General features: G+C 46.5%; 1 protein-coding gene across 3 annotated transcripts; it reads right to left on the minus strand.

The window, feature by feature from the left end:
• Positions 1-4730: 4730 nt before the first annotated feature.
• Med27 (mediator complex subunit 27) lies at positions 4731-185078 on the minus strand. 3 transcript variants are annotated; one of them, XM_090330848.1, is made up of 8 exons: positions 184852-185078; positions 182320-182464; positions 114637-114767; positions 59666-59759; positions 26186-26293; positions 17822-17863; positions 6668-6745; positions 4731-5130 (listed from the first exon to the last, which is right to left on the minus strand). In XM_090330848.1, exons 1-8 carry the CDS (start codon positions 185052-185054, stop codon positions 4996-4998), a joined length of 936 nt encoding a protein of 311 aa, XP_090186974.1. In that variant the 5' UTR covers positions 185055-185078; the 3' UTR covers positions 4731-4995. The 3 variants fall into 3 exon arrangements, with proteins under 3 accessions (XP_090186974.1, XP_090186975.1, XP_090186976.1); XM_090330849.1 differs by lacking the exon at positions 184852-185078 and adding an exon at positions 184334-184434; XM_090330850.1 differs by lacking the exons at positions 182320-182464; positions 184852-185078 and adding an exon at positions 160685-161026.
• Between the last annotated feature and the right edge of the window lie 67211 nt (positions 185079-252289).

The raw sequence follows: 252289 nt of genomic DNA on the forward strand, positions 1-252289 counted from the left end.
GCTGGAAAGCCATCGCCATGCTCCTGCTGGCTTCTCAAGTCAGTACGGTCCCACAGCTGTCCCCAGGCGAGGGCCCCAAATCATCAAGGAAGCTGAGGTATCCCTAACTGCCTTCTCCTTATGCTCCAAAGTTTTCTTGAACTATGTGGATTAGCAGATGAGTGGCTAGAAACAGGAAGGAACAAATTAACTGTGGCCTTTCGGTGGTCATTAATTTGACCAACTACCCTTTGGAAGTGAAAGGCCACCACCAAGTCAAATATCAAATGCTCCAGCCAAAGGGGACGGCACTAAGCAAGGCAGGAAGTCACAGTCTGCTGGAAAACTGAGTCTCACAGGAAGGTGGCACCTGAAGCGAGGGGTTAACCATCATTTTGAGGGTACTTTGTGCACAACACCTTTTTCTTTTTTTTTTTTTTTGGCCAGTCCTGGGCTTGAACTCAGGGCCTGTGCACTGTCCCTGAAGCTTTCTCAAGGCTAGAACTCTACTACCTGAGCCATAGCACCACTTCTGGCTTTTTCTTCCAGTATGTGGTACTGAAACCCAGGCCTTTGTGCATGCGAGGCAAGCACTCTACCACTAGGCCACACTCTCAGTGCCCCACTTTTTTTCCCTTTAGCAACACTGGGGTTTGAACTCAGAGCCTCACACCTGGCTTTTTCACATAAGCATGATGCTCTGCCATTTGAGCAGAGTTCCACAGTTCCACCTCTGGCTTTTTGGTGATGGGTGGGGATGAGAGTTTTATGGACTTTCCTAGCTGGGGTCAGATCTCAGCCTCCTGAGTAGCTGGGATAATGGCATGAGTGAGCCACAGTGCCCAGCTGGCTTCTGCTGAATGGGAGCCAGCAGCTCTTTCTGTTGCAGTGTGAGGTCGGGTATGGAGAATGCTGACACCAACCAGCACCAGTAATTATCTCCAGCTACCCAGAATTATGGGCAGTATTTGCTTTGTTTTGCTTATTCATATTACCAAATTTTCTACAAAAAGGAGCTTATGGGTTCCTTTTGTAATTAAGAAAGCAAGGGGCTGGCTGCACTGAGAACTGAGTGATGCATAGACAGCCAGCCAGCCAGGCCAGAGCAGTGGCTGGGGTACACAGAAGCCAGTTATTATTGTCTGCTGCCTTTCCAGGCTGGCTCCTAAGCTGTACCTTGTGTTTTCTTCTCCTTGCATCCTGTGATTTTTTTCCTGAGGGACAGCACACCGGCCCCACCCTGCCTGGGAGAAGTGGGATGCAGATGCACGCCACTGCTGGACAGACTCGCCTGGCCCCGAGTAGCCAAATGTAGCTTGTGTGCCCAGGGCAGTTAGTCCAGAGGCCCTGGCCCGCTTGCAGAGGCTGTGGGGTGGATCCCAGGCAACGAATCAAAGGCTGTGGAGACCCAGCTCTTCTTCGAGGTGTTTGTGAAGTGGAACAGGTTGCGATTGTGTCCCTGAGTGGGGTCTGCGTATGGGGAGGCCCTGCTGGCCACTGCACCACGCCGTGTTTGTGTGCCAAGGGCAGGGCCCACAGCAGCCCTGGGGTGCTCTTGTGGGTGCTGGTGGGGGTGCGAGGCTGGGCTGTCGGCCTTCCCTGTCCTCCGCAGACCTGGATCTTTCGGGAGACCTGCTGGTTGAAGCTGTCCTTGCTTTCCCCAACAGCGATGACCTTCAAAGCTTCCCAATTTAGCACCAGGCCCACTCCCCGCCACTCGAAATGCAAGGGCGAGTTTGCGCATTCACACCGAAAGATCATCATTCTGTGCCGGCCGAGGTGTGAAGTGTGAAAACATCACTCGATAACCTAAAGGCCAGTTCCCCATTTAGTTCAGAAAAAAAAAAAAATCTGGACAACTTTTCCCAGGCCTGCTCGCTCCAGTCAGCTCCTCACTGCGACCACGCCCGGCAAGCAGAAAGCACAGGGCGCAAACAGGGCTGCCTCACCCTCCCCGGGCCCCTCCTCTGCGCTCCATCGTAAACGGGGGTGCCATGCGCCATGAGGCATACACACAGTTGGTGGCCAGTCCTGACCCTCCCCACGCCGGACTGGGGACAGAAGGCCTTGGTAGGCTATGCCATGTTCTGACCACCCCTGCAGGGCCAAGTTTCTTAGTGAGAGGCACCTAAACATGGTTCTGGAATCCAATGACTGTCCAGCATTCCGCCCTAGAACTGATCCCTCTCTGAACCAACTTCAGGGCAATGCCTTCTCTTCATTTCCACGGGAAGCATACAAAGCCAGTCTTTCGCTGTCAGGAACTCTAGTGGACAGGCGTGGCACTATCTGGGACTTCACTTCTCAGTGAAGCCTTGAAGTCTCCTCACACCCCTCATCCCTCCCCACCTCTTTTTTTTTCTTTTTCTTTTTGCCAGTCCTGGGGTTTGAACTCTGTGCCTGGACACTGTCCCTGAGCTTCTTTTGCTCAAGGCTAATGCTTTACCACTTTAGGCACAGCATCATTTGCAGCTTTTTCTAAGTGGTGAGATGAGTCTCACAGATTTTCCTGGCTGACTTTGAATCTTGATCCTCAGATCTCAGCTTCTTGAGTAGCTGGGATCATAGGCCCTACACACTGGTGTCTCACATCCTCACTCCTTTTTATTTTTATTTATTTATTTAGGCCAGTACTGGGTCTTGAACTCAGGGCCTGAGCACTGTGCTTGCGTTTTCTCAAGAACAGAGCTCTACACTTGAGCCATAGCACCACATCTGGCTTTTTCTATGTATGTGGTACCACGGAATCAAACAACAGTTCTTTGTGCATGCTAGGCAAGCACTCTACCATAGGCCAATCTCCTGGCCTCATCCTCACTCTCTTTTAAATCAGGAAATGTTAGCTAGGTGCTGGTGGCTCATGCCAGTAGCTATTCAAGAGGCTGAGATATGAGAATGTGGCTTAAAGTCAGCTCAGGAAAGTCTGTGAAACGTTCAACTCCAATTAACCACCAAAAAGCCAAAAGTAGAGCTGTGGCTCAAGTGGTAGCATGCTAGGCTTAAGTGAAAAAGGTAAGGTTCAAGGTCTAGGCTCTGAGTTCAAGCCTCGGTATTGGCACAAAAAGAAAAAAAGAAAGAAAAAAGAAAATAAATGTTAAAAAGACCTATGAGTAGGCACCATGTGTGTCCACGGTAGACAGCTCCCGGTCTCTCTGGTGTCCCAGACACAGCCCCTGTCTCCCTGGGGAGCCTCAGCCTCTCCCCTCCCCCACGACGATGTCCAAGCTCTTCCCACGGCCAGCAGATGCTGGACGGCAGATCTTGGCTATGACCCACGGGATCCACCCCCACCTGGGCCATTGTGTCTGGAACATGAGAGAAACCTAATTTACAGAGCTTTCCTAGCACCTCTAAAGACGAGAACCAGGTGTCCTTTGCATAAACAGAAGGCATCTCTAAAGATGACACCAAAGCGTCTCTGTTAATTCTATGTAGGAAGGAAGGCCCATGAAATCCCCAAGCTCCCCACTGCTCGCTCTCATGCCCACTGGGGAACACAGGCCGGTGTGTGTGTGGGAGGATGGCGGGGGACTGGTCAGAGCCTCAGCACTGCTGGGTTGGCCTCTGACTTGTTGCAATTAGGAGACTGAAACAACTAAAACCCCAGCAGCAGACTTCTCCCAGTGCCAGGTACCAGGGCTGCTTCAGTGTGAGTGCCTCTGAAGTCGCCATCTGCTGGCTGGCAGTCACGAGGTGCTTGTCATTCTTGCACGTGCCCAACTTGGTCACCCCTTCCTCAGTGCCCTGCGTGAACCACTGGCACCGTGCGTCAGCCTGCGCGCCATTTAAATGTCTTTGCAAAGCTATGTGGCACCCAGACAAGATGTTAGTCCAGGCCCCACCTCCTCCACTGGGCATTCTTGCCAAGTATCATACACGGCTCTCAGGGGAGCCAGGAAAGATGGGCAGGGCTGTGCCAGTCTGTGACTGCAAGTTGGGGCTAGGGTTCCTTACCAAGGGCTAAACAAGACCCACAACAAGAGAAGTATCTGCACCCCACTCTGAATGGATGGAAGGCGGGGCCGTGGGAGCGACGCATGTGGCCGGAGCTGCAGTGACACTGGCGGTGTACGCTGCCCTCTTCCGGGCTCACTGAATGATGGCACATACCTGCTGGGCATGGCCGTCTTGGCCTGGACGTCCTGTGGCGTGTAATGGGAAACCGCCCCCACTCTGGGCAGGGGCGGCAGTCTACGGCACTGCCCAGCTGGGGCAGCAGTGTGTTGGTAGCCCCAGGGTGGCCTGACATGTACAAGTGGATTTCCATACATGTGGAGTAGGGTCCTGTGACCCCACCCCCATTCTCTCCTCCAGCCCCTTTCAGCGTGACTGGGGCGGGGAGGGCAGCCCCAGGACCAGGCAGGCCCGCTGCCCGCCCGTCCTCCCTGCAGTGAGAACTGGGTGGGAGGGAAGCAGCCCTGCCCAGCCCTCCACAGAACTTGTTGGTCTTAGGAGCCAGGTTGACGCACCAGGGATCCCAGCAGATGGGGCAGGAAGGGGATCAGAACACAGCCAGGACCCCGGTGCAGGGCGACACGTGCTGCGGGCTCCAGCCTGCAGAGCCGTGGGCTCCTGGTTCATGCAGAGGCCCTGGCATGTCTTCCCCTCAGACAGCATGGCCCTCAGTCCCTCAGTCCACTTCTTACCTTCAGAATTTGGAACCAGTAGCCATGCAGGACGCCTCAAGCCCACAGTCCCTGCCTGCACGGCCACTGAGCTGAGCGTGACAGGTGCAGAAGGAACAGGAGGGCTGGGTAAAAAAGGTTTATTGCTTAAAAAATAAGTTACAAAAACAAAACACATGAACACAGGGCACCAGCGCACAACCCACCAGTCCTTCCTCTTGCTTCCTTGCTGGCTTTCTCCCTCCCTCCCCTCTATTGAGTGCCTGGTGCCACTTCCAGAGTGGAGAGCAGGAGCAGCTGCAGACACCTGTGTGGTGAGCCTGGGAGGCGAGGTGCCTGCCTGCGCATGCACATTGGGTGGTGGTGCAGGCTGGCAGGGGCTGGGCTAGGGTCACTGCCGGCAGGTGTCGTGGAAGGCTTCCAGGGTCCGGAAGTCCCTCCACGTGGGGGGCAGGCCGTCTTGCAGAAACTTCCCACAGCGCTGGCACGGGGCCTGGAACAGCTTTATGTAGCTTCTCAACCAGGTCTGAAGTGGAGAGAGATAAGAGAATGAGATGTGGATATTTCCAAAACCACCCCAAAGACAGAGACTCTCCCACCACACCCAATAATCTCACAGAGAAGCTGCAGAACCTATGTGGCTCCCGACTTCCATTTCTGCTTGTCCTGGCTCCGGCCTGGCCTGGGTCTTTAGGGTGGGCGTCCACCCCCAAAGGTGGTGGGCCTGAGGGGCCTGGCGGAGTGCTCCCGCCCCTGGCCCCCACACACCACCAGACAGTGCTTGGCTAGGTCTCGGGCAGACGGTGGCTGGAGATTCATGCGTGGAGAGCACTGTGCCTTCCAGCTAATGTGATCACAGAGGTCATCACTGCCCGTCACGAGGCCCCGCACACCGGGCGGCCGGGGACAGCCCATGTCACCCGCTAACAAAATAAGCAGCACACACTCGCTGGAGAAGTTCAGAGAGCAGAGCGCTGCCGGCATCATCCATAAGGATGAGGCTCAGGTAACTCAATTCTCCAAGTCAAGGAGACAGAGTCTGCGAGGGGCGCGAGCCTCACTACTTGTGTGCCCTGCTGCTATGTGAGAAGCCCCTTCCATTCACCGACGGCTCTGCCCTTGCTGCAGAGCACAGCCCATCATCAATGGCCCTTCCACGGCCGGCGGGGGTCCGACCAGAGCTTGTTTATGTCCCTTGTCCTTAGGTGCCAAGCACATGTGCACCCTTCATTCAGCTCCACAGGCAGGAGTGAGAGAGGAGGCGACATAGTAACAGGCAGGAGGAAGCCCCAGGTCCACCACCGCTGCCAATACAGCCACCTGGCGCCCTCCGTGGGCAGGAGGTGGTGCCCCAGGCCACTCTGCTGCCTGCCCCGTGTGGCGTGGTCTGGCATACTCTCTCAACACCACAGGCTGTCAGTGAGCTGGGCTTCTGCCTTCAGAGACCTCCTCCAAGGCCCTGGTGACAGTGACTGGGAAGCCGGCAGGTAAGCCTGGAGCATGCTTCCTCCAGCAGCCAGCGGGCCACCCTCCTAGCACGAAGCCTGAAGCTCTGCTGCCAGTGGAAGATGGCGCCTGGTGGCACCAGAGCATGCAGCTGTCGGCTCGAGGCTAGACAGCTAGCCAGTGTGTCCAGGAGGCCACAGGCATGGGGGCCGCCTGCTGGTGCAGAGGTCCTGAGGTGCAGCGCATGCCAATTTCCACAGAACCCCCGCTGGGTTCTGCCACAGTTACCCATGGAAAACCCATGAGCTTTTCTCGGGAGCTGCAGGGCCCGGCTGGCTCGCCACTCCCACCTCCCGCTCCATCTGGGAATCTAAGGAAGAAACGTCTTGGGGAATTGCAAGACATTTCTTCAATTGCAAGATGAATTCTATCTCTATAAGACATAGAATTCACTATGGCAAACTCAGCGAAATATGTCAATGGCGGAAACTTCTGGAGGATCCACCTTCTGAGTCTCCCCACCCCCAGCCCTGAGCCAGGAGCCCGAGCTCCCTACAGATGGGCTGGCTCGAAGGCTGCTGCAGCCTCAACACGAGGCCTGGCTCTTGGCCACTTACCATGAAGGACCTGACCACGACATCTGGCATCTGGGGCAGCTGGTAGTGAAGCAGGGCCGTGGTGGCGTGGTCTGTCACCTGGGGATGAAGGACAGTGACAGTCAGCCAGGAAAGGCCAGCAGGAAGAGCACATTGTACTGGCAACAGCTCTGCTGTGGGCCCCACCCTGCCGCCCCATTCTGAGGAAAGGACATCTGAAATCAAATCTCAAGTAGGAAAATTAGTAGAGCTAGTGTCTGGAGGGGAGGAGGCAAGCAGTAGCTGGGAAGGACAGAACATTCCAGCAGCTGACAGCCCCCCCCCCAGCAGGCGGGAGCCCTGTGTGTGGCGGGGGTGGGGGGTAGGGGGAGTGGTGGAGGGCCTACCACCGAGGGCTTCTAGTCCCACGGAACCCTGAGGTTGCAGAAAAGGGCCCCCCACCCGCACTCCACCTCTGCTGGGGTTGAAACCATTCCTTCTCCTAGCTGCAGAGCAGAGAAGGTCCCTTCTGGCTTCTAATTCTCGCTTTTGTCTCCTACTTTGTAGCTCCAGGCTTCATCAGGAGCCTGGCACTCCCTGCTGCTCTTTCAGATTTCAGAGCTGCCACAGTGGCTTCCAGGGAGCCCTCCAGAGCATAACCCTGTGAGCAGCGACCTGGAGCAACTGCTGGGTGCACCCTCGCAGGCCACACCCAGCGCCCCTGACTCCAGATCATCAGACTCCTGAGGTTTGCAGGGGGTAGGGGGGTGGGGATGGGGGGGTGGTGACAATGGCAACAGTGGCCCGGCCCTGTGCTCAAGCCTGTGCTATCCCCCAACTCAGCTCTGCTCAGATCGCTGCAATTCTGAAATGTGATGACACAAGATCTGCTAATGCCAGCCATCCATCAGCAAATTAATAGATTATACTAATTTGATAGCTGTGTTCAAACTAATGGTTTATTTGATTGTGCTCATTAGGGATTCTTGGCACTACAAATGTTGTGGTTTAAAAACAAAATAGAGCATACCAGATAAAATCATTAACTTGAGGACAGGAACAAGCACAGGTCTGACTTGTTCGGACCTGTTGGTTTTCTGGCCCTTACCAGAACGCAGAGTGACTTGCTAAACAGGGGATGTGCCCACGGTGCTGCTCAGAGGCTGCACTGCAGCTGCGGTCTGAGGCTGTGCCGCCCTGGGAGAGCATGCTCTGCAGCAAGGAAGCTGGTCCTGGCCCCTGCTGGAGCCTCAGTCTCCCCTGGACCAAATGGAGGCTGGAGTCACATCTACTACTTCCTAAGGCTGAAGGCAGACCTGTCATGAAGTTCTCACTCTCCAGCTAGGCAGCCCACCCCCACATGCCCTGCCTACTGGAAACCCCATTACCACTAGCTCTGCGGGGTGGGGTGATTGTACTTTAAAAATGTACACTCCAGGCCGGGAGTGTGGCCTAGTGGTAGAGTGCTTGCCTAGCACACACGAAACCTTGAGTTTAATTCCTTGGTACCACATACCCAGAAAGAGCTGGAATTGGAGCTGTGGCACTAGTGGTAAGAGTACCAGCCTTGAGAAAGCCCAAGGACAGTGCCCGGGCTCTGAGTTCAAGCCCCGGGACCGGCAAAAATAAAAATAAATACCCCCCCCCATATCCCTGTGCCCTCCCCTGAGAATGGCAAGGCTCCCGTGCAGAGGTGCCCACAGCGCCTGAGGCCCACATGACTGAGGAATTCTTACTCGGGTGACTTTCAAGATGAACGGCACTTCTTCTCTAAGTGCCAAGCAAGACTACTTATATTTTAAGCATTTTGACAGACAGCTTTCTAAAATGAGCAACGTGGTTTTTTAAAAGCAATAGTGATGCTAACTGCATCATGGCTGGTGGTGAGGGCTGGGGCGTGAACAGGGGCCGCCGGGCAGCTGTGCGTTCAGTGTCTGCTGTCTGAGTTTTGGAGAGACCCCCACCGCTTATCTGCACCAACCCAGGTGGAGGCTGGGAGGGGCCTCTGACAGAGGGCACAGGCTGGGGGAGGGGTCATGGAAGATGGCAGGTCATCTAAGAATCAGGGTGGCACAGACTTCAGCTGGCCTCTTAGAAATTAAAGAACCCAGGAACCTGGGTCTGGACCATAGCAGCCCACACCTCACCTTCAGGTCCTGCCAGGAGGACATGGTGAAGGAGTCAGGGGTGGGCTGGAGCGCCTTCCAGGCCCTACACACAAGGGCAGACACTGATTCTGGGGAGTAGAAACCAGGCAGTCTGTCCTCATGAATTCAAAAAGGATTTCAAATGCATGTGGGGAGTGGGGAAGCCCAGGCATGCAGGGGGTGGGAGCAGGGGGAGGGGAGATCTGCAAGTCTCCTGGAGTGTTGTGCTGGGTCTCTGCAAAGCTGGAGCGCATGCCAGGTTCTGGGGAGACCTGTGAGCACAGATGCCCAGGGTAGAGCAGATTCCAGTCCTGGAAATTGACCTCTGGAGCTTCACTGTGCTGGGCTTGCTGGGCTCCCTGAGCTCCCTGGCTCTTAGGTGGTCTCTAATTAGTCTTTCCACTCCTGAGCAATCTGGTCAGATCCATCCCCCTCCCTTTCTACAGGGCTGGGGGAAAGTATTTCCTTTACTTGGCAAAGGCCTACCACTGAGGGAATCATTTAGTTTCTCCGATTCTCCACCTCCAAGTCCAGAATCTTAACGGAAAGAAAGCCAGCCAGCAGACTTGATTGTTCTCATTTCTTCCCTACTCCCTCTGGTTTTCAGATTGCCAGGCTAAACCACAAGCACCAGGCAAGATGAGGCCACTGAACACGGGGGAGACCGTTTCCCTGCGATCATCTTCCTTTTTGTCAAAGCATTCCACCTTCAATACTTTTTGTTTTATACTTTGCAACAACAAAGTTGCTTTTTGCTCAGTATCTAAGATGTGGCAAAAACAGACCTGGGGCAAAGAAAGACTGCTATTAACTAATTGAGTGGCAGCCCAGGTTCGGTGCCACGGCGCAGTAAGCTAATGAGGCTCTGCTGGGAGATGAAAGCGGCCCTCCCAGGCGCAGGAGGCCAGGGAAGGGCACTAATGCTCCCCAGAGAGCGGCTGGAGGCAGAGGCAGCCACTGGTTGAGTGCTGGTGGGAAACAAAGCTTGTAAAAAGATCAAAGTAGATAGGGAGCCCGTGGAGGTGAGGGAGGAGGTGACACAGGCTGGGGCAAGGAGATGGGGAGGAAGGAGCTTCATCTTACAGTAAGGAGTGCCCAGGCCTGGGGGTTGCAATGCAGGCGCTGGCTCAGCCCCGGAGGGCCCAGTCCCGGTGCAGACTGTGGCTCCTGTGAGGAGGCACTGCTGCATGGTGGCGACAGCATCATATGGCACAGGACTGCACCAGGCTCCTGTCCCTCAGCTCCTCACACACTCAACTGCTTGGGAAGGAGGGACCTTTCAGGAGACCTTGAAGCAGTTGCCAGTCCAGGCTGGAGAAGGAGCTGCCAGTCAAAACAGTCTCCCTGGTTCCTGGGTGCACAGATGGGCTCTGGAGCTATTTTAGCTGCACCAGAAGTGAGAGCAGCACTCCGTTTGGGGCTGCATGGCCCTGGGCTGGGGCGGAGGCTCTGGATCTCACCTTGTGTAGGAGCTGGGGAACCCTGGCGGAGGGGTATGCAGGCCAAGGAGCCACAGCACCTTACATCTCCCAGGGGCCACCAGGACTTGCTCACTCACTCCCACGCAGAGTTCTTGATGGAGGGACCAAGGGCTACCATTCGGCAGTCCAGCAACCTGCCCAAGGCAGGGAGTCGCTGCTTGCCAGGGCACGGCCTGCCATCACCCCAGACCCAGGTGACTCATTTGTCATGGTTGGGCCTCTCAGCTCTTTCCACCCTTGGTCCTGTTCTGCATTCCCCTCCCTTCATGAGAAAGTGGGCACCCCAGCCAGTGCCTGATTTAAATGAACACATCTAGTTCTTGCCAGTGCTTCATAAACAGGGTCCCTGTCTGCGTGATACACACTGGCTCCTCAGACCCCATGGCTGTTGGCATCACTGTGCCAGAGCTGTCTCCCAATGTCTAGAAGGCCCGTCTAGACGTGTTGTGTAAAAGCTCCCTGAGGCGGTTCTGATGTGCAGCCAGCCTAGTTAGGAACCATAGACCACCATGCCCCGCTGCCTGCTTCCTACCACCAGGGGGCAGGACAGCAGTTGAGCTGGACCAAGGTCTCCAGCAATTGTGTGACCTGCCAGCACATTGCCACAGGGCTCAAGACTTCCCCCGGCTATTCCAGAGCAGCTAGGCCCTTGACTCTCAAAAGAATTCCCCTGCAATAGCAAATGTTCAGTATCCAGTGCTCAGAAGTTAGGAATTTAAAAGAGGAGCCGGGTGGAGGCTCAGCTTCTGGCCTGCTTCCATGTAGCAGGAGGGGGATCTTCTCAGATGCCTGAGGAGGACAAGGATACAGAAAAGCAAAGGTGTTTAGTCCGGGGATCACGACTACTGGGAGACCCTGGCCACAGAACTGGCACTGGACCTCAGTACAGAGGGGGCTGGGATCAGGTCCCTTTGGATCTGGGTGCCAGAGCTGTCCTATCCACACTAGTGGCAATCTGTATGTTAGGAGGCAAATCTGCGACAAGCTCTACCCTTGGCCCTCAGGGATGAAATAAAGGCCTTCTGTTCCTCTAGAAAGAAGACATTCCAGGTGACAGCAGGGGTGCCAGGCTACTTGCTGCCCAGATGTGATGCCACCTTTACAAGGGCCTCAAATGTGGGCTGAGATGAAAGAACTTGAAGGATCAGGCCCAGGAGCAAGAAGGGGTCAGCACAGCACTGATCTCTGGGTTGGAAATCTGCACAGGTCAGCAGGGAAGCACTGTCAGTGAGTCCTAGCTGTGTGTCCAGTGACCCCATAACCCAGAAAGATGGCTCCCTGAAGTGCTGTGCCCAGGGAACATCAGAGGCAGGCCAGGGTGTGGAAATCTCCTGAGTTCTGCTAAGGACAACCCTGTCCCTGAGGAGGGAGGCTGAAAGATCTCTCAGGAGTAAATCCTGTGAGGGAGCCCACTGTGTTAAGTACTGGATGCCTAGAAGAACATTCAAGCCGGTCCCAGAAGCACTGGGTCCATGCAAAGAGGAGCCATTGAGGTTCTGAAACCAGAACACTATGAGGGTGGGTGATGGGGGTGATGCTGAGAAGCTTCCAAAATGTGGATCAAAGCAGAGGCAGAAGCCATCGAGTTAGTTCTTGTGCAGGCTAGTCTATTTAATCTGGATCTGGATTTACATGCCACAGCTCAGCAGGTCTGGAGGCCTGAAGAAGCAGGCTTGCAACCCACAGGGGCCAGGGCTTACTCAGGCAAGACTGATATTCCTCTGTGCTTGATGAAGGAGCCTCTGCAAGGCTTTGTCCCTGTCCTGGGCCAGGCTGGCCAGCTGGGAATGGAGAGGAGATGGGCAGTCTTGGCTCACCCCAGGGCTACCTTCTGTGTCTGAGAGGGAAGAGCCCAGTGTGTCCAGCAGTGAACATGGTCTCTAGCAGTGAGCATGAGGCCAGACTGCTGCATCACTCTTTCTTGAGCCAGGCACACCCAGTAGGCCACTGTGTGACTGAGACAAAGCTGGCAGGAACCTATTCAATTCTAGCTAGCCAGCGGGTGTGGCAGGTGTGGGGGAGGGGCTGGAGGAGCGGGGAAAGCCCTCTTTGCCAGGGAGCTCTCCAGGGTGTGGACTCCCTTGCATTTCATTGAAGGCCTGGGCAGGCAGGGCAGTGAGGAGATAAGCTTGAAGGGTCCTTGACATTTCTCAGGATTAGGGAATTAAGGCTCTTCATTTAGATAAGAAGAAAAAAAGTGTTGGCTTTCACTGCTGGTAACCTGCCAGATTCGGTTCCAGGAAAGTCCTAGCCAGAGGCACCTGCCTGAGTGACAAGCCATCCTGCAGGAATGGAGAACAAAGCCTCCAAAGACACAGGGGCTCCAGGACCACAGACCTGCCTTGGAGTAAGTGGCTCACTCCAACCCGGGACCCCGGCCCACCTCATACCATGGTCACAGGGCTTCTATTTTACAGATGAGGAAACCAAGGCAAGTCAGGCCACGGAGGGAGACATGATGGAGTCTGGCTCTAGGCCCTGCTGTCATGGCCTCCTCTGGGGACAGTCACCATGGGCAGCACTGTGCCCATGGCCTGAGCTTGCAGTTGAGCTCCAGAGGGAAGTGGGTGTGATCTTCCCAGAAGCAGCGGCTCCGACCTGGTTGCCCTGTGGCCTATGTAGCCCTCCAGAAAGAGATAGTTATGGAAATGACAACTGGACACCCTGTGATTACTCTAATGGCAGAAAAACCATGAACATGTGTGGAGGGCCAGGAGGACAAGCCAGGCCTCTGGTGCCATTTTCTCTACACACCAGGTAGATGGGTTTGAGTGTTTGAGCCCCTGCCATGTTGGCTGTGGTTTGGTGAGGCCAGGCCTCTGGGTCCATCTTCTCCACACACTGGGCGTGTGTGATTCCCCGGGCACGGGCCATGCTGGCTATGGCTCAGTGCCTTTGGAAGGAACAGACTAGTGTTTACAAGACAAGTGAGTCTTCAAGCCACCCTTGGATGTACAGTGTAAGTGTGCATGTCAGACTTGCAGGGACAATGGTGGTGAGGGGCTTTCTGGATGCAAGGCTTCTGCCACTTTTGTCTGTTCTGTCCAGAAAAGCTGCCACATGAATGTCCCCTCTATGTCCTCCATGGGGCTGCCCACCACCCTGGCACCGTGAAAGCTATCCCCTTCGCTGTCGGGCACACGCGTGCCAGGCAGTGTCAGCAGGAACATGACTCCACTTCTCCTCCTTGGCAAACATTGACCCGCAGGGACCAGCCCCATCGTGGGTCCCTCAGGGGGAGTCTTCTGCGCACAGAGCACTGGACAGGTGCAGAGTCTTGCTACCACTCAGCCTCGCCAGGCCTCCAACTGGTGTCTGAAGAGGGGTTTTGTTTTAATTTGGGGGGAGGGAATTTTGGAAGGAAATGTGAAAGGCTGGTAGGAAGAGATTTACAATGATCTGGTGATCACTTTCTGGGTGGCATGAGGTACCCTGGCAAGCACATAAGCTCAGGTAACCCAAAGAGAATTCAACTCTAGGGGAAGGAGGGCTCCAGTCCGCTGGGACTCTCCTGTGTAGGGAGGTAGCAGTGGGTCAGGTGGGTGGTGCACAACCTGAGATTTGATTTAAGCGGGGCACTCAGCATACCCCGACTAGTAGAAGGACTCTGGCAAATGCCAGAGAGCCGTGAACTGGGGCTGACAGTCTCACCTGCTGAGGAGCAGCTGGGGGCCACTCAGCAGCAGTCCTCAGATAGGGCCCTGCCTTTCAAGTCAAATAATGGCTGAACTGGAACAGACAGGAATGCAGGGCGGTGGCACCCTGCAGACAACCCACCTGTCTTAGCCGTGCTGGGACAGTACACTCACTGACAGTTACCTCTGCAGTGTGGCGAGTGGTGCTGTGTGTACTCTTGGCCCATTCCCTTCAGGTGGAGACACTGCAGAATGGGTACTGTCTATCCCTTCGCGCCTCTGCCTCCTCTGGGGCTGTGTGTTCACCCCCTCCCCCAGCCACCCTGCCAGGGCTTAATGCAGGCAACAGCTGCACATTGCTGCTCACTCCTCCCAAGTTACTGGATAAAAATGCACTGCTTTGAAATGAGGGGGTTAAAGATCAAAACACTGACTGCCCTGCAGAGTTTAAATGTCAGAAGAATAAGAACGCTTGAAACCTTTCCTGGCTCTTTGTGATTCTGCCCTTTCAGAGGGTCCCCCTATTTCTAAGTCCCATTCTCTGAATCCCCTCTGCTGGAGGCTTGATGGCTATAAAAAGCTGCTTCGCCCTAGGATGAAGTGGAAGGCGCCCCCAGGGGAGAGTGGTAAATGACAAGCACCTGTTAGCAGCTATGGCCCCACAGCAAGCTATCCCCGGCCCACCAGCCTGCTGCCACATTCCCTACACTCGGGCACAGGGGCTAATGAGCCAGCCAGAAAAGAGCTTGCTGACAGTCAGCGTCTGCAGACAAAAGGAAGGCCGAATCTCATTTCCTGCAGCTAGATTTGCTGCAGGACCTCGGGAGCTGTGGCTTTTCCCCCAGGAGTTAGGCATGGGCCCCAGAGGTCGACAAGGGCCTGCATCCTTGCTCCTACCTTGATACCTTTCACAAGTAAAAAAGAGGAGTAAGCTTGGCTTGGCTTCGCAAGGCACTGCTGAGTACCCCCACATAAACTGGATCCTTTCCAGGATGTCCTCCACACACTGAACCCCTTTGTACAACTATTTTTTTTTTTTTTGCCAGTCCTGGGCTTGAGCTCAGGGCCTCAGCATTGTCCTTGGACTTTCTCAAGGCTAGAGCTCTACCACCTGAGCCTCAGCACCACTTCCGGCTTTTTTCTATGTATGTGGTACCGAGGAATCGAACCCGGGTCTTCATGCATGCTAGGCAAGCACTTTAACCACTAGGCCAAACTCCCGGCCTTTGTACAACTATTTAAAGATTAAAAAGACTTCTGACCTTGAACCTTGACCCTCAGATCTCAGCCTCCTGAGTAGCTAGGATTTTAGTTGTAAGCCACCAGCACCCAGCCTCTATTGCTTCTTGCCAACAGGAAAACAGGTCCCACCATCCAGTAACTGGAACTGCACCAGAAAGGAGAACTCAGTGCTCCCCTGGGGCAGCACAGGGGAGGCTCTTCCAGTAGGAGGAGCTACTGTCCCTGAGAACCCCCACGTCACAGGTGGGGCCCTCAGGTGTGTGGGGACTGAGGCCCACACCTCCTTTGCTCTTGGCATGGGACTGATGCGTCAGCCTGTCGTAGCTGGGCTACCGGCGGGGAGAAGCAGGCGAGTAGGGGTGGGAGGAAAGGTTTACCACGTACTTGAGCAGCATCTTTCAGGAAACACTTCACACAGCATCGGGATGGACGTCTCCCATCCAAATGGGCGGACAGGAGGGAAAGAGGATACTGAGATTTGGCTGACCTTACAAAGTGACTTCTCTTTGGGTGTTTCGTGATGTAGTGCTCCCCTCCACCTGGAGGTGGCCTGCAGAACCTTCCAGGGACAAAGGGGCCCTGGCTCTGGGTTTCACATGGGGTCTAGCTGTGGCACAGGAAGTACTCCCCTCTGCCACCTGGCCACCAGCCCAGCTTGAGAGGACTATACACACAGGTCCCCTCAGCATATCCTGCCGTCAGGTGGGCTGTGAGGCTGCCTTCTCTCTCTCCACCAGCACCTCTGCACACACGAGTGGGCTCAGACAAAATGCCATACCACTGCCATGGGAGCTTTGTTGGGGTGGAATTAGGCGTAATGCTCTACATCATTTTCTAATGCATCCTTTCATTTGGGAGCAAATAGACAATGTTCTGGCAGAAGAGCGAGACCTTGTTAACCTTTGCATCCTCACCTGCTCCTTCCTGCCCTTAGTGCTGAGAAAGCCCACTGACACTTGACTCATTGTGGCTCCTGAATGGAGCACAGGCAGGTGTCAGGGTTAGACTTGGGGAAGGTAGAGGCAACAAGGGTGCTGGCAAATACAGAGAGTGTCAGCCACTTTTATTCCTGTTTCAAACATGGTACAAAAGCTACAAGGAGGAAAACTGGCAAGTGCTCTTAAATCTCTACAACTAGACTCATATCAAATTTAAACACTGTTTCTGTGTGTCTGCAATTTGAAACAAATAAGGAGTGCCTGGCAGGTGATTTCCAGGGGATGCAGGATAAAAGCAGGGCACCGTCTCGCTAAATCTGCATTTCACATATTTTCCAAGTTCCTTCTAAACTTCTAGATGCATTCAAAAGCACTACAAATCCCACACACGTACAGCCTCTGCCCCTGCTCCTGTGGGCACTAGAACGGCAATAGGACCACTGTTAAGGACAGGTTTGGGAGGCCAGACTCCAGCCTGGAAAGTCTGGGCATCATCCCAAGCTTTCTGCTGTCACATCATCACAAAGGGGGCTGGAAGTCAAGTGAACTGATGCAGCCTGAATGCTACTACTGCCACATCACAGGCCCTCTGATCACTGTGTCAAAGGTCACAGTTCTCTGATCACCACATCACAGGTCACAGGCCCCGATCGTTACGTCACAGGCCTAGGCTTTCTCTTGGGGAGATGAAATGTGGAACAAGGCAGAGGTAGTGGCTGCACTATCACTAGTCAATGGGCTAAATGAACTGAAAATTTTTCACTTTCAAATAGCGAATGTTACGCTGCGTGAATCTCACCCTCGGTGCCTTGCACACCTAGGGCACATCACTTGACACTTGACTTCTTTGTGTTAGTCCCCCAGGGCTTCTTACTGAACTGGAACATAAGCCATGCATGCCTCGAGACACCTGTTTGACCAGGGCCTCTGCCAATCCTTGCCGCCCCCTTGCCACAGGGCTCTTCTTCCAGTGGCTCCTCCTATTCTTGGGTCATGCCTGCCTCAAGTCACACCTCCCAACAGAGGCCTCCCTGATTGCCCTAAGCTGAAAGCTGTGCACGCTGTGGCCCTTGGGCATAGCTCCCCTCGACCCCACGCTGTCTCATTCTCTCTGTAATCCTGGACTCAGCACAGTGACCTGGTCCATGGCACTGTTGGGCTTGATGGGTGAATGAAGGAAATTGGCCACTTGCTATGTCGTGGACAGTCCAGTGCTATGGGAGACACAGGACTTGGAGTCCTGTGCACCTGTCTAACCTTTTTGGGTTTTCATGGGGAAGTTTTTATCTGCACAGGCTATCTGGAGAGCATGAAACAGCGCTGGGCAGGTGCCAGCCTCATTCACCTACCCCGAAGGCATCTGTACAGACCACAGGGCTCTGGGATGGCAATCTTCAAAACGTGAATGAGCTTGGAACAACTCAAAAGCCTTTGGTTTTAGTCTAAGCTACACAGAGTAAACTCCACAAGCTGCAAATCAAACCCATGTCCTCACTGTCACCACCTAAGACATGGAATAGTTTCATCATTCAACACACCGGCACCTGTTTCCATGGTCCAATCCCCTGCTCTCCTCTCTCCTGAGTTAACCAGCAATTATTTTTTTGTCCCTAAGGTGCCCCACTTCAGAGCATCATAAAAGGAATCATAGGGAATACTTTTGATATCTGGCTTTTTTCCCACTCTTATAAAATGCCTCTGATTAGGGACCAATGTACCTGTGCCCTCAGACAGATATAAAGGTGAAACTTACCTTCTGGAACACCTGGTAGCTGGATTTGGACCATATATCAAGCTGGAAGAAGAATCATAGCATCAGACTTTGCCATTCTGGTCAAGAGACTATATGCTATTGCTATCCCTTTCATTCCCTAGTCCTGGGCTTGGACTCAGGGCCTGAGCAATGTCCTTGGGTTTTCTTAAGGCTAGCGCTCTACCACTTGAGCCACCGCACCACTTCTGGCTTTGTTTTCTATGTATGTGGTACTGAGGAATCGAACCTGGGTCTTTGTGCATGCTAGGCAAGCACTCTACCACTAGGCCAAACTCCTGGCCCCTGCTATTCTTATTATAAACTCTGATCTAGGATAGGATCCTGGGATTGCAAAGAATCGTACCTATCCTGCTCAACTTTCTCCTTTATCAGTCAATGGATGGCTCTAAGACATGAAGACATACAAGGCCGTAAGTAAACGGAAGCCCTGATCCAGGCCTTGACTCCTATCATGCCTCTCATCTCCCCCAGCCCTGCCTCAGTCTCTGTACCCAGTGCTTCTCCTACACCTCCTTTACTTCAATATTACTCAAGCAGAGGCTTTCCCAGACACCTATCAAATAGATCAAATGCATCTTCTCGATTCTCCTTGTCTTTTCAAAATTAAGTCATTTTAACAATTGGCCTGTGCACAACATCTCTGTTTGCTTGTTTTCTAACTTGCCCATACAGAATGGAAGCTCAGAGCGGCAGGCCTCAGCCACCTTCTGGCTCTGCTCCCCAGGTCCTGGGGCAGGGAGACGCATGGCACACATCAGGTCCGTGCTGAGTGCCCAGCTGAGCACTATTCCTGCCAGCACTGCCCAGGCCCCTTTCTCTCTGCATTCATTCCCGGAGTGATCCCCCATTCTCCAGGAAGACAATGGTTCAGAGTCCTCCACAGCCCTAGAGGCCTCTCATAGGCATCTTACTGGGTGGCACTTAAACGTGGTTGGGCATCAGAAGCTCCTGGGGGTTTGCGAAAAATTATTTTTCAATGAACAGAGTCTTTGTTCCTCCCCTGGAGTGTCTCAATGAGGAGGCCTGGAACAGCTCCAGAACCCGGTGGCCCTGTTGGGTTTTTAGCTGGGATTATCTGTGATGCTTGACTGGTCAGGAACTCTGGTTTAGGGTGCCTCAACTTTACAAATAAGTGCTGCAATGTGGGCAGGACTTGTTGTAAACCCAGTCTTCTTCCAGCCACATAGCACCCCACTAGCTTGTTCTGACCACTCTGGGTTCCCTAGTTACATGACAAACCAAGTCAGTACCTTCTCACTGTTCTGGAGTGTGTCAGGAGCAGTGTCCCGCTCTGTAGCATGACATGGCTTGGGGGGGTGGGGGTGGGGATAAGCCATGGCGAGGGAGCCCACTGTGTCCACCTTAAAACAGGAGGTCAGGAGTTGAGCAAAGGAAAGGCCAATGAATGGGCTCTTGGAGGTGGCCTCTTGGGTTGGCCAGTGGTCAGGAAAGAAAGCAGACCACGGCCACTCAGCATGTGTGTGCTGTTATTAGCTCGGCATGCTAGGAAGGTGAGGGCTGTCCCCATGTGGCTGTGACATGCCACAGGAACAAAAGTGCCCATCTGACCTGGCTACCTTGGCTTTCTGGAGAGATCTTAGGAAAGGAAGCAGGGCTGTGTCTGGGTTCACAGTCTCACCACCCTCACAGTGTCTGAACTCCATCACAGTGCAGCAGGGGAGGGTAGGGCAGGGGCTATTTGTGGGGCTTTGCCAGCCAATGCCAGGGCCAATGATGCTAGAGCTTCATTTGCCTGGCACACCTTCACTCCTACCCCACTGCTGGCACTAGCTTGCGCCTGGGTACCCCAGAGCTCCTGGCAAACCCATTTTGGCTGAACTACCCATGAGAGGCAAGAGGCAGCATCCATTTTCAAGTCCCCTTAAACCAATGGGTGGGAGGAAGAACTGAAAGAGATTACAGGTTTACAATTTTAACTTGACAGGTTAACAACTGACATGGGGAAAGGAGACAGAGAGAACTCTGAGGGAAGCCTGGGAAGAAATAACACAACATTCACTCTCTTGGTGATCAGTTCTGCTGAAGAAAATCGGTGTGGGGCAGCTGGTGGTGTCAGGAGAGCAAGCCAGGCTCCCATTTCTTGGTGAGCAGTCTGGCTCAGAATATAACAAATACAGCATTTAAAGGCCGTGCAAGGATTGCAAGGTGAGTAAGAATGACTTCTTGCATCTTGCAGTTCTATCAAAATCACTGCCAACATGACAGGCAGGGAGAAGCCAAGGACTCTAACAGTAATGTCTGGACTTGGAATGCATCTCGCTCTCCTCACATTCTGAGACCACAGTGCTTCTTAAGTTCTTTACTGTTTTTCTTTCCTGCTTGTAAATGGAGCAAGACATAAACACACAACAAAAAAAGAGAGAAGCAAGAATCGGAAGAGATGAAAAGTGGTAGTTTGTATTTATGAGAGAAAATGATCTTAAAAAACCTGCCATCTTTACCCAAGCTTTTAATAACGAGATCATCTGGAGAGAAACCCGCACAGGTTTAATTAAGAGCCGGAAGCTGCGGTCTGATTGTGGGAGGGCGGGGGCTTTCTCCAAGGAGGATGCATGCATTCTTTGGGACCTCAGGCCGCGGTTCCACCATCTGGGACAGAAGGACCCTGGACAATGCAGTCTGTTCACAGGGTGCACAGGCTTGAGAAAGGCTCCCCAGGACAATGAGCTGGGAACACACAGCAGGTGGCCTGTACTTGATTTTCTGCTAGATTTATGCCGAAGAAAGCCGCTGAAATGAGCGTTCTGGAGTCAGTGCTCTGACTCTCCTTGGGGCCAGGAAGATCTCAGGAATTCATTTCAGGAAGGCAGAGCTGATCTGAGTGAATATTTATTAGCTCCAGCTTATCTGCTGCACAGACTAACATGATTATCATTTTTTTTTTTAATAGCTGCAACATTCAAACAGGGAACATTCTGGCAACTGCAAGCCATCAGGCTAGTGAACAAGACATCACTCCAAACTATGATGTCAGGAAATGAGTGATGCATCCCTCAGAATGCTGGGTAAGCGCAAGACCTGAAAGGGTGAAGTGAGCCTGGGGTGACTGACTGGTGGCTCAACCTATAGCCACTCCACCTTGCACTTGGGAGACTGGAGAAGACCTGGAGGGATAGGAACAGGACCAGTCCCAAGATGTGAAAAGGCCTCAGTGTACAGGGATAATTAGCGAAAATCCTGACAAATCAGATTTATTCATAGAAAAGCACACTCAGAATGACCTACTATCAGTGGACAAGGTTATCTTGACAGTGGCCACAGACAGGAGGGTTTATGATGACTGCCCCCAGCCCCACTCTTATCTCTGCAGTCCTGCTCAATCCACCCTTCGTAAAGATGATGAAATCATTTCTGGCTCACAGATAAGGAAATGGGTGTGGAGATCTCAAGCAACCAGGGTGACTCTCCAGAGTGAACTGATCAGCAGGGAATGTGGGCACAGGTCTGGGTCCAGTAGCCTGGTTCTCGCTCTGGGAGGAGGCACTGCCATGGACAGGACTGAGCCTCGGCTGTCGCCTGCCAGCTCTTCTGGGGGCACTCCTGCAGAGCTCGGCCTTACAAATCTGCACCAGGCCTGCTGCCATGACAGTGATCGCTGCTAAATTCACTCAGCAGTGTATGAAGATGTTGGCAGCTTATCAGAACGTTATCAATTCTTTATTTCACTTCAAAAGGCAGCACACACAGAGTCTTTTAAATGATGTGAAATGGACACTTCTAAATAAAACTTGGAAGTCATATAGGAGAATCTGCTGTCAAAGCCTTTAAGAACTCTGGAAGGTCAACAGGTGAGAGGCATGCCCGCTGGGGTGAAGGTGATGCTAACTCATTTCTCCTTAGCTCCCCGAGTCTTCAAAGCCCCTGAGACATCTCCGTGGTCATCCGGCCGGCCAGTCTCCCTGGAGGAATGGGGAGTGAAGGAGCCTCGAGGAGGAATGCAGTGTTATGGGTCTATTAGTCTTTAACTTTTCACTTTCAATCAGGACATGCATTTGTTACTGAAAAATCTGCTGCAAAAGCACAATTTCAGGGCATCCTCTGCCTAGGAATTAAACTGGGCTCCCCTTTCCTGGCTCTCACCCTTCTCCCCAGAAGTAACGAGAGGCCATTTTTCTGAAGGTCGTCTGAACAATTTCAAAGGCTATAACAAATCAAAATGTTCCCTGCATCTAATATCAAACGGGGCTGATGCCAACACTTATTAGAGAAATCAGATTCAAGCCCCCCCTCCCCCTCGACCCCAACACGCACACACATCCAACTTTGAAGTGGGAAGAACACGGGATCAGAAATGACCCTGGAGACAGCTCGGCTGTCTTTGAAGGCTCCCTTTGATAGCACTACTCTTTTCCTCTCTTCCGCTTGGAGGCTAAAAGCTGCCTTTCTTATTGATATGGGGTAATTAATGAAGCTATAGCATTAACATAACCTAAATCCCCTAATAAGATAGATTCAGCAGAGGCCCTTCTGCGTCTTCACTGCAGTCTGACTGGTAGAGAGTCAGGACGGTGGTCAGGTCTTCTTTCTCTGAACCTTGCCTTTTAGCATGCTGAGTCACGGCTCTCACTGGTTACAATGGGTAGTGCTTGGTAAGTCTGAACAGCATTTTCATTCTTTATTCAAGGAATCAGGTGCTTGGTATCTCAAGTCGGCATTCCAGGTAATGGGCCAGGCACCGGGGCATTACTGCTTCAGTAGCAGTAATGGATTCTGAGGGGAAACCCCCTGCTAAGGTTGGGAACAGGGGTGGAGGGATGGGAATTGGGGGTCTGGGCTGCCCCTAGGGCTGTAGGGATCCTGAGTCCCTGCGAGGGCCTGACTGATGGCAGTGCCTGGTGGACAGGGCCACACCCAGTGCGTGCACTCAGCTGTGCTCCCACCAACTCAGCAAACTGCAGGGCTGGGACACTACAAAAGCAAAACGGTAAGTGACAATTCCTTCTGGTCAACCACGCCTTCAGCTGCCACAGCACCTTCCAAATGCTACCGTTGGACGGGATTTGTGAAGCACCGTAAGCCATGGAGTGCACCAATGCCCCATGTATGCAAATGCCCCAAAAGCGGCACTCACACGTCTTCTTGTGACTTGTCAAGGGCTAGTCAAGCAGGCCATGAGTGGGGTGGAACAAGCCAGTTTGTTTCTCCAGGGAGGTAAAGAGACCTAGCCTTCTCAGTCTTGCTCTGGCCAATTGGGAGGACCCTGTGTGGCTCTGTGCACGGTTGCAAAAGGGACCAAGAGATTGCCTGTCCTATCACTCTTCAACGCAGGCTTCCTTCTCATGACCAGAGATGCCACACCCACCGCTCAGCCAAGTATCAGTGAGGGAGCTTGTGTGCATGACTCCCATTTCTACTGCTTCTTTTAGTCTCATGTTTCCATTGTCACATCCTAGGCAGGCTATCTCAGCATCCTCTCCTGCGTACAACAAGGCTTCTGATCTGGGACACAGAGTTACAGGATAGGATCTGTGTCCTGGAGAAGCTCCTGGCAGCCTATCCTTGGGATGGTTCTGCGTGGCTATGGTGGGATACTTCCTTACTAGAGCATGTACCTAGTGAGGACTGGCTGATGCTGTACAAAGTGTGAGCTGCACACCTGCCAGGGCCATCAATGTTTTTGTTAATTGCAAGACAGAGGTGTAAACAACCACTCACGATGTGCTAATCCTAGTGCTGGTAGAAACTTCACAATTCACTGGATGTGTCGCAAGTGATGATGAGGCTCTGCTGTAAGTTGAGGCAAAGAGGAGTGGCCACCTCTAGAGCCCAAGCTCCGAAGCACAGGGTGTAGCTGCAGAGGCCCTGGGAAGTAAGGAAAGGCTGAAGGAAGAGGGTGGGTGAGGGTGTGTTGGGTAGACTGGCAGGGCAGCCACAATAGGGAAAGGCAGAGTGCTAGAGTGTGCCAAGGTGTCATGTCCACAGGTCACCTGAGACCAGAAGGCAAGGCCAGTAATTGGGCATTTGTACACTCTGGAAAGAAGCCAGAGTTCTCAGACATGTGTCCTGCAAGATGCCAGTGTCCTAAAACATTTTAAGAAAAAAGGGGAAAAACCCAAACAGCTCAGTGACCTTGAACAATACCATATGCTTGCTCCTTTAGTAACTAAAGGCTCTAAGACTTACAGTAAAGATACTGAAAGTGGAGGCTGGAAGTGGAGCTGCCTAAGTATGTGTAAGGCATTGGGGTCTGACCTCCACACGGCATAAAAGCAAAAGCAAAAACAAAAAGAGCTTGATGGTTTTTTTTTTTTTGGTGCTGGTAGTGGGCCTTGAACTCAGAGTTTTTTCACTCAAGGTGAGCACTCTACTACTTGAGCCATGACTCCAATTCCTAACTGAGCTTTCTGTAATTCACTGTTTCTCAACCTCTGACAAGTTTCCACGTCTGACACTCTTCCTTTGAAAGGCAAGGGGCTAGTCCCATGGCTGTATATTTTAAGGAGCAGCCTGGGAGCCAAGTTAAGACTGAGAGCAGACATGAAGTGGCAAGAGCAGAGACTGCATCAGAGGATGCATGTGAGGATGCACATGTGAGGATGTTGATAGAAGGGGCTGAGTGGGAGTGCTTTCAGAGGGGAAATGGCCAGCACTTGCTGGCAGACTAGATACAGAGATGATGGGAGAAGAGCCTAGCAATTAGGTGGAGAGATGGATAACCAGGAAAAGGAATACGGAAAAGATGAGTGCAGGTCGAGAGGGCTGCACCTGGGCAAGGCCTGCAGGAGAGGCTGCACAAGTGATCTATCTCTGTGTGGCTGCCATGATGAGAACAGTATGAAGGATGTCTCTGAAGCAGCTGGGAGAGAGCAGATAGACATTTTCCAATCTCCATGTTCTAGATACACGATGAAAACAGTGCTAGTTATTATTTACTGAGTTCTTACCAGGTAGCCAAGTGCCTATGTCCCTTACTTTGGAGACTTTCAACATGGAAAACTTCCAGTAACAGAATGTTAAAGTTAGCATGCAGTCCTTACTAAATCCAGGGCTTCATTTGCACCCTAACTTGGTAAGGTTATGTGTTTGTTGTAATTTGGAAGTGGGCCAGGCCTTTTTCCTACCAGGTGTGACTATGGCGTTGAAACCTTTGAGGTGAGGGCTCACACCATCCCTGGGTAGCTTCTCCAGAAAATCAGCAGAGTGTGACCATTCTGGAAACCAGATCAGAATCATATGATTCTGATGCCTTGCTGCCTGACTTCCCACTTGGCTCTCCATGCTTGCTTGGGGATAATTTGGTTCCCAGAGGTGAAACCAAAGGCAGTCTCTCTCTACTCACATGTCACCATCACTAAGAAAACTGAGGCGAGGGGGACAGAGTCCCTGGTAAGAGGAGCGTCCCACAGAGCCAGCACCGTGGGCATCATGGCCAGCTGGGCCATTGCTCTCCATGCCAGGGTCATGACGTCAAGCACCCCCCTCTGTTTGGGATCCTGAACATATAATAATAATATTAATAACAATAATAAATGTATCACATATCGCACATCAAATACCACATTTATCACCTGTTTTTGAAGAACACTATTCTCACTATAATGAGGCCACTGGTGGCAAGTGCTAGTACTAACAGACTTCAAACCTTTTTAATTGGAAATGAGAGGAAGGAAAAGTTCCTGAGGCGGGGAGGGGCCCCAGTGGGGAGGTGACAGGGAGAATCTGGGTGGGTCTCCCAGGCAGGTGCTCATTACACTTGGGGGCAGACACAAATGAAGGCTGTCAGATCCCATTAGCATCCCTCGATGCTCTCCACAGAGCCATATGGAGTGTGTGGCCTGAAGAAATTAGGGGTTCACATGGGTGAACTCTCCATGAAACACATCTCCCAGGGGAAGAAGCCTTTCAGTAGCGGCACTCCGTGGAGAAGCAACTTCCTGAGGGAGACTTGTGAGTTTCGAAGAAAAAAAGAATGTCATCAGGTTGTGACAAACCCACTCCAATTTTCCTCATGGTTCTAGGAAAGCAAAGTACTGAACCCTGGGCTATTGATGTGCTAGTTGACTTGGAAAATAAAATATCCATTTCCTCAGAAGACACATTTAATGAGGCAACCGGGGTCTAAGGTGATAAATTAGAAATTCAAGTAAGGGCATCAGGCTTAGAGCAAGCAGCAGAAGCTTGATGAAAAAGACGAGCTGAGAGAATGAAATGTTGTTTGAAAAGTGTTCATCTTCACACTGACAAATATGTTTGTGGATCATTTCAGTTATGATTGCTAGTTTTAAATGTCATTCACCATGGACTCTGTTTGGGATCCTGAACATTTAATAATAATAATGATGATGATGATGATGACACCACCCCAGGCTTCAGGACGCTTACCTTGCCACCCTCAGTGTAGACGTTTTCATTGTAGCCCTTCACGATGGTTCGATCAATGAACAGGCTCCTCATGACAACGATCACTTTCAACACCTTCCCCAAGGTCACCTGCCGAAACACGAGCACACGTGATAGCTCCCACCTGAACGTGCAGCTCCTATCAAGTTGGGCCAGACTGAAGGGAGCAGGAGTGACCCCCTATCTGCCCTGTGTTCCAGGGGAAGGCTTTGTCCTTTCCCCACGTAGCACCTGAGAACAGCCTCACCAACAGATGCTCTTCCAATACTCTGTCAAGGATGCTGAGGGCCCCGACTCATCCGAGGACCTTCAATTTTGCTTTATAAATGCTCATGATAGGTTTCACATACCTAGTTGCTGGATTAAGGAGCCCCTCTTACCATAAGGGTTTTTCTAAGGCCATGACCCTGTAATTCTGACATGCAGGATTTTGAGCAGTTGTTTTTCACACTGTCAGGGATTACAGAGTACAACACAAGGAGTAACAGTATCCAGTATCCTCTGGCTGAAGTATCTATTTGTAGGAGCTGATGAAAAGCAGAAGAAATACCAAAATAAGGTCTGAAGGTAAAAGGAAAATAGCTGAATTTTCTCTCCAGAAGAGAAACATGATCCTGGAAATGCATTTAAGTGCTTTTTTTTTTTCTCTTAGAATCAAAGCATGGATTATAGATTAAAAATCAGCTGGAAAAAAAAAGTACCATTTTATGGATGCCAGGGGGGAAAAAAAAGAAAAAAGAAAAAAGAAGCCTGCTGTGCTTGCAGGACAGACTCCACCCAGGAACAGAAACCTGATCTTCTACAGGGGTTCCCACATGACACTCAGGAGGCAGACCTGGCCCAGGACCCACCTGCGTGGGTGGGCCAAGGTGGGTCCCAGCTGCTCAGCAGGAGCCTGGCCTCACAGAATCTGCCAAAATAAAGCTTTTCTGGTCACAGCCCCAGAGCAGTCCAATCTTTTGATGTGTAGCCAACCTATTGCCCATCTCTGGAGATGCCACCTTTGGCCTGTTCTTCCTTTACTTTCCTATCCTGTGGCCTCCTGCTACCTCCAACAATCAGTATCCCCTTTCCTCATTATTAGTCCTAGGCACGCTAATTCTGAGGGCTGGAGGGTGTCTCTAAGTTGGTGCAGAATATAAATTGGGTAAAGAATCAGCAAGACAGATTTGTCTACATTTAAGGAAACACTAATAAACAGATCTTACTTTTGGATGTTTAAACACTATCACACCTGGCTTCATTCAGTGGGTACTTGTCTGTGTAACTGGAACCATTTTTTAAGGATGCCAATAAACCACAAAGGTTGGATCAGCAACTCTGCCTTCAGTGAAGAGAAGCCTGTTCAAAGGAAAGGCGGGAGCTGAGCCATGCAGCTTGCAATTACAAGCCCTGAATCAATCAATGGCCTCTCACATAATGTGGAGGCAGGTCTGAGAGGACTCCCCCAAAAGGGGTCCACTGCACTTACCTCTCCTTGCTAGGAAGCTTGGACTATTCAGCAACTATTTTTGAAAAATACCAAAATCTCACTTACTACTTTAATATTACTTAATAAAAATGCCTCAATAATAATTTAAATTTCAGAAGATGGACGTCAGAAATATGTACTAAACACCTAACAAATTGTTTAATTAATTAATGAATAACAAACAGGGGTTATACTTGATCAGCGGATGTTCTACTGCTGAATTATACTTCCAGATGTTTACTTTTTTTTTCTGGGGGGAGGTCAAGTGTGTGGCGTGAACTTGAGGCCTGGGTGATGTCCCTGAGCTCTTTTCCTCAAGGGCAGTGCTCCATCACTTTGAGCCACTTCCAGTGCCAATTCCAGTTTTCTGGTGGTTCACTGGAGATGAGAATCTCATACACTTTCCTGCCTGGGCTGGCTCTGAACTGCAATTCTAAGATCTCAGCCTCTGAGAAGCTAGGATTACAGGCGTGAGCCAACAACACCTGGCTCCTTTAGTTTTATTACTCAAGATTTGTGTTTTCTGGGCTGGTGTGACTCAGTGGTAGCTTACTTCCCTATCCAAGTGCTAGGCAAGTCCTTGTGCCACCAAAAATATAAATTAAAAAAAAAAAGGTGTATATCTTATGAACTACTAACAGCAATAATTAAATCGGACAGGTATGTCAAGCTCCACATCAAATTTCTGCCCCCAACGATGACCTAATTGTTGAATGTCTGCACAAACGGTGTGCTAGAGATGGCAGAGTGCAGTACACAATACACTATCACTCACTTTTTTTTTTTTGGTTTGTCATGGGGCTTGAACCCTGGGCCTGGGCATTTTTCTTGAGCTCTGCAGCTCAAGGCTAACACTCCACCACTTACTTGAGATACAGCATCACTTTCCATGCTATCACTTCTTTGGCTAGACATTTAAAGAGCTCCCTAATACAGTTATGTATACCTCTTTCAACAGAGCTTTAGAGTTAGGGGTTAGTTCTTATTTTAGAACAGATTGGGGGCCGAGAGTTTGGCCTAGTGGTTAAAGTGCTTGCCTAGCATACATGAAGACCTGGGTTCGATTCCTCGGTACCACATACATAGAAAAAAAAAGCCTGAAGTGGTGCTGAGGCTCAAGTGGTAGAGCTCTAACCTAGAGAAAGTCCAAGGACAGTGCTCAGGCCCTGAGCTCAAGCCCATGACTGGCAAAAAAAAACCAAACCAAAACAAAACAAAAAGAACAGATTGGCAGTTTTGCAAATCACTGGGACAAATACTACAAATACTCCAGGATTGGGTATGGCCTGCCACACCCAGCTAATTTCACTTTGCATGTCAGCAATGGAGCTGTGAACCAAATGAAAACCAAACCAAACCAAACCTAACAGCCTTCCAATGCCAGCTTACTTTAAAACCCTTTTTGGCATAACTTAACTGCATAAAGGAGCACTAGCTTACCTTTCAGAAACCTTTTATTGTGGATGACTCAGGCAAAGGGAACTGGGACAGCATAAAGGAGCCCCAAGGACCAGTCCCCACTGCAGTGGTCATCTGGGCTAGCCAGTGTCCTCTCCCACCCTGTGTGGCGGGAGAGTCAGGCACAGGAAAAGTCAGGGCACAGTGCTGTGCAGCATTTCAGTGTACGTCTCTGAGATACACAAAAGGCTCTGGAAACAACTAAAAACCCTGCGACACTTTTGTGCCCAGAATTGGGGGTCTCCAAAGACCACCAACGAGCTGAATCCGAGGTAAGCACATGAAAGTTCTTTATTACAAGCCTGAGCCTGGGCTCTCAACCGTCATCGATGTAGCGGGTCTCAATTCTGACCTAAGTCCAGTCCACAGAAAGGACTGCTTCAACAACTTTCTCATTCCCCAGCGGCCATGTTCTCGAGACGTCTCGGCAGTCTGGGCTTGCCGACAGTCTCCGAATCTACTGGCTCACTGGCTTGAGCCTCCTGACTCCTACTCTGCTTGCCCCAAATGAGTAGATGAGAGATTCCTGGTGTTTTAGTTTTTTTTTTTTTTTTTTTTTTTTTTTGCCAGTCCTGGGCTTGAGCTCAGGGCCTCAGCACTGTCCTTGGACTTTCTCAAGGCTAGAGTTCTACCACTTGAGCCTCAGCACCACTTCCGGCTTTTTTCTATGTATGTGGTACCGAGGAATCGAACCCGGGTCTTCGTGCATGCTAGGCAAGCACTTTAACCACTAGGCCAAACTCCTGGCCCTCCTGGTGTTTTAGTTTTAGGATTTTTTTTTTTTTTTTTGCCAAGAACCATGGGGCTGTAGTAGTATGTGGACTCAAGCTTAACATCTTTCAATCCCTGAGGCTCTTTGAACTTTGTCATTTCTTATTTTTCAAAAAGCCAGAAAGGATTTGCTTCATATATAACTTGGTCAAGAAGGCACTAAGTAAGGGGAAGGGGCACAGAAATGGAGGGACAAAAGGTGAACAAATGCAACATTGGTACTCACTAGACACTAGATGGAAAATGAACTATATTTTGTGGGTGGGGATGGGGGGAAAAAAAACCCCAGCAGGGCATGAGGGAAAGGGTGACATTCTCCAAAAAGAAATGTATTCATTATCTGACTGATGTAACTAACTCCTGTGTACATCACTTTTTTTTTTTTGCCAGTCCTGGGCTTGAACTCAGGGCCTGAGAACTGTCCTTAGGTTTTCTCAAGGTTAGCACTCTACCACTTGAGCCATAGTACCACTTCTGGCTTTTTCCTATGTATGTGGTACCAAGGAATCGACCTTGGGTCTTTGTGCATGCTAGGCAAGCACTCTACCAAACTCCCGGCCCTATCACTTTTTTTTTCTGCTTTTTTAAAATTAAAGAATTTATTAACATCATATTTCAAGTGACATGTTTAACAAACGAATATTCAAGAAGGGAATCTATATATAATCACTGGCACTTAGTTTTTAGAACATAATCAAAATTAGGCTAAGGGTTTGTATATCATAGATACATATTAATTTATGAAATAAAACATTTTGTCTATAGAGTCATAGATTTTTATGTCTATGTAGTTATTTTTATATTTCCAATACCATGTCCTATCACTTTTATAATATATATATATATTTTTAAAAGAAGGCATTGGGCTGGGAGTTTAGCCTAGTGGTAAAGTGCTTGCCTAGCATGCACAAAGACCCGGGTTCGATTTCTCGGTAACACGTACATAGAAAAAAGCTGGAAGTGGTACCGTGGCTCTAGTGGCAGAGCTCTAGCCTTCAGAAAGCACAAGAACAGAGGTGCAAGAACAGAGGACAGGTCCTGAGTTCAAGCCCTAGGACTGGCAAAAAAAAGAAGGCACTATGATCTGGGTACTGGTGGCTTATGCCTATAATCCTAGCTACTCAGGAGGTTGAGATCTGAGAATCATGGTTCAAAGCCAGCCTGGCACAAAAGTCCATGAGACTCTTATTTTCAATTAACCACTAGAAAATCAGAAGTGGCACTGTGTCTCAAGGGGTAGAGTGGTAGCCTTGATCTGAAGGGACACAGTTCAAGGACTATGACCAACAACAACAACAACAACAAACAAACAAAAAAAGAAAAGAATAAAAAAAGAGAAGGCACTATGCTCACAATCTTCAAGGCTTCAGAATCAGGAGCAGTTAAGAACCGTGTCTCGGCAATGCTGCTGGGAACACCCTGTTTTCATCTTCTCTGAATATGCCCCTCACGCCTTCCACTCTAGATGGAAACAATGCTGCCTCTGAAGCAGGGCTGGGAGGAACCCAGGTGATGCCCGGATGCAGGAGGGTACAGGCCCTGCACAGAGGAAGCTCTTGGTGGCCCTTAGATACTCCTCAGCCTGAACAGTGTCTGGGTGCTTGCCAAGGTGGAATGACCTGAAGCCAGGCTCTGAGCTTGTCACTAGGGTTAATCCTCCCTCCTGCTGCCACACTGAGGCTATAAGAAAGCTGCAGAGTGGGTGACAGTAGTTGTTGGCCCTAAGAGAGGGACATATTAGGATTACAGCTGGCTCATACCTGTTCCTGGCTACTCAGGAGGAAGCTTGAAATCTGAGGATCACTGTTCAAAGCCAGCCTGGGGACCAAAGTCCATAAGATTCTTATCTCCAATTAATCACCAGTAAACCAGAAGTGGCGCTGTGGCTCAAGTGCTCAAGTGGTAGAGCACTAGCCTTAAGCTGAAGAGCTCATGGACAGGGCCCAGGCCCAGAGTTCAAGTCCCATGACCGACAAAAACAAAACCAAACAAAACCTCCCCCCCCCCAAAAAAAAAACCCAAAACCAAACAGCTTAGGAACAGTACCCAGGCTCTGAGTTCAAGCCCTAAAACAGGCACAAAGCAACAAACAAAAACTAGAGCAGAAAGGGCTCTATTAGCACAATGCTTCCTTTGCAAGTACAAAGCTAAGTTCAAATCCCAATATCACCACAATAATAACAACAAAAAGAAGATCCACCCTAGAGGTGGGAGAAGATAATCATTTGGGGGTGCTCCCCCCAGGATATTCAGTAAGATTCTATTACTTAAGCTGGCAAAAACAAAACACAAGGATCCACATAGGGCACAGCATACAACGAAGCTTCCGAGTGTGGCTGGCAGAGCCTGGCCATCCCCACCCGGCCCTTCAAAATGACAAAGCTTGGTGCTCATTCCACTCCACCACACCAGGGACTCTGATCCTCACATACCCAGGGTGTGACAGTTTGCAGCAGATCTGCACGTACCAGGTTGTAGTGACCTTGGGCTTTTGATAGACGGATATGACCACGCATGCCAGATGGGCAATGGATCTCCTTCCACAAACTAGCCCATGTCGCCATGGTCACAAACAAGATGCCCACTGACAGGGCTTATGGGCTGGTTCTTGGCAATGGCTATGGGATGCCACAGATAAAAGCTAATGCCATCTGGTAGTGGAGTGTGCTTGTTGCCAGGGTAACACTTTTCTGTACTGAACAGTGCAGTTCCTAAGAGCTCACTTGCCACTCTTCCTGTGGCCTTGGCCTGTGAGTGTCACGTGGCGCAGAGCACAAGGTTAAGGACAGCAGCCTGCATCCTGAGCAGGGACTGGGACCAGGACCAGGGGAGAGGTGGTGGGCAAGCTCTCCAGGGAGGGGGTTGGACTGCTGTCACTGCCAGTGACACTGACAGTGCTGCGCTCTGGGCTGCTGGTGGTATTTGCTGCATGCCCTCTAGCCGCTAAGCTAGAATCTCCTACAAGGAACTCTAGCCTACTGTGGCACGGTGGGTCACAGGACAGGAAGGGAAGGGGAAGAAAATTGAGGAGAACACAAAAAATATTTAGTTCTACTCTGCCACCAATGAGAACCTAACAGATCTGGTGGCTCATAAGGGGTAGAAGCTGCAACACAGAGCTAAGAAGGTGAAGGACGTTAGTGAACACTGACTGTGGAGTGGTAAGCGCATGGCATGCGACACTGCTCCAAAGGACGAGCATACTAAAGTTACCAGAGTATCTAACAAGCATTCACTGGCTGAGAGCCAGAGGCTCACACCTGTAATCCTAGCTACTCAAGAGGCTGAGATCTAAGGATTGTGATTCAAAACCAGCCTGTCCAGAAAGGTTCATGAGACGTTTATCCCCATTTAATCAGCAAAAGCTGAAAGTGGGGTTGTGGCTCAAGTGGTCAAGTGCTAGCCTTGCATGAAAAAGCTCACAGCAGTACCCAGGGCCTGAGTTCAAGCCCAATACCAGCACAAAACCAAGATTTAAAAATCATTTTCTGGGGCCAGGAGCATGGCTTAGTGGTAGAGTGCTTGCCTAGCATGCATGAAGCGCTGGGTTTGATTCCACAATACCACATATATAGAAAAAACTGGAAGTGGTGCTGTGGCTCAAGGGTAGAGTGCTAGCCTTGAGAAAGCCCAAGGACAGTGTCCACGCCCTGAGCCCAAGCTCCAGGAATGGCAAAAAAACAAAGAACAAAAAACATTTTTTCCAACTCTCCCATTTTAAAAAAGGGTTTTGTAAGCTAAAGCTCAGGGAGGTGGCTGGGGTGACATACACCTGCCACTAACCAAGGACACCTAAGAGCCACACTGTGTGACCTGTCCTGTGCACTTGAGCATCGGGGAGGATGGTGCTGCAACCTGAGTGTCCTGTGCTATGAGAAAACACTCAGCTCAGGTGGAGGGAGGGGCTCAATCATGAGCAATCCCCTGAGTGCCAGGGATGCCCCTCCAGAATGTTCCTAGTTAACGGCCTAAATAAAGGGCCACCCAGGCTTTCCCCACTCCTGTCCTCCCTCAATCCTATGCTTTGTGCCTCTGCTCACTGGGTTGCAGCTTCTGTCACAGCCTGGATGCTGCCCAGGCGAGTGCTTTAGTTCTTAACAAGCAGGAGGCCCAAATCTCCAAAGACTTGAGTCCAAGGTCGCGTTTTTCTGGGCAGGGCTAGAAGCTCGCTCTTGCTGCTTCTCTGGTTCCCACCTGGCCCCATCGTTCCAAACACCAACAAAAATGCCCATTCATCCCAGCCCTCTGCTAAAGTGACTCAAAATCCTACTCTGCAGGATACTCAGCTCCCTCACCAATGGCTCTCTATGCACTCCTGACCTCAGCACATGATGTGCCAAGAATGCACCTGCTTCATCTGTTTAGTGGCTCTTTAAAGAGCGAGCGCTCTGAATCCTGCGCAGCTGTGGTAAGGGCAGCCCTGCCGGAACCATGCTGGCTGGAATTGTCCTCAGAATGGCGGCCTGGGGCAGCTGTAGCAGCAAGGAGCCCGAGCATCAGAGCCCAGAGGGGACTGCTGGGCTTCTTTCTAGGAAAGCATGAGACTGGCTGAGATCGACTGGCTCTGAAATTCTGAGAGGCTGAAACCTGGCGGGACCTGGCTGAGAATGAGGGAAAGAGGGAAGCACCTGGACTGTGGGGATAGACAGGGAGAAGAGAAGAGGGACCTGAAAGGGCCATGGGATCTGCAAGCCATGAAGGCACGTGGAGGGCTGGCCTGGGGAAAATTAAGTTCTTCCACTTGCATGTTACTGCATTTGCTCCCGTGTGTGTGTGTGTGTGTGTGTGTGTGTGTGTGTGTGTGTGTGTGTGTGTGTGTGTGTGTGTGTGTGTGCGCGCGCCTCAGATGGCAAGATGCAGGGTCATGACCCACAATACGAGGGGCCAATCCTGAGAGGTGAAGTCTTCTTAGTTCCAAGGGGTCAATTATATTTTCCTCCTTCTCCTCCTTCTTTTTTTTTTGTTGGTTGATCATGGGGCTTGAGCTCTGGGCCTGGGTGTTGTCCCTGAGCTCTTCAGCTTAAGGCTACCGCCCCAACCCTTGCGCCACAGTGCCACATCTGGTTTTCTAGTGGTTAATTAGAGATAAGAGTCTTAAGGACTTTAGTGCCCGGGCTGGCTTTGATCCTCAGATCTCAGCCTCCTGAGTAGCCAGGATTATAGGCGTGAGCCACTTCGCCTGGCCTCTATTTTCCTTTTGAGGCAAGCCAAAAAATGAACTGGCCAGTGAGACTGAAGGAGGGCTCTGGCCATGGCCTCCAGTTGGAAACCAGCCTCTTTAGCTAGACAGCTCCATAAGCTACTCATCCTCCTCAAAAAAAGCCCCCTGCCCTCGTGCCTGTGAGCAGAGAGTGCCCACTTCACCACACAGCCAGCACTCAGCCCGCCTTCCTACAGGGCCACCGCCATGGGTCCCCGAAGGGGTGGGGCTGCCTGGCAGTGCCAGCAGCATCACAAGGGCCTCTCACTGTATGGTACAGATGATTAACACCACTGTTGTCATCACCTTAACAATTACTAAACACCCTGCCTAATAAGGTTTATTTTTCATTAGGTGGCTTATTTCACTGATGAGTAAATTGGAGCCATTTGCTAATGAGCAATTTGGGCTTGTTCCTCTTCTAAGTTCCTAAGTGGCAGGGAATTCTATCTCAGGGGACTCGCCCACTCACCAAGTTGCACTAAAAGGTTTCATGAGATAATTTTCCATTTGGAAGTATGAAGAAATTCACCATCTTGTCTGCTGCCTCATCAACAACCGTAAAAATCCAAAGAATGGAGAACTCTGCTTCTGAAGCTTGAATCCTGTTACCTTTGGACTTTCCTTGCAGTGACTGACATCCCAACCAGATTGTTGAACTAAAATTCTGTTTATTTTCTCTCTGTCTCTCTGTCTCTCTCCCTGTCTCTCTGTCTCTGTCTCTCTCTCTCACACACGCACACAAACACACACACACACCTTGTAGAGAGAAGCAGTGTATGGAACTGAAGCCAATGTCTGCATCCCATTCATTCTAAGGCTGACGGAGTGAGAGCTGCCTGTTGTTTTTCTTCTTTTTTTTAACCATACTGAATACACTGAGTTTCCCCTAACAGACTTGAAGTGGAATCTGCACTACAGACATGTTTTACCCTGAACTTGCACTGAAGAGGACAGGATGACACAATGTTACCCGGATGTCCCCTTCTGACTGTTCCTGTCCAGGAAAGTAGCTCCCTTCTGTGCTAGGATGAAGCCAGCTGGAGCAGGTGCAGGTACTGGGCCCTGAGATGACGGCACACAGAGGCCTACTAAAAAAAAGCTCTGTTCCCTATGGGTTAGGCCTGTTAATCTGTCTTTTCTCAGCATCTGGACAGGAAAGCATGGAGTAGACAGGGCACAGACAAGGGGAGGCCATCTAGCAAGAGCAAAGAGGTGAAAGAAGGACTAGGAGGAAAGAGGAGGAGAGACAGATACACACTGGAACCTACAGCTGCCTGGAATGCAAATGGCTTGCCTTCCAGGTTCTTGTTCCTTCCATCTACTCAACAAATACTTGCTACATCCCTGTGGTGCAGGCTAGGCATTAAGCACTCAGAGAGAGAAATTAAGAGGCACACATAGAGCAGACAGGAAAGGAAGAATAGTATACATATAGCAAAAAAGAGGAGCACAGAGGAAATGAGCAACAGAGTGCGTGCTCCTGTGTGTGGACTATCTCAAGGAAGAATAGGGTCTCTCTAAGTTTGGCTGGACCTTTGGGATGAGGCTGGCCAGGTCAAATGATGGAGAGCAGGTGTAAGGGGAAGGAAAGGAGGCAGCTCCACCATCCCAAGAGCAGGCAAGAGGGGCTTAGAGGGCCATGTGGTGCAGAAGGGTGTTGGAGGATCTGAGGCAAAATCTCTTTTGTCTGGTGTCATGGTGGCGCTGTGGGACGTGGCAAAGGAAGGGCATGTCTGAGATGCTTCTAGAAAGCTCCGGTGACTTCAGGAGAGACTGACAGAACAGATGGGCAGGTGCGGGTGTTCGGGAGCCTCAGGAGTGCTGGCAGCAGGGAGAGAAGACGTAGCAAAATGGCCGATGAGCTGGATACTAGGGTGAATAGGGTTTCAGTTTCCAGTAAGTGGTTCTGAGATTTATTGAGATGAGAAAGAAAAAGACAAAAGCCAGGGCTGGGGCAACAACTTCTTTTGGATTAAGATAAAGATATGTCTGGAATATCTGAGTGAGGGATGCGAGGTGGGGCCTTCTGAGCCTGGCGCTCATGGCCAGAGGCCAGGCTACGGACAGCTGCAGCTAATGAATGTCCTCACTGGCCTCTCCCAGAGTGGGGTGCTGGACTCGGGGGAGCTGAAGGCTCAGCTTAGGTCCACACACCAAGCAGTATCTGGGATGGGAAGGTTCAAGGTTACTCTTCCTTGAGAGAGGCCAACTGTCCCTCTGATGGGACAAATTCAAATTCAGGCAAAGGTATTCGCACATGGACCTGCCACTTGGGTTAGTAAAGTACCAAGATACCTTTGGGGGCAAGCACGGCCTGTTAAAATCTCCATTTCTTCTGTCAATACCCTGTTAGGCAGCACTTGGCTTTTTAATATTTTGTCTGTAGGATGTACGCCAACTTGACCTTGATGTAGGAAATTTTAATTCAAATCAATACATGGACAAGGTCACTTTAAAATCCAATTAATATGAATGGAAAAATATGCCCCACAGTCCTGTATGCTGAAAATGGAAGTGTTGCAAGTTAACAACTACAAAAGAGACGTCCACACAGCCCTGTGTGGCTCTCTTTGCGGCTCTGCCGTGTGATAATGTAGCTCTGTGTCCTTAAGTGCAAGTGGTAGTTAGAATCTTGGAAAACTTGCTTTGCTTCTATTTAGGGTAGTTTAAAATTAAACTAAGTTTGTTTGAAGAGAAACATAAAATGTACTGAAAACTGTGAATTCCTATAAACCCGATTTTAAATGAATTAAACCCTGGACTTCACCTCACCCAAAAATCCCGGGAGAAATCTAAGGGCTTTAATATAGTTTGAGCATAAGAGATTTGCATTTATATAGAATGCAGTAACAAACAGTTTGCAATACTAACCATAACATAAGGGAAACTGAGGTATAGTATTTTAGGTTTCTGTTTATTCCTATAGTCTTCTCTGATGTATTCTTTTAACCCTATATTTAATGTCAGGATCTCTCTCCCTCTCCCTCTCCCTCCCTCCCTCCCTCCCTCTCCCTCTCTCTCCCTCCCTCCCTCTCCCTCTCCCTCTCTCTCTTCCTTTTCTCTCCTTCAAGCCAGCAGAAATGGAGATTAAACCTAAAGTTTTGCATATATAAGAAGCCATATCTCCATCCTTACAGCTAATGAGTGACAGGATTTTACTTGTTCATCACAGTTTAGTACAGGGATTAAACCAGTCTGACCCTCAGCTACCCCCAGCAGTATAAGATGTTCTTTCACGCTAAGAACCAGAAATGATGTAACCAATGATGGGGATGAGCTATCATTGCTGGGTTCTGGGATTTACTGCTGTCTCATTTGGAGTCGTAGCCCTTGTGCCAAATCAGACTGGAACAGAAGGAGAGAATACAATGCCACCTATACCTTCAAGGAACAACTGTGAAGTATGTACGGAATTTGACATTAGGGATGATGGTAAAATGCCGTAAGCCTATTTCTCAGTGTATCTCCTACCTGGGATTTTCAAAAGGCTGCAAAGGACCTGGAGCTGCCTGTAGAGCACATGAGAACCCCTGTATTACAAGGTGTGGTCCTTTGCAATTGTGGTCTGCACCCAGGGCCCCCACCTGAGAGTGGCTGGCAAACACAAGATAATGGCTGGAGTTGTTGGATCACCCCCACAGATGACATAGCTGCAATACATTAAAAGCAGTCCAACTCTTTGCAGCCAAAGGACGAGCTGTTGCCTTGTATGATGCCTGCTTTGCCTTCCCTCCCCACTGGCTTAGACCAGTCTCCATTCTCCTTCATTTGAAGATAACACAAACAGCCTTCCCACGGCCCACCCTCATGCCAGCTACCTCATCTGCTGCTAGCATTAGTACTCTTCATGCACTCATTATTCTTTAATGATGCCTGTTTGTAAATAGCAAGACGGGATGCAATTAAACCATGAGAGGCTAAAATAAACACACATTCTAATTAGGATCTTTACAAGATTTTTTTTTTCCATGTATAGACTGGAATTTACCTTTCATTAATCTAACTTAATTGCAATAGTGCACCGATAAAGAGTCAAGCCAAATTAAGTGCTCTAAATGATTTCCCATGTTCAGGGTGAGTGAGTGATCCTGCCTCTGGTTAACAAGCCACTGTCGGGACTGAAGGGAGAGCAGCCTGAGCTTTCGAGGAAGGGCTCTGGCAATGACACAGGGATGGTGCCATTATCTGGACCCTGTGCTTCAGATGGCTGAAGTTAATGAGGTCAAGGCCAGAGGTTAAGGCTGCAGCTTCGACCTTTGTGAGTCAACCAGCTTCACGTGCTTGCTTCCATGGCAGCAGACATCACTTCTTACAGCTGTCAACTCTGCCACTGCTTCTAATCCCCCCAGGTCTTGGAATAACAGTGCCAGGAATGAGTGCTCTGTGGTGAGGCCCTAGCTGGTTTGGTGGGATAAGGGTATCTGTCATTTGCAGGAAAAGAAAATTCTGTTCTGGCATTTTAACTTTTTCTTTCTTGCTTTTTCCCGCCCTGGGGCTTGAACTCATGGCCTGGGAACTGTCCTTGAGCTTTCTCAAGGCTAGTGCTCTACCACTTAAGCCATAGCACCACTTCCACTTCCGGCTTTTTCTATGTATGTGATACCAAGGAATGGAACCCAAAGCTTCGTGCATGCCAAGCAGGCACTCTCCCACTAGGCCACGCTCCCAGTTGTGTTTTATCTTTTGATTCTAGAGATGGGCAGCTAACTGGACACAGACCATGAAGGCAGCTTCACATCAGCCAGGTGAGCCTCTCTCCCAGCAACTCAGGCAGCATGCACCAGCTGTAATCCTCCTGGAGGATCACGACTCGTCCAGGTCACACATCCTAGAATGTTCTTCATTATTTCCACATTTCCTTCCCTCCCTAATTTCTGTGAATCATCTTTCATCCTCCTGTCTGTCCCCAACTGAGCGCTGACTTGCTGTCTGGGTGTCAGTAGTTCTGAGTGTACAGGTGTCACAGGTCCTGAGGAGGTGCGTTCTGAGCTAGCCACTTTGAGCCACCAAACCTCTATAGTAACTACATGACCCATATGCAATGACCCCTGATTTTTAAAGTATTTGTAATGTTCTCCTGACATTCCTGGAGTATGTTCCGAGGAAAGGGCCTTGTGAGTGTGAGGAGACCATGTAAAATGTAGAATGTATTCTCTTTTTTTTCTTTTTGCGTCATGGGGCTTGAACTCTGGGCCTGGGCGCTGTCCCTGCTTCAGCTCAAGGTTACCACCCTACCCCTGGAGCCACAGCACCACTTCCCGTTTTCTAGTGATTAATTGGAGGTAAGAGTCTCATGGACTTTAGTGTCTGGGCTGGCTTTGAACTGCGATCCTCAGATCTCAGACTCCTGAGCCGCTAGGATTATAGGTATGAGCCACGGTGCCCGGCTGTACTCTCCTCTTATTTGTGCTGGCATAGTAAAGGTGTTAGAGGGAACTGCAGCTCAGGAAGCAGGTCATTTAGGTGATGAGTGCTGTCCACAGTGTGCTACCCTTTTAGGCAGCAGGAATGCCCTGCCCGCTTTGGGAAGAACAGTTGTCTTCACCCAGTGAAGAAGTCACCATGAGCCTGGGCCTTGATTTCATAGCTGGATCCATGCCTGATCTCATTCAATGCCCGTCTTACCCTCTGGGTGAAGCTGCTCCCCTTTCCCTTCCTCCAGGGTCTGAATCCCACTGGGCATGAGCTCCCTGTGCCACAGACCAACCAGGGCTCCAAGATCAGATCCTTGGATCTGCCAGGCCGCTCCTTGACAGCCCGGATGAAAATCTATCAACTCTTAAGATGTTTAACTGCTCCCAGTTCAAGAACTTGCAAAGATTCACTCTTAGGTTCATTTTTTTGGGTACATTACGAGTCTCTTGTAGCAACATTATCAGCAGCTCTCACTTAATCACTCTGGTAGATCATATATAAAAACAAAACAGCTTTAAAAAAATCCTTCCATGTTAGCGAACAGATGTCGCCCATTTGCAATTAATACGACCTACTTCCATACAATCAGACTGCTTAAAATTCCTGGAACAAGATGGAAAAGTTAAGATGCAAATGTTCTGATTTTAATGAGAATGAATGGAAACCATAAAATATTCTCCTCAGAGGGTAGGTACAATCTACATGTGAGTCCCCACTGCACACTAAATTTATCAACAACACAATCACTTGATAAGCTTGTGTGGAAGAGGAAAATAGAACTGGGAAAGTCTTGGGTATTTACCAAGGCATTTCAGAAGGCACTTCCTACCAAAATTTAATTTTTATTAAAACCATTAGTCCTTTAAAAAGCACATCTCCCCCATCACTTACACCGTCTAAGAGTTTCTTGTTTTTGTATCTGAGTCCTTGTGATGGTGTTCATGGAACCCTTTGCATGACCTTGAGGCAGGAGAACGCAGAAGTCTCAGTGTTCTCATTTATCAAGTGGTGGTAACATCTTTTGTTGGAAGAAATGAAACAAGCATGCATTCTGGGCCAGATGGAGCTCAGGGATCAGAGCAGAGGGGTAAGTGGCAGGGATCACTGTGGGACACGGATGGGAGCAAGGCAGACTCTAGGACAGAAAGGCAAAGCTCAGGAGCCGTTCTGCTGTTCCCTTCATGGGATGCTCTTCTGTCGTGTTGCTCAACTGTGCAATGAAGTCTTGCCCAGGTCTGTTTGCATGGTCATGTTTGATGGCATGGCTTTCTCAAAGTGTAGGCCACAACCCAACTTCATCTGAATGGGATTGTCCACAAGTCCCATGCCCCACAAGCTCTAGGGTCAAACTGATGCTTCTGACAGGTACCATGGACGAGGAGTATAGCTTAATGGCAGAATGCTTGCCTGGTGTATGCAGGTAATTATCCCATTTGGGGAGAGTTCCCAGTTGGGTTCTCAGTTGGGGAGGTGGTGAAAGGATGTGGTCAAAGATGAAGAGCAGAGAACAAATAATGTCATTGCTTTTTATAGGTTATGGCTGGTTCAATCTTGGACTGCCAGACTCTCAATAGGTATTTCAAGTTGCTCTCAACTAAACATACACATAGCCTAGACCTTGGAATGGCAGTGGAGCTAGACCACCCTCCATACAGAGCTGATGATATTTGATGAAACATGTAAAAATCAAAATGGGGGCTGGGATGTAGCTCAGTAGTAAAGTGCTTACCTAGCCATTGCAACATCCTGGGTTCGACCCCCCAGGACCAAAAAAGAAAAGAAGAGAAAAGAAAAAGACAAAAAAAAGGGGCTGGGAGTTTGGCCTAGTGGTAGAGTGCTTGCCTGGCATGCACGAAGACCCGGGTTCAATTCCTTGGTACCACATACATAGAAAAAAAAGCTGGAAGTGGTGTTGTGGCTCAGGGTAGAGCTCTAGCCTTAAGGAAAGCCCAAGGACAGTGCTCAGGCCCTGAGCTCAAGCCTTGAACTGGCAAAAAATAAATAAATAAATAAATAAAGTTTTAAACCCCCCATTTGCCCCTCCCCTACCCTAACTGAGACGGCAAGGCTCCAAAGGCACAGAAAAATTCTGAAGAAAGCCAGACTTCCCACCTGTAACCCTAGCTACTCGGGAGGCTGAGATCTGAGGATCGCAGTTCAAAGCCTGCCCGGGCACAAAAGTCCGTGAGACTCTTATTTCCAATTAACCATTAGAAAACTGGAAGTGGTGCTGTGGCTCCAGGGGTAGGGTGGTGAGCTGAAGAGCTCAGGGATAGCGCCGGGGACCAGAGTTCAAGCCCCAAAACTGACAAAAAAAGGAAAAAAAATCTGAAGAGACTTGCATTGTTCTCAGATATCCAAAATGGGAGAGCCATGCAGTAGAGCAGAGGCTCAGCACACTGCCTACCCTGACTTCTAAAGCAACATTCTAAGACAGGTGCTGGTGATTCAGGGATGATACATGCCTCTTAGCTACTCAAGAAGCTGAGATCTTAGGATCTAGGTTTGAAACAAGCCTAAGTAGGACTCATCTCCATGAACCAGCAAAAAGCTGGAAGTGAAACTGTGGCTCAACTGTGAGACCAAGTTCAAGCCCCAGTAAAGACACCAACAACAGAAAGACCAACAAGGCAGCATCCCAGCAGCAGTGTAGATTTCAGGAATGTAAAGGCAGAGGCTGAGAAACCAGAGGAAGTGGGCGTTGGTAGGAACTGAATGGATTCTAGAGGTTTCTAAAGAAGAACCCAGAGAATATAGAATGGGATGCCTGGTTAGTTTGTGTGGGGGGGAAGAGGCAGAGGAGACTCCCACAATCATGGCTCTGCTAACAGGACAAATGTTGGACCAGCAGGTGTGAATTGGTGGTGATACCAAGCCAGGCAGATGGATCTGGGTCTGCAGCCCAGGGAGAGATCTGGACCAAGGATGTGAACTCACTGTCCACAAACAGAGGGCATTGAGGTCCTCAGGATGGATGCGTCAGCTAGGGAGGGGGAGCACAGGCTGGTCCTCAGGATGGATGCGTCAGCTAGGGAAGGGGAGCACGGCTGGTCCTCAGGATGGATGCGTCAGCTAGGGAAGGGGAGCACGGGTTGGTCCTCAGGATGGATGCGTCAGCTAGGGAAGGGGAGCACGGCTGGTCCTCAGGATGGATGTGTCAGCTAGGGAAGGGGAGCACGGCTGGTCCTCAGGATGGATGCGTCAGCTAGGGAAGGGGAGCACGGCTGGTCCTCAGGATGGATGCGTCAGCTAGGGAAGGGGAGCACGGCTGGTTCTCAGGATGGATGCGTCAGCTAGGGAAGGGGAGCACGGGCTGGTCCTCAGGATGGATATGTCAGCTAGGGAAGGGGAGCACGGGTGGTCCTCAGGATGGATGTGTCAGCTAGGGAAGGGGAGCACGGCTGGTCCTCAGGATGGATGCGTCAGCTAGGGAAGGGGAGCACGGGCTGGTCCTCAGGATGGATGCGTCAGCTAGGGAAGGGGAGCACGGGTTGGTCCTCAGGATGGATGCGTCAGTTAGGGAAAGGGAGCACGGGCTGGTCCTCAGGATGGATGCGTCAGCTAGGGAAGGGGAGCACGGCTGGTCCTCAGGATGGATGCGTCAGCTAGGGAAGGGGAGCACGGCTGGTCCTCAGGATGGATGCGTCAGCTAGGGAAGGGGAGCATGGCTGGTCCTCAGGATGGATGCGTCAGCTAGGGAAGGGGAGCACGGGTTGGTCCTCAGGATGGATGCGTCAGCTAGGGAAGGGGAGCACGGGCTGGTCCTCAGGATGGATGCGTCAGCTAGGGAAGGGGAACACGGGCTGGTCCTCAGGATGGATGCGTCAGCTAGGGAAGGGGAGCACGGGCTGGTCCTCAGGATGGATGAGTCAGCTAGGGAAGGGGAGCACGGGTTGGTCCTCAGGATGGATGCGTCAGCTAGGGAAGGGGAGCACGGGTGGTCCTCAGGGTGGATGCGTCAGCTAGGGAAGGGGAGCACGGCTGGTCCTCAGGATGGATGCGTCAGCTAGGGAAGGGGAGCACGGGTGGTCCTCAGGATGGATGCGTCAGCTAGGGAAGGGGAGCACGGGTGGTCCTCAGGATTCACCAGTGTTTTGGGGGCAACAGGAGGTACCTGTAAAGGAGTCACAGGCAATAACCAGCAAAGAGAAGAGATCTGGAGATATCATAGCAGATATTACAATAGTTAACTTGAAGCCCCCACTCCAAAGCTCTGTGATGAGCCTCCCACATCTGTAATGGGGAGAACCACCTGAAGGGCAGACACAGGCTGTCACCGTTGATTTTCACTAAATGTATTAACTGTGCTTGATAAAAGTTATTACTTTAGCTGGCTGTTGGTGGCTCACACTTGTGTAACCTTAGCTGAGATCTGAGACTTGAGGTTCAAAGCCAGCCCTGGCACACAGACTGGAGAGATGCCTCTCTCTACTCTACCAGCAAAATGTCAGAAGTGGAGACAGCTCTAGTGCTCATACCACCAGCTTTGAGCAAACAAGAGTATAAGGTCCTGAGCTGGAAGCCCCAGTACAGACACAAATACCTACAAAGGATATTTGAACAGAAGCCAAGGCACTTCTTTTGTTCACAACATCTACGAGCAGAGTTTGGCATGACAATTAATTGTATAAAGGAGGCCAACACATGTCACCATCTTCAGAAAGGGACTTCAGAGTGCATTCTACTGCTGTGATTTTCCCCAGCCTGCAGCAGCCCTCCCCACCACCACGCCCTGTTCCCAGACACCAGTGGCTTGCATAACTGGGATTGTTACCTAATTTGCCAGGCAACTGCCATAACAAGCCAGAGAGGGAGGAATGAGCTCAGCTCCATCTCAAAGAGGATGTGATAGCACCTAGACTAAGAGACCAGGGTCACGTGATGAGAAGGGCCAAGCATGAATTCAAACCCAGGTGGTCCAGCTCCCCAGAGCTGGCATGCTTACTACAATCTGCTTATGAGTCAGGTTAATTATGAGGATGAGAATGATGACAACTGCTACTCCCATAACTACACAGAGCACAATTAGCGTGATTAATTTTAATTAAAATTCAATATGATGTCCTTTATATAATTACTAACACCATAGACCATATTGGTATAAACTCAGACTCAGCTTTTAATTCAATTGCCAACAGAAATAGACTGTGTGTCACTTCTATTAAAATCGAGCAACCGTTTTATCTCAATCCACAGATACAATGGAGATTAAACAGAGAAACCATCAGCTATGTAGATTGGGATTAAGGAATGAAGTAAAACATCAAGATAAACTGTAGATTGAATGTAGCTCTGGAAGGTCTCAATTATTTGCACTTGGTCTACACAGTGTAATCCAAGCTAATGAGATTCAATTGCTGTGTATAAATCTGAGTCAGGACAAGCTGAACGTCTAAAGACAAGAGGTTCACAGGCTCCTGTTAGTCACTCTCCACAGGAAAGCATATGATTCAGGGCCCTTTTGTGCAGTGTACTGCTGACTGCAGTTGAGGCATGGCTTCACTGGTCAAATACAAATCCTGAGACACAGTCTACTGATCGACACCACTCACTGTTCCTCCACGAAGATAACTGACAACAACACCTTATGCTGTCTCTTAGTTCTGTGGAGATAGTGGCGACCTAAGAAAACTTTTTTTTTTGCCAGTCCTGGGCTTGGGCTAAGGGCCTGAGCACTGTCCTTGGACTTTCTCAAAGCTAGCACTCTACCACTTGAGCCTCAGCACCACTTACGGCTTTTTCCTATGTATGTGGTATCAAGGAATCGAACTCGGGTCTTCATGCATGCTAGGCAAGCACTCTACCACTAGGCCAAACTCCCAGCCCCAAGAAAACTCTTTTTTGCATTCTTCCAGGTCCAGTATCAGGGACGAGGCCAGGCTAAATGCAGATTCTACTGGCTGGCAGACAACAGCATTTCCCTTCAGGATCAACATAAAGGTTTTGTGCACGTAAAAACGTTATATTGTAGATATTGTCAACTGTATTTTTTATTAGCTTGTATTAGTTATTCAAGGGGGAGGACTGCATTGTAGGTGGCATTTCTAAGTGAAGCAAGTTGTTCAAGATCTGTGACACTCTTGTACACAGTATATATACTCTGTCACTGCAGCCATAAACGGGGCTTTAGGATCATAGGGAAGAAGGGTCCTCCTTGGCCTCAGGAAGGGTGGCAAGAGAGCCCTATCTAAAGGAGTGCACAGCAGCTCTGCAGGAAAAGGCAGCAGGTACAAGAGGGTGCCAGAGGCAGGTGGATCCCAGGTATGAAGACAGAGCAGGCAGAAATGTAGTATGGGAGCAATCTTATGGTGCCCGAGAAGCTTCTGAAGTGAAGCAATCCTGCTTACTGCTGGCATTTAGCAGTCTGGAGCCAGGGATGTTAAATCTGCAAGACATGGCTGGTTTCAAACAAGGAGAAAGAGCCCCGTCTGAAAGGCAGCAGTGCCTCCAGAGCCCTGGGGATGGCCAGGCAGGGGAGGAGAGAGGCAGGAGGCGGTGAATGTGGAGCAGTAAGCCAAGGCAGGTTATCCTGACCACATGAGCTTCCCCATGGAGGGAGCCTTCTGCAAACAAGGCAGCAAAGGAGCGAAAACCCTCGTGGAGATGAAAAGGCAGTGTCTAGAACAAGGGAAGCAGGCCCTAAGTTCAAGCCCCAGTACCGACACACGCACATGAATGTGTGTACATACATACACAAATAAAATAGAAATGTATACACTAGGGGATGAACGCAAGAAGATAGGCAGAGGGTTTGTGCACAGGCCTGAGGCAGGACAGCACAAGAAGTGGGGAGTGGCCTGAGGCATGGAGACTGGTGACAGGATGACACAGTCGCCAGTGAGGGCCATCTTTCACATAGATTTTGATCAATAAGCATTTGTTGTAAGAATAAAGATAAATACTGAAACAGAAAGGGGGTTCAAATGGGGGGGGGTAGAGTATAAGACAAGTAATCTGGCCTGAGAACAGACAGCATGGACCACTGACTAAGATCAAATTAGCCAGGCTGTAACAAACCAAGTTAAGGTAGCAGTGTCCCTGTGTGTCCATCAGTCCACCTTTCTGAAGAGGAAACACACAGCTTTATTCGCCCTGCTTCAGAAGAGCAATAGCCCACTCCTACCACACTTCAACTACATGTACCCAAAATGTGACAAGGCAAACCACCTAAGACCTCCCTTGGAAGAGGAGGAGCTGCCCTGTCCCAGCCCCACCAGCTCCCCTACTCCCAGCACGGGGTGAAGCGTGCAGAGGACACCAGGCCTCAGACATGGATCACACAGGCATCCTCAGATAGCACTGGCTCTGCTCAGGGCCTGGCACAGAGGAAAAGATGGTACTTTTTAAGAACAGTGCACGACAATAGTAAAAGAAATAAAACGCTAGGTAAATGTCTCCTTGCATATCCTCACAGAAGGTTACAGAGGCAGTTCACATGTGCCCTGGTCATCATTCCAGCCTCACCGAAGAACAATGCTTCATTCCCTAATGGGTCATCTAAGTATGTAAATAAAGTATTTTAATTTTAGGTAGGTTTTTTTTTGGGGGGGGGAGGCAGTCCTGGGGCTTGAATTCAGGGCCTGGGGCATTGTCCTTGGACACTTTTGCCCAAGGCTTAGTGCTCTGCCACTTAAGCCACAGCGCCACTTCCTGCTTTTTCTGAGAATGTGGCACCAAGGAATCGAACCTAGAGCTTCATGCATGCTAGGCGAGCATGCTACCACTAGGCTATGCTCCCGGCCCCAGTAGGTTTTTTTTTTTTAAAGGTGTATATATGGAGTATGGTACTAGGATAGGAACTCAGGGTCTCACACTTGCCAGGTAGGCATTCTACCACTTAAACCATATCTCTAGGCCTTTTGTGCTTTTATTTTTTAGATAGGGTTTAACAGGTTTTTGCCCATGGTTGGCCTCTACCAAAATACTTCCCATCTATGCCTCCCTGTAGCTAGTACCACACGTATGTCTCTCCCTGTCCGGTTGAACAACTGGAGGAGGGGGAAGTATCTCACTAAGTCCAGGTTAGCCTCAAACCACACCCTTCCCAGCTACTGCCTGAGTAGCTGGGTTTACAGGAGTAAGTCACTAATTTTTGGCCTTAATTTTAGTTATATACATTCATGAATATGAATTATCTGTCTTCAAAAGATAAGGCCAATTACTCAACAAATAATCACTGAGCACCTAAAAAGCTTCAGGTACTGGGGACATACAATGAACAACAGACCAGGATGTGGATCTTAGGCTCTTTCGAGAGGACTCAGACACAAACAGGTTAACAGATAAGAAAATCACACACCCCGTTAGACTGTGGTAAGCACTGGTTTGCACGTGCACATGTGCACGTGTGTGTATGTGTGTGTGTGTGTGTGTGTGTGTGTGTGTGTGTGTTTTGGTGCTGGTCTGGGGACTGACATCAGGGCCTGGGTGGTCTTTATGAGTTTTCTCATTCAAGGCTAGTACTCTACTACTTGAGCCACAGCTCTACTTCTGACATTTTTGGTAGCTAACTGGAGATGAGTCTCATGTGATTCTCAGATCTTAGCCTCCTGAGAAGCTAGGGTTACAGTGGTTAACCACCAGTGCCCAGCAGAGACTGCTTTTTTATTTTTTTCCTCCCCGGTCGGTCATGGGACTTGAACTCTGGGTTTCAGCACTGTCCTTGAGCTCTTTAGCTCAAGGCTACTTACTGCCCTACCCCCTGAGCCACAGCCACTTCTGGTCTTCTGGTGGGTTAATTGGAGATAAGAGACTCACAGACTTTAATGCACAGGCTGGCTTTGAACTGCGATCCTCAGATCTCAGTCTCCTGAGTAGCTAGGATTACAAGCCACCGTGCCCAGATTTTTTTTTTCTTTTTTCTTTTTTTTTTAGGTGTGTGTGTGTGTGTGTGTGCACATTTATGGAGTGGGTCTTTAAGACCTGAGGAACAGGGAGGGAGAAAATCTAAGAGGCAATGTTGCTGTGAGTAGCAGTGGCTTGCCAGTGATGGGGTGGAGTCGGAGGGGCAGGGAGGGGAGATGGCAGGGTAGGGTTGGAGTGCCAGTGAGGGGAGAAGGCTAAGGCCATTAGCAGGACCTTGGCTTCTACTGGCAGGAACTGGGGAGGCACAGCAGGTTCTGAGCAGAGCAGATACTTGATTTGCTTTCCCTTTGAAGACTGGCTGCTTATGGACAACAGTCAGAGGGAGGCTGCTCAGAAGGCTGCTAGAATACCCAGTGAGGAGGTGACTGAGGCTGGGACAAGGTAGTGGCAGTGGTTAGACTCTGGACTAAGAGTACACAATTTCACCTGTTTACACCTAAATAGGCTTTAAAATGGTTTGAGAAGTGAGTCTGATATTTTGAAATTATTTTAAACATTTTCAGATGTACAGAGGAGTTGAAACAAGTGCAAAGAATTCCTATGGACCTGTCACCTGCATGCCATGTGGGTGACACAATGCATGAGATGTGTCTGCTCACACCGTGCTGAGCACACCTTGCTCTCCCTCCACACCTACCTCCACATCCACCCATGTTACCTCTATCACTTGCTAGGCAAGCATTCTACCACTAGGCCAAACTCCCAGCCCCCTCCATCATGATTTTTACCCTTACATTTTCATATCCATGAATGATTCTTGATTTATGTCTGAACTAAATGATGACTATTCCTTCACACTGTGAGGCACTGCCTCCCTAAGCTACTGCTTGGCTATGTAGACACCTCCTGTTTATTATTTCCATAGGCTGGCTTCTCAGGAAGCTCTATGAGTGCGACTGCGTCTGTTCTCTGACCTGCCACATCATTCTCTGGCCAAGCTAGAAGCTCTGGTCCTTGCTGTCTGTCTGTCTGGTCCTTAGTGAATTCCTGAGATGAGGATGATAAATCAAACTCTAGAATGTGGGCAACAGAGGTGCTCCCTGATCCTGGGTCTCACTGCTTTGACACTTTCTCAGCAAATGGAGTCAGGATATGTGCACACACATGTGCAGAAACACTTATACATCTCCACAGCCAAACCATTCATATAGATAGGTCTATTTGCAGTCCAACACAGTTTATTTCAGCAATCTTTCTCCAAAATGAAGAAACCGGGTTCAACTACCTGTACTGAGTCCTGGACATGTTCAGTCCTATGATATACAAACCACTCTCAGAATTAGCAACCAAAGCACTTCAACACTTCACTTACTGTAGTCCTTAGCCTACAGTTCTCAGGTCAATAATCCAGGTTCAAAGGTCACTTGGCATAGTTGTCTGCAATCATGTCAGTTTTCTTTGCCTTTTTTGGGGGGGGGGCAGCCCTGGGACCTCAAAGTCTGGGCACTGTTTCTGAGCTTCTTTTCACTCAAGGCTAGCACTCTACTGCTTGAGCCACAGCACCATTTCAGGCTTTTTTTTTCCTGTGTATGTGGGAATCGAGGAACTGAACTCAGGGCTTCATGCACGCTAGAGGCATGTTATTTTATTTTATTTTTTGGGGGGTTGTCGTGGGGCTTGAACACTGGGCCTGGGCACTGTCCCTGAGCTCTTCAGCTCAAGGCTATCTATCACCTTACCCTTGAGCCACAGCTCCACTTCCTGCTTTCTAGTAGTTAATTGGAGGTAAGAGTCTCACAGTCTTTAGTGCCTGGGCTAGCTTTGAACTGCAGTCCTCAGATCTCAGCCTCCTGAGTAGCTTAGATTACAGGCGTGGGCCACTGTGCCTGCTTTCTTTGCTTTTTGAGTCTGAAACATTAACATGTTTCTAGAAGGCAGACAGTAAGGTAGATTTGGCCCTCTCTGTATCCTGTCTCCCCTGCCCAGCTTTCTTTGTTTTTTGAGTCTGAAACATTAACATGTTTCTAGAAGGCAGAGTTATACAATAAGGGAGACCTGGTCCTCTCTGCATCCCTTCTCACCTAGTTCAGTGTTGTCTGCCTTTCTGCAACTGATGCTTAATTTTAGCTTTCTCTTTCCTGTGTGCTTCCCCTTGCAAAAATACAAGTAATGGATGTCTTTCTTATAAAAAGAGGAACCATATTAAGTGTACTCTTGCACTTTTTGTCTTTTAATAATATGCCCCAGAGATGACTTCACAGGAATCACAGAGCCTTTCTCTTATCTTATAAAGATGAAATGTATGACTCCATTGTCTGGCTGTTCCATAATTTATTCAATCATTCTCTACTACATACTTAGGTCATCTCAATGTTTTGCAATTACAAACAAGCTGCAATTAATAATTGTACATATATACTTTCCTATTGTTGGAAGGGAACTGCTGGCCAAAGTCAAATGCACACAGACTTTGTTACATATTGCCAAAGCCCTTCAGAAACAGCTGGGCCCATTTGCATTGCAGTAGCAGTGTGAAAGGCCCATTTGCTCATTGCCACACTGACAGGATGTGGTATGCCGTACATATAGTTAATGTTTGCCAATCTGGTACGTTAGAATGGTTCCTCACTGTGGTTTTAATTTGCATTTCTCAGATTATGGGTGAGAACGAATATCCTACCATTTTTAAATACTTTGTCAACTGCTTCTTTTCCTCATTTCCTATGTGATCTTTCCTCTTTAAAAATTAAAATATGATTTTAGGGATGGATACTAGTTCTGTAGTTACAATACATATTATACATATTTTCTTCTGGCACATCAAACGCTATTTATTTATTTATTTATTTATTTATTTGGCAGTACTGGCACTTAATTTATGGTCATGTCCTCGCTAGGTAAGCACTCTACCATTTTAGACCTCAGGTGTTTCTGGCTTATAGGTTTTCAGATAGGGTCATATGCTTTTGGCTGCTGTACTTAACCATAATCTTCCTAGCTCTCTGCCTTCCAGGTAGCTGGTATAATAGATGTGGACCACACTACCTGGCCCTATCTTTTGATTTTTCGAATTATCTTTCAATCATCTAAAGTGTTTTCCTTTATATGATGTAACTTTATTGATTTGAGATGGATGCCACTTATAACAGCTAGATTTCCACATGTACTTGGGTCTATTTCCAGTCTGTTTTATTCTTCTAACCTTTATTCTTCATTCTATCTATGGGCAGGGCCATATGGTTTGAATCCTGGAGGCTTTCAAGTATGTTTGGACAGCATTATTTCCCCAGTAGCTTTCCTTTTTGGTATTTTCCTGTCCATTCATATTATTTCTTTTTCCACTTGAACTTCTGTAGCACCTTAAAAAATCTTTTAATATCTATATCAAGCTAATGTGTGTTTACTGATATACAACTGGAATGCTTACTTTGTGCCAGTTCTGGAGTATATATTCTCTCTCTCTCTCTCTCTCTCTCTCTCTCTCTCTCTCTCTCTCTCTCTCTCTCTCTCTCTCTCTCTCTCTCTCTCTCCCCCCTTTCCCCTCCTCCTGGGTCTGGGTGCTGTCCATGAACTCTTGTGCTCAAAGCTAGCACTCTATCACTTTGGCCACAGCTCTACTTCTGGTTTTTTGTTAATTGGAGATGATTAACAAAATGGAGATTAGCGTCTCTAGACTTTTCTTGTCCGAGCTACTTTTGAACCAAAATCCTCAGATCTCAGTCTCCTGAGTAGCTAGGATTATAGATGTGAACCATCAGCACCCAGTTTTAGTGTTCTTTACTAAAATTCATTTTTATTTCCTTTTCCTTGAGCATCTTGAATCTTAGTCTTAAACCTCTGAGTACATTTCTCCTCCTCCTCCTCCTCTTCCTTTTTCCTCCTCCTTGTTCTTCTTGCCAGTCCTGGGCTTGAGCTCAGGGCCTGAGCACTGTCCTTGGACTTTCTCAATGCTAGAACTCTACCACTTGAGCCTCAGCACCACTTCCGGCTTTTTTTCCTGTGTATGTGGTACTGAGGAATTGAACCTGGGTCTTCATGCATGCTAGGCAAGCACTCAACCACTAGGCCAAACTTCCACGCCCTTCCCCCCCGACATTTCTTCTTAAGTATAATAAAGTTCATTTTTTTTTTTTTTGGCAGTCCTGGGGCTTGAACTCAGGGACTGAGCAGTGTCCTGGGCCTTTCTCAAGGCCACTTGAGTCACAGCACCACTTCCAGCTTTTCTATATATGTGGTACTGAGGAATCGAACCTGGGTTTTTGTGCATGCTAGGTAAGCAATCTACCTCTAGGCCAAACTCCCAGCCCCGCCCTCCCGCCGTCCTTCCCCCCCCTCACCCCAACCACTTTTTAAGAATGGTTGACTTTTTAGAGACAAATGTCTGGACTGGGCAAACTCATCTTTGAGTGTCAAAAGTGAGAATTATAAAGATCAATTTGTCTTACAGAGACATGTTACAAAATGGTACTTTTATGAAAACATTTAACCAAAATTTTAGTAATATTCTAGACAGCAATGAAATGTTCACACCACAGGTTTAGATTCCACAGGTGACTGCTGTCACATCACAGAGCTTTAGATGGGGCAGCTTTTAGGTATGTGTGAGTCAAGTCACTGCCTAGCTTTTTGCATGCTTGGAGAAAACTGCTTTTCAAAATTTCTGGCAGTATAAACTAGCGTGACTGCATAGGAACTACGCCAGCAGAGTCATGGGAAATAGAGCATTTCTCAGCATGGCATTTCATTTTGGGCTGGATACTTCTTTGCTGGGTGAGATTTCCTGTTCATTGTCACACATGTAGCAGACCTCTGGTATCTACCTACTCATGGCAGTAGTTTTTCCCCAAGTGGTGACAATAAATGTTTCAGCCTTGTCATGAGTCCAGTGGGAGGCAACAATTTCCCCCAGACTGACTCTGCTTCACTGCCTTTCTTCCACATCTTGACTCCCAGTGTTCTGTCCTAATCCTCTAAGCAGCCCTGCCCCTCTTAGCTCTTCAGTCTAGTTTTACCTCCTCCATCAGCTGACGTTCCATCACACAGCATGGCTGGCCTCTTCTCCCTTCCATACCCCTGTGAAGCTCCAGGAGCTCAGGGTCTGTGCTTGGCCAATCCTGGGAAATGCCCAGGCCTGTACTCTCCTAACAGTGTGTCACGAATGGGAAAAATGTGCCGGCAGGTTAGCTCATATGCCAGTGCCACCCCTGGTGCCAGGACTTGGCAGGAGGGCAGCCTTCAGCAGAACTCGAAGAGCACCATGTTTCTCCAAAGACATTCCCAGACTACCCAAGCTCCAGAGAGACACTGTGCACTGTGGCTCTCCAGAGCTGGCGGTTTCAGTGTACCCAGCAGGAGGGGCACTTCCCACAGTTAAGCTGGAGCAAGCAGGAGAACTGCTGACCCCAATGGAGAAATCCAGGTCACAAACAGTGAACAAACAGGCTTTTCCCCTTCAAGCAACTCAAGGGAGAGTAAGCTGGGCTAGGGCACCTGACTGTGTACAGAAAGCCGTGTTATCAGGCAAGCTATGGATATGCTTCAGAAACGAAAGGCTAGTTAAAAGGTAGCTTTAGAAAGATGGGCAAATGGGCTTCACTCTTTCTGCAAATTAAGTAACAATTGAATGCAGATTACAAAATAGGAGGCAAGATATACTTTAAATACCATGTAAGTTCCCCTTTTCTTCTTTCCCCCCGTTTTTATACCTAGTGGATCAAAGTTTGTAGATTAGTGTTTTAAATGCTGAGAGAAGCCAGCAGCTTGTTCCAGTCTCTGACTCAGTTAAGCTCTTACAATATTTTGACTGCTGGAAGAAAATTAATAATGGGATGCTAGGCGGCAGATTAACTGAAACTAAATATCAACATGGCTAGATTTATTTTTGGATGACTGAGCTCATCCCTTCAAAGAACAGAAACAGGACTCATAATATCATGAGTTATTAACTTACACAACACCAGAACAGCCCCTGAAAGCAGCAGAGAGAACCACATGCATTTAATGATTACGTAAGAGAGGAAAGTTGAGATGTCACATTAGTGAAGATTTGGAATATGGGGGCTAGCTGATTACCAAGGCCACAGAGAGACCGGAAGAGGTTAGTCAGTAGCTGTCTTGCTGGTTTCAGCATTAAATTGGTTCTAAATGCCTCAGTCCTTCCCTCCCAAGAAGCCGGAGGGGTCCCTCTCCAGTCCAGCCAGTGTAGACACAAAGTCCAGGATGCTTTTCCTTCTGCCAGTCAGGGCTAGGAACACTTACTGACTCACTGTTAGTCCTCCTAGCCCTATGCAAGTCTCCTATGCATGTGCTACTTGTGGGTCCCTGGTCACAGAGAAAACCTGAGTGTGTCAAATATGACCAGGGTGGACAGGGACAGCTCCTGCTAAGGAGGGACCCAAAGCCCTGGGGTTTCTATTTGCTTTTAAAATGAACCCAACTGACATTAATTGCTGGAAATAGAAGCCTCAAAATCTCTCTCACCCCTCTGCTGGGTGGAGAGACTCCTGAGAACAGCCTTGTACTCCCTGGATCATTGGGTCATTGACTGGTGAGGGGGGCCACCAAAACGGGATCCCTGAAATCTGCCTTCTGTCCATGGACTGCCTACAGCTTTCCCAGAAAGCTTTCTATACTCACATACCAAGGCTAAAGACATTGCTGACAGGAAAACCTGAGGAACCAACGCTGCTCTCAGGAACTATCTGGACCCCTCTGCATAGTTGTGTGGGGCCACACCACTGCAATTCACAGTTCAGAACACCCCACTGCTCCCTATCTCTCTCCCAGGTAGGGGCCAACACTCCACTGAGGCCCAGGGAGAGTTTTAATTTGTGTGTTTGTGTGTGTGTGTGTGTGTGTGTGTGTGTGTGTTATTTAAAATGCAAGCTGGGAAAGAACTCCAACATGTCTTGACAAGAAGAACCAAGGATGCGTGGAAGCCACAGAATGACTATGAGGTAACAAGATGATGACAGAACGACAGGCAGGCAGGAAGACCACGTCAGAACAGTACATACAGCAGGATATTATTTTGCTAGTGCTCAAGACATCATACCACTTAGGTACATATGAATGTACTAAACAACTTTTAAAAGGGCAGGAGGCTCGGGATGGAGGGCTTCTGGGGGAGAAGCTCTGTGATGCTTCTCTCATCCAGTGGCAAGCTCAAGGGCTTTTCACTGCTTTACCACTTACATATTTTTACTTATTTTTTGTATCTATCAAATTACATAGAGAAGTTTTGTTTTTTGTTTTTAAATAAAAATTACCACATTGGTGAGGCACTGGTGACTCATGCTTGTAATCCTAGTTACTGAAGAATCTGAAATCTGAGGATTGAAGCTTGAAACTAGCCAGAGAGTGAAGTCTGTGAGAATCTTAGCTCCAATTAACCACCAAAAACTGGAAGCAGAGTTGTAGCTTAAGTGGTGAGTGAGCAAAGAGTCCTCAAGGGACTACCATCCTGATGCCTGGTAGTTCTCAAATCTTCTCACTCACCAGCACACCCTACCCTCAGAGTTGGAAAGACTACATCCTGGAGGTGTGGGGAAGGAGTAGGGCCTTCAACTTTAGGAGCCAGAGGGGCACAGCTGGAGCTTCCCTTAGAGGGCCACTGGGAGGGCTTGTAAACCTTGGGAAATTACTCCCTTCTCCTCCAGGCACTTTTGGTGCAGCCAAGGTCTGATCCCCTGGCATCCAACACGGGGGACTGGGGAGGGTGCAACAACAGGGTAGGCAGGATGCTACCATAGCAGAGCAGCCTCCCAAAACAACACTAGGTACAACAAAGCTGGCCTGCCCCCTGCACAGCAATGTGCACAGGAGGAACACAGGCCCAGTGCAGGCTCCAGCCAAGGAGGGAAGGGGAGCTGGCATGTCAGCAGAGGTTGCTCAAGCCTGTTCTGCCCTGCTTTATTTAGCAGCCTCATGGCTGCCTCCTCCTCTCTGTCCCACTCACCCTCAAACTTTCTAGAACTCACTTCCAGACTCGTCTCCAGGGAATACGTCCACCTCTGGCCCATGTCCTGCAGTGGTACTTCCCCCTTCAGACTCCAGCGTCTGCTGCTGAGGCAGTGGAAGAGGCAGCTGGCAAAGTGGTGGCAGGAGTTGATCTGATCTCCACCCCAGGTGATAATCCCCTTCCACTCCCATAACAGGAAATGGTGCAAATGGCTAGAGGGTTGTAACTTAATAGTATGTGTGTACATGTGCACGCTGGTACTGAGGCTTGGCTTAAACTCAGAGCCTAGCACTTTTGCTTAGCTTTTTTGCTCCAGGCTGGCACTCTACTACTTCAGCCACACCCCTACCTCCAGCTTTTTGCTAGTTAAACTTAAGAATATCTCAGATTTTTGTCTTCCTGGGCTGGCTTCGAACCAGAATCCTCAGATCTCAGCCTCCTGAACAGCTAGGGTGATAGCCTCAACCATCAGCACTGGTCAATAAATACCATCTTTTAAAAGTCAAGGGAGGCAGTGATGTGACAAGTGAGATTACCACTGGGCCGTGAGGTGTGACTCTCCCTGACCTCTCTTCCCATAGACAAGCACACTGCACCGGGCCGTGAGGTGTGACTCTCCCTGTCCTCTCTTCCCATAGACAAGCACACGGCCGTGAACCACCATATCAGGTGATGTGAATGATCCATGTTCAAAGGTAAAACTTCCTTTTGTGGAACTCCCACGTTGTCATGAGCTCATTAGAGCAGAAGCTCCAAAAAACGATGCTGGGATGGCGGAGGCCAACATGTCAGTGGGAGACTGAGCCCGCTTCCTCAGGTGCACAGAACAATGTCTGAGGCCTGCCTGACCGAATCCTGCGCTCTCTGTTCTCATCAATGCCAAATTCCTACCTTTCTCATGAAATGGAAGCTCACTGACCCAGAAATAATGTGAGAAATCCTATTTCACTGGGGACATTTTCATGTTTATCTTCATTAACTCTTTGGTTCCTGCCAAACAGAGTGAAAGGAGGACTTATGTCTCCACTATGGCCTTGGAGGATCTCAACATAGACAATTTGTACGTCTAGCAGAGACAGAAAATACTGCATATTTTGTAGACAGACACCTCTTACACAAAGGAAATTGCTTTCTTCTATCAAAAGAACATCGTGATATCTTATTATCTTTATGTTTTAGCTGAAAGTCTTGCAGAAAAGTAGCCCATTACCCTAAAGAACTTCATTAATGTTTTTCTCATAAATGAAATACATTTAGGAAACCTATGTCCTTTCTGTTATTAGGAAAAACAAGTGTGCACACACAACCAGCCTGTGCTCCTAGGATGAACGGACGGAATGAAGAGTGGCCTGGCTGAGTGGCAGGGTTTATATAAGGAAAATGCTAAAGTTGAGATGTTTCCATGAGGTATCCACAAAAGCAGCCACGGACTAGACAGATGGGACCAGCCTGCCTCCCTGATGCCATCCTGATGGCATCCTTGCTCTATAAGCTGTGTGACTGTGGCATGTGTGTCCAGAAGGGTCCCCTTCGGCTCTGGGCCCTAAACAGACATTAGAACACTTTCTCATGGCCAAGGCCAGGTCTCTTTAAGGAGTAACCTGATCTTACATTCTCACCTCACCAATTTTCTAAAACATTGTATCTTCAGTAAATTCATAAAAATACAAACATCAATGGTAAAATTGCAAGGCTGCCTTCTGAGGGTGACAAAACCAGAAATCTCTGACAAGTGCACAGATGCTTTCCTCCAACACATTAAATCACTGACAAGGGCTCAGATGCTTTCCTCCAACACATTAAAGATCTTCTACTTGATTCTCGTGAAGCTGGTCCTGAGGTAAGAGGGGGTTCTCTTTAGTCAAGCACTATTCTGCCAAATGTACCCTCTGGACAATTTTTAAAAGAAATTTGCAAAAGATGCTTGGGAGGTTTGCATATCTGACTTGTATGAAATGACCCTAGTCTTCCCTCTCTAGTTAACTCTCATGGGAGACTGCAAGTTTGCTCAAAAGAAAGGGTTCAGGTACAGAATTTTTTTTTTTTCCCCCTGCCAGTCCTAGGCTTGACCTCAGGGCCTGAACATTGTCCTTGGGTTTTTTTTTTTTCTCAAGGCTAGAACCCTACCACTTGGGTCACAGCACCACTTCTGGTGCTGAGGAATTGAACCCAGGTTTCATGCATGCTAGGCAAGCAGTCTACCACTAGGCCAAACACCTGGCCCTGAGGTGCAGAATTTTTAATGTCAGTAAAGAAACATGTCCTTTACCACAGAACTGGGATTTAATCTGCAGTCTACAGATTCCAACACAGGGCCAAGAGAGGTAACTCTGAACATCATTTCATTCTAATATCCCCACAATAGTAAGTGGATCTTACCAGAAGCATTGCTGATGACCCGTTGGGTCTGGATAAGTGGATGGACATTTCAGGAAACATCCTGTCGATGCGGCTGATGACATCATCAACATACCTAGGTGGGAAAGGAACACACATGTATGAATAAGTGCGGAACATGGGTGCAGCTGTAGTCAAAGGGCTGCAAATCAGCAGTGCAGTGTACCAAGGCTTTGGCTTCACTGTTCTTCATTGGTGTGCTCCATTTTAAAGAAAATACCCCAACTCCTCTCTTCTTACAGTGGATATTTACCTCTACATTCTAAATAAGAGCACTTTAGATGCTAATTAAGTTTTTACCTCAAATATGTAGGCTCCTGTAAATGATGCTGAAATTCAAACTTAAGTGCCTCCTATCTGTTAGACTGAGGCTCTACCACTTAAGCCTCACCTCAGGCACTGTGTAGTACTAAGGCTAGAACTCAGGGCCTCATGTTCTTGCTAAGCTTTTTTTTTGCCCAAGGCTGATATCAACCCTGTTTTTGTTGATCATTTTCAAGATGAGAATCTCTCAAACTTTTCTGTCTGGGCTGGCCTTGAACTATAATCCTTCTTCTCTTTTCAGTTTCCTAAGGAGCTAGGATTCCTGGGTGTAAGCTACAGGTGCTCAGTCATTGTTTCTTTCTGACTCCCCCCACCCTTTTTTCCCCCCTGGGGTCAATCATGGGATTTGAACTCAGGGCCTGGACACTGTCCCCTGAGCTTTTCTTCTCTAGGCTGGTACTTTACCACTTTGAGCCACAGCACCACTTCTGGTTTTCTGGTGGTTAATTGGAGATGTAAGAGTCTCATGGACTTCCTGCCCAGGCTGGCTTTGAACCATAATCCTCAGATCTCAGCCTCTCGAGTAGCTAGGGTGAGCCACTGGTGCCAAGCTTCATTGTATTTTAAAAACATTTTCTTTATTATAGGCACAAACAGGAAAGTCCTTGAGACACTTATCTCCAATTAAGCATCCAGGACACCAGAAGTAGAACTGTGGCTTAAGTGGTAGAGTACTAGCCTTGGGTAAAAAAAAACTCAGGCACATCACTTAGGCCCTGAGTTCAATCCCCAGAACTAGCACACACACATGCCTGTACACACGCATGCACGTACACATGTACATGCGCACGCGCACACACACACCTCTCCTCAACCCCCCCACATCATCCAGATCATTTAAGCAAGACCTCACAGCTTTGAGCTCTCTTCCTAGAGCTGATTTTCTTACACAACCCAGGCTGGCCTTTAACTCATAACCGTTCTGAGTGCTGGGATTATGGCTATGCACCACCAAATGCACCTAAAGTCTATGACTTTATTCCTATGATCTAACCCTAGAGATTCTTCTTCTTTTTTTGGTTGGTTGGGTTTTCTTTTTGTTTTGTTTTTGCCAGTCCTGGGGCTTGAACTCAGGGCCTGAGCATTATCTTTGGACTTTCTCAAGGCTAGAGCTCTACCACTGGAGCCATAGAACCACTTCTAGCTTTTTTTTTTTTTTTTAATGTATGTGGTACCCAGGAATTGAACCCGAGTCTTTGTGCATGCTAGGCAAGCACTCTATCACTAAGCCAAACCACCAGCCCCTCACCCTAGAGATTCTTTACTGCAGTTAATGTATCAAGCAAGCTAGCAGTGCTGTTTTTATGCCTCCAAAAAGGGATGTTCTCTGCTTTCCTGATCCCAGTGGAACCTCTATCTCTTATGGTTTAATCATCACTGAGGCCACTGGCACTTGGCATGATATCTGGCATGTATAAGAGGTGGCAAGGTTACAAGGTGGCTTATTGGTAGTCCTACCACTCCATAGGCCAGTCTACCAAAGTGCCCTCTCTCAGCAGTAAGCCTTTCCTGCAATGGAGGCTCACTGTGGAGACATCAGCCCACAGCAAGGAGAGCTGGGTCTGCCTGCTTCCCCAGAGAAGAAATTATAACAGTATTTGTGCTTACCAGCCAAGCACACTGGACACAGAGAAATATACAAGGTAATAGCCAAGATGCAACACTAGCTATTAAAAGTCTTACATTGGATATCATATCTGTTGGATATAATAAATTGCATTACATGTCTGTTAAACCAGACACACATCTTCTCTAGAGGAGGAAGGAGATAGCCACTTCATTCACAGCATGGGAAGATTTCAGTGGGGAACCTGACAGCATGCTGCCATCTGTTAAAAAAAAAGTGAGCACCAGGGCCGGGAGTTTGGCTTAGTGGTAGAGTGCTTACCTAGCATGCATAAAGACCCGGGTTCGATTCCTTGGTACCACATACATAGAAAAAACCGGAAGTGGTGCTGTGGCTCAAGTAGTACAGCTCTAGCCTTAAGAGAGCCCAAGGACAGTGCTCAGGCCCTGAGTTCAAGCACCAGGACTGGCTCCCCCCCCCAAAAAAAAAGTGAGCACCAACACATCACTGTGAAAGTCAGAAGATAATCTTACAGATGAACCCGCGGGGATCTCCTTAAGAGAATGCAAAGGGCAGTTTGAAGCCTTGTGCTGAAGGAGAAGACACTGCAGCAGGCTAGGGACAAACGAGGAGGATGGGGAACAGATAGATAGCAGAGGGATGAGGTAGAGGTGCCTGGGAGAATCAGCCAGCACCGAGGCCATCTTCTCTCCACAGGACCACAGGTGAGACAGCACTGGAAGGTGAACTGGCTCAACATGAGCACAAGGTGTTTCTTAATGGCAAGGCTTCGTCGTCTTAAGATTCTAACAGTGAAGGAAACAGGTGCTCCTGGGCAGCTAAGAAACAAACAGTGGTCCCCTTCTAGATCTCTGGGTCAATCTTGTACAGTCTGGAATCTAAGCTTAAATACTACCATTTCCCTCTCTGCCTGGTGTCTCTGAGATAACAGAAGGCACTTTGTACCAAGTTTACACCCCACCCCTGGGAGCTTTCTGCATTTCCATACTTCTCTTCTAAATCTACATCTACGTGTATGGTTTAAATGCAGTTTCTTCAGACTCAGCAGGATACAAAACCCCGTGTCCTGTGTGACTGGAGGTCACCACTAAGTATATGCTAATGGGGAGGGGGCAGGCACTATCTTCTGCGGATCCCCAATCAATAGCTATCATAGCACTGGCAGCACAGAGTGAATGAATATGTGGGGCTTGAGAACAAAGGTAACACCATCATTTGCTTTCCCTTGTACCTTTCACCTTGAAGCCTAGTGTCATCAAGTATGCTAGGAAAGCAAGGGGGTGAGTAGGCTATATGATGCTCCCAAGTCACATGAAAAAGTAGAACCAAGAGCAGAGAGTAACTCCAGAATTCCATGCTACCTCGCTTTCAGTGAGGGCCGGAATACTAAATATTCAGAACACATGTTCCTTGCTGGCCATTTCTGGATTTCTTTCTTTATGAGACCTTTACTTAAAGGAAAGACCTTTTCGACAGTGGAGAAGAAAAGCAGTTCCTAGGAAGGACGCCTACAGCTGCCACAGAAGCCAAGAGATCCGGGGTGGGTGGGCTTTGTTGGTGTTTTTTCCACACTGACTGAGATTAGCTAAAGCTAAGCATACTCAATTCAGTGACTTTGTGAAACAAAAGTGAATTTTAAGGAAGACTGTTTTCCATTCACATGCCTACCATAAAGGAGATGCAAATGTCTTTGTTCCAGATGACATTAAGTATTTGCCAAAAAAAGAAAAGGGAGAAAGTCAGCTGCACCTTTAGTTGAGGAAAACAATGTCTCAATGCTAGAAGCAAAAATCAAAACACTTCATCTTTAGATAGTCTCTTCTAACTCCAGATCAACTGCCAGTAACTTGACAGAGAGAAGAAAGCTTGGATGGGCAAATTCCAAGGGCAGAGGTATGGGAGGTGGTGTCGCCAGGCTCGGTGCTGCGGTGTGGGAAGTGGTCTTGCCAGGCCCACTCCCAGACAGGCCGGCCAAGGACAGGTAGGAACAGTGCGCTCAACTCCTACACTTCCACCATATGCCACCCTCCCTGCCGTGGCAGAATCAAATTACTTTAAGTTTTACCTTTGGAATATAGGCAAACAAGCAGCAGCACAGCAGTGGTGACTAGTTTACACTCGAGCAGACGTGGCGGAAAGACATTAATTGAGTGCCAAATTGAGCAGTGAGTCACCATTTGCACATATCTGTCAACCTGCTAACAGGGTAATAACTTGGAAAGATTGCAGTTCCTATTTACATTACTGGAGCCTTTCGAAAACCAGGGTTCTGCTTGGTTCTCTTTTATTCAAGCACTCAGCTGATAAGCCATCTTGACAATCCTAAGAAGCCATCTAGAAACACAAACTTCTAGAAATCTGATTAAGGTATGATTCATAACTTCAGTATTTCCAGGCAGAAAAATAACTTTCAAGTCACCAAGGAGTCCTGTTTCCCTTCCCTGATCTTTTCCAGGACAAAGCAAGAAATTCCTGATGCTAGTTGATAGTGTCAGAAAGAACCACACCATTCTCAGGGTGTGTGTGTGTGTGTGGAGAGAGAGAGAGAGAGAGAGAGAGAGAGAGAGAGAGAGAGAGAGAGAGAGAGAGAGAGGAGGGAGGGAGGGAGGGAGGGAGGGAGGGAGGGAGGGAGGGAGGGAGGGAGGGAGGGAGAGGGAGAGGGAGAGGGAGAGGGAGAGGGAGAGGGAGAGGGAGAGAGAGAGGGAGAGGGAGAGGGAGAGAGAGAGAGAGGAGTAAGGTTTCAACAACTCTGGGCTTGGCACTGTCCCTTAGTGTTTTCTGCCTAAGGCTGGTGTTCTTCCACTGGAGCCACAGCTTCACTTCTGGCTTTTGGTAGGTAACGAGATAAAAGTCTCATAGATTTTCCTGCCTGGACTGGCTTTGAGCCTGATCCTTATATCTTAGCCCCCTGGGTAGTCACCATGACAGGCATGAGCCACCAGTGCCAGGCTACCATCCTTAGATTCTAATGCTCATTTTAGAGCCTTTCTGCCTCTTGTTTCTGTTTCTCTTCAAGAAGCTCATTTGCTTTTTTTTTTTTTGCCAGTCCTGGGCTTGAGCCCAGGGCCTGAGCACTGTCCTTGGACTTTCTCAAGGCTAGAGCTCTACCACTTGAGCCTCAGCACCACTTCCGGCTTTTTTCTATGTATGTGGTACCGAGGAATCGAACCCTGGTCTTCATGCATGCTAGGCAAGCACTTTAACCACTAGGCCAAACTCCAGGCCCCCGCTCATTTGCTTTTTTAAATGGGCCTAATAAGGGAACCAAAGAACAGCAGCACCCCAGAGCCCTCTCTCCCGCCTCCACTATCCCTGGTAGTCTAGAGCCCCCATGTGACCTGCACCAGGCAGTCTACAAGGAACCCCAACCACGGGCTTGGGCCAGTCTCATTCTTTGGCAATCCACTCATGTATTTTCTCAACAACTCAAAGGCTTCTTGTAAATATGTAGATTATTGGATTTTCCTATTTCTTTCTTGGGTAACATGTCCCTTGGAGAAGATATTAAAAACTAAAAATCATGCCTACACATTTTTCTGCAGTATGTAGTCTCTTAAAGTCCATTCATGGGCCTCATTTCAGGTATCCTTGTCTAGACTCCATAGCTCTCTCCCTCTGTCTTGGCTGCAGGGTGGAAGGACACAATGTGAAGTGGTGCAGGGCACAATGAAGCTAGTGGCCCTGCTGATCCAAGATCATGCTTCTAAGATGGGGCCCTTAGGTTAATTTTTGTTTACTCACTGCTTAATTGACAAATAAAATTAGCATATAGTTATCAAGTACAACATGTGTTTTGAAATCTGTATAGATGTTGGGGTGGCTAAATCAAGCTCATTAGCACGTGCTTCATCTCATTACCATTTTTTCCTGTGGTGAAAACAATTAAAATCTGCTCTCTCAGCAATTTAAGAATGTGACACACTGTTATTTACTACCAGAGCCATGTTGTACAAAAGGCTTCATAAACCACGAGCATCTTCTAGCCTACTCCTTCCTTTTCTTATCCTGGTAACTAACCACCATCTGACTTTCTAGACTCAAGGCTTCAACTGTTTACAGAAGGGTCATTGCATGGTATTTATCTTTCTGTGTCTGGCTTATTTCACTTACCATCATGTCCACCAGCTTCATCCATGTGCCATGAATGATGGGATTTCTTCCTAAACACTATCTATCAACTGCATACACATACCATGCTGTTTGCCCATTAGTCGACCTATGGACACTTGGTCTGATTTTCACCTTGAAGACTGTGGTACTCACTAGGACGGGGATAGTGACTCCTGTGACTACACCTTGTAGTGTGAGGGCTAAATCACATGATGGGCCTGTTTTAGCTTTCTGAGGAATCTCCATACTGTTGTCGATGCTGTCTGCATGAAGTAATGTTCACCCCTCAGTGTGCTAGCGTCTCTCTTCCCCACATTTTCATAAATGCTTACCTTCATGGTTGTACTGAGAACTCTGTCTCTACTGCTAACTAACCCTAATGACAAGGTCAAGGGCCTACTTCCATGACCTCAGAGTTCACCTGGTTTTGAGTAACCAGTTTTGCCCTGTGAAGCCATACCCCCTGTGCCCTTGAGGGAGAGGCTGGTCCTGGGGCTTGAACTCAGGGCCTGGCCACCGTCCCTTAGCTGTTTTGTTTAAGGCTGGCACTCTACCATTTGAGCCACAGCTCCCCAGTGACCCAACCAGATGCCACACAGCTGAGACACATCTAAAGGGAGACTATGGATTCCAGGCCCTGTTTCTTGCTCATCATCGTCATCCTCCCCTTCCCCCCCACTCAGGAGCAGGTGGACAAGAGTACACCACTTGAAGCAGGTCTCCTAGATGAGAGTTCTGGTTGGGGATTTGTGCAAACCCACTAGTAGCCAAAAGACTTTCTTTACTTTGCCCTGGTGCTTTATTCATTTTCAAATAAATTATGCCTCTGCTCCCACTTTTCCTGCCTCAAGACCCCTAGATGGTATCATCCCTGCTTTCCATGATAAACCCAAGTCTAATTCTTAGGCAGCCACAGACACTCTTCAGTCCAATTGCTGCTACATCCCAGGCTCATCAGGCCTTCTGCTCACCGCGTAGGCCCACCTGGAAGACCCCCCCACTCCTCAGGAAAGTCTCCCAGCACCCCCCATGCCCCATTCATCAGCACACCTACCTAGAATGGCACTTTTCCTGCACATTGGTCCTAACCCAATTTTTGAAGGATTATTTTATGTCTGAGATCACATGACTGCCCGCTTCCATGCAGAATCCCAGCACTAGCCATGGTGCCTGGCACTCCACAGCTTTACCCTTCAGATATGAAGAGATAGTAGGTTAAAAGATAGGATGGAGCTCCAAGTGAGGCCATTCTGAAATAAGTGCAATGCAAGAGAGACTGAAGACCTGGGTGTGGGAGAGCTCATCATAAGTCAGGGAGCAGCCAGAAAGCTTCATGAAACCATCCTCAAAGCAGGCGGCAGAGACCCTTCAAAGTCAAGGCTTACGACACATCCGCAGACTGCCTGCATCTGTTCTGGTAGGAGCTCAGTGCCTCTGAAAGCAAGTGCACTGTATTGACACGCCAGTTTTAAAATGCTGCTTCTAATGAACTAATTAATTCTGCAAAACATTAGTACAAAGCTGTATGCTTCCAAATTGGGATTACAATACTAAAGTGATAACGACATAGAAGTGGAAGACATCTCTAAAGATAGTGGCTTTGCAAAACATTATTTTCCATTTACATGGTAAGATATACTGCAAGCTATTTGTTATTAAAGCCTTAAAATAATTTATGGACAGATGGCTTAGTTCTCTAAATTCTGACCCCTCCTCAAAAGAAAACAACAAAAAAATAAGCCCTACAACAAATCTGGCCCTGAGCCAGTGATCTCGTGTGGGTGCCATGCTTAGCCAGTCCCGCAGGATTTAAATAGCATCTACCCGACACCATGTATGGTGTGCACTCTAGTTCATTTTTGCCACCTATGCCCATTTAAGACTTAGGAGTGCTTACATTCATAAGCCCCATTTCGGGGGAGAGTGAAATACCCAGTAGCCCCTCAAAGGGAATTATTTGCGTGATGAGAATGTGATTTACGACATTCCTTTGCACCTGTCCACAATGATGAGCTTGCAAGGCCTCCGACTGTGGTGAGGAACAGATGGGGGTGTATTTAACTACTCCATGTGAACGGGCTGGCTGAAACCACAATCACTAATTTCATGTGACTGAAGAAAGAGACTGGAAACAGGTCAAACACTCACAGTCAGATTTGTAAAATGTCTCCTTCCCTTCCTCTTTTTCCCTCCCTCACCCACCCACCTACTGGATGTTCTCTTCCAATGAAAGTCACTCACAAACTTCAACATCTCCTTTTGAAACTCCACACCTAGGCAGGCAGGCAGGATGATGAAAAGAATGAAGGGTGTCCACATATGAGAACAGACGAGAGGGGAGGTGGGGCGCTTGGCTCTGCTGCTTCACAGCTCAGGGCTCTGCGGCTGCATTACCCAAATACAGCGAGAAGAAGGCACCTTTCCACCCCAGAAAGTCAACTCTGAAATGCACAGGCAAGCCTGGCTCCTTTCTGCTGTCAGGCCACCCAATGCGTTTGCGAGCATGCCAGGCATAGATCATAAAAAGACAAGAACTAGCTGGGTACAAGTGGCTCACATCTGTAATCCTAGTTACTCAGAAGTCTGGGATCTGAGAATTTTGGTTCAAAGCCAGCCCATGCAGGAAAAGTCAATGAGACTCTTACATTCAATAGGCCACCAAACACCTGGAAGTGTACCTGGGGCTCAAGTGGTAAAGTGCTAGCCTCGAGGAAAAACAAAAAACAAAAAACAACTCAGGGACAGTGCCTAGACCCTGAGTTGTAGCCTAGAACTGGTGGACTCACGTTGGTGCACACGTGCATGCATACACACACATGGCGCACGCGCCTGCGCGCATGCACACGCGCGCACACACACACACACCATTTACTGATTAAGAATGGCAAAGAACCTAATCTGTAAACTGCTACTGTTTTGTCTATTAAATGTTTACTGAGGCCCATAGTCCTCAACAAACCAGTAGCATGTGTCAGGCAGCAGCTGACCCCTGACACCCCTCCTACTCCCCACCCCTACCCCCACCACCCAGGCTTTGGGGAGAAGTGAACAGCAGAGACCTAGTGCTGTCAGGAGCGCAGCAGGAAGAGGCTGAGCAAGTGAACACCTAACTTTGCCTATCTTTACTTTGGGGAAATATGCAAGGAAAGAGTCAACTCTCACTTTACAAAGCACAGCAAAAAGGAGGAAAAGTGACTCCCTCAAGATGATAGCATAGCACTTTGTGGCACTGAAACTGCCCATGTTTCTGAGATCCTATTCTAGCCTTGCTCTCGCACCTCAGTATGATCATTCAGTCCGGTGACTGTGAAGGCAGGGAGAAGGCAGAAGTCACCTCTGCCATTCCTCAGGCTTCCACAGTCAGCGGGAATGTTTGTGTTAGTGTAGAAACAATATGAAATCAACCATGATTTTCTCTTTATTGGGTCATTCAGGAAATATCCACTCTGTGACTAAGTGACATTTATAGAATCTCTGCTTTCATAGGCTACAGCTCATTTGCTAATAAGCCATCTCCCTTCAAAGTATCAGGCTTCACTGAAGAGGCATAGGACAACCAAGTGAAATGACTGTAGTTTCTTCTGCTGGGGTTTTGCTTTTGTAAGGCTCAATTAGCGTGCAGAGTTGGTGGGCAACACTTGTTTCGCATCTCATTTTGTATTAATTCAAATGTACAGGCTTTTCTAAAGTTCTCTTCTTGGCTTATAAATTTATTCAGGTATCGTGTACATCTCATTTCTCTAAACGTTTAAGGGAATTGTAATTTCACTACCTTATTCAGAACGAGAGAGAATATGAAAATGTCACTGAGGGCTGTGGTCACCCAGCAGACACCATACCAAGGCCTCTAAGTGTGTGTGTAGGATGAAGGTAGGCTTTATTCCACTATGCAACAGGGGTGCAGGGCAAGGGGTGCGCATGGTTTGGAGGAAGAAGAGGACAATGGATACTGACTGGGGTTTTGTCATCAGCTGCAGTAGGGGCAGTGGCTACATTTCAACCCTGACGACTCTATATATAGAACACTGAGTTGGAGTACAACCAGAAATGCTACCTCTCCTAAAAGAACCCTCTCCTCTAGTAACTGCTCTGAGACAGAACCATGTGGAGCTCATCAGGGGCTTCTGTACCTCAGTTTCTGGATGACATGTGGGAGGTGGAGGGGAGTAAGGTCAGGGTATTTGGCCAGGAAGTGGTTGTATCAAGGTACTGATTCTTCTCTCCACAGTGCTGTCTGTCTCCTCTAGGCTTTCACCTCGCAGATCCTTCTTGCTCTGGGGAGGACAGAAAAGACTCTGCCCATTGGATCTTATAGGTGCACTGGCAAGCCCTGGTAGCTCCCCATAATTTGCCCATACTACTAGAAACAGTCCCTTATCAAAGTCTCCTCTGTCTAGAGTCAGGACCTGGTCAAAGTTAACTTCTAGAAAGATAAACAATCCTTCCAAGTGAAACACACAACATTAAAACAATACTGAGACTACATGTGCTAGACTAAGAAATACGACAAACTGAAGTGGGGCACGGTGGCTCATGCCTGTAGTCCTGTCTACCCAAGAGTCTGAGATCTGAGGATCAAGGTTCAAAGCCAGCCTGGGTACAGAAGGACCTGAGACTCTTATCTCCAATTTACCTCTAGAAAATGGGAAGTGGGGCTTAGCTCAAGGATAGGGTGGTAGCCTTGAGCTGAAGAGCTCAGGGACAACAAATGCCTAAGTCTTGTTCAAGCCCCATGACCCCCCCCCCAAAAAAAAATACGACAAACTGTAAAATGTATAAGCTAATGGACACTAACCATCATGTGAGTAATCCTGATTGGCAATGGAAAAAAATTATATACACCCCACTTACTTAACTGAATAGCATTTGTTTAACTATTTTTTTTCCCTTAGAGAATTTTAACCATGGATGTGGTTTGTTTAGAAATTCATGTCATTCAAACAGGGTAAGGGAATTACAATGATAGGATCTGCCTTACTGAAAATAAATAGGCATCTCAGTCTGGTTTGCTTTCCTTTCTTATCTCCACCCCCCTGTTTATTTGTGGCACTGGGGAGTGAACCTGGGGCTTTGTGCTTGCTAAGTGTCCCGGCACCTCCAAGCTACAGTACAAAGAAATCTCTCAAATCAGTGCCAAAGGCTGGTTTGCTCTCCCCTGTAAGTTCACTGTGAAGCTCACATTTGCCCTTGACTATACCAGCTCTCAAAATGTGGCACCTGTCCACAAAGTGGTACAGAAGGTCATTTTAGGTGGTTTTGGGTGGAAATTTTAAATTTTCATACATGTGTATAGAAAATCACATCACTTGTAAATTGTAGTAAATAAATGTGTCATTTCATAAATATCAGTGTGGCTTACTAGGCATAAGACAGCCTTTCAGATGCTTACATGGCTCTTTCCTGTTTTACGATTGGGTGCCTACATTTTACCATAAACAATTTGTTACGTTCAGACATTTCCTTTAAATATATCTAAATAACAAATGAGGGAAACCATTGAGCCTAAGTTCCTTTGAGTCTTAGCAGAGATTTGCAATAGAGCAAAACCTTGATACAAAAGGCCATATAGTAGGATGCTAAATGAAAGGATCTCTAGGATATAGAAACATAAGCCATATAATGAATGATTGTTGTTCTTAAGGTACTGTGTTATCTCTCATCTCTTTTGCTGTCCCTTGGTTATCTTATATTGTTACAGTATCTCACTTTGTTACCTGATATATCGGATATATTTATATTTGGTTATTTGAAATTGGATAGGGAAGGGGGAAAACAAGATGGGGGGGTGGGGGGGAGGGAAATGGGGACCAAGATATGTGAAAGGGTATCAATGTACGGGAATTAATGCACCATCTATCTGACAAATATCATGTAACCCTTCTATTAATTACAATAAAAAAATCTAAATAAAAATCCTTCCCATGTTGAAAGGAAAGCCATGTGGCAGGCCATGAGATCAGGTGCCCAGCTCCTGGGTCTAAATGCCAGCACTATTTTGTGAGACAAGTCCCTGGGCCTCAATGTGCTTTGAAAATTCTCATTGCTGAAATGAGAGTAACAGTAGATCTCCTTCCAAAGGGTGGTTCTGAAAACTAGATAATGTATGCAACAGACCTACAACCTCTCTGTCTGTCTCACTGATTGTCTCTTTTACATCACACACACACACACACACACACACACACGCGTGCACACCTACACAATAAGTTATATGATGATGAGTCAGCATTAAATTATCAAGAATCCATGCAACAAGGTCCTTTGCCTCTATTCTCTCCATCATACATTAACACAAAGCACAGGGCAATGTCTCCTGCTGAGAAATCCCAGAATGGCTGTGGAAAATCTGGGTTCCATCCAGTGTTCCATGCACATGGTCACAGTGGGCTTTGGTCTCCTCTTTTGAGTCCTTCTAGCCTTGCCAACTCAATACTATGAGTTTACTATATGCACTAAGAAGCAATTACACAATTCTAAAGACTGCCCATCATACGGTAATTACTCTAGAAAATCCAATTAATCAAAACATCCTATTCCTGAACTTTTGGGAATAGCTGGAATCTATATACTTGACAAATTTTAGTCAAATCAATCAGTATTTTTAACAGGAGCATTATTGCAAGTACAAATAAAGCATAAAAAGCACCCGTTTTGACTTTGCTTCTATCTAAGGGGTTTATGACTAAAAGTGTCTCAAGGAACCTGTATAAAGAACACAAATAGGACAATCAAGCCTAGGGACTAAAGATGAGTATCTCAACTGGAACCCCAGGAAAAAGAAGTTCTGCAATCACAGAAACTTCCAGGAGGGTTCTACCTGCCGGAGTTCAGTGCAGCTGAGTAGGCTGCCCCACGTGGCTGAATAGGATGCTGCAAAGGCACGCACAGTTAAAACACACCTAGCTAAATGCATCTTCCATCGGAGGGTCACAGAATAAAGATACAAATAGGATTCTTTACTTAAGTGTCAATGGTGTTACACAGAAGGCAGGGAGTGTAAGCGCTCAGGTCCAACAATACCCACTCATACACCAACTCAGCCTGAGCTCTGACCTCTGAGCTCTGAAGTGATTCACACAGCGCATGAGTCAGTGAGTGCTGGTATTAACACAGAACTGTGTTAACTTGGACACCTAAAATGAGAGATAACAATTCCATTTGGATTAAAAAAAAAAAAACAAAGAGGAGCCATATCCCGGTAACTATAAGGGGATGACAAATGGGGGACTCAGGCAGCAATCCCTTCAACAAGGTGCTAGGAAGCTTTCCTTCTAAACTAGTGAGAGAAGCTGATTACAACAGGATAGGGTTCTGGCACAATTACTCTGAAGTGTGCAAACAGACACAGATCAATTCTTCCTGACCAGTGAGAATAAGGAGAGTGACAATGGGAAATACTAAGATTAAATGCTAGGCAAAAATCTTACGACGGGAAGACGGCTGGCTGAGTGCCATTTCCCAGGAAGGCCATGGAAATGAGCCCTGAAGAGTGTTTGGGACTTCATGTTCATGCAAGTATTCCTTCTGCAGGCAGGGGAAGGGAACCGTGCAGTGGGAAAGGAGCACAGAACTAAGGAGGCTTCTCAGTGTTTTTTGTTTTGTTTTGCTAGTCATAGGACTTGAACTCTGGGCCTGGGCGTTGTCCCTGAGCTCTTCAGCTCCAGGGCTAGCACCCTATCGCTAGAGCCACAGTGCCACTTCCTACTTCTCAATGTTTTTAACCCTGTGGCACACTCGTGGTTTCTGCCCACTGGGCCACATCTTGACATTTAAGCCTACCACATGCCTGTTGCAGCAGGCACCAGGTCCACGTAATGGTGACTTCTTTCAGAGGAAAAGAAACATGAGATGGTCTGGGCGCTGGCTGTGAGAGGTGCTCATCGCCCACAGAACAGTACTTGCTTGCCTGCTCGAGATGTTCTCTGATGTTCCAGCTTTAACTTCTTGCTCTGTGGAGTTCCAACACCAGTCGAGCAGATTACTTGTTGTGAAGCAATGTAAAGCATTTATGCTTGATTAGCATGAAAGGCCTGACAGCTCTGAGAAATGGAGCTTTTCCCAGATCTCCAGGTACATAATGATGGACCACTGCCATTGCAGTTCAGGGCCCAGTGAAAGCAGCAGGGTACATGGTACTACCTCCACTTTCATTGACTAGCTACAGTATCTTGTGGTGGGGAAGCTGTGCTTTCTGTAGTCCCCACATATCCTAAGCCAGCAAAGCCCTTTCGTGTCCACTGAGGCCCACATCTGCTCAAGCAAAAGGTCTGCTCTCTCTCTCTGTAAGATGGCAATAAGTGGCGTACCTGTCAACTCCAGCACCTTCCTCCACCAGGCAGAGGCACTTGAGTGAATCGCTCTAGGAAATGCATTCCAACAGCTGACAGATTTAAGAATGATAATAGTCGCTGAGGAACCATACAATTCCAGATCTGGGAGGCCATGGAGAGGCTCTCTGGTCCCAAATTCTTCACTTTATGCGCTGGCGAACTGATTTATATAAAGCTGATTTATAGATAGCTCATTGGGGTTGATTGGGAGATCAGAACCTAGTCCCTTCTGAATATATCAATCTGAAACACAGACCTTATTGGCTACCAATAAGCATTAAAAACCAACAAATGCTTCCCAAAGATAGGTTTACAAAGTTTCTACTATCATTTTTTTAAAATAGAAGCACTATATTCTTATCTACTTTATCTTTCAACAATAAATTCTGGCCATAGTTTAAGTGTCACTGAAATTATACTACACAGTCTTGAGAAATAGGGATCTATTTTCAAGCACAAAACTCGGGGGGAAATAATGAGTTTGTATTTAGAGTATATGCTTGGACATACTCAGATCAACCCAGGTGGGGGGCTAGCCCACGCTCAATTAATATCTGCTTTGGTGCTTTCTGGAAAACTTTTAGAATAAATAGATCTTGTTAAATGATTTATAAAGGCTCTCACCATCTTTACAGAGTAGAAGAAAAGCTGGGTGAGGGTTTCATTTTATCTGGATTCAAGTAACTAGCTAATGATTTGTATTCTGTAGATGTGCGTGACATTTCAGCATTGATCCAAACACACTTGATTCATCTATTTTGGTTTGCAAGGAAGTATCTAATCCAAAAATAAACTTCAAAACAGCCAAACCTCTATTTCTAAAACCTGTGCCGCAATGACCAGTAAAATATTGAAGCATAATGTTCAAGTAAACCATTTCCAAGCCATATATCATTTTCTGTTTGGGTCCGACCCAACTGTTTCAAAGTTCATTTTTACAGTGTTCAAGGATAATAGCAACCGTATCATTCACAGGAACCATAGCCAGTCAATTTCTACAGAGAGTAAATGGAATTTTTCCAAATAGATTAAGTTTTAGTGTAGAGAACAAACACCCCCTGAGGTTAGTATTTCTGAAACAAAATGGCCAGAAATTAAGTTCAGATAATTTCAAGGGATATTTTTCAAGTGTGACTGGCTCAGAAAGTGGAGAAAGAAGATGGGGGCAGTGGAGATCCCTACAGCACGGGAAGGGTATTCATGCCACCACCAGCTCGCAGGAGCAAGACTCCTTCCCTACTAACTTCCACCCATTGCCTACCCTTCCTCCCTTCACTGGAGAACGCACAAAGGGTCACATCTCAGTTAACAAAGGGTTCAGATAGAGCCTGGCATTGTGGATGCCTCTGTTTGTTTTTATGTGCTCTAATGCATGTCTTTTAAAACAGACTTTCATTAGAAGAGCCTCATTTTGTTTAGAAATGCTCAGCACACCACCTCAAGCCCAGGGCTTTGTATTTACAGCTCCTGTCTCTTCTCTTATTATGTAAGCACAGGCTACGAGCTGTTGTTGTATGTGTGCTGCATGTTTCCCAATGCGTTACCCTGACAACCTGTAGAAAAGGGGCCGTGAGGGGCTTTGGCAGTCTGAGAAATTGACAGCCGAGATTTTGGTGGGGCCTGCTAGTGAACTTCCTGCTTTTTGACCATGTACCAGCTGATTATAGGGGTAAAAAATAGATAGGAAATGAGTGTGTCCTAACATGACACAGTCTACCAGCTAGGTAGTTGGTGTCTACAGCAAGAACATGAAAGTGGGTGCTGAAAGGATTATGAATCGGCCATGGATGTGGGACTTGGGATCCACGGTACAATGAGGAATATGCCAATATATAAGGTAAACAGGGATTGAGTAAGACATTCAGTGTGATGGCTATGAAGCATCATCCACATTCTTTTGTGCCTCTGTGAACTCCTCCAAGATCAAGAAGGTCAATGAAAATGTCATCCATGGGAGTGAGTCACTATGGCCCCACCTCAGGCAGGGTTCCCTATACAGGCCTAAGAACAGGAGGAAGAAATGGTGAGATGGGTAGTTTGGATGCTGGGATGCTGTTATCGAACACCCAGTAAACCCTCATTTAAACCTTGAAGCAAGGACATGCAATTCTTACAAGATGGTGGTCTGTTTAGAAAGAGGAAAGCATAATGTTTAAGCACAAGGGATCAAACTGGTCTGCTTTGATGGAGTCCTTTCCGATACAAGGACACATTACCCATACTTCAAGCTTTCCCATGGCACTATGCTAATGTATGTTCAATGTTACATCTAAAATCCCGCAACCCTTCCAGCACCCAATCTTACTTTCAATTCTTATTTACATGCCTATACCTTTCACAATAAAGGTTTTTAAAAAGTGAAACACAGAAACATGTACATCCTGGTTTTGTTTATCTGGATCTAGTACATTTGTAGGTATTTCCACTTAATTCGAAAAGGTTTGGGAAAGTGAAAAGTTCAGATCCCTTCATCTTTTTCTTTTGACAATGAATTATTCATGAAGCTCTCCTCCTCATTCCCAAATGGTGAGGTTTAAACAATTGCTTAAAGTGCTGTTTTTAACTGAAGAACACATTATTCATAAAGCCTCTAGCCCAGGAAACACGTACTTGCTAACTGGTCATTTTACCCTGATCAATGACTTCTCGTGCTAAAGCACACCACAGTGGGACACAGTACAGCGTGGGCCACTGGCACTAAGTGCCGGCTCTCACAAACAAAAGCAGGTTGGTTAATGGTCATTTTAAGGCCCACCTATCACCCTGAAAATCTATTAGAGTGGGGCTTAGCCAAAGTCATCTGAGATGATCTGGGGACGTGGGCCCAGTGGGAACCTTCCTGTAACAGGTTAATGGATCAATTTATTTATTTCAAATTTGTTCTGAAAAACCACTAAAGACTTTGCAAGCAATCAACTCAATAACCACAAGGTAAAGCAGTGGTGCTCAGCTGGCTCTGTGGAGCCTGTCCCTTCTCTGTCACAGGTGGTTCCTGAAGTAGTAGTGCTGGTTACTTGGCTAGGGCAATGGTGAAGCCAAGAAGACACACAGCCTAGCTTCTCTAGGGATCTACATGTCACAGGCTACATAAGCCAAAGGTGTTATCTTACTTTTTCCTAAAAACAAGCCTGAAGGGAAGACCCAGTTCAAATGACAAAAACTAAAAAATTCCATTTAAGTAGTAAGTCCTTTATGCCACGCCCATCACCAACAGCTGTTACCTCAATTTGTCATACAAACACATCACTCACAGACCTGTGTCATCCTGCACTGCCTCGGGAGGTCTCTTTAAATGAAGAACTTCCCAGAGTACACTTTGACAGACCACAAAGCCTAGTACTGAGTGACAGAAAGTCATCAGAGCAAGAGGACTCTAGCGCTCCTTGGGGGCCAGAGTCTCTGGAGCAAATATCTGCATACAGACAAAGTTAGGACATCTGAAATTGTGAGTGATTTTCCTAAATGGAAATTCCAGATTCCTCACATTTGAGGTTTCATGGACTAGACAAGGGTAGATTTGGTTTTGTTATATTTCAGGTTACATGTAGTGTATAACTAAAAATTTATTGCTTACCTAATGTACAGGGTTTACTTAAACCCTGTTTATTTCTCTAATGTCACCTCTAGTAAAAATGTATTAGAGAACTTTGGAAAGAATTTGGACTCAGCTACCATCTTTCAACTTCAAATCTCTGCTCTGACAGGATTTGAACTACACAAATAACATACCTATTTGTGTCCTTTGTAAAAGACAAGCACCTGTTAGTGCCTATTCCAACTACACAGGAACTCTGTACACTGAAAATGCAGAGTGATCAGTGAAAACAATCTGGGTGTCCACCAAGACTGGGTACCTTTACTGTTTAACTTTATAGTTTAACTTTCTTGCATTTTAGTTTCTCCATCTGTGGCCCAGGAATAAACAATAATGTCACCATCACGTGAGGTATGAGAGGTGCTTTAGCACATGGTATGCGCTCGATATGGGGTAGCTCCCATCATTATTGTATTGGTAATGAAATACTTTCTCATATAGCTCTTGATTCTGTACAGAAATCACCAAGTTTGCACATACAATATGCCAAAAGCTTATTTAAAGTACAAACCCTGGGCCATTCTAATTTGTGGGTGTTAATTCAAAATTCTCAGAAACACATGGTACTATTTTCAGAACTGTACTTCTCCAAGAAATTTCTCAAGTGTAACCCTCATGACACCACTGCTGTGAATCAACTACAAAGTGTTCAATGGCTACTTGTAAATAGATAATTGTAAATTAAACTGAAGTATATGATTTAAAGTATTACTTCAGTTTTCATTATCACATTGAATTTATACCAGATTTCATCTAAAAAAAATACTTGTCTCAAAACTCTTGTACCTGGAGATTAGAATCTGTCTTAAGCTATCAGAAACTTTTATGCTTACAAGAATCCTATGACTCAGAGCCAGAAGGAACCCCATCTCCTTACTTTACCAATGGGAGGAAGTCCAGTGCACTAAGTGATAGGCTCAGGGCTGGACAACTACTAAAGGGAGAGATAGGGCAAGAACTGTGCTCCAAGCTCTCCTTTTTCTCTACTACCCTCCTGAATGGAGGCACTGTGATTGTTTACCAGAGATCATAATGTCTTAGATACAGCTACTATTCTATCTTTAACCACAGTATATGCATACACATGTACATATGTGCGCATGTGTGTATGCACACACACATACACACAATACAGAGACCTCCATAACAGAAGGACAGAGACCAAGACATGCCATTTTGTAGGAACAAGCACTCAGAAATAAAAGCACACAATGTCAGAGAATTTCTTTTAGCCAGCCAGGAGTTTGGCCTAGTAGTAGAGTGCTTGCCTAGCATGCATGAAGACCTGGTTCAATTCCTTGGTACCACATACATAGAAAAGGCTGGAAATGGTGCTGTGGCTCAAGTGGTAGAGCACCAGGTCTTGGGAAAGTCCAAGGTTAGTGTCTAGGCCCTGAGTTCAAGCCCTGGGACTGGCTGATATATATATCAGCAACACAAGTAAAAAGGCAGTGAAGGACAGAGAAAAAAAACATGGCCAAAATATTGGCCTGTAGTTTGAGGGTCTGTCTATAGGAATTGTTTACTACTCCATTACTATTTCTGTTTGAAACGTTAATGATAGGGGAGGGAAGCACCTCTGACATAGAAACTGGGGAAGTCACAGTAGACAGGCCAAGGATATGTAGTACTCAGGATTAGGGAAGGAGCAGGCTGAGAAAGTTCCCCACAATGAAGAAAGCTCTGTAGCTGGCAGATATCAAGTCAGGAGGGGTCAGAATCTACAGACCTTTGTAGACAGTGGAACGGCTTGGGATACATCCTGAACTGAAGGGAAGCCTTCAGTTCTGCATTTAATCATGAGGGGAAATTAAATGTATATGTGAGGAGAGGCCCTAGCTGCTATGCCCAGGGAGGGCCAGGGTGCAGGATGCAGGGGAGACTGCCATGGCAGTCCATGGCAGAGGATGTCAATGAGTCCTGGGATTGCCAAGGTGAGTTAGGTGTTCTGAGCAGATCACTTTGACTGTGGGGGTGGGGGAGGGCAGGGGATATGAAAAAGAGACTCTTAAATTTTAATCATGTCATAATTACCTGTCTGAACTTAACACTTTTTCCAGAAATGAGAGGAAAACAGGACAGTTTTCTGTGGTTCACCTCTATGGTGCTGGAAGGAAAGGAGTTGAGGTTCAAAAAGAACACTTAATAAGCATTCCCTACACAGGGAACAAAGCCAGCAGATGAATGGCATGGTCTGTGTAGCCAACTTTCCAAAGGGCTTGTACTGCACAGCTAATAAGAAATGAAAAGGAAGGTGGAAAACTTTTGAAGGGAAGAGGGAGGAATAAGAGGGAGGAGGAAGACGAGGATCAGTTCCTGAGGCTCAAGTTCCACCATGGCAGCCTCCATCTGCATTCTAAGCTTAATGTTAGCCTAGTACTTTTTAATAACATTTGTTCTATCTTGGTTCCCAAAATGAAGGGTTGAACCAAGGAACAGTTCTGATACGACTGGAGGGATACATACTAAAGCCATCTGTCCCTTCTTTATGGAAAGGGAGGTCAAATTTCATATTCCAATTTACAAATGGAGCACATCCTCACTACCAAATGGTATCTTTTATATCTACCAAACTTTACTGCACTGCAGAGACAGTAAAGAAATTTACATTTTAACAGACAAAGCCAAGAAATACCCTGAGGTGGCAAAGAGCACCAAGTCTGGGGTTCCCATCACCCTGGCTTCTAGCACTGGGCCGTAGTGCACATGTAGGTTCAGGAAGTGATACTAAATGAATGTCAGGCCACAGAGTGCAGCACTCTGCTTCCCCTGGAAGCAGAACTTCCAGGAGAAGCTTCCGGGGGGAGGGGGGTTAAGGGAAGCTCACTAGGGAGGAAGAGAAGTCCTACTGGAATTCAGGGGACAGCTGAGTGTGAGCCTCGCTACCCAGGAGCAAGTTGATTCTTTCAATTTTCATCAGAAACTGGGTGAGCAGGAAAAAGTGGGAACGCTGGAGAATATCAACTTCCTTTGTTGTGGAGCATTTAAAAATTACAAGATTAAGTTTAAATATATGCAGGGAGAAAGATACGAAATGTTCAAACACCACTAATCTAGCTCTACTCTTGCAGGAATTTTAAGAACATCACGACAAATATATAATCAATCAGCAAGCATTCCGAATGAAATGAAAGGCTAAAAGAACTGAGATTTTTTTTCAAAACTGAAAATAGTATTATAGAATTTATCAACAAGGGAAATAATTTAATACAGCAATAAAATGTCAAACAAATGCTCAGAGTAAGAAGACAATGGAAATGATTCCCACACCACCTCCCTGTTACTGACTCTGACCAAGGAAGTTCTAAACTCTGTGTTTTCTTGCCATCCATTGTGAAACGTCCTTCCTGTGAACCAGGGGGACAGGTATCCCTCAGGGAGGCAGTCCAGCTGGGGATCCAGCTGTAGGACAGTCCTGACAGGTCTCAGGATAGCCCCAGAGGGCAACTCCAGGTCCTTGGGTGACCACTGAAATGCCAATGGGCCAAGGAGACATGGGGAAATGGACTGTAACACTGCAAAGGTGTACAGAAGGTACCAGAAGCAACAGAGCCACCAAGGTTGGTTTGACCTGGACAGGCTACAGCCATCTTGAAACCATCAGGGGGTGACCCTGAGGCAGACCGAATGGCTGCTTCATTGGATCCTAACACACATTTACTCACTGTTGAAATCATATGTGTGTTTGATTAAATATAGTAAATGGCTCTACCATGGAACTCACGTTACAAATGAATTATTTCAGTTCAGTGAGTTTAAATTAATTCATCACAAGTCTGATGCTGAGCTCAGGAAGACAGATGAAGAAACTGGACAACCAAGGCTTCTATGTCCTGCCGACTGCACTCTCATGACAGCTCTTTAATGTACTGTACGTCAGTAGGTGGAGCTGACAATGGCTCCAGACTCTGGCGATTTGTGTGTGGTACTATCCAAACCACATGGACAGTTTTTACAGAGAAGAGACCTTAGGGATAGAAGGAGGTAGCCCATTTAGAGATGAAGAGTGAGCTAAGGAGGAGGTAGGACAGAATTCAGGATCCCCATTCTTACATCTCGGCATCTATCAAATTAAAACATGAGTCTGGAAGAAAAGAACGTGATCAAAAGGAGGGCTGCACTTGACCAACATTTTACTGCTAAGCCTCACATTTCCTGTCTTAGGCACTGTTCTTGTATTGGATGCTGTCATGTCAGCTGAGCTAAGTCCATGAACTTCACCATAGGTTCCTTTGTAGGTTACCCATCTGCAATCACTGCCTCTCCTTCATTGCCCTTTAGTTCATAAGGGTATACAGGTTTTCTCAAGCATAGCAAATGCAAAGGTGTTAGGAGACTGTTTCAGGAGCAACAATGTGATGGCAGGGGGTGTTCGGTGATTTTCTATCTGCTATGCTTGGTACTAGTTGAGTCTAATTTATTTTCATGCTGACCTTTAAGACAATGTAAAATGCCATAAAAAAAGGAACTTAATTACTTTGCAGTCATTTGTGAAACTTGTTTTTGTTACTGCTATTTATTTTTTCCCTTTCAATATGTGACTCAGACAAGGTACGTGGAATAATATTCAAGTGTTTAGGATATTTCCAAAGGAATGCATCTCCAGTTTTATCACCTGGTATCTGGTAAGTGGGCCACCTAGAGCATGCCCCCTTCCCATTATGTTGCTGGCCCTTCCCACTGCTCATTCATTATCTCCAGCAGGAAGGAGCAGTCAGTGGTGCTGCTACCTATGGAAAACAAGGAGAGAATGATGGCAAAGAGAGGAGATTAAAATCAGTTGTCACAGGGAAGTACTTTGATAAAGTCTTGAGGTCTGTTTTACTTTATCCTTCTAAATAATCACATTTCATAGTTGAATAGGTATCTCCCAACTCTCAATTTCCTTGATTTAAATTTAAAAGGAAGAGGTGTTGGTAGTGGTCTGGTTATTCAATCTTTCTTTACAGGTACTGGGGTTTGAACTCAGGACTTTGCACTTGCTTGCTCAGCTAGTGCTCTGCTAGTTACGCCACAACTCCAAACCTTTTCTCCCCAACTGATTATGTTGAAGATAAGTCTTATAGACTTTTGTGTCCAGGCAAACTTCAAGCCACAAGCCTCAATCATCTGGATCTCAGCCTCTGAGTAGGAAGGATTACAGGCAGCTAGTCTATTCATTCTTTTAGCCACTGAAGCCCTGTCACAGACACTGGGCAAGAAAAGTCAATTAAAGACATAATCCCTGTCTTCAAACAATTCTCAGCAGAGAGAGGTAGAGTGGAAACAATGAATGTGTAATACCAGCAATGTGAGGAATGATATCCACACACATGGGCGCTGTGAGAATACAGATAACATTTTGGGGATCATTTGCCTACACAAACAGGAAGACACTAAAACTACACTAAAGAAAAAGGGAGAGTTTGTTGAGAGAACACCCAGGTATCTCTCCAATTTCCCAAAGTAAGGAAACTTCTAGCCATATAAGGGATTCTCCCACCCACTCCCTCTCTGCCAGCTCTGAAGATGCAGGGCCCCTACACAATCTCCCCTGGAACACCCTGGTCTACCCATCCATGCCACGTTCATCACAGTGCGTGGCCACGCACTGCAGGAAGGCTGAGTGGGCAAAGGGGAAGAAATCATCCTCTCAAGGGGTACCAACTACTATCTGGTGAATGTAAGTGTAACTCCTCTATAAATTACCCTGACAATAAAAAATAAAATAAATTATCCTCTCTGAGGCCCACAAAGCTCTATAGGAACCAGGGGGGGGGGGAGAGAAAGGGAGAGAGACTCAAAGTCATTATGGAACTGAGTATAGTCCAATTCCTCCTACTTAAAAAGGAGGGTGCAGCTGGGCACCAGTTGCTCAAGCCTCTAATCCTAGCAGATAAGGAAGTTGAGATTTGGGAACTGCAGTTCAAAGCCAGCCTGGGCAGGAAAGTCTGTGAGACTCTTAGCTCCAATACATTATCAAAAAAAAGCCAGAGATGTAGTTTTGGCTCACATGGTAGTCTTGAGCAAAAGGCAGTAGAGGACCAGGGTCCAGGCCTGAGGTCAAGCCCTAGAACAAAAAAAGGGGGGGGGGGAGAGGAAGGGGTGCAGAGGTGAATCCAAAATTCAGCCAGCCTTGTCTCTACCCTGAAATCCAAGCAACTCATTCCAGCACTGAAGTGCTGTAATGCTAACAGATTGTCCTTCCATTAGCTGACAGTAAGTTTTGCTCTTTTGTTTTCATCATTTTGTTGTTATTGTTGTTGGTTGTGGGACTTGAACTCTGGGCCTGGGCGCTGTCCCTGAGCTTTTTTTCAGCTCAAGGCTACTGCCCTACCTGTTGAGCCATAGCGCCACTTCCAGTTTTCTGGTGATTAGTTGGAGATAAGAGTCTCACAGACTTTTTAGTGCCCACGCTGGCTTTGAACCTTGATCCTCAGATCTCAGACTCCTGAGTAGATAGGATTATAGGTGTGAGTCATCCACTCGGCTTCATCATTTTATTTTTAAGTAGTTCAAAGGAGTTTCAATGAAACATGCTAGTTTACGAGTATAATGCATCTTGATCAATGTCACACCTTCTAACATTTTCTCCATTTGTCCTGGGCTCCATTCAGTCCCTGTCAAGTTACCTAGTTACATTCTTAAGAGCAAAGGCCAGGAAAAAAAATGAGAGACCCAGAGTGTTTTACTACTGAGATGAGTAATAAGATTATTCTCGGTTCCTGAGCATTAGTCCCTTAGGAAAAGTGAAGAACAAATGTTAGCAGTAATCCAGGAACAGGCCCTGCTGATAAATTAAAACCAAACCTGACTAGAAAGTCAGCCCATTTAGCAAAGAACTATCTTCAAAGACCCTTTCCTTCTTTGCCAAGCTAAACATTGCACCATTTGCTTCATTATTTGCTTTTGCTTAAAAACAAAAACAAAACAACACTGCAAAGGGCTGGGAGTTTGGCTTAGTGGTAGAGTGCTTGCCTAGCATGCACGAAGACCCGGGTTCGATTCCTTGGTACCACATACATAGAAAAAGCCGGAAGTGGTGCTGAGGCTCAAGTAGTAGAGCTCTAGCCTTGAGAAAATCCAAGGACAGTGTCCAGGTCCTGAGCTCAAGCCCAGGACTGGCAAAAAAAAAAAAATCTGTAAATATAAACTGTTTTCAGAGATTATGGAGTGAGCTACCAAAAGACCTTCAACCAAATAACCAGCGAGCACAGCCATCAACCAAGCTGGTTCTGCCTTTTACCTACAATGCTATTATCTCATCAGAAAAGACGGAAAACCAGATCATTATGCTTGAGGAGCATAATTACAAAAGGAGGCCTCACCGGCTCCTGCTCTTCCAAACCCTGATCACAACAGTCATCTTCAGACTGCATTTGCAGGAAAAGCACTAATTGGGACTCTAGTAGCAGCTGTTGTGCTTTGATGTCAGTTACAAGATGAATTTGAGCAGAATTCCTTATGGCCCAGCCAAGCAGGCCTGTCCACAAGGTCAACCTCGCGGCCACTTGCTATTCCCGTCATGCTCCCTGTAACCTCACTAAGAAGCTGCCACTTCAGGAGCTACTGACACAGAGAAGCCAAGTGCAGCTTTAAGCCAAAAAGGGAGGTGGCAACTGCACCAAAGGCAGTGGAGGCCCAAGCCTGGTCTCTGGCAACAATGCTATCCCACAAGCTAGGAATTTTAGGCTCCGCTTACCATTACTCTCCAGCACTGGACAATCTTTGTGGTCTCACTTCCTTTAAAGTAAGTTGGTCTGGATGATTACTAAGAAATGTTTCCACTCCTTGTTAAGCAGGTTTAAGGCAACTGGATTGATCCAATTCTGTCTCAACCCCTCATTATCTCCTAGGGCAGTGTGGACCACTCTCTGCTTGCTGGCTAGTGAGTCAAGCTACCCAGCCTCTATGCCTGTGACAGCGCTGTTCCAATCAGTTTCTGTTGTCACTCTTTCTCTCAGGTTCTGGGACACAGTGCACAAGTAGGGCTACTCTAGCCCAATCACTGCAAAAAATGAGTGTTCTCAACCAAATTAACAATAGAAATTTCATTTTTACAGCACTTAAGAATAAAATACAAACTAGTCATGACTGAAAGATCTCAGAGGGCCAACTATTTTGAAAGCCAGTATTCGAAGGAAAGGATCCGGTGTTTGCTCTCACTGTGTTATCCAGCTACCCCAGGGATTTTTCTCCTTACGGAAGCACTCCAGCTGCTAGGGTGGTGGCATTCATCACCTCTGCGCCCAAAGGAATCCATCAGAGATAACTGGACATCCTGTGCATTATGACAGGATGAAATAACCATGTGAATATGTGACTGGTGGGCTTCTCTCACAGTGCACACCTGTTCATGTATAGTACACAGAGAACAGCCTTCTATACATATTCAGTGATGTGATGGGGATGGGGCTAGTAACATCCAGACAATAGGACAAAAAGAACCTCACTTTCTTTTTTTTTTTCTCCCCCCGCCCCCGTCACTTTTTTTTTTTTTTTGGTTGGTCGTGGGACTTGAACTCTGGGCCTGGGCCTGGGCCTTGTCCCAGAGCTCATCACAGCTCAAGGCTACCACTCTACCACTTGAGCCACAGCGCCACATCCCGTTTTCCAGTGGCTAACTGGAGATAAGAATCTCATGGACTTCAGTGTCTGGGATGGCTTTAAACCTTGATCCTCAGATCTCAGTCTCCTGAGTAGCTAGGATTACAGGCGTGAGCCACCACTCCTGGCTTCCTCACTTTCTTTAACCACAAAATTTCAAAGAAAAGAATAAAAAGAAAAGGAGGACCAGAGGAAAGGGAGGAAAGGAGGGAGGACGGAAGAGACAAAGTCATGATGATGTGGATTTTATTTGGAATCCACTGCAAACTGCTAAAAAAAATTACAACATTTCAGGTGAGATACCGTATTACAGTCATGCTTCCTTAGAAGGTCTTTATAGCTGCTGGGCACAGTGGTTCAAATCTGTAATCCTAGCTGCTTAGGAGGCAGAGATCAGCAGGATGACAGCTCAAGGCCTGCCAGGCACAAAGCTTGAGGCCCTCATGTCAACCAATAAAAATCTGGACATGGTGGCACATGCCTATCATCTCAGCTATGAGGGTAGTATAAGTAGGAGATCAAGTCCCAGGCTGATCAGGGCACAAACGCAAGACTATCCAAAAAATAACTAAAACGAAAGGGATGGGAACATGGCTCAAATAGTATGTATTTTTATACTTTAGAGATCCATAGTGAAATACTTCTTACTAAACAGTCATGATGTCTTAGATTTCTTTCAAAGTAAGTGAGGACGCCAAGAGGGAATGAATTTGTCTGAAGGATACAGTACTCACTGATGAAACTTATCACATCAAAACTCCCTTATACTACCAATGTATGTTAACAAAAGTTTTTAAAAAGTATCCCATGCTCAAAGGGTGAACAAGTAAATTCAGCAGTGATACTCACTCGACACTATATTGCAAATGAACTATACAACTTGTAGGGAAAGAGAGTCAGGAGGGAAAAACTGGGAGAAAACAGGAAAGAGGTAACACTGTGCAAAAGGAAATATACTCATTACCAGACTTCAAGGCCCAGGGCTGGCAAAAAAAAAAAAAAAAAATATATATATATATATATAGTCTCAAGACACAGAACTTGTACCATTCTACAATGGGGGTCAAGCAGGCCGACACATCAGCTTCAGAGCAACTGCTGGGTCTGGAGAAGGCAACAGGGTTTGTTATGCACAGTCATAAATTTGTATGTGAGTGACTTTTAGCAAAGAAATATTCCTTGCTAGATGCTCTCCAACATGCTTTCCAGAATTCTCACTCTTCCTTTTCCTTATAAGACCCAAAAAATAAAGCCAGGGAAGAGGCCTTTATAGAGAGATGAGTTAGTACTGCAAGCTGTGCACATGTGAGGTCAGTAATGAACTCGCATCGTCAGGAAGCGCCCTTTATAGAGAAACGTAGCACTGTACACAGTGAGCAAGCTCTAGCTCTGCCTCACCACATGGTGAAAATTTGGAGCTCAAGCTTCCATGGCAGAGATGAAGGCTCTCACTTGCATTGCATGCCTGCTTCTCCTCCACTGACTAGCTCCCCTGAAACATAGGGCTAGAGGCAGTAGACAACCAATCTAGGCCAAATATGGAACCTAGAACCTTCTTAAACAAAAACAACAGGCCAACCAATGACTTTTAAAAGAGCCAGAATGTATTAGTGATTTCATTTTAAGTAGATTAGAGAAATTAACTAAACCTTACATAGTTTCTTTTTCGAATTACAAACTTATGGAAAATGACACAAATTTGTTTTTAACTTGCTACTTAAAAAAAAAAAAAAAGAGTCTGAGCATTAGTGCCAAGACTGGATCATAGGGGGATTCTGGTCCTACTACTTCGGGCTATGTCCCTGCAGTGTCAGTGGAGACACAGAGGAGTGGTCAGGACTGAATATCCCTATTCTGAAATGCAAACTTCATGAAATGCTTCCATGGAGACATCGGCTCAGCAGCAAAGCCATTAACCCTGGAATAGTCTTTACCTTGAGTGGGTCCTTCTCACTAGACTATGCTAACTCCTTACAGAGCAGCACCTGGCACCAGATGGATGGATGGGATGGTAGGTGGGAGGAAGGAAGAAGGGGAAGGAACGAGGAGTAGGGAGGAGTGGAGAGGGGAGGGGAAGGGATGGGACAAGGGAGAGGAAACTATTCTAACTCCTTTGTAGAGTAGCACCTGTACCAGATGGATGGATGGGATGGTAAGTAGGAGGAAGGAAGAGGAGGAAGGGAGAAGAGAGAATGGGAGGGGGAGGGAGAGAGAATAGGAGAGGGAGGTAGAGGAAGGAAGGGGGAGGATAAGGGAGGGGAAGGGAGTAAAAAGGAAAAGGAACGAAGGGAAGGGGAGAGTAGTGGAGGGGGGGTAGGGGAAGGGAAAGGAAGAGAGAAGAGAAGGGGATGGGGAAGGACTTTTTTCTCAAATTTTTGGGGTACTTGGTCTGTGTTTAAACTACCATTTTAAGCTTTTATTTAAAACATAACATAGCTAGGCATGGTAGTAAACACCCGTAATCTCATTATCCAGGAGGTTAGGCAGAAGGGTCATGAGTTGAAAGCTGGCCTGCACCAAGTTAATGAGACTGTCTCAAAACCACGATCTAAGACAAAGGACCAGGAATGTGGTTCCTGTGGTAATATTTGTCTGCCAGACATAAGGACTAGGATTCAATACTAGGTACCACACACACACACACACAAAAAAAAAAAACAAACACAAAAAAACAAATAAGCAAAAAACAATTGAAACTCACACAACATAATGTAATTGTACACATTTTCAAAACAAGTACAGCCTTAAACCTTAACTATTTTTTTAAATGGCTTTTGCTCTGTGATTTGTCAAAGCTACAAATATATCATTAACAAGAAAAAATAGCTGTTTTTTGAGAGGGGAATACACACACACACACACACACACACACACACACACATCCCACATGAGCTCCCAATATGAAAATAGCCTTTACAGAGGGAGGTGGGAAGAGGGGAAATGAGAAAAAACAAGGGCTGATTAATAGGAAGTGCTTTAGAAAGAGACTAGCCACTCAGTTTATTAGATAGCAACTGCTGGCCTGGCACGTTCTTCCTGGTTCACACACACCTGGTTCTGACCCCAAACATGAATTACTGCGATCAGCAGAAGGTTCCCATGATTAAGAGGTTCTCATGTTCAGGAAGGCTGTGGAGGCCGCCAGACCCTCCACCTGCTGTTTCATGTGTCTGCACTTTGTCTTCTCATAAAACAAACAGGACCTTGGAGCAAAAGGATGAGGGGGACAAGAGCGACCTCACTCTTCACAGATCACTAAGACTAATAGCAGGGCCTGCTTCCCCATTAGTTCTCACTCAGTTGGTGAACTGTGCTGAGTGGAAAAGCTGTGGAGAAACATCAGCCTGCCTGGTCCCCTTTAAACACAAAAAGGCACCGAACATGGAGCTTTAACCATGCCACTGCCATAGTTCAGGGTAGCCGACATTCCTGGCAGGCAACGGGCAGCCCAGATGAACACCTGATTAGAGGAAATGTTCCAGTGTGGCAGATTAGGAAATGAAACCCTGGAGGGAGAGTGTCAAGTCACCCCAATTTTTTGGACACACTTTAAAGGTAAGGATGAATGAAGTTCCCGGTCCTTATGAGACCTCAGCCTGGCTCTCTCCGCCCCAAGCCCCGCAGCAGGACTGCAACAACGCACGTTGCTGAAATTGTTACTCAAAATATAAATACAATTTCAAAGCTGCTGGCTACGACTCACATTCTGTGACTATATAAAACTTAATTTCACACCTTCCATAAACATTGCTCATTCACAGCAATTGTTGCACGGTTGAAGGAAAACCACTTTGTCTTGGCTAAGTTACAATAAATTCTACCCTTCTGATTTGTACACAGGACAATGACTAGATTGCTTCTTCAGAACTGCCTGGAGTGCAGGCCCATGTGCTGCGGTGAAACTACCTACTGCACCTGGTGGTGAAGAAGTCAGTCACATGGGGAGGTTGCCCATGTGATCCAAGTGGCCTCTGCAAGCACCGCCCTCCTGGGCACAAGCTACACAACTCTGCCTCCTACACTGCCCCAGGAGAAGAAAGCACCAGAGGGCTCCAATCTAACAGGCTAGGGGGCTATAGCTAACAGGCTTCCTTCCCTAGGAGGGGGCAGGCAACTGATCAGACAGACACAGCGACAGAGCATATCAGAAAAAGGAAGCCAGGCCCTGTCAGCTCTGTGGGCCCCAGACATCACGTTAGCACAAAAGGCAGCCAGAGGTGCAGAGAGGGGTTCAGTGCAGGGGAAGGGACTTATGCTTTCTAGCAAAGATTTCCAACCAGATTAAACACTAACCCCATTTTCTTCCTACTTGATGCTGAAGTGGTAGAAAGAGTGAAAAAGGGGATTCCAGCCAGAAGGAATGCATCTGGGGACAGCCACTGCCTACCCTAGACCCTCCACACCAAGCACAGATGTGTACACATGGATCTATCGGTGGTGGCATGTGTGACTCGTTCTCCCTGATGGAACAGCTCTAGTACGTATGTGCTGGCTGAATCCCACCACCACTCCCACTCTGGGATGGTCCTGTGATTTGTTTCAACTAATACAATGGGGGCCCCCAGATAGGCATTTAAGTCTTGGCAGTTCTGGCTTTCCCGCTCTTGGGAGCCTGAACTGTACGAAAATCTAGCTCTACTGCACAGGAGCATGGGCACAGCCACAAAGAGTAGGAAGATACAGAAGGAGCAGCAGGCTCTAGGATATAGAGAAAGGGACTTCAACCCCAACCAACCACCCTGCCAATAGTGGCTCTTTAAGTAACCAGTGGCAAGTGCAGCAAAACAAGTGCCCTGCTGCACCCAGACCAGACTGCAGAATCTTAAGTGGAATGGGTTGTTCAGAATCACAATGTTCTGGTATAGTTACAAAGAAAAAGTGATCTAAGGGCTGGGAGTTTGGCCTACTGGTTAAAGTGCTTGCCTAGCAAGCATGAAGACCCGGGTTTGATTCCTCGGTACCACATACATAGAAAAAGGCCGTAAGTGGTGCTGAGGCTCAAGTGGTAGAGCTCTAGCCTTGAGAAAGTCCAAGGACAGTGCTCAGGCCATGAGCTCAAGCCCAGGACTGGCAGAAAAAAAAAAAAGAAAAGATAAAGTGATTTAATATGCATTTCAGTGATTATTACAACATTCAGGAAGCAAGGAACTGTTGTCACTACCTCATGGATGGCAGAAGAGGATATGATTTTTTTTTTTTGCCAGTCCTGGGGCATTCTCAAGGCTAGAGCCCTACTACCTGAGCCACAGCATCACTTTCAGCTTTTTCTATGTATGTGATACTGAGGAATCAAACCCAGGTCTTAGTGCATGCTAGGTAGTAAGCACTCTACTACTAAGCCATGTTCCCGATCCCGATACAAGGATTTCAACCATAGATGTTGAAAGGGAAACGTGGTGTGAGACGTAGTGTGAGATCTAGGAGAGGTCTAGTGTGAGATCACAGACTTTTTCTTATAGGTCTAGAGAGTGAATACTTTGGCTTCTGTGGCCAACAGCAGGCCTCTGTGCCCTAGAGACAGAATGCCAAGACAATTATAGATGATGGCTAAATAAATGGGCATGGTTATGTTCAAATAAAATTTTATTAACAGAAACAGGGAGTTAGTGGTCCTTAGTTTGCCAACTCCTACTCTAAGCCTTTTTGTGTGTGGGGGGGTCATGGGACTTAAACTCAGTCTGGGTGCTGTCCCTGAGCTATTCAGCTCAAAGCTACCGCCCTACCCTTGAGCCAAGCCCCACTTCCCGTTTTCTTGAGGTTAATTAGAGATAAGAGTCTCAGGTCCTTTTGTGCCCAGGATGGCTTTGAACCTTGATCCTCAGATCTCAGCCTCCTGAGTAGTTAGTATTAAAGGTGTGAGCCACTGCACCTGGCTCTAAGCCATCTCCCCTCCCCAATTTTAAAGTTCATAATAAATGCCTGAGTCTCATTTGGGGGATCAGAGTTCCTGGCATCTAGTAAATTGCCAAGAGATGGCAGAACTGATCCACAGTGCAAGGGCTGCCTGGTGGACACTGAGGTCTCACAGAGTGAGCATTTCTGCCCAGGTGTGAAGCCCATCCCTGTGTTCACTCTTGCTCTACATTCACAGGCCTATGAGGAAAAGGCAGGAAGGAGGAAAGAACCCAGCTCAGATCTTTTCATGCCAACATTCTGCACAGATTTCTTCCTCTCACATCTCTAAAGCAGCAAACCTGAAGGAGAATTTCAAGACATTTAGATAAGACCAGATAAATAATGACCAACCCTGTCAAGCAAACTTTCTTAAGAGTTCTCTGTCATTCGACAGACTTTTCTCTCACCAAAGAGGCACTGTTAATTGCTTAGAAGAGAATCTCCTTTTATTTCAGCAGTAGTCCCTATTTCAAAGGCTGTCTGCAAACCTTTACCAAATTGGCTTTGACTTTGGTGTGAGACAAATATGTGGAAGTTTATTACTACATTAAACCTAGCCTTCCCTTCCAGTCATTAACAATGAATATTTTTAGCATCTAAAAATGTGCATCTCAGACAGATATGTAAATATTTAGCACCATACTTTTGAGACTGTTAAGCTTTCATTTTCAATTACACAGAGGTATATAAGCATTTTCATTAATAGTCTAATTATATCATATATTTTCATTCCACACAATATTTTGCTTCTATATTTGAAATAACTGAACTCATTTGTGCTAATAAATGTTCTAAATGGACATTTTAATAATTGAAATTAGTACAGACTGTATCTCTCAAAACAATTTATAAAACAAGAACTATTGCTTATATTACGCCAAGGCAAAACTGTCCATGATCAGAGTATGGCTCAAGGTCACTTACCAGATGAAATTCTTCCTGATGCTCTGGCTCATTCCACTGACCAAGACCAACTTGTGACCCTCCCCTTCAGAAAAGGCCTGGCTTGATGTTCAAGCATTGATATCTTCGTATACCATTCTACTAACTCTCCTCTTCAAGTTCCCCTGTGTATACTACCTTACCTAGTATACCTCTGTGCACAGCACCCTGTTTGCTCCAACAGGCTTCGAATCATGATCCTCAGATCTCAGTCTCCAGAGTAGCTAGGATGACAGGAGTGAGCCACTGACACCCAAGTTCCCCTAGCCACTCTTGTCACAAACACAGCCCAGCCCTCCCAATCCTTCATGGCAGTAACCCATGCTCATGGCATTAACCTCCTTCCTACATGATGCTTCTCTTTCTGGTAGGATATGTGAGCCCAAGGGTAGGGGTCTAGGCTTGCCCTGTATGAATTCTGAGATCCCAGAACAGAGCCTGACATTCAGCAAGCACCTGCTAAGGCATTGCTGTTATAGCAGTGGATGAGACAAACAGAGCTCCTATTTCGTGACAGCAATAAAGAACACAGGAGTCCAGGGTGGGTACTCGGCAGAACAGTGCCTGGGGAAGCTACTTCAGACTTCTATGATGAGGTAACATTTCAGCTATGAACTAGAATTAAGGTGGAAACAGAACTTAAACCTTCCATCTTCCGTGCGTGACTCTGTGCTTCCTTGCGTGCTGTGGCACTTCCTGATGAGGACACCGCAGGCTGTCTTCATCTTGTTCTCCTACTACGGCCTCCACAACGACAACTCCCACTCCATCCTTATAGACTCCCTTCGCAGTTTCATACATCATTTGCCCTGAACTTGGCCTGGTTTTCTTAGTTAGAAATATATTACCAGTCTCTATCCAAGATCCCTGTAGAGTTTACACCATATAATCTGAGGTTCTTTGATAGGTATTTGGTGTTTACTGGTATTACAGATGGGCGGCTTAATTTGGGTCATCTTAGTTTTACATGTTTTGCTGTGTGGATTGCTTTTATTGTTGTCTTGGGAATCCAACTGTATCTTTATAATCCTTCCTAGTTGTATGTAATATACTAAAAGCTTGATTGCTTGATGTTTAGACATGTTCTCTTGCTCGTCAAAAAGATGAGGAACTTTACCAAGCCCATGTCCTGGTTCAATGTGCTTTATGAACAGTGTTACAGTCTCTTGCTGTATTTATCTTTGGGGGGGTGGGGGTGGGAAGATGGTCCTGGTGCTTGAACATAGAGCCTGGGCACTGTCCCTGAGCCTCTTTGTGCTCCCCACCATGCACTGCTCCACTGTCTCCTGCATTAAATGAGTGCCACAGAGAGCTTTAGAGGTAATACCCTAAGATCTTCCATGTTACCCTTCCTAGGTGACACTTTGGGACAGCGATGGACTGGCATGGATACACCTTCCACTAGTTTGTTAGTGATGCCAGGAGTTGAATCCAGGGCAAATAGACCCTCTCTCACAAGTCATACTTAGCATTTTTGTTCCACATAGGATGGGGAGGGAAGGAGAGAGGGGGAGAGAGAGGGTTGGGGGAGCAGGCTGGCCTTGAACCTAGCTGTGATTACAGGTGTGTACCACCAGGCCTGGTGGATTTTGTTTCTTTCTGAAGTGTTTGAGCAGAGTAAATCGAAGGTGTGGGATAAAGCATTCAGGGTATCTGTAAACCAGGACAAGTCTACTGCTTGGCCAGTAACAGGACCCAGAGGCCTGGGGAAAAAAAAATTTTTCCCCAGTGAGTTTCCTGAAACAGGAGAGAGCTATAGAGTTGAAGCTGGGCAGGGGATGTGGGGCTGTGCCAGTCAGAAATCGAGGATATGACGGTTCTTGGACTCAGCTTCACTAAAACAGTTCTGCCTTTAAAAAAAAAATCACATGTACCTCCTAAATATTGTGCCTAACAATGTAAGAGATCAAAATGCTTTTCTGATGGTACTAGGTCAGCCTCTTAGGCATTCTTATTTTCTGCAAATTTACTCAATTTTCTCCCTCCTCTTGTTTTCTATTTATATTACTCCAACTGTCAGGAGGACAATGTTTTGACGCAATAACAAGTAATTAAAATGCAACCAGCAGTCATGGCCAATTCTGTTGTTAAATTGGGCCTCTACTACTGGACCTGGTGTAAGGACACCACAGGAACTTGGACTCCACTGAAGGAATAGGAAAGTGGGCAACCAGGAACCGAGAGCACAGGGAATGCTCTGGCTCCTGTCCAGGTCTCAAGTTCTCCTAGGTCCTGCATCCCAAATGCTGTCTGCAAAGGGCAGAGGTGGAGCTCATTAAGACATGGACTGGGTTGGCCATTTCCAGGGCTACAATCTTTTAAAATATACACTAGAAAAAATATTTCTCGGGCCTGGAATTCGACCTAGTGGTAGAGTGCTTACCTAGCATGCACGAAGACCTGGTTTCAATTCCTCAGTACCACACAGATAGAAAAAGCTGGAAGTGGTGCTGTGGCTCAAGTGGTATAGCTCTACCCTTGAGAAAGCCCAAGGACAGTGCTCAGGCCCGAGTTCAAGCCTTAGGGCTGTCCCCACCCCCCAAAAAATATTTCTGCACATACAATGATAAAACCACAATATTTAAAACAAAAAGTTGAATTATGCATATGGCACATACCTATAATCCCACCCCTGGGAGGCTGAGGAAAGATCTTGAGTTTGAAACTATGGCTACCAAGTAAGTTTAAGGCCAACCTGAGGAAATAGGGAGATCTTGCCTCAGAACAAAAGGAAGAGGGCAAGAGAGAAAAAGAGAGTGGGAAAAGGTGGGCAAGGAAGGAGAGGGAAGGAAAGGGGAGAGAGAGAAGAGAGATGAGAAAAAAGTGGGGAAGAACATTGGAAGGATTATAGTTTGAGGCCACCTCAGGCAAAAAGTTAGCGAGACCCCAGCTCACTCAAAAGTTGAGTGGTGGGCCTAGGAGTGTGGCTCAGCACTCATGAAGCCCTGGGTTTGATACCTCAGTATCATATACACAGAAAAGGCCAGAAGTGGTCCTGTAGCTCAAGTGGTAGAGCTCTAGCCTTGAGCAAAACATGCCCAAGAACAGAGCCCAGGGCCTGAGTTTAAGCCCCAAGACTGGGTGGTATAAGTCTGTCATCCCTGCTATACAGAAGATAAGGAAGAAGATTAGGTACTAGGCCGTTCAAGCAAAAAGCATCAAACTCTACATGAAAAATAACTACAGCAAAAAAGGGCCGGAGTTGTGATAGAGTACCTCTCTAGCCAGCATGAGGTTCTGAGTTCAAGCTATAGAACCACAGAAAGTAGAAGGTGTTAAATTATGAGAATTTTTTTTTCTTCCTAAATATTTTTCCAGCACTGCAGATCTACATTTTGGTTTCTGGACCTGACAGTGTCAACACTCTGTTAGGGACTTTGTTAGGAACTTAGAAGAAATGATTGACATGCTGGTGTTACCAGTACACTGACGATAGGATGTACTTTTCAGGTTCAGTTCTGGATGGAGATATTCTGAAGTGTGGAGACAGAAACAGAACTAGAAAACCAAGATGTAAGGAAGGCCCTGCATTTCTTCTAGAACTTGTTCTTGACAGTCACCTCTAACAATTATCCACGTCATAACATCTATTTCACTCATCCTTTCCCCACGTTACATACTTTAAAAAAATAAAATAAACTCCTCAACTCCCAGACATCATTACTAACAATGTGCTTGAGAACGACACTGCTGTGTTCTAACATCTGCCACAGTGACTGAACTGGCAGAGCCTTGCAATGTACTTCGTTGCTGACTATTTACTGGTGAAGATCCACCACAGTCTGCCACCAGAGCCCTCCAAATGGAGCTGCTGCCCCGTCCCACTGTGCACAGGCTCTATCTCCTCCCTGCCCACATTGTGCACACACTGGGTGACCCCTCCAACTCCCCGCTGTGCACACAGTAGGCTCTACCCCCCTAGCCATACTCTGTACATGCCAGATACACCTCCTGCCCCCAGTACCCACACAGTATATCTACTCCCCCTCCACACGATGAGTCTACCTCCTACCAAACTAGGACCCATACCCCATTGGATCATTCTGTGTCTTTCTTTCCTTACACAGAAGGAGGTCCACCTCTGGTCTTCTTCAGACTGTCCTTTGGGCCCAGCCCAACATTCCCCTCCCATACCTCCTCTTTCACAAGAAGGCTTGGCTTCTTGCTAACCCAGCTCCTCTTGTCTATGAAGGGTCAAGGGCCCCTAACAATGCTAAGCCCACAGATAACTCGTAACACCTATAAACTCACTGATGCTCTAAGTCCACCCTTCTAGAACCTTCCTGCGCCATGATCCTCTACAGTGCCAACCTAAGACCTAACTGGGAGTCCAGAAAGGGTAGGAGCCTTTCCTTTTTCTCCAGGACAGAAGGGGTCTTATTTTGTGAGGCACCCTATATCCCTAGCACCTGCATTTTACCCTGCATATTCACTCCACAACCATGCCATAAATGTCTATTCATTTTCCAAAGGGGAAGGAGGTCTGTGTTCCACAAGGCCCACATGGCTACTGATGTCAGCACTGCCAAGAAGGAAGAGTATCTTAGTTCATCCTGGCCCCAAACCTGCCCAAGGGGTATGGGTGTCCACCAGAGCAGGAGAGCTGGCCAGTGTCCCCTCAGAGGACTTCAACTCCCAAGAACTTGGTACTAGTAGTCTGGGCATATCATCAGAATTGATATTCTCTTCCCTGAACACAATTTTGTCCTTCAATTGGATTGTAAGTTCCTTATGGTCAAGGGCACATAACTATGTGTTAATCAGCCATGCATGGGAAATCCATAAACACTTGTGGTCAATTCATTAATCAATGTAATGGCCACTGCAGCAGCAGGATGCAGTGGGAAACTTGGGTATGTGGTATGGGGAGAGTAAAAGAGCCCTGTAATTGAGATCATAGTCCAGAACACTGCAAGAAGAGCCTGTTTTGCCTTCCAAGGCAACTAACTTCTGACAGTTTCTCATAACTGCTACTTGTACCCAAATATCTGAGAAGCAGCCACATAAAACAACAGACGTCTGCTATGTTAAAGTGCAGCTGTGCTTCAAACAAGACAGGTGCTAGAGACCTAACTCTGCACCTGTTGACGGAGAACACACCCCATCCCACTACAACTATGCACAACTGACATTTCAAAGCAGAGACGCTACTTCCACATTCACTAACCTAGCCAGAGCATCTTAGGAAACAGATAAACCACGTGGATTCTTCTCAATACTGCAGAAATTCTCAGAGGACTGTTTTGAAAGCAAGAAACACACCTTTAACAAGGATCCTCACCCACACTGCGAAGAACTGAATCAAGCACAGTAAAGACAACAAATCTCACAGGACCCTGCAAATGACCCGGTCTCATAGAACAATGGTACCCTACAGGCTAGGATAGATGTAACCTGTTTAAAGACCCTATATACCCACATGCACAGACATATAAATCATTTCAAAATTAAATATTAAAATACACTTAACATGAAAACAGAAAAAATGGAATTCAGCTTTTTCTTCATTGCTCAGTTTCCATGACATTATTTGGAAAGGGACAAGGTCCGCCCGTGTACCTCAAATGTGTGGATCCAAAGGAAAGCACACAGGTGCCGAACAGCCACGCCTTTACCTGTCTCACTGAAGGTGAGAAGGAAAAGCCCCACTACTGCTGTCATTTGCATGAACACATTCTTATATGGGATGTGGGCAATAGCTGTACACCAGCCGGATAAAAATCTGGAGCGTTCCAATCTACACTATAATCAGCACTGCATCTCTTTTTGCTCCTACTTGCAAAAGGAAATACACATTAATTGTATATATATTATATTATATATATTTAAAAGCATGCCCACCAGAGCCTGCTGCCTCCACCAGGGCAGCCTCTAAAGCCTGCACCTCCCTCACTGCCCCTCGCTTGAACCCTAAGAATCTTGCCCACAGGACCCATCTGGGATCGACTATTGCCATTCTAAGTAGCAGAACTGTGACAGCGAAGTGGCTAACCCTTCCTAAGTGACTGCCTTGTGGTAGACAGGCACTATTGTCCCATTACTTTTAGTCCTATTTGACAAATGAGGAGACCACAAGGGAGAGGGGTTGAATAACATACCATTACCATGGGAGACCCCAGCTCAAACCCACACAGGCTCTTGCTCCTGAACCTGCAAGTTTGGCCTGTACTTGTTTATTTTCTTATCTACTATCTGGATATAGAATTTATAAGAACAAAGGCTTTCCTCATTCTGAGGTCTCATCCTAAGTCAGTTGAGGATAATACAACAGCATTCACATTTAAATAATTAGGAAAACAAAATGTTTCTCATTATAAATACTTGTTTGGTATGCTTAAAGGTTATACAAAAACAATCAAGCTGAGCCTGGTGGCTCATGCCTGTAATCCTAGCTACTCAGGAGGCTGAGATTTGAGGACCTCGGTTCAAAAGCCAGCCCAGGTACTAAAGTTCATGAGACTCTTATCTCCAACTAACCACCAGAAAACGGGAAGTGGTGCTATGGCTCAAGGGGTAGGGCAGTAGCCTTGAGCTAAAGAGCTCAAGGACAGTGCCCAGGCCCAGAGTTCAAGCCCCACAACCGACCACCCCTCCCCCTGCAAAAAAAAAATCAACCAAACCTATTCCTAGGGAAGGAAGAGTTAGCACCAATGCAGTAAACAAGGACAGGTGTGGCAGCAGGCAGCCTCCTGCTGTTAGCTCATTCTGGGTTCAGGAGTTCACCTCTGAGTTGACATTGGTTCTCAAGAGCATCATCACGTCCTTTGTTAAGAGTAGGGGGGGCCCATGATTGACCTGGGAGGCACGGATAAGAGGATCATGAACCAATGCCAGTCCAGAAGAACAACAACAAAAGATAGACTCTCAAAGGGTAAGCTAGATGTGGTGGCATTCACCTATAACCCCAACTACATGAGAGACATAAGAGCATCACGTCCCGAGGCTGGCCGTGGGGAAAAGGCATAACACCAGAGAAAAGCAAAGAACCCACTTTACCTCTTGGCCCAGGACCTTGAGATCCAATCACATTTTACTTGATAGTGGTACACTCAGCAAAGATAGGTGCCATCCTCTCAGATACAGTGCACACATCAAACTAGAGACCTCTGTATGGAGCTGGGCTCTGGGAAGAAAGAAGGCATGAGTCTGGGAGCCAAGGGGAGGAAAATCTTCAACTCTCTAGCCTCCTATGTCCTACAGGGGACTTTGCGCACCCCTTTTCTCTGACTATGGGCTCTGAAGCCAGCCATCTTGGACTCTAAAGGAAACACAAACTTTGCCAGGGGATAGAACAAGAGTCCTACTGATTTCTCAGCACAGCTCTTCCTGCTTATTTGCATCCATTGGCAAATAGAAGAGGTACTCTCTTGCCAGGGTAACTGGCTCTCTGATGAAAGAGGCAGAGTTGTTATTACTCAGGGCAGAAGGGAGTCCATGTGAAGTCTCATGATCTGCCCCATTCCCTCTGTACCTCTTGGCTTCACTCTAACTCCCCTGTGAATGTCGATGGGGACACAGCAACCAGGACTGAAGATAAGCCTGGTTGGGGGGGGGGGGTGAGGGGCGGGGAAAGCAGGCAGGGTGGAGTTGAAGCTCTGTGTTTCTTCACCAGAAGATCTGCAGGGTGAGCACTGGTGGTTAAAGGTGAGCAGAATCCAGAATGGATGTCAAGGAGAAAGGAAGTGACTAGCAACAGTGGCTCCCGGAATAGCAGCAGCCAGGTGACTGTGAGCCCACTGAGCTGCAAAGGCCTTGCAGGAAAGAAAGCCCATGATGCCTGGGGGAGCAGATCCATAGAAACATAAGGGGAGGCAGAGTTGGGCCCCACAGAAACCAACACCGGAGACATACCACATAATCATCCTCTGTCAGTGCAAAACACAGCAATTTAATCTCAGTTGGTATTCACTGTGCAGGTTGAAAGACTGTACAAGTATACCACTTCTAGAAAAAAATCAGCCACTCATATTGGAACATAGCCATACAGTATCATAGTTGATGAAGATCAGAAGACAAGAAGACTAGATACAGATGACTCCTCTAAGAGCTCATTACCTGACTATGTGGCCATCAGCACATGGTCTCCAGTGGTCAGCTCATTCAGAGTTAGCCTGAGCTACAGAGTTCTGCTGCCTCCTGGCCAGGAACCAGTGGCTCAAGCCTGTAATCCTAGCCACTCAAAAGGCTGAGATCTAATGATCGAAGACTGAAGTCAGCCTTGGCAGACAAATACCAGAGACTTATCTCCAATTAACCAGGAAAAAGCTAGAAGTGGAAGCACAGCTTAGTGCCAGCCTTGAGCAAAAAGCTCAAGCCCCAGTACTGGCACACATGCATGTGCATATGCATGCGTGGCAAGCACACAAATAGTAACAAAGTTCAGATTCTTGTAGTCCTGGCCTCCCTAGAACCACCAAACTCTGTGACAGAATGAGACAGGTGTACAAAGGCCTTCCTTTGTATTCTGGTCACCACAGGACACTTTTCACTGGTAATGTTGTTTAGATTTCCCAGGAGACCAAGGCTCTTGGGGGTGGGGGGGCACTATAGTCTGCCTCTCTCTTACCCAGTCTGCTTTCTCCCCTTCCCCTCACAGGTACTGAACCCCAATAAACACACCACACCTCCCTCTACCTCAGCACATGCTGAGAACTTAATGCACACAGATGTGAACACAATGCAACTCTGCCTGTACAGCAGTGCCCGAGTCTGCATCCCTGGCCCACTCCCTCTGGGCTGAGAGACTGCACAGGATGTATGTAGGCCCAGTGGCCACACGTGTAAGCACTGAGGAGTGACACAGGGCATGCGTGAGGGTTTTCATGATGACCAGCGCTGTGGTGGTTCTTCCTCCACTGAGGACTTGCTTTGGCTGGTTACCTTGCATCTCATTTCTTTGAACTCTCATAAATCTAGGTACATTTGTAGCATAGAAGTATCTGTTCCCACTGGCTGATGAAATATTACCTCTCTGCCAAAAAGCAGTGCTCAAAGGCAGAGTTCCAGGCCACCAGGAGCACTGAGGCAGAAAGCTCCAACACTTAACACACATTTGCTGAAACTACTCCCACCACTGTAAATAACCAGAAACGATGGGCTTGGGCGGCTCTGCTGGGTTTATAGGGATGTCTCAAAAATGGGAGGGGGGCATATTACACTTGGGGAAGTCTAAAATGGGAAGACAACACAGTGAGACCATGCAGGAACATCAATCACATAGATAGATTTCTATATCCTGGATGTTTTGACCTTTTTCTTCTCCATCTCACAGAGAGGGGCATCAACAGAAATATTAGAGAACAGAAAATCTAAGAAGTTCTAGCCCTAACTCTGTTCCTCAAAACCTTGAATTTTCTTAACCATGAGATGAGAGTACAGAGGAGATGCTCCCAGGCTTCTCCAGGTCTGAGATTTTATGGTACTCTGGATATTGTTCCTCGACATCAGAAGGTCCTGCGGGGTGAGAACAATTCAACATGTGAACACGTGGTTTAAATGTTTCCTCAATGAACAGTGTTCAGTCAATTGGTCATAGGGGAGATCTTTAACTTTCAAGTGCTCCTCTGTTAAAAATAAAAAGTCTCCCTACCCCCAAAAGGAGGGAAGGTTAATTTGCGAGAACCTGCATGTCCCAGATGTGAGACTAGGTAGATCCAACTTGGGTGGGAAAGGTCCATTTGCACTGATAGGAAGGTTGGAAGAAGAGGAAAGGGAAAATGATAGTTTTAATTTACTTAATGTTGATGAATTTCTTAATTCCAATTGCTTTAGCTTTGCAAAAATGCCCAAGCCCCCCTCTCATTCAAAACGTATTTTGTTTTACACCAGGCAGGAAAAGAAGCACTTTCCCTGTGCTTGGGATTCATGCTGGCTTAGCATTATGATAAAATGAAATGAAATCTTAAGACTGGGAAAGGCTTACAAGTTATTCTTGTCAGAGCACATGATGCTCTTAGGTTTTCTTCTCTGGGGGCAGAGAGGCTGCAAAGAGCTGGGGGATGCCTGAAAAGAAAGTCCCTGGAGTCAGGAATTGCACCTGGGACTGTCTTTATCCAAGTCCCAAAACATGGCAGGTAAGAGAGATGGAAGATGGCGTGCAAGGTTCACTCAGCAATTCCTAGTGGAGCCTCTTGTCTATACCACAGGAAATACTACATCTATTATGATGTGTCCTCTGAAGGTTGAGACAAAAGGTGTTCTTAATTTTGATCTGAGACTCAAGAATAATGAATGAAAGTTAAAAAGGAGGTTTCTAAGAGACCAAGATGAGGAAGGGGGGAGGGCATCCCCCTGGGATTATGGCTTCCCTCTGGATTTCAGCAACCTCTCTACCAGCCTCCAGGCACACAGGTAGCTCCCCTGAGGAAAGCCTGACTCACTGCTGAATAGCCAGAACCTGGTAGTGCAGGGATCAGATCTTATCTGTTGAACCATAAATATGAATAAAAAACAGGGCAGAATGCAAATAAGATAGCATCCATTCCACCACAATGGTTCCTAGATGAACAAACACTGCCACTATGTTCTTTAGTCAGAACAACACCTTCAGACCCTCAGCCATCATATATAGGCAGCACAAGTTTGCAAGACAACTAAAGTGAATAAACAGCATAAAACAGACAAAACCACAGTTTCCTCGGAATTCTTCATGGTAGGTAACTGCTGGAATGCTGAGCACACAGTAGGCACTAAACAGATAATTGATCCATCAATACAGAATCTTCAACATCTAAGGAAATCCTGAAAACCTACATTTTTTTTTTCTGCACTTCCCCAAGGAAGAGTTAGGGTTGGTATGTTAACACATTATGGAGATGCATAAAAGCCAGCACAGACCTTCTTACATACCTGTTAGGGATGTAGAACAACTGAAACACTCCACCGGTGGGAGAAGGACACATGCTCTTAGAAAACAGTTTGGCAATTGCTTTGTTTTTTCCTTTCTTTTTTTAAATTGGAACGGTGATATACAGAGGGGTTACACTTACATAAGTAATGTAAGTGTACTCATAAGGTAATGTACTCATAAGGTAAAGAGTACATTGCTTGTCGAACATTGTTACCCCCTCTCTCATTTTGCTCCTATTTCCCCCCAACTCCCTTCTCCCCCAAGTTGTAAAGTTCCAATATAGGGTCTTGTGAGAATTGCTGTTGCATTGGCTCCCCCTTTGCCCCTTGTTTCACCAATTTGCTACTTCCCCTCCCCAAATCAGATAAATGCATATACAAGACACAGAGTACCAAAACAAAAAACAGTGGCAACAGGGGATAAAACAAAGAAACAAAGAAAAAAGAAATAAATAAACATAATACATTAAAAAGACGAAAACCCCAAAAACATAAAAAGAAAAATTTCTTAGAAGCTGGTCTAGATACTGTACTCCTCAGAGAGAACTATGAGAACCTATATCCATCCACCAATGTCTGCACTAATATTCATATTTTCTTTATTCACGATAGCCAAGCAACTAAAATGTCCATTCACAGATGCAGGGATAAACATAATTTGAGATATCTAGTCAGTGGAATCTTACAGAGCAATAAATGATCTGCTGATACATAAACAAAAGTGGATGAATCTCAAAATGAATACAGAGTACAGAGGCCAGGGATTTTTGTTTGTTTTGTTTTTTGTCAGTACTAGGGCTTGAGCTCAGGGCCTGAGCACTCTCCTCGGGTTTTCTCAAGGCTAGCGTTCTACCACTTGAGCCACAGCACCACTTCCAGTATGTGATCCAGAGGAATCAGACCCAGGGCTGCATGCAGGCTATGCGAGCACTCTACCTCTAGGCCATGCTCCCAATCCCAGCTTTTTTTTTTTAAAGGGTATATGCTGTATGATTCCATTTATGTAAACTTCTACAGTGGCAAAAAACCAGGTCAGCGGTTGTCTGGGATGGGGTGAGGAGACAAATAAAGGGACAAAACAACGCTGGAGTGATAAGTAGGACCCTATCTTGGCTACGGTGGGTAAGGCAATTATTTCACAGGTATGTATGCATACCACTTTAAATACATGCAATCGTTTCTAGTCTCATAACCTCCAATGAAGCTGTTAAACATATAGCTTTGAAGAAAAACAAATGCATATCAGATCTGTAATAAACTAAGTGCATTACTTCAGTACATAAATAAAGTATCCGTGTGACAACTCAAATTACTTAGTTACAGATTCTAATTAAACTAGCAGAACCTAACCATAAACATATGAAACAACATATTGGAAGGAAAGAGTCCTACCAGACCTCTCCCTGGTCATAACCAGGGAGATGCCAGTCAGGGATGGGAGATACATCTGGAGGCTGCTGAGAAAGTAACAATGTTAACAAAGGAGGCTCCACCTTCTTAAGTTCTAACACATTCCCATCTAAAGTCTTGAACCAATAAGCTCTGCCAAGTTTCCCCAACAATTCATGTGTCCTCGAAAGGATGTTCTGACAATAGTTTTCCCAGAAGCATTCATCTTTGCAGCCCCTGTGGAACAATTCTTCTGAATCTCAGAAGACACCCCCTGCTACCCAGGAACTGCTACACAACATGGGCATCTGCACCTCTCCTCCAAACAGCTCCCCACGTGGTTCTAATGTAGAGTTGGAGCTAGGACTCCAGATGTACTCCATTATCTGGCATAGTGCCCTAGAGTGAAGATTGGCCCTGTCTACTGATCCAAAGGACCAAGAGACCCTGAACTCAGAGCTGCAGCTCTGTTTAGTTACACAATGCCATGACTCTCACCCCTGCCTCTTGATGAAAATTACCAGTTCTCTCCACACTAACCAAACTGGAGAGAGATTTAATGCCTTATCCAGCTAGAAGTACATACAATCTAGGCTGAAAATAGGCTTTCCTATTTTATGACTAAGAACTCCTGTGTTTACTAGAAATGAGTGCTATAAATGACTGGGACCACCGGACCAAAATCTACTCTGCCCAAAACACTCAAAGCTAAGAGCTAAGTCACTTCTTGCAATGCTGTTTTCACATTACAGAGGTCACAGAGCCACAGGAGTTTCTGGAATCTTTAGCACAAAAGAACAGAGACCCTGGCCCATGACTTCTCCATCACTTATAACACTAAGTAAGGGCTTTCTGGACTGACATCTATGGATGAATAAGAGCCTACAAGGCAGAGAAAGAGAGAGAAGGAAATATTATCAGGAGACTCCACGACTTTCCATTCCAGGAAAGAACAGAAAGATTAAAAGAGTTTTGTTTGCCATGAGCTAGGGCTGGGGATGTCAAGATGTGAAATATGAACAGTCCTAAAGCTCCGACTCTTTGTTATGCAAAAAGGGATTTTCAAAAAAGATCCAGCTTCTAGTTAATGGGCTGTACTACACAAACACCCAGCCTTTCTTCCTTTGCCTAGTTAGTAATGGCCAGAGTGATCTAATAACCACACCAAGGCAGCCTTCCTGGATAAAATCACCTTATAAAGGAGAAACGCAATTACAAGGTGTGATGGAATATCATTTTTAAACTGAGTCTTCAGGCTGCCACATTCAATTCAGTACCGAATAGTTGGGTTCTTTATTACACTTTTCTACTTTATGTAACTTCTCTTTGATTCAGTAACTACGAAAGACACTGACTTTTAAATTTCAGTCTATGTCACAATGGGTCTGAGACCAACATAAGCCAGGGCAGCTGAGACCAAGGCAAGGACCAGAGCCAAATGCTGAGAGCTGCAAGTATGAGGTGAGCAGGATCAGGGGACACAGAGGCAGGACAGCAGGCCAGTCACCAGCATCTCTTCTATCTTACTCTGGATCTCTGTCACAATTAACTTCTAGTGACACTACACTGCTGATTATCAAAGTTTGAGTTCTTCAACTACAATCTAAGCTCTAGGTCTGTATTTTCAAAAACATTTTTACCATGAAAGTATTCTTGTGCATTCTGTTGGGTCAATTGCCATCAGTCAGTCTTGGTGGATGGACAGTTATAGTATGTGCTTAAGTTACCCTGATTTTACTTACTAATGATCCCAAGATGCAGTGAGAATGGCAATTCACTGTGCCCGAGAGGCTAAAAGGCTTCCTTCAAGAGGAATCATGAAAGTTCTCAACTTAATAAGGGGAAAAGAAAAAAGAGCATGCTGAGGTTGCTAACATCTGTGGCAAGAATGTCTTCTGTGAAACTGAAGGAAAAAGTCATGTTAATCTTGTATTGTTAGTCTATTACTGTGGGTAATTTATGAATTAAGCTTTATCACAGATGTGTAGACATAGAAAAAAGCATGGTACATGTAAGATTCAGTGCTATTTGTGGTTTCCATCATTCACATTTCCACAGACGGGAATAAATGCATACAAACATAGATAAACACTGTATTACTATATAGTTACATTAGTACATCCCACTACCACATCCCTCATTACCCAGCTCCAACAATTAATGACTGCCTAACCATACTACCTTGCACATAGGAGAAAAGAAGGTATTTTTTGGTGAATCTGATCTGCTCCCTCATTTCACTCAAGGATTACAGGAACTCTGCTTCTGGCAGAGTTTTCACCATCCCCTCTGTTTGTGTGCAGGGCTTCCTGCACCGTTAGCCTCCTGGTCTGGACAGCCACACACCTAGTCTGGGAGAAGCACACATACATGCATATGCATGCACACCCACACCCAGGCAGCAGGAAGCCTAAGGACCAGGTGACTTCTGGCATCTTGCCACAGGCCAGCACCTCTAAGCGTGGGGGAACCAAGAAGCCCCCTGGCTGAAGCAGGAGAGCAATGTTCTGCTGTCTATCTGAAGGACTGCAACCCCAATAAGCTACAGATCTTGATCTGTGGCTATTAGCTGAACACAACATGTTTCTCTCAAGGGGAAAAAAGTAGTGTTCACAACATATATGCTAATGAAGCACACGATATAGAGCACTTAAAACAAAATGTCCCTATATTTATTCTCCATAGACAGATTGTTACATTAATATTGATGAGGGATCCCTCATTTATTTCTCTGAGATTTTCCTCCTGCCCAAAGAAAGGGGATGAGGATAAGTAACATGAACCAATTATCTTTTAAACAGCTACAAAACACCATCTTATTTATCTGCAACTGCCACTTGATTAATCTTCCTAATATACCACTTTCCACATTGCAGTCCTGCTCCAGAGCCCCCGGGGCCTGCTTTCCCCATGGTAGCACGCTTCCAGGCTCACTAGGCTTGCCTTCCAGGCCCTTCCTTTGTGAAAGCCCCAGAGCCAACTCTCCATTCCCACTGGACAGGTAGGCAGACCAGCAAGGAGATGCCTGCAGCCCCAAGTCTTACCAATAGCTTCACTACAGTCTGTCCAAATGGCCTCTGACTCCTGGCTACTTAAAAACCTGATGTTAATACTTCCCAGCCCCGTGAACACGTCTGGAATATCTTGCGAAAAGATGCTCTGGGCCTCGTCAGCCAAGGCAAGCACATGGAAAGAAGCTGACCTTCTAGACTTGCTTGTTCAGCCACAAGCAGTAAAAGTGCTGCAGAATCCAGACACAAGCAGAAAAGGGCAAATGAGATGGCAGGGTATTAGTGAAAGCCTTGCATAAGTGGGGAGTGAGGAGGGAGAAGGAAGCGTTCTTTCTGCCCAGGCCCAAGCATTGTTTTCCTTCCTCATCAATGAAAGACACTCTTTCTTCTTCTACCTGCCAATGCCACAAACACATAAACACACGAAACAGGACATTTCAGCCAGTATACAGGTGTGTTTTCTCCAGGCCCTCAACTGAGAAGTCAAAGAGCAATGCAGGGAAAGTAGCACTGGAGAGCCTTGGTCACGGGTCTGTTTCATACGCTTGGCCTCAAACAAGGCCAGCGAGAAATGAGCCAGCGTCAACAGCAACCAAAAGCAGAGAGAGAAAAGAGAGGTATGAGCAGTTAAACTTTTACAACACAATCTGGACTCTTCTTGTCCTTGCTGGAGCCCAGGCTGACTTCAAGCTCAAGTGGCCAAATACTGACCTTATAGGTTTTCTTTCAGTCCCTATGTCCCTTTACCAGCCACAATTGAAAGCTTGATGGTATACATCTTACCAGTCTTAACCTGTTCACACACATGAGCTGACATCAACACTCTGAAAATGACTGGCCAAAAGAGAGGCTATAGGAAACAGCAGGGTTTAAGGCCTCATCTGGGTAAGCTCTTGCTACTAAACTTCCCTGTTCAAACTCCAGGCACCATGCAGGTAAGGACAAGTTGTTTGGGGACCCAACTGTCCTGGAGACAGCATCAGTCTTGGGAGAAGAAAAACAAAGAAGCATTGAGTCAGAAGCTTGCACGTGATGCTGTTAATAATGAGCTTTGCAGGGCCAGTTATTGGAAACTGATCTCTTCCTTATTAATGTGGTCCCGCAATGCAGAGAAAAGATTTCTCCATGTTCTAGAATGCAAACAATGTTTTAATCTTTAATTATATTCTCAATTTCGTCTCTTCTGGAGAGCTATAGCCACCTAGTCTGAGGATTATTTCTTTATTACATAGCCTCTCTGTGGTATTTAATGAATATTGTTACTTAATACTTGCCAGTAGGGGAAAGAAGGAGTCGGTGAATTTCCACCCAAAGTCCCAATGACTTTTTTCCAAAACTCAGGAAGCTTGGAGCTGCACAGTCCCATAGCTTGTATGGGACATGGGCACAAAAAAAGCATGTGCTGGGCCGGGAGTTTGGCCGAGTGACAGAATGCTTGCCTAGCATGCACGAAGACCCGGGTTCGATTCCTTGGTACCACATACGTAGCAAAAAGCCAGAAGTGGTGCTGTGGCTCAAGTGGTAGAGCTCTAGCCTTGAGAAAAATCCAAGGACAGAGCTCAGGCCCTGAGCTCAAGCCCAGGCCTGGCAAAAAAAAAAAAAAAAAAGCATGTGCTCTGAGTGAGCCAGTGTGCTTGTCCCTGTAAACTTGCAGGACTCCACATTTCCACCGAAGAAACCTGGCTTACAATGAACTCTAGCCAATGGAGATCAGACTTTGGCTTCTACCACTATATGCATCAATAACCATATAATCAAATTCTGCCCTCAGCAAAATATAAACAATTCCAGGGGCAAAGCAAGACCCAAGCAACCAAGAAGAAAACCAAGGTCTTACACGGCTGTGTGTTTGGAGTCATTATGCAAATGAGTTTTGGTAATGAAACTGTAAAATCCTGGAATTTCACATCTGGGTGGTTTAGGGGTGGGGGAGGGAGGTGAGCGAGGTCTCAAAAATGAGCAACAAAAGAGTCAATGATATCATGGCCAGCTGGGAAGCTAAGGGAAGGGTCTGGCAGCTCCATGAGCATGGCAGGCAAGCACCTGCCTCACCTGTGAGACATCAATGACCCAACAGGCTCCCACTCATCGGTCGCTTCACAGAGGGTAGAAGGTGTGGCTTCCTTGCTCCCATGATTCCTGGGGACAACAGGAGCCTCTGCCTTTCAAGAACAGAGTGGCACACATCAGAGGACACACATCAGAGGAAGGAGTCAGTTGTCCAGACAAACGCCATGCGCCCTGCAAGTTTGTGGGGACCAACATTACCAGCCCTGCAAGTTCATGGCTGCTTGGTAGCCAATGTGTGGGGTGCGGCAGAAACAGTACCTCTTTCAGAAACTCCCAAATCAAGTCAACAGCCATGTTGAGGGCTGTCATTCAGATCCTGAAGCCCCAGGGGAGTGGGTGCGACAGGAAGTATGGTCCCCTCATGGAAAGGACACAATGAGTGCAACAGGGAGTATGGTCCCCTTGTGAACAGGACACAATGAGTGTGACAGGGGTATAGTTCCTCCTCGTGGAGAGGCCGCAGTGAGTGTACTGTCTTTGATACTTCTCCCCACACACCACGGCAATTACACTTAGCAACTCATTTCAATGAACGCAGTGGGAAAAAAGAGGCTCTGTGACTTTTTGCGCTGGCTTGGTTTGGCAGTACTGGGGACTGAATTAAGGACCTTGGGCTTACTACTAGGTAGGCACTCTACCACCAGCCCCACTCTACCAGTCCTTGTCTGTATTGGTTATTCTCAAAATAGGGTCTCATCTGATTCCCAGACTAGCCTGGACTTGGAACCTCCTATTTGTGCTTCCTCTTATTACTGGATGGCAGGCACATATCACAGCAGCCCCTTAACTTAGAATACACATAGGCACCAGCACACTCAGACATTAGCCGATATGAAGTCTTACAAACTTTCAGGCTCAAACTGGCCTCAAACCATGATCTGGGATCTCCATTTCCTAAATAGCTATGATTACAGGCATGAGCCACAGGGCCTGGCTGAAACACACTTTTCTCAGGGTAGGTCATCAAGAGAGCAACCTCCACCTGGTGGCTCTCATTCTCTTAGCTTGCCAGTCATAATGTCTTGTGGCCTATAAAGAGGCCAGCTGAGAGAGGACACACAGCTGCACCAGCTGGCTTGCAGGCCAGTGAGCACCCTAGGTCTTCAGGTGATCATGGCCCTCAAGAGAGATAATGAGGCAGAATAGTCCATACACCTACTCCCAGACACCATGGCAGAAAATGCTTGCTGATGAAAAAATACAAAGTTTGGGGGTAGTTATGCAGTGACAACTAATTAAGGTAGCAAACTAAAGGATCTGGGTGTTTCATAGGAGAGCCAAAGGATTTCCTATGACAAAGTTAATTATGGTCATATGCTTATAATAAACATTGTATAGTTAGGAATCTTTCATAGCATACAACCATAGCATCAGTATTAAAACACAAGTTCAATATTCCATAGATCAAATTATGCTGCCTTACATTATGAGCTAAATTTAGTAATACATTAGGATAGAACAATATTACAATAAAATCCTTTGTGGAAAGTTTGGTTATTAAAAATTATACATTAATGGAAAAAATCTAGAACAATATCCACGGTAACTTTCATAGGATGATTTGTTATCATTAAGATTTTCTTTAATCTACATTATACACATACATTACTAATGTTCTATTTCCTAACCTAAAAAAATGACCCCAATTAGCCTAGCAACTCTGTCACAGCCAATATCAATACAGTGAGTGACACACAGTCAGTGCTCAAGACACATGCACTGGTAGGCTTCTGGGGGCAGACCCTGTGCACTAAGGAGCAGTCTGCTGGATCCAGGAGAGCCCACAAGGCTCAGTGAGTTAAGAAAGCAGCAGACGATGGTCTACTAAGAATAGAAAGTGATTTCATCATTGTATTCTTCAGATATAGTGTCCACTTTTCTCTTTTAAAGTAAGTGTTCTGAGTGATCTATTATAAATTTCTAATGATAGCTGTGAATACCTTTCTCCCTCCCTTCCTACTCCCCCCACCCCTTGCATCATACCGGTGATTGTTGATTGTATGGTGCTTAAAATAGTTTCTAAGTGTCCTCATAATAGCATGTCACCTGTAAACAGGTTTCAAGCCAATGCAAATTAACAAATGGTGAACAGATGGACTGAGAACTGACTTTTGTCAAGAGAGAGTTAGCAACAAACACTTTTGGCTCCAGTCTTATGGGACTGTTAGAAAGTCTTTTGCTTCTCGCCAAACATCGACTCAGAAGACAACCCATGCAGGGAAAATGACAGGTTACGAGGCCCGCCAGGCTTCAGAGAGCTGAACACTGATGTGCAGAAACATCAAGTCAAAATGTAAAGACTAAGCCACAACTGAGTATAAGACCTTGCCTCAGCTTCAATAAAATAAAATACAGGGCCAGGAGAATAGCCTAGTCGTAGTGTGCTCATCTAACATGCATGAAGCCCTGAGTTTGGTTCCTCAGTACCACATACTGAAAAAAAGCCGGAAGTGGTGCTGTGGCTCAAGTGTCAGAGAGCTAGCCTTAAGCAAAAAAGAAAAAAAAAAAGTGTCCAAGGATAGTGCTCGGGCCCCGAGTTCAAGTCCCAGGACTAGAAAATAAAAATAAAAATAAAAATAAAAATAAAAATAAAATAAAATACAGCCCCTGGCATGCACACAGCAGAGAAGCCCAGTGTGTGGGGGGGGGCGGGGGGGGGGGAAGAGTCTGTCCAGGAAGGAAGCACAAAATCTGCAAGAAGTATGACAATCACAAAAATGGTGGCAGATGAGTACCAGCTGGCTAGAGAAGGGAAGGGACGTTGCTTTTCCCCTCTCCTTCCCAAGTCTCTGCTCAGAGAGGTTTTCTTTGGCCAACCTACTTAAACAGGGTCCCTCCCTTCCCACACTTTATTCCTATTATTCCCTTGCTGGCATTAAGACTAACTGGAAGTTATGGTGCTAGGAACCATGTCCATCTAGCTCATGACTGTCATACAACCATTCCCAGGCACACAACAGGCACAAGTACTTGTCAATCAAAAAAGCAAAATGGGATCTCATGTGAAGGCAAACAATCAAGTCTTATATGCAAATGATCCCTTGGACCAAAGAGGTAAAAAGTCTGTAACTAAGGACAAAAAAAAGTACAAGAAGAAAATGGTACAGGCTAGGGAGTATGTCCCAAGTTCAAACCCAGGCTTTAGAGAGTATGGTCCCTCACAGGGAAGTGTGCATGCTGACAGAAAAACTATAAGCAAGGACTGATTACACAGCAGTGAAAAGGAAAAATTAGCCTAGATGAATCTAACAGATACTCAGTTGAATTAAAAATAAAAAAGCTTATGATGTAAACATAAGCCATATAATGAATGATTGTTGTTCTTAAGGTACTATGTTATCTCTCATCACTTTTGCTGTCCCTTGGTTATCTCATATTGTTACAGTATCTCACTTTGTTACCTGATATATCGGATATATTTGTATTTGGTTATTTGAAATTGGATAGGGAACAGGGGAAAACAAGATGAGGGGTGGGGGGGGGAGGGAAATGGGGACCAAGTCATGTGAAAGGGTATCAATGTATGGGAATTAATGCACCATCTATCTGGCAAATATCATGTAACCCTTCTATTAATTACAATAAAAAATAAAAGCTGATATGCTGGCCTTATAAGTGTAGCTCCGTGAGCTTAGCAGGACAAGGCTCTGAGGTACACTCAATTCTAAGTATGTGCGCGCGTGCACACACAGGCACACACAGGCACACAGACGTACAAAAGATGATGCATGCCTATCAAGGATAGGCAAAATTATTTTTGTGGTCTCACTATGTAGTCCAAGACTTGACCTCTCAATGCTAGGGTCACAGGCACATATCATCATGCCCTAGCAAAAATGAACAGCATTCAGAAGGATGCTAGGGTTGGATGCAGGAGTGAGACTGGGCATGTGAAGACAAAGTCTCAGGGTTCTGGAAGTGATAGGGGCATGATACACACATCTATGACAGGTCAGCAAGCTGCTAGGCCCTCACTGTCCCTGATGTTGCTGCTACGAGGAAGAGAAAGCTCCATGATTCTCCTTAGCAGGAGAACCCAGTCCTAGCTGATCCCCTAGGGGCTCACAGCTGTATATCCTTGGACAAGCTAGGGGCTAGGTGCAAAAGCTGCCTCAGACAATATGTCAACTATGAACTGCAGTTCCATAACTTATGTTTTCCAAAAGAAAGAAATTGTGTTGTAAAAGTATCATTTTGACAGGCCTAAAACAAGTACAAAACATTGTTCATCAGGACCAAGACCCCTTCTGAAGCCCCTTACTCACTGTGGTGGGAGGACCAGCGTGGTAGGCTGAGATTTCGGTCGGCGCTTGGCAGACACGCCCATCTGATTGGCAGAGCGCTTCAGAGACTGCTGATTCAGGAGGCCTGATGCTAGACCTGCATGGTACTGCAACTGCAGGGAAGAAAAAGGAGGAAATGGGCACTTGGAAAGTGTGGGACAAAGGCAGGAACTGTCAATACTTGATAGCCTTACCCCTTACCACACCCCAGGTTATTTCAAATATCTAACATGCTGCTTCAAGGAATTTCTTCTTGAGGAGATTACTAGATGAAGCTATATGAGGTGTGTATCACAACATCACAGATGACGGGTACATCCCATCAAAGCTTATGAGAACTGGACCAGGCAAGTAGATAACATAGCAGAAGAACCTTATTATATGGTAAAACTAACAACAAAAGAGGCTATACTATAGGCAGACTTAAAAAAAAAAAAAAAAAGATGCTTCAGAGAACACTAATATTTCTAAATCCTAGTTAGAAATTGGGTATTCTTTTTCTTTCTTCTTTACTTTTTCACTCTTATTCATATAGGTCTTACACAAATATTTTTAACCTGTGCCATTTTGTTAATAAGATCCAAAGGCTTATACGACAAGGCCTCATATCTAAAATATACCTACATATCAAAAAAAAATCAAATCTCTCAAAAACAAATCCTCAAAGAAACAACCATCCCATTAAAAAGTGGGCTAAAGGGCCAGGAGTTCAGCCTATTGGTAGAGTGCTTGCCTAGCACGCACGAAGACCCAAGTTCAATTCCTCAGTACCACATACATAGAAAAAGCCAAAAGTGGTTCTGTGGCTCAAGTAGTAGAGTGCTAACCTTGAGGAAAGCCCAAGGACAGAGCTAAGGCCCTGAGTTCAAGCCAGAGGACTGGCCAAAAAAAAAAAAAAAAAAAGAAAAGAAAATGGGCTAAAGACTTAAAGAGAAACTTCTCTGAAGAAGAAATAACAATGGCCTATAGCCAGGCACAGTGGCTCATGCCTGTAATCCTAACTACGAAGGAGGCTGAAATCTGAGGATTAAGGTTCAAAGCCAGCCCAGACACAAAAGGACCTGAGACTCTTATCCCCAATTAACCACTAGAAACAAAAACAAAAACAAAAACAGGAAGTGGGGCTTGGCTCAAGAGTAGAGCAATAGCCTTGAGCTGAAGACCTCAGGGACAGAACCCAGGCAAGAGTTCAAGCCCCATGACCCACCAAAAAAAAAAAAAAAAAAAAAAAAAAAAAGGCCTATAGACACATGAAGAAATCCTCCACATCTCTGGCCATAAAAGAAATGCAAATCAAAACAACTGAGATTCTACCTCACTCTGGTTAGAATGGCCATTATCAAGAAATCTAATAACAACAGATGCTGGCAGGGATGTAGCCAGAAGGGAGCTCTACTACACTGTTCGGGGGAGTATAAACTTGTTCAGCCACTCTGGAAAGCAGTATGGTGATTCCTCAAAAGACTAAACACAGAGCTCTCTTATGACCTAGCAATTCCACTCCTTGGCATTTACCGAAACACCCAGAAACAAGGGCATACTAAACTTACTAGCACAACGATGTTCACTGCAGCATTATTTACCATAGTGAAGATATGGAACCAACTCAGATGCCCCTCAGTAGATGACTGGATCAAGATGTGGTACTTATATACAATGGAATTCTATGCTACCATCAGAAAGAATGACATCGCCCCATTCATAAGGAAATGGAAAAACTTGGAAAAAAATCACATTAAGTGAAATAAGCCAGACCCAAAGGAACACTGGCTCCATGGTTTCCTTCAATTGTAATAATTAGTACATATCTAGGACTCTCCTAGCAGAGGATCACAATAGCTCAAAAGCTATGTACGTATGATATATATATAGGATAAGACTAAACAAAATGAACTCTAGGCTATGAAAACAAAAGGTTTATCTCTGTGATTGTTATTCTTAATGTACTATGTTATTTCTTTTCTCTTTTTTCCCTGTTATGGTGAATCTCATGTGGTTACTGTATCTGACTTTGTTACCTGGTATACTGTATATATGTTTAATTGAAATAGGGAAGGAAAGGGGGAGAAACAAGATGATTGGGAGGGGATGGGGCAGGCAAAGGGGGACAAAAACATGAGGAGTATCAATATGCAAGGAGTAAGGCACCCACTATCTGATGAATGTAATTGTAACCCCTCTATATACATTAACCCTGACAATACAAAAGAATAAAGATCCAAAGGCTTTCCTTGGATATAAAGATGGTTCTGAGGAACTCCTGCTATTACCATGCCTTACTTATAATACAAACAGTCTATTACTATAAACCAGGAAGCCTCAACATACAGTGAGTAAGCATCTAGTCCCTTCTCCAGGGCTGCCTTATTTGATGGGTAAGGCACAAATATCAGTCACTGGAACAAGCTCATGAATATATCTGACAACAATGTGCAAAGGCTTAGGGGCTCACTGGAAGGAGTGATAGAGGAGTCCAGTTGGTTTCCACATGCACATGGCTAGAAGGATGCACCAGGCGAGAAGCTGCATCCCTTACACAGGCTCTGTGCCAGCATCCTTCCCTTTATTCCTGGACAAAATGCTGAGCTTGGAGGTTACTTGGGAGACATCATTCGACTGTCGTATTTCCACTTTTCCGTTGGAAAAGAGAAATGTCATTGCCTGGTTCTAAACCAAACAAGCCTTTTTAAAAATATACTTTTTCAACATAAAGTTTGTTCAAAATATAACACACTCATTTTATGTACAGTTTGAAGAGTTTTGACAAAGGTAAATGCCTATGTGAACAAGACCTTAATAAGGATCTAGAAATTTTCTATCACTACAGAAAGCACCCTTGTGCCAACCCCTACCATAGGGATCTTTTGATTTGAAAAACAACTATTCTCACTCATTGTCAAACAAGTCATCTATCTAATTTGATATGTGACAGTGACTTTCACCTTCCTTTTTCAAACTCATGCTTTTGTATTTTAGGTCCTAAAGTTGTCATCAATCTCTCTAAAATAAAATTAGCTTTGAAAGGTATCCCAAGTTTGAACAGATGTAAATAAAACACTCAAACATGCAAATGCCAATTTAAGAATTTGGATTGAGACCATTTATAACATCCAATATGTTTCTTCTCTTCTCAAATTAAGTGAGGTCTTTCAAACACATATTTAGAATTAACTAAATATACAAATAGTAATTCATTCTGAATTTCTGAATCAATTTCTTCTCAAAATGCTCTTCCAAAGCATACATTTTCTTTGCCGAGTCAGCTACATTACAGCTCATGGTAATGAAATGGTGACCACCATATATAAAGGGCCGAGCCCTGGATACAAAGGGTAATAATAACAATCTGAAAAATAGATGGCCTCACCTAAAGCCATTAGGCTGCACACAAATAGAGAGTGAGAACACAAAGCCAATCAAAATGATGCGTTCCTTGCAAGTGGCTATAAAAATGAAGATATCCAGTGACCCCACAAGACTGGCCCCGCTGTGTCTGGAGCATCCATATTGCCTCTGAGCAGGCTCTTGATTTACTTGGCTGGTTACTGTAGGAGCCTATGACTATCCAATACAAGACAGAGATGTATCACCTTTATAATAAAAACAGAGGGCTTCTTAGGGGTGAAAAGGGGGGGGCATAATCTGGCCTTAACAACTCATCTTAGACCAATGAATTTTGCTCAAATTTGGTTTTCTTGTACAGATTTCTCAAATGGGAAATCGATGTAAGCAAGGGACAGTATAAGTTTGAAAGACAATGTTTCAAAATGTCAGCGGCTTGGTTTCGATCTCCACCTCCCTCCCCCACCGCACCCCCCCCACCGCACCCCCCCCCCTCTGAATCTGCAATGAGTGCAATATGCACAGGGCTTTCTGGAATGAAAAGGAAAGACAGCTTGGCAGGCCCCTCCTGGCTCCAGCCACCCTCTCTCCCTTCGGTTCTCCTTCTTCCTTGTCTGTGCAAGCTCAGCCTTCTAGTCCTGCTGACTGAGAGGGGGAATCTGTTAACAATGCAGGGGAGGGAGGTGGCCCACCTGGCATTCATGGATCTTTACTTAAACAAAAACACAGCAGCAGAAGTAAGCACTAACTGGCGTCCATCACTCTCCCATAGGTCCTCAGAAGCTCTGTCATACTACTCTAAGAGCACCTGTGGTGGGAGAGTTCCTCTCCCCTCAACAGCCTGCCTTTACAAGCTGACTCATACTGATGAAGTAGCATTTGTTAATCATATATACGGATCCAAGTTTCCAGGAACACCATTCTGACTGTCAAGATCTATAAGGGGCCCATTAAATATTAACCAGACCACCTTTGTAAAGGGAGAAGAGGTCAATGTTAGTAAAACTGACAGGTAGTTTCTGTCTAACTGGATTTCTATGTTATTTAAGCACCAAATACTCCAACCCATGCAACACCATTTAGAGCTAAAAAGACTCTTGGAAAATGTTCCTTCAGCCAATGGTTCAAAAACAGCAGAAGGGAGTTCAAAGCAAATCCACAAATTAACATTAAGAACATATCACGCCACAGAACACTGCCATAAGCTTTCAATTACAGGTTCTGTAATATTTTCTATAAAAGTGTATTTCAATAAACATGCTCCTCGCCAAATGTCTGTGCTATAGAAACAACTCCCTTTCAAAAAAAAGCAACTTATCAACGCTCCAATGTGATTTCTCTCCAACATCATTTTCCACACTGACCAGGGAGAAAAGGCAAATGGGAAAGAATGCAAGAGCTTTTTGGGGTTTTCATATCCTGCAACCATGGTGGTGGGCGCGCCTGTGGGGCAGGATCTTGCCTGCAGCTGCCAGGGCACAGCTCAGTCTCCTCGGAGTTTCGGTCTCTTGGGAGTATGGAGAACATTTCTCCCAGATAGAATTCCACTATCAGTTGATTTCAGCCCTCTAATTTGATGAATGACCCAGAATTTTTCTATCAGTTTTCAATGTAAGCCCCTTTATAATCAATTCTACCTGCTAATCTCTATACCTGGGGAAATTCAACAACTCATGATAATCTGAAGAAGAAACCAATTAGTACTGGTCTAGTGTTTTTAAGGTAAGGCTCAGTGACATACTGAACAAGTTTGAGGGAGGGTCCCAACAAGCTAATGTGCAGACTGAAGTCTCTGGAAGCTTCCTCTTGGGAAACAGGTTCTGGACTTTGTTATTAATAGGAGCTATTTGGTTTCACATACGCCACCTCCTGTTCTAGAAAGTACACACAGCTCTAGGATTGGATTCCATCACATTCTAAAGATTTGAGGGCACATTGCTCTGTGGTAAAGAGGAGAAGTAATGGCCTCACAATATTCATTCAGACTGTCTCCCCAGGAGAGTTTCAGTTTTTACAGAATCTTCAAAGTGTTCAAATTACTGGGGTCAAAATTAGCTTTAATATGCCTTGAATTACAAATAATGCCATATATTGGAAGGAATCTACATGAAAGAAAGTGGTAAAAACAGGATTCAAATGCAAAGTGTTTGACTTAAATTTCGGCTTCAGAAAATCAAATGAGCCAGCACCCCCCTACTAAGGTCTCTGCTTGCTTCATACTTTCCATACTTAATCCAAAACAGACAAGGAAATTGTTCTGAAATGGACCAGAGAAGGGTCCACTGGAAACTCCCCACTTCTACCACGGCAATATTATGATTAAGCCAGTGCTATTGAAGCAGGCCTGGTACTTCTAGACTAACAGATCCGCTGCAGCTTCCTGGGGGTCCATGTCAGTATCTCATGATACACCAAGTCTTTCCATCCATGCCATATGGCCTGAATCATACTTGAAGATAATCTGACATTCAAAATTCTCAAAACTTACATGGAAGATCAATCAAGATTTGATTCCTCCTACGTTAAAAATCATTGTTTCCTTCTGAAGAATTCATCAAAGTTGTCTTTTTGGGTGGAGGAAGCCTTCCTAACCTGGAGGTACGATTCACTTCATTTTTAAAAATCACGTTATACATAAGTTTCTCACAACACTAGCAATCCATACTGGCACTGCCAGTAAGCAAACTCTACACACAAACAACGATGTCCAGACTCAACCAGAGCACAGGAGGGTATGGAGACTGTCCGCCAGAAACTCCAGCCTTCTTGTGCTCGTTCTTGGTGTGAGAGTTCCACCCAGGAGGCTCATCTTGAGAGTGATGTGAATACTGAACAGAGTCTCCTAATGGTGTCAACTGACAAGCACACTGGCAGGTTACTGCACCGGTCACTGGCACCAACCTAGAGAGTAGACTGGCTCTGTCCAGCAGTCCCATAAACTAGCTTCTTTCAGAAGCAAACACACTGCTCAGTAAAAATCTCACTGTTGTGACAAAGCCATAACGAAAATCTTTCTTCCCTATTCCAGTTGTCCAAAATATGACAAGGTAAAGAGCACGCAAGGCAGTATGGACTTCTAGACAGGACAGCCCTGCCACTACAGTGGAACACTTCAGTATCTCAGACTGCAGGCTTCTAATAACATCAGAAAGCTCTTAGAAGCTGGTACTGGTGGGTGGCTCATGCCTATAATCCCAACTACTCCAGAGAGTTGAGACTCGGAGGATTACAGTTCAAGCCAACCTATGCCAAAAAGTCCATGAAGCTTCATCTCTACCAGCAACATGCCAGACTGGAAATGTGGCTCAAATGGTAGAGCACCAGCCATGAGCAAAAGAGCTAAACGAGTGTTGGCCTTAGAGATACCTCCACCTCCATGTTACATGGGAAGTCACTGAGCCAAGGTCCTACGTGTGATGAGAGGGAGCTGGGATCCCGGGTCCACTTCACGTAAAAGGAACAGGCACTGTCTATGCCTGCTGTAGCAGTGAAACACAGTGCTAGCCTGGACAGGGAAGTAGACCATATTTCTCTTCGGTCTGAATGTCACTGATGCTTGCAGCTCCTTTACACCCTCCATCAGACCTCTTCCAGGCCTAGAAATGCCACATGCACTCCACTCCCTCTTGTTGACTCCAGGCTGTGTGAACTTTGGAAAGGTTTAACCTCATCATTTTGAGGTTTTCATACCAAGCATTAAAGACCTTGGAGAAAAGAAGTCACAAAACTACAGGAACTTTAATATTGTCAGAAAATCTGAGTTCTATGTTCAGCTGTATAACATACTTAACCTTGTTAGCCAGTCAGAAGATGCTTCCCAGATATTGTCTGATGACAGGAAATCATGGCCTGCCTAGTTAGATAATCTGGATTTTACTAAAGAATTCTCTTAGAAATTTTGCACTAGACATGATGAGAGCCACAGCAAGGATCCCAGGGCCACTTTCTCCTCCAGGTCCCTGAGCCACCACACAAGGTCTACAGACCATGTCAAGATGTATCACGACAATGTGGAGACATGGGACACATCCTGGTACGGCTGGGATGTGTCTACACAGCATCAGGGCATGGTGCTAATCTGAGGTTCTCATAATCATATCCCAAATAATTACAGATTTCAGCTGGAACCAAGACTTGTGCAAAATCAGGAATACTCTGTTACCACTCTGAGGTGTATAGACCTTTGTCCCTCATTATTGAAATATATTTTGTTTCCAACTAATGAGAAAGGGCAATATATTACAACGAAGCTCTGATTCTTCTTCTAAGCACAAATCTGGGCCAAAAAAAAAAAAAAGCAAGCAAGTCTGTCTGGTATTATATGTGTCAAGGAAAACAGTTACAGAAAAACATCACATACCTAATTGTTTTGCTTGGGTTTTAATCTAAATATCAGGCCGTGATATTAGCTTTTTTCTTTCTTTTATCTCCTAACGCTTCTTTCCAATATCCAACTTCCTAAAAAAATAAATGTGAGCTTTTATGGTAAGTAATCCTTTTACTTGGTCAAAGCAGTATCAATAAACCATAAGAAGGAAGGTCCAATTTATCTGTCTATTTGTTCTCTACTGGGAAGCTGGGTTTCAGGCCTTTCAATTACCATGAAAGCAGGACCCAAATCAGGGCTGTGCTTCCTGCATGACTGAGGCAGTGTTTACATGCTAAATGCCATTTGGGCTTTTTTTCTACCCACTTAGGAATCCTCTACTGTCCAGACTTCAAAAGCTATCAAAGTAGTAAACAGACAGGAAGACAACAGCAGTTTTTCTTCTAACTAGGTACATTGCTTAGGGTTGAGTAGAATTGTCTCACTGAACTTCCCAGAGTTCACACCTCGATTAACAAGCCTTCCTCCACAACTTCTCCTAGTTATACTACAGCTGTATGCAGGCTGTCAGACTTTAAATGTCAATCAGCCAGAAGACATATCACTCATGTATCTGAACAAATTCACAGACAAAGCAAACTGTGAATGTAGCTAAAAATGGAGGCAAAATCATTCTAGGGCCATTTGCAGAGGGAGAAGGAAAGAAGACCAAAGAAAGCAAAGGTGGGGATGAGCAGCAATCAGGAAATGAGGACCGCACAGCACCTGGGGACCCACCTCAAAGGCTCAAGGTCCCAAAGAGAGGTCACTGGGTGGTCAGATCACACACATCTGGAAGCTGAACATTTTGTCTCTCTAAATTACTCCCCTAAAGGCCTCATCCTCAATACCATGGTATTTGGAGGTAGGGTCTTGGGGGGAGCAACTAGGCTTAGATGAGGTCACGGGGAAAACCTCCCTCCTTTAAAGGTCACTGACACTATGAGAGGAGAAAGAGACCCAGGTGTCACCCCATTCCTCCCCACAGGGTGAGGATAGAGCAGGATGGCAGCCTGCTGCAAATGAGGGAGAAGGCCTCCAGGCCTTCTCTGCTAGGACCTTGATTTTGAACTTCTCAGCCTCCAAAATCTTGAGAAGTAAATGTTTATGGTTGAAGCCATTCATTCTATGGTATTTTATTACAGCAGCCCCAACCAAGATGCGTGGCCACTTAACATGATATAGGCAAAGCAGGGTGTTGGTGGCTCACGCCTGTAATTCTCACTACTCAGGAGGATGAGATCTGAAGATTGTGGTTCAGATCCATCCTGGGCAGTGAAGTCTGTGAAACTCATAGCCAATTAACAAGCAAAAAGCCTAATGTGCATAAAGGCATAATATTTGTGCCTCTGATCATATAGAATAATATTTATCAAAATAAATTCCAGGAAATGCGCAAGAGGTGTTTTGTTTTCTTTTTGTCTTGTTTGTTCACATATCTGTCTTTGGGATGGTAAGGAGGGGCATGGAAACAGGGACAAAGAGTAAACAAATATAGCAGTGGTACTCACAAGACACTATGTTGAAAATGAACTATACAGCTGTTGGTGGGGATAGGAGGGTAAAACTGTATGAGAGGGAGGGAAGGAATGACATTTTCCAAAAAGATATGTATTCATTACCTGACTTATATAACTACAGTCCCTCTGTACATCTTCTTTACAATAACAATGTTTAAGCCCAAAAAGGAAATACAGTTTAAGTGGTGAGCATCAGCCTTGAACAGAAGGAAAAAAAAAAAAGCCTTAAAATAAATTAAAAAATTAAGATGTAGGGTGGAACACAGATAGGACCAGGTAAAATTTAACAGTGCAGAAATGAAGAAGCACCTAAAGAGACACCCACATGGTAGCCTGAGTCAGAATGCACACTCCCAAGAAGAGCAACACCGTGGGCCATCTGACTGCACTAGGAGAAAAAGGTCCAACTATTTCCTCTGGTCACCAGCTACACTCAGTAGCTATGCACTGACACCAGACTTTCTTGTACCTAAAATGCACTGTATACTAATGTCAGGAGATGTCATTAACCACTGTCAGGAGATGTAAGAAGAGGATACGTCCACAATTCCCTGGATACTATTACCCAAGTAATAACATACTATTTTCAAAATGAATACTTACAAAGTCTGGGTCAACAGTCTACAAAGCAAGGCTGGAATTATATCTGAGGCCCCTTCAACACTGAAATGCTATAATATAATAGAGATTTCTCTATATAACACAGCTTGGGTTTGGCTTCTTGCTGTAAAGATCAACATTGGTGGAATTTAAATATACTCATGAAAAGCTAACTTTTTACTGCTCACCAAAGTTCCCATTTAAAGGCCAGGGCTCAGGCAAGAGTTCCTTACAACACCTTGGGCCTGATATTAGTCAGACTGGAACACTATGCTAACACCCTGGCAGATACTCAAATGCTGACTGATATCTAGAAACTCATTCATTATTCTTGCCAAATACTCAAGGGAGGACTGGGAAGAGACTAATATTTCCATACAATACAGCGTCCCTGGGTACCTTCTTCCCCAAAGAAAACAGAGGTTCTCAATGAGAAATTACTACAAGGAGAACCACAGACACTTCCACATCTTGACTGCAGATAGTCCTAAACATTGATCATTTACAGAATCATATAAACTAGTCAATGATTTTCTAAAAATTATCAGCCTAATGAAATCATGGTTAGGTTATTATCATAACCTACAGATAGTATAAAGAAGGGGCGACTCTTCTCTGCCTCCCATGGGTTTAGACTTGTTGAGAAACTTACTGAACCCCCTCTTCCTCTGTGGGGCATGAAAAGCCCTTTGCTGCTTGATGCTCTGCTTTAGCGGCCTTCCGATCCCCCCACTGGCTTCCTGCCTTTCCTCAGAAGACAACAGTCTACTGGGCAAATGACTACAACGCAGGGGCTCGACCAACCTGCTTCAATGCTTGCTTACCAGAAAGAAGGGAAGGCAGCACAGAGAAATCTCAGATGGAAGACAGAAGCCACACAATCACTGACTTGAAAAACCATCTCACTATGGTGTTGGGAACACAGGAGCCACAGCCATTAGGGCACATACGGCTGCTTCATTAGTTCAGGCCAGGAACCATGCATGGGAGCATTAGACAGCACTCCTGTACTCTGTACTATCTCTTTAGGAAGAGGAAGAATGAGGCCCCACCTGAGAACTAGCAGTAGGCAGCCACTGCTTTCCTCTGCACTCTACCACAGAGCAGCAAAGGCTCAACTCTGTAGTGTGGCCTTGTGGGCAAAAGGGTGAGCCTTGTTGCCACTAGTGACTCTGGGCTTCCTCTCCCTTCTGAACATGGCTCTTCCTCAGCCTACACTCATCCAAAAGGAACAGGGTCATTTTTTATGTTTACAGAGCACACTATGACAGCTGGGCTTTCAAGGGTCTTAGCTCAATAAAATTCCCAGGAGGGAGGTATTGTCAGCCTTTCCTACAAGGCAGAGAGCCAAGAAATCTTGCTGAAATGATGTGATACACTACACACAAAGCCTCAAGCACACAAAGCCAGCACAACTGCAACTGCTCCAATTCTCAGACGTGACCCTACCCAGAAATCCCTCTTCTTACAAAGCTGATTAGAGAGTAATCAAATACTGTCACCCTAAGCATGTCAGATAATACATTGATTAAGGGTAATGGAAAAAAAAAGGGGGGGGGGGATGCAGCTATTTCCTGTTCTAAAGGAATGGCTATACTGGGAAGAACACCGACTTGGAATTGTTCAACAACTAAGGAAGACAATTCATCACACAGAGCTGCCTCTAGGCTGATCTTGAGTGAATCTTCAACAAACTAAGGACAACTTCACAGGGCTCAGAAGCCTGGTAAGCACACTACATGAGAGGCAACTGGAGAATCAGCTGGGAAACTTCATCTAATAGACTGTGCAGGTTGATCCTTTTAACTGACACCAACCCAAATGCCCAGAAAGCTGGCTCAATCTTTTTGCGCCAGTACTGGGGGAACTGACTCAGGGTCAGGTGTCGTCCCTGAGCTTTTGGGGACAACACTATTGCTCTATCACTTAGGATTACAGGTGAGAACCACCAGCACCTGGCAAGAGTCCTTCTTAAGCTCCTAACAAGGACTGGAAGACTGCTGCCTCTCTAGATAGCCAGGATAGTGCCTTTGTAGGTGTACTGAAGACCTATGGTTAGCTCCCACCTGTGATTGGTTACACAGAAAAAGACAGATCAATGGGAAGGGTTTGGGAAAACTGTGTGAATCCAGTAATTCAATGTATCTATATGACTTGAGGGGAGGGGCAGGGTTGAGATAGATGGGAGAGAGAATGATCTCAGGGATGACATTAAGATACATTATATTCATAAATTAGCATGTGAATCGAAATCCCAATAATTAAAAATAAAAATAACAAAATAAACAACAGATTGAGTCAGTGTCCTACTAATCAATCACTATGACCTAGGCAAAGCAAGATTTCTATTCTTAAGAGCACAGCTGTGCGGGCAGCAGCCTAGATACAAGTCAGAGGCCCTCTATGGGAGCAGCAGTATGACCCTGGGTCAGTTATTCACCATCCCAAAGCCTCCAATGTCTTCTAGAGATAACACTGCTACTCAATACCAAAGACATTTGAGGTTTAGATACATGAAGAATTCCGAGCAAAGTATCCATCACAAAAGTTGAGCCCTTGGTTCAAGGGCCACCTCCCCTACCCCTTCCCACAGTGCCTCCTGCATGCTAGGCAAGGGCCCTGCCACTGAGCCACAACCTGCCAGTTACTCTGACAAGTGAGTTGCTAACCCCAGTGTTGCTTTAAAGCCCTACTCAAACTTTCTAAACTCTACTGATAGAACCAACCAAGGAAATGAAAACAGTAGCTGCCACTGCTATAGCCACTACCACCAGTGAGTAATGAATGTCCCAGAAGGAGTATTAGCAAAATACAGGGGAAGTAGGGGCAACTGGTGCCATATCTGATGAGACCTAAAGAAGTTAAGGGCCTGGCACCATGGGGAGCTGAGAAGACCTGAAGCTTGCTCAAACTAGTCCCAGCCTGTCCTTTTGGAAAAACCCCTCACAAGGCTGATTACTGTTCACTATTACATGGGTCAGATGGAGGAGGTTGTGTCTATCTTTACTCTTCTAACTGGAGGCCACAAGAGCACCACTGGTCCAGAGGCACAGAGGCCTACGTGGGTGTTCGATAACTCTTGCTGAAATGGGACGCTTGATGAATGTGGAACACAGCAGTAGGTGAGATGCTACATGAAGAAATGTACCCTGCTTTTAGAAGGTCAAAATCCCAGAGCAGATTATTTCCCCTATTCTTCACTGCTGTATCTCTCCCCAGTGTCTAGAAAAGCCCTCAGCCCAATTTTAATAAATAAATAAATAAATAACATTGGCTAGTGCACACATGGGCCTAGGTCGGCTTTTCATGGCCATGACAAAGACCTGAGAAGATAACTCAAGACAAGACACATCTCTGGAGGACACGCTCCCAGGGACCTCCTTCACCTAGGCCCACCTCCGCTAATTCTGTCATGGTAATAAACCTACCGTTAGGTCAGATCCCTTCTGTAGGTCAGCGCCCTCACGCTCTATCGCTTCCTCAAAGCACAGGGTCAGAGTCTAGCTTACTACAGGTTCTCATCTCTGTAACCACTACACTAAAGCAGCTATCCAAGAACTTAGCATGCTTTCAATAAATACTTTTTAAATAATGAGTAAGTGAATACTAAGATCGTGAGAGACAGACATAAAAGGGGTGACAGCTTTAATACATGGTAGGAACTTGAGCTTTGAATCACCGTGAGTATAAGGAAGGTCTCCACAAAAGGGAGGGCCCAGGGGGACTCGCTGTGGCCTTGAGCAGGCACTCAACTTCCACAGCAAGAATTCATCAGGAGGCTTCATGTAGGGAGAGAACAGGTCCCTAGAAAATGACAACATGGCTCACTGCAACCCAGCCAGTGGTTCCTAGGGTCCCAGCCATCGTCTCTACTCAGCTCCTGGACCCTGGACCCCAGACTCCTCTCCATTGGCTGCTCCATAACAACCAGCTGCCTTAGACTTGCAGTCACTCTCTCCCAGGTCCCTGCCTGTGCTGCTGCATGACTATGTGCACACACACCTTTTCACCCACTCACTGCCTTCTGGTGTCTCGCACCCAGAACAGAGGACGGGACATGATCTGCCAGTACAAAGTCAGAAGCTTTTCACTAGATAAAAATGCAAAGGAGTTTTCAAAGTCAAAAGCTTTCTCATCCATGTAAGTGCCAGGACTCGTGTGGAATAAAATCTGACACAAACTGATGTAAGTCTATTTAAATCTTAATTTGATCTCGGTGTGAAGAGCCAGAGTTTTGTTGTTGTTGTTTGCAACACAACATCTGAATACAGGGTACTAGACCCCACTGGAGAAATGAATGTAAAATGAGGTGATGAACCCTGCTATCACTCTATAATATGAAATATTCTAAAATCCAACTGCATTCCAATTTGCAAAGCTTTGGGAAGGAAGCTGAAAAACTCCCTCATACAGTGTGGGGTGGGCGAGCCAGGCACAGTGCCCAGGCTGGCTAGGTGTCATCTGCATCAGAAAGGTTCACGGTATGCTCACCGAATAGGCAGATCTTGGTCTCACTTTCACATCTGGACCCTGGGAATCAGCATATTAACAAATACTGCCATGTGGCTCTTAGTCACACTGAAATCTGAAAGGCAGCATAACACAATCTCAGGCAATATCTGCTGACTCACTGATTGGTTCAGGAAGTCATTGTCTCTCTGGAAGCTGGGAGAGGGCTGGGAGTTTGGCCTAGTGGTAGAGTGTTTGCCTAGCAAGCACAACGGACCCAGCTTTGATTCCTCAGTACTACATACATTTAAAAAGCCGGAGGTGGTGCTGTGGTTCAAATGGCAAGGCTCTAGCCTTGAGAAAACCCAAGGACAATGCTCAGGCCCAATGCTCAAGCCCAGGACATAGTGGAGGGGGGGGGGGGAATATAACAGAGGGATATCTTGGACCATGGAAATTAGTGATTTTTATTTTCATTATTATTTTGTGGGAGGTAAGGGGTCATGGGGCTTGAACTCCCTGAGCTCTTCAGCTCAAGGCTACCGCTATACCCTTGAGCTAAGCCCCACTTCCCATTTTCTAGAAGTTAATTGGAGATTAAAGTCTCAGGTCTTTTTATGCCTGGGCTGGCTTTGAACCTTGATCCTCAGGCTCTCAGCCTCCTGAGTAGCTAGGATTACAGACATGAGCCACAGCACCCAGCTGAAAACTAATGATATTGAAGACACAACTCTTACAGGCCCGTCCACCAGCTTGATTCAGGATTCAAGCATGGCTACAATGCTCTTCCAGCATGGTGAGGCTTCCAGCTTCCCAACCTCTACCAGAACCTGACCTTTTCATGCATTCAGCAGCCAAGAGCACTGGGAGTGGGACAGGAACAAATAAGAGGCTGAGAGAGCTTTGGAATTTCTGATACCTTGCACCAGAGCCAAGCTGCACTTGATTAAGCAAATACAGGACATGCATTGCAAGAGTCTTTAAATAGTTAAATTTTCAATCTTTATAGAAAAGAAAATCCATCAGATGTGATTGATAAGTGTACTTTTTTAAACTAAGGGTAAAAAAAAGGGAAGATTGGCAACATTTTCACCATATAATTTGCTTTCTTTGCCTTTTTCCACTGTACTGCACATAAATCAAAGAAATGTTAAAGAGACCCATATATCACCAACTGGCATTTCAAAACTATTTACAAAGTCTTTAACAGGACAGACTCTAGAAAACCATGAGCAAGGAGGCCGAAATTAAAGGGAGAAAATTAACTCAAATACTGACAGAGAGTTAATTAAGTTTACAAATAATTCTCCAATGAGAAAATTATGATATTTAATAAGTCCTGCCTCTGTGAAGCAGGGTTATAGAATGTGGAGTACGGTGGGGGTGGGAAGGGAGACAAGCCAACAGAGTTTTCCAAACAAGAATAATGTATATTTGAACAAGCTGCCTTTCTATGATTAAGCACAGAAATCTGGGAACAAGGCAGGGGAAATGATGTTTTAATAAGGTCTGAAATAGGCTTGTGAGCTGCATTTTACATTACCCTTGCAGAGGGAAGGGGAGCTACAAATCCAGGTACACAGGCCAGTATGTGCGAATCACTGCCCAGGTGGCAGAGGCAGGGAGAGGTAGCCAAAAGTGGACTGGCGTGGGTCACATTTCTCCACACACACAATGGAAAGATTTCCCAAATCCAAGGCAGGCAGACAAACCAGGCTTATGGCCTGGTTCTCACTGGGAGACAGAATAAGCTAGCCAGTGTGTAGGGGGATTGGGGGAGCGCCCCACTACCACATCCAGAGCCATACTCTGTCCTGCCCTGGGAAAGGATAGTGGGCTGCTGTTCTGAGGGGAATGGCATCTGTGCTATTGGGAGGAGCTCAGCTTATAAAATTGCCATCACTCACCAGGTGCTCATGCCCTCAACTATTACATTCCAAAAGAACAAACTGCAACAGCCAAGGCTGCAGGAAGGCAGCTAAGTGAGGGCTAATCCAGTGGGAGAGAGGGGGAAGATTGGGCCTGTCCTCTCCAGAATTCAGGATCTTTTGACCTCTCCCACCTACTGCCTAACCAAAGGACACATCACAAAGTTCTAAGAAAGCCATCTCAGGAGCCAGAGGCATTACTCTATTATAAGTCAGCAACTTGGAAGGGTCCAAGAACATCATGAAAACCACAAGCTCATTACATCAAAGTCTGCTCTTCAAAATACCAAGTCAAGATGGGGTAAACTATGTGCAAAACAAAGCAAAATGTATCTAAACAGGTACCCAAAACCCCCTTGTTGAATGTGGCAGAATGAGGCCATGTTGAACAGTACCCATCCTCCAGTGTGCAAGCCCAAATGGAGAAAAGGCACACAAGAAACCAGCGTGTGCCGATAGGCTACCAGAAGTCTGGAGAGAAACTGCCTTACTCTAGCTCACTCTATTACTGGCTCCATACTATGCACCTGAGGAACAGGGAGTGTGGGCACAGGAGGGTGCTCATCTCGTGCCAGCCACGAGAAGAGGGGGCCTAGAGACATAGTCTTTACAGACAGAGCACCTCCCCCCAAGTCTATCCCACCTCAAAGTTTCTAGGACCTCTGGATGGGTCCAGTTATGGGCCCATCCAATCAACAGAAGGGTGTGCTTGTGAACTGGTGGTCAGTCCTCCTATGCCACCACTTCCGGAGTGCACTCCTCCAAACCCTGCCGCCCCGGAACTAAGCCCTCAGCCAGCAGCCCTGGGGACATGTCAGACCCAAGCATAGCACAAGTCCAATTTTAGGAAAGGAGAAATCGTGGACCAGCATCACCTATACAGAAAACTTGCCTTGTGCAAGGGGAGAATTGGGCTGGGCGGGTAGACAAATTCCATCGACAGAAGGCTGAACTGCACTGCAGAATTTCCAAAGACCGAGGGAGCGGAGGTACCAGTGTCCACAAAGACTGGGTTCAGGGCAGGGATAGAGGCAGGTGGGTTGCTTTGATCTTTCATCAACAAGCAGATCCCTGCTCCCATTAGACACCGGACAGGCTCAGGGTCCAACGGCAGCAGACAGAGGGTAGCATCTGCCTAGTAAATGGTGACACACTCCTGCACACCCAGCTGTCACCCAAAGAACAACCACCACAGCACAGTGCACAGCTTGGCTACAAACAATATCTACTAGTCCCAATCACATAAAAAGTGGGCACTAATCAAAACCAAGTCATAGGAAAAAGGCAGTGTGTACAACTTAAGTCTTTAAGCCAGGCGAGGTGGCTCACGCTTGTAATCCTAGCTACTTAGGAGGCTGAGATCTGAGGATTGCGCTCAAAGCCAGCCCCACACTAAAGACAGTGAGGAGACTCTTGTCTCCAACTAACCACTAGAAAACTGGAGTGGCGCTGTGACTCAAGGGGTAAGGTTGTATCTTTAAGCTAAAGAGCTCAGGGAAAGCTCTCAGGCCAAGATCAAGCCAAGCCCCAAGGCCAACAACAATAACAACAACAAAAAATCTTTATCTTCCTGTTGGGAGCTGACTGTGGGGTCAGCTGACCCATGGCTCTGCATCACTAACTTAAGATGAGCACACACAGAGATGGACTGTTATGTCTGAAACTTGCTTGTTGTTTTGTATGAAAGTAACGCCTGGATTTTTTTCTGTTTTTAAGATAGTACATAACACTGGAACTAAAAATAAACGGGGCTGCAGTCTTAAGCTGTAGACCTCCCGACCCCATTTGTTTCCTGTCTTTTTCTTCTCATCCTCACCCCCTAAATCAGGAATCCCACCTTGTTGCCTGTTGGCTCTGGCATCTTCCATAGAGCCAACAGATAACATCTAAAACAGCAGTGTAGGCTTGTTTTTTGTTTTAATGTAAGCAAGAATCTAAAGAAAACAGATTAAGTTGGGCGTGGTGGCTTATGCCTATAATCCTAGCTACTCAGGAGGCTGAGATCTAAGGATCAAGGTTCAAAGCCAGCCTTGGCACAAAAAGGACATGAGACTCTAATAAACCTCTAAAAAACAGAAAGTGGGGGGGCTGGGAGTTTGGCCTAGTGGTAGAGTGCTTGCCTAGCATGCATGAAGACCCAGGTTCGATTCCTCGGTACCACATACGTAGAAAAAAGCCGGAAGTGGTGCTGAGGCTCAAGTGGTAGAGCTCTAGCCTTGAGAAAGTCCAAGGAGAGTGCTCAGGCCCTGAGCTCAAGCCCAGGACTGGCAAAAAAAAAAAAAAGAAAAAAAAACAGGAAGTGGGGCTTAGCTCTAGGGTAGGGTGGTAGCTTTGGGCTAAAGAGCTCAGGGACAGAGCCCAGGCTGAGTACAAGCCCCATGACCCACAAAAACAAAAACAAAAACAAAAAAACATTAAAAGAATTGGAAGAGCTGCCTCTGAGAAGGGTCGTAAGACAGTTAGGCACGGAACCTTGTGCTTCTGTGTCAATCTTTTAACTGTATTTGCCTTTTAGACTATGTGCTTATATTCCCCGATGAAAATAAATATCATACTGAAAGGGGGAAAAAAGCTGCAAAGCTAACAAGGTCCTGAAGATGTAAGGCCCTTCCTTGTATGCCACAAAATAGGCTTTATCACCTGGGGACTACTAGTTTACTATAGTAACACTTAATTTTATTTCATACTTTACTGCCACCGTTAAAGGTTTTTACAATAGCAGATGCCTCACCTCCTACACATTAATTAATTTGCAAATTCACTCAAGTTGTAGATAATGAGATGCAGAGTTTTCTCCATTAGCCTGATAAGCTTCAAGTGCTGCCATGGAAAGGTGGCTATGGTGGACAAGGCGCTAAACCTGGCTGCTGCCAGCAGGCTGGGCACAGATGAAGAGGTCTCACGAGCCACCAGACAGCTCACTGGCCAATAGAGAAGATAATGGCAGACACAGGGGAAACTGAAGAACAATAAAAAAAAATTCTGGAAACACATTGAGATAGTCTATATCTCAGGGAATAAAAGCATGGCTTTTAAACTCTTTTTATTTTTATGTTTTTAAAGATAACCAACATTCATTTATTTTGCATTTATTTTATGCTAAATTTATCCTTGTGCCATAAGTTTTTGTTTCTTCAGGCATACCTTTTCCCTCTGTGCAACTTCCTCTTCTGGTTTAGGAACACTTTGCTCCTTTTCATAAGGACTATGTCAATGTGGCACGGGGAGCTCATGTATGGGTTAATCCTACCATTGACTCTGTACGTTCCACGGTGCATCTTGGCCTGGGCACACCTGCCAACTCCACCACTGTAACACCGGAATGGCTCACATTGCTTCTTTAAAGTTATGTCTTTCAGATACTTGGTAGCTTTTTGGATATGCATACCCTTGATGGCCTGGGCTGTTTCTATGGTGTTCTTAAAGTGAACACAAAGATTTGTGCCTCTTGACTTGCATGATTTTGTGGGGTTTTCTAGGTCTAGAGAATAACGAACCATTTTCACAGGTCATGTCAGGCAGCTTACAGGAAGAGCTTAACCTCTTTTTATAAAACATTTATTATTATTATTATTATTAAGGTACTGTACAGAGGAGTTACTATTTCATAAATCAGGTGATAGTCTATTTCTGGTTTAGCCAATGTCACCCTTCCTTCACCTTCCCCCAGTTTCCCCCTCCATTCCTGCCAACAAGTTACATTGTTCATTTCCTACATTCTATATACTGTTAAGCATTTTTTATATATGTTCACCAAAAAAGTAAACTTTTTAGAAAGAAATGATGTGGCATCCAATTCAACTTTGGTCTGTAATTTGGCAAACCACTTATCAAGCCCACACATGAGATTTTTTTTCTTCCATCTCAAAGAGATGAGCCGAAGTAACCAACGTTGTTTCAAAACACAGAAGTTGAAAATAGTTGTGCCATGTCTGCCCTGCCAAAGAACTGTCTTTTTTCCTTTCCACGTACATCTTTTTCTATAGCCTAAATTATGAGATGAACAAGAAGACATATTTTCATGCTCACCTATACGAATGCAATCTGGTAACAAGTGCAAGTATCTGAGGAACACCAGGACTCAGAGATGGCCCCGGCCCATAGCCAGGACTGGTCCTCTGTTCTGTGGGCGCTCTTGCCTGCTTCCCTACACACGCCCAATCCTGCAGTCGGGCTGTCCTCACTAAGGCAGCACCAGGCACCGTGCTCCATCAATGCCCTTTTCTCAGGCTGTAATAAATTGTCTGGGTGTGAGTAAGCATTTCAAAAGGCCTCCTGCTTTGAGAATTTGCCTTCCCAACAAATTAAATCCGCATCTCCACAGCCTTGCCAGGGAGCAACAACTTATTTTCTTTCGTACAACCAGTCCTGACTAGAAGTAAAATCTCACTCAAATATTTTCTACTCCCCACCGGCCTAAAGCAGCTCACACATGAGGGTTGTGTTTGTCTCACAAATATATCACTCTATTAGGAATGCCTGTCATAGTCTTTGAATTTTGAAGACAACCATTTTCTTTACACGATTATGATAGCAATCCCAAGTCCTCTAACATTTTCTGACCCCGCACTGTCTGTGAAGGGCACAGGTTAACAATGTTTAAGAAAAGATCACATACAATCTATAAATCATGAAGATCCCTGGGACACTGTTTGGTCCAAGGCCTTGGATTCAATACCATATTGCCAAGAAAATAAACGGCCTTTCTTTTCACTTATGCTCTATCCTGGGCTTACAAAACACCATTAAAATGTCAACAAAGACATTTGGGGATCTGCAATCATTTGACATTTGTTTTCCCCTAAGAAAATTCAAATCCAAAAAACTTTGGTAAATTTAGAGTCTTGTGAAGTTACCACCCGCCTCCCCGTCTACTCCCCCAAAAAGGGCAAGAATATTCACCAACAAAGGTTCCCCCTCATGGAATGCCACCTGAGTGTGGTATTTGAGCTCCCTGCCATGGCCACCACGACTGCCACCACAGGCACGAACTGGGAGAATTAACAGTGTAATGGATGCCTTTCTCAGCACAGTCTCTCACTGTTGGTGTGCCCCCGATACTCAGGTCCCTCGTGTTCTAGACATCCTCCAACTTAATCTGGTATAGGAAAGTGAAAGGCACTTTCTTCCACCACCCGGGCTCCCCTACGAATCCAAGGACATTCAAATTTGGTGATTAAAAATACACCACTTTTATCTCAAACATTAAACCATAACACATTCCCTTCTTTAAAAATTTTATAGCTTCCACACTTTCAATTTGAGATTTTTCATTCATGCTAGGTGAGCCTCTTATGTTCTATATTAAATGCAAGGCATGTGTGATCAGTACTATTAATAATATAACAGTGCCAATCTCAGAAGCGGCAACACAGCACCAGTGCACAGCCCACATGAATAGATGTGGAGTCGGAAGCACCACAGCAATCTTTATTAAATATGTGGGAAGAGAAGATACGGCCCACTGCCCTGCCCACACTAGGCTCCAGAGTCAGCAGGAAGGTTCCTTTCCCAAAAGGCACACATATCATTAGTTCTCATAAATATAAACAGATTTGAAGCAGAAAACAAGTGATTACCTTTATTAGATTCAAGAGAAAAAAAGAAAGGAGAGTTTATGTGTTCATGGACATGTTAAGAGTGTCGATTCACCCAAGTACATCAGACTCAAGGGTTTGAGGTCACAGAAGTCACCGACAGTCACAGACAGTCAAAGCAATCCTGGTTGGTACTTTTCCAGGAACTACTTTCCTAAGGAAGCCTCCCCTCTTCTCTGATGCCATCACAAATGCCCAAGGACAAAGGGCAACTTGGGAAATGTTTTCTAAAAGGTGTCTGCAAAAAAGTCACAAGGTCTGAAGATGGCTAAAAATGGGGCATTTGATGGGGAACTAAATCTCAGAGTGACAGCTTGGGTTTCTGACATGTTACATAAAGCCACTTAACTAAACCCTCCCTGTGTCCTCAAGAATCTCATGTACTAGTTAAGTCCAAAAAGCTTCCTCCTTGTAAAGCAGATTCAGGTAGAGGACCTGACTATGCACTGGCTGGTAGGCTGCACACACACAGGTCAACAAGGAAAAGCGGCTCAAGTTAGGAGGACAGGACGTACTGTTCTGTGCCATAAAATACCAAATTGTCGTGAGTGAGAAGGGGGCACTGGTTGTTATAAGACTTCAGCTCTTAAAGCGATGATAGTGGCTCAGTTCATTCAGAGCACAGTGAGTTCACCACAGCCCAACTTATTCACTCATTTCAAATGGGTTATGTGTAAATAGATGACTTAAGATTTCCAGCCTATATAACACTACCATGTAACAAACACTAACAACACCATCTGCCAGTGTATGTTGCAGGCTCTCGTACAAGGAAAGGTGTCTTCATAATCCCACCTCACCCACATAGGAAGCTTAGAAGGGCTGTCACTTTCCACAGCCACACAGCTAATCCCAGTTCATAGTGAGTACACTGCTTGCAAAGTTTCATTAAAGATCTATGTTGCCTACCAAACAGAATTTCACACCTTCAATAACTAATAATAGTAGTAATACATATTAAGTTTAATAATAGGGACTTAATAATAATTAATGTGTACTTAATAATGCTTAATAATAAATAGGTACTATGAGTCTAATGTGCCTTGCAAGGCTATAAGGACTGTACTGAGAATAAATAGATAGAACCAAACAAATCCCCATCCTAGAGAAAGAACGTTTCTGAAGAGGCTTGGGACAGATGACAAACAAAGGAGGAAGAATACATGGAGATAACAATAGCTATGGAGAAAGTAAAGCAGGGAAGTCAGTGGTGGGCAGTGGTGAGAGGAGGGCTACCATGTTAAACTGGGTGGCCAGGGCTCCCTGCAGAGATGTCACTTTAACTAGAAGCTGAAGGACAAAAACACATCTTGGAGATAACTAAGAAAATGGACTCAAAGGAGGAGATGCAAGTGAAGAAAATACTCACACTGTCAGCATACCTCAATGGCAAAAACCCAAGAGCCTAGAGCATGGAGCCTTTGTGTGGGACAGCCACATGCTCTCCCTGACTGCATCTCTTCCTCCAGGCCCTGCTGAGTGGGGTACACAGGCCTCTTCACAATGGGTGACCCTGGCCAGTTCTAAGCTTCTCCAAGTCAGTTTACTAAATCCACTCCAAAGAGCACTGCTCCTTTGCTCATCGTCCTTCCACACACTCTCCTTTGCCTGATTACACATAGGAGACAAACATGGTAAAGTACCTTTGTTTACCCATTAGATTAGCAAAGATCTAAAGAGCAGATAATAAACAATGTAAGGTAAGTAAAAGCAGGCATGCAATTTCTCCTAGTGGTACAGCTATTCTGGAAGGCAAATGGATGGCATACAACTATCCCAGGACAACAATTCTTCCCATAAAATGTGTATCTGGTAGAGTGAAATACCAAGAGTTTCACAGTTATAATCATGAGAGACTAAAAACAACCTAAACTCAATCTAGAGAGGTGGTCATGGTATAATCAAGAGTGGACTGAAAGCAACTATTTAAAAAGGCATTAGTTTGGACTGGGGCATAGCTGAGTGGTGGAGTGCTTGCCTCACACACTCTAAGCCCTGGGTTCTATCCCCAGCATGGCAAAACCAATCAAGAATGAATTAAGAGGACAGACAGCTGTTTTGTGGCTCTGGGAGGCATGCCTTGGTCCCTCAGGAGGAAAGGACCAGGATTCAGGACACAGGTTATTCATTTCCCCAGTGGTTCAGGAGGATGACCAGAGGTCAAGACAAAGCAAATGTAAATTCATGTCACATTTCTGAATGATGGAAGTTTAAGAAAAATGAAGACTATGTTGAGTCCCCAAGTAAGCTGTTCCACCATCTGCAGCCTTCCTGAAGACCCAGCACTCTGCAGCACAGTAACCAGTGAGGAAGCAGAATTTTACTCCTGTACCAGCGATGTCTAGCCCAAAGATTTAGTCAGCCAGAACTAAATTCAGTGAGTGGCAGGTTCTGCCACAGAGACCATATCTGTTCCATCCATCCTACCACTTCCCAGGCCAGCTTCATGTGAGCGCAATTCCTCAAAAGAAAGAAGAAAAAAAAAACTACACTGCATTTATATGAGCGTTTATTTAAAGTAGAGTAACAGACATTTTGGAACATCTGAAAGAGCTTAAAAATAAAAATATCCTCCGGCTAATGTTTAATAAGAGCCATCTCATTTTCTTAAGCTGGATGATACACTCAGAAGACAGACTTCTGTGCTATGTGTTAGTTTTTCAACTGTCTTGGTAATTAGTATATTACTAACACCAAGATTTTCTGCTTTTTAAGAAACAGCACAGCTGGATGCTGGAGGCTCACTCTGATAATCCTACTGCTTAGAAGATCTGAGGATCAAGGTTTGAAGCCATCCCTGGCAGAAAAGTCCATGAGACTACTTCCAATTAATCTGCAAAAAGACTGGGCAGAAGGAGTGACAGAGGGTCCATTATGAGCAGAAAAACCAAAGTTCAAGCCCCACTCCAGGGGTTAAATCCAGGGTATCATGCTTGCTAGGCAGGTTCTCTATCACCTTGAGCTATGACTCCAACCGTTCTGTGTTTAAGATAGGATCTTTTCCTGGGATAACTTTAAATTCTCAGTCCTCCTGTTCCACCCAAGTAGCTGGGATTCCATATGTGAACCTAACTCAAAGTAAGTGCAGTGTCAATCCGCAAGCTTGCTGCATGCTGGTGACTGTGTTTTGGCATCCTGTTGGATGGAAGCCTGAGCAGGAACAGCTATGGGTTTCAAGTCCACGGTGCAGTCACAAACCTGGGCACTACCACCATTGCCCAAAGCGCCTACACAAAACTAATGGAAGCAAGGCTTTTCGAATGAACCATGGTTCTAACAGCTGAAAGACTAGTTCCTGGCATGCAAAACAAACAGTAAGCCACTGAAATCCCAGAGTGGTTGGCAACTCATCTTTCAAAATCTAAAGCTTGGATGGTAAAGAGAACAGATGGCTAAGCAATATGCAAACAAATCCACAGCAACAATGGGCTTGGGCTGGCTTTGGTGGCACTGAGAGTGAGAGGAGCTGCCATGCTGGTGATGGAAAAATGACAACTGTATGGCAGTCTCCAAGAAACAGCATCAAATGAAAATGGGCAAAATAGGCAGGGCTTCCACAGCACAACTACACTCAGACTGAGTGGTGAGACCCTTATGCAGAAGCTCTGGCTACCACAGAGCCTATTCCATCTCCAGAAACAAGATGAAAACACTGAGCTTCAAATCTAGTACCAGATCCAGACATGTCACCTGCCTCCCCCATACCAGCTCCCTCCTGCCTGCCCCAAGAATCCCATGTCTTTAGGTGGTAGATGCCACACAAATATATCTAAGATGTAAAAAATCAACGCAAGTTACAGGTAGGGGAAATGGCACTTCTCTAGTACAAGCTACTATTTTATTTAAAAGTTGTAAAAGGCACAAAAAGAAAGTGGCTTCACCATCCATCCATCTGTCCATCCAACCATCCATCACTTACGGAGCACTCTAGATAATGTGCCAGGTACCATTCTAAGCACTTGGGAAATATCAGTGAAACAAAAAAAGAACACTTCTAGCAGAAGAAGACTGGCAAAAAGCTCTAGTTTCTCAAATAATGTTTATGTGCCTGAGAAAATGAATGTGGGGCTGCAGCTGTGGAATGAAAGTAAGGCAATGTCAAGCATTGCTCACAGACAAGATGAGGAAGCTGGAAGGTAAGGACACAGATTTGTGAGCCAGCACATAGCCTAGGGTGGAGATGGGTATGGCAATGGGCGTGGTCATAGCAATAAGCCCAATTGTTAGCAAATCCTCAGGAACTGTTAACCCAAGCAGAGAGAGCAGAAGCAAAGAGCTAGGAAGCAGGGGTGGGTGGCCACTATTGCTGGTTTAGCTCTGGGCAAGACGGATGCATGGCAGGATTCACCTGTCCTTGCCAAAGGACACTGCCTGCTGGCCAAAACCAGGTGGCAGAGCAGAAAGCTAGCAAGTCCATGCCAGGCACAGGACAAGAATGTGGAGGGCAATCTGTTTAGCAAAATCTTCAAATGCAATTAAGTTAGATGACTCTTTACCTTCAACTTGGATATAAAATTTGCGAGGAATGCCATGCATCAGAATGCCTCCGAGGAGAATAGTTAACCAGATATGGGTGGAGGCAGACTCCAAACTTTACTACATCACCTGACTTTCCAGGGGAGCTCTGAGTGCTGTGTGGCAGGTGCTTTGCGGAGACAACTAGATTCAGGTACTAAGTACTGTACTCCGGTACTAGGTACTGGACCTAGCCCAGACCATGAGCCTCACCACCTTTAAAGTGAGAACCATGGTAACTCTAGCTCCACACACCTCCATGCTGTTGGAGGCCACATGTGTTATATCGTGTAAATCCCCTGGCACTGCCCAGTATGCAGCGCATGCTTAGTGAATGTCAGCACTGCCATTACTGGCTTCAACTATGCAGTTATCGCACTGATCCCATCCAGCAGCACAGAAAGAAGAAAACTGAACCGGGTGACACAGAAAGTAGATACTGAGCTTAATTCACCCAGAAATGTCTGATGTCAAGAGCTGCCCTTCGAAAGAGTCCACACAGTGATGCCCAAATGTATGAGACAGCAGGAGGCAGGTGTGACCTGCTCAATAACCTCACCTGTACAAACAGCAGGCTGCACCACTGCTAACCCAGAGGAGGAAAAGAGACACCCTGCACCACAGTGACCTCCCTCATAAAAGACAGAACTCTGTGGCCTCCTTCCAACTCTGAAGTTTCATGGTTCCATTTCTTATTTGTTTTGTTTCTAAGACCTTAGAAGGGTAAAGAGAAAATATACAATAGTCCCTTTCACATAGACGTTATGACATGATAAATCTTACTCCTACTATCACACCAACCTCAGCCACTTACACACTACTTTTCAAAATGCTGTCAGCTACAAATTGATCACTCGTGGGTTTTCATCTGGTTTGCTCAGCATCTGTTCCTACAAGTGGGCCAAGCAAAAGCATCCACATCTTAGGCCTTTCAAGCCACTGGAAGCCTCCGTCTCTTCCGTATGGCAGGGAAATAAATTATTAACAGATAAAAAAGCAAATGCCATCACCTTTTTGCTTTATTTCCCAATGGGAGAATGGTTTAAACCAAACTAGGGAGAATATGCGTGGCAGGTTACTTAAGAACAGCTGTTTTTAAAACATACAAATCCAGCTGCCAGGATGGGGGGGGGGGAGGTAACTGGGAGTTGTGGAGAGGGGGCCAGTTGGGACAAGGCATCACCAACACCAGGTGAGGCTGCCCACACAAATGGCATGAGAAGGCTACCCAGAGATTTATACCCTGGGCAACGGTGGTGCTGAAAACAAATCCTAAGGTGTATGGTGCTACAGGCGCAGACTTGGAGCTTACAACATGAACACCTTCCAGCCCCTCATCTGGAAGCTGCACCAAGGACACAGAGCATCCAATAAGGAGCATTAGAGGTGACAGAGTGTTACATTCATTCAGAACATCTCTGGTTCTTCTTCCCGCATACCCCACACATATGCAAATGTGCTCTTTGCTCTCACACACACAGCAGTCCCACAATTTTATTCACCCCTGCCCCTTCACTAATTTCAGAGCAAGGGAGGCTTCAGTGACTTTCTCAAGCTGAGGTTAGGAAAACCACGACTTGGCTCCAGAGAATTAAGCTATATTCCCAGCCAGAAGGGGGAAAAGAAAGAGAAGAAATAAAGCAGAAAAGAAATGGGGGGGGGGGGAGCACGGGGAGAGAAATGGGATTAGAGAGAACAAAAACAGGTTTCTTTAAAAGGCCTCAAATGGGCCGGGAGTTTAGCCTGGTGGTTAAAGTGCTTGCCTAGCATGCATGAAGACCCGGGTTTGATTCCTCGGTACCACACACATAGAAAAAAAAAAAAAAAAAGTCAGAAGTGGTGCTGAGGCTCAAGTGGTAGAGCTCTAGCCTTGAGAAAGTCCAAGGACAGTGCTCAGGCCCTGAGCTCAAGCCCAGGACTGGCAAAAAATAAAAAATAAAAGGCCTCAAATGACTTTGTCCTTGGCCCTAAGGAACTAAGTTGGGCTGCAGGCAACAGAGGAGCACTGCCAGCAGTAGAGGAGGAGCACTGCCCGCAGTACAAGAACACTGCAGGCGAAGCAACACTGCAGGCAGCCAAGCAGCACTGCCAAAGTGGGATTTGGAAGAGGGTAGTGCTCCAGCGCTGGCCTTTGGAAGGAACACAGCGGGAAGCACTGTGCACACTGACCCATAGCTCTGCTACTGCACAGCAGTGGCCCCAGCTCAGTCACTGTATGTGCTTGGTCTCCACCAGGGCTCAGCTTAGTCCTGAGCAGGGCAACGCAGAAACCTGGTGGAGAATCCATTACAAGGTGGGGGCTAGTAGGAGGGCACCACAAGTACTGACCTCAGGAAGGATTAAGGATGGTCCTCCAGAGAGAGCTGTTAGGAAGACGCCACCTGGCCACTGCCTGGCTGCTCTCTGTCTTCCAGTGCCATCTATCAGAAGGCAATGCAGTCAAGAGCCCTCACCCAAGCTGGCAGAAAGCTATTTTGACCTTGTCTTCACAACTACAAACTAAACCTCATTTTTTAAAAATATTTTCATTATCTTTAAGTAGTTAAACCTCTATTCTTTGGGGGGGGGGGGGACTGGGCACTATCCCTAAGCTTCTTTTTGCTTAAGGCTAGTACTCAACTTCTAGAGCCACAGCATCACTATCGCTACTGACTTTTTCTAAGTCATTTATTGGAGCTAAGACAGTCTCTAGGATCCTTTTGCTTGCCCCAACCCAGCTTCCATCCACAAACCTCTTACCTCAGCCTCCAAGTAGATAAGATTATAGGCCACCAACACTCAGCTTCATCTTCAATTCTTTTTTATTTTTCTTTTTTGCCAGTGTTCAGGCTTGAACTCAAGGGTCTGGGCACTGTCCTTGAACACTTCTTGCTCAAGGTTAGTGTTCTACCACTTGAGCCACAGTGCCACTCAAAGCTTTTTCTGTATAGATGGTACCAAGAAACCCAGGGCTTTGTGCAAGCTAGGCGAGCACTCTACTACCAGGCCACATATACACTTCAGCCTTCAACTACAATTCTAGACAAGTATTCAAAAGCTCAGGTATTTTTTTATGGTAACAACAACAAAAAGACCACACCCTCCCTGCTCAGCACACTAAGCACAAGTTGCATGGAGTCAGCAGGCCTGCAGTGTCGTGCACGCACAGCCACAGGATTTGTGCTAAACAAAGAAAAGAGAGATTACTTTAAAATTTTTAACTAATCAAAAATATTCTGCATGGCTTAAAAACTTGTTCTTTTGGTCCTAAGTCCAAATTAGTGCTGTGTGGCAGACAAGAAAAGGGGCCGTTCGGTCTGAGCAATTATAAGCAGGCACAATTGAGGGGCCTGGGTTGAGCTGGCAGCTGCCACTGACTTTCTTCTTCTCAAGAATGCAAATGATTAAGATAGATTAAATACCTACTCTGCTTAAATACTCTTGATAATGAGTCTCTTTCCTTCTTTTAAGGGTGTTTGATGTTGGCAGTTGATGGATCTTGAGTTAAATTGTTTTAATTCAAAACAGCACCATCTGTTGTTAGGCTCTGCCTGCACTGTAAAGAACCAGAGGGGTGACAAGTACGTGATCTGGAGATGTATGGAGACAGGCAGGTGGCAGAGTGGAAGAGCCCACGGTGTGAAGTCTCAAGTCTGGCGTTGTGGTCCTGGATGGACCACTGAGTGGTGGGACTGCTTCTCCCTCTACGAAATGAGGAGGAGGCTGATTTGAAGATGATGACCATGATGATGGCGACAATGGGGAAGGTGGCAATGTTAACTTTTATTAACGACTACGGTCATTAATGCACGCTGTGTGCCAGGCACTGGGGTAAGGGCTTGGTAGAAATGATCTCCTTTATCCGATTATGCCTTATTTAATGTCATGGACAAGCCTGTGCATACTAATGCTGGCCCCAGTTTACAGGTGAGAAGGCGGGCTACAATAGGCAGTCACTCACCCCAATTCACACAACTAGCCAAGGCCTATGTGGCTCCCCAGCACCACATTGCCCAGAGGCCTCTGCGACTGTGCCTCTCCAGGTTCTACAGTACAGAGATTGCTATCTGCAGTCACTGGGAGAATCACTAAAGCCAAAGCCAGGCTGAGCACAGCACTGCTGCAACGATGAGCCTTCCTTCACTGGGCTCCACTTTTAATCGGTGATCAGAATGCAGATGTGAGTTGTAAAATGTAGGAAACGCTGAACTGGATCCAGCAGAAAATCCCAGCATTTGACTCTCTGAGAGGCTGGGTATCTCTGAAGATGCTTATTCACTTGGAACCATGATATTGATTGTATAAAAGGAATGATCATGTCCCCATTAATCCTGCATACATTTACCTTTACTGGCTCTAGCTATGCAATGAATTAAGGGGACCAACACACAGTCTTTCTATACATCATCTGTCAATTTACTACATCCCCCACCCCTAGATGGGGCTAAGGGAAATTTTCTGACAACATCTACTATACTTCAAAGTAATGAAAGCATTGCTCCAAACAATTGACATTTACTCTGTAGAAAGTCATAGCTGCGATTAGGAGGTCAAGGTCCAGAAGACACCCTTGCATCCTAGTGTGGAACAGGACATAGGCCAGAAGTGAGGCGTCTCAATTGCCAGGCCATGAACAAGCCCAGTCAATTTCTAAGGCCTTAATTTTCCCACTAAAACACAAAGAATACAAATGTCAGAAAATAACCAAGAAATTTCAAAACAAGTCTGGCAGGTAGGAAGGGAGTGGAGGAAAGGCTCCTGGAAAGACCCACAGCAGCTAAAGCAATGGGGGACAGGCACCTGGAGGTTGGCTTTATTGTTCTTCTTCTACATTTCATATGTGTGATACGGAGCTTCCTATATGAAATGTTCCATAATTAAAACAACCCAATTCCCCTCTTACATAGACCAAATGAAAGGGCATGCTATATGGGAAGAGTGATAGAAAGAAATGATAAGTTAAAGTTTAAAAGTACTTCTATTGGTCAGCCATACATAGATTCCTGGGTAAGGAATCCAACAGCGCCACACATGGACATGGAAGGGACACAAGTCTCAAGGAGCAGTGTGATAAACAGCCAGCTGAGGAAAGAGCAAACTCTGAAGTGTTGATATGCAAGGAAGGTATGCACATACCATTTTCCTACTGGTGAACTGGCAAGAACAGCTTCCTCACCCTGACACCCAGGGCTGACCAGAGGTAAAGGGAAGTAAAACTTCACTCAAGACTATCAACTGGAAAGTTCTTTGCCAACGACACACCCCTACAATCCTAGCTGTGTTCCAGAGAATCAAAGCTTGAGTCTACTCTGGGCTGAAACATCCTTGAGGCTATCTTAGCAAAAGGCCAGGCTGAAGGCATTGCTCAAGTGGTAGAACATCAGCCAGGCAAGCAAACTGAACAGAGCAAGCACTTATGAGGCCCTGAGTTCAAATCCCAGTACTGACAACAAAAAAAAGAGGGTCAACTGGAATTACCAGTGCTTCTTCATTCTCCAACATTTCTTAATAAACTTTTACAGTGATTCATGTAACTAAAATGAGAAAAATTAAAGACAAAAAGGAATGGGCAAGGGGAAAGAGGAATAGAGGGAGGGAAAGAGAGAAAGAGGGAGGAGAAAAGGGAAAGAGAAGGACGGCTAGAACAGCTTGGAAATAGACACAATCCTAGCTCCCCTGCTTGGAAGTTCAGAGTCCTGGACAAGTCACCTAGCTCTGGGAGTGGCTTCTCCTCAGTGAAGAAGAAACAGCTCAGCCCCCAGCACAGAGCAGCTTCCAGGTTTAGGAATAAGAGGGCTACATTTTCTGTCGTTCCAACTCTTAATCCTCTTTATTGTTCCAACTCTTAATCCTCTAGCATTCCCAATTCCCTGGGGCAGGGTGTATACCAAGCAGTCTGTCCTGAGGGTTCAGGGGAATAGAAGTGAGGCAGTGCAGACCCCTCCCTGCTGTGCTCCACGGTAGGAGGGACCCCCCCCAAGTCCTCCTGAATGACCAAAAGCAGTACCTACTTCCCACAAATTCCACAGCCCCAGACTCACCTGGAGAAGTCAACTTTAGTCAGTTTCACTAATATTAGCAAGGCAAAAGAAAAGTTTACTTAATTCAGTGATAGTGAAAACTCCCTAATGTTACATGTGGAAAGTAGCTTTAGGTAGTATGGAGTTAACACATGCAACCAAATCAGAGGAAACATACAAGGGAAAATAGTTGTGTCTCTTCCAAGTAAGATACAACCAACCAGAGTTGTTGTGTCTCATAACGACTTTAAAGATTAAAAGAGACAAAGAAGAAGGCCAATAAGCTTGACTAAATAAAGAAGGGAGGATACTCTTGGCTGGGAGTTTGGCCTACTGGTAGAGTACTTGCATGCATGAAGACTCGAGTTTGATTCCTTGGTACCACGTAAATAGAAAAAAGCCAGAAGTGGTGCTGTGGCTCAGTGATAGAGCGCTAGCCTTGAGAAAGCCCAAGGACAGTCTTAGGCCGTGAGTTCAAGGCCCAGGACTGGCAAAAAAAAAAATCTAGTAAGAGCCCACATTTTTAAAAAAAGTATTACCCACTCACTCGCTTACACTCACTGGGTAGAATCATCTGTGGGAGTGTTTTCTTCTCTCCATTCTCTCATGTCCTCGCTCCCTAGCAATTCTAACAATGGCGCTGACAGAGCATTAGCAGCTGCGATGGGAGTCTAAAGGGCCTTCAACACTGGCTTCTGCTACACACTAGGCACAGGAACTGAGCATGACTCCATCCTATTTCCAGACCAACTCAGGGATTTACCTCACTGGCAAGATAGGGATCACACCTCATTCTCTGGAGAGTGGCTTGTCTGTGGCCATAGTGCTAGCCCTTCTAGTGAGACTGGTGGTATCTTCACAGCTTGAAACAAGGATGCTAACTGATATCCAAAAAAGGGGAGCTTTCTTTTGTCAAAACTTCAAGCCCAGGGTGAGGCCTATTAAAATCCTACCTTTTTCCCTGAGTGAGCTCCTGTTAGCATGGCCAGAGCAGTGATCCGTCCACATGACAGCAAGGAGAATCATTGGGGACAGGTTGAGCCTGTGGCTCTGTGTTCCTGACACTGTAGTGAAGTGGTTTTGCAAGTCAGTGATTGTGTGGCTTCTGTCTTCCTTCTGAGATTTCTCTGTGCTGCCTTTCCTTCTTTCTGGTAAGCAAGGATTGAAGCAGGTTGGTAGAGCCCCTGCTTTGTAGTCATTTGCCCAGTAGACTGTTGTCTTCTGAGGAAAGGTAGGAAGCCAGTGGGTGGGGAGGGGGGGGGGACCTGAAGGCCGCTAAAGCAGAGCAACAAGCAGCAAAGGGCTTTTCATGCCCCACAGAGGAAGAGGGGGTTCAGTAACTTCCTCACCAAGTCTAAACCCATGGGAGGCAGAGAAGAGTCGCCCCTTCTTTATAATGTCTGTAGATTATGATAATAATCTAACCATGATTTTAGGCAAAGGACTTTTTTTTTCTGATCAGAGTTTTGTATTAGGACACCCTCCAGATTTTTACTTTTTTTTTTTTTTCTTTTCTTTTCTGGGTATGTGGTACCAAGAAATAAAACCCAGGGCTAAGTGCATGCTAGACAAGCACTCTACCACTAGGCCACACTCCTGGCCCCAGACTTTTACTTTTATTTGCTCTCTAATCTTCTGTTTTGTGTCAAATGCAGTTGTGAAAAAGCACAACAGACCAGGAAAATCTCAACTATCTATCTAAAACACAAAACCAGAAAGCCTCAAGGAGTATCAGAGAGATCACTAACATGCATTTAGGAAAATGAACTCAAGTTGTTTGTAAACTCCTAGCATGTCTCCAAGCTGTGGATGCATGGCTTTAACCCCACAGCATAGTTTTTAACATCTGAACTATGAGTAAGATGACAACAAAGCTTCAGATTGGATATTAGATAACACAACACAAAACGAACTGGAATAGTGGTACAAAGGCTTAAAGACAAAATTGATAGCCTGGGGTGACAACTCAAACCTATAAGCCTACCTACTTGAGAGGCAGACATTTGTGAGATTCCATTTCAACCCATGGCTGAGTACATAGGTGTGTGCCACAGGAGAGGCAAATGGCTGGGTTCAGTGGTGTATGCCTGTCATTACCAGTGACACAGAGAAGAACAAATAGGAGCCCCACACCAACTCAGGCATAAAACAAGACCCTACCTTGAAACTAACCAACGCAAAAGGTGGTACAGGTGTGTGACCCAAGTGGTAGAAGGCCTGCCTTTGTAAGCAAGAGGCCTTGAGTTCAAATCCTAGTACAATCAAAAACTATAAATAAAAAATGCTGCTATTAAAAGCATAGCCCAGGGGCCGGGAGTTTGGCCTAGTGGTAGAGTGCTTGCCTAGCATGCACAAAGACACGGGTTCGATTCCTTGGTATCACATATATAGAAAAAAAATGCCAGAAGTGGTCCTGTGGCTCAAGTGGTAGAGCTCTAGCCTTGAGAGAGCCCAAAGACAGTGCTCAGGCCCTGAGTTCAAGCCCCAGGACTGGCAAAAAAAAAAAAAGCACAGCCCATAGAAGACTGATATGCATTTGCAAGCTGAACCCCAACAGATTCTGCAATACTCATTTTCTACATAGAATTAAAAGAGTTCAGATCTTTAGCACAATGTTAAAATGTCTAAGATAGCATCCAACATTACTTGGCATATGAGGACCAGAAACAACTCAATTCACTTGGATAAAGATGCTACCACGAGATGGGAAAAGTGTTGGAATTTTCTGACAAACACATTCAATGACTATTATAAAAATATCTCCAAACTCATACTGGGGCAAACACTCTTGAAGTGATTTAAAAACAGAAAATCTCAATGAAGAGAAAACAGAAAGAGGAACCAAATTGAATTTTTAGAAGATGGAGACAACTAAACAAATGTTTTCAAATTTGTTTGATGAGCTCAATAGAATGGAGATCACAAAGAAACAGTCAGTATCGTTCTACGTAAAAATTACCAGAGTTACCAAGAGGAAAGAAAAATGTCTGGAAGGAAATGAGCAGAGGCCTGTCAACACGTGGGGTTTCAGCAGAAGGACTAACATTTGTGCCCCTGAAGTTCCTGAAACAGAAAAAAAATCCAGAAAAAAAAAAAAGACTGGGTGAAATAATGAGTGCAATTTCCTAAATTTCATGAAGATAAGCCTAAAACTTGCCCAGGACCAAGAACAGCAAAAGCGATTGTATAAAAAACAACGTTCAAATAGTCTATCAAGCTAGAATAACTTGATCCTGGCATGAAGAAAACAGTCAACGGAAGAGATGTGCCTGGAGTGGAATGGAGAATCCACAAACATGCTCTTCCATGTAGGGTCCAGCAACCTCAAAAAAAGGCGCCAAGACAATGCAATGGGAGAAAGGAAACAAATAGAGCAGGGACAACCAGACTGGCTATGCTGAATGATGAATTTAGATCTTTTTTCATATACATAACAAGAACTCAAAATGGATCACAGATCTAAACATAAAATGAGTACTATACAACTCATAGATGAGGGCCGGGAATCTGGCCTTAGGGCAGAGTGTTTGCCTAGCATGGACCTGGGTCCAATTCTTTGCCACATACTCAGAAAAAGCCAGAAGTGGTGCTGTGGCTCAAGTGGTACAGCCCTAGCCTTGAGAAACCCAAGGACAATGCTCAGGCCCTGAGTTTGAGCCCCAGGACTGGCAAAAATAAAAAGAAAGAGAAAAAGAAAAAGAAAAAAAAAACTTTATAGATGAAGCTGGGCGCTAGTGGCTCACGTCTGTAAACCTAGCTATTCAGGAGGCTGAGATCTGAGGATCATGACTCAAAGGCAGCCCAGGCACAAAACTCTGTAGGACTCTTATCTCCAGCAGTAGCCACCAGAAAATCAGAAGTGGTGCTGTGACTCAACGTGGAAGAGCACTAGCTTTGAACTGAAGAGCTTAGGGACAGCGCCCAGGCCCAGAGTTCAAGCCCCATGACCAAAAGGGGAAAAAACAAAAACAAAAACAACAACAACAAAAAACTTATAAATGAAACAGGAGAAATATCTTTGTGAGTAGGTAGAGATTTCTTAGTCATGATACAAAAATATAATCACACGAAAACTCTAATAACTGTTCAAAGTACCACTATTTAAAATTATAAAATACCTGGAAACAACCTAAGTATCCTTCAATGGGTAATGGATTAAACCCTTTGTGGCATACACATACAACAAAATACCACTTGTGCTCAAATCCATAGAACATTGAGAGAGAAGCCAAAGCAACTGTCTGTCAGCCTGTAAGTGATGGCCATAGCTGTCTCATGTGTGCAACAGTGAGAAGACAAGCGACACCACGTCTGCTGGTCTACCGTGAAAGAGCAGCAACATCTGGGCCTTCTTCAAGCTCCACACTCCCCACTGACGCCTAGAAACACCATTCTATCCACCCTTTGCCACTTGAACACCATTTTTATGTAACTGAGTCACTGAAAGATCAAATTCCATCCCCAAGCATCGTTTGAGGGCATTCTTTTGAATATGTCAAGATTAAAATTTACCACCTCATAATGTAATTGTTAGGGATGGCTGTGCATCACAGCTTTGCACTCAGTCAGAAATCCCCAGAGAAAATGAAGGAAACAAAGCACTGTGTCTTGTGAATAAACATTAAACCACCATGAGCAGAGCACATGGCGAGAAGGAGCCAGACAAAGGTATGAGGAGGAAGAGTACCAATACAGAGTAACAGAAGGCACCTAGTATACATAAGTAACTTTACTGCTAAGGCCAAACTGCTTGAACACTTTACAATGCTTGATTTTATACATTTTGGAAGAAGGCACACATGCATATGAGCACACCTGGGTATGCTTGGCCTCTCTGCTGCAGGTTAAGCGACATCTACGATTCTATAATGAAGCTTGTCTAAATCCTGGGGAGGAAAAGTTAAAGATCCTCTGACCCAATAGTCCCAATGGTTATTCTAGGATTCCATCTTTGGAAAATTCTCCTAAACAAAAATGTTTAACATGGTGCCAGGAGTCTGGCCTAGTCATAGAGTGCTCGCCTAGCATGCATGAAGCCCTGGCTGGGTTCAGATCCTCAGTACCACATACACAGAAAGAGCCAGAAGTGCCGTTATGGCTCCAGTGGCAGGGCTCTAGCCTTGAGCAAAAAGTGTCTAAGCACAAAGAGAGAATCATCAGAGAAGAGACAAATGGCCAGGAGGAAGTTTTGTTTCAAAAACAAAAGTTTGAAAAACCAACGTTTTTCAATCAAAGAGATTAGCCCAAAAAAAAAAAAAAAAAGTGTCCAAGAGCAGTGCCCAGGTCCTGAGTTCAAGTCCCAGCACTGGCAAAAAAAAAAAGTTTATATCAATATTTGTAACAGCAGTAAATAAAATTCCCAACAAGATATAGGAAATTATGGAACATGCCCTGAATGAGATATTACAAAATTTCTTTTTCCTATTTTATTGTCAGGATAATGGATAGAGAAAAGGTCTTAATCTTAATTGTTTTTCTGGATATTATAAAACATTACCTGATAATATTTTAAAAAATAGAATGAGGTATAAAATGAGATGAGGGTAAATATTGTATATGAAAAAATGAACACAGCAAAACTAAACACAACTACACCTGCTTAGGAAAGAAGACAGGAAGGAAGGAAAATATAAATATGTTAGCAGTATTCAAGTGCTAAAACTGTAGATGACTTTCTTCCTTCCACTTTTCAGGCTGGGATAATGAACACAGATTACTTTCCAAACACTATTAGCTATCACATTAAAAAAAAACTTTTTCTACCATGTAGACATTTTCAACATTATTTCTCTAAGTAATGTTCCAGATTTTCCAACCAAAGTTTTCCTCAGGAAGGGAAAACAGGACTCCTGCATGCAGGAACCACCATGACACCTGCTTCTAGTCTTCTAGCCAACCACTATGGCAAAGCAAAACACTCCCACAGATGAAGAGAAACAAATAATGGGAAATTATTCTCAACTACTCAAATTAGACCATTCCTATTTACTGGGGGGAAAATTAATCGGACATATTGGTAAGAGTACCGCACCACTCCAAAGTAGTTTGGTCTCTGTGGACAATTACAGAATGTCAAGCTGTCACCCAAAACACCACTAATAACTAAACTGTTCTTCTGATCCCTCATAACTTACAAGTCCCCACCCTCCGAACTGTCAAGGAGGCCTTCTCTCCTCCATCTGTTCCACAGAGCATGCCTAACACGGAAGGCCAACGGGGGAACCCTCTGGACCCGTCAGCCTGGTGCATCAAGTGCTCGTATGAGCCAGTCCCCCTCTAGACACTGTCTGTCTTTTTAGCATGTGTGCCACAGGGTGGAGCATAGAGCTTTGACCGCATGTTGGGATGTCATCCCGTTCATGCTAAGATTCCCAGGAATGAACCAGGCTACTTCCAAACCACAGCAGACTAGTTGTGACTAATTTTCAGGATAAAAAAATGCACACTGGGCTTTTGCCCTTTAAGCACTCTAACTGCTTAGTGAATTGGAGATGTGCCGTTAAAGGCAAATAGCAGCAAAGGAGAGCACAAAGTCAACTGCGGAGTCTGGGCAATTTGGTATCTTCTTCAATCTTCCTGAAATGTGGTTAAGCTTGACCTTTAAGAGTAGTGGATCAGCCTATCAATTTTGGTGAGGCTGCCTTGCACATGATGGGGAGTGGACCATGTAGACAGAGAAGCCCACCGTGGCAGTGGGGCCTAACCCTCTCACTGTGCAAGAAAAGTTACTGAGATTTATCTCCATTGATTTTACTTGCAAGAAAAACACATCAGAAAACTGCAGCCTCAGCAGGACACTAAAGGTCGGTCTTGGCTTCTTGAGGGATGAACTTGATATCAATAGTTATTAGGACACATTCATATAAGATACACAAGAGAGACAGAAAGAAGATGCTGATAATCTCACTTAATCCTGATGCGGCCCTAAATCAGGCTCTGCAGACTGTGGGAAAAATCAAGGAAAAACTTCAATATTCCTGAGATAAGATTCTGTGCACATGTGCTCGCTTTCAGAAGCAGATGTAAAGCAAAAGCACAGGGTGACCCCAAGGCCTGAGAGGAGGCAGTGAGCATGTTGGCACTAGAAAGTCAGCCCATTCGATGCTACCAGCCCCACACAGGACGAGAGACAAGTAATAAGGTCTAGCTGAATACCCTGCAAAGAACTACGTCAGCCTAGAATGTTAAACCTGGGCATTTCCTTTCAAGCAGAAAGGGTTGAAGAAGAATCCAATGCTCTCTGACTCTTCTCAGCAGCATGCCTCTTCTCAGGACCATGTCAAGACCAGTTCCCAGCACCCCACCTCACCCTCCCCACACATCCAGGTCTCAGTCCAAGTAGAAAATTGAAAACACAGTCAAAGAGAAATGAGGCGATCCAAAGAAATTCAAGAGAGGTGAATTTTTAATCTAGAATTGGGATGAGATATTGCATGTTTTACACATTTTACATGGGTCTTTTTTTCTCCCTAATCTTTACAAAGAGTCCCAAGAAACTGAAGGAAGAAGACATTTCTCATACTGTAGAATAGGCTTTATCATCAACTCCACCATAGCAGGGTATTATCTGAGACATAATACAAACACTGTTCATTAAGAATTAGAAAATGTGAGTTCTAATCACTAGGTGACATGAGACAGGGCCCCAGGACAGGTGGGGGCAAACAGGCCTTTAAGGATGGAAGGACCAGGTAAGGAGTGAACAGAAAGGGCATAATACCCAACGGGAAGAAGCATAATATCAGCAAACGGGTCCACACTACGGTCCAGGACAGAAAATGGAACATTTTGACTAGAGAAGGCTCCCGTCTGGGATCAGTTGGGTGAGGAGAGGCTAGCAGAGTGCCAGGTTGAGTGGGAAGCTACCAATGGAGTCACTGCTGACATCCACACAGCTGACAGGAAGAAGGCCCCTGCAGGGGGCATGTGGCTGCCCGATCTTGGCAAAAGATGCTCTCTCCAAGCATACCTCTCTTTATGACATGGGTAGCCCTATTGTAGTCATAAGCCAACGACAGTAGAAGTCAGTCTAGACTAGACATAAAGATAGCAGTCACTACAACTGCAGCAGAGTGTCGCCAAAACAGACCCAAAGCCAGATATTACAGCTGCTGGTGGCCCCCACTGAATGGGGCCTCTCCTGCTCAGCCAGGTGCATTCTCACTCCATCTAAACAGCCCTCTCTCTAGTATTTCAGCTCCCACGGATTTGTCTTCACAATACTCTTCATGGCCTGATGTTGCTTCTACCACTTTGTCCCCACTCGCTGAATGCATGCTCCAAGAGGAAGGGCAAGGACTCCAAGCCACTGTTGGTTTTTCATTACTATGTGGCTAACAGCTGAGAGTCAGCAACAGCCTTCATCAGTGTTTCTTCAATTATTTCTGGTTTTAGGAAACTCTCAGCTCAACACGCACAGATATACACAGCTATACATATTCACATTCACACACACACACACACACACACACACACACACACACACACACACACACGTGTCCTGCAAATGATCTAATTGATCTTTTCAGCAGAAGTGTCAAAACATAGTGATTTTTATAATCAATTGTGAGGTTCATCTCAAATAACATGTTCCCAGTAACAGTTAAAGTACATGAGATTGTCAATTACTTACTAATAAATTAAATCTGATTCAAGGTTATCCCTAATAACATTTCCACTACTCATTTGCATTTCAGTAAGCTGTCTAGAGTGGGAAAGAAAAGGGAAGAATTACAGCTAGCTAGTATATGGATCTCTAGAAGGATTAACTCAAAGGCCAAATGTACTTTATTTTAAAACTATATTTGGGAGAAGAGAGAGTTGTCTTGGCCAGAGGTGTCCAAACACCGTTATTAAAGGGTCTGCTTCTTTTCTCATCCTATTACCTACAGCCAATGTTTTCCTAAGGCCTATCCCATGTCCTGCTTCCATCTAAGCCAGATATAAAACTATGGAGCATTTGTCTAGAGTGCATATATTCATAATAAGGTAATAGAAGGTTGGTACTAATCTCAATCTAGTTAATTCTGGAATTCTTTCCCGTTTCCCAGGTGTGTTGCCTAATACAGTGGCCAATGGCTACATGGGGCCATTTAAAACAATTAAAATGAAATTATTTTAAAAATCTATGTCCTCAGTGACATTCCGAGTGATCTAGGTTCATACAGCTAATGGCTGCCATACTTGACCATTTCCATCTTCACAAAAGCCTCACTGATGGAAAGAAAATGAATATGTCACACTGAGGCCACAGGGATCCCTATTAAGAGGACTAGGGGGCCAACCAAGGTACTTTGCTTTGCAATTTTAATTACAATGAGAGCATCTGATGATCAATCACATAGAAGAAAGGCAACAAAACAAACTGGACCAGGGAAAAGGGCACAACGCTCTCCAGTTCCTGATTTATTCCACACAGCCCAAGCACAGCCTATGTGACAGAGGCTGGCTACTACACAGCCTCACCAGCAGTGAGGGATGGTCACTCAGAAGAGGACATGGAGGGAGAGCTCTCACAAATTTTGTGTTTCATGGACAACCACAAAGAAGAGGACCCTGAGGGGAAGCCCTCACAGACCGTGGGTCTTGTGAGCGGCCACACAGAAGAGGACACGGAGTGAGAGCCCTTGTGGACCTTGTGCCTCACAGCCCTGAGAGGACAGCCCTCAGACGATCTTATTCTTTGTGCTTCCCGGGAAAGAGGTCAGTTATTTATCCACACTGGTTTCAGAAGCAACGACATTACACCTGGAGAAAGAGCTGCCCTCTAATCTGCAAAAAGTACATACTCTGAGATTTAATAAAAAGGTGATTCCACTCAGTGGCTATCTGGTAGTAATGCAATATGAACATTTTGAAATACATAAAAGCTCTCAGAATAAAGCCTAATAAGTCCTATAAAAGTCACATTTTGAAGATAAGATAGAAACATACACCTACACATTCACACAGGCCAGTGAGATCCCCTACATGCTTTCTAGATCCACTGCCATGACTGGTCCGTACTATTCCTCCCGCATGCCCCTTGCTCCTTTCACACAGAGAAACATGTAAGGACAGCAAAGGGACTGGATGGGATACAGTTTGGCTTGGTCTCATTCCATTTTTGGTACTAGGGTTTGAACTAAGGGCCTTGTGCTGGTTAGGCAATCAGTGAGCCACGCCCCCACCCAAGGGGTGCTTCTTTCTTTAGGATGAGCACCACAGATCTGAATGTAGTACAGCAGACAGAAAGACATATTACAGTGTCTGGAGGAAATGCTCACTTCTTCAAAAGAAAATCTACTGAGGACCTCCTATTCATCCAGCCCTGTAATAAAGTATTGCCTCAATCCTCACAGTAACCCTGAATGGGAGATCATGTTACTAACTTACCAGAGAAAATGGAAGCACAGACTTCAGCTCACTTGAAGTCACACAACTAGGAAATGAGACATAGGCCTACAACAAGATCCAAACTATTAACACCAGGCCACGCTTCCTACCTTCTTGCTGTTCTGCTTTCCCATCTCTGCCTCTCTCTATCAAGTATCTGGACTTAAAGCCCAAACAGGTAAGTCTCAATAGCTGAATACAGAATTCACCAAAGCAAGAGAGTGGTGACATCACAGAGCAGGGGGAATCTTCAGGAGGTTCCCAGGTAAACACTGGGGTACTCTTTAATAGTTATATATTTATTATGATGTCTATTAGAAAAGAAATATGTAACTGACAGACTAATTGGCAAAGTATCCCTTGAAATGCAAATGTATCCAAAAAAGTTATTCTATTTTAAAAGATATCAAGTAATCAAAACCAAAGATTACCTACAAGTATGAGAGAGGAGGAAAAAAATAAGGTAGCATGACACTGGGAGCTGGTCCCCATACCTGTGATCCTAGCTACTCAGGAGGATGAGATCTGAGAATCACAGTTCAAAGCAATCCTGAGCAGGAAAATCCATGAGACTCTGATCTCCAATTAACCACCAAAAAGCCAAAAATGGAGCTGGGACTCTGAGTGGTAGAGCACTAGCCTTGAGCAAAAAAACTCAGGGGTAGCATGCAGGCTCTGAGTCCAAGCCCCAGGACCAATGTCAAATAAAAAATAAAAATGGGGGGCTGGAGCTTGGCCTAGTGGTAGAGTGCTTGCCTAGCATACACGAAGACCCAGGTTCAATTCCTTTGTACCACATACTTAGAAAAAGCCAGAAGTGGTGCTGAGGCACAAGTGGTAGAGTTCTAGCCTTGAGAAAATCCAAGGACAGTGCTCAGGCCCTGAGCTCAAGCCCAGGACTGGCAAAAAAAAAAAAAAAAAAAAAAAAAATGGTAGCATATGAGTCTAGTTTCTTAGATGGAGAAGTTTAAGAGTCCAGTATTTCAGTATTTTCTGAGGTGTTTTTAAACCTGCTCAAACCTTCCTTTCCTCCTGGAATGTTCTCTCAGCATCTTCTTCATCTTCCACGCTGCCCGTCAGGGGCACACACATGTTCTGGGCTGCCAGTACCTCCCCTCATCTTGTTTGGAGTATACTCACCGTGCTGGCTTCCCATAAGATAGTCCTTCCTTTGGCCTTCCCAGTGCTTGTGCCACACAGACCTGTCTTCCTCTCACTGTCTTGGAAGCAATGTGAGGGCAGGCCTGGTCCTGTCCTAAGCCCGCAGATTTGAGCACACAGCTATGCACAGAGTAGAGTCCCAAATGACCCTGTCCAGGCAACATCAGAGACCGAAAATAGGCATTCTCTGTTTCTGCCAACCAATGGGAAAAGGTTCAAAACAAGATGGCCTCATCTAGTTCTCAAAATGAAGGAATGAGTTCTTGAAGCAGGAATTTTGTCAGCCAAGTCTTTAAGGAAATGGAAATTCTTTTTACACCAATGCTCACCAAGTTGTGCTGTCAGTCTGCAGGCCTAAATGGTGAAAGAGCTTCTATAAGTCCTCCACAATGTGCCCAGCCTCCTGTGAGCACTTTACAAACAAAATACAGTAATTAACCTTGGGACCATCGAAAACCACATGTACAAACAGACTAAATTAATATTTACAAGATCAAACAGGATAGCAAAGACGATTAGATCAAGAAGGATTTAGATGTGGGTCAACTCATACTCCAAACCACAAATGAAATCTGCTATTAAGATGCCTTATACTCACTCCAAGCACTGATAAGCTGCTTCCAAGACAGAACATTAGAAGGGTAAAGCATTTGGACTAACACCAATGAAGCATAGGCTCCCCCCTCCCCACTCATTCACCAGAGCCAACAGAGCAACTAATATGGTTAAATCCACAGACAGTGCAAATACCTCATTTTCGTCAAACCCTCACCACTGTACAATTGGAATGATGAATTCTGCTGATGAAAGCATAGTTCTTATATGCCTGCCTGACACCAGTCCAGGTTCCCTAGGTCAACCCAATGAAGCACTGCTATGGTTCGGCCCATTTTTCAGATGAGGATGCAGAAACTAAATCATGTTAGTCCAGAATATCAGAAAGGAGCATGTAGAAGCAGTGTTTGAAGAAGGCTTCCAAATCCAATTGCTTAGTCACCATGTTGCATCGCTGTGCACATACATGTGTGATTTTACTCATCAATATAACAGACATCTGCTCACATTTCCACCATGCTAACTATGGCATACTGTCTATATCCTGCCTTTGTTGTGGTAATCTCATTAACAAGAACAAAATACTGGCATTTTTCACATCTTATTTGGTCCATAGCAGAGACTGCTCAGGAACAAAAAGATTAATCTTTCTACATCTGTACAGATTCCTAGTTGGGACAGACCTCAAATGCATAAAGAGGATGCTTACACAGTAACCAATCTCCTGTTCCAACTATAAGGCTAGAATGGCCACCAACTTCCAAGAAGATATGAGTCATTCAAGAAAAGCAGTTTTGTGACGTTCACTGAGAGAGGCAATGCAGACTCCTAAAGAGGCCTCTTGCACGGCGCTAAGCACTGATACTCCAAGTCCTAGATACATGCAGTGGCCAGAAGCCACCACTGGCTCCAGAATCCCTCTTGAGAAACAGAATCAAAAGATTCTTCATTGAGCCATATTGCTCACCTTCACCCTAGTGACACTCACAGCCCAGCAGGCTACCAGCACCACGTACACCGTCTACAGACAGAAAAGTTAACAGGCGCAGGAGCAGGCAGGACAAGGGATCGTCGTGGGGCCCTGAAGTGCTAAGTCTCCTGGAAGGTATGGCTACAGTGTTTGCCCTTTGGTTCCAATAAACACCTTCTTTTTGCTAACATGAACTCAAGTGAGTGTCTTCCTTATATCTTAAAAGAGACCAGTCAAACTCAAAAGTCAGCCTTGGACTGACTTGGACTCAGCTAACTCTTCTCAACAGGAAGAAAGGACTAGAGCTTACTAGGGTCTCTTCAACATCTTGGGGGAGAGGGAGGAAATCTACTGAGGAAAGTACAGAGCTCTTTGGTTTCGCACAACTCGCTGACTTCTCTGAGCCTTCTTCACATCTTCTCCTGGCAAACTAACAAGGACCACAATGTTTACATGACTTGATTTACAAGTCTCTGGGAAACCAGAGAAGCTAATGGACAAGGAGTCAGGGCTATGACCTGCTGTCAGCAATTATTTCTATGGAGGACCCACACATGCACTGTGGGCGGACCCACAGTACACCTTCAAAAAGACCCACAGCTGGGCAGCACAGATCATGGACACATCCAGTGTGGCACTGAAATAGTCACTTACATTTTTAGCCAGCGTCCTTCCATCTGAAATAGCCAGGAATAACTTGCAGGGGGCCTCTTGACGGCATAAAAATAAGCCAATGAGTGAGCAAATTTCCATTTCCCAGAAACTTACAAAGCTAGTGACTAGAAAACTCTGACTGTATCTAGGGATTTCTAGCAGGTGCCCTAAGTATCACTTGAAAGTAAAAAGACTTCCCAAATCTGTCATTCCTTTAAACTCTCAGAGTGACTGTCCCCTCTACTTTCTCAGCCCCTCCTTGATGATGTCACGACTGTGACGCAATAAAATACAACAAACACTACAGAATGTTCTACCCATGAGGAAAAAAACTGTCCAAAGGAAATCCTATTTTTCTTTTTTAAATTGGGATCCTGTGATCTCAGCCTCCCAAGAAGCTAGGATTACAGACATGAGCTATCAATGCCCAGTTACATTACACTATTTGCCCTTTTTTGGGGGGAGGGGTCAGTTGTGGGTCTTGAACTCTGGGCCTGGGCACTGTTCCTGAGCTTTCTGTGTTCACAGCTAGTATGCTACCACTTTTGAGTGACAGCTCCACTTCCAGTTTTCAGGTGGTTAGTTGGAAACAAGAGTCTCATGGACTTTTTCTTGCCCAGGCTTTGACGACAATCCTCAGATCTCAGCTTCCTAGGAAGCTAGGATTACAGGTGTGAGCTACCAGCACCTAGCAAAAGAGCTCAGGGACAGAACGAAGGCCAAGAGTTCAAGCACTATAACAACAACAACAAAAAAAAAAAAAAGGATGAGGGGAGAGAGGGTGCTGGGAGTTTGGCCTAGTGGTAGAGTGCTTACCTAGCATGCATGAAGACCTGGATTTGATTCCTCAGTACCACACACATAGAAAAAGCCAGAAATGGTGCTGTGGTTTAAGTGGTGGAGCTCTAGCCTTGAGAAAGCCCAAGGACATGGGTGCGGTGGCTCACGCCTGTAATCCTACCTACTCAGGAGGCTGAGATCTGAGGATCAAGGTCCAAAGCCAGCCCAGGCACTAGGCACTTATCTCCAATTAACCTCCAGAAAACCAGAAGTAGCACTGTGGCTCAAGGGATAGGGTAGTAACCTTGAGCTGAAGAGCTCAGGGACAGCACCCAGGCTCAGAGTTCAAACCAACAAAAAAAGTAAATAAATATAAAGCCCAAGGACAGCAGTGCTCAGCCCTAAGTTCAAGCCCTGGGACTAGCCAAAAAAAAAAACAGAACAAAAAAAAAAAGGCCCGAGAATGTGGTTTAGTGGTAGAGTGCTTGCCTAGCATGCATGAATCCCTGGATTCAATTCCTCAGTACTACATACACAGAAAAGGCCAGAAAATGGAACTGTGGCTCAATGATAGAGTGCTAGCCTTGAGCAAAAGCAGCTCAGGGACAGTGCCCAGGCCCTGACCTGAAGCTTCAGGACTGACAAAAAAAAAAAATTTAATTACATGAAATTAGGTGACAATGGCTCATTCCTATCCCTCCCTGTTCAAGAGGCCATATTTACTTCCAAAATAATAAGCAAAAAGCAAGGCAGGTGATATGGCTCAAGTGGTAGAATCGTCAGTCTAGGCCATAAAATCTTGAGTTTAAAAACCCTTGTACTGCAAAAAATAATAATTGGGACTTGGCCATCCATTTTAAAAGTAAAAACATCATATTAAGACAAGCAAAAATATGTTGAATATAATTTCAAAGTCCAACATCAAAAATTCATTATATAAGCTGGGTACCAGTGGCTCAAGCCTGTAATCCTAACTACTCAGGAGGCTGAGATCTGAGGATTGTGATTGGAAGCCAGCCCTGGAAGAAAAGTCCCCATGAGTCTCTTCTATCCAATTCACCATTCAATTAGCATTGTGGCTCACAGTGGTAAAGCACTACCCTTGAGTAAAAATAGTTCAAGTATATGAAACAACAGGAACCTTCCCTCTCCAATTTCTTCTCAGCCCCCTTCTGCCTACCTCACAGAGGGGTGAGGCAGGCTATTTTTGGTAACTTGGAAGGTCAAATGAAGGTCAGTAGATGACAGAAAAATGATTCACATCTCTACAGCTTTAGTGAAACTGTCTGAAAAGCTTGGGATTTTATAGTCAAGTCTCATTATCAATATATCATATTTCATTTACTCTATATCCTTAAGTTATGATGCATCTTACAATTCAAATAGAAAAATTACCTTGACAATGCATTGTTTCCTTGACAGTTTCCCAGGGGTACAAACAGGACAGCATCTAACAATTGGTAATATCATATATTGAATAAAATAGAAGCAATTCTGTGCATCTGCTCCCCCACCCTTCCCATGCCTGAAAGAATGCAGGTGCCTGCTCCAGCCCCATTCCCACTTGCCTAAAGGGAACAAGGACATGGCAGCAGCAGCGGTGGCGGCTACAGACACAGCTTCAAGAAAATAAATTTTAACTCAAGGCAAAGATAAAAGAGGCTAGTTCTCCACCCAGGAGATGTGACAGACAGCTAAGAAGCCACACCAATGCTCTACCTTTCTTAAAGCTTTTAACTCAAACTCAAGTAGGAGTGTCTGGGGTCTCAGAGATGGTGAGAGGGAAAGAATCACTGAGAAAGACAGTAGTACAGAGCTGTGGACCAGCCCAGGGAACTATGAAAAGGGAAACACTGCAAGTTTAAACAGTAATTTGTGCATAATTATTCTTGCAGGTGATACAAGATAGTTAGATTAAATAAGTTAATCAAAGTACTAACTGTGCTGGCAAGTTTCAGGGCTTTCGTTCTCCTACAGCCAACTACTCCAACCAGAGCTGAAGTCTCACTGCCACCAAATGGGAGATGGCAGATGATGGCTGAAGAGAGGCAGCAATCTGCAGGGCAGGTCCAGGGGGAGCTCTGTTGAGCCAGTAGGATAATGGAAGCCTTAAACACAAGATCCATTACAGCCTGAATACCCAGCCATTTCCACATCACCACTAGAATTAAATCTCTGGAGGGCCAGGAGTTTGGCCTAGTGGTAGAGTGCTTGCCTTGCATGCACAAAGACTCCTCGGTACCACATACATAAAAGAAAGCTGGAAGTGGTACTGAGGCTCAAGTGGTAGAGCTCTAGCCTTGAGAAAGTCCAAGGACAGTGCTCAGGCCCTGAGTTCAAGCCCAGCACTGGCAAAAAAATAAAAATTAAAAAATCTTTGGGAGAGCAGTCATTTATGTGCTTTGCCTAACACAACTGGAGAGCCTTGCATGTCAAGTGGTGCTGTGGGGACACAGGTCTCCATACCTCAGCTGGTCCGGGGGGATTAGCAGCAGCTCTGGGCATGTGAGTACAGGTGCTCGCTAGCACAACTCCCTGCCATGCCCCAAGAGCTAGCAGGTGTCCAGCCACACCATCACAAAAAACCCTGGAAGCTACCATCTCTCTCCCTAACTCCATTTAAAGACACGGAAAGTCGTATTTCAAGAGAGGCTAAGTGACATACCCAAGGTCAACAGGAAACAGACTGCAGTGCCTGGATCTGATTTAGTTGCTATCCTGCCAGAGAGGGGGAAGAAACTTTGTTTCAAGGTGAAAAACAAAATGTAACTTCCATTTCTTGTGAAAAGAACTGATTATGGTTAATGGTGGAATGAAGCAAAGCAGGAGGGATAAACCTGTCCCACTACTAACACAACACCACGGGCACAGATACTGGATGGGGCCGGGCCTCTCCAGCATACTGAGGTGTCAAAGGAACAAATACAAGCTGACAAAAACAGCTGTAGAACACAACACAGCCCAGATACAGATCTGTCCATCACACAGAAAACTGGAGGCAGGCCAGCTCATAAAGCCTTTCCACCCTGCAGCTGGCCAGTGAGCAAGCACACACAGTGAACCAATGAATGTCACTGCCCAGTGACCAGGACCCTGTACAGCCCAAGCTAATAAAACCATCATTCCAGTGCCTTTCCAAGTTTACACTCACCACCAATCAATCACACTGCACTGCTCAACTGCAAAATTTAACAATTTCCTTTTTCTTTCCAGAAGATGTCTACAAAAATGTTACCTCTCCCTCCCCTCCCCCAAATAATCACACATCACCAACAGAAGGAAGGAAGGATGTGATGGATAAAAGATGCTTTCTTCAACATTTCCTCCACACTAAGGATATTAAAAATAAAAGCAGAGGGAGATGGTGAAGCCTTGAGGGATGAGAACTAAACCTCATGCTCAATGAGAAAGCAAGTCAGAGCTAAGTCACTTTACCCAGGAAACACTCCTTCGTGAGGCCCTGCCCAGAGCTACAACAGGGTCTCCAACCAGACTCAGTCAGAACTGGAAATGATGCTATGACATAAAAATAACCATTGTCAGCCAGGCATTGGCTGCTTATATCTGTAATCCTAGGTACTCAGGTGGCTCAGATCTAAGGATCACGGTTAGAAGCCAGTTTGGGCAGAAAAGTCCATGATACTCTTATCTCCAACCGACCACCAGAAAATCAGAAATGGAGCTGTGACTCAAAGTGGCAGAACTCTAGCCTTGAGTACAAAAGCTCAAGAACAGCATCCAGGCCCTGAATTCAAGCCCCACAACTAACAAAAAAATTAAAAATTAAAAATATTAGTTGGGCGCAGTGGCTCAAGGCACACTCTACTCAGGAGGCTGAGATCTGAGGACATAGTTCAAAGCCAGCCTGGGCACTTTAGTGCATAAGACCCTTATCTCCAATAAGCCATGAGAAAATCGGAAGTAGCACTGAGGCTCAAGGAGTAGGGTGATAGCCTTGAGCTGAAGAGCTCAGGGACAACACCCAGGCCCTGGGGTAGAGGCAGTAGCTTTAAGCTAGAGAGCTGAAGGACAGCGCCCAGACCCAGGGCTCAAATCCCACAACTGACAAAAAAAAAAAAAAAGACCACAGCCTACACCTATGTATTTTGCCTGTAAAATTTTTCTTTTTACACCTAGGCTACTACTAGTAGTTTGTGAATGAAAATGATTTGGCATACTTTTAAAACTATATTGTTTGGTTTATATATTCTATAATAAACTTTTTTGTGAGTGTGCCAGTATCAGGGCTTGAACTCAGGATCTCATGCTCTTATCTTGTTCACAACTGGCAAGCTACCACTTAACCCACCCCAAGTCCAGTATTTTGCTGGTTAATTAGAGCTGGAGTCTTGCAGACTTTTCAACCTGGGCTGGCTTCAAACTTCAATCCTCCAGGTTACAGGCTTTGGCACCCAACTTCTCCAGTGAACTTCTATACAGTCTAATATGTTAATCATTGGGAAATGTGTTCTTAAAAGTCTTAATGCACACAAGAACCCTGAGGCAGATAGTGTCATCATTGGGGAAGTTGTAAAGGCATTTGAACTAAAACACAGGCCAGTAGCCAGAGCCCCTGACTTAACGCTACATGATATCATCTGTCCCCAGGCTCAGGTGATAGCAGCATGCCCATGCTTTGGAAACTGTACCATCTTAGCCGGGTGCCAGTGGCTCACACCTGTAATCCTAGCTCCTCAGAAGGCTAAGATCTGAGGATTGTAGCTCAAAGCCAGCCTTGGGCATGAAAATATATCTCCAATTAACTACAAGAAACTCAGAAGTGGTGCTATGGCTCAAGTGGTAGAGAGCTAGCCTTGAGCTGAAGAGCTCAGGGATAGCACCCAGGCCCAGAGTTTAAGCCCCATGACCTAGCAAAAAAAGAAAGAAAGAGAGAGAGAGAGCGAGAGAGAGAGAGAGAAGGAAAGAAAGAAGGAAGGAAGGAAGGAAGGAAGGAAGGAAGGAAGGAAGGAAGGAAGGAAGGAAGGAAGGAAAAGAAAAGAGAAGGGGCAAATTGCACCATCCTGTAAGTATAACTTTCACTGTATCCTTGCTCTTCACAATAATCAAGATAATTTGCCTTCTGTTTGAATCCCCAAACTAGTTTAAAAAAAAAAAACAACTTAATATGTATTATCCTTGAGCAAGCTAAGTCCTGATCAGAATGCCTAGCAGAAAGGCAGCCCTCCCTACAGCTGTGCTCGTAGGGTGTGAGAGACCATCTCCTCCTCACCTGCAACAAGGTGGGACCTGAACCTACCTCTACTCTCTCTACCCTCTCCTCTCAAAAGTACACCGAATCTCCATTGCAATACTGACTTGGAGCCAGTATTTCCAAGCAACAAAAGCATTCTGTTGGCTGCTTTCTCCTGGTGAACCATGCTAGCCGCTGGCAATGCAATGATGGAGAGGCTGGCATGTACATGGGTCCAGGCAATCAGTACTTAGGCTTCAGTGTGGTTCATGCCAAGATGCAGGCAACAGGGGAAGGGAAGAGAAAGGAAAGGGAGAAAATAAAGGGGAGGGAAGAGGAGAGGAAGGGGAGACTGGCAGAAGCACACAGAAGGAGTACTATATCTTGGCTTGGGGGAGTTCAAGAAGATTTCCCCCAAGTGTGTGACTATATGCCAACATACGAAGTGAGGAAATGTCACAGAAAAAGGAGGTGGGACCCACTGAGGCAGGACAACATCTTTGGCAAGAGCAAGAGGTAGCAGGGTCCCTAAGACACATCAAGTTGACTAGATGCCAAGCTAAGGAGCACCCAGACACCAACCAGCACAGGGCTGTTACAAGCCGGGTACTCAGGCACTGGCACAGGGCTATTACAAGCTGTCAATGCAGATACTGCCATGCTGAAGTCAGTCTTAACGCTGAGTATGAGGAGGAATACTGAACATATTTCAGCAGGAGTTACATGATCCAACTTGTGTTTTGAAAGGTCAATCTGAGGCTGTATACGGAAAAGAATGAAGCAGGTAAGACAGGGAATCCACCTGGGTTGGCCAGAGGAGGGGGCTCTCTCACTGAGTGACCAACACACTTTGTATTCTGACCAAGGGGATGGAGAAGACACCCTCTGTAGTGGAAAGTGCCTTTCTGACCACACCAAGCTGCAGGCAGGGTTAAGATTCCTCTAGGACCAAAGCAACTTGCCCAAACACTCACGTCTACCAACTAAGAGCTTTGAAAACTTTCCTCGAAAGCAAGATGTGCCCATCACTCTGTGACTGAGAAGACAACACTTTGGGAAGAAGTCTGAACAGGAGAAGCAACATTCCCACAAGACATCTTGCTAGGAAATTACTACGTTCCGGCTTTATAAGCCCAAGTCCCCAAGCACACTGTTTTGGCTGAGGATTCCAATGAACTGCCAGCAGGATAACGTGGTTGTGCTGTCTGAGCTACTGCGAGAATGCATTAAGATCCCAGTGTTTGAGCGCATCCAAGCAATTAAGATCAACATGGGCTGCTCTGCTTGAGACTGGGGGGAACAAGGGAACAGGGAGTGAGTGATTACCTCTGTAATCCGATGCTGGGGGTTTTAAAAAAACATTTTAGAGGCAATTAGAGCTGGCATTTTTGCTATTCCATTCAAGCTTCAGGTAACCTGGCTAAGTGGGATGTCTCCACTGGATAGATCAAGTGTCTGTGTGAAGAGGGCACAGGGACAGGAGCATGGGGCAAGGACAGAAGAGCAAAGCCTTACCAAGGGCATGCAGGTGAGGGGCATTTGCCACTGGGAAAACAAGTGTCTTCAGACCCATTTTTCAGTGAAGAGGCAAAGCCCAGGGGGAGCTACAAGCACAGACACAACCACTATGATTTTTAACAGGAAGATGCACTACCACTGCCACTATGCAACACTCTCCAATGGTCACATCATCATTTTCTATTTATAAAAGAGTCAAGCATTGGGGCCAGGAGTTTGGCCTAGTGGTAGAGTGCTTGCCTAGCATGCACAAAGACCTGGGTTCGATTCCTTGGTACCACATACATAGAAAAGCCAGAAGTGGTGCTGTGGCTCAAGTGACAGAGTGCTAGCCTTGAGGAAAAAGCCCAAGGACAGGGCTCTCAGGCCCTGAGTTCAAGCCCCAGGACTGGCAAAAAAAAAAAGAGTCAAGCATTCTATCTTGAAATTTAGGTCATTCTAACTCTTACCTCACACACCATGGATGGTGCGCTAAAATGAATGCATTCTGCGTAGGGAAACATACAATGTATATTAAATGATGAGACAAATGTATGGTGATGACTAGATGACTGGATGGAGAGCCAGGAGGGCAGACAGACAATGGGGAAGAGCATAAGATACCCAGGACCTCAGCTCAGCCCCACACAAGGTACACAACACATTCACACACACAGGCACTCTCTACTGGAAATGTAGCCACTGTCTTATCTATGATTTCACTTCCCAGTCTACAGCAGTGGTTAAGTATTACATAGAAAGTTCCAGAAATAAACAAGCTTCAGATTAAGTGCTGATCTGAATTGCATGATAAAATCCCAGCCACCCTGCTCCACTCTACCCAGGATGTTAGTGATCCCTGTCACAGTACCTCAGTGTCTAAGTGCAAGCCACCCATATTTTACTTAAAGACAGACCAACATACCAAAGTTGGGATGCTGGCAATTTTGATATGCCAAAGAAGAACTATAAAAGGAAAAACATTCTTGGGCTAATAAGAAAAAAAAAATCTCTTGCAGAAGTTACCAAGATTTAAAAAAAAAAAAAAAAGAAGAAGTTACTAAGATTTAAGGTAAGAACAAATCTAGCCATGAAATCAGAGAGAAGAACCTCATACTAGCTTTGCTGTTGCACCCCAGACTACAAAAGGTATGACCACAGTATAAGAAAAAGGTATGTTTTCACAAAAAAAGACAGTAAATTATAGGGTTTCAGGCCCCAGGGAATATACCTTATGGACAAGGAGTGACCACTATACAAAGAATAACAAATATGAAATGTCATCTACACCATTAAAAAAAAAGAAAAAGAAGATATACCAAGTTCTCTTACAGCAGAAACAGAACAAGCAGGTCAGGTCTGGGGTGCTAGCACCATAGAGGTCAGTACCCTAAAGATCATCCAGTGATTATTTTTCCCCTTTGGACTCAGATACATATATATATATATATATATATATATACTCAGATATATATTTATATGTATTCTCCAGAAATCAATGAGAACCCCTTAAAACAATTACAGCCTTCGGCTGGGACATCAGTGACCTACCAAGGGCAAATTAAGGCAGAACAACATATATCACTAGCAAGATACGTACATCTGCATTAAACGTTAATGGAATTAAAATGAAGGGAGCTATAAAACACAATAGTCTTGGAGATACCCGACAAGACACCAGTGCCTGTTACTCACCAGCCCTCTGTGAGCCCAAGGACTCTGTCTGACAGCAAGGAATAGTAAGATGGTTTAGGAAACAGGACAAGCAGTGGGTACATGGACACAGTATTCTTGACTAAGTTAGAAAAGTACCTGAGATCCAGGAAGGGGGTACTCACTGCATCTAGAACAGTTTCTACACACAGTAGGTTCCTGCACAGAGGGCTGATACAGATGCACTGAGAGGAAGGGGTGGGTATGTCCTAGCAAAACCCATACCTCCCAAAACCAGTTTGAAATGATTACGGCTGAGCACCTAAAAACCATTGCCACCATCTCCTCATGTGGGAACACACAAACACTCAAAGTTTGCATGCTCACACCCTTCCAATTCTAACATGCACAGGCACAAGGGAGACAGTTTAGCTTGCAGTGAACAGGGCTAGTAACTATTGATAGGTGACCAATAAACAGAGACACCCAACAAATGACACACTGTAATTCTCTAATGCCCCAAACACACAGGCATGCACAAATAGGGGAAAGAAAAAGAAGCAACTGATAGATCAGGACACTAAAAAACTAAGTATTTTGCCTAGTGAAAAGAAACACAAAAGGAGGTGATACTTACCTGACTGAGCCAGCATACATTTATTAGTGCTCCAGCAGCAGATGGGTGCCTCTGAGCAGTTCCTTCTCTTTCATGATATGTCCAGCAAAGACAGTTGTGACTTGCTAACACCCCGGATTTAAGGGCACCTCCCTCTCTAGAGCTGAGAAATGTGGTTGCTTTGCTCTTGAAGGTCAGGGCAATTCCCCTGTGCCATGTCCAAGTCTAAACTGGGCCCATGTGGCAGGCTAACATGGATCAACCTGTCCCCAATGATTCTCCTTGCTGTCATGTGGACAGATCACTGCTCTGGCCTTGCTAACAGGAGCTCACCCAGGGAAAAAGGTAGGATTTTAATAGGCCTCACCCTGGGCTTGAAGTTTTGACAAAAGAAAGCTCCCCTTTTTTGGATATCAGTTAGCATCCTTGTTTCAAGCTGTGAAGATACCACCAGTCTCACTAGAAGGGCTAGCACTATGGCCACAGACAAGCCACTCTCCAGAGAATGAGGTGTGATCCCTATCTTGCCAGTGAGGTAAATCCCTGAGTTGGTCTGGAAATAGGATGGAGTCATGCTCAGTTCCTGTGCCTAGTGTGTAGCAGAGACCAGGTAAGGTCCCAGCCCTGGAGAAAGGTGACACAGCTAGACAGCACACACATGACATTGTCAGAGGAGCCACCAGAGGCTGAGGAGCAAAACTCACAAGAGAAGCTCAGCTCTGTTTGGTGTTTTTCGCCAAAGCAGCACTTGCACAGGTACCCGAAGAGCCAGCAGAAAAGGACGTCCCATGAAGCTGCAGGGCCTTCCAGGCAGAGGGGGACTGGCAGGCAGCAGGGCACAGCTCACCAGGGTGGCCACCAGTGGGGCTGAAGGAGATTCCTGAGCATATCTCCTACTCACAGGGTCCAAACAGGTTTGGCTACAGAACAAAGGCATGAAAGGCAGGGGTGGGAAGGGACAATACAAGTAACACAAGTTACTGACACAAAGAGACAAGCAAACTGTTCCCAGGGCTAAGAGAAGGTTTTGGGGAGTTCCATTCACTTTGTCAAGTCAGCAATGAAAGCAGAAGCTGAGCCAAGGCCCTGGCTGGCGGTGGCTGGCCCCAGAAACAAGCTTCATCAAGACCAGAAACTGTATCCCAGAAGCTGTGCCTCCCAAAACCAATAAGTGGCTGCAGCAAACACCCACACCAAAGGGAACACGGAGTGCAGGCTCCAGGGCCCAAGGACAGTGCAGAGAACAGGAGCAAAGCAGATGGCCAGTTTCACTTCCCTAGAGCAAGCAGAAACCCTGATCCCAGTCCATAGGAGCCCTGGGAACAAGCCATGGAGTAAAACTTCTTGGCACCCACAACCACACCTCCTCTCTTCCAGCTCTTCTCACCTAACAAGCACCACAAGGAAATCTGACAAAGGTCAAGGTGAAGCAAAATGGAGCTGATTCAGAAGGAAAATTACAAACAACTAAAGAAGGAAGGAGGAAGGGATTGGGGGCTTTAACTTGGTTCACATACTGTGTCACCACACATACAGAAACAGCTGATAGCAATAATTACTATTCACTAAGTGCCAAAACATCGCAGCACCCGATGAGATCCTATCCTGCCCCCTGATCGTCTAGTGCACTGGGTGCAAAGGTATTTGATAATGCCACAAGTCTCATCCCTCCCACAGGACAAAGCTGAATCTTGTGGGGGAAATGGGCCAATAGGCAGGCAGAGTGGGGAGATGAAAAGCAATCAAGGCTAATCTGGGGACACCTCATTGGGGCACATCTCACACTTCCCAAAGGCTTCCAAGGAGGGAACATGGTTGTTTCCATAGAGGAAGGAAACGGAAGGACATGTGCAAAGGCACCGCATAAAAAGTCCTGACCCTAGCGGTGACAAGCCTCCATTCTGGGATCTAGGTAGTGGCAGGCAGGGGCCTCCTGCATGGATAGAGTGATGGGAGAGAAGCACAAAGCTAGAAGCTCTGTTCCCAGCCAACTACCACCAGAAGAGAAGACAAGCTAATGAGGAATGGGCACAGGTGCTTCCCACCTGTGCATGATGGAAATACTTCCTCCCACCACCCTCGTGCAAGCTCTCTTCAGGAAAAACTACTTGGGAACACTTCCCTTCTCAACATTCCTGGGAGAAAAGGGAAAGTACATTTCTTATCATCTACAACAAGCCTCACTGTTCTAGAGAAGCCTAAGAGAAGGCAGCCAAAGGAGGACTTGAGGTGAGCTGCCCAGCATGGAGGGATTCCTGCCGATGTGGGCAGGCCTTGCTTACAGCCAGCCCAAGGCAGGCCAGGCGTGGCTGGGCAAGAAAGCTGCTGTTCCCTCTCAGAGAAAGGAGGGGTCACAAATCTGATTAGAGCAACAACTAAGTGACAGCCACGACTAATAAGCATAATATCCTGATGAGGACTGGCCTGAAGCCTCAGGGCAGAAACCAAGGAAAGCTTTTGGCATTCATTAGCATTTAGGATGGGGCACTAGCAGAGCCTGTGCTGTCCCCAGAACCTTTACAAGGTAATTTTCCACTCAGTCTCCAGGCTACTGTCTGTGCTGTTGGACCTCAGGCTCTGGAGCACTGAGGACAACAGCTCAGACACTTGAGATGCTGCTGACAAGAAGAGACACACAAAGCGCCTCTCGATCCCAGGTAGGCACAAATAAAGGCCTTACACGTGGGAGTAGAAGGGCCATCAGGGGTCACCCAGACTAACCTGTCTATCTATCACCACAGACACTGGAACTCAGAGGGCAGCCAATGGTAAGAGGTCACCCAGCTAAGCACTGGGCATACAATACTAAGTACTGCTGTCTGGAAAGTTACATGCACCTGAGGAAAGCTGCCCTGCATACTAAATATACACAGAAGCTAAGACCTTAGTGCATACTCACCACACATTGGGGGCCCACCCTCATGGCAACCTGCCAGGCCAGAAGACACCATAGCTGGCCAGGGAGGTGGGGGCTATAACCTGCCCAAGTTGTCCAGCTGGCAGAGGAGCAGGGTTCAAGCCCAGAAGAGTCCAACTGCACAGCCCTGATGGGAATGGGCGCCTAACCAGCAAACTGGACATAAACCACAGGCTTATGTTATTTCAAACTGGCCTTTGAGTGCAAATCTTTTTCTAAAGAAACAATGTGAAAAGTTCCAGACAGGCTCACAACACTTTCAACTAGGTGAGAGAAGCAATGAGCACTTCAGGTCCTGGAGGAAAGCTCTGCTGCCTCCTCAGTGTGGGTCCCTGGTCTACCTCCTCTTCCACAGCCTGCTAAGCCTCAGGGTTCCCAACCCCCAAACCTCCCCCTGCTTTACTGCTCCTCCGTTTTCAACTCTTCCATCAAATTTCCCAATCTTTACTTCCACCAACAAGCAAACTGATTCAAAATAATGTATGATGTGTTACCATCTGTGCGTAGGCTTCCCAGGGGACTAGGTACACGGGCCATCTTCAGGGATTTCACTTGAGGAACTTAGAAAAAAAAACTGCAGAGGCAAGAGATGCAGATCTGAAGATGGAATACTGGTCACTGGAAGCAATCCTAGAGCCTCCCAGATTCTGTCCTCATCACTGTTATATGAGGGAAGGTGCCGGACGCTACAGGGTGCCAGGTACATGCTTTGCTGTGTTACTTCAGTCCTCCTAACATCTTTCTGCATGACCCGCCACCCCCGACCCCTTTAGAGAACAGAACCAGAGACATGGAAAGGCTAGCCCCACAGGTATAGAGCAGGGATATGAACCAAGGTGGCCTGCCTCTGGAACTTATACTCTTTTATGTGTGTGAGCCAAGTACCAGGGCTCAAGGTTTTGAGTTCTCTTGTTCAGCTTATTCACTCAAGTGTGTTTACTTGTCTAGCTCAAAGGTGCGCTACCACTTGGAGTCATGTCTCCAATCCAGCATCTTTAATTAAAGATTTTTCTGCCCAAGCTGGCTTCAAATCACAATCTTCTGGGTCTAAGCATCCTGAGAAGTTAGGGCACAGGCGGAGCCACTAGAATCTGGCTGGAACCTACAATCTTCGCCACTGTATGATACTTCTACTCCAGAATTGAGTGTACATATGTATACATATGGTAACTACAATGCACATTATTGAGCACATAGTAGGTGTCAGTTAACTAAGGACTTCTTCCTCAGTGCACCTGCTAAGCAGATGTTCTGCCACTGACCTGCACCACCAGCCCCTCCCCAGGCATTTCAAATGTACATCACACTTAATCTTCACTATAATCCATGACACACAAATACTAGTAGTACTGTCTTCATTCTATAGATGAGGAAACAATGCAGGCTCAGAATTCTGTCACTTGGCCAAGACAGTAAGTACAGAGCTGGGTGAGAACTCCAGATTCCAGAATTTGCATCTAAGCCTTTACATTCTGAATCTTAGTATCCAAAAATCCATGAGACTGGTTTTATTTAACTGTGCTTGCTGGCTGTGTTATGACTCTTCTTTATGCAATGGTTCTCATGAGATCAGCATTTGGGATAGAAGAGGATGTAGGCTCAAGGTTTATCGGAGCAATCAATACTACAAGCAACCCCAGTCGGCTTGGCAAGTTCACTCTGAGTGTTGGGGCTGTGAAGATTAGACTTGGAAGACCACCTGCAGGAATGACATTCAGGAGCTTTGCTAATACTAAGCACAATGGAGAACAGTGCTCCATCCTAAAGTCAGGATAAGTGAGAAACTTCCCTTCCTATCATCTTCTCAAAGACCTTGTATTCCCTGTACACATGTGAGTGCTCCACAAAGGAGCCTGGGAGGGCCCAGTGGAGAGGAAGAGACTAGGAACAACAATGATTGACAATCCACCAGGTGGGAGAAACCTCCAGGAGGTTGGCACAGCTGACTCTTCCCAGCATTTTTTTTCCCACTGCTGTCAAGGCGGCAGCAGCCACAGAACACCTGGCCCTGGGTGCAGAGTTCAAATGAGTGTGACTTGGCCAACTTTGAAAGACTTTACCAAGTCCTACCTGGCTTCTTACAAGGGCACGCTGGGTGACCAACAATATGAATGCAATCTGCTTACCCTGGCCCTCAAAGAGCTTCATTATTGTCAGTTCAGCAACTGACCTCACTCTGTCCTTCCTAGTTACCCTTGGGAATCCAGCCCTGGCTACTGCCACAGACAAGACTGCAGAATTCTCTCCTCTCCAAGTAGCTCGCCTGGATTTCTCAGCAATGGCTGAAAAGGATATGCCCTCATTGCACCTCACCAAAAAGACAAGCAAGTAAACCATGAAGAGAGCTGGGAATTAAAAGTCAACTGGGGCCAGGAGTTTGGCCTAGTGGTAGAGCGCTTGCCTAGTATGCATGGAGACCTGGGTTCGATTCCTTGGTATTACATACATAGAAAAAAGCCGGAAATGGTGCTGAGGCTCAAGTGGTGGAGCTCTAGCCTTGAGAAAGTCCAAGGACAGTGTTCAGGTCCTGAGCTCAAGTCCAGGACTAGCAAAAAAAACACTCAAATACCCTTTAGCTACTCCACCATTCACTTAATGACTGTATTTTTATTATTATTATTTTTGATGGGTCATGGGGCTTGAATTGGGCCTGGGCGCTAACCCTGAGTTCTTCAGCAAAGGCTACCACCCTACCCTTGAGACAAGCCCCATTACCAGTTTTTCTAAAGGTAAATTGGAGATAATGAGTCTTGGTCCTTTTGTGCCGGGGGCTGGCTTTGAACCTTGATCCTCAGATGTCTGCTGAGTAGCTAGGATTACAGGCATGAGCCACCACACCCAGATATTTAATGACTTTTATTTGCAGGCACCCCACAAGGTATGAGGACACCCAGCAAAGGCCAAGGTATACAGGGGACCTGTTCTCTGGGACTTCACCTGGGGATGGGCCAATGTCCCCAAGGAAAAAAGCAGTTCTAGCCCAGAACACTGTTTTCAGCTCCAGGACACAAAAGCAGAATGTGTGCCTTCAAAGACAAAGGTGGCAGATGAAAGCCACAGAGTGACCAGATGAGAATCAAGGAAATGTCTTCACATTTCAAGTGGTATTGAAATAATACCTTGCTCTTTATTAAAAAAAATTAACTTTTGGGGGCCAGGAGCATGGCCTAGTGGTAGAGTGCTTGACTAGCATGCATGAAGCCCTGAGTTCCATTCCTTGGTACCACATACAAAGAAAAAGCCAGAAGTGGTGCTATGGATCAAGTGGTAGAGCTCTAGCCTTGAGAAAGTCCAAGGACAGTGCTCAGGTCCTGAGTTCAAGCCCCAGGACTGGCAAAAAAATAATAATAATAATAACTTTTGGTTTTTCGGCCAGTAATAAGAGCTTGAGCTCAGTGCCTCATCCTCAGCTTTTCACTCACAGCTGATACTCTACCACTTGAGCCATGCCACCAGTCCTAAACATGTCCAAAAAATAAATAAATAAAAAAATCAGCAACATGTGCTCTACTCCAATGGAAGGTGACTCTCTGTGCTGCCTCCAATATCCCCAAGAAGTGAAAGGTACTAGTCTGCTTTTCCAGTCAGCCCTCCATATCTGTGCTGTGAACATCCACAAACTCAATCAACATTGACTGGAAAAACTGTATCATCGCTGAACACAGACTTTTCTTGTACCTAAACAAAATGGTACAACTATTTTGTAGATGCCGGCAGTCTCAGCTACCTAGGAGGCCGAGGTGGGAGGATCACAGGCTCACAAGCTGGAGACCAGCCTAGACAACACTATGAGACTCCATCTCCACAGTAAAGGGGGGAGGAATCGTATGTGTGAGGATATACATAAGACTGTATGCGAATACTGCACCATTTCATGTAAGGAGCCAAGGTAAGTGTCTGCAGAGTTCAGATTCCTGCAGGATGGGGGCTCCAGGGGAACTGAAGGACAAAGTCATACAAAGTAGCCTCTGCCACAGTGAAGAGTCAAAGGCGGAAATGAAAGCTGGGACCTTCAGGACGAGTTCAGCCTAGCTCACAGCCTGTGAGAATGTGACAAGTGACAAAGTCTGCACTTCACAGAAGTACAACGCTGATGCCAATTACTTCTGCCCTCATCAGGAGGGCCTGCCCTTCTTCCACACAATTATCTTAGGTGCACAGAGTTAAAAGCTCAATTCTTTCCCCCAGATCAGCATAGAGAAGGCGCTGCTCACAGCAATTTGACATCATTTCATTAAATTAGATTAATTTTTAAATGCGTAATTCTACCAATTATACCAACTACCATGTAATTAATACTGCAACTGACTTTACAAAAATTACAAACATCCCCTCAAGACAGTAATTAGTCATTAGCATGTTCAAGATTTTCTACGGCCAATAGCACATTGCACGGAAAGTTCAGCACATAATGTGAAGCCTTCCCCACCCTTCTCCATTCTTAGCCAGTAGTGTGTAAAGCTGACACTGGCAAGTTACCCTAAACTTCACATATTAATGCACTTGCTGGTTTAAACTCTGAGGGTGAAATAATGAATGGTGAGAGCACCACAATTAAAAGGCTCTTCTCATTTGCAGGAGAAGTAAACAGGCACAATTAACAGCTTGCTTCATCTATGTCACCAGCAAGAAATTGGAATACTGGTTTATTATTTCTCAAGGCTGCTACTTGAGGGCATTCTTTTCTGTATGCTAGTTCTAGTGTTTGAACTCATGGCCTTGAGCTCTTGCTTAGTTGGTTTTTTATTGTTGTTTTCTATATTTAGCTTAGCTTTTTAAAATTGGAGATAAGAGTCTCATATACTTTTCTGCCTATGCTGGCTTCAAACTACAATCCTCGAATCTCAGCCTCCTGAGTAGCTAGGAATACAGATGTGAGATACTAGTGGTGGATTACAGACAGCATCTTACTCTGGTTTTCTTCTTTAAGCTCTGGATTTTAAGGACTGTTATAATCTACCTTCCCAAAATAAGTAAGGTAAACTAAAAAACAAGAGTCAAACAGGAGATTACTCACTGTCACTCTTCGTGTAACTGGCAGTGGCTTCCTGGCTCTAGAACTGGAAAGCTACAAAAGAGCTCAGTTCACCAACCCTGTTTGTTTGGCTGTAACACAGTCTCTTCTGCTGGTGGCACAGGGAACCAGTCAGGGAGTACAGTCATGCCTAAAACCTCCCGTATCAGTCTGGCTTATGGGATTTATAAATTTGATATTTCTACACATATCTTCAAGCTGTAGCATATCCAAGGCAAAAAAAAAAAAGTTTCACATATATATATATATATATAGCTATTTTCTTAATACAATTTCTTAATATAATTTCTTTCCTATCTTGGAGCCAAAGGCTTCTACTTTAATACTTGAACAACTAGATTAGTGATTAATTCAGCAAGTAAACTAGTTCAAATGTTACTCAGACCAACATCAGATCACACACTTTCCCTAAGGGTCCTTGTCCTCATCGATCTGAGATCAGCCTGAATTTTCCCAAATGGAATGCCCTCACCAGTAACTCTAGTTTGTTTCAAGAACAGCATTTTCTTATCCAAATATTAAAGAAGAAAAAAATGAGTAGACAAGTACCAGTGGCTCACATCTAATTGTAGCTACTCAGAAGGCTGAGATATGGAGGATGGTGATTTAAATCAAGGTTGAGCAGGAAAGTTTGCTAGACTCCACCTCCCAAATAACCAGAAAAGACTAGATTAGAGGTATAGTTCAAGTAGTGACTAGTGAACCAGCAAAATACCAATCAAGCAGAGCAGCAAGAGGTCCTGAGTTCAGATTCCATTACTGCCCCACCCACCACTCCCTACAACAAAAGCAAGGCTTCTTACAAGGAGTCCAATCAGAAGGAATCCAATTCCACCCATCCTCCATGCACCTAGGACACACACACAGGGAGTCTGCCCTGCCAGCTCTCTGCTATGGTTTGGAGAGGTCTAAACTGGGAGCTGGCCCAGTGTGGCAATGACCATGTGCAACCTTCACAAGACAGGCCAATTCAGTGGTCCTTTGGTCAAGTGGAAACATGATGTCTGATGATATATGTTAGTCCTCTAGATGCTCTCCTACCACTACAACGCCATCTGCCATGAAGTCTTCACCAGAATCCAGCCAATGCTGTACCTTGCCCACACTCTCTAAAACCACACCTAAGTATACCTCTGTTCTTTAATGGTTAACCTGACTCCAGTGTTCTGTTATAACCAAAACAGGCTAATACATCTTCCTTAAAGAGCTCTACTACAATGCCAAGGACTATCTCTCCCTGTGCTTCAGGAGATCCGGGCTAAGAATCTCATTCAGATTCAATGAGCCATACTCCAGGGCACGGACCAAACAGGGCCAGTATCCTTATCCAAGGCCCAACATAGACACTAGAAGATCCCTAGTCAATGGACCATGCAAACAGATAACCGCGGGGCCACCTCTTCTCCTTGGAGAAGATCAGAGCAACAAAATAAGGTAGGTCTTTAAGACAACTGGACCATGAAAAACAACAACCACCAGGCCATCTCTTCTCCTTGGAGAAGATCAGAGCAACAAAAGAATGTAGGTTTTTAGACGACAATGGAGTGACAGATTTCTGCCACCTTACCTATATACCTTGAGCCTCAGAAGCTCTATCAAACACCAAAAGCTCCCTAAATATTTTTGGTTCCTTGACCCCAACACCCAGCCTTTAGCATTTTTTTATTTTTGTATTTTTTATTTTACTTAATCTAGACCAAATTGAGTTTTTCTAATCAGCAGTCCAGAAATAGGTGAAAAGGCCTTACAGGCTAAATGAATGCACTCAAGATTTAAGTTCTTTCTTTCAGATCCAGTGTCAAATCGTCATCTTTTCTGAATCTTAGATTCAGCTCTGAGGTTCTACTTTAACCCCATAGCTACTAAAGTACCCCAAGTCAAAGAAAAGTCAAAGAAAGAAATCTGTATACCTAGGAAAATAGTCAAGGCTCATTCAGCGTCTAAGATCTAAGGGGGAAAGGACCAAAGACAAGAGGACAAGAGGAAGAAGACCACTGATGGCTGGAAGAACAGTATCTCTAGGGAAGTAGCAACATATAATGGGAAATGCTTCCAAAAGTGTGCCTAAAGTATGTTCTAGCTCCCTTCAATAAGAAAATACAGAGCCTGGCACTGGTGGCTTATGCCTATAATCCTAGCTACTCAGGAAGCTGAGATCTAAGGACAATGGGTCAAAGCCAGCCCAGGCAGGAGAGTCTATGAGACTCTTACCTCCAATTACCACCAGAAAACGAAGTGGAACTGTGCCTCAAAGTGGCAGAGTGCTAGTCTTGAGTAAAAGTACTCAGGAACAATGCTTAGGGCCCTGAGTTCAAGCCCCAAAACTGATAAAAAAAAAAAAAGAAAAAAAGAAAAAAGAAAATGCATACAATACAGCACAGAACACAAAGCAGGCAAAGGAAAGGAATTCATTCCAGGCTTATGAGTCTAAATGTCCCTGGTACTTTTAGATTACCAATTAGTTTCCCTTTATCACTGTGCTAAGGTCTATGCATAGGCCTGCCTACTGGAGGAAACCATGAGTGTCAGATTCTATAGAATACATTAAGAGCACTCTCCTCACTGGGCCTACAGCTCCATGCTACAGCTCCTACCTCACAAGTACAAAGCAATGGGTAAGAGTAACATAACAGACAGCACCATAGTGACGTTCTTCTACCAGTAGCAAAGAAAAGGCAATACAAGAGAGGCTGGGAGCATGGCCTAGTGGTAAGAGTGCTTGCCAAGCATGCATGAAGCCCTGGGTTCGATTCCTCAGTACCACATACACAGAAAAAGCCAGAAATGGTGCTGTGGCTCAAGCGGTAAAGCGCTAGCCTTGGGGAAAGCCCAAAGACAGTGCTCAGCCATGAGTCCAACAAAAAAAAAAAAAAGACAATATAAAAATAAACAACATGAAAGCCAAGTATGGTGGCTCACACCTGTAATCCTAGCTACTCAGGAGGCTGAGATCTGAGGATCAAGGTTCAAAGCCAGCCCGGGCACAAAAGAACCTGAGACTCTGACTCTTACCTCCAATTAACCTCTAGAAAATGGAAGTGGGGCTTGGCTCAAGGGTAGGGCGGTAGCCTTGAGCTGAAGAACTCAGGGACAGTGCCCAGGCTGAGTTCAAGCCCCATGGCCCACAAAAAAATAAAAAGCTGTTCTCTGCACCCACCTAGGTCAGGTTCACTATACTTTTTTTTTTTCTTCCTAGTTCTAGGACTTGACCTCAGGGTCTAGGTGGTGTTCCTGAGATAGAGCTCAACTTTTCTGGTAATTTATTGGAGACAAAAGTCTCATGGAGGCCGGGAGTTTGGCCTAGTGGTAGAGTGCTTGTCTCGCATGCACGAGGACCCGGGTTCAATTCCTCAGTACCACATACATAGAAAAAAGCCAAAGTGGTGGTGAGGCTCAAGTGGTAGAGCTTTAGCCTTGAGAAAGCCCAAGGACAGTGCTCAGGCCCTGAGCTCAAGCCCAGGACTGGCAAAAAAAAAAAAGAGTCTCATGGAGGGGCCAAGAACATGGCCTAGTGGTAGAGTGCTTGCCTAGCATTCACAAGGCCCTGGATTCGATTCCTCAGTACCATATACACAGAAAAAGCCAGAAGTGGTACTGTGGCTCAAGTGATAGAGCTCTAACCTTGAAAAAGCACAAGGACAGTGCTCAGGCCCGGAGTCCAAGCCCCAGGACTTGCCAAAAAAAAAAAGGTCTCATGGACTTTCCTGCTCAAGGACTATAGGTGTGAGCCACCAGAGCCTGGCTTACAGTTCTTTTTAAAATGTAATTACCTGAGTATAATTACTACCTCAAAGAATTTAAAGAACTATAAAAATAACATCAAGGGAAATTCTAGAACTTTCAGCTCTATAACTCTGTGCTGAATCAAAACTAAAAACTAAATACTCTCATCTTCTAAGTATGGAAGAGCCTCTGCCCTGTTACCTCCATGTAATGGCTCCCTTACCTTGTTGGACCATTTGTATGCCTGCAGGAGTTGACTGTAGAGCGGAGTTTTGTCCTGCACAGGATCCAGGCTCAACAGACCACTGTTATGAAGTGGGTGATTCTCAGAGGGCTTGCCTACCAAGTTGCTCAGACGTTCTAGTTCACTGAAAAGAGAGAAAGCAAAGAAACCTTTAGTGCACTTAAAACTCCAGCAAAGTCAACTACATTGGTCAAAGGCTAGCTGCCATCAGGTATCTCTTAAACAGGAAATACTTTGTGAGAAAACAAAAAGATAAGAGAAGCCAAGAAAACCCTTGGTTAAGAGTTAATCTTAGAACAGAACCCATACCCTGGTGCTTTTCAGAAGGAGAGAAAAGGGGTGCAGAAGCAGCCAGGCTTCTAAAATCAGGATTTAACAACTTGGATTACTCTCTGCAGGGGGTAGAGACTTTCTGGGATTCCTACTATGTGGTATAACACTGCCTCTCACTAAGGGCTTTCAGACCCACGTGCAGATCACTACATTTGGCAGAACAGCAAGTACCTGAATAAATGATTATTTATCATTCACATAGGGCTAGATTTATACATGAAGCTTCACAGATGGTAAAACTTAGCAAAACAAAGAGATAAAATAAACAAATGAAATGGGAAGACACTACCGAGGGGGCTGTGTCAAACAAACATGCTTCTGTCTAAGCAGGAAAACTCTGGAGAAGCATGGGAAAGTGAGCCAACAGCAAAAGCACGCTCTGGGAGTGTGTGCTGAGGGCCGGTCCCCCAACTGCCAACGCAAGACTGAACAGCTTCTTATGCTACATTTATTTCAGGATCTCCCAGCCATCTTCTTGGCACCATTGCACAAAGATTTAAGAAGCCAAAGAGTGCTGAGAGCCAGTGGCTCACGCCTATATCTACTCAGAAGGGTGAGATCTGAGGATCCTGGTACAAAGCATGCCTGGAAGGAAAGTCTGTAAGATGCTTATCTCCAATCAAAAAAATTTTTTAAAAAGCCAGAATGGAATTATGACTCACGTGATAAATTGCCAACTTTGAGCAAAAAAGCTAAAAGACAGCATCCAGGCCCTAAATTCAAGACCTAGTAGTAGCACAAAAAAAAAAAAAAAAAAAAAAAAAAAAAAAAAACAGAAAGCCAAAGGAATACCATCAACACTTTTAGTTTGTAAAGTGTGAAGGCTTGTAACAGCTTCAACCTTCATTAAGAAATCAGTGAGAAAACAGAAAAGAAGAAAGGACCACCAATGCATCCCCTCAAGCAGGGTAACTGCTGATTATCTCTGGGCACTCACCCAAAAGCTTCAGGACAATGTGAGAATTGAGGAGAGGTGTGGGATTCACAGCAACTAGAGGGGGAGGGGAAAGCCTTCAATTGGCTATGAGCTCCTCCATCCTAACTCCTCTAGTTACCTGGTTACTGAGGAGACCAAGATCTTTTTTTTTTTTTTTTTTTTTTAATTAAGAAAAATCAGGCTGGGATTTAGCTCAGCAGTGGAGCACTTGCTTGTTATGTCCAAAAAGTTGGACTTGGGTTCAATCCTCAAAGGGTTCAATTTTCAACAATGCAGAGAAGGAGGCTCCAATCAGTCCATCACAGGATGACAAGTTACCACGGTCACTTCTGAGAAGGCATTCTAACCTTCCTGGAAAGGCCTGACTGTCTTAAGGAAGAGCAAGCCAAGTTCAGGACCTATAAAATCACAAAGTACCTACTATGTGCTAGGCATTCAACAAACATCCTCTCAGTTAATCCTTGTTTTGTTTTTGTGCTGGTCCTGGGACTTGAACTACCAGCCCTCTCCCTAAGCTTTCTGCTCAAGCCTAATGCTCCACTGCATGAGCCACAGCTCCAAGCGAGGCTTTTGGGCCATTACTGGAGGTGAAGAGTCTCCTGGGCTTTCCTGCCCTGATGGGCTTTGAACTGCAATCCTCAGATCTCGGCTTCCTAAGTCGCTAGGATTACAGACGTGCTCGCACTGACGCTGGGCTCATTTAATGCTCACAACAATACTTACCAACCAGAAGAACAGGTGACTTGTAAGAAAGAAAGAAATGTACAATTCTTAACTCTCAAGGACCACAACTCAACCATCGGTGGGATGGAGGGTGGAGCGAGGTGTACGTGGGCGAAACGACGGCTGAGAACGGTAAGCGTGTGCGGGCGGGCGGGGGCGCGGGGCGGACGGCCGGCCGCTCTGCCCGGGCAGGCGGTAGTCTGAGCAGATGCGGTTGGCGCCCACGGGGCCCACAGGTGACAGACCTGCTAAGCGCCAAGTCCCCCACGTCCTGGGAGGGGCCGGCCGCCCCGTCAGGAACGGGATGACGGGAGCCCCGGGGTGGCCAAGGCCAGCCAGGAGGAGGAGGAGGCTGAGGGCGGGAAGGCCGGGCCGCGGAGGAGAGTCCCGGGAGAGGCCGGAGGGGCGGCGGGGGCCAGGGGGAGACGGAGACCGGGCCCTGACGGGAAGACTGGCGCGGGGCGAGGCGCGCTGCGACGGGCCAGACCTCGAACCCGGCCCCGTTAGCCGGTACCTACTTGAGGTCCCGGTTGACCGAATGCAAGTTGTCCTGGAACTGCGCAATGAAGGCCTTCTCCCGGTCCTCCAGCGACTCCTTGTTCCTCATGCCGTCCTTCAGGCAGTCGAACACCCTGCTCACGCTGGAACGCAACGCCTGGATCGCATTGATAGCCTGGGCAAAGGCCTCCAGATTCACGCCGACACTCAGTACGTCCGCCATATTGCCGCCGCCAGCCAGCCGGCTCTCCTCAGCCGCTCTCTGGAGTGGCGCGCCGCGCTCTTTAATGACGTAGTTCCTCGGGCCTCTGGGAAATGTAGTTCTGGCGCGGGCGTTTGCGCTCTGAGCATTGGGAAAGAGTTTCCTTGATCTGGTTAAGTGGGGGGCAGAACTCTCTCGGTGTGGTTAGTGTTGGCAGAAAAAGAAATGATCAAAGTTCCTGTCGGAGTTGCGTTGGAAATAACTGCTCATGGCAATAAAGCATCCCTGAAATGAAGAATGACAGCTCATTGAAGCCGGGCACCGTTGCTCAAGCCTCTACGTCTAGCCACACGGAAGGCTGAGATATGAGAATCGTGATTCAAAGCCAGCGGGATGAGAGACTCAACTCTGCAGTGAACCACCAGAAAATCGGAAGAAAAAAAGAATTACCACTTAAAACAAAAGACGGGAAAGAAATCTTTCCCCTACAGGATGATGCCAATAAATGCATAAGAAGGATGATACTAGAAAGCTTCCACTTGGCAATCAGTAGAAGACAGGAAGAAATGGATGTTTAAACTAGCAGGTAAAGGTATAAGGAGAAGAGTAGGATATTTGTATAACCTTAAGGTGCCTTACACCAAGATACTTGGCAAGAAGGAGAAAATGTTTCCACAATTTTGTTTCTGGTCATGAGTCCTCAAAAGACAAAAATCACCCTCAAAGAAATGTTTGTACATCTGTGTTTAGAATAGGCAACCGGTGGGGTCGGTGTCGTAACAGAGGAATAAAATGCAGCGTATGCGTCCAAGTGTGTGTTCTTCCTTTCCAAGGAAGGTCATTCTGACATGAGCTACTCAGTGGACATCTGAATAAGGGCTGAAGATCAGTTAATCCTATCTTATTGGTTGATCCTTTCATGGGTAAAACTTAAGGACATTATGCTAGAAGAAAACCAGTCACAAAAAGAGAAATACTGTGGAATTCCATTTCCATCAGGTATGTCAAGTCACAACCATACAGACAGAAAGTGAGTGGTGGCTGCCAGGGTCTTATTTCCAGTAAAATTCACACTAGAGGGGAGGGGAGCATCTAACTTAAAAGGAAGATAAGGCTTGGGATTTAAATAAAACCAAGATATTGGCTGAATCTGGCATTGTAAAGATTCAGGACACCTTCTCCTTTGTTTCTCTGTCCTGTCCACTCCAGTCAGGTTTCTGAGGATGTTATTATCTTTGTTAATAACAGACTCCTTCCAGATCCTAATATTCTTTCCCTTGAAGCAGAGAAAATGGGAGCAGGAGGAAGATCATAATAATGATCTTCAACTTAACTCCAAGTCAGTCAGGGAGAAGAGTCCTTCTGGGTTTTCTCAGGGGAAATCACAAGAAACAGTTCTGGACAATCTATAGGGAGGAAGATTTCACCTTTCATTTCAAAAGACTTTAATAGGTATAGATTTGGAGATGTTCTGTGGGTGGGTAGTGGTGGTGGCTACATAGAAATGTGAATGTCATTAATCTCGTGGAACCAGCATCTGCTTACAATGGTAAATTCTGCACATGGGTGTGACCACAGTTTTTGAGTTTGGTAATATAGAAATAAATGGTTAGGATGAGATAGCAAGAATCCTGTCTTCACAGTGGAAAATCCTGGTAGGCATTCGCTGACCCAAGAGGATACAGTTGACATCACCCATGTTGGATGCATTGTGCACTTTCTGCAACCCTTCACTGAGAAGAACACACTGTGATTATTGTGATATTACTGCCCAAAATGTGAAATTAGGACACAAGTCAAACTCATCGAAAGACATTGAATAGAATAACTGACCTGTTGTTTTGAGGGTTTATCTGTAATCATAAAAGTCTAAGGAGGCTGGGAAACCATTTTCCAATAATGGAGACTAAAGAGACAAAACAAGCAAGTGATCTGGGATTTTATTTTGCTGATCTGATTGAGACAATGAATGAAATCTGAGTAGGGCATGTTGATTATTTAATAGTGCTTTATCAGTGATAATTTCATTATTTTATCCTCTGCTGAGTGGTTATGGAAGAAGATATCTCTGCTTTGAGGAAATAAATACACCCTGATGTAATAAAAGAGCATCCTTGTATCTGCATAAAAATATAACAATAAGCTGGGCACGGTGGCTCATGCTTGTAATCCTAGCTACTCAGGAGACTGAGATCTGAGAGTCGAGGTTCAAAGCCAGCCTGGGCACTACAAAACTGTGAGACTCTTATCTAGAAATCATTGGAAAATGGGAAGTGGGGCTGTGGCTCAAGGGTAGGGCAGTAGCCTTGAGCTGAAGAGCTCAGGGACAGAGCCTAGGCCCAGAGTTCAAGCCCCATGATCTCCCCCACCCCAAATGTGTGTGTGTGTGTGTGTGTGTGTGTTCAGCGAGAGAAAATGAGGCCATTTTAAGAAATGTGACCGGGTATCTGGGTGCTGCTTAACCAGGAACTCGTCGTACTGTTTTTTCCACTGCAAATTCAAAATACTGTGACAATAAGTTTGCTTTAGATGGCTTAATATTTTAAAGACCAGGGGATGTAAAAACACAGCCCAGATGGCTAGGAAAATCTTCAATTCTGTGGGGCTAGACTGACCAGGATTTAGAAATTGAGCAATTCTCTTCTTAATACCATGGCTTAATAATCCCTAACCCACTATATCACCTCATTTCAAATCTGCTGGTTCTGGAATCATAAATTGTGCACAAAAATCTAGACTCTGATTTTGCTTTTTTTTTTTTTTGCCAGTCCTGGGTTTGGGCTCAGGGCCTGAGCACTGTCCCTGGATTTTCTCAAGGCTAGGGCTCTACCAGTTGGGCCACAGCACCACTTCTGGCTTTTTGCTATGTATGTGGTACTGAACCCAGGTCTTCGTGCATGCTAGGCAAGCACTCTATCACTAGGCTAAACTCCCGGCCCCTGATTTTGCTTTTTATAAACATGTTTCTTAAAACATGTTTAAAGCCAAGAAATTAATCCCCCCCCAAACCCAATAAACCATTCACTAAATGGGCAAGGGAACTAAAGAAAGACTTATCAGAAGAAGAGATTAAAATGGCAGAAAAGCGTATGAGAAAGTGTTCATCATCTATGGTCATAAAGGAAATGCAAATAAAAACAACCCTAAGATACCACCTTACACCAACAAGAATGGCCAAGGTTTTGAACTCAGACAATGACAGTTGCTGGCAGGGTTGTAGAGAAAAAGGAACCCTACTACACTGCTGGTAGGAATGTAAACTAGTTCAGCCACTCTGGAAAGCAGTGTTGAGGTTTCTTAAAGAACTGAAAATAGACCTTCCCTACGATCCCGCCATACCACTTCTGGGCATCTACCCTGAACATCATAACCCAAGATGTGATAACGACACCTGCTCAGCTATGTTCATCTCTGCACTATTCACAATAGCCAGGCTATGGAAACAATCCAGATGCCCTACTGTAGATGAATAGATACAGAAAATGTGGTATATACACAATGGAATTCTACATAGCCAACAAACCAGATAAAATAATGGCATTCGCAGGGAAGTGGATGAATCTAGAGCAAATCATGTTGAGTGAGACAAGTCAAGACCTAAGGAACAAAAGGTGCATGGTATCCTTAATATGTGGCTATTAAATCCAAAGAGTACAAGAGTGAGGACTCAATACCTGCATACCCAATGCTATGGACATGGTAATGGAAATATAAACATAACTATATAGATATAAAAACCTATGACTCTATAGACATAATGTTTTATTTCATAAATTAATATGTTTCTATGACATACAAACCCTTAGCCTAATTTTGATTAAGTTCTAAATACTAAGTCCCAGTGATTGTAAATAGAGATTCCCTTCTTGAACACTCATTTGTTAAACCTGTCATTTAAAATATGATGTAAAAATCAACGTTAATAAATTCTTAAAAAAAATCATGTTTAAAGTAACACATAGTCCTTGAGGAAGAAAGCTGTCTTGTGGACTTCATTTTATCCAATGGCTTTTGTTTCCTGGCAGGACTCACCTTTACAGTGCTGCTATTTATAGGTTTTCTTAAGGGAAGTGAGCAGAGATTACAGAAAACTTGTAGCTATGGAGCTTTACATAAGCTATCCTCCCCTAAACCTCCCACATTACTTATTTGTAAAACATGGCTAGTGGCCAGGAGTGTGGCCTAGTGGTAGAGTGCACGAAGACCCAGATTCGATTCCTCAGACATACACAGAAAAGAAAGCTGAAAATGGTGCTGTGGCTCAAGTGGTAGAGCTCTAGCCTTGAGAAAAAAGCCCTAGATCAATGCTCAGCCCATGAGTTAAAGCCCCAGGACTGGCAAAAAAAAAAGGCTAGTAATAAGACGAAGCTTCATAAAGTAGCTACAAGCTTTAACAACATCTTGCACGTAAAGCTTCTGAAATGAAGGTGTTTATGACTTAGGCACTAGAGGATTCTTTACACAGAATCAAACAAGGATTCATAATGGATCTATTCATCTGATTCTTGCTAATGGCATGACCCTGTAGCTAAAAGCTTATCAATTAATGATGTCCTTTAATTCTCTTGTTTGGGTGGCCTTTTCTAAAAAATCACTTTTTGCATGTCAGGGACTTTATGGAGTTTTTTTTAAATGTATTTTCAACTTCACAAAGGTAAAAGAAAAATATATTCAGAAATGGAGCTGTGACTCAAGTGATACAGCATTAGACTTGAGGGGAAAAAAGAAAAGAGCTATGGAAGAAAACCAAAAGTTTGAATTCAAGCTCCATTATTGGTACAAAAAGGAAAAGATCCAAATTCATTGCCTTGTTCTGAGTATGGCTTTGGTTGACTCATTCTTTCTCAGAATAAGACTAAAGAAGGTAAACTCTATTCTTGTGTGTATTGATCTCTTGAAGTATTGGAAAATGTGGTTCCCATTGTGTAATACTAATCATGGGGTAGCCACAGTGGAGATGGGGAGGGAAGAAGGGAATGTACCTGTAAGGTTCACCAAAAAGAGACTACCACAAGGTTCGGGCAGAAAAGAATTTATTGGAGAAAGAGCAAATAGCCAGCCCTCGGGAGATAGAGGTGGTTGACAGGGATTCTATAGGGAAAGGCAAGGAGGTGTGACCACAGTGGATACGGAAGTGATCTCAGAGCCTGGGGAACCGCTCACTGTCTGAAAGAGGCTTAATTGGGGCAGATCAGGAAGTGACCTTGGTGGATGAGGAAGTGACCTCAGAGTCTGGGGTCCTTGGCAATCAAGTGATTACTGGTTTCAGGCAGGTGATTTGTGGTGTCTATGTGCTGTCTTTCATAAAGAGGAAGTGGGGAGGGGGCTGTTCTCCTGGGCAGACCTAAAAGTATCCGTCTGTTTCTGCCTTCATGCACCCCAAAACATTAGATTTTGGCATGCAGTTTCAAGGGGTTCACAGACTTCATAAAACCCAGACATGGTTTAATCTATGGTTAAGGATCTACTATAGGCCCCACTGGATCTCCAATGCCTGGGAGGTAATAGATGTTCAATGTAAATTGGTAGAAGCAATGAATTAATTCAATATGGTATATTTGTGTCTTGGAGTCTCTCTCCAAATTATTCCATCTCTTTGTATCCTCAGAGCTCATCAACTCCATCCCACTCAGTTCTCCCCCTCCTGCCCACATTCCCCCCCCACACATTTTCCTTTGTCTCATTCTCTGATACAGTGGTTTCCACTTTGATTGGTGCAATAAAGTACAAATAGACTCAGCTCCCACAGTCATTAGTTTTCCGAATTTCTCTGTGGCTCCCTTCTTCTGGGAAACTTAGAAATTGATCAGTGGAAATACACATTTCCCCTGAACCTAGTAAGGAGTCTTTTATCACGTCAACAGAAAACTTTTCATTTTGGAAAGGAATGGACAAGGGGATCTCTGAGGTGCTATAAATTCTTGAGACAGTTGTTACACACATGCCTGCATCTGTATGTGAGCGTTTGTGAGATATAAATTATTTTAAAGGAGTTCATTTTGAGCAATATCAGATTTTAATTATTATGATCTTATATTTGGGTAAAAGACAACACCCTGCTACTAGCATCTTCCAAAATGAGCAAACCATTAGCTTGATGCTTTCAGCTCAGGAGTATTAGAACAAACAATCAGAATTAAAGTTGTCAGTATTTAATTAAAATATGCTGCAACTCCCATCATATTAGAGATCATGTGGTTTAAGAATTCAGGCTCAGAAAGCATTCTCATCAATTAGTAATTACTAAAGATTCACTATAGATGCAAAACAAGGCACTGGATGGCTGGACAGAATGTCACAGGATGGATTTAACCATATCTCTCTTGGATAAACCACTGTTGTACAGCTAAAAGCCAGTGGCTCATGCCTGTAATCCTAGCTTTTGAGAGGGTGAGATTTGAGGATCACAGTTAAAAACCAGCCTGGGCAGAAAAATCTGTGAGACTCTCATCTACACTAAACTAGCAAAAAAGCTGGAAGTAGAGCTATAGCTCAAGTGGCAGAATGCTAGCCTTTAGGGAGAGAAAGAGAGAGAGAAAAAAAATAGAGCTATGTGAGAGTGTAAGGCCCTGACTTTAAGCCCCAGTTCTGGGACAAAAACTAAACTACCTGTCATAATCTGCACACCATAATACTTAAACTATTGGGAGTTGGACTGAGGGTTCATTGATATGATGTAGGATCTGGACCTAGAAAGTATTCACATGAGTCAATCAGTAAAATCACTGGAGACCAATGGGCAATAAATCTAACCAAAAATATCTGAGGTAGACCAGATGTTTCTCCACACTTACCTGGTTAAAATTCAGAATATTGGTTGTGTCTTAAATGTTTGGAGTCAGGTTTATCATAGCTAATCCAAAACTTTCTCTTTTGCTCTTTCCTGAATGTTTTCCTCTTTCTTCCTACACATCATGAAATTGACAGTGATGACCATGACACAAAGCGCTAATTGATCCCAAAGAAAAATGAAGGTCTTAGAAATAAGATTAGATGAAACAAGGGACTTGTGTCCCTCACCTTTCCAAACCTATAGTTTCTAGAACATAACAAAGCAGATTCCTTGCACAGCTCACAATCCCAGAGTGTAAGATTAAGAGAAATTTATTACTCCAAGAAACATAAAAGGAAGAGACTCATCAATCATTAACATTGATCACAACCACTGAGCCACAATTCTTCTACTCTTAAATTTTTCCTCCAACATCTACCCCCCAAAAAGGGGGGCTACAGATTCAATAAAGATCTAACAGCATATGCTTACCCACAGCTCAACAAGAGAGACAATGGAATTTAACAAAGAAAAATCAAGTTCAAGTACAAGATAAGAGACGTGCATGGAGAGCTCTGGAAAATCTAGAGATGGGCAGCCTGCTAGGCACTGAGGCTCACGCCTATACTCCTAGCTATTCAGAAAGCTGAGATCTGAGGATTGTGGTTCAAAGCCAGCCCAGGCAAGAAAGTCCATGGGACTGTTATCTCCAATTAACTATGGGAAAACTGGAAGTGGAGCTGTTGTTCATAGTGGTAGCACACTACCTCGACCACAAAAAGTTCAGGAATAGTACCCAGCCGCTGAGTTCAAGCCAACAACAACACACACACACACAAAGAGGGAGAGCCTCATCTGAAGGGGAAGGGAGGAATTATGGATACAAGCAGTCTCCAAAATAGAAGCAGCATGGTGGACCAAGCATCAGAGCTGGAGGAGAAATGCTAGAAGGGCCTTAGGCAGCATTTGTGCTGGCCAGCTTTTCATTCATCTGATGAAAGACCTGATAAAATCAAAGACTTAAAGGAGGAAAAGTTTATCTTGGTTCGTGGCTTCATAGGCTTCTGTCCACTGTCAGCTGACTTTGTTGTTTGAGGATGCTGGGAACACAGATTGCAGCTGCTGTTCACTTTGGAAGCCCAATAACTCATTCAAGGACATACCCCATGACCTCACTTCCTCCCACTAGACACCACCCCCAATGACCTTACTTCCTCTTCTTAGGTCCAACTCCCAATCATTCCACCACCTCCTACTCTCCCACAGGCTCGGGTATTAACACAGAAGCCCTTGAGGAACATTCCAGATCCAAACTATAGAGTATTTAACCTGCATGTGGTGTCTGTCCTGTAGCCTGGACTCTTAAGTGGGTGGGGGCAGGGCACAACTGGATTATAATATTCACTCCACATGTTCAAAATTTTCTTTAACTCACCTGGGCGCAGTGGCTCATGCCTGTAATCCTAGCTACTCAAGAGGTTGAGATCTGAGAATCAAGATTCAAAACCAGCCCGGGCACAAAAGGACCTGAGACTCTTAATCTCCAAGTAACCTCTAGAAAACGGGAAGTGGGGCTTGGATCAAGGGTAGGGCAGTAGCCTTGACCTGAAAAGCTCAGGGACAGCGCCCAGTCTGAGTTCAATCCCCATGACCCACCTAAAACAAACAAACAAAAAAATTTCTTTAACTCCAATATCTCTTTGGTTTTGCCAGTCCTGGGTTTTGAACTCAGGGCCTGAGCACTGTCCTTGGGCTTTCTCAAGGCCAGTGCTTTACCATTTGAGCCACAGCACCAACTTTTTCTATGTATGTGACACCAAGGACTTGAAACCAGGGCTTCCTGCGTGCTAGGAAAGCACTCTACCACTAGGCCATGCTCCTGACCCGGTAGATGGTCTCAAGTGGAGGTGTCATGGGCAGAATTTGTGAAAATTTGTGAAATCTCCCTTTTAGCTCCAGAGAAAGTGGGCAAATGTGCTCTGGGGTAGAAGCTGGGAGACACAGGGAGACCAAGACCAAGACACAGGGATATCCACCCCTGCAAAGCAGCCCGCCAAGGACCGTGCTCTAACTGGGCCCTTCCCATCACAGGAAGCCAGGAGGTGTTTTAAATATTTTAGTAAATTATTGATTGCCCACTTGGGTGCTCACTTAATCAACCACTGCGTGCTTCGGGGAGGACCTCCGTTCGCTGCCATGTTGATACGTAATTAAGTCCAGAACAGATCAGGGATGGACCCTTTTACCAACACATTAGGCAGACACAGAGTGGAACAAAACACAAATTGTTTGTGCAGCTTCAACCACAGCCCATTTGAGGGAGGAACTGCCCTGTAATTCTATTACTGAGTTATGTGGATGGTGTATTTTAATCAACAGAAACCTTGAGCTGTCAGCATCAGAAACTATAAAGCTGGAGACCTTGGCCAGAACCTGGGAGCCAAGGACCAATGAAGGCCTGGCTTCCTAGTTCCCAGGGGACTCTTAGACTCAGGAACTCCTTCCTGTTCCGCTGCCCCTTCTTCTCTCTCCCTCTCCCTCTCCCTCTCCCTTTCCCTCTTCCTCTCCCTCTCCTTCTCCTCCTCTCCTCCCCCCCCCCTTGCCTGTCATGTGGCTTGAACTCTGGGCCTGGGCACTATCCCTTAGCTCTTTAGCTCAAGGCAAGTGCTCTACCACTTGAGCTATAGCACCACTTCCAGTTTGCCGGTGGTGCCTTTGAATTCCAATCCTCAGATCTCAGCCTCCTGAGTAGCTAGGATTACAGGCGCCTGGCCTGCCCCTTCTTCTCCAACCATTCCAGGAGATTCCCCCAGCCCAACTCTCACTAAAAGAACAACCACAACCACAACCAAGCACGAAAGAGTCTCAGCACAAAAATGAGCCACTCACCTTGAAGCTGGAATCTTATTGTTTTTAATATTCTGCTTTTATTCTTGCTAATTACAAAATACATGATTATTTTGAAATTTTGGAAACTAAAGAAAAAGCCTACGTAAGGAAATAAACTCATATAAAATGCTACCACTCAGCATTTGGGTTATTCACACAGACACATTTATTTTTTTCACAAACTGGAAATTGTATTCTTTTCTTTCTTTTTTCATTATAGAGTCTAAAAACTTTTCCCTATTATAAAAGGAGCTTTGGGTGTGGGGTGCTGGTTCTGGGGTTTAAAATCAGGGCCTAGTGCTGTCCCTTAGCTGCTTCTGCCTAAGGCTGGTACCCTAACAATTAAGCTATAGCTCCACTTTCCACTTTTTGCTGCTTACTTGGAGGTAAGAGTCCCATAGATTTCCTACTCCAGCTAGCTTGGAACTACAATCCTCACATCTCAGTCTCTTGATAGCTAGGATTATAAGGCACCAGTGCCTTGGATGACCTATGAACTTCCTAGAAGTCAAGTTCCAACACGAAGGAGTCCCCCAGTGGCCACCAAAAAAATATTGACATGGTGGCATGTCTGTGTCTATATCCTAGCTACTTGGGAAATGTAAATAAGAGGGTCAAGGTTCAAGCTAACCTGGGCATAAACACAAACCACTACTCCCAGCTGGACACCAGTGTATAATTCTATAATTCTAGCTACTCAGAAGGCTGAGATCTGAAACTATCTTGGGCAAGAAAGAGACTCTTAATAGTCCGTTAACCACCTCCCCCCAAAAAAAAGCCAGAATTGGTAGAGTACCAGCCTTAAGCATAAAAGCACAAAAACTGAGGGACAGCACCCAGACCCTGAGTTCAAGTCCAGGACTGGCACCAAAAAGAATTCATAACAAAAGCAAAATTTACTGGAGACATGGCTTAATTAGTAGAGTACCTTCTTGGCAAATGTAGGCATTGGATTGAGTTTAAACCCCAGTACCATAAAAAAAAAGCACCAGGAGTTATTTCCATAAGATATTTTATGTAATTCAATGTGGCTAAAATGTGATCATTTCCAGCAATCAATATAAAAATCTTTAATGAGATAGTCTATGTTACTTAGTTCTTTAGTCTATGTTATTTAGTTCATTATCCATGCTGGCTATGGTAGCTGATGCCTGACTCCCTTTTTGCTTCAGAAGTGTAGAGTGGGAGGCCCATAGTTAGAGGCCAACCTAAGTTAAGAGTTTCTGAGACCCCCCCCCATTTTAAGTAATAAAAACTAGATATGATAGTTTATGTCTGTCATTCCAAGTATTCAGAAAGCAAAAATAAGAGGACTGTGGTCTAGCCTAACCCCGGCATGAATGCAAGAACCTATTCAGAAAATAACCAAAAGAAAAGGCTAGCGGTGTGGCTGTAATGGTAGAGCACCTGCCTAGCAAGAATGAGATCCTAAATTCAAATCTCAGTACTACTAAAGATAAGTACATCATGCAAGCTTTACAAAAGTGTTTATGAGACAAAAAGGAAATTTGTATCTGTCTGTGGGTTTTAACAGTATCTACTGAGATCTTCGTGTGTAAGGTTGCAGGACAAAATAATATAGGACAGGCACAGGGTGGGTACAGGAAAGATACAGTAAGACTAGCTTCTTAGCCTGTAACTGGAAATTAGAATTATAACATTCACTCCACATATTCAATATTTTCTTTAACTCCAGTATCTTTTTATTTTTTGTCCGTGATGGGGCTTGAACTCAGGGCCTGGGCACTGATCCTTTTGCTCAAGGCTAGTGCTCTACCACTTTGAGCCATAGCTCTACTTGCTGTTTCAGGTGTTTAATTGAAGATAAAGAGTCTCACACACTTTCCTGTCTGGACTGGCTTTGAACCTCGATTCTCAGATCTCAGCCTCTTGAGTAGCTAGGAGTGCAGGTGTGAGTCACCAGCGCCTGGCTTCAGTAATATTTTAAGGATATGATGTAGCTATTCAATATTAATTTCTGTTAATAAAAGGGAGATAACCAGCTTTGAGTCTTCAGATTCCAGGTTATTAAGTGGGGAATTAGTCAGTTTCAAGTGACTGGTCACAGTCTGAGCTGTGTGAATTCCTGTTTTTGACCCAGATATCTGAGAGCAAACCATGGAAATACCTTCATTTTTTTGGTACTGGTTCTGGGATTTGGAGTCAGGACCTCATGCTCTTGCTTGGCTTTTTTACTCAAGCCTGGTACTCTATCACTTGAGCCATAGCTCCACTGCTTCTTGCTGGTTAATTGGTAGATAAGAATCCCACGGACTTTTGTGTCTGGGATGACTTCAAATCTTGATCCTTAGATCTCAGCCTCCTGAGTAGTTAGGATTACACACATGACCCACTCTTCCCAGCTTGATAGTCACTTTTAGTAAGCATTTAATTAGTTGAATATAAAGATCGCTTGATACTTTTAATAAAAATAACCATGTTGCAATATGATTCCCAACCATAAAAGTCATCTTTTTAAAAAGTATACAACTCCATACTTGAGATACAGTTGGCTCTTTCTCCATGGCTTCACGCTCTACGGTGTAATTTATTCTAGAATATTTTCTCCTCCACTCAGTCCCTGGAAACCACTACTTTCTGGCTCTATAGATTCTTTGTTGTGCAGATTTCATGGAAATGGAGTCATGCAATCTGTGGTCTTGGTGTAAAAGCAATTATGTATAACATGCTTTGCCATGCAATGGCTGGCAAACCTCGGGCGTATTCCAATTTTTTGGCTATTAGGAGTAATATTGTTATACATATTTCTGTACAAATTATGCTGTGGAGAGGTATTTTCAATTCTCTCAAATATGTATCTAGAAGCAGAATTGCTGGTTATATGGCAACTCTACTTTTTTGAGAACCTGCTGACTGAGTTCCACAGAGCCTGTACCATTTACATTTCCACCATATGAAGCTACTTCACCCCATCCTTGCCAAGATATTTTGTCATCTAATTTTATTCTTATTAGAGCCAGGCAAGTGGATATGAACTGAAATCTCATTGTGGTTCTGATTTGCCTTCCTCTAATGACTAAAGATGCTTAGCCGCTTTTTTGTGTTTATTGACCCTTTCTTCGCATGGCTTCTTTGGAGACATGCCTTTTGCCATGGGGCATGGTACACACACCCCTGATCCCAGCACTCCTCAGGAGGCTGAGATAGAACAAGGTAGCCACCTGCCCGAGCCCAATCTTGTCCCAAAGTCCCAAAAGAGAGCCATAAATAGATTCTACTTTCAATTCAGATTTTTTTTGTCCTTTACTGGTGAATTCCAAAGGTATTTCTTCTTTAATGAGTTTTAAATTAACACCCAATATTCTAATGAGGCTAACTGAGAAGATGGTAAAAGTTGTCTGAACCATTGATTGTGTTTCACCTCATTCAACTGCAAACTACACTAGATTGGAAGCATCATGAGGAAGAGCTAGTTCAAGCTGAATGTCTCCAGCCCTTCTCTGAGTACCTGTGGGCCTCTGGTTCTTAACAGGAGAGGGAGAGAGGGAGGGAGGGAAGGAGGAAGGGAGGGAGGGAGAGAGGGAGAGAGAGAGACAGAGAGAGAGAGAGAGAGAGAGAGAGACAGAGACAGAGAGAGAGAGAGAGAGAGAGAGAGAGAGAGAGAGAGAGAGAGAGAGAGAGAGGGACCACACTGCACTGCAACTCTGACCCAGGCTGCTGTGCCATTGAAGACTAGCTGGGAGGGTGGGGTCAACTCACACAAGGGCCTCAGACAAGTGGTGGAAGGAGTCACGTGATGACCAGGCCAGCCATTCTCAAGTCTGTCCGCAGCGTGGTCAAAGGATCTACAGTGGGAATCAGATAATGACCAATTCACTGAATATAGGACACCAGGCCCCAGCCAGGCCCAGGGATTCGGCAGGTACTTCACCAGGTAGTGAGGGGCAGCAGACACCCCTCCGTGTGTCATCACGAGGTGTATAGAAGGAGGAGAAGGCAGGATGGGTGGGAGTAGATAAGGGAGCTGGTCATTCTGCTAAGTTGATCCCCTCTGGGAAGTCAGAGGATGCATGTGAGAAGAGCATTCTGAGCAGGGGAACAGCAGTGTGTGAGGCAGAGGGAGGAGGGTAGGTGGCTGCAACCAGAAGTGAGAAGGCGGGATGGCCATGTCCTGTAGTCATCCCGTAAAGTCACTGTGGAACTTCGGCAAGGGCTCTGGTGCTCCCGGATGGGTCTGTTCGCCTCACTCCAGTGGCAGAGGGGAGATGGCACAGTGGGAGGTCTGCAGGCTGGGTGGGGTGGGAGGGGAGGGTGGGTGGAGAAGCCTGCCTGCTGCCCAGGCCCTCTCCACGACTTTGACTCTGATTCTGGCCCAGTCCTCACTGCCGAGGGGTGTACAGAACATTGGCAGTGGAAGAGAATTAAACCAAACCAGCCAAACATTGGCTGAATCTGGCTTTATGGAGGTTTAAGACATCTTCTCCTTCATCCCTCCGTCCTTCACCCTGGACACCCTTTAATAGCGTGTATGTGGGTGTGTGCCTACCTGTCTGTCTGTCTATATGCATGTATGCGTATATATAATACAGATCGATCTCTCTATCCAGCCATCGATCGTCTATGTTCCATTATCTATCATCCATCTACCTTATGCCTATCAGTTCATTTATCTATCCATCCTACCTATCCATCTATTGGTCATCTAACATCTATATTTTTAGTATCTATCGTCTATCTATCCATCTACTTATCTATCATTTATCCATCTACTTATTTATCATCTATCTATTACCTATCATCTTCTATCTACCTACGGGTCCATTCATCACATATCTATCTACCTGCTAATCTACCCATCATCTAGCATGTATGTGTCTGTCTAGTAGCTACCCTGTATATATTTATCATCTATGCATACATGTACATTTATGTATCTATCTATCTATCATCTGCATCTTCTATCTTCCTCATCTATCTGCTATCCAACTATCATCTATTTATCTTCTATCATCTGTCTATAACTTCGATCTCTATCTCAATCTAACATCAATCTATCTACCTATCTATCTAATCTTTCTTACTGGAAGATGCCACTCCTTAGGGGAACTGAGTGTACAAGCTAGGGACAGAGAAGGTGTGAAAGTAAAAGGCCACAATGATGGCCTTCAATTCACTTTGACATCAGTCAGGCAAAGTCCTTTGGATTACCTAGGGGCTGCAACAATTACAAGAACTCGCTACAGGGAAGCTAAAGGGAGAAGCCTGATGTTGCAAAGGGCTGGCGGCCACAGGGGTAGTGAGTTCCCCAGCACTGAAGGTATTCAAGTCAAAGAGGCATGAATATGTATCAGGATTCTCTGCAGTGGCTGGCCAGGGCTCTCTCTGAGCTAAGATTCCATAACCATCTTGCACTGTCTTTCTTCTAGGTAAAAACCAAGATCATTTGCCATGAGAACCTAGTAGAACAACTTGGAGGTTATTTCCAGTACACCCTGAGTCTTTTTCCTCGAGTTGATGTGGTTAAGGGGACTTTAATTAAGCTTTCCCCTCCGGGCACAACCAGCTTGTTTTTGGTGAGTGCAATATGCCATCCCAGAATATGTCAAACTTCATTTGCAAAATATCAGACTGCTGTTTTTCTCCCAGCGCCAGTCTGCAGAGTAATACGTTCAATAACTTTTGCTCTTTTTTGCTCTCAAAGATAGGTCTCTTTTTAGAGTCGATAGCGTAAGAAATGCGGAATCTGGTGCAAATTCCAATGGAAAGAAAAGATATTGTTATTTAAAGCCCAAATAACGGCTTAAAATTAGAGTTGTGAACGCATTGAAAACACCAGACTCCCCAGATGGCTGGGAGATAATTCATTTGCACTCCGTCCACTTGCACACTAAAAAAAAATCCTTCTGACTCTGTTTCTCCCCAGATTGAAAGTTGGGGCCTGCTTGCAACATATGTGATTCTCTCTATAAATTTAGCTCTGAGTCATGTTGTATTACATTAGAGATTCAGAAGGCAGGCACTTGGAAAATGTACATCAATGCATTTATTTTTAAATTATATAAAAATAAAAACATATATATGTATGTTTAAATAGATTAGGCTGTATTTTTTTTTCCTCCAATTTCAAAATGGCTCTTCTGGAGAAAATTAGATAAACCAATAATCACGATGCTACATGATGAGTTGGAATGTAGCCCGCTTTTGAGGATCCCCCAAGCAACTTGGCAAACCCCACACTCTTAGCCCCCAGCCAACCTAGCTGAGCCTCTTCCTCCGCAGGGGGCCAGGCAGCTCCCTGGACAGCTGCGTGGCCGTCCTAATTAAGACACGCCAGTCCTCCAGAGGGTCAGGTGGAAGTCACAAGATCCAGGGACAGGCTGGCAGGCAGAGTCCAGAGGCAGACAGCCTGGAGAGTCAGCTTTAGCTTAGTGGCTGCCATAGTTGCTAGGTAAGAGGATCACTAAGAATGGGAAATGTGGCGAGCACAGAGACGTGTTCTCTTGCAGTTCTGGAGGCTGAGAAGTCTGCGATCTCAGGGCTGGCATGCGGTGAGTCTTGTGGCATGCTCTCAAGGTAGAAGGCAAGAAGGGCTACAGAGCATGTGGGGGTGGCTTGTGGTGTAGTTGGGGGGTGTGCTTATCAGAGAGACGAAGACAAAGAGACATACAGAGCACACAGGTAAGAACAAACTCCTCTTTTTCTTTTCTTCTTAAATTTGAACTCAGGGACTGGGTGCTGCTCCTTCATTGTTGTTTTGTTTGTTTTGCTCAAAGCTGGCACGCTACCATTTCACCACAGCTTTACTTTCAGCTTTCTACTGGTTAATTGGAGATGAGTCTCACAGACTTTCCTGCCCAGGCTGGCTTTGAACTGTGATTTCATATTTCAGCCTCCTGAGTAACCAGGATTACAAGCACAAGCCACAGATACCCAGGTCAAACTCATTTTTATAATAAACCAGTTATTTGGGCTGGGAATGTGACTTAGTGGTAATGCATGAAGCCCTGGGTTCAATTCCTCAGTACCACATAAACAGATAAAACCAGAAGTGGCACTATGGGTCAAGTGGTAGAGTACGAGCCTTGAGCAAAAGAAGCACAAGGACAGTATCTGACCCTGAGTTCAAGCCCCAGGACTGATACTGGTGGCTCACACCTGTAATCCTGGCTACTCAGGAGGCTGAGATCTGAGGATCACGGTTCAAAGCCATCCAGGGCACTAAAGTCTGTGAGACTCTTAGCTCCAATTAATCACCAGAAACCCAGAAGTGGCACTGTGGCTCAAGGGTTAGAGCATTAGTCTTGAGCTGAAGAGCTCAGGGACAGCACCCAGGCCCAGAGTTCAAGCCCGATGACAATAATAATAATAATAATATGGGCTGGGATGCAGCTCAGTGGCAAAGCACTTGCCTAGCAAGTATAACATCCTGGGTCTAATCCCCAGTACTTAAAAGGAAAAGACAACAACAACATCAATAATAACAATAATAATAATAGGCCAGTTCTTTCAGTATTGACATTAATTCAGTCACGAGAGTACCACCCTCAAGATTCAAACATATCCTTGATGGGGTTGTACTGGGGATTAACTTTATCACACGTGAACTTTGGGAGACATGTTCAGACCCTAGCGGTGGCTAGGCCCAGCTACACACTGCTGGCTCTGGATCCTGGCTCTGCCTTTTCAAATCCACACCCTCTAAGTGAGGGGGCCTCATTTGTGCTCTCGTTTCAGTCTCAGGAAATGGCTAGCGGTTGTTACTTTGCAGGGAGGCCGTGTGGACTATCGAGGAGCACTCAGCCCATCCAGGCCAGTCACACACAGGATCCAGCTCAGCTGGCTTAATCCCAGCCCTGTGTAGCCTGCAGTGGAGCACCCAGAGCAACTGAAGTGGAATGGCGGAGAACACAGCAAGGGGGAGGGTTCACACAGTAGGGCTTCAAAGAGCCTGAGCAAAGGTCTCACAAACACATGCCTTTGCCAGTGCCTGGCACTTAGTAAGTGCTTGTTAGCTTGCCTATGCATTTTTCTCTGGCTACTGTTACAAAGTACCACATCCTAGAGACTCCACCATCACTCACAAACACACACAGGCCGTGTACCTACATACACAAGCAGAGCGACTGCAGTATGATGTGTGGAGGGGTGAATACAGCTGTGTGAACAACTACAAAATGGATACAAAAATGGTCCAGCGGGAGAGGTGGGGGCGGGTAGGCAGATGCAGAGAGGAAGGGTGATCAGATGGCCAATGGACATTTGTGAAAATGGAACCAGGTAGCTTGCAGGCATGGGTGGAGTGGGGAGAGACAGGGGGAGTGGTAGAAGGGGTGACTGGTCAAGATGCATTGTCCCCACAACCTGACAGGTTGAACTGAAATCCCTTGTACAACTACTTCAAAAACTTCATTAAAATGTTTAAATAAAGAAAATCACAAACATTTATAATCTCTACCATTCCACATGTCATGTGTCTGAAATAAAACCCATTGGGTTAAGAGCAAGAGGTTGCTCAGTGTAGTGGCTCAGGCCAGTAATCCTAGCTACTCAGGAGGCTGAGATCTGAGGGTTGAGGTTCAAAGCCAGCTGGAGCACAAAAGGACCTGAGACTCTTATCTCCAATTAATCACCAGAAAACCGGAAATGGCAAAAATGGCAAAAAAGTGCTGTGGCTCCAGAGGTAGAGTGGTAGCCCCACGACTGACAAAAAAAAGAACTGTCCCTCCCATTCTGCTTTCCTGGTGGCACCTCTGTTTGTTCTCTGGCTTTGATCTTCCTGCCCTGTTCTTACCAAGGCCCCCAGTGATTCCAGTGGGCCTGCGCACATCATCCATGATATGATGTCATAACTATGAATGTAATCTCCTCTAGGAAATCCCATTTCCCAGGCCAGATAACTGTCTGTGGGGTTGGGAGATGGGCTATGGACCTCTATGAGGCCATTTTCTACCACAATCCAGGAACCCTAACATAAACAACAACAGAAACAATGGAAGTTTCAGACAAAAAAAGAACAGAGGAAAAGAATGGAGGACATTTTATAATTTATAATAATTTTATAATATCTTTTATAAGATATCATACACAACATTTTCCCAAAATTGTAGGGAACTGAAAGAGGCTTCTAAATTTTTTTGGGTAGGTCATGGGACATGAACTTTGGGCCTGGACACTGTCCCTAAGCTCTTCAGCTCAAGGGTAGCACTCTACCACTTGAGCCACAGCACCACTTCTGGTTGCCTGGTGGTTAATTGGAGGTAAGAGTCTCACAGACCTTAGTGCCCGGGCTGGCTTTGAACTTCGATCCTCAGATCTCAGCCTCCTGAGGAGCTAGGATTATGGGCATGAGTCTCCGGCACTTCTGAATATTTTCAGGCATAGAAGTGTACCAAAAACTTTCCATAGAGAGGACAGCAAACACAAAGCATCAGGGATCAGGCATTGGACACCAGTCTTTACTGGTGACTGGAAGACATGCGTGGTATCTGCATAATCCCAAGGAAACGGAACTCCAGCCTAGAACTTGCGGGTGATTTGATTCACCTTATGCAAGTGTGGACTACCTATGTTTCAGACATGGGCGGTCTACCACACTTCCTTTCCAATCATCCTTTCTCAAGAAATCCCTGGAGGATGTGCCCCAGCAAAATGACAGAGTAAATCAAGAAAAGGAAAGCTGAGGATAGCATGCCAGCGAAACAAGCATTAGCCTGGAAGATGAGACCACCACGGTGCCTCTGCCTCAGGCCTGGGCACAGACACCAGGCCTGACTGGGCTTGGTGGGGGTGGGGGGTGGGGCTCAAAGCAAAGCACGGAGGCAACATGCTCTCATTGTAGTCACATGAATCTCAGAACTGTGGTGGAGTTTGAAGAGAACTGGTGACAGCTGAATAGAAAACAAAGAGCATCCCAAAATTACTGAGAAAATACAACTGTGCCAACAAATGTAATTGTAGTGCATGAAGTGGCTAGAAGCAAGAAACTAGACTCTGAGATAGTGGGAAGATGAGTATAGGAGAAGTCCAGCACGGTTTGTGTGTATTTGTAAGAGTTCAATCTCCAAGTCTTCTTTCCTTCCTTCCTTCCTTCCTTGGGCTTGAATTCAGGGCTTCATGTTCTTGTTTGTCTTTTTCACTCAGGACTGGTACTCTATCCCTTGAGCCACACCTTCACTTCTGGTTTTTGGATGGCTAATTGGAGATAAGAGTTACACAGACTTTCCTGCCTGGGATGGTTTGGTTTTTGTTTGTTTGTTTGGGGGGAGGGGCTAGTTTTGAACCTCAGGCCTTAGATCTTAGTCTTGTGAGTAACTAGTATCACAGGTATAAGCCACCAGCAGCTGGCTTCTATCTGATATTATTATTATTATTATCATTATTATTATTTTGATCATGGGTCTTGAACTCAGGGCCTGGGCACTGTCCCTGACCGCTTTCACTCAAAGCTAGGACTTTACCACTTTGAGCCACAGCATCACTTCCAGTTTTCTGGTGGTTCACTGGAGGTAAGAGTCTTCCAGACTTTCCTGCCTGGGCTGGCTTTGAACCTTAATCCTCAGATCTCAGCCTCCTGAGGAGCGAGCATTATTGGCGTGAGCCACCTGCACTCAGCTCTCTGACTTTTTAAACTATGCGCCTATATCACTTCAACCAGACTTTTCTTTTTTAACTTTCAGGAGGAAGGAATGGAAGGATGCTAGCTAGAATTCCCCAAGAAAGAAGTCAGGTGATGGGTTCTGGGAAGACGCTGCCCTCCCAGCGTCTGCAGACTTTCTCTGCTTTCAGCCTCATTAAGTCACGGGAGGGAGCTGACACCAGCAAAGGCCAGCAAACCAGTGGCCAGTCCTGAGGGGATGAACAGCCCTCTGCCCACTGCAGCGAGGGCAGTGATGCTGGCACACAAGTGGGTGGCTTCCAGGGCCCTTTGGGCAGTGTCATCTGTCATGGAGGCCTCCTTGCAGGCCTGGGGGCTCTGGAGGAAGGAGGGTAGAGCTTCCTGGGACAGGCCTCGGTGGAAGAAGGGGAGGGTGAGAAGCCATTTTCTTGCATCTGGACCTGTGTTACTCTATCCTTATGACACAACCAGAGATACCAGGTTCTCTGATGTCCCTGGTACTCTGCTCTATCCTCCAGCTCAAGAGAAGGCCTCAAGGGCCCAGCCCCTGGTGGAGAGATATGAGGGGATGGGGCAAAAAGAAATGTCCCCACTGATAGTAAGGTACAGGATTGTGAAGAGAGTTAACACTGGTCCACACTGCATCTGGTGTAAGGAGCCATTCAGGGGTCTGCACAGAGCTGACTCCTGAGTCTGCACAGCTACAAAGAAAGGTAGGCTGAAAGAAGCTGGGGCTAAGGAGGACAGGCCACCCTACGTGGCTTCCTTTCTCCCTCTTTTTCATTTCAGGGGAGGGCAACCAGTCCTGGAACTTGAATTTGGGGCCTAGCTGTCCCTGAGTTTGTCTTCAAGGCTAGCACTCTACCAATGTGAGCCACAGCTTTACTTACTGCCTTTTTTATTTTTTATTTTTTGGTAGTTTATTGGAGACGAGTCTCACGGACGTTCCTGCCCTGGCTGGCATTGAACCGTGATCCTCAGATCGCTGCCTCCTGAGCAGCAGGGATGGCAGGCGTGCGTTGCCACCACCTCACAGGTTTCACTCACTTTTCCCAAGCTAGCCTCAAACTCACAACCCTCCTGCCTTCACCTGAGTAGCTGGAACTACAGGTGTACACTATCATGCCCAGCTTCTTCTGTTTGGTTTTTTTTTTTCCTTGAATTTATCTTCAGCTCTCCAGAAAAATATGATCCTGAGAACTTTGAGGACATTCTGTCCTGGAAATAAGAGTGGTAGCTAAGCCTTGGTGCCAAGTGCCTCCCCGTCCTCCCCCTCCCCCCTTCCTTCCTCTCCCCCCTCTTTCCCCCTCCCCCCTCTTTTCTCTCTCTCTCTCTCTCTCTCTCTCTCTCTCTCTCTCTCTCTCTCTCTTTCTTTCTTTTTCCTTTTCTTCCTTTCTTTCTGTTGTGGGGCTTGAACTCAGGGCCCAGGCACTGTCCCTAACCTCTTTTGCTCAAGGCTAGTAGCACTCTACCACTTTGACCTGCACTACACTTCCGGTTTTCTGGTGGTTAATTGGAGGTAAGAGTCTCCCAGACTTCCCTGCCCAGACTTGTCCTATCCTAAATTATGTATTAAGAAGTGCCTTAAGGCAAGAGCCCCAGCCAGAGCCCCTTCACCTTTGTAAAAGGTTCCGTGCCTGGGCCCCAGTGCCAGGGGCTTCTCCCGTGGTCTGGGTCTTCCTGGCAGGAATCTCTTGAGCACCATGTTCTCCACAGCCATTGGCTGTGCACACCCAGGCCTGTAAACCCCTCACGAGTCCCCTCCTCCTTCACTTAATCCATCAGCTCTGAGGCAGTCACAGAGCTAGATGTTGGGGGCAGTGGCATTCAGGACAGATGGCACCTCTGTCCTTGTGGAGGTGACACTCCAACATCATACCTGGTCATAAATGACTGCTGTCTGCCAGGCTCAGTCAGCAGGACATTCACTGGACACAGACTGAAACCACCCCCAGGCCATTCAGCAAATGCCTTAGTCTATTAGCACTGCACTGTAACAAAATCCCATGAGCTGGGAGGCTTAGAAGTAGCAGAAGTTTCTATTCTCACTGTTCTGGAGACTGAGGAGTGGGGGGCAGGCTGGGTTCCATGGTCAGGTGAGGGCTGCTTCTGCTTCTGCTTCCAATATCTGACCACAGGACAGTATTGCTGCATGGGGGGGTGGGGATTGAACAGCGGGAAGCCAAAGCTGCAGGGCGTCTGGCCTTACCACCACCTCCTCACTTCTTTTCTTTTTCATTTTATTTTTCTTGTGCCATTCCTGGGGGTTTGACTCCAGGCCTGGGCACCGTCCCTTAACTTTCCCACTCAAAGTTGGCGCTCTACCACATAGCCACGACTTCGTGTCCAGCTGGTTGATTGGAACGAAGCAGCTCACGGACTTTCCTATTAGGGCTGGCTTTGAACCATAATCGTCAGATCTCAGCCTCTTGAGTAGCTAGGATTGCAGGCTCTTATGGACTTTTGGAGAAGGTGGTGGGGTTGCATATTCAGGGAGGGGTGGGCGCGATGCCCTGGCATGGCTCTCAGGCTGGCTGGCGGCAGAGGCCTCCTGGCAACAGGTCTGGGCACTCAGGGGGTCTCTGAGCGCTCACACTGAACTGAACGCAGAGCAGAGCCAGGCGAAGGACACAGGCCCGCATTGCCTCCTCTGCAAAAAGAGGCAAATGGCAGCCATTGACTCTCCCACCCCTCAGCTTTGTAAACCAGTGCTTCTCCTTCCCCTCCCCTCCACCACCATCCGAAGTAGCAGGGACAAGGCCGGCACCAGGGAGCACAGCCGCAGACCCAGAGGGAAGCTGCCATTGTCCCTTGTGCTTCCAATGTTCTCACACTGGAGAGTCTACATAGCAAGCACAAGGCCTTGAGTTCAAACCAGGGAGGAAGGGAGGATGGGAGGAAAGGAGGATGGAAGGAAGGAAGGAAGAAAGGAAGGAATGAAGGAGGGAGAAATGAATCACTTTGATTGCAAGGTAAGTCTTTAGTCTGGGATGAGTCTATGTGAACTCTAGCTCAAGGCTTCTCAAATTTTAATCTGTAAGCAAATCACCTAGATACCCACTAAAATGCCCTGCAGGTGGCAAGGAGGGCCAAGTGAAGCCCCTTAAGTTGTAGACTGGAGACCCTGCGCTTTGGAATCCAGGACACCGGTGAGACCGCACCCCTCAGCACCCCAGCCCTCAGCTTACTCGGGGTTGCTGAGATAAGTCCTCACCTTTGTTTCGCCTTTGTTTTCTTAAAATGTTATTGTCCTGCTAATGAGTAGAGGGGTTGCACTTGTCATCACCTTTATTTTCTGACAAACAGAAAGGAATGCCCTCGTCTGGACAATGTCATTCACAGCCTGTCCATCCTGAAACCTTAACATTTTGCCTCTGCTTTATTGGGGGAAAAGAAAAAGAAAGGTAATCAGAAAGGAGGAGAAAAGTTAAGACAGAATTTCAGTGGTGCCCAGCTCATGCCTATAAACCCCAGCTACTCAGGAGGCTAATAACGCGAGGATCATAGCTCAACCTGACAGGATGGTCCATGAGACGTTTTGTTTGGTTATTTTTTGTTTTTAGTAGTTCTACAAAGGGATTTCAACCCATGAGGCAGGAGTATAAAGCGTCTTGTTTGATGTCACCCCTTCCACTGCCTACCCCTATTTCTTCTCCCATCCCCACCCTCAAGTGACATAGTTCAACTTTTGCATAATGTATGTGGAATGTAATGCCTACCCTTCCTCCCTCTGTTCCTTGTCCCCAATCTTCTTGCCCCTCTGCCAACAAAATATATTCCTGCTTCCTGGTATTCATTTTGTTAAATGGTTCTTTGACATACTTTTTCTAGGTCCATCCATTTCCCTGCAAATGACATAATATTGTTTTTTTTGGAATAGACAAGTAAAATTCCATTGTATATATCTACCACCTTTTCTTGCTCCACTCATCCACTATAAGGTATCTGGGGTGATTCCATAACTTGGCTACCATGAGATTTTGCTCTTCAATTAACCAGCAAAAGCTGAAAGCAGAGCTGTGGTTCAAGTCGTAGAGCACTAGCCTTGAGTAAAAAGCCAAATGAGAATACCCAGACAAGAGTACAAGTCCCAGGACATACTTACACCTTTGTATTTGCCTGGCTTTTCTTCCAACTGTAAACCACAGGGCTCAGGGGTGGTGTGAGAGCTGTGGCCATGCCCACGTGTGGCCCTGGTTCTGTGAACGTCTGAATGAACGAGCAATGAGTAACTTAGAAGGTGAGGGAGGCAGTGATAGAAAGGAGATGAGAAAATCTCCCTGGAAGATGCTGGTATCTCCCTTGGGGACCATGGCAGGGAGGAGGGGCTCCCTCCTTCCCCATTAGGAATCAATAGTCCAGAGAAACTTCCAGAAAATTCTATCCTGTCCTCTTTGAACTCACCCAGCATTCAGTCTTCTTGCCTCACCTGTGTCCCTAGAGATGAAAAGAAGAGCACAGATCATGAAGGAAGCTGACTGTGTGGATCAGAAATATCTAGGATGAGTCCTAGGGAAGAGAATATTCCAAGCACAAACCCTGAACATCTGGGAAGAAGGTGGCTGAACAGGAAGGAGCTCAGAAATGGGATTTTACCCTGGTGAAAAAGTTTACAAGGCACAGTGACTTTCTCTTTGTTGGTATTGGGACTGGAATGCAGGACCTCAAGCTCTCAGTCACACTGAGCCATATCTCCAGCCCAGGATTTTGCTGGTTAGTAGAAAACAAGAGTCTTTCAGACTTTTCTGTACAGGCTGACTTTGACTCTGACCCTCCAGATCTCAGCTTCCTGAGTGGCTTGGATTACAGGGCAGAACCTTAGCACCCAGCTGAGCAATGACTCTTGGTAATACCCACTTTCAAAATTCTTCCACTTTAGCAATATCAGTGGATTCATACTTTCAAAATTCTTCTACGTTAGCAACACCAATAGACTATATGAGTGTTTTCATTTTTTTAAATCATTTTTATTAGCTTATATTAGCTAGGTAGAAGGAGGTTTTATTGTTAAATTTGTACACACATTGAGCATGGATCTTTATTTTACCTTTTAATAGGTGATGCTTTTATGTGCTTTAAAATTAAAAGGAGCCAATGCAAAATCCATCTCTCCTTGCTATCTCTCCTTGAAGCCCTCAGGGAATTTGTTAGTAATTTAATGTTCATAGGTCCCAGATGTCTGTACTTTTAAAACAAATATATACATGTATATATATATTCTTATATATGTTTATATATAATGTAAGTTTTAGGAAAATATTTTTATATTCTTTGTTAAAAAGAAAGAACACAGATTGGTATTGTAGTACCTACCTGTTGTCCCAACAGTTGGGAGATTGGGAAAGGAAAATCATGAGTTCAAGACGGGCCAGGGCTATATAACAACGCTCTGTCTTCAAAAAACTAGAAATAAAAACAAAGAACACAGGGTGGGGAGTTTGGCCTAGTGGTAGAGTGCTTGCCTAGCATGCACGAAGACCCAGGCTCAATTCCTAGGCACCACATATATAGAAAAAGCTGGAAGTGGTGCTGTGGCTCAAGTGGTAGAGCTCTAGCCTTGAGAAAGTCCAAAGACAGTGCTCAGACCCTGAATTCAGTCCCCAGGACTGGCAAAAATAATGAAGAACACTGGGGATGAGGGGCAGGGAAGCAGGCTTACTCTCCCCTTTTCCACGCAGCCCTGTAGGCTGATGGTGTTTAAGAGGCTCCCCAGTCTTCAGGGACAAGGTAATAGCCCGAGAGCTCAAGCTAGTTCTACATATCTTACCTTTCTGGAAACTGCAGGTTATCATTCGTGGTCCTTTCCTGCCCGTCAGTCAGCCAATCAGGCAGGGCCCCTCCCTGAAGCTAATGAACTTGCTGATCTTCCCCAGGACCGCCACCTCTTCTTCAGATCACCAGCGTAACCCCAGAACTAGCCTCGTGCCTTTAGTCCCTAGTTATTTTAGTCCCTTGTCTAATTTGCCCCTGCAGTGGACCAGTGAGAAACTGGAAAACGAATCATGACTGTGTTTCTTTCAACATTAAATCCCTAAGCACTGTCAAAAAAAAAAAAATGAAGAACATAAACACAAACTTTGCACAGTCTTCCATACCTAGACATTTTTAATCTAATAAGATAAATCTGGGAATTTTTTTTTACAATGGCTGTCTATTTTCTGTTATCATTTAAGATATTTCTCCAAAACTGTGTCCAGCTATTTCTCATTCCCTTTTTTCCTGTGAGGCCAATATATGAATGCAGTATAAATCTGTGTTAGTCAGAGTTTTCCAAAAGACAGAACCAATAGAGTAGAAGACAAATTAGACAGACACATACATGCATGCATACATACATACATATATACATACATACATACATACATACATACATACATACATACATAGGTAAATACATACATGATAGATAAATGATGGATACATTAGCAGGTAGATAAGTGATGAATGGGTAGGTAGGTAGATAATAGATGACTGATAGGTAATAGTAGGTAGGTAGACAGATGGATAGGTAGGTAGATAATAGATAAATACTAGGTAGACAAATAGGTAGATAGATGGTAAATAGGTAGGTAGACAGATGATAGATAGGAAAGTAGCTAGGTGATGGAAGGATGGATAAGTAGATAGATAGTGGACAGATGACAGATGATATGGAGATGATTTATAGGTAGGCATAGATAGGCAGATAGGCAGCCGATAGATAGGAAGGTAGATTGGCGATGGATGGATGGATGGATGGATGGATGGATGAGGCAATTGGGCAGAGGAGTTTCCTAGGGGCCCCAGCTTGCTGTCCCAGTCTGTCACTCTGTAGGCTGGAGAACCCAGGACACCCACAGTGGAACTCAGTCCAACTCTGGAGACCTGGAAGTCAAGAAAGCTGGTGGGGTCCAAGGTCAAATGTCCCTCATATAAAAGCCCAGACCCCAAACCTGGAGCATTGATACCCAGCAACAAGAGAGGACTCTTCTACTCCCCTGAGGTGAGGAACAAGAATCATCTTTTTGCTTTTTGTCCTGTCTGGAACCCAGCTGACTGGTGAGTGCCCATAGACTTCTCTGGAAACAGAGACACCCAGAAATGACCCCACACACACGCCCAAACCTTCTCCAGGCCAGACTTAACCACTCTGGTTGACACTGAAAATTAGCCATCACCCCTCATCCCTCTCTGAATCTAGAGCATCTACTTAACGTTCAGGAACAGAGTGCACCAGCCTTCCGCCATGACGGTTCTCAGAGCCATTCTTCCAGGCATTGTGGGCAGGGCACCCCGAGAGGATGCTGGGAATGCGTTGCTTTGGCCCGTGTGCCTCCCTCGGGTAGGACTTGATGAAGACTGACCAGTTCCTGCTATCCAGCTCCCTGTCTTTCTTTCATGCTTTATGCTGACCAATGCTTTTCTGTTAATAGTTCTTCCCCAGACAGGCCAGAGCACAATCCATCAGGTGACCACTTCTGGCCCGCCCCCAGACTAGACCTGCTCACCTTGGTCCAAGCTGAGGGCCTCTCAGGCCAGCAAAGTGTGTGGCCTATGCCAGGCTGTGTCTCCGCTTAATTCCCACTAGTTCTGCATTGTGGGAGGGGCCTCTGCCAGGTCCCCAAGGACAGACTGACAGACAGGAGGCTTTGAACCCCATCTCCTGGGCCCTCCGCTGCCTCATAGTCCCCCTATCCCACCCCACAGGGCCCTGTCCCCATGCCCAATTGTGCTGGCACTACTCGAACCACCAGCCTCCTCTCTCCAGCAAAATCTTTCAAGACAGAAACTTGGTTTCCTTCTTTATCAACACTCCCCCCATGAGCTGATAAGTTATTTTTTTAAATAACTTGGGAAAAGACAGGTATTTATTCTCTCTTGCTGTCTCACTCACTCACTTGCTCTATGGCAGGTTTGCAAACCAGTGTGCTCACAGGTAGACTGTGTTGCCTCTGCACCTAGCACCTGAACCCTCTCAAGCCCTGGCATGCAGCAGGCACCTAATGAGTGCAGTTTGCTCATCTATATTTGAATTTTTACAGAACCAGTGATTGATCAAAGTTGTGGACCTCAAGAGCAGAGACCCTGTCCCGTGTCTCTGTGCTACTCAAGAGAAAGCTATTGTCCTCACTTCAGGTCACTACGAGCTCGGACTGGAGCTGGTCTGCTGCCCTTCACCAGCTGTCCCTGGCTGTGTTGTCCCTTTGCAAAGCAGGGTGCAATGGCTCACACCTGTAATCCTAGCTACTCAGGAGGCTGAAATCTGAGGATCATGGTTCAAAGCCAGTGAGGGAGGGAAAGTCTTTGAGACTCTAATCTCCAATTAGCCACCGACAACCAGAAGTGGCACTGGGGCTCAAAGTGGTAGAGCACTAGCCTTGAGCAAAAGAGCTCAAGGACCAGTGTCCAGGCCCTGAGTTCAAGCCCTGTGACTAGCCCAAAACAGAGAAGACAATATTTGTTGACTCAGGACATAAACTGAGTTCCTGTGTAAGATGAGACTCAAAATTTCCCCCTGCCTTGATTTCCCCTTTTGGCTCACTTGTGCTTGATCAGAGGAAGATGATACAGGAAGCCTTGATGGATAGACTCATTAGGTCTTGGAAAGGGCCTCTGGTCCTCAGAGCCAACCACTGTTATTTAAAGAACGCTGATGGAGAGTGGACTTAGGTATTCAAATTGTCCTCGGCGGACCACAAGGCAGCCAGTCAGGGCCTGCACTGAGAGCTAATTCCTTGCTTCAGTATTTAAGGCTTCCAGAAAAGCTACATCCATCTTCTGCAAAGAAAAAAAAATGTTCTTGCCTCTTCCTATCTAGAGATTATTTAGTGCTCTGATATTGACACCACTTCTGTAGGAAGATTTAAAGATGAAAACGCAGCGTGTTCAAGTGCTGGCCATTTTTCTTTGTCATTGAGTGACAGAGAAGCCTGAAGTCCATGGCAGCAGGTTTGTCTTCTACGATATTGATTGTTGGGACCTGCACAGCTGTTTGCAAATACCTGACTCCATCTACCAGGAACATGACGAGGGAGGCAGCGGGCCAAGACTTGGGTCCCTGGAGGGACCCCACTCAAGATCCTGCTGCAGCAGAGGGCCTGGGTGGACACTCCTGAGAAATCGAGGGCCAGCGCCCGCAGAGGGGACCGGGCATGGAGCATTCAGTGAGTGAGCTGCCCCCACGAGGGGGACGCGGTGGGGGCAATGAGATATCCACAGCATCCTGCATCCACAGGCTGATTAAAAATCTGCACAAGCTGGGGGCCCAGGGCTCACGCCTGTAATCCAAGCTACTCAGGAGGCTGAGATCTTAGGATCAAGGACCAAAGCCAGCCTGGGCAATGAAGTCTGTGAGACTCTTTTTTTTTGGGGGGGGGTTATAAGGCTTGAACTCGGCCTGGGCGCTGTCCCTGAGCTCTTCAGCTCAAGGCTACTACCTTACCCTTGAGCCATGCCCCACTTGTCATTTTCTAGAAGTTAATTGGCTTTGAACCTGGATCCTCAGATCTCAGCCTCCTGAGTAGCTAGGATTACAGGCCTGAGCCACTGCACCCACTTGTGAGATTCTTATCTCCAATTAACTACCAAAAAGTTGGAAGTGAAGCTATGGATCAAGTGGTAGAGCACGAGCCTTAAGCAAAATAGTTCAGGGACAGGGAGAGCCTGAGTTCAAGCCCCCAGGGCCAGTGAGTACACACACACACACACACACACACACACACACACACACACACACATTACTTCTACCATATGCATGCTGTTCATTGTCCTTCCTTCTCCTGTTGATACCCCCAGCTCAGCCTGCTCAGGTGGGCAGCCCAACAGGGTTACACTAGAAATACAACAAAGGGACCAGAAGTGTGGCCTAGTGGTAGAGTGCTCCCCTAGCATGCACGAAGCCCTGGGTTTGATTCCTCCATCCCACATACACAGAAAATGTCAGAAGTGGTGCTGTGGCTCAAGCGTCAGAGCACTGGCCTTGAGCAAAAAGGCAGAAGGAAGGGAGAAGAAGGGAATGGAAGGAGGGGAAGGAAGGAAATTAAGCACATGCCTCTCGGCCCAAAAGGATAGTGCCCAGGCCCTCAGTTCAAGTCCCGGGACTGGGTGGACAAAAAAGAAAAGAAAGAAATACTACCAGTACCAGAGGGACTCAAAGGAGCTTTGGTGCAAGTCTCTGTCCACCGATGTTTAGCTGCCTGCTGATAGAAGCTGAGCTTTCCAAGCACTCTCCTTGCCCAAGCCCCCCCACCGTGGACTTTTCCGTACCATGGGTCATAGAAAGCAGGGCGGCTGAGCGTCCCGGTTGTAAATGCTAAGAATTTCTAAGAAGGCTCATCTCTCACTGTCTGACAGTCTCCGTGGCATTTAGTCTCCAGCCACGATTCCTAAGTTCCATCAATCAAGCCTCCCAGCCCAAATAAGTCAGGCCTCCCTCCTCTCCTCTCCCTTGCTCCTCCACCCTGCCTAAGACCCTTTTCAACACTGTCCAATTCTCTCCATATCACACCTGTCTGGACACTTCAAATGCATCCAGAAAATCAGGGTGCCACTCCTATCTCACCCCATCCACAGATAGCCCTAGACTTTCAGAGACAGGAGGGGCCTCAGAGATAATTGGATCTCCTGTCATCCTGTTTAACAAATAAGGAAACTGAGGTTGGAGAGTTTCTGAGTGAGTTTAGCCTTTTTGGAAACAAGGAAATGTACAATTAAACGGCAGATCCTAAATCTCGGCGTGTTGGTTAAAGGCACTTGCCTAGAGATGTTAGCTTAGTGGTAGCTCAGAGCTATCTGTTGAACACTCCCCACCCCCTGCTTCCCCAGGCAGAAGATGATAACCCCCATACCTGCCGGAGAGCTTGAAGGCAGGCTCTGCCATTTCATCTCTCAGCCAAGAAGGGTCAACTCCATTGGTCACAGAGCTGAGCTTCAAATCCAGCTCCTAACTCTTCCCTGAAGAAAAATGGCAATAAAGTACCAGGAAGGAAGGTCCAGTTTCTAAGCTGAGGCAAGGAAAGCTAAAGTGCTGTCTATAGGAACTGAGTCCATCCACCCAGGTGCCAGGAAAGAAAGCATGTTGTTGAGTTGCACTCCTTCTCTCAGGGCAGAACGAAGGGAAGGAAGAAGAAAGGAAGGGAAGGAGGGGAAGGAAGGGAATTAAGCACATGCCTTTTGGCCCTTACAAAACCATGAGCATTCTTGACCTCAACTCAGTTGGCTGGCAGAAATACTACCCCAAGATATCCAGAAAATACTTGGAAATAAAGAGAAACTCTGATCAACCCTCTAGAATCCATACATTCCATCTGCTTTGCTGTTCTCAATGTCTAATACCATCTCAGCCCACCAATATCTCCCCAAGCCCACCCTGGGGGAGGTGGACTGGAGTGGTGGCTGCCACCTGAGTCAGCTCTGTAAAAGTCAGTCTCCTTCTGTAAAAGATGTGTGGTTTCAGAGACTGGCATCTAGAATCCCTGGTGGTCCCAAATGTCTTTAAGTTACCAAGTAGAAAACTGGGGCGTGGCTCAGTGGTGAATATAGACCAATCACTGACTGGGGCGTGGCTCACTGGTAGAGTGTAGACCAATCACTGAGCTGGGGTGCGGCTCACTGGTAGAGTGTAGACCAATCACTGAGTTGGGGCATAGCTCAAGTAGAGCATCTCCCTGGAAAGTGTGGGGCCCTGAGTTCGGGCCCCATTACCACTAAGGTTCCAAAACAGCACTAAATACCTTGTATGCATTTTATATGTCTCACACTAGCTCCCTGGGCAGGTGCCATGAGCATTCCCATTAAGTAGAGGAAAAAACTGAGTCTCAGGGAGGTCAAGTGACTGGCCCACAGTCCCACAGCTAGTGTTAAAGCTGTTACTCCCAACAGTCCGATGACTCCCAAAGTTGAGTAACTCAAAGCTACCTAGCTAGCTGAAAGTTTTCCATCTTCAGCTGAAGACTTGGGACCCCATGTGGCTGTCCAGCTTCAGTGAAGTGTATCAGGGCATCACAGACCCTGTGCATGGTTCAGGCATGGCAACAGCAGGCATAGGTGGCTAATGAGCTCAAGGGTCTCCTCACAAATATCTCTTGAGTAAATCCATTCCCAGAGGAGCAAAGCATTTTCTGTGGCACATCAACTCCAGCAGCAGCTCCACGCCAGGCAAAACACCTTTTTGTGTTTGCAGCTCAGCGAGCCACAGCTTCCTGCATTCTCACTCTGAAAAGTGTCTCCAAAGACTGGTGCTTCTCTTCCTTGGGTCCCGAAAACCATACAGAGCCTCTCAATTTAGTTGGCTTCACTAGCCTGAGTCCAGGAGCTGCTAGAAGCTCCCAGAGACCATTCTGCTCTGGCCACAGGCCCTCCCCGAGTTTCTGGGAACTGGACATCCAACCTTTTAAGGGACCAAGATGAGCTCACAAAGGAAATCCCCTTCATGGATATATTCCAGGTAGAGGGCCGGTGGCCTCAGGGGTCCAGGATGGAGTCTCTGGGGCTTCCCAGGAGGCCCTGGACTGAACACTAGCCTTTGCCTCCCACTTGGCTATTTCCCCTCATCCTCAAGCCTCCAGCTAAAATCATTCTCTGCCTGAACCTCTTTCAGCATTATTTTTGCATCGGTCTTCTCTCCAGGAAATAGCCTGTTTTAGCCTTTCCTTCTGATTGAGTTTACCTTTCTTCTTCAGAGCCAAAACTTTTTGTTTGTTATTTTCCATCTATGTCTTCAACCCCCTTTAAGACATTTGTGTGGCCCGCCTCTGGCCCTTCACGGCGACCACAGCAACACCAGCTTGGTGAAAATCGTATGCAAATTTCATTAGTGCCTTGTCAACTAATCGTCTAGATCGTTGTTAATGGTGTTCACTGAGAATGACCTGCACACTGGTGTGAGGCATCGTTGCTGGGGCCTTGCTGGGGCCTCTGTCTTCAGTCTGTGTGTGTTGTGCCATTCCATTTGCAAAAAAATGTCCCTGTCTATCCTGGTCTGAAATTGTCTCATAAGGAAAGTTGCATAATACATAATGGTAAATGTCTTAATGAAATCTAATCTTAACCACTGTCTTCACTACCCCTGCAAAGAAGTCTCAGCAGAAGAATAAATAAACTGGAGCACCCACGGTCCTCAGGAAACCATAAGAATTTCCTTGGATACCTCCATATCCCCTGGTTGACCAACCTAGAATGTATATTCACTCTCCTCTGGCTCCAGGCTTTAATTGTGCCAGGAATGGATGCCAAGATGACAAAAGCAGTTGGAGTTGTCCATTTTCCATTACAATGACTTTTTCAGGATGATACAGAGAGGGGATTGGAAGATGAGTGGCCATAACAGCAAGCTGGTTGACCTGACCTCCAGTGATGGCCTCGTGGGAGATGGCATCACGGTGGGAATGTGGCAAAAGGACAGGCAGGAGCCAGAGTACACAAGGGGTCCGTGAGAGCAGTGAACCAATGGGCCATCCCTCCTCTCCCCCCTCCAATATTACTCCTTCTCCTAACATGTGTAGCACCATAATCCATCCATAGAGGTGATCCTTGTCCTCAATAATCTTTTTATTTGGCCAGTCCTGGGGCTTGAACTCAGGGCCTGGGCACTGTCCTTGGACATATTTTGCTCAAGGGTGGTGCTCTGCCACTTGAGCCACAGAACTACTTCTGGCTTTTCCTGTGTATGTGGTGCCAAGGAATCAAACCCAGGGCTTCGTGCATGCTAGGGGAGCACTCTACCCCTAAGCCATGCTCCCGGCCCTGTCCTCAATAATCTTACATTCCAATGGACATGGTGGTGCACCGTGCTAATCTTACTCCAGAGGCAGAGGCAGGAAGATCATGGCTCAAGGCCAATCCTAGAAGCATGATCAAAGTTAGCCATAAGACTACCTGAATAAACAAAGCTAAAGCAAGATGGGGTTGGAGTGCAGCTCAAGTGATGGGATACTCCAGCAAAGCTCTGTGTTCAATTCCCACTAGTGCCAAAACAAAAAACATTCACAGTCCAACCAAGCAGAGAGAGCATCCCCACCTTCCTTCCCCCTGCACAGAGTCAGGGGCAGAGTAGGAGATGCTAGCCAATAAGACTCAACTAGACGTTTGCGTTCACAAGATGACAAGCACTTAAAACCATTAACTTTTTTAAAAATTGGTATTATGGAGGTAATATAAAGAGGGGTTGAGTTATGTATGTCAGGTAAAGAGCTCATTACTTTGGGGACCATGCCACCCCTTCCCTTGCTCTCTTCTGTTTTTTCCTCTGGTCCCCACCCACAAGATGAGAGTTCATTTTCAACCAAGTATCCAGTGAGTATCACTGCTGCATTAACAATTTTTTTTTTTGCTAGTGCTGGGGCTTGAATTCAGGGCCTAACCACGGTCGCTGAGCTTCTTTTGCTTAAAGCTAACATTCTGCCACTTAGGCCATAGCACTACTTCAGCTTTTTGCTGTTTCTGTAGAACTGAGGAGTTGAACCCAGGACTTCATGCATGCCAGGCAAGCATTCTACCACTAAGCCACATTTCCAGACTGCATTAACTTTTTATTATGGGAAGTTTCCAACACACACAAAGAGAAATGAGTCTGTTCTCAGGGCCCACTGCCATCCTGCCTCCTCCCCTCTCCCCGCCCCCACACCTCTGCTTTGCTGTCCTTGTGATACCCCAGTGCAAATCCCAGCCTCCCTACCGCTGCACCCTGCGCTACTTCAGAATGCACCTAACCAACAAAAGCACTCTTTTCTTGTCAGTTGTGGAGCTTGGACCCTGGGCCTGGGCACTGTCCCTGAGTTCTTCAGCTCAAGGCTAGCGTTCTACCACTTGAGCCACAGCACCACTTCTCGTACTTGGAGCTAAGAGTCTCATGGACTTTTGTGCCCAGGCTGGCTTTGAGTCACGATTTCAGATCTCAGCCTCCTGAATAATTACCATTACAGGCGTGAGCCACCAGCTCCCAGTGAGACATCCTTTTCTTAAATATAAATGGAATGCTATCTTTTATTATTATAGAAAGGGTAATACCTCATATGTTGAAGAACAATATTAATTCTTAAAAAATAGAGAATTAGGTGTCTATAGCATTTCTTACTTCAAAATAAAGCCCAAATGAATTATAGTATCATTTTTTAGACATCCTTTTCTTAACATAACCACACTACTATCAATACATCTAACGTAATTAAACATAACTCCTTATCACATGCTTTAACTAGTCCTTGTTTAATTTTTCCCTAATTGTGTTTTTTAATCAAAAAATAAAAATTAGAGAAAAAAGAGCAATCTCTTGGGCCCGGGAGTTTGGCCTAGCGGTTAAAGTGCTTGCCTAGCATGCACAAAGACCCGGGTTCGATTCCTCGGTATCCCACATACACAACCAAGCCGGAAGTGGCAGAGACGAGACTGCAACAAGCGACAGAGAGCGAAAGCAAGCAAGCGGAGCCCAACCGAGTGGTGGCCGGAGCGAGCGGGGCCGGAGCGAGCGGGGCCAGAAAGAGAAGGGGGCCAAAAAAAAAAAAAAAAAAAAAAGAGCAATCTCTTATTTTCATATCTCGCAGTTCATTTATATATGTATTATTTTATTTAAATATGAAGAGGTACACAGACATCGTACCTTTTTGTTTCTCCCCTAAGCCAATTGTGCTTCTGAAGCTAGGGCACTTGAGTCAGGACCCAGCACATTTTAGTCTTTAACCTGTAGCATAAAGTCCCTTGCCCTGTAGAGTCTATAGTAAAAGAGTTTGTTCTATAAATCAGAATCTCAGAAGGATAATAGAGGAGATAACGAAAGATAGACTAAGAATGGCTAAATGTCCACTCCACAGAGCCTGAGAGTAGGAGGGCAAGCTAGAGTTATTCCACAAACCCGGGCCTCACACCCCTACCTCACACCCAGCACCATGTCAGCAAGAGCCTGGCGACTGCAAGTTCTGTTCACTTTGCACAGAAACCAGCTTTGGGGATCTTTTATAATCCAAGTGTTCTTGTGCAGATAAAAATATTTTTTCAGCTTTGTGGCAAGTAGAGACTATATTCATAGAAACATGTGGCAAAGAGCTGTTGTCCCAAATTTGTTAGGCCAGTGAAGAGCCCTAAGGTTAGAAAGAGAAGAGAAAAAGAGAAGGAAGGGCAGGGAAAGGGAGGGGAGAGGAGAAGAGACGAGGGGAGCGCAGAGCGAGACAGCTGGTTTAGTTAGTATCAGTTGCCTCTATGTTTGGGGCCCAGGTCTGCGCTCTGAGCCAGTCTTCTTTCCCAGGGCCCAGGATGGTGCTCTGGCCTCCAGGGTGCCTTGTGAGGCCTGCTGGCATGGCAACACGGGCCCCTTGCTGTGACACACAGCCAGGACTGCCTGGGCAAGCCCGTGAGTCTGGCCCATCGTCCGCTGATCTCTGTACACAACATGCCAAACTGACAACGTGTTAGATTCTGCCACACCATAGGTCAGTGCAACAGGAACAGCGATCCAATTGGTTGGCTCCTGTCTCAGGTTGACTGGGAGTAGGTATACAACACATGTGAGTCCACAGAGGGAAGGGGCAAGCTAGTCCACCAGTCCCACAGGGAGGTGGTCTTGAGCCGGCTCTCCAGACCTGAGTGAGGGAATTCAAGCACAACACTTTTGCTCTTTGCACCCTTCTCAGATCATTTCACATTTCCGGTCTCAGCTTTATCCCTTACAATTTTCCCAAAATATTAGGTAGGTTAGCTATCTCCTTGGGGGCCAGAGAGTTGGCCCTGATGTGCTGGTGTTGCATTTGTTTACCCAGAGAGATCCAGAGCGAGGCCAGGCCTGGCCCGAGCCCCTCCTCAGCCAGTCCAAGCTCCCAGCATCTGCTGGAAAACCATGCACCTCCTTCTCCTTAGGGTACACCAAGACAGGAGAGAGAGACCCTACTTTCACTCCATGGGGCCTGAGGCCTCTCCACAGGGGACCTCAAGGCTGACACTGGAAACCCAAGGAAGGATTTGGATCAAATATATATATATATATATATATATATATATATATATATTTTTCCCCCCCAGCCCTTGAGCTTGAACTCAGGGGCCCAGGCACTGTCCTTGGACACATTTTGCTCAAGGCTGGTGCACTTTCACTTGAGCCACAGCACCACTTCTGGCCTTTTCTGTGTATGTGGTACCAAGGAATCGAGCCCAGGGCTTTGTGCATGCTAGGCAAGCACTCAACCATTAGGCCACACTCCTGGCCCTGATCAAATCTTTCTGCCCTCCATGCAGTCCTCAGGTAGTGCTCACTGAGGCTTCCTGTTGAGATGGACTGGCTGATTTTCACTTCCTCCTGGGACGTTTCAGCCTCCATTGTCAGATGCTCAACCCCTCCCGTCTTCTCTTCTCCACTCTAGTTTTCAGAGACAAACCTTTTCCAAGGCCATTAGAAGGTCATTATTTAGGTGCCATCCCCACTTCCTCCCAGACCCCAGGCCCCAATCACAAAGATCCTTCATTAAGAAAGTTGGAGTTAGGTTTTCTCAGGGGAAAGGGGCCCTCTGTGCTCAGAACACAACCCTGTGCTAGAAGGCAGACCTTCTTATCTGGGCACTGGAAAGGGAAATCACCTAAGACTCAGTGGCAGCTGTCAACTCACCTGTTTAAAGAGAGCTCTTCCAAATCCTGGCAGGGAAAGAAAGTAGAAAGGAAGCGATCTCGAGTCCTTCAAAGCCAGGGGTTCAGACAGAGCTCTTTACTGCATTGATTTCCAGCAATCGATATCTTCTTTTCAATAAGCAAGACTTCAGTTTCACCCTCCTCTCCACAAGTCCCCAAAATAAACTCAGCCAGGCATTAACTGTGTGCGCACACACACATACACACCATCCCCATTACCACTGCTTTTACAGTGTATGTCCTCTCAAAGCTGGCCTGCGTTTCTTTTTCCACATTCCTGCTAGTGAGCAGTGATGGAGCCCATGTCTCTGCCAAGAATACAAGCAGGTCCTAGCCTCCATGAGAACGCTCAGGTTTCTCCTGCACTGGTTATTTTATTGATCATTTTGCTGTGGATGGCATTGTTTCTACTGGCCAGTGGCTTTGTAGTTATCAAAATACTGATGCTACCAATTTATCAGCCCTCCCTGATAGAATGTTAGAATTTTCTGAAAGTTGTATGGGAGGTGGACCTATCCCAACAGGGAAAGTGTTGGCCAGATAGGAATCTGTGTGCGTATGCATGTGCGTGCGTGCGTGCGTGCGTGCGTGCGTGCGTGCGTGTGTGTGTGTGTTGGTGGTGGTACTGGGGCTTGAACTCAAGGCCTGAGCTCTGTCCCTAAGCTTCTTCTGCTCGAGGTGGTGCCCTACCACTTGAGTCACAGGTCTGCTTCTGGCTTTTTGAGGAGTAATTGGCAATAAAAGTCTCACAGACTTTCCTGCTCAGGCTATCGCAGTTCTCAGATCTCAGCCTCTGGAGCAGGATCACAGGTGTGAGCTACCATGCCCAGCTACCTCAGGCCCAGTGGGAGCTGTGCTATACAAAACTGATAGTCCTCCACGTTAATAAATTCTTTAATAAAAAAATTGATAGTCCTACTGGGTTTTCCTCATGTTTATTTTCATAATTGCTTTATGTTTTTAGCAAGTTGTAGTGATTTTCCATTTACCCTGGTGACATACACTTTCTCTTTTAAGTGCATGTATTTAAGTTAAACATGAGATAATTCACAATAATGATGCATTAAAGAAATAGAGGTGAGTGATTCGCGGATGCAGTACTGGATAAGAAGGAACCTGGGGGAAGGGCAGGCATGGAGGTGGGGCGTCAGCAAGCTTGAGTCTGAGTTGTCCTAGGAGAGGACTTTGAAAACTGACCACCCCACCCCCACCCCGCACTCATGGTGCCAGGAGTTGTGCAGTGGGGTGGGGAATGGATGGGACCACCACTCAGAAAAGCTAATTTATCCCTTCTCAGCCCAGGTCAGAGAGGAGTTACACACACACACACACACACACACACACACACACAAACACACACCTGTCTACTACTCTTCTTCCAGTCTTCTGATCTCAAAAATTCACTTCCTTTCAAGGAACTGCAATGATTGGTCCACAAATGGTCATGTGATTGAAGCTAGGTGCTAGGAATCCTTCTCCAGGAGTTTTCATCCTGAACCTAGAAAACAGTCTTGGTTTCCCCTACCCCCACTTTTTTTCCTTCTTTTTTTCTTTCCTTCTTTCTTTCTGTCGGTTGTGGGGCTTTTGTCTGAGCCTGAGAGCTGTCCTTGAGTTCTTCAGTTCAAGGCTACTCCCTACCGCTGGGCCTGGACACTGTCCCTGAGCTCTTCAGCTCAAGGCTACTGCCCTACCACTTGAGACACAGCCCCACTTCCAATTTTCTGGTGATTAATTGGAGATAAGAGTCTCACAGTCTTTAGCGCCCAGACTCGTTTTGAATTGTGATCCTCAGATCTCCGCCTCCTGAGTAGCTACAATTACAGCTTGGTTTTTCCCCCTTAGCTAGGAATGAGAAACCTGTAGTTGATCCCATCGCTTTTGTGACTGAGGGACTAGAACCCACCATTTCAGAAGACTTGAGGCAAAAGAGTGGGAGGCAGGAAGAGAAATATCTCTGATTCTTTCTAGTCCCTGGGCTCTGGGACTTTCCATGGTCTGCTCATCTAAACTCGCCCGTTGGCTGATCGGGGGTAGGTTTCTGTTGTTCATATCTAAAGGAGCTTTGGTAAAACAAATACATCAAACCATGATCAGCATCGTTAGTCACCATGGAAACCCCCATGGGAGACCACTGCACCCCCACTAGGATGAAGAGAATCAGAACTGCAGACAGCAACAAGTGTTGGCAAGGACATAGAGAAACCAGAATCCTCGTGCTGCTGATGGGAATGTAAAATGGTAGAGCTATTTTGTAAAACAGTCTGGCAGTTTCACAAAATGTAAAACAGTGATCATCAGATCCAACAATTCTCAATATATGCCCGAGAGAAATGAAAACATCGACAAAAATGTGTACATTTGTGGCAATATTATGTGAAATAGCCAAAACCAATCCAAATGCCTACTTGAGTTGGTAACACAAGGTGTGAACTGGAAGATAGAATCATTTTGGGGGGGGGCAATAAAAAGAGATGAAGAATTGAGGTATGCTACATGAGTGAACTGGAAAAATGGTGTCCTGTGAGAGGTAAACTTGTCGCAGGAGCTTCCACTGTCTACTTCCATGTCTAGTCCAGAATAGGTAAATCTGTAGAGATGGGAAGTCAACTATGATTACCAGAGGTAATGGGGTGTCCTTTGAGACTGACTGCGGAGGGTGGCAGGGGCTAAGAGGCGCGAGCTTCTTTTTAGGTAATGAAAATGTTCTCAAATTGATGAATGGCCGACACTGGGAATCTGCTAAGAGCTATGGCGTGCAGCGATGTGAATGGATGAATTGCCGAGCTTGTGAATTATGTTGCTACCAAAGAGCCTTGACTAATAGAGTGGGCGTGGGTGTTTTGGAAGAAGCTTCAGGAAAAATGGTGTCATCTGGAAGTTTATTAAATCAGTGTGCTAAGCTAGCTGGGCACCAGAAACTCATGCCTATAATCCTAGCTACTCAGGAGGCTGAGATCTGCAGATTGCAGTTTGAAGCCAGCCTGGGAAAGAGTCTAAGAGACTCGAATCTCCCGTTAACCAGCAAAAAGCCAAAAGCAGAGGTGTGGCTCAAGTGAAAGAACACCAGCCTTAAGTGAAGCTAAGCCAGTGCCAGAGACTCCCAAGTTCCTGCTTTAGTAGCAGTGTGCGCGTGCACATGCACACACACACACACACACACACACACACACACACACACACACACACAGGTTGGTCACTGCAGTCCAGGTGTTGGCTACATGCGTCCAGCCCAAGGGGTGGGAGATCTCGCACATGAAGAAGAGCTGACAAGAGCCCCGAATTCCAATCTTGGCAGGTGCTGGATTCAGGTCCCCGAGCAGTGGCTGGCCAGCGAGTCTTTCTGAACAGCCTCATGAGATGAATCGTCCCTGTCCCTAAGAGCTCCTCTTCCCCCACCCCAAAGCTCCTCCCCACAAACAGCCACTCCTGGAACAAGAGCCTCGCATCCCGCTCCTCTGTCTTTACCTGTGCTGTTGCCTGCCTTGAACGCCTTTCTGCCTTGCCTCCTAACCTAGGAGGCCAAACAGAAGACCTAGGCCCAAAGGGTGGCAGCCAACAATCCACCCCTGTGAGCCATGGCTTGTGGTCTCTGGGATCCACGAAAGTTGAGCAGTACCTGAGGCTCAGCCCAGTCCAGAGAGCAGCTGCACCCCACATGCACCCCTTTTTTTTCTTTCTCTTTCTTCCTTCCTTCCTTGCTTCCTTGCTTCCTTGCTTTCTTTCTTCTTGTTTTGGTGGGCCTTGAATTCTGGGCCTGGACGCTGTCCTAAGCCCTCTTTGCTTAAAGCCAGCATTCTATCACTTAGCTACAGCACTATTTCCAGCTTTCTCTGCGATGAATTAGAGATAAGAGTCTCACACACTTGCCTGCCTGGGTTGATCTTGAACTGCAGTCCTCAGATCTCAGCCTCCTGAGTAGCTAGGATTACAGGCATGAGCCACCACCACCTGGCTTGATTTGCTTTTCTTCTTTCTTTCCTTCTTTCTTTCTTCCTTGTTTTGTTTGTAAATAAAAAGAACTTTAATACAATTCTTTTTCTTTTTTAAAATTAATTTTATTGTCGGGGTGATGTTCAGAGGGTTACAGTTACATACATAAGATAATGAGTGCGTTTCTTGTCTGACATTATTACTCCCTTGCCATGCTTTTCTCCCACTTTCCCCTCCCCTCCAGCCCCTGTGTTTGGCTTTTCTTTATTTCTTGGGTTTTTAGCTCAAGGCTGATGTTCTACCACTTGGACCACACTAACACTTTTCCAACCTGTTGGTTTTTTCTTCCCCCAGGACTTTTGGATGAATGGAGCTGAGTTGCTGTCTCGTGAAGGGCTCTAGTGAACACTGCAAGCCAGCACTTGTTACCATGCACAAGCTCTGTGCCTGGCACCCACACAGGCCTTCCTGGGGCACCCTCACAGTGACCCATTTTAGAGCATGTAGAGTGACTCATTCATTGGTAAGGTATTAGATCCATTTTTCCCAAGTGGTCTGCCTGCGAGCCCCTAATAGGCCCAGTCAATCAAATGCAGTCCATTACCACATTTAGTAGCCAAAATTCTGCATCTCGTAAAAACTTCCAGCGTACCCCACTCGTGCCCTGCACTGCTCGCCCAGCCTGGGGGATACTGACTCCTCACACCCCTCCTAGGCCCCTCCTTTCATTCTACTCTGTGTCTCCCTGAGCCTGTGCCTCCAGGAGCCTCACGGGAACCCTGCCGCGTGCGTCCCTTTCTGTCTGGCTTCTTTCTCTGAGCGGAAGGTCAGCAGGGTTCAGCGCATCAGGCATTCTTCAGAAACGCCTTTCTACGGCTGAACAATATTCTATTGTGCGTACTTACAACCGTGTGCTTAGGCAGGCGCCTGATTCTTGGGCTCCTTCCACGCTTTATCAGCTATGAATAATGCTGCTATGAATATTTGCTCTATTTGCAGACGCCTCTTTTTGAGCCCACTTTTCCATTCTTTGGGGTGTCTATCCAGAGTGGCATGCTGGATCATAGGGTTGTTCTATGTTCACATTTTTGAGGAGCCACCACACTGCTTTCCACCCACCATGCACAAAGGCTCTGGTTTCTCTTTCCTCCATCAGGCTATGTTCTCTGTTTGCGCAAGCAGCCACCCCAATGGGTCTGCAGTGACAAGTCTCTGGGGGGACTGGCTGCAAGTGGGGTGCAGGCAGTGTGACAGTGTGGTGACACAGCCCCACCACCTTTGGTAGAAGTCCCAAGAGTCACTAGGGTGGCTCCAGCTAGATGAAGGCAGGAGAAACAGACACAGAGACAGATGGGCAGGGATGGAGGCAGCCAGCCACAGAGATGTCCACCACAGCCAGGCGCTGTCATCCTAGCCACTCAGGAGGCTGAGATCTGAGGATCTTGGATCAAAGCCAGCTCAGAAAGTCCATGAGACTGTTATCGCCAATGAACTACCAAAAACGCTGGAAATGGAGCTGTGGTTTAAGCAGCAGAGCACTAGACTTGAGCACTCATCTCACAAACACTGCACTCATTGAGGTTTAGTAACTGTGGCTGCTGCTGCAGCAGTGGCTGGGGCACGTGTGGCCGCAGGAGCCACAGGGGGAGTGGCTGCAGTGGTCATGGCTGTGGCGGTATTGATTGCAGTCATGACAGCAGTGACTGCAGAAATCATGCTGGAGTAATAGCAACCACAGTCACCCCAGCTGCAGCTGTGGCAGCCGTGGCTTCCACAGTGATGACTCTCAGTGACACCGCTGGAGCACTGGCAGCCATTGGGTGCTGATGAGGAGGGTGAAAGTGTGGGCCGGAGGATCTCTCCAGGTCCTTCCAGCTCCTGAACCTGTGGATCAGCCTGGTGTGGTCCGGCTCTAGAGTAGCCTTCTTCAGATTGTGTAGACAGAAATGGTCTGGGTCACCTGCAGTTCTCTGAGGACCTCCTGAGGTGGTGGCAGAGGCCATTTGGGTGCCAGGATTAAGAGACCATCCAGCTGCAACCTCCTCCCCCAGACACCCCCAAACAGGCCCAGGGAGGTAACAGTGTGAGGCTCGACCTGGCAGGGCCTCCTCTTCCAGAACCTCCACGGAGGGCTTGGTTTTCCTGCCCAGTTCCCAAAGTGACCCTTAGGGGACCCACCCTGTGCCAGGCAATGCCCTGTCTTGCTCCTCTACCCCATGACAGAGTTACACACAGGGTAAAGGCCAGTGAGGCTCCCAGCTGAGCTGGGAGGGGGCACACCCCTGCACCTGTCACTGCCACCCCACCATCTGTGCCAGGCTGGGGAAGGGGGAGGGGAGGGAGTTGGGAGGGAGGAGAAAGCGGAAGACAGAATGGGGAGCTATCCTGTAAGCAGATGACTGCCCCTTTTATTTGTTGGCTCAGTTTCTAGTCACGGAGTTTTCATGTCTGTAGTTCCCCAGGCCCTTCTGGAATTTTCTGTCTTGTACTGGCACATCTCCTTTCCTTTGACCAATGGACTCCCCTCTCCCTTCGAATGGGGATTCCACTGATTTGTATAAATCCTGTGTTATAAAGTATTTATCGGGTTCAGCGCTGGGCAGTGCCCTTTCTCCGGCTTCCTGGCTTTGTTCCTCCCAGGAAGCTGAGCGGCCACGTGGCCCCTGGTCACTCCTGCCTCCTCCTTTCGGTCCAATTCCATATGTGTCCTGGATGCTCTCCTGAACCCCCAGAGCTGCAAGCAGGAACAAAGGTGGTCCACCCATGGCAGTTCAGCACCCTCGTTGGTTCAGAATGGGAGAGGGCAGCGAGAAACCCCTCCCAGCCTGGCTTCTGCAGGGAGGAGGGAGAGGCCACCCCGTTGACCCTGGTAGATTGACAGCATGGGGAGAGAAGGGAGAGGGGTCAGAGCCAGGGCCCCAGCAAACAGAGGTGCAGTGGTGGTGGGCGAGGGTGAGAGAGGACTCTGCAGAGCTGCAAGTTCAAATGAAGCCATGAGCGGAGGCTGGAGGGGCAGACTGGGGAACTTTCCTCTGCCCTAAAGCCCGTGGTGGGGTAGGATGGGCTGGGAGAGTGGAGACCAAAAGTGGCAAGATCCGGGGAGCAGATGTTTCTTTCTGGAAGGTGTGAGAGAAGGAAGCCGGCTGCCTACTGAGCATGGATTCTGGGCCCCTGAATTAGTCTCCTGTACCAACTTACAGTGATTAGCAGCTGACAATGCCCGCATTTCTTCTCTTTCCTTCTGGCAGAGGTGTGAGCAGGGCTGTCACCAGGCTCTGGGGAAAAGCCAGGGGCGCTAAGCTAACTGTGGGGCTGAGGTTGAGCATGGGTGTGGTGGTGGCGCTGGCGGCTCAGGGCTGGATGGGAGGCCGGCTGGAAGGCCAGGCCAGGCGTGTGTGGGGATGGGGACAGCTGCCAGACGTTCTGTGGAGGCCTGGAGATGAAGGCGAGGGAGGGGGAGGGAAGGTGAGGAGGCTGTGGGAGGCTCCCTGGAGTCCTAGAGGCCAGGAGGGAGGAGTGACTGAGAGGAGGCCGCAGCAAAAGGAGCAGGAGTTCAAGCACAGTCTCAGATGCCACTTGGGCTCTGGGCTGGGCCACTTGGTGCGTCCCCATATTGCAAATGTGGGGTCCCCTCTCTCATCAGCTTTCTGGTGACCAGCCTCCTCCAGGAGAGGAGGGGAGAAGAGGGAGAGACAAGGGGAGGAGGGGGAGAGGAAGAGAAAAAGAGGAAAAAGAGGAGGGGAGGAAGAAGAGAATCATTTACCTGGGGATTTGCTGCACTTTTCCACTGGCTGTGTCTGGAGGCCGTTGTCTGTCCTGGCAATGAGGTAGAGACACTGCAGCCCTGCGAACTCCACCTTCAGTGACCAGGACGCCCTCCTGGCCACCAGGGCCAGCCATTGAGAAGGTTTGCACCAGGGAAGTTGGCCAACAGCACAGATCAGAGCGGACTCCAGTGTTTCCATCAGCGCCCACTCCAGTCCCAGACTCACCCCAGTGCCAGCCTCCCCCCACCCCAGCCCTCCACCCCACCCCACCCTCCCTCTACCCCAGCCTCTACCACACCCCACCCTCCCTCTACCCCAGCCTCTACCCCACCCCACCCTCCCTCTACCCCAACCCTCCACCCCACCCCATCCTCCCTCTACCCCAGCCTCTACCCCACCCCACCTTCCCTCTACCCCACCCCACCCTCCCTCTACCCCAGCCTCTACCCCACCCCACTCTCCCCCCACCCCAGCCTCCACCCCACCCCATTCTCCCCCCGCCCCAGTCTTACCTCAGTGCCAGCCTCCCCCATTTGTCCATTGCTCCACCCTTCCTCTGCACATGTGGGAGCAGTGCTGTCCACCCTGCTGGTCCAGGCCTTCGCTCTCATGCCCCTCTCACCTCCCCAGCAGGATGTGCTTGGCGGGAGCTCCATTTGGGAGATGAGGGAACAAAAACAAGTGAGAGCCTGACACTAGCTACTTAGGAAACTGAGATCTGAGAACTGTGGTTCAAAGCCGGGCCTGGCAGGAAAGTCTATGAGACTTTATCTCCAGCTCATCACCACAAAGCCAAAAGTAGAGCTGTGCTCAAGGGGGCAGAGCACTAGACTTGAGCATACAAGCTAAGTCCCTGAGTTCAAGCCCCAGGAGCAACACACGCGCACACACACACACACAGGTGAGACAACAGGCCACCATCATAACGTGCCGAGGGATGAGCCTTCACGGTGTGTGTGTAACTTCCACAGTTTCTGTCGGTTCGCTCCAGGCTCTTTTGCACTCAGGCCAGCCTGAGCAAGTCCCCAGCTAATGTGGGCTCTGTTTTATTTTGTTTTGGTTCATTTGTCGATTCTATTTTTAAAGTAGATTTATTTTTATTTATGTGTGTATTTATTTTGAGACAGGATCTTGCTCTGCAGCCCAGACTGCCCTTGGACTCGAGATCCTCTTACTTTAACCACCTCATTGCCTACCTCCACACCCCCCCCCCCCAGTGCTAGTGGTGAGATTACAGACAGGCCTCACCATGCCTGGCTGATGGAGGGCTCTTCTTGCACTCAGGGCCTGGATATTGTCCCTGAGCATTTTTGCTCAAGGCTAGCAGTCGACCATTTTAAGCCATACGAGATGAGAATCATCGGGACTTTCCTGTCAGGCTTGCCTTTGAACCAAGATCCTCCGATTTCAGCCTCCTGAGTGGCGAGGATCACAGGTGTGGACCCCCAGCACCCGGCTTGACGTGGGTTTGAATCCGTTCACTGAAGGTTTTTAAATCACTGATGTCACAGATAATAACAGACCAAAACAAATGAGGGGACTGTCTCTTTGTAAGCCTCAAAGGGGAAAGTCACTTGTGCCAGGAAGCAGGACCTGGGTATCTTCGGCCGTCCCTTGAGGAGGGGGACTGGTCGGATGGGAGGGGAAGACTGTGAGGATGCTACCTGGAGCTCCCACACCTGTAACGGCCCAGCCGACCCTGCCTGCCCCGCCCTCGCAGCTGCCCCTCCCTGCCTGAAAGCAGAGCAGATGCAGAGAGCTTGCTGCCTCGTCCCTCACTTCCCTGCCATGGCCCCGGGCTTTGTGCGGAGGCTTTTAAACCTCCCTGGTTCTCCACTATTGATCACTTTCCCCTTAATGGGTTTCTTCGGCACACTCCACCCGCGTGCCTCCTCCAGGCCCATTGTTCTGGCCTGCCATGCCTGATTCCCCCCTGGAGAGGCTCAGAGAGCCACTCTCCTCCAAGACCAGACGGAAGGGGGCAGAGATGCCTGCTGGTGTTGTTGGGGCCACCGGCACCCAGTGGTCACCTTCACGGTGGGTGAAGAGGGTGAACTGTGTTCCCAGAGGCCCCCCATCAACTCACTGGGTGGCTGGCCTTGCTGGGGTCTTAGGGGGCCTGGGCAGAAGGCTGGTGGCCTGCTCCACCCCTTGCCTAGATGCTGATGTGGGAGATGGGGGAGGGCTTTATTGCAGCCTCCTTTTGCTGTGGCCAGAGAACCCCAAAAAGTGTCACTTGGGGCTCCCCCATTCCTGAGTCTGCTCATGTCTGGGTCTGTGTGGCTGTTTTCTGGCCGCTCTGCTACTGTGGACTCTGACTCTTAGCAACCCCGTGGCCTTGCGCCCACCAGCCGCCACCTTTCCTCTCTGAGTTTCTTTACAATCAAGTCCATAAAAGTGCCACCCCACGTGCCTCCTCTCTTCTAGTATTTATATTTCAGATCAATGTGAGACCTGTAGCCCACGGATGACCCCCCGAAGAGCTGCAAAAGCCCTGCTCTAGAAAGGCTCATCTGAGACAGGCCCCGGGAAATGCTGGCCCAGCCAGCCGCTCTCAGCTCCACACTGACCCCAGGGCTGCATCCAAGATGGCCCGGCAGGGAACACAACTGTCTGGGACAGGGAAACACACACACACACACACACACACACACACACACACACACACAGCCACACAGCCCAGGGCCCGCTCTTACCCAGCTCTTCTGGCTCACTAGAAGTGATGCATGCCCAAGTTTGTGAAGCAGAAGTATAGTTCAGGGCCCAGGATTTTGGCCTAGCGGTAGAGTGTTTGCTTAGCATGCACAAAGACCTGGGTTCGATTCCTCAGTACCATATATGGAGAAAAGCTGAAAGTGGTGCTGTGGTTCAAATGGTAGAGCACTAGACTTGAGGGAAAAGCCCAAGGATAGTGCTCAGGCCCTAATATCTAGCCCCAGGACTGGCAAAAAGAAAGAAAGAAGCAAGAAAGAAAAAAGTAAAGTATGGTGCAGACATAGCCAACGGGGTTTGAAGACATAGGTGTGTGTTTGGGGGTGGGGGGTATGAGTTCTAGTCAGTGCCTGGGCTCTTTCTGCTCATAAATCACAGTTTTAATAGTTTATCATTTAGAAGCAGGGTGTCAGTGACTCATACCTATAACCCTAGCTACACAAAGAAGCTCAGATAGCAAAGTCCTCAAGATATGATTTCCCAGTGATCAGCAAAAAGCCAGGCTGGAAGCATGGCTCAAATGTTAGAACACTTGCTAGTCGTGCAAGCAAGCCAGGCAAGCTCGAGGCTGAGCTCAAACCCTAGCACTGGCAATATACATGAAATAAAATGAAGTCTGTTAATTTTGAAAGCAGAAGGGTAGAGTCCTGACAAGCAGGGGTTTGGGGGCCTTTGGTTTGAAGCCTGGCTGTGTGAGTTGGGATTAAATCTTCCTTATCTGTAAACTGGGCATAACAACATTTGATTGGCAGATGATCGGCAGAGCCTTAGCAAATGGAGGACACAGGTGAAGTCCGCCCAATGATTGTGTGGCCCAAAGAAAGTGCTTGGTCCTTGGAGCTTGCCTGACTGCCAGCTCGTGTCCTGCATAGCTGGGATTACAGGCATGAGCCACTACACCTGGCTGGTGTCAGGTGTCACTTAGTATCATGATTTCAGATCCCTGCAGCACTATGGAGTCAGTACTTCATTTATGAGGCTGGGTAATATTCCATTGTGGAACCCAGCGCATTACATGTCTCCATCCATGATGGACTGGTGCGTTTCTACCCTCTCTGGGACTCTTGTGAGTATTTCTGCTGTGACCATAGGTGTGTAACAGGTGTGCTTTTGGTTTGCACTACAGTCAGACTTGCAGTTCCCAAACCTATCACCTCTTCCTGCTCTGTGTCTTCACACATGCCTGTCTGCCCCTGCTCCATCTTATTTCCATGTCAAACTCCTATTTACTCGTTATGGCCCTGTTCTTCACCACCTCCTCCAGGAAGCCTCTATGGCACGAGTGGACAGGGCTGGTGGGGTTGTCTCAGCACCTGTCCATCTGTCTAATCTAGCTCTGTGTGAGGACGGGGTGGTGCCTTCCCTAAGCCTAAGGCAGCATGTTTGTTGAATGACTGTTTGGCCATCAGCCATGTCTGGCAACGTGGCATGTTTTCTGATCTGGAAGCATCCACCCTCCCAATTGCTGGCAGCCCAGCCTTCCTTTATGGGGAAGGGGCGTGGCCTCAACCAGTGATTATTCCCAGAGGCAAAAGACCCCCAGGAGACTTGTTGATCAGCCTGAGAATGCAAATGAAACTGCCACTAAAATGATCAATTAACATCCCACCCATCAGTCTATTAATATTAATGACCCTTAAAAACCCTTGGCGTTCAGGCGCCTGCTCTTGACTGCTATTCTTTGTCGTAGAATTTTATCCTTTTCTTCTTTTACGCTTTCCAGAACATGGCTTCTTCCCCCAAATTGTTCTCCCCCTCCCCACTCATTTGTTCTAGGACCAGCACCATTGTTTACAGGCCTCCAGCCACACATGAGGCAGGCAGCTGGGGGGATGGGGGGATGCGATCCTCTTCTCTTGCCAGTCGGGGAGTGGAGCGCTGGGCTTTTCTGGCAGCTGAACATCATGGTGTCTTCTGGAAAGAGCAGGACAATGCCGGGCCCCAGGGGACAGGGTTCAGCTTTCCCTAATAAGCCAGCAGCTGAGATGACACACACATGTCATTCACAGGGCAGACCCAGCTGGATCCCACAGGACCAGGCACCCCAGGGCCGCTCCAGCTGGAGACACTGACCACAAAGGGGAAGGTGCCAATTAAAATCATTAACCCTGGGCTGGCATGCAGTTCTGTGGTGGACTCATACCCAGAGGCCCTGGATTGCACCCTGGACTGAAACCAAAGACAAAGGGAAGAAAAAACGTGTATCTATTTCATGCTCTATTTTGTCCAGCCTGGTAAGCAAACCATCTTCCCATCCCTGCTTATTTCTTGTCCTTGAGATATCTTCACCTGTCACCTGTCACGCGGGCCGGCTGAGACCTGGTACCTACACAAGCCTGCACACAGCAGGCACTCAATAAATGCTTGCTGACTGACAACTGGGTTATGTATCACTAGTTGATTGTAATTTCAAGTGACCGGAAGGGGAAGGCACATGGCAACCTCAATACAGCATTTGATCAGGTATTTTGCAGGATTTTTTTCTCTCCAAGTCCAAGATGAGTTGATTGCCTTTGTGTGAAGGTCACTGATGGGGCCCTGGGCATACACCACCCCACCCCCACACCTGAGGGCTTAAACTGCCAATGCCCTGGCAGAGATGCAAGATGATAGGCCTATCCCACAGCAGACTCCACCGCTCCCGGGCACACATCTGTGTGGGCACAGAATTTGCACCCACATTCAGTCACTGGGTAATAAGAACATAACTTTTGGTGGCACTGGAGTTTGAAGTCAGGGCCTCGAGCTTGGAGAAAGCATTGTACTAAGCCAGGTGCTGGTGGCTCACACCTGTAATCCTGGCTACTGAGGAGGCTGAGAGCTGAGGATCACGGTTCAAAAGCAACCCGGACATGAAAGTTCATGAGACTCTTATCTCCAATAAACCACCAGAAAACCAGAAGTAGCACTGTGGCTCAAGGGGTAGAGCGCTAGCTTTGAGCTGAAGAGCTCAGACACAGCACTTAGGCCCAGCGTTCAAGCCTCAAATTCACCACCACCAACAACCAAAAAGCATTCTACCATTTAAGCCATGTCTCCAACCCTTTATGCTCTGGTTGGTTTTTTTTTTTTTTTAGTATTTACTTTGTTATTATCTTCAAATATAATTGTACAAATGTATTTTAGCATGTCTCTCCATGTCTGTAATATACCTTGATCGGTGTCACTCTATCCAACCCCTACCCCCGCTCTGGTTATTTTTAAGCATGGGTCTCACTTTTTGCCCAGGCAGATCTAGACCTTGAACCTCTTATTTGTGATTCCCTCTGTAGCAGGCATGGCAGGTACATTCCACCGTTCCTAGCTATTGGTTGACAATTGTTTTCTGGGCTGATCTTGAACTTTGAATCTCCTGTTCTCTACCACCCAAGTAGGTAGGATGGTGGGTGGAAGCCATCAGATGCTGAAGAGAGCCCCGCAGTGGGGCACAGTGGCACACTGCTGTAAATCCAGCTAGTCAGGAGGGGGAGATGAAGAGGATTGTCATTTGTGGCCTGACCAGACAAAAGCTTAGCGAGACCCCACCTCAATAGAGCTGGACAAGAGGGCCGGAGCACAGCCTAGAGGTAGAGTGCTCGTCTAGCATGCATGAAGCCCTAGGTTCAGTTCCTCAATACCACATGCTCAGAAAAAGCCAGAAGTGGCAGTGTGGCTCAAGTGGCAGAGTGATAACTTTGAGCAAAATGTGTGCAAGGACAGTGCCCAGGTCCTGAGTTCAAGCCCCAGGACTAGCAAAATCACTCACTCACTCAATCAATCAAGCTGGGCATGGTGGCATACGTCTGTCATCTCAGCTCCTCAAGAAGTGTAAATGGGGAGATCACATGTTGGGACTGGCCTGAGCAAAACATGATACTCCATGTTTAAAATAACGAAAGCAAAAGGCCATTGTGTGACTCTAGCAGTAGAGCTGTTGCCTAATAAATTGGAGGCCCTGAGTTCAAATCCTAATGCCACCAAGACAACAACAACAAAAAAAGGATCTCACGTTTTACCCAACAGATGTGCTGCTTACCTTACACTCTTGGCTAGGAAACCGAGTCACAGGGTTAAGTCACTGCCTAGAGTCAGAAAGCTAGAGACAGCAGCTTGGGACATGGCATTTGCTGCAAATGCAAATTTATTGGAAACCTTATGATACTGATGCCAGAAGTTTATTCAAGCAGATCCCATTATCTCCTTCGCATTTGCTACAGTGGCCAAAGTGGGCCCTGGCGCAAGGCGCCCATCGGTGCCAGGCTGCCCCGCTCTCTCAGGGCCATCAGGCTTGTCTTCCCCAGCCACCCAGCGCTGTCTTCTGTCCCCTTTAATTACACAGCAACTCTCTCAGGAGAACCATTGAATTATCTAATTTAATACGCTTGACTCAGGGCAAGGGCCACTCCCTGTGCTTCTAGCCTGCCCAAGGCTGATCAGACATGGCAGTGAATAATGAGCCTGACCCCAGCAGCTCCTCTGCATGTCTGCACTGCCCTGCACGGACCCCCTCACATGCTGGCATGCCCCTCCCTCGGACCCTGCCCCTTGGGCCTCTCTCAGTCCCCTCCAGCAATTGGCACCGGTCTCTGTCCTGGTTTTGTGGATTCATCCTGCTGCAACCTGGCCCTGTGTGCGGCGGGCACCCTGCCAGGATTTCCTGGGCTTGGAAGATGAAGTTGTTGTCACCTGGCTACAAGCCTGGGACACAGCCTTCACCCTGACCACGGATGGGAGCTGGCTACTCTGCTGCTTCTGCACGGTCGGCTCGCAGGCCCTCCTGGAGAAGGCCCCAAAGCATCTGTGTGGAAATAACCAATAGCTGTGAAGATGCACTATCCCATCACAGGCATCATGGCAATGACTACATTTATTGAATGTACTTTCTATGTAGGAAGCAATTAGGTATCAGCTTTTACTTTTTAACTTGAAAACATTTTCCAGTGTGAACCCTAATGGTTCACACGTGTAATCCTAGCTTAGCTCTGAGGATCAGGAGCCAAAGCCTGCCTGGGTAGGAAAGTTCATGAGACTATCTCCAGTAAACCAGCAAAACTCAGGTCGTAGAGATGTGTCTCAAGTGGTAGAGGGCCAACCTAGAACAAAAAAAGTTAAGGGACATAGCCCAGGCCCTGAGTTCAAGTCCCACAGCTGGCACAAAAACCATTTTTTTTCTAGCCTATTTGAGAAAAGCAGCAAGAACTCCTCTTCCTCCCCACCCCCCAGGATCAGCCTCCGTGAGGTCACATGACTTTCACGCCCCCTCTCCCTTCCCCCAGGATCAGCCTCCCTGAGGTCACATGGCCTCTCCCCACCCCCAGCTCCATCTGCTGTCTCCACTCTTGTTGAGATGGTTGTTTTGCTGAATCTGGGGACAGTCCATTGCTGGCCTTGTGCCCTGTTACCATGAATGACCTGCTGAGTGCATCTCCTGAGAACAGTACATTCTCCTTGTCAGCTTCTAGAGGACAATCAGACCCAAAGACTGTGTGTGTGTGTGTGTGTGTGTGTGTATGTGTGTGTACAAACACCCACACCTACACTCCAGTTCTGGGCTTGAACTTACGCCTAGGTTCCATCCCTGAGCTTTTTGCTCAAGGCTAGTACTCTACCATGTGAGCCATAGGGCCACTTCAGCTTCATGGTGGTTTTTGGAGATGTTCCTGCATGGACTGCCTCTGCATCCAGACCCTGGATCTGTTTGGTCACTGTGACTTCTGTCTGTCATCTCAGCCACTCAGGAAGCTGAGATCTGAGAACCACAGGTCAGAACTAGCCTGGGAAGACAAATGCATTATCTCTAATCAGCAAAGAAGGTGAAAGTAGAGATGTGGCTCAAGTAGTAAGAGTACCAGCCTTGAGTGAAAATGCCCAGGCCCTGAGTTCAGATCCCAGTACTGGGACACAAAAGACTTATAATAACCATGAGATGCAAGCTGGGTGCCAATGGCTCACGCCTATAATCCGAGCTACTTAGGAGGCTGAGAGCTGAGGAGCACCCTTCAAAGCCAGCCCAGGCAGGAAGTCTATGCGACTCTATCTTCAATCATCCACCCGGGATCCATAGTGGCACAAAGAGGTAGAGTGCTAGTCTTGAACAAGAGTCAGGGACACTTCTCAGGCCATGAGTTCAAGCTATGACCGGCAACAACAACAAAACAAGAGAAGCAGGGGACTGGTCACCAGCACAACAGAGCGCCCCATCTTAAAAGTAACTTTAAAAATACATCATACCCTCTAAAATAACAACAGATAGAATGTTCTAGAGAATGCATAACCAGCACCTAGTCATTTGGTATTTGTCTCCTGGCCTGTGCTTGTATGTGGCTGGCAGAACCTCGGTATCTTAAGTTGTAGCCGAAGCCACCAGTCACAGGTCTCGAAGCCATGTAACGAAGGTTCTGACCGCCTAGGCTGTTAGAATCTTTCAGAGCCACTGTGGTACAGTGTGGCCCAGTAGTGAATAAAGTGATATCATAGACACAGATGCACCTTTATTTTTGGGAAAAAAAATTGAATTTGCCTCTCCCCTGGCCTCCCCTGTGCTCCCGCCCTGCAGAGCCCCAAGTCACGGGTCAGAATCACAAACTTCCCGTGCGTCCCACCGGTAACCACAAGCCTCCAGGCTCCGGTGTCAAATTTTCCAGCATCTTTTTTCCATCCCGGGGTCTCACCTTGCATTGGTGATGAAAGGCTGAGCCAGTGGTGCTTTTGCCAGGTAGGGATCATGTAAATGTCAAAAGAGCTGCCACCGTTCTAGAAAGAAGAGGACTCTGCCACGGTCAGAGGGTACAACATGACACAGGCTGGCTTTGAACCTTGATCCTCCTATTTCCACCTCTCTGGTTGGGATTACATGGCCGTGTTGTTATACTCAGCTTGGATGATTCTCCAGCAAAGAGTTCACTTGTCCTAGATGGAACAGCCAATCATTCACCAGGCCGGGGTTTACTGAGTTCAACTCTTTTGTCCCCAGCCCCTGTCCACCTACAAGCATCAGCCAGACCCTCGTCCTCCTCATCTTGTCAGGCTGTGGGTTTTCCCCAAGTCTGCTGGTGAATCTGCCTCCAGGGCGCCAGCTCCCCTGGCAGTCGGGTCAGCTGGTAGGGCAGCTGGTGCCCCTCTGCCACTCATGGGGAAGATGTTAGTCCTGGGGTTCCAGTTTAATAACGGGTCCAGCTGGTGGGAGCGTTTATTTTAGCAGAGTGTGAAGGCTGTTGCCATGGAATGCAGCCCTGTGCCAGGGAGAAGCAGTCGCTGGGAGGAGAAGCCGCTATGAATTGTGTTCTCCCTGTAGACACATTTCCTTTCCCTCCGCGTGCTTCCCTATGTCACTTTGCATGGAAAATGGACTCATGGGTGACAGCTCCCCTACCCATATGGTGACAGGCCCTGCCCCCTTTCTGGTGGGGGGAAGAGAGAGGAAGGAGACATCTCCCCACCCAGGGAGAAAAATAGCATTCAAGTGGAGAAAAAACCCAGGACTGATTCAGCCTGCTAAATCAAACCTTGTTTTCCATAGTTTACCAACCTGCCCTTTGCCACCTCGCGCTCCTGGTAAAAGTTGGTCTGGCTGGGTGCTGGCTCACACTTGTCATCCTAACTACTCAGGAGGCTGAGAGCTGAGGATTGCGGTTCAAAGCCAGCCCAGGTAGGGGAGTCTCCTGAGACTTATCAACAATGAACCACCAGAAAACTGGAAGTGGGGCTATGAGGCAAAGTGGTAGAGCACTAGCCTTGAGCAAAAGAGCTCAGGGACAGCGCCCAGGCCCTCAGTTCAAGCCCCACAACTGACCAAAGAAAAGTATTTTAAGGGTCCCGGAGTTTGGCCTAGTGGTAGAGTGCTTGCCTAGCATGCATGAAGACCCGGGTTCGATTCCTCAGTACCACATACATAGAAAAAAGCCGGAAGTGCTGCTGAGGCTCAAGTGGTAGAGCTCTAGCCTTCAGAAAGTCCAAGGACAGTGCTCAGGCTCTGAGTTCAAGCCCAGGACTGGCAAAAAAAAAAAAAGTATTTCAAATTGACACATAAACACTGTATACAATGTGGTATTCTGATACATTGTATAATATAATACACACTGTATATGCTCTATAGTCAAATCAGAGAAAATCATCCATGTTCTCCAACATTTTTAATCTAGCGTTTATCTAATAAGTGTATTATTATTTATTATGACCTTATGGTGAAAAATTCAAAATCCTTTCTTACAGCTTTTTTTGGGGGGAGAGGGCAGTGTTGAATTACTGGGGATTGAACTCACAATCTTGTGTTTGCTTCAAATTGAGCTACATCTCAGACCATTTTGCTTTTGTCAGGTTTTTAATTTCCTTTTTCTTCCTTCCCTCCTCCTCCTCCTCCTCCTCCTCCTCCTTCTTCTTCTTCCTCCCCCCTGTCTCTCTCTCTTGTCAGTCATGGGGCTTGAATTCAGGCCCCAGATGCTGCCCCTGAGTTCGAGGCTAGTGCTCTACCTCTTTGAGTCACAGAAACACTGCATAAAAAAAAAAAATCTCATAGATTTTTCTGCTTGGGCTGGCTTTGAACTGTGATCCTCACATCTCAGCCTCCTCTGTAGCTAGAATTACAGGGGTGAGCCACTGTAACCCGGTGTTTTTTCTTGCTTTTCTTTTCTTTCTTTTTTTAAATTCAGATAGACTGTCATACATTTCCCAGGCTAATCTCAGACCTTGACTCTCCTTTCTCCACCCCCCAAGCAGCTGGGATTACAGGTATGCACCATCATGCCCGGGCCCTTCTAGCTTTTTGAAATCTGTGGTCCACTGTGTCTGCGGTTACTGACGTGTACACACCTTCTCTTCCTATTACTCTTGTGACTCCTCTTCTTTTTCTCCTCCTCCTCCTCCTCCTCCTCCTCCTCCTTCTCCTCCTCCTCCTTCTCCTCCTCCTCTCCCCTCAGGCAGGTGAGGCCCTGAAGGGCAGCTCAGGGAGAGGGCAGCATGATTGTCCTGGGCAGTGTGAGACCCCAAACCTCTCACACACGTCCAGAAGGCTGGGCTCCATTTCCGAGCTGTGACGATCAGTTCCACGCGTGCCAGGCTGTCAGTCCAGAGAGAGAGCTGCTGATAAGCGGTGAGAACTAGAGGGAAGTGTGATTGTAAATAGTCCAATTAGCATCTATGCTATTAATCCACTAATGACTCATTTTACCTGAGTGCACAGGAGGCAGGTAAAATTCACAGCATCGTCCAGACCCTTCTTCCCGAGGTCCCCTCGAGCAGCACATTCACATTTATTGAGCACCTACTATGTGCTGGGCCCAGGAGCTCTATATTCAGTCAGACCCAAACCTTCCACAAGAGGCTTATGGCCCCCGGTGTTTGGAGAAGGGGAACTGGCAGTCAGGCCCCACAGTGCGGGTGGGCAGGGAAGATGGGGGAGCTGTACAGGCCTGGGGTCCCCTGCCCGGGTCTCATGTGTCCGCTTGCGCCTGGCCCCTGACCCCCATGACCCCCTGTTTACACTGCTCTGCTGGATGTGGGTGCTTACGGGAGAGCCGGCCATCATTGGATAGAGTGCTTAGTACTGTGCAAGCGCTGTTTTCTCCGTGCATGCCCATGGTGGGACGTGAAGCCAGGTCCTCAAGCTGTTGCTTAGCTTTTTCACGCAGCGCTGGTGCTCTGCCACTTAAGTCACACCTCCACTTTCAACTTTGTGCTGGTTAACTGGAGATAAGAATTTTTCCTCTAACTGTGTCCCTCCATTCTCAGCCTCCTGAGTAGCTAGGATTACAGGTGTGAACCACCAGGGCCTGGCTAGAGCCCAGTATTGTTTTATTTTGTTTTGTTTTGTTTTTAAATCTCCTTTTGCTGATGGGAGAACCACTGAGGTGGAGTTCCTGGTATTGGGCCAGCAGTGCGGGGATTCAGATCCCTTTTCTCCCAGGCTTTCAGTCCCCCACCCATCTGCCCAGGCTAGACCTCTGTCCAGCTGCACCTGCTGTCTTCTGACAGAGGAAGGCAGGCAGAGCTGGGCAGGGACAGGCAGGCTGGAAGAGGGGAAGGGCAGGCAGGGGTCAAAAATATCTAACACGCCATGGCTCGACATCTCCTGATGCTGAAACCCAAGAGCCCCCTGACTCAGCAGGGCATTGACCCTGGCAGGTTCTGGGAGGGCAGCTGGGCCTGGAGGAGAACAGCAGGGCACCACAGCCCCCCTGAGTCCCCCAGCAGCTCCCACAGCACCCGTGCTCTCCTTATCTCTCTCCTCCATATACAGGGCAGCTCCTTGGAACAGATGCTGGTCTGTATGTCCACCATCAACGCAGAGCCTGGTATACAGCAGATACTCAATAAGCAACTGGAGGGGATGAACGAGTAGATAAATGGATGGATGGTGGGTGGATGGATGGATGGTTGGCTGGATGATGAATGGATGATAGGTGGATGGATGGATGGTTGGATGGATAATAGATGATGGATACATAGATGGACAGTGGGTGGATGGATAGATGGGCAGAAGGATGGATAGATGATGGAGGGACAGATGGGTGATGGTTGGATAGATGATGGATGGATGATGGATGAATAGACAGATGATGGATGATGGTTGAATGGACTATGGATGGATGGACAGACAGATGTATGGATGGAAAAACTGATCCACAAATTTCACAGGGCGAGCAACACACATCCTGTCATACTTCTTCCCTCGTCCAGAAAGACATGACAAATCGATTGCTAGACAGCCATGACTAGTCAATGGCCGCACTCAGCATAGCATCTTGGAAAATCAGCATTGTTCCTTGAAATTCGCCACCCTTCACCGTGTACTTTTCCAGGATCATGTCGGGGGGGGGGGCGGAGGGAGAGAGGGGGAGAGGGCAAGCAAGCACACGGATGAAACTCCCTCATCACTAAGCAGAAGTCACTATCCTCTCTGGTTTAAAATGCAGTGCACAGGGCTGGCAGAATGGTGAGGTGGTGTGCCTGCCAAGCACGAGGCCCTGGGTTCAATCCCCAGTACTACAACCAACCAGCCAACCAATCCATCCATACCAGTTAGAGCAGTGTGGTGGGTATACCATCTCAGACTCGGCGTGTGTGTGTGTGTGTGTGTGTGTGAGAGAGAGAGAGAGAGAGAGAGAGAGAGAGAGAGAGAGAGAGAGAGAGAGAGAGAGAGGGAGAGAGAGAGAGAGGCCAGCAGGACTGTGAACCTAGCAACTGCAGGTACTGACAGATGGAAACGGGAGCCAGCACATTACATACTGTGGCCTGGAAGGAGCTGATGTCCAGCTACTATCCCAGATAGCTGTTGGGTTTGGATCTGGTCTAGAGTTCTAGAAGATTCCAAAGAAGGATGCTGGGTGACCTCAGCTACGGAGGAGTGGGGACTCCTTCAGGGTCTCAGAACAGAAGCCTTTCACCAACTCCTACGTGTAGGAAGCATGCCAGCATTTCTGCCCATGGGCAGGGTGGCAGAGCATGGACTAGCTGGTCAGCAGCACTCTCCTGTGTGAACAACTTGTGTCAAGAGGGCAAAGAGTGGGCTTGGAGTTTGGCCTAGTAATAGAACGCTTGCCCAGCATTCCCAAACCCCTGGGTTCAATTCTTCAGCACCACGTACTGGAAGAAAAAGCCAGGCACGGCACTGTGGCTCAAGTGATAGAGCTCTAGCCTTGAGAGATCAAGGGCAGTGCCTAGGCCCTTGAGTTCCTGCTCTAAGGCTGGGACAAAGAGTTCAAATCTTGCCACTGATGCCAAGGCCCTGCAGGACAGGGGTCCCTGCTGAGCCATTCAGCTACAAAAGGCAATGCTATGCGAGTGTTTACAGAATCTATGTGGGCCAGAATAAAAAAGGCTCCCAAGGGGTGCTCACCTGCCTGCCCTACCTTCCTGCCCTGCTACTGCCCCTACACCAAGCTTGCTGCTCCAGTCTCACCATCCCTGTGATTTTCTGTGCTGTGTGCGAGGCGTGTTCGTGTCAGGCCTCTAACAAGCCTGCTGTCCAAGCCCGCCTCTCCTCTCCTGAGGGAGTTGTCATTCTGTTGATCATTCAGAGAAACATTTGTTCTGAGCGAGCTCAGACTTCTGCATCAATTCGGAAGGGACCTGGGAAGCTGTAGATCATCTGGAAATGTCAGCGCTGGGCGGACCCTGGGGGGGGGGGGTTCTGCCTCCTCCCCATCCAGACAGGGCCTGGCCAGGGACTCAGCCAGGGTCCTAGAGCTGCAGGGAGTGGGTGGGGCAAGAACTCTGAGCCAGCATGGTTGGGGATTGGTGGCAGGGTAGGTAGCAGGGATGGGGTCACAGGCCTGGGTTTGAATCCTGCGCCTCAGTTTCCCTGTCTGAAAGGTGGGAGCAAATACAAGTACTTACAGCAAGCTTTGGGCCTCCATCTTTTCTGTGGGGTGGAGACGGGATACCACAGTAGAGAAGAGGTAATGCTCGGGGCTGGGTCCCTTTGGGTCAGAAAACAATATCTGCTTCTGTTGCCTCAGTTTGTGCTCCGATTCTTTGTCCAGGAGTTAAAAGCCAGGGTTGGCTGTTCCTCCCGCTGTCTCTCTGGAGAAGCTTTCCAGGGTCAAGGGTCAAGGTGAAGTTTTTCTGCCTCCAGCCCCAGTCCACCGTGCTTCCCCTGCCCCCAAAGTGCTCAGCAGATGGAATTCACTATAAAGCCCTCCTGGTAGGTGGCGCTATCGTTCCCACGGTACAGATGGAAAACTGAGGCGTGGGGGGTTGCCCAAGGACATGAGAAGGGGGTGCAAGAATGCTAACTCAAGCTGTTAGACTCTCAGCTGCAATCCTCACATATGCTTCTGAGGCCTCTCGGGGTACCTTGGCCTCACCAGCAGTTGTGAGGCACAGCCTCAGCACTCTGAGAGACCTGCAGGGACCTTCCAACCCACTGTGGGGAGACTAGGGGGTCTCAGCATCAAGAGCCTGGCCCGGTGAGCCACGGCGCTGTGGCAGGCCGAGGGGTGAGAGAAGCCACACTGGGAAGCACGCTGGCAAAACTGGATTCTGGAATTGGCAGAGCCAAGAAAAAGGAAATCTGGTTCACAAATCTGGGGTTCCCAGATTTAAAAGGAAAAAACAAATGGCTGCACCTCTTCTATCAAGCAGGGAGTTAGGAGCTACGGCCAGGCACGCTGGCTCAGGCCTGTCTTCCTAACCACTCAGAAGACTGAGATCTGAGGATTGTGGTTCAAAGCCAGCCCGGGCAGACAAATCTAAGAGATTCTTATTTCCACTCAGACAGCAAAAAGCTGGAGGTGGGTGTATAGCTCAAGGGATAGGGCACCAGCCTTGAGCAATGAAACTAAGAGATAGTTGTGGGGCCCTGATTTCAAGCCCCAGTACACACACACACACACACACACACACACACACACACGCTTCCAACTCAGATGACACAAAAAGCAGAGCATTTGGTCACGTGACCACATGGCTGCTCTTTCCCATAAGCACAGCTAACTTTCTCCAAGGTGACACCGAGCAAAAAATGAGAACACGAAACAACAGCACCAACGATGAATCCCATCAAGAAGACAGAGACCTATTAGCACCCCAGGAGTGGGAGGAGCCCCCCAAAAGCAGGTACAACATGAACTGGGGGGACTCCCACAGATCAAGGCCAACGGAAGGAGCGACCAGTGGAATCTGGAACCGGCTTCCTCCGTTAGCCAAGTGCCATTACATGAGAAATAAAAATGGAAGATCCAGACTTGAGCCTGGTAAGGGCTGCTGCCTGCGGGCGCTGTGGGCAGTGCTGGGGGCCAGGGTGGACTTGTGTCACAGCCAGGACTGTGCCGACCATGGGTTGTAGAGAGGCGTCCCTCTGCGCCCTGTTCCCAGTACTCAGAACAACAGCAAGGGCCGAGGGCCCAGCCCGTGACAACCCCAAGCTTTGACACCGCAGGAATTTGTAAGCCAGTCGTGGCTTCCCAGTGGCTGATTTAATGAGGAAATTTGTGGCATGCAACAGTGTGGGAGAGAATGTTGGAGACCAGCAAGGATTCCTCTCCCTGTGGCTGTCCTGCAGAATCATTAGCTGCTTTTGTTCAGGAACTCTTTCTCCCAGCTTGCCCACTAGACTCTGTGGCTTGTCTGCCTGGAACTCTGCGCTTGCACATGGTATTACTGAGTTGAGACCGACCTCGGGCTCTTGTTTGAATGACACTGAAGACCCAGGGCCCTAGGGGCCAGTGTGAGGAGGGGGCTGGTACTCCGAGGCCATTCCAGGGCTGTGGGCCCACTCAGGAGCAGGAGGGAGAGGGCTGGGGTGCCAGAGCAGGTATTTCTATAACTGGGTCAATTATTTTGTGATCAGCACATGTCTGTGAGGAAGGCCACATCTGCTGTGCCACCCTGGCACCGCTCACCTGCCTCCGTAAGGAAGAAAAATGTTTGCCTCTAGGTGAGGAGTCAGAGGGGAGGGGGAGGCGGGGTCCTCCTGCTGCCAGTGCAGTTTTTCTTCTGCTTTCCTCCTTGCCTTGTTGGTAAGCACCTTTCCCTGCCATCATCTGCAAACCCCCTACCCCTGCCAGCCTGCCTGGCAGCCCCGGGAGAGGCTCACACAGCTGGCCAGGGGAGAGAGGCTAGGCCAGCCAGCTCCCGCTCGCTCTCCGGGCTGAGAATCTGCAGAAACTGTCTCCAAAGGAAATGGCAACGGAGAGTTGGTGAGATGTCAGAGCCGGTGAGCAAGGTTGTCCATCCTGGTTGTACATGAAGCTGAGATACCCAGAGGAGAACCTGGCCCAAAGACCTGGGCCAGAGCAGTGTTCACCAGCCCTGTCCTATAGATCAAGTCTACCCTTCCTCAGTAAATCCTCCCAACAAGCCCCACTTGAGAGATGAGGAAACTGAGGCTAGGCCTTCTCTCAGCCTGGCTGGTGGTATACTTGGTGCTTCATTTGTGTTTCCCTGGCCTGAGAGGCAGCCCTGTCTCTGTAGTTGACTTTGGGTAGTTGACTTTTGTGAAATACAGCCAGGCTGGCACAGACACCCAGACACATTGGTGTACATGCTTACATTCAAACTGAGCCAACTTTCAGGCTCTGTCTCTGTCTAGCCCATAGTGAGTACTTAGTGAACCTTTGCGACGGGCCGGCCAGCTTGAAGATTTGAATATAGAGAGTTCCCAGGGAAAGACCACACCTCAAAGGCAGGTGAATCTGGCATCGCCAGGGCCTGGCACATAAAGGAGAGGTTTAAGCTGGGCACGCCTGTAATCCTAGCTCCTCAGGAGGCTGAGATCTGAGGATCATGGTTCAAAGCCAGCCGGGGCATGAAAATCCATGAGACTCCTATCTCCAATTAAGCACCAGAAAACCAGAAGTGGCACTGTGGCTCAAGTGGTAGAGTGCTAGCCTTGAGCTGAAGATCTCAGGGACTGGTCCCAGACCCAGAATTCAAGCCCCATGACTGATGTGTGTGAGAGGAGGGGAGAGCTTAGGAGTAGCTCAGAATTGTTTAAAGGTTTGCTTTGTGAGATCCCAGCTGGTAGGATGGGTAGGTACTCACTCCCACTACAATAAAAGGGGGGAGGCACCTCTGGGCTCCCTTGCATCCTCTCATGGATTGGAGGACTTCTGGCCAGGTCTCTGGGAGCACAGGTCCGGTAGGCAAAGGCAGGAAGCAACAAAGGCTTCCATGCCAGGTCAGTGAGAAGAACATCTTGGAATGATAACCTTAGCATGCAGACCACACACCAGTGAGCCCAGGGTTCAAACTGAAAACCCCAGGACAGAGTCTGCAGCCTCATCTAAGGTGAGTAGTAGGGAGAAAAGTGGCAACTCTTACAGAATGGAAGTGGATGAGAAATGGCGACAGTCAGCAAAGTGCTGGGCTCCCTGCCTGTGTGCACCACCAGAGCCGCTGCCTTGTTGAAGCCCAAAAGGGTGTAAGCATTTGCTCATTAAATCCTTCGTTTCAAGCTTTCTTAGGTTGTTGGATGCCATAATAATCTCAGCTTTCCAATGAGACAGCGGATGTGTGGCCAGGTCAGGCAAGTCCTTGGCTCAAGGTCACCGAACTAGAAACTAGTGACCAGGAATGTGAGCCTAGAGTATTTGATTCAAGGCCATGAGTCTAATTAGTGTTCATTTCAGACATGGAAGGAACCTCTTAAGCTGACGCATTAGCCCATTTTAGAGGCAAGAAAACGGGGGCCCAAAGAAAGGAAGAGACTAGTTTAGTTACAGAGCTGTCACCAGTAGGAGCAGCCCTCAGGCTCCCCAAAATGATACCCATATTTACTGAGCACTTACTACATCCTGGGCTCTAAGTACTCTATGTCCCTCTTTTTGTTTAATTTTTATAGTAACTCCAGGAGAAAGGATTATAAATCCCACTGGAGTAAACTGAGGCAGAGAGAGAGAGAGACATAGCTTGCTCAAGGTCACACAAGTAATTCGTAGGCAAGGCATGACTCTGAACTAGAGAACCAGGCTCTGGAGCCCTGCCCCCTCTAGAGGCAGTCTGCAGTGTCCAGCCCAGAGGGTGGTTCCCAAAGATTCTCTACCAAGGGAACAGAGTCTGCAAAGGAATCCCAGGGCATGGCCATCACTAGGAAACACTGGGCACTCAGGGGAGGGGGCACGGGGCTTGGCCTGGCCAGCACAGTTGCCTAAAGACTATTAGCCCCCTGCCTTTGTAGAGAGGTCTAATGCCACACAGGCACACAAAGAACATATCCTGTTTGCTGGATCTGATTGTAAGCAGTGCACATCTTAAGAGATGTGTGGATGAAAGACGCCATATAAAATGCAATCAATTATGAATCACCATTACTGAATTAATCACATGTATGATTAATATGGTAATAATAATTAATGGGAGTATGGTCCAGAGATTAGAGCTCAGAACTGGCAGGGAGAAGCCCCTTGTTTCTTGCAGGCTCTGCAGCAGTCTGTGCCTCTGTCCCCTGGGCTTGAGGCTTGGTCTCCGTCCCCTGGCTCCTGTCTCGGCCCAGAGATGTGCAGAAACTGCTAGAATGTTCTGAGCTAGGCCGCCGGCTCTCCCCCTCTAGGGACAGCTGCATCTCAATTGCTCGAGGTCAAGGGGACAGTTTCTTGAAAAAGCCAGCTCTCGATCTGGCACAAGTAAACGGAATGAATGAGGCTCGGATGAGAACGGGGTAGGTAGGCATGGCTGTGGAGCTTAGCACTTTCATCAAGTGATCTGAGCTCACTGGTCCATCTGTCCTTTTGTCTGTCTGTGTTAGGATTGGTCTTCACTTAGAAATCCCCAGAGAGCCGGACCTCATCTGTTACCTCTCTTTGCAAAGCTAGGAGATTATTTCTGCACGTGACTTTATAATTTCCTGTTACGTGTCTAGCCAATGCTTCTTTCCTCATTGTAAAAAAAAGTCGAGTCACACAAAAAGAACATATACAATAGAGCACATTGTTTATACTTCAATGTGCATCTTTATAGTCTGTCATCTATAAATATATATACATACAGATATTAAGAATATGTATGTGTATATATAATTACACACTAGCCCCTTTTTTAAAAAAGAAAAGAAAGAAAAACAGGTGGAGTAGATTGCATTGTTCTGCAGATGCTTTTTTGATACTAGATACTACGCACACAATTCAAATTGGAACAGTGCGGCAGAGCCAAAATCCCCACCAATGAAAATGATGAGGCGTCTGGTAAGGAGGGGCTAGCCATGATGGTGGGGGAGGGCGAGCTCCAACACTTTCCTGTTCTTGGTGCTCAGCTTCTTCTCACTGCCTGCAAAAGGTCATTTATCAGAAAGCACCTTAATGCAGTTTAGAAATGAACGGCCCTCGACCACCTGCTCCCTACATGGCTGGAATTCTATTTGTTCCCCAGCTCGGAAGGGCCGCATCTCTTGCTCCTTTGAAAGCAGAGAATGCCAGTGCCTCAGAGGACAGCCGACTTGTGATTGTAACACAAGGAGTAGCCTCCTGGGAAAGTCCCCTCACTGGGAAAAAAATAGGGAAACTGAGGCTGGGAACAAGAAAAACAACTCTCCCTAGGGCCACACAACTAGCAAGAGGCTGAGCCAAGAAAAGAAAAAGCATTTTCCTGAACCCAGTTCTTTCTACCATGTTGTGACTTCCAGGGTCTGAAAATGGGGTGGGGTGGGGAGAAGGTTCTGGAACAGGGCTTCTGAAGTCACTTGTGGTGGTGCAGCCCCTACACAGGCGTGCAGTACTGTCTCTATTGGCAAATATCTGTGTAATGGGTCCCTCAACCCTAACAACGCGGGGCGGGTGGGGGTGGGGGGAGACACACCTCATGTCTTGTTTGCTGTATGTGGACAAACTACAAACTAGAAATAAGGAGCATGTTGCTCCATGCCTCGCTGGCCCTCCTGACAGCACCCTGCACACAGATGATACAGCGGCAGGGCGTTTCCCAGGAACTGATGGCCCTGCCTGGGGAGACAGCAGCAGAGGGCTGCTCTGGCCATCACTCACCCTAAGCAGCCTGCCTTTCCCTATTGCCTGTGGGATAAATGTTTACAAATCAGAATCTCTGAAATTTGTTCTCTCCCAACCAGGGAGGAGAGAACAAGCAGGTCCTGTCCTGCACTCATGCACCTGACCGCTCTGTGGGTGGTCAGTCTCCCATGAGAGAGAGTTCTAAACAACGAGAGAGACACTCCATGTCTCTGCTGGACTCACCCTTGACTCTACTTGTTTTTATTTTAGTGTGCATGTGCATGTGCCAGAGCCTGGGTACTGTTTCTTAAGCTTTTTTGTTCAAGGCTGGTTGCTCTACTGCTTGAACCACAGCTCCACTTCTGGGTTTTTGCTGGCTCATTGAACACAGGAGTCTCTCAGACTCTGATGCCCGAGCTGGCTTCAAACTGTGATCCCCAGATCTCAGCCTCCTGAGTAGCTAGACATTATAGGCGTGTGCCACCAGTGCCCAACTTGGACTCCTCCTTGGGTCTTGCCGTTCACATTTCACAGATGGGGAAACGGAGGCTCCAAAACAATCTGTGCCATGCCCCAAGCAAGCTAGCAGAGTGCCCACCGGAGAGCTGGTGGGAATTCCCCACGTGTGACCTTGGGTGAGTTACTTAACATCTCTAAGCTTCCTCTCT

The sequence above is a fragment of the Megascapheus bottae genome, chromosome 3 (genome assembly GCF_031878675.1).
Source record: "Megascapheus bottae isolate mThoBot1 chromosome 3, mThoBot2.hap1, whole genome shotgun sequence".
Taxonomy (NCBI): domain Eukaryota; kingdom Metazoa; phylum Chordata; class Mammalia; order Rodentia; family Geomyidae; genus Megascapheus; species Megascapheus bottae.

What these genes read in the sequence shown, in the direction of transcription:
- Med27 (XM_090330848.1), bottom strand. Translation starts at nt 185,054, where the DNA reads ATGGCGGACGTACTGAGTGTCGGCGTGAATCTGGAGGCCTTTGCCCAG. An exon ending in GGTCATCAGCAATGCTTCTG is followed by an intron (nt 26,294 to 59,665) that starts GTAAGATCCACT and finishes GTGTTTCGGCAG; the next exon opens with GTGACCTTGGGGAAGGTGTT. An exon ending in TCTACACTGAGGGTGGCAAG is followed by an intron (nt 17,864 to 26,185) that starts GTAAGCGTCCTG and finishes TTCTTCTTCCAG; the next exon opens with CTTGATATATGGTCCAAATC.